Raw genomic sequence first — 226,203 nt, 5'->3', positions numbered from 1 at the left:
GTGAAACCCTGTGTGTGTGTGTGTGTGTGTGTGTGTAACTTCACGCAGAATAGCAAACAATACCAGTGAACGTGGGCATAAGGAGAGTTTCTTTATGGTGCCGTTAGTGTCATTGGGCCGTCACGTGTGTCAAAGGAGCTTCTCCTCGGTAAACCCTCGGGAGAAGATGCATTTTTCACAATGGAGAGAATTTCAGAGTCTCTTGAATGGGCTCTTTTGCCTTGTTTCTCCCCTGCCCCGTGATCCGGGGCCATCCTCACCAGACCAGCGCGCAGCCTGTAAACAGACAGAGGAGACAGTAGAAGGCGAGCGTGTCTCACTGTGGCTTTTCGGATGTAGAAGGGCCTTAGGGTAACCCCGACGTGTCAACATTCAAAGCAAGTGACCTCACAGTTACCTCGCTGTAGAAGAATCAGCTCCCTTGTGTGGACAGTGGCATTACAGCCCAGATTCCCACAGAGAGGAAGCTAGAGAATGAGGGTAAATCTCTTAGCACAGCACCACGCACGAATTATCTGCCTAATTAATTGTGATAACTATGGACGTGGTACACCAGATGGCTTTTCATGCACATAAGCGCCAACATTTATGTCGACTGCAAAAAATGCACAACGTGAGAGCTGTGAGCTAAGTTGTATTGGGGGCAAAATGAGGACTGTAGCCCGGGAGGCAGCATCTCCGAGAGCTCTGAGGAGCTGCTCCCAAGAGGTAGGGGGGGAGGTCAGCACACATGTGATTTTGGTGAAGGGGAGTCCGTGCAGTCAAGCACACATTTTTGCAGAAGTTTTCTGCTAGTCTCGTGAAGGCTACCGCTGGTCACCAGGAGCAGACGTCACCATGAAGGAGTTTAGTGCTTTTCTAGATACGAGGAGATGCAAGAACGGGGCTCATAAAAGCTTCTCCGGAAAATATCTAACTATCTGAAGACCTGTTCTGCCAGTTTTTCCCAGAGCACAGGGGGCCTCATTCCTGACCTCCACCCCAAACTCCTTTCAGGGTGTGTTGAAGGTCAGTGGTCGCCGCAGTTTGTGATTTAATCCTTATAGAGGCAGATGGTAAGTGCCCACCTGTACTGGCACCTGGATGCCTCCTTGGGACCAGGCTGCTTCTTTGGGCAGCACATTAGAAAGTCATTTTTAAATGGTACATAAGAGCATAAAACTCAGTAACACTGATATTCCATGGGTTGTATCCAAGGGTGTATAGCCATGAAGGGGTTAATCCAGTTTTGCCTGCAAGGACCCCCACTGAGTAGATCCCATATGCAGTGCCATTAGGAGACAGCTGGGTATTTTATTTCATGATGCAACCTTGATGGCCTCCCACTTGTATCACAGACTTCCTTGGGGTTACAACTAAAGCAGTACTTAGGGAAATTATTCACACTAAGTGCCTATAGTAGAAAAGAAGAAATAATTCAAATCAATGGGCTAAACTTCCTCATCAAGAAATTCTTTTAAAAAAGAGAAAACTGAACCCAAAGAAAAGAAAAGAAAAGAAATAATAAAGATAAGAACAGAAATCAATTAAATAGAAAAGAGAAAATTAATAGAGAAGACTGATGGGGAAAAAAAGCTGGTTCTTTGAGAAGATCAATAAAATTGATAAACTTCAAGTCAGATTGATCAGGAAAGAAGAGACAAGATACAAATCAGGAATGAAAGAGATGGAATCATCACAGGTTCTAAACATATTAAAAGGATTATATGGAAATATAACCAACATTATGCCAATAAACTTAGAAAATAGACAAGTTCTTTGAAAGGCACTAACTACCAACATTAACTCAAGAAGTAATAAATACTCTGACTATTTCTCTATTACAGAAATTGAATGAAATCTGAATTTATAAACCTTCCCATAAAGAAACTCCAGGTAAGATAGCTTCACTGGTGAATTCTACCAAACATTTAAGGAAGAAATAACATCAATTCCTCATAAATTCTTACAGAAAATTCAGAGAAGGAAATACTACCCAGTTTATTCTGTAAGACCAGCATTCCCATGAAACCAAAAGACGTTACAATAAAACTACAGAATATCTCTTATGAACATAGATGCAAACATTCTCAATAAGGTTTTACCAAACTGATTCCAGGAATATACAAAAGTATAATAAATTATGACCAAGTTGGGTTTATCCAAGGAATGCATGGTTGGTTTAATATTTGCAAATCAATCACTGTAATGCACACATTAATAATCTAAAAAATTAGTTAATAATATAGAAAAGAAAATCCATATGATCATATAAATACATTTTTTAAGTATTTTTAAAATAAATTTATTTATTTTGTTTATTTACTTTTGGCTGCATTGGGTCTTCATTTCTGTGCATGGGCTTTCTCTAGTTGAGGCGAGTAGGGGCTACACTTCATTGTGGTGCATGGGCTCCTCATTGTGGTGGCTTCTCTTGTTGCACAGCATGGGCTCTAGGCACATGGGCTTCAGTAGTTGTGGCACGCAGGCTCAGTAGTTGTAGCTCACGGGCTCTAGAGCACAGGCTTAGTAGTTGGGGCACATGGGCTTAGTTGCTCCGCAGCATGTGGGATCCTCCCGGACCAGAGCTCGAACATGTGTCCCCTGCATTGGCAGGCAGATTCTTAACTACTGCTCTACCAGGGAAGCCCTTTTAAAGTATTTTAAAAAAGAAAACCCAGTGTCCATTTCTGATGAAAACTCTCAGAAAACTAGGAATAGGAGGAAAGTCCCTTAACCTGATAAAAGCCATCTATGAAGACCGTAGAGCTAACATTATACTTAGTGTTGAAGGGTTGAATGCTTTGTTCCCTAAGATCAGGAGCAAGACAAGGTTGTCTGCCCTCACCTTGTCTTTCAATATTGTACTTATTGCCAGTGCAATGAGATAAGAAAAGAAATAAAAACCACCCAGATTGGGAAGGAAAAAAGTAAAATTGTCTTTATTTGCAGATGACATAAACATATATGCAGAAAATTCAATGGAATACACAAAAATCTATGAATATTATTGAGCTCAGTAAAGTCAAAGGATATAAGATCAATCTGAAAAAATCAACTTTATTTTTATAGTAGCCAATAAACAATCAGAAACTAAAACTTTAAAAATACATTTATCATAGCATCAAGGAACATGAAATACTTACTGATAAAATCTGACAGAAAGAGTAAGAGACCGGAATAGTGAAAACAATAAAACTCTGATGAGAGTAATTAAAGAAGGTCTAATTAGATATATGAATATACTGTGTTTATGTGTCAGAAGACTCAGTATTTTTAAGACATCATTCTCCTCACATTAATTTATAGGTTCAATGAAATCCCAGTCAAACTTCAAGCAGACTTTATCCACGCCTTGTAGCACATGCAAAATTAACCCAAAAAGTATTATGAATCTAAATGAAAACTTTAAAATAATAAAATTTCCAGAGGAAAACAGAAGAGAAAATTTTTGTGACTTTCGGTTAAACAAAGATATCTTAGATATGGCATCAAAAGCATGATCCATAAAAAAATAAGTTGATGAATTGAACTTCAAAATTAAAAACTTCCCATTTGAGGATTAAAGACCTAAATGTAAGGCCAGACACTATGAAACTCTTAGAGGAAAACATAGGCAGAACACTTTATGACATAAATCACAGCAAGATCCTTTTTGACCCACCTCCTAGAGAAATGGAAATAAAAACAAAAATAAACAAATGGGACCTAAGGAAACTTAAAAGATTTTGCACAGCAAAGGAAACCATAAACAAGACGAAAAGACTACCCTCAGAATGAGAGAAAGTATTTGCAAATGAAGCAACTGACAAAGGATTCATCTCCAAAATTTACAAGCAGCTCATGCAGCTCAATATCAGAAAAACAAACAACCCAATCTAAAAATGGGCAGAAGACCTAAACAGACATTTCTCCAAAGAAGACATATAGATTGCCAACAAACACGTGAAAGGATGCTCAACATCACTAATCGTTAGAGAAATGCAAATCAAAACTACAATGAGGTATCACCTCACACCAGTCAGAATGGCCATCATCAAAAAATCTACAAACGATAAATGCTGGAGCCGGTGTGGAGAAAAGGGAACCCTCTTGTACTGTTGGTGGGAATGTAAAAAGATACAGCCACTATGGAGAACAGTATGGAGGTGTCTTAAAAAACTAAAAATAGAACTACCATATGACACAGCAATCCCACTACTGGGCATATACCCTGAGAAAACCATAATTCAAAGAGTCATGTACCACAATGTTCATTGCAGCTCTATTTACAATAGTCAGGACATGGAAGCAACCTAAGTGTCCATCGACAGATGAATGGATAAAGAAGATGTGGCACATATATACAATGGAATATTACTCAGCCAGAAAAAGGAACGAAATTGAGTTATTTGTAGTGAGGTGGATGGACCTAGAGTCTGTCATACAGAGTGAAGTAAGTCAGAAAGAGAAAAACAAATACCATATGCTAACACATATATATGGAATCTAAAAAATAAAATGGTTCTGAAGAACCTAGGGGCAGGACAGGAATAAAGACGCAGACATAGAGAATAGACTTGAGGACACGGGGAGGGGGAAGGGTAAGCTGGGATGAAGTGAGAGAGTGGCATGGGCATATATACACTACCAAATGTAAAATAGATAGCTAGTGGGAAGCAGCCTCATAGCACAGGGAGATCACCTCTGTGCTCTGTGACCACCTAGAGGGGTGGGATAGGGAGGGTGGGAGGGAGGGAGATGCAAGAGGGAAGAGATATGGGAACATATGTATATGTATAACTGATTCACTTTGTTGTAAAGGAGAAACTAACACACTATTGTAAAACAGTTATACTCCAATAAAGATGTTAAAAAAATAAATAAATAAAAGCATTTATAAAAGCAGACCATACATTCATTGCCTTTTGGAACCTTAAGAAAACTTCATAATGTTCTGAAATATAAAGTTCAATTTTATAAACATGTGGGTAAGTTTGAAGTTACTGAGAATATTAAAATTAATTTGAAAACAATTAAAATTCAGAAAAACCTCAGGTGCGGGTTCATGTTCTGGACAACATTAATATGGTATGAAAATTGCTAAGGAAATTTACAATGAACAGGTGTGTGAAGTAATTGAGGGGAAAAGAAGTTCAGACATTAATTAGCAAGAATTATGAATATCCTAGTTAGGTTTTTTTCTCTCAAGCTGACATATTTTTAAGCATATGTAGAGAGGAAACACTTTTTAAATTATGAGTACACATGGAAAATAAAATCTTACTTATTCATAATATTCTGTACTTTTGCCATCAATCACTTAATGAGTTGTAGAAGGAAAACAAAAATGGGTCTAAACCAAAAGAAAAAATATGATTCTAAATACTTTTGGAAATTTATTCAATAAGTATGGCTAATAGTGTTGAAATGTTCTCATTCCAAATCCAGCAAAATAAGGATTCATGTACTCAAAAATTAGCTCTCTTGAAACTTGGAGAGAAAAGGATAGTTATGCCCCAAATAAGACCCCACATCCTACACTCAAGGAACTTACAGGAGGAGGGAAACCAGACCCAAAAGCAGAAGCTAGAAAGTAATGTGACAACTGCTATGAGAAATATAGAGAGGGTATGACAAGGACACAAGGGCTTTGACCTGGATCGGGAGACACAGTGGGATTTGGGTGCTTATCAGGTAGAGAGACTAGTGGAAAACATTTCAGAGAGACGAGGATGTGTAAAGCTTCAGAATCATAAGCAGGTGTGTACTGTACTGGTGCTGTCAGCATGTAGAGCGTCACCATAACGAAAACCCAAAAGATGGGGGAGGCTTTGGGAACAGGCAGAGTGGGAAGAACCTGGAAAGGCTCTGGGGAGAGTGACCTTGGAAGCGTGAAGAGCCTCGAAGAGTGTTTCATGAAGTCCTGATGCCCTTGGAAGAGGCTGAGAGCGAGGGCTTGAAGGAAAGCAAAGAAAATGTTATTTGCAACTGCAAAGAAAATGTTATTTGAAACTGGAAGAAAATGATCTTTGCTATAGAGAGGCAGAGAGTTTAGCAACACTGTTACCTGCAGTAATGGGGGAGGTGGAGGGGACTTCCCTGGCGGTCAAGTGGTTGAGACTTCGTCTTCCAATGCAGGGGGTGTGGGTCCCATCCCTGGTCAGGAAGCTAGGATCCCACGTGCCTCATGGCCTAAAAAACAAAAACAAAAACATAAAAAATAAAACAGAAGCTATACTGTAACAAATTCAATAAAGACTTTAAAAAAAAATTTTTTTTAATGGGGGCGGTGGAAAACTTACCAAATGAGCTGTGTGGTCTAGCTAAGGAGACTTCCAGGGACTGTTGAAAGTACTTCTTGGTTTCTTCTTGTAATTGCTGCCTGTAATAAAATGTGAGAAGAGACAGCTACACTAAAGGAAGTACTTTTAAATAAAAAGAAATTTTAAAACTCAGCCTCTCCAGACAACAAACGATATTATGGTTAAGAAATGGCTTCCAAGTAAAGATCAAATCCAGGGCACTCTGAAGAAAACATGGTCTCATCATGAAGCCAAGAATTTAAAATCTTTGTTAAGACCTCAGAAATATCCAAGATCCATCAGAGAATCATTCAGCCAAACAGTAGGATTTCGGGGAAGTCTGAGGGTGCTGCCTTGTACGAGGCAGAGGTCTGTGGGTGTGGCCTTTTTCTAATGGAGTCAATCCCAATAAAATACACAGGTGACCTGTAAAGCTTTTAAAAGATTTCTATAGCCAGGTGCACTGCCCGCCTGGACTGAAATGGACAGAGGGGCCCCAAAGAGGAAAGAGACCTTTGTGTCCTCCAACTTCTCCTGGCAGGAAGAAGGCCAAGAAACCTACACAGCTGCACACAGACCAGCTTTCATGGACGAGGAAGGAGGACTCAGAGGGTGAAGCTGAGACCCCAGGGGGCAGAGCCAAGGGTAAACGGTGAGTCATTCCTGGGAGGAGTGAGGCTGAGTCCTGAGCAAGGAGCTCCCAACATTCGCCGGCCGAATTTCACAACTGCTATGGACCAGTCACTCTCGTACGTTGTCCCTTTGCCCTTGTTTTGAACAGGACTTTCAGTGGCTGTCCCACGCCTGTCCACCACCGCGGGTTAGGTGTGTACGTGGTGAGGGAGGGGTGGCTTTTCTCTTTCGTTCACATGACTTTGGACCAAGGAGCTTCACTAAGGAGCTTCACTAAGGAAGACTCATCCACAGCCAGACTCGATGTAGACGGTGAGATTCCTGATTCTGAGCCGCTGTCGTAACAGGATGAGACCTTGAGGGGCCTTTGGGGTGGGTGAGGTGTTTTGCATATGTGGGAGGGATGTGAGTCACTGGGGGGCCGCAAGGCAGACAATGGTCACTAGCCTTCAAAACGGCCCCTCATGATTCTTGCCTTGTGTCATCCCTCCCCATGTGGAATAGGGCACTGTGGACATGAGGGACTAGGTCATAAAAGAGATCGAGATTTCCATCTTTTTCTCTCTTCGATTCCTTGCTCTGAGAAGCCAGCGTCCCAGGAGCCGTGCCTTGGAGAGGTTCACCTGGCAAGGAGCTGTGGTCTCCTGCCAAAAACCAGCATCAATTTGCCGGCTCTGCAATCCAGCCGTCTGGGAAACAGATCCTCCTCTAGTCGTGGTCTTTTCTACCACGAGTTGTCTGTGATAAAGAGAAATAGCACACAAATAGTGTGGACCCTTTATTGGTGCCTGAATGGTCTAAAAGCATTACTTTCAAAATCTGAGCAACCGTGGTGTCCCAAAAGACCCACATCTGAAGCCTTGACCTGGTCCGAGACACCATAGTATGACCCTGCTGGGAGCCTAGGAAACAATTCCTGTGTCTTTAGGGTGGGAGTGGGGAATGCAGCAAATGATGCTGAAAGGTAAGGTCTCAAAGCTGACATTAGGGAGTTTAATTTTTCTTTTTTGAGACTAAAGTTCTAAACTTTAAAGTGATATAAATAATTAGATTTGTGTTTTTGAAATAAAATTCACAGCGTGGCGGATTGGAGGAGAAAGAGACTTGAGTCCAGGAGACTGACTGTGAAATCCGGAGGGCTATGAAGTACGGGGTGTGTGTTGGCAGGTGCCCCCAGGTGAGGGATGGAGAGGAAGAAGCAGGAGGTGACCCGAGAGGGACGGGTGCTCGTCGCAAGTCCAAGGCTCCGCAGAAAAGTGCAGGATCTTAGTTTTAGGAGGAATGTGGGCTCAGAGGGGCCATCCCTCTGGCTGTGATGAGTGTGGCCCTCGAGTCTCCTTGGGTAGCGGGATTCTTCCTTGGGCTTCACATCTACGTTACGGACGTGCAACGTTAGACTGTTGGGAGGGACAGAAAGCGCTTCTGTTTGATGGTCCTGTAATCGTCCATAAGCGTTAGCTGATTCTGTATGGCGGAGATGTCACTACAGGTTACACCCAGGGATCCAGGGGGCTTTATGAGATGTGCATTTTGAGGCAGGACAGACCTTCATGAGAAAGAAGGGAGAGGAAGGGGGCTGTACGTTCCTCCACCAGCTCAGTGATGGGCCAAACGCAGAGGCTGGAGGGCTTTTTTAAGGAACAATTGTGTGAAATGCTATAGCCAACCTGTATGATTTTGCCTGTGACTTATCGGAAAAGTCTGTGACATAGAAGTTAGTAACATTTGAAGGATGTTGCCCTAATCAAGAATTTACACTCCAGGACTTAGTAGGTAGCATTGAAAGTCAACATAAGAAGGCTGATTTGTACAATCTCTTCTTCTATCCTCATATCCATTCAACAGCAGAGGAGTCTGAAATTGACATGATGGATACTAGAAAATGATTTTTTTCTGATTGGAGAAATAAGTAGCGTTTAGAGTATGGATCGGCTAGAAATGTTGTACAGACACTTCCACTCTTCAATGAAGAATAAGAATATAATATAATATTAGAATAATAATAACAGTGTCATAATCCTTTTATGATAAGAATCCAACAAGCTCAGGAGCCTATACGCTTGGGAGAGGTCCCCGGGCGTTAGAATTTTGTTGAGGCTGATGTCAGACCTTTATCAAGGATGCTGTCATCTGATGTCGCTAAACAGCAACTTGCGTCTTGTGATTCGAATTTTTGCACATCCGTCTTGAGTGACCCTTCCACACAAGACACTGTCACGAGACCTAAGAGGCCAGCGAGCTGAAGCTTCACTGGGCTCCCACAGCAGTTGACGTAACTTCGGCTGTTCCTGCCGCCATCGTCTGTAGGAAAGGCAGAATTCGGCCTGCACCTTGCTGTCCCTGGGCCCAGTGCCGCCCAGCAGCCAGGCTCTGGGGGAGGCTCACCCAGCCCTACCTACCGGCTGCTGGTCGCGGCCGCCGAGAGCCTAACGGGCGGGGCGGCCTGGCGCGCTCGGGTCGAGGCTCGGAGACTGAGGCGGACAGGCGGCGAGCACCCCCCGCGCTTTGCCCCGGCCGCCGGGCTGTGCGCACAGCCTCAGGGCGGTGGGGGCTCGGGGAGCGCACTTCGCGCGCCTGGAGGGCTGCCGGGCGGCCGGACGCCCCTCCCCGGTACGCGGGCCCCTGAGCCGGTGAGCGGGGCTGCCGGGATTCTCGAGTCACGCAGCCGCGCGAGCTGTGAGCGCGCTGAGCCCTGCAGGGGGCGCCACGACAGGCCCAGGTGAGTATCTTCCGCGAGAACCTGTCTGTTCCCGCGGCGACGGCCGGCGACACAGACCACAAGCTCTCGCGAAAGCCTGCGTTAGGGGCGGCGGAAGTAAGTTCCCGACTGGCGGGGGGGCTTCCGGAGCCCCTCACCCCGCTGAAGGGCCCGGATCCCACGGCGGGGGGCGACGGCCTTGCAGAGCAGGGAGGGGCGGCGAAGGGGGGACGTGGGTTCAGTGTCCCCCTTGGGGAGAAGGTGAGGGACACCCCACCCCATGCCCTAACCCCGGGAGAAGGCGACGAGAGGGGCCGGAAGGGCAGCGACCCGTTCTGGTCCCCGCGCCCCAGGCCCCAGCCGGGAGCCTATTCCCGGCGAAGGTGGAGCTGGACCCCGGGACCTGCCCTGGGCCGGTACCAGAGGCTGAAGGAAAAGTGCTTCTCTGCTCGGAGCATTTCTTTTTTTTCTTTCTTTTGTGCTAGGCGGGCCTCTCTCACTCCTGTGGCCTCTCCCGCCGCGGAGCACAGGCTCCGGACGCGCAGGCTCGGCGGCCACGGCTCACGGGCCCAGCCGCTCCGCGGCACGTGGGATCCTCCCGGACCGGGGCTCGAACCCGCGTCCCCTACATCGGCAGGCGGATTCTCAACCTCTGCGCCACCAGGGAAGCCCTGCTCGGAGCATTTCTGACAGCAAATGTGCGGGCTTTTCTCACAGGAACAGTCCAGACACTCACTGCTTGGAGTCAGCGCAGACCCCCAGCTTCCAGGCCCACAGACACCCCCCCCCCCAACCCAGACGCACTTCTGTCCCACTTGACTACACATCAAGGCTTCCCAAGACTCCCTCCTGAGCTTCAATAATCTGAATTGCCAACTGGTTAACAGAACCCAGGGGATAACTTCCTTACTACTCGCAGTCTGTTACGAAGGATATAGTAACGGACACAGATGAACAGCCTGGTGCAGAGGTGCACAGGGCGAGGACGAGGAGGGTCCAGAGTGCACGAGCTTCTGTCCCCAGGGAGCTGGGGTGCGTCACCCCCAGACCCCTTCATTTAGGGTTTTTAGTAGAGGTTTGATGGAGCGACTGGCGGGCCATCGGTGGCTATGGCTCAATCCCTGGCTTTTTTCCCCTCCCCGGAGGTGGGGGGCGGCAGGGGTGGGGGTGACGGTCCAACCCTCTGGTCCCGCCGTTGGGTCACTGACCACCGGCCTCATCCTCTGAGAGTCACCTGAGGGGCTATAGCTCAGGTGTGGCTGCTCAGGAAATTCTGAGGGTTTTAGGAGCTCTGTGCCAGGAACGGGGGGACCAAGAGCAAATGCACAGTTGTGCTTACAACACAACATCGTCAAAGAGGGCCTGTGAGGTTCTCTCCTCGGGGGAGGAAGTGAGAAGGCCTCGCCCGGACACTGGGTAGGAAAGACCGAGGCTCGAACAAGAGGGAAGGGAGGCTCTGTGTGAACACAGGGCCCACTTCTGCTTCCAACGGAGACACCAGAAAACGCAGCAGGTCCGTCTCAGCCGGGTGCGGGTGGAGGACACCGTCCCCGCTGGGATATGGTGGGGACACCGGCGAGGCCACGGGTCATCCTCGGACACGCGGCTCAGAGCTGACCGGTCACAGCAGCGCTGCAGCCGGGATGCCGGCCCACGAGGCGACCTGGTGTCCCCCGCTGGGGGGCCGTTTCGGCCCGTTTCGTCTTCCAGTGGCAGGTCTTCTGAGGCAGACACCTTTCTGGGTCTGAAGGATCTGCCCGAAGCCACTTTAAAGAGTGAGCTGCTGCTAAGTGCCTTCATCATTTGTCACACACTTCATGTGTATATATATATATCGGTCAATATTTCTGTGTTAAAATTAGGGGAAAGGGCTTCCCTGGTGGCGCAGTGGCTGAGAATCCCCCTGCCGATGCAGGGGACGCGGGTTCGTGCCCCGGTCCGGGAGGATCCCACATGCCGCGGAGCAACTAAGCTTGTGTGCCGTGGCCGCTAGGCCTGCGCGTCCGGAGCCTGTGCTCCGCAACGGGAGAGGCCACAGCAGTGAGAGGCCCGCGTACCGCAAAAAAAAAAAAAAAAAAAAAAAAAAAAAAAAATTAGGGGAAAAGCCCTGAGCCTTGTGTTGCTTCATCGTATACACTACGTTTCCAAAAGGGGGGCGGTTTTCCCCAGGGTGCCTGCGGAGGGTCCTGGGGCCCCTGCAAGCGTAGCTTGGGTTTTTGATGTCACGGGACGTAACACGTCAGCCTCGTCCGAAGGAGAGCAACGTCCACGTCATTGCATAAGTTAGCTCATTTACCGAAGGATAAACAGGTCCAAATTTATTCTTCAATATAATACATATATATGGCTGCTACACATGTTTACAAGGCAAAGGAGTACAGCTGAATGAAACTACGTTCAGAAATAGAAAATACACACAATATATGCAGCCACGATATTGTGGCTCCATTTTTATCTCTTATCTCCACTGAAAAACCTCATCCAAAGGGCTCGGTGGCATCTATCAGCCAGAACAACTACAGAACACACAGGACTCCAACACAGGCACAGGCGGGTGCGGACATCCTCTGCTCCTTTGAGTTGCCGGTAGGGGGTGAGATAGAAGCCTTCACGGAAGGTGAAACTGCCCGTACAAAGACCACTTAGGGAAAACACACCTGAGTGCGTCAGAAGCTGGGAGAAATACACGGACCTTCTACGGCGAGAAGCTGCAGATTTCATGCAGCGCACGGAAGTCACCCTAATCCAGGAAGTGCCGCGTCACGTTTCCTTTGGGACGGAGAGCAACTTGACTATTGAAAACATACTTTTCGTCTCAAAGAGGCTCTAGAGGAGCGTGGTGATGGATAAGAAGATGGATTCTGATGCTAACTTGAGAAAAGGAGAAAGAAGTAAAAAAATGAAAGGATGGAGCAAAAGCAAAGCAGGTGGCATCGTGGCTGCTGAGAAGGGTGCGGCCATGGAGGAGCTCCCTGAACCCACTACGGAATCGCCAGGGGACAGCGCTGAGCTGAGCCCCCACCCTCGGCCGCTGAGGTCCCCGCCCTGCCCTCGTTACCAGTTCACAAATCAGTTTCCAAATGAGGTCCCCTCGACTGGCCTGCACTTCAGACTGAAGAAGCTCATGTCAGATTTTGCCCCCCTACCCCAACCGGGGGGGCGGGGGTCAGGGTAGTGGGGGCTGAAGGACAAAAAAGGAACAAGATGAGAGCCTTGCACATTTCCCTAATACAAAATCCAGATTTTGATTCCAAAACGAGAGAAGAATTTTGCTGCACTAATTTCCATAAAGACGGTGAAAACGCTGGTGTTCACACACCTTCAGGCCACGTCACATCAGCACGTGCCTCCGCGTGACAGGGCGCCAGGCCAATTTACATTTTTGAGGAAAGAAAGCAAAATCACATCAAGTCAGACGGAAAGCAACTGCAAGCAAACCGACGGTACTCAACAGACGTGAGTTACCCAACTCCAACCCGGAAATCGTTGCCCCAAGTTAATTCAGGCGAGAATCCATGCCAGAGGGCTTTATGTCACAAATTGGGCATGAGCTCTTTCCTCCCTGATTTTTAAACAGCAACAGATTCTGGGTAACTGTTGGTATCTTACGAATTATGAATGTGACTTGCTTTTTCCTTAATAGCTCTTGTGAAGTTTATTTCTCTCCAGGCAGCAGGAAGTGCCCCACTGATGCTTAATTTCCTGCATTTACTGGAGAAACGGCAGCGGCCTAAAGGGAGTGAGCGAGATTGTCACGTCCATTAAGAGGGTGGAGAAGCAATACAGCCTCCAATCCTCGTGACTTCTTGGAAAAGTTGATCGCAATAACCCCAGTCCAGCCAGACTCCACTCCTCGGGTCCACGCTCGCATCTGGTTTGATTCTTCCGATGTGCAAAGCCCATTTCCCGTCAGAGCGGCCACGTACTGCAAGGCGTGGAGGGAGGGGACCGGCCGAGCAGGAGACCGAAACTCTCCCATTTCCCCGTAACTGCAGAGACTGTAATAATCAGCTCTGCAGGGCAGACTCTCCCGCTCCCATATAAAAGGACCCCGCTGGCATGGGGCCACCTCCCCATCCGAGGTGGAAATATAGCTACAAATTCTAAGGAGAGCCATTTTCAAAGTACAGTCTCCTTTCTAAACCCCTAAAAGAAAATCACACCCCCTGACCGTGGGGTCATCAGTGGATGAATCTGGCAAAGAAATCACTGCTTCATTTGGCCGAAGCCGTCCCCTTCGTGTGTGTGCAGCAGGGCCCGGGGAAAGTGAGCCGGGGTGGATGCGATCTGCACGCCCTGCAAAGGCCCCCTGCTCGGGCCGGAGGGGAACACACCAGACCCCCGTGTCCTGTTCAGCATTTGAGTGGATGCCAGCTCTCTGCGGGCTGAGCATTAAGCCTGCACCGGCTTGTATTTTTCCAGACTCAATGAATACCAGCAGCTAAAGATAGCGTGGTAACATAACACTTCAGTCACAGGGCTGTGTGTGTGTGTGTGTGTGTGTGTGTGTGTGTGTGTGTGTATTTTAAGGAAACTAAATTAAACATATGAAACATAGTCACAGAACAGGAACAGGAGAAGCCAACCTTGGATAAATGCATTGGCCCAAGGAAGAAAGAAAGAGATGCATCGTAATGCAAGAGCAGAGGCCGGAAAGGAGGACCTTCCACAACCAGCACAACCAGTAAATTGGCTCGTGGCCTGAACTAATGACACCTCGTCTTCTGCCTCTGCTTCCCCCGTACCTGAAACACAAGAAAAAGGGCGTTGCACACGCCGCTATCCGTAGGCAGGCCGTGAGGATTCACAGGTGGGATGCTGGGAAAAGCCAACGCACGTCAGGTCCGCCCTGGCCCAGGCAGCCCCCGAGCTGCTCTTGTTTTGTTTTGTCGCAGTTGAGACAACTGCAGGCTAGAACGATTTAGGCTAAAAATAAAGACATTATTATAGCTGATCTCAACACAACAGGTACTTGGAAGTGGAAAATGTGAGGGAGGCTTAAGATGCTAGTGGTGGGTGCGGTGCTGGGCGTGTAATCCCTCTTTGCATTGCTTCTGCTTTGTAAAGAAACAACGCCCATTCCTGCAGCAGGGCTCACGTCCCCTGTTAAATGTCTGTGAGAAAATGGCACACGAGCTCGGGAACAAGAAGACGCTTCCAACTGGAGATCAGTGTCACATCCCCAAAGTGAGCGGAGGTGGCCCTGGCCTTCAGTGTCCAAGGCTCCCTGCACGGGGCTGAGCCACAGAGACGCCACGTGGGTGAGGTCGCTGGTCCTCACACGGGCTGGCATTTACCTGGGTCACTTTGACAGGAGACACAGCACCGTCCCCCTCAGGACCCACCAGACCCATCTCTTCCTGTTTCAGCCACACTGAGGGGCTCTCTCGGGACTCTTAGCACCGTTCCAAAGGTCCTGGCTGTAAAGACTAACCATACACCATCTCTCAAAGCCAGTGTCTCCATGCGGATGAAGCTTCCCTCGGAAGAGGGCGGGGTGCGTGCGAGAACACACGTGCCTCGTTTGGAAGTAGATCTGCAGCTTAGAAGACGCTGCTGCTCTTGGAGGGGATTTCAGAATAAATGAAGGTAGAATGTCTGAGGTTTTTTGCCTCAGAATTCAAAGAAAGCAAATTACTTATCAGTTGGATTCTCCTGATTTCAGACCAAATCCAAGTAATAGAGTCTGAGAAACTAAGCGGTCAAGGGTGCACCAGACTTAGAATTTTTTCTGGCGTCGTACTCACTACTTTGAAAGGCAATTCTCCCTCTAAATGTATCCAACATGGTTTTTTTTACATATATATATATATATATATATACATTCTTTTTCTTATTCTTTTCTGTTATGGTTTATCACAGGTTATTGAATATAGTTCCCTGTGCTCTACAGTAGGACCTTGTTGTTTATTCATTCTATATATGATAGTTAACCTCTGCATCCAACATGTTTTAAAATCTCAACTAAATCTCCAGTATGATTGCTCTAGGGATCTGAGAAATGGCAGAAATGATGCACCCCGTGCCCCAGTGACTGAGATCGAAAGTTCTAAAGCTCAGGATGGCAGGGAAATGTCTTCTGGGGTGTGCACTGCTGCAGGGAGTGGGCTGTGAGGCGGGGTGCAGGCTTGCCTGCCCCCTGGGCCTCAGCTCTGGGTGCCCCCGGCCCCGCAAGCCTGGCGGAGGTCCTCAGAGTTCTGTGTGGCGACGTCCCCTCCCTCAGAGCCACCAGTCTCCTTAGGGGTCAAGGCATCAGAACTGCTGATTTTTCCAAAAATCTTCTCAAAGCAGCAGCAACCGCAGCAGTTTTCCTGCAAAGCAAACAAAATATGACTCTTGTTAATTCAGCAGGGCTTTAAAAATTGTAATTAGTTGGTTGTACCCCTTAGGAAAACCACAGATGACTTTTTATAATGTGTGTGTGTCTGTGAGGAGAAAAAGGAACCCCTTGAAGGGTCCCACTGCTTTACCAGAGCTGGGTGGTTTTTTTCTGTTGTTGTTTTAGTTTATGCAAAAGCTATTTTAATACTATTTGCCATGTCGAAGGACAAGACCTCTTTGTTTCACCTGAAGCACAGCCAGCTCCAAAGCTGCTGCCAGCTTGATCCGCTTCAAATCGAGGCTGGGATATGCGCGTGGGAATCTTCCCATGTGCTTTACGGCCGCGCGTGACCCAGGGCCGCGTCTGTCGATACATCATTCCTGTAGATCTGAGGGCGTGTCCCCAGTGCACGTCTCAGGGCCTGGCAAAGAGCCACGGGAACGAGAAACTAAAACGCCACCTGGTTGATTTTTAGAGCGTTTCCTCAACCTATCCAAAAACCTCTAACCAATTGCAAGAGATTCCTAGGCCTCAATTTACATTGCGGATTAGGCCTTATCATAAGGCCTGGGAGCCGTTCTTTTTCCGCAGGAATCATCTCCGACCACCAGATTTTAAAAATCAATATTATCTCAAAATTGGTTTTACTCATATCGTGTCTTGCCAAAAGCCCTATCTTAGCCTGGCAGGAAAGGCTGTGAAGAATGATCTACTTTTCTAACGCAACACTCTTCTCCAAGGAGTCTGCTCCCAGAGTAAATATCTGAAGCTTACATTTTCATTTGAAAAAGAAAACACAGCGGGGAAGTAAACCAGGAAGCACCCACATGGCACGGACATGCAGCGTAACGGGTGGGTTTGTGTGGCCCCTGCAGGGATCGGGGGACCCGGGCAAGGAAGGCGGCCAGCCCGGGCGGCCGGCGCAAGGCGGGCCCGGCCAAGCTTGGCGAGGTCTCCCTGAGCGTCTCCAACAAAGACGCCGTCTCTCTGTGCCAGGGTGACCAGATCAACGCTTCTGTCTTTTCCTCCGCGTGCCTGGCACTGCCCGGCAGCTGCTATCCTCCATCGCCTTGGGCTGAAGAGCCGACCTCCTTGGAAGGACTCGGCCATCTCCCGCCACCTTTTCCCCTCCTCCTTCCCCCCCAGACCTGGCAACAGGCCTGCCTCGCTGTCCCCCACTGAATTCCTTCCCTCCGGGCCCCCAGAGTCACCCCAGTGCTTATGGTGGGAAGCTGGTTTGTGGTCAACCCTTGGGGTTTGTGGTCGCTGGGGACGAAGCTGCCTCTGGGAGGGATGTGGGGGGAGAGCAGGACCGGCCAGGCCCAGCTGTCTGCGGACGCCAGGGCTCCTGGCTCACAGCGCGGCCGGGCTGTACCGCATCCCAGGCCCCGGGGCACAGAGAGCCCTTCTCCGCACTGTCACCAGACACAGAACTACTTCCTCCTGTTCCCAAGCTCTGAGTCCTGGCTATTTTGGACAGACAAGAGTGGTCTTTGTACGCAGAAAGCAAAAGCCTCCCTGCTGACTGCTCCTCAATCTCTAAAGAAGTGACAGCATCCTCAGTAAGTGACCCTCGTACCAAAGGCTGAGCGCTTTGCCTGATGCTGGTTCGTGACTTTTATGTTGACCTACTGAATTATTTCTGTTCTACCCGATCTTATTCTACAACAGATTCAAGGCAGCTTACAAGAATATACACAGTCAAACAGACAAAAAAACCCTCAGGACCAGAGTAAATATGAATCAGGATAAGAGATTCAGGGGAGTGGGCAGCAAGAATGCAGCCTCGCAAGGCACGAGTCCAGCAGAGTTGCTGAAGCCGAGCTGCACAGCCGGCCGTGGACCTGCTGCCCGAGACGACGGGGCTGGCTGGCTGGGGGGGTGAACGTCCCCCGCACCGGATGCAAACGCTGGGATTTCTAAAAGTCCTCTGTAATAAGTACACTTCCCTAGGCCTCTCCTTTAGGCCATAAGTCAGGCCATTTATTGATGTAACAGAAGATATTCACATGTAAAACTCTCTCTCTGAATAATTCTGACAAAATTCTAAGCAGGGCAGAGGCTTTGTATGAAGAGGTGGGTCCGTGGGGTCCCAGAGTGGGTCCAGACCCGTAGGCAGCTCAGGGGGGGAAAGAAGCGTGAGCTTTAGGGTAGGATCTCGCTCTACCATTGGCTAGGGGCATGGTCTTGGGGGGTTAGTCCTAGGTTTTCCCGTCTCTACAAAGAAGGTGTCATTTCCCCTGATCTCACACGGTTGTTGCAAAGACTCCCAAGGAACGTTTCTGTGCAGGTGTTACTTCCTGAGCACCTACTGTGTGCCAGGCCCTGGTCTCCGGGCTTTGCTTGGATGATCTCATTGGAGCCACTCAACAAGCATAGGAAGTGAGACTATTTCTGGACCACAAATCTGGAAGCGGAGGTTTCTGCACTAGAAGATGGCAGACGGGGTGCAAACAGAGCAGCCCGGTTTCAGGGCCCCCCCAGAGGAAACACTGCCCCGCTTCCCACACAGTCAGATGGCCCTTCTCTCCCCTCCCCTCTCTAGGCTCAAACACCTCTTCAGGAAGAGGCCCGAGACCAACCTTTCAAGAGGGTGCCCTCCGAGGACTATTTGGCCACCAGGTCCTGGGCGTCAGAGCAGCAATTCTTCCTCGTCTAGGAAAACCAAGAAGAGAGTTTCGAGAAGGATTAGAACCTTTCATCAGCTCCTGACTTGAGATCTGACAACACTTGAAGAGGCAGTGACTTGTCACTGGGTATGTCCTGCCCTTGCAGAGACGTCCCTGGAGGCCGAACGGCTGGCGGCCTCTTGCAGACGCACCCACCGGCCCCGAGTCCAGCTCGAGGGCGCCCCCACTCTCCGCTAAAGCTCCATCACCGCCACCCTTCCCCTCGGAGTCACGGACAAAGAGCTTTGTACCCCGTGACACTGGACTTTTACACGTGTGTGTTTTGTCAAAACTCATGTCAACAAATGCTCGCTTTGACAAAGCACAAGACAGACTGACGGACGGATGAATCAGCCACAGGCACTGCTTCTTCCAGGTGTTCTCAAATCTAGCTGACGAGATTTAAGTGCCAGGGCAGAGTCTCAAGAGGACAGAGAGAGCGTCCCCAGTTTGGGGCTTGAGAAGGCCGTCCTGGAGGCGGTGGCAGTGAAAGTGGGCCTCAGACACTGGCTGGGGTTTGGGCTGATCTGGAAGGAGCCGTGGGGACAGGGCTGGGATCCCAGCATCGGGATTCATCGGGGCCCCAGCTGCTGGGTGTGGGTGTTCATGGTGCACAAGGGGAAAGACTGGACGATTTTTTTGATCAGGGAATCATATAATCAGAGCTGTAATTGATGAAATGATGATTTGGTGAACTGGAGAAGAGAGTGGGCGGAGGTCGAGTATCAGCTCCAATGTTATCTCATTAGCTCACTAAATGGGAAGAAGGGCGTGAGCTGAGGCAGGTGCTCGGGGGGCGGAAAGGAAGGGTGGAGGGTCATTAGCTCGGGGAGGAAAGAATCATGTCGCCTTTGTTCAGTTTTCCTTCCTCTGGCCGCAAAGCGTGGAGTACAGGAGGTGCTTGCTAAGTTCTCACGGATTTGCAGTGAGGCTCTGCTCCCTCCCAGGTGACAGGTGATTCTGATGGAAGATGGGTCACGTGTGGATGGTGACACAGAGGAAAGGTGGGAACCTCAGCCTCGTAAGCATAACAGAGAAGGCAGAGAACTCCAGGGCCTCGGCGTCTAAGAAGGAAAATCCTTCCGAAATTCATGGACCACAGTCACGCTCAGCAGTTCAGAAACAGGAAGTGCTTTTAAGCACGAAATAATTAAAAGGGATAAAAGTTTATTAAGAAAACTTTTAAAAATAGAATTTAGATTTACATAGTTTGGGTAAGAGTTAAATTTTCAACATAGAGTTGAATTCCGATTCTACAGAACATACAACCAAGATTACTCCAGAAATGAATCTTCTGGGAAAAATTAGTCTCAATAGTTCGCTGAAAAATAAACTCCATCGGGCTTGAGTGTTGGCCCTCAGTAGCACCAACGATGTCATGCAGGACGCGGCTCCGGGACCGTCGCAGCGGGCGGGGGGCCCTCGTCCGACTCCCGAGCCTGCCGCCTGCCGTGGGAGGCTGGTGGGCCCATAAGCCTCTCCTCGGCGGCCTCATCCGCGTAGCAGGGGTGATAACAGCGCCCGTTTCGGAGGCTTGGCCCGAGGACCCAATGAGCTAATTTGCATAAAGCAGAACGGTGCCTGGCACGGCACTGTATAATTATAACTTTCATGGAAACTAACTGGATTTATACAATGGAAGTTTTTAAAAATCCTCGCTGTTCTTGAAATATCTATTCACCTTGGGCACCAGCAGTTGGATAGAATGACAAAAAGGTGATTTTTGTTGTTGTTGCCCTTATATGGTTTAAAAACTATTTTTAAACACTTTTACACTGTATCATGTCATTAATTACCTGCTGTGGTTTCCATATTGCCGACCACGTCAAAGTGTACTTGGACACCAATAAGCTTGGATAAAAATACATGGGTGGAAAATTGGCCCAGAACAGGTCGGTAGCCCTAATAAGCAGTTTATGCAGTCTGGGTGAGGTACCTACTAGGGAATAAGCCTATTTTTACTTGACATCAGTGCCAATTATCAAGGAAAGGTATATTCAGACACAAATAAAACTTACTGCTGATGCTGAATTTAGAAGTGAAGTTAATCTCAATAAAAACTGGATGTGGAACAAATGAGCAGTAGGAACAGAGTCGCGCCGGGGCTCTGGTCGGTGGAAAAGCTCCGCTCCAAAGCCCCAGGAGGCGCCGGAGCAAAGGTGGAGGAAAGGAGGGTGTATCGGACACATCCGGTACCGGGACACGACAGCAGCTGTCCCAGCTGCTACCCACGCCGGGCCTGCGTCCCCAGAGGGGCCTGACGGCAAAGGGTGCTCTCCGCCTCTCTGCGTCCTTTCCCCCTTGACCACCCTGAATATTCAGCAAAGTTACTTAAACGTTACGCATCTGCTTCTGTGTTACTGGTGTATTCCACAGTGCTTGGGTGGCGATGGTCTGACGGGGGCTGTGATAGTACTTCAGGTGACAGGCGTCCCGCGCCAGATGACCGCTCGGATGGAGAGGATTGTACAGATTCCAGAAAGAATGGGGGAAAATCATGTATAGAAACTTGGAGATAAACTACAGATGAGATGAGGGGATTGAGGGAGAGGAAGGAGGCAAAGAGATGCCCTGGGGTCCAACTGAGGCCATTCAGGGGAGGTGCTGCTCTGGGAGGATGGTTGAGGGTGAGGTGAGGGCGGGGCGGGGCGGGGCGGGGCCGAGTGAGTTCTGTTTAGGGCTGAGAACATCCACGTGGAAATGCCCAGCGCACAGGTGGCTGTTCGGATCTGAAGCTTAGGAAAGGAATCTGTGCTGGAGAGGCAGACGAGGAAGTTGGGGTGTAAACAGTAATTAAGGCAAAGAGAGCCAACGGGGACTCCATTCCAGAAGTGCCCACAGGGCACCGCTCAGTTACTCTGAACGTACACTCCAGACACCTTCATTTAGTCTTTGGTAAGAGTCTCCTTCACACATACTTGTATTAATCTCTTGACCAAGCTGAATATTACAGGTTTGGGGCACCCAAAGCAGACTAAACCAGGTAAGCACAGAAGTTAGAATTCTGAGTTGTGTTTTAAGCAGAATATTTACCTTGAACGTACATTAACATGTGTTCTCCAAAGCTTTACATGTTTATATACCCTAGGCTATATGTGTGCGTGGGCACAGTTACAGTGATACAATTCACTTTGTAATGGATACAGTAATTAAATAATAAATGGAATAAATAGTTCTGCTGAAAATAATGCTCTACTAAACAATGTAATTAGCATTCATTAAAAACATAAATTGCTCAATAAACACATCTTAAGCAATTTAACACTTTAGCACAAGATTTGAAGCCCAAGAGAAATTAATTAGAAAGAACTTCACTCAAGGCTAAGGTGCCTCTAGCATTTGATCACCAGAAGATTGAAGCCGACTAGAAAAGAGGGAAAAGCAGGAGCCACGGTTACCTGTGCGCTGAGCCTGGAGTGGAGCTTGTGATCCGACAGCCAAGGGTGCTTGAGAGCTTCACTTGCACTTATTCTCCAACTAAAGGGAAATGCAGGGGGTTATTGTATCCCCTGCACTTGGATCCTCCCCTTCCACCCAAGGCTCTAAATGAGATAGAAACTATCTCTCTCTCACATAATAGTCTAGGGCTGGCCTGGTTCCAGGCTCCAAACACGGCAAAAGAGACCTCGGCTCTGACCACTGCCTTTGGGAGACCAGATGGCCGAACGTCAAAGACAAGCAAGGCAAATAATTCAGAATTCTTGTTAATAACTGAACATTTATCTTCAGATAGAAGTAACCATTCTTGATGGAATGTCTGAGCTTCATAAATTGAACTTCTATCAGTCAGCTGAAGAATAAACATCTATTTATTAATATAAGACAAAATTCTACTATGATTCTTGACGATTGCAAAAGCAATTTATGTGTCAAAACTTCTGAATAATATGTATTGCTAGTGTTTGAATTAAGAAGTTTTGAGAGTCAAATAAATGGAGAAATAGATGGAACGTCAATGTAAGTATTGAGAGAGAGTATATTAGAAATTCTTGAGCCAACAAAGGTTTATACAATTTAAAAATATATGAGGAGGAATCACAAAGATTATATATCATCATTTTAAGCTTTGTAAACCTGTCTTGTGTACTAATGTTTATCACATTAAACAAAATAACCTTTCAAACTAAAAAATTATGAGTGAGTGCAATAATCTGAAGCCTGCTTCTGAAACAGTATAAAGAAAGTAGTTTCAAGCAGTCATGGAGTTCAGTCTATGGAATTGCTTCAATAAAATTGCTTCATTAGACACCAAATATTTAAGTATAAGAAGAGGATGTAATGGAAAATAATCTGAAAAAGAATATATATGTATAGCTGAATCACTTTGCTGTACACTTGAAACTAACACAGCATTATAAATTAACTACACTTCAATTAAAAAGAAGAAGAGGAGAGAAGCCTTCACTTTAGTCAATGAAGGATAACTTGGTGACAACATCACCAGTAGGACCCTAAAAGAATAGATATAATTAAAAAGAAACAACAACTCTGGACCTCCACCAAGTTCAGTTGGAAGAGTTATTCTATTGACTCCACCATGAATTTTCCGCGTCGGACCCCAGAAGCACCCCAACAGCTGACAGTGCTAAAAACTTATTCCTGCCCTCCAGTGTCAGACTTTTAAGAGCTGACTTTATTAAAAAGTTAACTATAACACTGTACTAATAATTAAATATTTAATACAATTCCAAGTTTACTTTTGTAGCCCAGAAATTTATCCTATTATAGTAGTGGTTGGCATTGGCCTTGGTTTCATTCATGCACTGACGTGGATGCTTAGCCAGCTGTTTTTCTGCCCAAACATGCAACTGTTGCTCTTTAGATAAAGAACGAAGCCCTCAGGCTGAGGGTGGGCAGAGCACGGGTGCTGGAGCCCCCGAGCCAGCTGGGCGGCTGCTGCCCTGCGCTGAGCCTCAGCCCCCTCATCTGTAAAGTCACTGTGACAGCGTCCACATGCCACAGGATCAGCTGGAGGGTTAAACCCGCTGACACATAAGAGCTCGTGTGTAACGCACGTTCTCAGTAAGTGTGGATTTCTCAGCCTCCAGAGATTCGACGGAGGTGACATTTTGCATCTGTTCTCTGCTGGCATTCAGCAATGTACAGACAGCGATGCTGGTTATGTCGTCGGCGACGCTGGTACAATATACAGACAGTGATGCTGTCTTTCCCTATCTTTCTTGGCTCTAAAGAGCTCTCCGACTGACACTCCAGCCGGGCTAAGCCCTCCTCACCTTTCAGGCTCAGTTCTGGCCCGTGTCAATATACTCCATCTTTAATAAATGTTAACCACATTTCACTGCCTCTTTTAAAATATACCCGTGTCTGGGCTTCCCTGGTGGCGCAGTGGTTGAGAGTCCGCCTGCCGATACGGGGGACGCAGGTTCGTGCCCTGGTCCGGGAGGATCCCACGTGCCACGGAGCGGCTGGGCCCGTGAGCCGTGGCCGCCGGGCCTGCGCGTCCGGAGCCTGTGCTCCGCAACGGGAGAGACCACAACAGTGAGAGGCCCGCGTACTGCAGCAAAAAAATATATACCCGTGTCTTCTATTAGCTCGTGACTTAATTAACGGCAGGGACTGGGCTTTATGCATCTGTTCTCGAAGCCCCAGTCATATTCCCTGGCAGCTCGGAGATAGTCAGTGGAGTGCTGCATGAAGGAGTATGTCAGGCCCTGCACCAGACGCGTTACCCCTGCCGTTCCCCGGCCCCCATCACCCCCATGGTTCTAAAATGCAAGCCCCTATATTTCAGCATCACTACTCTCCATCCGCTGACTTTTGAATTACGTGACTTCAGCAGGGCAGAGAAACAGCAGCGCGTGTAACACACAACAGTCGGGCGCACGGCCTCGTGCTGACGATCGGCTGTGCCACTCAACCAGCCGTGTGACCGTGGCGTCTCGTGCACAGACTGTGACTGATAACTGCCCCCCACGGAGCTGGGTGGGGTGAAAGAGAGAAGGTCTGTACAGCAGGTGGCACAGTCTGGCCCATAGCAGGCTCTCCAAGGAAACGACCGTCACGTGTTCACCTACATGGAGCCCCATCCGCCTCGTAGGTGTAGAAGGATCGTGGGAATAACTTGTCCCGAGCGCTTCATTGTGAGGGGGAGCGCACCGAGGCCCAGCAAGAGACCCTGACTGCCTTGTCGGAAAAGGCAGAGGGATGGGGTTTTGCAGCCCCCCGTTCAAGGCCCGTGACCATGGCAGTGCCAGGTCTCAGGAACCTGGCTCAAGAGCGTCAAACTCACTCTAACTACGGCTCTGCAGGTGCGTCACAGATGTGTCACTGAGGGGTGGTGGTTCTCTGACCTGAGTTCTCACAACCCTGGTGGAGCGTGCCTCTCTGTTACCCCTACTTCTTCCTGAGCACAGAGCGGATGTGATCACCTCTTCTCCTTGATCAGAAGCTTGGAGATGAACCCCCGGGCTTCCTCCGAGATGTCCTGAAATTCTTCATCCTCCAGATCCCACCTGCAGGCCAGGATGTTGTTCAGGGTCTCGGCGTCGTGGTCTCCCAGGAAGGGGGACAGACCGCTGAGTCTGTAAGACACGGAGTCTGGGTTGAGTAGTCTTTAAACACCTTCAAACCCTGTACAGATACGTTGCCTTCTGGGCTCTGTCCTTTAAAACTGAAAGAAGGCAAATCACCAAGAATGAAGCATGATTTTATAATATGTTTTTGCAATTGAGAAAATGCTATGTCTCCCACCCAACTCCTAACTTAAACAAGGTCACAATGAAGGCGGCAGCTACCCTCAGATATGAATCTCAGAGAAGAGTAAAACTACCTTTTGTGTGTGTGTGTGTGTGTGTGTGTGTGTGTGTGTGTGCTTTAGGCAGGCCTCTCACCGCTGTGGCCTCTCCCGTTGCGGAGCACAGGCTCCGGACGCGCAGGCCCGGCAGCCACGGCTCACGGGCCCAGTTGCTCCGCGGCAAGTGGGATCCTCCCGGACCGGGGCACGAACCCGCGTCCCCCGCATCGGCAGGCGGACTCTCAACCGCTGCGCCACCAGGAAAGCCCTAAAACTACCTTTTTAAAGCACTTTACAGCTAGCAAAGTGCCGTCACATCCGCAGATGGCAACTGCCAGGAATGTCACTTCTGAAGAGTCAGGTTACCCAGTCTTTTCAGGGATCAGGACACAAGTTTGGGGGCGGTTGTTTTTTTCTAACTTCTTTGGGGGCACGAGGTGTTGTCCTAGGGTTAGGGTGATTAATGAAGAAGACATCCTTTGACTTTTTCAGGGGATGTACAGGGAGAGAGTCTACTCCTTTGACCCACGGGAGTCAACAGAACCTAGGAAGTATCTGACTATGGAACAGAGTTATTTATTTTCGAAGGACCTAAATTAGGGTTTTAATTCAAAATAGCAAATAGCATATGTGGGGCGATTGCGAACAAGCGTCAGAGGGGCTGGGGGTCCACGTACAGCATGTAAGTGATGACTCCTACGCTCCACATGTCCGTGGGAAAGGAAACAAAATCATAGTTCACAACTTCCGGGGCGAGGAATTCTGGCGTTCCGAAGCTCACCTTCAGCTTCTCTCTGGGTTTGTATCTGAAATTTAGGAGACAATGCAGAGGAATGGAGAGGGTCATCAGAAGTCCAAAAGCACGGAAATGGAAAGGATGCAGTCTACAAGCAAAAGAACTGCAGCCACCCAGCAAAGTTAAAGTAAAGAGACGCTAAAGGAAATCACATATTGAAGAGATAGTGTCCAAAACGTGTAAGGAAGCTTCCCACTAGAAAGCCTTAATAACCTGAAATAATTGTGAGAAAAGCCACTTGGAATAATTTCGAGCACAAATTACGGAGCACGACAAAAGGAGCAGTGATACAGACTGTGGCGCGCTGATGCCTTGAAGGAGCCTGTTTTAATGAATAAAGAAGATGCGGTGATTTAGGACCATTTCATATTGTCACGAATGCGCTGAGGTCCACGCAGAGTCTTTGCTCCTTTAAGAAGCTTATCTGTGCCGGAACCCTTTGCAATCTTGCTCACACGATTAATTTTTTTAAGCAGATATTCTCTTTACACATGGGACGAATATAAAAGACTAAGACAAACTCTTACAAATCCTGAATTCATGTCTTCAAGTTTAATAACTGCACTGTCTTAGGTTTTAATATTCCATATTTTTCTTGCACGCGCTGTGGAAACTCCTAAACGTTCAAGTTCTGAAGCCAGCAAGGTAAAGCTGAAACATAGCTTTGGTTAATCCTAAATGGGGATATGAAACCAAGGGGTGTATCAGATTTTTCTTTGCAAAAAGAAAGAGCACCCACCATTCTCCCTAACTCAGTCCATACACCTCCGTCCAAACTGACATACCTTCTGGCCAATCCAAAGTCAATAATTTTTATTTGTTTAGTATCCCGATTCACACACAGGATGTTCTCAGGCTGCCAGGAGAAAGAGACACATTAGCAATGAAAACAACCATCCTTCACTCAAATTGTCCCTGAACCACAACTAAAAATACAACGATGCTCGGGAAAAACAGATCAGGCCTTTCCCTCCGGGGCTGGCTTGTCTGCGTGGGTATTTTCTCCTTTAATTATGCGGTGGACGAGGCTGTAGGTCCCCTGCTTAGCTCGCCCGGCCCGGCCCGCCCCTCCCCCAGCTCTGCGCCGCAGATCACGCCTGAGTTCAGGCCTCAGGACTTTCCAAAAGGACCGGTGGGGGCCGTCTCAGCCTTGACCTCTGCCCCCTGAAATTATTAAGTACGAATTTCCCCTTCTTGGAGGCACATTTTTCCTGAGGATTTATGAGTTCCAGGAGAGATGGACTGATTCACCCCACCAGCCACACTGAATATGCACTGTAATGAGAACGGCCCTGACCTCCAGACGTTCCCTTTGGGCTCAGGCTGTGGGAAAGTCATATGTAAAAGGAGGGCTCCCTCACCCCCACCCCCCCGCGCCCCGTTCACTCTCCATTCTCAGCAGTTCCAGAGTTTTGCTGAGTTTGGTCTCAGTGCCTAGAGCCCTTGACTAAGTGTTGCCTTGAAGTTTGAGTCTGGAAAGACTTCGCCCCGCCAGCCGGACAGTCTCAGGGTGAGGAGGAGAAAAGTAGGCAGCCCTACAGCTCAGTGTTTCCAGAGTGTCTTACAAGTGTACCCACCTTTGTTAAGATAGAAACACCGAGGTCTGGGAAAAATAAGGGATTTGTTTTAAAGTCAAGGTCATCCATAAAAGAGAAATACAATTTTCAAAGAACCGCCTGAAACTTTCAAGCTCTAATTAACCCCGACTCTCCCCTCAGTGCTGGGGGGAGGGGGGATCAGCCAAGTTGCCAAATCTCCGGGGTTCACGGCCCGTCCTTTAGGCGGGATCACGGCTGCCCCTCCCCTGCCCGTCTAGGTAGAGAAGAGGTTAGAATGAGCTCAGAAACTCAGAAACACTTTATGAAATGACCTAGTGTCCTCCTGCCAACAATCAATAGTCCATTCGCTTGGGCATAATGTCTTTGGAAGCCTTTTTTCTAAAATATCTCTAAACCAGATGTCTATAAGAAGAGGCGACTTATGGAAAAGCGGGTGCTATACAAGAAGATTTGGCCTCATGCTTAAATAACTGATCGATCATGCATAAAGCTCTCCAATTGCCAAGGAGCGCCGTGACATAAAATATTTGCTTGCAGAATGTAAAGAAACAGCTCTGAGGACACTTTAAACAGTTAAATTTTTTTTTCTAATTATGAAATTAAAGCATATTCGTGGAGTAAGTTTTGCAAAACACACAAAATATATAAAGGAGACCATTCTTAAGTCACCTATAATCTCCCCTACATAGTGACAAGCATTCAATATTTTGGGTCCCTTTCCTTCCAAGGAGCTTTTTCTGAAAGGGATGCCTGACCCTTAATGCTTCACCCAGCCGTTGCTTTTATTATGATCTTTACATACAAGCCACAGCTAAAATTGCCCGTTGCAAGTCCTCAATCAACATTATGAAGCCACATATGGAGTTGTTTGACTTGTGACAGGTCAGGTCCTCATTTCAATTGCTAATCAAACCCCTTCAGGGATATTTGTAGAATATCTACACTCAATAAAAATGCTCCGTGAAAATATGCATTATCAAACCAGTTCATAGCCACGGGCTTTGCTAATGATGCTTAACCTCTGACTTTGTCATTTTATATATCACTTCCTCCTGCCCTGTGAATGGGAGAGACAAAGGACATCAATCAAGAGAGTAAAAGGGAGGCCAAGTTGGAGGAGCAGCGGCCCATGGAAACCTATTTAAGGAAGTTAAATTTAGTTAGCTCTGCAATCCCTGATGACTTGCAGCAGATGGTATGTTCTACAGAATATATATTCTATCTCACCGTCATGCTGTGCAAACAGGGAAATGAGAAAATGTCTGAGCCGCACATGAAGATGCACTCTACGAATTTAGAGCTGGTCGGAGTTATCGGTCTTGCCCTGGTTGTAACTATGCACAGTCCAATTCTAGGGACTTCATAATGGGAGAGAGAGCAAAAGGAAAGGCTCATTCAATAAGAAGAGAACGAAGGCGTGGCTCCTTGCTGTTGGCCCAGGCTTTCCACTGCTCCCAGGGTGCTGCCCAGCCCCACCCCCCACCCTTCGGCCCCTCACCCTTGTAGCACCTCTCTCTGGCTGCCCTGTATCCCGTTCTGCCATAGGTTTCTCCTCTGTGCTCTAGTATGCCTGTAGAAAAGCAATCTCTAAAATCCTCAGTTTCCTAAAAGGTTTTAGGAGAGAGCTGGGGATTCTTGGAGAGCTGGAAAGTTTGGCTACAACCAGGAAATTCTGAGTTAGCTAAAATTCTCCCACCTACTCATCCTAATAATGAGAGGATGTAACATGGATGCTGTGATGGTGGTGGTGATGGTGGTGATGGTGATGACGATGGTGGTGTTGATGATGGTGATGGTGGTGGTGATGATGGTGATGATGGTGTTGGTGATGGTGGTGATGGTGATGGTGGTGATGGTGATGGTGGTGGTGATGATGGTGATGGTGGTGGTGATGGTGATGATGGTGGTGGTGATGGTGGTGGTGGTAATGGTCATGGTGGTGGTGATGATGGTGATGATGGTGGTGGTGATGGTGGTGGTGGTGATGGTGATGGTGGTGGTGATGATGGTGATGATGGTGGTGGTGATGGTGGTGGTGATGGTGGTGGTGGTGATGGTGGTGGTGATGGTGGTGGTGGTGATGGTTGTGGTGATGGTGGTGGTGATGGTGGTGATGGTGGTGGTGGTGGTGATGGTGGTGGTGATGGTGGTGGTGGTGATGGTTGTGGTGGTGATGGTGGTGGTGATGGTGGTGATGGTGATGGTGATGGTGGTGGTGATGGTGGTGATGATGGCGATGGTGATGGTGATGGTGGTGGTGATGGCGATGGTGATGGTGATGGTGGTGATGATGGTGGTGATGATGGTGATGGTTGTGGTGGTGATGGTGGTGGTGATGGTGGTGGTGATGGCGATGGTGATGGTGATGGTGGTGATGATGGTGGTGATGATGGTGATGGTGATGGTTGTGGTGGTGATGGTGGTGGTGGTGGTGGTGATGGTTGTAGTGATGGTGGTGGCGATGATAGGGGTGGTGGTGGTGGAAACCATCTCCCATGTGAATTCCTTTAACAAAGGCAAGTTACAAGAATCTGAATAGCTTTTCCCTACAGATGGAGACATGCACATATTAGGAGGTGAGAGAAGTTGAGAATGGGGAGACGAGGCTAAGAATCCAGATTTTCAAATCCTTGAATATGTACCTAGTGACAGGATCTACCTCCCGAGCTGGTGTACAATACCCAACAGGGCCCCCTGATCCAAGTCCGCTCACTGAGGACAGGGTTTGGGAAGGGCTTACATTTCAGATGATGCAAAACACGCCCCACCTTCAGGTCTAAGTGGAGGATGTACATCTGATGCATGTGTCTTATCCCCTCACATATCTGCCTGATGAACAGGATGGCATCAAGCTCGGTCAGATTGCAGTTGTCATCAATGATGCGGTCGAAGAGCTCCCCTCCGTCCACACTGCAGGGAGAGAGGGGGGCGTCCTGAGTCACGACCTCTTGATGAGCACCTGTTTCTCGTGTCTGAGCCTCTCTGACTCTTCCGACAGGTGTGTGGGCAGCTATGTCTCCACCTTCTCAGTTAGGTGCCTCTTACGTTGAAGGCCCTTGTTTGAGCCACCATCACTTTTACAGATGGAAAGTCCCAAAGCCCACTCCTCCAGTGGCTACAGCTCTGGGGTGGGTCCATCTCTGCCGTTTCCTAACGCATATGGAGGATGAAGAGGGTGCTAAGAAGGCAGGGAGAGGGACTCCAAATACCATGGGAACGTTAGACTAATTTCAGTGATAAAATGCTTCTATGTGGCTGATGCTGGATATTTTATGATCCAAAATCCCCACTGTACAGTGACAAACAAAGCCCAAAATGGGGGCTAGGGGTGGGGAAATGATGTGAATCACAAACACCGATTCAGTGTCAGAATGACTCACTTTCTAACTAAACACTTACTACGTTTCTATAAAAGTAATTTGAAACAGAAGCTTCTTAGCCCTACTTATAAGAGTTTGACATGAACTTTGTACTAGCAATTAGGTCAAAGGTGAGATGCAGTTCAAGAATCACTTTCCTCCAGGTTACCCAGAACAAGAGTTAAGCCGGGGTTTTGACAGTACAGCTTGGAAATAAAGCTAAACCTCTGTTGTCGTCCTGCTACTTATCAACAAAATCTCACATGGAGACGTCAATGCCTGAGTAATTTCCTTCCCGAAGTGGACGCGATTCTGACACATGCAAGTCAGAATCAGGGCACCCCAGCACTGTCCAGCAGCTCCGAGGCAGGACAGAGCCACAGCCGCGTATAACGGGGCCCCGGCTGTGTGTGTAGGTTTGGGGCAGCGGCGGGGGACATACTACTCCATGACCAGGACGATGTCGTTCTTAGACTCGAAGGCGTCGTAGAGCTGAACGAGGTTCGCGTGGTCCAGCTGGTTCATGACGTTGATCTCGTTCTTCGCGTCATCCTGGGGAGGGGGAAGGGCTGGTTTAGCACCGTGAGGACCGCGGCCAGGTCGGGTCCACACGGCACAGCCCTTACCTTGTCCTTCATGCCTCTCGTCTTGATGATCTTGGCTGCCAGTTTCAGACCTGTGGCTTTCTCCTCACACTTGTGAACCTGGCCAAAGCGCCCCCTGCCAGAGAAGAGGACGAGGCCCAGCATGAGGGTCTGTCCCCACCAGGGCCCTGCTCCAGTCACTGTCCAGTGGACAACACAGCTGCCCGGCGCCGCTCTTTTTGACTTTGAATGAGCAAGCCTGCTATGCACGTGCTGTAGCCAATATCTCCTAGAACAGGGACTTCCCTGGTCGCACAGTGGTTAAGAATCCACTTTCCAATGCAGCTCTGGTCCGGGAGGATCCCACATGCCGTGGAGCAATAAGCCCGTGCGCCATGACTACTGAGCCTGCGCTCTAGAGCCCGTGCGCCATGACTACTGAGCCTGCGCTCTAGAGCCCATGTGCCATGACTACTGAGCCTGCGCTCTACAACCCGCGAGCCACAACTACTGAAGCCTGCGCTCTAGAGCCCATGCGCCATGACTACTGAGCCTGTGCTCTAGAGCCCACGAGCCACAACTACTGAGGCCCCAGAAGCTGCACTCTCACGACGCCCCTTGGGTGGTTCATATGTACCCTAAAATTTGAGAACTTCCGTCATAGAAAAAATAGAATCCTTCCGAATACATATGAATGTAACAAGCTAGGCTTCGTAAGCATATGAATGATACAGGCTGTAGGTCAGGCATATCAGATTATTTTTGGAAACGGCATATAAATAAGTAAGAAGTAATAACAAAATTGCATATAGACACATTTAATCAAAATACATATTACATAATCACCTGTAGATTTTTTGACAGTTTAGCTTGGATATAAATTTAAATATATACTTTTTTAAAATAAATTTTTTATTTTTATTTATTTTTGGATCTGTTGGGTCTTCGTTGCTGCGTGCGGGCTTTCTCTAGTTGTGGCGAGCAGGCTTCTCACTGCGGTGGCTTCTCTCGTTGCGGAGCACGGGTTCTAGGCACGCGGGCTTCGGTAGTTGTGGCTCGTGGGCTCTAGAGCGCAGGTTCAGTAGCTGTGGCGCACGGGCTTACTTGCTCCGCGGCGTGTGGGATCTTCCCGGACCAGGGCTCGAACCCGTGTCCCCTGCATCGGCAGGCGGATTCTCAACCACTGCGCCACCAGGGAAGTCCTAATATACTTCTTAAGACAGCTTCTTTCAAACATCCTCACATACCGAAAGGCACACTCAAGAACAACCTTCAAATCGGACTTGCTTGCTGTGATGCGTGATTTAGTGAAATAAGTGGAGCCCCCGAGCCCGCCGGTGTCGCGCTGGCCGCGCGCAGGAGCGGAAGGAGGGCTCCCCAACGCCGTGGCCAGAAGCCCGCGGCAGAGGGGAGGGGCCGCCGCAACAGCGACGGGGCGGGAGTGGAGGCGAGCGCACCGCATCCACCCACTCAGCCATGCTCCCTGAACAGAAGCAGGTAGGTCCCTAAGCACAGCCGAGCGTGACTGCTATCCCGCCGCCGGGCCCAGGCGCGGTCTCTTTCCTGGAGCTCGTGAACCTACAGCCCCGGGCGCTTCCGATGTGTCTGTTCATTACGAAAAGGCTTGCTTCTTAATGAGCAACGGCCCCCAGAACGGCCCGGCCCAGCAGTGGTGCCTCGTCGCGGTTTCGCTTTAGGGCCACCCCGTCTGTCTCTCTGGCCTGGTTTATTCTGCAAAGCCTTGAGTGATGAGGTGACCTCACAGGGTCCCTGCTGGTCCACCCGGCTAACCGAACGGGGTGAGCGGGGACTCTAATCCCCCCTACCGGCCACAGGGGAGATGAACCCCAGGAAAATTCAGGGGCCTGACACCGCATGCAGGGTCCAGGGATCCTTGCCATATGGTGCAGTAGCTCTGCCCAGAGCGCAGGACAGTTTGCTGCGCCTTGAGTCTCCTACCACTGAGAAGGAGGTCCACCTGCTGAACCTCTTTGCGTTTTGAGGCAAAACACACACATCTGACTGTGCTCCTCTAACTTACTTTCTGAGCCCAGGACAGTGGGTGATGGGCCTCTGGTCCTGCCTGCAGGATGACAGAGAAGAGCCAACGCTGCCCAAAGGGGCAGGAAGGAAATCCTGAGTCACTGACAAGCCTCGATCAGAAGCACGCGTAAACCCTGGTGGTTGTTTCAAAGCCGCTCCTGCAAATAACTTCTCTCCTTTAGAGAAACAGTCGCTGGCTTTGCCAGCCAAGTATCCCTTCCCCCTCAGCCCGTCCTCACAGGCTCGAGGGGCCTTCGCCACAATGGATCAGCCGGCCGGCCGAGGAGGCACCGCGTGACAAAGGGCAAAAGGTAAATGGGACGAGTGGGGAGGGGCTTTGCAAAATCAACCTCACCCCCAGGACCATAGGCAGGGACGCGCTCTGTAGTAGCCACGCGTGCAAATTTCTATATAGAATGTTCTGCTCTCCTCTTCCTGTTTTACACAGATATGCTGATGGGAGTCAACGGAATAATTTAAGCCTTAAGTTCCAAGATCTCACAGGGGGATTGTCGTGACGGAGGTAGAAGAAGAAGGAACTTCCCCCAGTGACCGACCCGCCCCCGATAGACTTGACTCTTCCTTCTTCAGGGAGATGTGGATGTCCTGCCAACAAGTCCTTCTCGGAGGCAAGTAACCGACTGAAATACAGTAATAATAATAATTCATACGGTAACAGCATAAACGGAAACCAACAATGACAAACACGTGCCCTGAGAAATACAGTGTTCGCTCATTTCTACACATTCTGTCGCTGGGTTTTCAAGCTTCTAAAGCTTCTGAGCACTCACTCCGGACGCGACAGCACAGGAGGTGCAGCAGATGTTAAATGTGGACGGTAGTCACCACAGCAACCTCTCCGGCATCAGCGACGATTTTCAGAAATGGTTAACATCTCTTAAAATGTTTGCTTACGGTGTTTCTGGTTCTCTGGTTGAGACTGGCAAACACTTATGAAATTCTCAAGATCCGTCTCTGTTCAGAGCAGCACTATTTACAATAGCCAAGACATGGAAGCAACACATGCCCATCAGCAGATGAACAGATAAAGAAGATGTGGTACATATACACAATGGAATACTACTCAGCCATAAAAAAGAATGAAATCATGTCATTTGCGGAAACACGGGTGGACCTAGAGATTGTCGTACTAAGTGCAGTAAGTCAGACAAGGACAAATTATCATATGATATCATTTACATGTGGAATCTAAAAAATGGATACAAACGAACTTATTTACAAAACAGAAACAGACCCACAAGACATAGAAAACAAACTTATGGTTACCAAAGGGGAAAGGTGTGGCGGGGGGCAGGATACATTAGGAGTTTTAGATTAACATGTACACACGACTATATATAAAATAGATAAACAACAAGGACCCACTGTAGAGCACAGGGAACTCTACTCAATACTCTGTAAAAACCTATAATGGAAAAGAATCTGAAAAAGAATAGATATATGTATATGTATAACAGAATCACTATGCTGTATGCCTGAAACTAACACAACATTATAAATTAACTATACTCCAATATAAAATAAAAATTTAAAAACATGAAAAAGCAGTACAAAAACTAAAATAATAAAAATAAAAACACTTATAAGAATTGAAACAACAGAAAAAGACCTGTCTCTCTGAAAGCGCTCTTCTTTCTTCTTTTTGTTTTTCCCCGGTACGCGGGCCTCTCACTGCTGCGGCCTCTGCCGCCGCGGAGCACAGGCTCCGGACGCGCAGGCGCAGCGGCCACGGCTCACGGGCCCAGCCGCTCCGCGGCACGTGGGATCCTCCCGGACCGGGGCTCGAACCCGCGTACCCTGCATCGGCAGGCGGACGCTCAACCACTGCGCCAGCAGGGAAAACCCTCTTCTTTTCTTTCTTCTTTTGTCGAGAGAGTATTGAAGCTGAGCGCACTACTCACCCTCCTAAGATTTCGGTTCTGCTCACGGTGTAGAAGCTGTTGACCGCGGCCTGCCTGGCTGTCACGATGCGGTGATCAAACGGCGCAGGCGGTGCCCAGGCCTCGTCTGGAGGTGAGAGAAGGGCCGTGTGAGAAGCGGCCCGAGGGCCAAGCGTCGGCCTGAGTGCAAATGTGCTCATTTAATAGTAAAGCACAGTGGACCACCTGTTTTATTTCTAAAGATCCAGGGAATGTAAGCCTTCGTTTCCTGTTAGGATTTATGGCTCATGGAGGTGACGCGCAACACCTTTGGGAAAGGGTGTCAGGGGCTCTGCACCATGGCACCTCTTCTCCCTCAGGGCAGCTTCCGGAAACGTCAAACAACTGAAAATCTGCAAGCCCGGTACAGTCCACACAGGTAACGCTTTCAAACTGGAAACATTTGAACACAAACCCCAGAAACTGTTTGACCCATTTTTTTTAAAAGCACCACTGATAAATAAAGTCCATTATTTTCTTTAAGGCAGAGAGAAAAAAGATGAAAAATTTCTTCATGTCATTGAAAGTTTTGATATTACTATATATGACGTTCCAAAATATTTTAGCCAGTATTCAAGACACATGTAAGGCACAAAGATGCATTTTTCCTGGCGGAAATAAAACACCCAGTAAAACTGGCGAAGTATATATTGTACAGCTCTCAAATTTCGCCCGCTTTCTACCTTCCAGCCTAAGCATCTAACCCCCAGTCCACCTCAGTCCTAAAATACAGTTACTCGGTAATATTCTTCCAGTGTCCTTTTTACTTTTCCATGGTTACTGCTGTTAAAATTTGCTCGCCGTGAACCTATTCATTTCCCCATTTATTCATTACTTAAACATCCACCGCATGCAGCTTCTTACATGCATACAAAGGGTACAAAGGGAAGTGAGTAGATAATAACTTTGCTTTCAAAGATTTGCATTTATTCAAAATGTAAGTCTTGAGCACTTATCTTGAGCTAGGTACTTTGCCAAGTGTTCATATTTTTTAAGATTCAGATAATAAAAATCTCTGGGCAATTGATTTGATGGGGACGTTCTCCCTTCACACCATAAATATGCTGAAAAGTGAAGAAGGTATGAAAGAATTCTCTTGGTGGCATTCATCTCTTCAGACAAAAAAACCCACAAAAAACCCCAAAGTGATTGAGTTATGAACACAAGTGTCGGCAATGTGGCATGATGTCTCCTCCAGGCTGTTAGGCTAAGTGAAATGTAGTCGGAAATGTTTGCTGGAAAGGTTAAGGAGCTTTAAGGGGCTGGAACAGAAGCCGTTTCCTACCCGGGCGGGTCACCAGATCTTGCTGCCTGGGGGTCTTTGCTCCAGGGGACCCCAGGACTTTGTCTTGCTGGTTCCCCCCGGCGCCTCCGGCTTCCTGTGTCCTCCATGTGCATCTGTCACCTGCACCTGCCGCATCTATTCTGCTCTTCTTGTTCTCCTCCTGGACCCGGCTCACCTCTGCCCCTCTCCTCTTACTGCCGCCCAAGGGCTCTGGTGGATGCGAGTTCTGCAAAACAGGTCCTGTCGCTGACTTTCCTGTGGTTCGTGATGTGAAAATGGCTTTTGCGGCTTTTATGCTGCCATTATTTTACCTGGAAAATGAAATCCAGCCACAGCTCTCAAAGTTTCCAGGAGAAAACTTTCAGATGGCCCAATTTCGGAGCACTAACGCTTCCTCAAGATGCCGCTTTGTGGAAGGGGTGTAAGCTTCGTGACGGGGAGCTGGCGAAGTCGGTGTTTGGGGAGAGAGGAAGCAGGATGGCTGGCGCCCCGGGGCCTCTCCCTAACAGCCTCAGAGTGACCCCAAGCCAGCCCACTGACCCGTTACAAAGGCAGTCGTTTTATGACTCCCTAACGAATTTGATCTTCATTTTTCACTTCCTGTCCTTAAAGAGGATAGAAGTGACCACGTTAGAGCCAAATAAAAGGAGCAATGGTCCCTGAATAGTAACAGCAGTGAGAGTCAGCCTTTACTGGTGAAAGAATTGACCTAATTTAAGTTTCCCAACAGCTCCAGACCTTACGAAAAACATCTCTGAAGTGACGGACTTTCTTAGTAAACATTAGTGTTTACACTTAATTCTTGGAAAATTAGACTTCTCTACAATTAGTTTCCAAAATACATTAGTTAAGAATGAAATAAGGGGAATTCCCTGGCGCTCTAGTGGTCAGGACTCCGCGCTCTCACTGCTGAGGGCCTGGGTTCAATCCCTGGTCGGGGAACGAAAATTCCACAAGCTGCCCGGGCCAAAAAAAAAAAGAACGAAGAATTATGTCTTAAATCCCTAAAAAATCCCACAGATGTTTGAATTGGGACGCTCTTTGTTCCAAACAGATTCTGTGGCTCATCATAACGTAGATGAATTCATTTTCGTTGGCTATATAATTGCCTGAATTTATATGTGAAACTTCACGGTTGAGGAAGACTCATTCAATAGCCTACCGTGTGCTCTGTCCTCACAATATTTGGGAAGCAGCCACTTTATACATCTGATCTGATCATTGCTCAGTTATCGAGCTTAGGAAGGATGTGCTCTATACTGCTAAAAACAGGAAACTTTTACTTGATATTTAAAAAATACTGGATGTGATTACTACTCATCATTACATCTGTCTATCATTTGGTAGAAGACTTAGAAAACAATAAAATGCCTGAAAACGTCACAGGCAAGAAGAAAAAATAACGGCAAGAGAACGTGGCCAAGAAAAATCCACACATCTGGGAAAGTGGCTTCTAAACCACTGCTTTAAAGAGTCATTTCAGTTATCCTTCGATATGGACTTAAATTGCAACGGCACATAGATCTGCAGAGAACGTCAGCTGTGGAAGCAAATGCTTTAAACCCTACCTTTCACAGGATTGGCCACTGTTAGTTCTATAAACACACTGCTCTTTATTGGAACTCTTGTCCGGCACTGTTTCGTCTGGAATTTCGGATTCTCTTTTTTCCTTAGCTTCTCGGTCACCAGGCTTCTCCTTAGAACGAAGCCCGTTTTTCTCTGCTTTGAACACTGGCCGTTCATTTTGATCGGCAGAGTCCTGCTTATCAGCCCCAGAGCTACTATTTTCTTGTCAGCTCAGTCGCTCTGGGCACGAAATGCCTCTGCCGTCTTCCCTTTCTCTTGGCTCTGTGGAAGTTCTTAGAGCAAAATCTTCTCTTTCATCCTGTGGTCTTTCTGTATGAAATGCGGCGAAACGTCTCTGAACTAGAGGCAGGGGTCTTCTAAGCCTGTTTCGTGTTGAGCTTTATTAAACGTATCTTTCTCAGATTGTTCTTCCGGGAAGATCTCTCTAAAAACCATCATGGGACACAGTGTTTTAATGGAGGATGCATGTGATCGGTGTAATTTTGGCTTCACAGACCGGCATCTCTATACAGGCTTCTCTTTATTGGCAGGTAAAAGCTTTGGGGAAGCAAAGTAGGAGAAAACGTGACCAGTGGACTGACAGCCGGGCCCCCAGGGAATGTCTAGCTTGTAACTAGTAGGACCCAAAGCCAATCAAACAGCACTTCACCCGACACAGGGCATCACGAACATGTAACTTCCTCTGAACAAGAACGACCTCGCGACTTGTGTAACAGAGCTTGACCCACAAATACCTAGTCTTATAAAAAGGTTACCTGTGGGAGGCGCTGTCCTTTTGCCTTTGGCTGGTGCTGTTTCCTTCAGGCCAGGGTGTGAGCACACCTGCTCCTTAGCCTGTGGGCACACGATTGAGTAATGAGTAATGTGAGTTACACATCACAGCAGGCTCTCTCGACCTCAGCACTTCTGACACTTGGGGCTGGAGACTTCTTTGTTATGAGGAATGTCACGAGGATTATAGGACGTTTAGCAACATCTCTGGCCTCTGCCCACCCGAAGCCCACAGTACTCTCCCCCACCCAGGTGTAACAGCCCCAAAAAAGCCTCCAGAAATTGCTAAATGTCTCCGGTGGGCACACTCACCCCATATTGAGAACCATTATATTTACACAATTCAGACACAGAAAAATATACCAAAATAAATCGTAATTTAGAGGGCAGAACAGTCTGAATTAATGAAGCCCTGTACAGACTAGAGTATTTGAAAGCAAATGACCTCACTATTTTAAAAGAAATTTTGTAAAACTCTGGCATTGTTTGTAGAAGGCCCATCTTCATGGATAGATAAAGGATATTGTAATGTGTTTGTCACCCTTGACCTCTGTTTATATTGTCTTGATATAGTTCACATATAAATCAAATAAAAATGAGAGGCTATATGTGAGTGGGTTTTGTAAACCAGAAAGTAGGAGAGTAAAGTAAGCTTTTATAAAAGGGGCTTCTACATTGCTTAGAACATTCTTCTCACAGTCCTGGTTTCTCTGAATTAGCTAAGCAAACCCTTTTTAAATACCACATAAAAGGTAAACATTAGCCCAACCCACCCAAATTATCACAAGTTCTGAAGTTATACATTATAAGTTAATGAAATTGTATGGATGTCCAAAGAATCAGTCTTCTTTTCTTTGGAAAGAGAGTCAAATTTGCCTGAGGGTGACTTGCAAGCATGAAACACCATGTAAGTGCAGGTCACAGATATCAAGACAAATTATAAATGTGCTTTTAAACAATCCAAAGGGCAGTCCCATAGGTTCAGAGCATTTCCATTTTTCAGATAAGGACCTTCAAACACAGAGGCATGTTTAGTAAATCTGCAGAAAACCAAAATTAGAGATTAGAGCCCAGGAGTTTGGAACTTTCTCTTTTAAGTGAAAGGGCAGGAAAATGTCCTTTAGTTTCCCTCCTCTATACTTGCACAGCAATCAGCACATACTCCCACCCCAGTCTAGCTTGCAACATTTTCTTAAACATTTTTTCTCATCTATTTCCCACTAGATTATAGGCCTTAAGTGGGCAAAAGGACTGATTCATCTTTGAATCCCTGGCACTTAGCCCAGGGATATAATGATGGTGGAGGTGATGATGGTGTTGGTGATGATGGTGATGATGGTGATGGGGGTGATGATGGTGATGGTGGTGATGGTGACGGTGGTGGTGATGGTGATGATGGTGATGATGGTGGTGGTGATGATGATGTCACGTGATGGTGATGATGATGGTGATGGTGATGATGGTGATGATGATGATGGTGATGATGGTGGTGGTGATGATGATGGTGATGGTGATGGTGGTGGTGATGGTGGTGATGATGGTGATGATGATGGTGATGGTGATGGTGGTGATGATGGTGATGGTGATGATGGTGATGGTGGTGATGATGGTGATGGTGATGGTGATGGTGATGGTGGTGATGATGGTGATGGTGGTGATGATGGTGATGGTGATGGTGATGGTGGTGATGATGGTGATGGTGGTGATGATGGTGATGATGGTGATGATGGTGATGGTGATGATGGTGATGGTGATGGTGATGATGGTGATGGTGATGATGGTGGTGATGGTGATGGTGGTGATGGTGGTGATGATGGTGATGGTGATGATGATGATGGGGGTGATGGTGGTGATGGTGATGGTGGTGGTGATGGTGATGGTGATGGTGGTGATGATGGTGATGGTGATGGGGGGTGATAATGGTGCCGGTGATGATGGTGATGACAATGATGATGGCTAATATCTACTAAGTACGGATTACATACCAGGCATATTTCTAAGCCCATTACATTATTAATTGCTTGTTCCTCATAGCAACTCTTTGGGATAGATACTGTTAGCCCCATTTTATTATAAAGTTGGGTAATTTCACAGGGTTATATAATTCAGAAATGGTACAACCAGGACCCTAACCCTGAACTACAGCTGTACTGTCACTCTGAAAAAAGAAATAGAAGCTTATAGGCAAGGTATATCTTTAATATTGATTGGATATCTACCATACAGCCAGCGCCACAGGAGACAAGAAAAAAGATTAAAAGAGAATGGCATAAAATAGAAACAAATTAGTTAAGAAATAAATATTTATTGGTCAAAAGATTAGAATAAACATGGAAGAGAGGAGAGGAAGAGAATTTCACTCCAATTTTGAAAATGAGTCAGATAAGATAATTTAATAAATTTTTAAAGATATTTTATAGCTTTGTCTTTCAATGCTTCTCTTTTTCAATGAAAACCCCTGGTGGACAGGCGTTTTTCTCCTGGGTTTATTCTGGGTGGCGTGAATGTAATGGTAAAAGCACAGGTGGGCTTAGTAACTAAAACTGGTGTGTCAGTTAATTTCAGGCTATCAAAATATGTAAAATTGAGGGCTAATGCAGGGGACACGGGTTCGAGCCCTGGTCTGGGAGGATCCCACATGCCGCGGAGCAACTAGGCCCGTGAGCCACAACTACTGAGCCTGCACGTCTGGAGCCTGGGCTCTGCAACAAGAGACGCCGCGACAGCAAGTGGCCCCCGCTTGCCACAACTGGAGAAAGCCCTCGCACAGAAACGAAGACCCAACACAGCAAAAATAAATCAATAAACTCCTACCTCCAACATCTTAAAAAAAAAAAAAAAATGTAAAATTGAGAATTTGGCCATAAGCCTCCAGGCGTTTGCCTCCAGGGACGTCTCAGTGTCATGGTGGGTGCCCAGAGGATGTGCCGGCGCTCTCTGGGTGCGGTGTTCTGATTGGACCAACAGGAGAACTATCAATTCTGAGGAAGGTGAGAAGCAAGCTTCCAAACCAGACCATTTTTTCCGTTAATTATATGTCAGATATGACTCACCGTTTAGATAACTTAAGAAGGTCTTTATTCAGTGCCACAGGCGATTATATTTTCATTTCCCTAGGTCATACTGACATCTAGAGGAACTCTGAACTGAAGAGTTCCCGAAAAACAGAAGACGTATTTCTCCTCTTCTGTCTCTGGGCACCGACTTCAGCATGAAGTGCGTTCTTAGTGTTTCCAAGTTATATGTAGAAGTTGCTAAAATAGGAAGTACAGGTGTGTAAGCACATCTTGTTTGTTTTCCAAAAACAAACATATCCTGTACTGATTACAGAGGACTGGTCAGTGCTGGAAGCATGAAGCTCCTGGAAGGATTATGATCACGGTCTGCTGAGGGGTAAAAAATCAGGTCCGACGCCGTGTCCTTTGCTGAATTCAGGCCGACGGACCAGACGAGCGCGAGGGCCCCATTTCACTCACAGTCACTCATTACTTTGTTCACTTCATCATTACTCATATAGTTGCACATGGATTCCTTTTGTGACCATTTCCCCATTCCTTTTATAATATCAGTGGATTTAGAATGACTCTGGTAAGGAAGGGGATTTGGCCCAAATACCCAAGTATTCAAAACACAGTCGGCTCTCTCTGCTCGGACCCGTTTCCTGGGCTGGTGTCCTGAGTGGACCTGTTGCCAAGCTTGTCTAGCTAGTCTTTGAGGGGCACAGAGGAAATGTTAGAACGAATTTCTATTCTTTCTCCATTCTTTTCAAAGGTGTATTTTACTTATGTTTTAAAACATGTATTAGTAATATTGAGGACATATAATTTATGTCTGTAATGTATGAAATGTCTATAACAATATGTATACATGTATTGCTCATCCATTTATATCATTTATAAATAGAGTAAAATATTGCCATATGCTTTAAAATATTTTGCCAATAGCAGTGAACAATCAAAGTACTTCGGAGACCGTTCCTCTAGATAACACTATTTCTCACATTCTGCTTTAGAGAAGAATCATTCTGATTAGCAGGTTCAAGGGCAAGTACCTAATTAGAGCTATCAGCTCAATTCTTGCAAACTCTTCTCCACCTTCTACAAAGTACTGCTTTTAAGAGGTCAGGATTCGTTCTTCAGATGACCTTTGTGACAGAGTAAACCGACTGCATGCACTTCATACTCCTGTCTCTGTTGTAGTTTCGCTTCTTGTCGTGGAATCGAGACCCTTAGAGGAAGCAACACGGGTGCACAGGTATGTGCCGCGTACCGCCAGCCTCACCAGCCCAACGCTAAAACCCTACTTTTCCTGAGCGGTGGGATAACCGAAAGCGAAATTAATTCGATGGAACAACTTTGTCCAATCCCTCTTTTATTCCCATTCAATAAAAATCTATTTTAAAAAGCACGCCTGAAAATGGCTTTAACTTTGAAATAACAGAAAGGCTGAGATGGTTGCTGCCTTCTCTGGATGAGCCCTTCCTGGGTTATGATGCTGTCCCCGCCCCGGGGGTGCGGACCTTTCCCTACACCTCTTCTTCCCCAGCGCCACACGAAGCATCAGGATTCTAGAAGTGCCTGGTGAGCCCGTGTGCACGAAGGAAGGAGTGCTTTCCGGACTGGTGGTCTCATGGCGAGAACATCCGTGTGTCAGGCTGCATCACTGAAAAGCCGGACCACCCAGGCACGACCTGACGTGGACTCTCTCACATTCTTTGCATCACTTAGCTGATGTTAAGTGACATCCACAGCCCTGCATTAGGGGACTACAGTTGCTTCAGAAAACTGTTTTCTTAACATCACAATGGGACACGACTAAACTAACCGCATAAATCCTGAGTTGAGGGTCTATTACGGCTCATGGAGGTGCCAAGATGAACATGTTTGGTAATTTTAACATGATGCCTTAGAAACACAAAAGCAAAATTATAACAACTGTAATGACCTCCTTAAACTCTGATTAGAATCCTCGTGGGGGGGGAGAGAAAAACAGAGGCTAAAAGAAGACAAAGAGAGGAATTTTCAGAAGCAATATTAAAGCCGTGTTTCCTCACCTGAGCGTAGAAGATGGCTGTGGAGACACATCGCTCGTGAGAGAAGTCTAATTCTCTTCCTCCTCAGGGCACACTCAGATTCCCTGGGCACTGAGGAGAAAGCTCGCTAAAGTCCCTGGCTGATACAACCCCCTTTGTGACGTGCGGGGCCTGGTAGGACGGGATCTGACGGAGGCAGGAAGGCAAGTGCTGACCCTGACCTCAGGGCCCAGCGAGTGGACCCTCCCCAGGCTGCGGAAAACGTCAGGGATAATCGGACGGAAGACTAAAGCCTCTTGGTGTGTCCACAGCTCCAGGGACAGGCTTCACCCAGAAACCAAGGAAACAGGACTCCTCACGGGTGTATGTCAAGAAAGAGCCGGGAATCAAAGGCATTGGTTCAGGAAAGTCCAATCGGAGGCTCTGTCAAGGGAAGAGACGTGGGCAATTTTGCTTTCATTTGGTTGTAAGATGCACGGGCAGTTCCATAAAAAGGCGGCACGCTGCACAGGGAGCAGCCGCTCCAGCCGGGGCAGGTGGATGGGGACGAGCACGGCTCAGAGGTCCTGTCAGGCCACTCCTCGCGGACCACAGGTTTCACTTAATTTGAACACACTTTTGAGTTGTCTTATCTCCGCAAGCCCTGCTGCGGCCAAGGCCCCGTGGCCGTCGGTGGGCGCTGCGCAGCGCTGTGCCTTGAACGGGGTTACGGGAGAGGCCGGCCCTTGGTCCGCCCTGCCCGCTGCGGGCCCGGCTGCAGACCAGAGCCGCAGACTACTGACAATACAGGCCGCCTCCACTCTCCTCTCCAGCCTGGCTTTGTCGATTCCCAAGAACTGGATAGAATTAACCCGGAACAAATTAAAGGTCTTCTCCTGCAGATCCAGTCACGTTTGCTACGAGGATCATAAGGATTTTACTTTCCCTCGTCTCACTGCTGCTGGAGGAGCCCACCCGAGACATCTCCTAGCAGACCCGTAGTTTCTGATTTCCTACCGCCGCCGCCGTCTCTCCTGTCTGCCCCGCCCGGGGAACGCTCAGCCCCCCGACTCGTAGCTGCTCTTCTCCCACAAGCTGCCGACGACACTGCCTGGCGGCCCCGGGCCACCCGCGTCCCCACCCGCCCGGACTCGCCCGCGCTCTGACCTGGTGCTTCTCAGCCGCCCGGGCTGGCGGAACGTCGGGCGCCATCAGCGCCCGGGGCCACCGGGGCGTCTCGCGACCCTGCCCGGGGGGGGAGCCCGGACACGGGGCTCTGAGGCCTGCACGGACCGCCTGGCTCTGCCGGGTTTGGGGGCCGCGGCTCGCCGGCGCCGCCCCTCTGGCTTTGGAGGCGCTTTGGTCCCTCCCCGCCCGGGCGGCCCCTCCAGAGCGTGGAGGCCAGGAAGACGCCGGGGAGGCCGTGTTTCTCGCGTTTCCCTCCAGCCCTGCCGCCTCCACCCACCTTCAAGGGCCTGGGCCTTCCCAGGGCGCACGATTACCAGCAGACCACTGCCTCCCAGGGGCACGCGTGGAAGTGGGTGTGCGGCACAGCCCCGAAGACCACAGCCCCCCCAGGCTGACCTCGGGGGGGATCGGGGGGGGGAGGCAAGAAAAAGCCCGCGCGGCCAAGCGCCCCTCGGGACCCTCCGCCCGGGACCCTCCGTCCAGACCCTCCGCCCAGCCTGCTGGTCAAAATGTAGTCATGGCAAGTGATTTAATTCCTCCACCAGAATGGAGGTGAGCAGAGGAGGGGAGACTCAGGCTGAAGTGGAAAGACACTACCTTCCAGGGCGCAGAATTATTTCCACACTCCACACGGACGTGTGTCTGGACACCCCGAATCATTGCAGGCCTCCGCCGCCTTGGGATTCCGTCCCCAGAATAGAACCTGGCACTTCAGACGGGCGGCAAAGCCACTGAGGAACGGCTGGGGTGTGTGTGTGTGTGTGTGTGCGCGTGCGTGTGTGTGTGTGTGCGCGTGCGTGTGTGTGTGTGTGCGTGCGTGTGTGTGCGCGTGTGTGCGTGCGTGCGTGCGTGTGTGCGTGTGTGTGTGTGCGTGTGCGTGTGTGTGTGTCTGTGTGTAACCGGTTTCAAACGCAGGTATAAATGGCATTAGAGCTCCTTGATGTTCATTTGATTAAAATGAGTCTGACTTAGTAAAATTCCTCTCTTACGCCACACAAGACCCGACCTTGGAATGTTTTCACATGAAGTTTACTGCGTTTTATCATCACCTAATAAAACTCTTTGATTTCTCCCCGCTGCAGACAGTTGTGTAAGGATGCGTTTTCACACGGTGTTCTCAGTCTGCTTTTTCATTTTTACTTTAGGTTCGCTTTTATCACTCCATCCCCGTCTCCTGCTCCGAGTAAGCGGTGGGCCGTTCAGCCCATGCCCCCCACGGGCCTCCTTGGAGGGGGGCACCTCCCGGGGGGCCCAGTGTTCCCCAAGGGAGGGGCTGTTGGTCTCTTGGTGGAAAGGGAAGTTCAGAGGTCTGAACTTCGATTCACGGAACGAAATATTTAACCTCACGTTTCGCCTTTCCACAGCTCCCCCAGGGCAGCAAATTTTGAAAGCACATTACAAAGCAAAGTGGCTTTCAAAGGCTATCTCTGAAAAACAGTGAGAAGCTGCAAAGCTCTTAAAAAGCCTCTGAATGTGGAATGTAATGCAAACTCTGTAGATGTAAACCCATCTGTTATGACTATCCGCAAACATTTAGTTGCCTGGTCCCTTCTACTCAGAGTGGGTCCGTGGCCACAGCACCGCCTGGGAGCTTGTTAGAAATGCAGACTGTCAGCCCCGCCCCACCCGCCAGATCAGAACCTGCGCTTTCACCAGCCCCGCCTGGTTCCCGTGAACGCTAACATTTGAGAAGCGCTGGCAGAGGTAACACACAGAATGACCTCGTGTAAAGAAACTTTACACAGCCTCTTTTACACGCGGCCTCTTGTATTGATTTGAATCTTGCCCCCATCCACCAGCACCGTGCTGAATACTAGTGACTTCCGCAGAATGTCCAGAATCTTGACACCGACCCAGGGGTCCTCACAGGGACTCAGAAGAGAATGCCAGCCTTGATACCACGTGGCGAGAACTGTCCACCCACCTCTGGGGTCTCCACTGATGGCGGGAGCTCTGGCCACAGAGAAAAGCAGCATTGAGGTGTAAAGGTCCTGCTACAGACAGAACGGTTGCGTCCCTACAAAATTCATATACTGAAGCCCTAACTGCCAGGATGAATGTATTAGGAGGCGGGGCCTTTGGGAAGTGATCGGGTTTAGATGAGGTCCTGAGGCCGGGGTCAGACAACGAGATTAGTGTTTTTATAAGAAGAGGAAGGTATCAGGGTCTTCCTCTGTCCCTCTGCCACGTGGGGACACGGGGAGAAGGCGGCCGTCTGCAGCCCGAGAGAGGGGGCCCTCATCGGAGCCCGAGCGTGCTGGCCCCCAACCTCAGGCCTTCAGCTTCCCGAACTGTGAGGGACAAACGTCTGCTGTTCAGGCACCCAGGCTACGGCACTTTGTTACAGCCACCCCAGCGAAGACAGGGACGATGAAAACTGTCACCGTGGAAACTCTAGAGAATTAGGGATATGTTCTGATCTGCTCCAACCTGCAAAGAACGCAGTTAGGATTATTAACACAAGTGCTATAACTTGGTTATAGCAGGCTATCAACTTTAAAAGGAACAAAGGTAATTTTATTTAGCCCAGTTCTTATGAAACAAAAATTTAGAAGCACACAGACAGTACATGGCCTCTGATACAGTCTAGTTGTCTGTGCTTTTACTCCTAAGGTAGCCTTAAACCTTCAGTTTACGGAGAACATAAATACCTGACTGAACTCTTGGTGTTTTTATCTCACTGTCTTTCGTCTTATTGTGGAAGTATGGGAAATTATTCAGTGGGCACTTATTTTATTTTTTATTTTTTTGGCGGTACGCGGGCCTCTCACTGTCGTGGCCTCTCCCGTTGCGGAGCACAGGCTCCGGACGCGCAGGCCCAGCGGCCATGGCTCACGGGCCCAGCCGCTCCGCGGCACGTGGGATCCTCCCGGACCGGGGCACGAACCCGCGTCCCCTGCGTCGGCAGGCGGACTCTCAACCACTGCGCCACCAGGGAAGTCCTCAGCAGGCACTTATACCAGTTATTAAAATAGGGAAATGCTTCAATACTGGTTGGTAAATAGTGGATGTCTTGCGACCTCCAGGGGTCCCCCCCAGCTCCTGACCCGGCCGCCCTGCCAGCCTCTGGACCTTCCTAAGACCCAACAACTCGGGAGTCCGTACCTGGCGGGGCAGGGACCTCTGGGTCCCTGATCTGATGGGCGGGTGACTGAACTCCCAGTTATTCAACTCAGTCCTGCACAGGGAACAGGGATAAAATATGAGTGCTCCTGGCCACAAGAGCAGACTCCTGGCTACACAATTTTCAATGTTTGAATAAAGGCTTGTAATTTTATTTTTGCTACCCCTACGAGTGGGAAATTGGAAAGTATGCCTTGACAGTCAAGGCTAGAGCCGTGGGTGATGAGTGCAGAGGACATGGGTGTTTCTACCAGCACCTCCTTTGCTGCCTTAGGCCTTGGGGCAGTGGTTCTGCAGTTTACTGAGCTCCTGCCCCACAGAGCCTTAACTAGTAGCTCTGGGTTGGAGCCCGAGAACTCTTCACGAACTCTGTAAGTGATTCTGATGTAAGTGGTCCGGGGGCCACACTTTGAGGAACCATACGGAATTCCTACTCATTATTCAACACTGTACCCAAGAAGGGTTCCCGTTGTGAATTCTCCCTTGAAACACTCCTTCCCTTAGCCTCATACTGAAAGAGGAGTCAGTCTTTCTTCCATGTGTGTTGGCTGTGCATCTATCATGCATTTATCATAGCGACCCTGCCTAGACACCTCGGTATCCTTAGCGTCTAACTCTGTGCTTGATCAATTGATTAACTGATCGATCGATTGATTAGTAAGTGGGGGGGGTGCTGATGCCAGACGGTATTTGCGAGCACCTCCGTCACCTGTATACAATGTTATCTTGAGGGATGACGTATTTATTATATCCTCCTCAGCATGAGGCTAGACGTCCAGCTCCCAGGCTCCTGGGCCACCTAGATGTCCCCACGCTCGCGAAGTGGGCGTTGTGGGCCTGTACCTCTGAGAGAAAGCCCATGCTCTGCTCAGACCGTTGGGTCACCAGTTATGTATCATCTTACCACTTTCTCAAGACATGTCTCATACCTAATAAAAATCATTTGCTTAATGTATATATTTCAGATCTATTATTCATACCTCTGTATTGACCAGAACTTCCTTAACATGCTTCAGAGACACTCGGTGAACACTTCCGATGATGGGAACGAGAAGAGGTTAGCGTATCAGGCCTGCTACATTTTACGTCATTGGGATTATGAAACAATTCTGCCCGAAGGCAAGCTTGAGCAGCAGCTATTTCCTTTGAAATGTCTGATCCAGTTTCTTGTACATCACCAAGCTCAGCACGAAGATAGTTGCTAAATCAATGCCTTTGCCTCTGACACTGAAGTCCTTCGTGCTTGTCGTGGGATTAAGGAGCCAGCCTACACGCTATTCTAACGCCCCTTCGGCTCTCAAAGTCTGCGACGCCACAGGATCTAGAGTACAACTTGGCAGGGTCAGAGAGCAGCTCACACTCCGAATCTTCGTCTGCCGGCACGAAACCGCTTCTTGGGGGCTTTTTCAAGCACCGTCACCCTTGGTTGGAATCCATCTCCCGTTGCGATGATGCTTCAGTAGCAACCAGATGCCGGCGTGGAAATGTCTTTAGGGCAGATCGTAGCAAGTAGTGTGCTTGTTTGTTTGGCTGCGTGACATTAATTTTCCATCTCTCAGCTGGCGGGGCGTCGCTTCGACGGTGTTGGCTTCTCCCCACTGCACGGGGAGGGGGCAGTCTCTTGGGAACTTTATCAACAGAGGCCCGTTTCCCCCTCTCCAAGGGGAAGGGGGTGTGGTGGGTTAGGCCTGTTTCTTCCCCAGCATCGCTCAGAGGCGGTGATGTGGGGATGGGCTTGTAAGACGCGCACATCAGCTCCTTTGCAAATTTGTAGTCTCGGGCAGCCTTGGCAATGAGCCTGTCCTCCTTGTTTAAACAGGGAGCTTCATTCACTGATTCAAATGAGAATAACATTCTCTTGTTTGCCAAGGTGAGATACTGCTGCGTCAATGAACAAAACCAATACAAGTGAAAAGGTAGCATTTTTCATTATGGAAATCAGCTCTTTATTTTCCACAATGGCTGAAGGCAGAACCAGGAGAAATAGGAAAAATCAGCTTAGACGAAACATCACAGGTTTAAATTAGATTTTAAAAAGAAATTGAGATAACGGAAGTAGTTTGCTGCACAGTCAGGTGGGTTAGATACGTAACTGTTCTGTATTCCCAACCACACAAGTTACCACAAAAGAACCCAGTATTTTAACAGTTCAAAATAAGACAAAGAAATAGAAAACTTACTAAATCATAAAATCTATTTAGAATTTGAAGAGACTCTGAAGGGCATGTAGCCCAATCGGCTCAATTGAAAATGAGAAAAATGAGATTCTTCCCAATTCCACCCAATTATAGGAGATTTTAATAATATTTGAAACGTTTCTGCTAAAAGGGGTGGCTCTGGATAATACTGGTGGTTCTTCCTAGAACACCTTCATCCTTAAAAGTGTTAACAGGGCTCCATGGAGTACAGACTCTGTCCTCGTTTTCTCTCACTAAATGTCCACCCACCACAGTACATATTCCAAATGTATACACAGTTCTCAATATCCCATTTGTTATTACACAGCAGTTTTCTGTGACTTTTAGAAGAAGAGGCAACTATAGATGAATTTATGTTAGGAATCGGTATAAGCGTTAAGTATTAACCTGTGTTATGGTATCGGTTTGCCAGAGTGAGAAGCACATAGTGCCTATTTTTGTTTGGAGGAAAAACTTCTTCTCAAATAAGACACGATAATGGACAGGATTAAGGAAACTCGACTAGCACGTGCAGGAGGTATCTAAAGAGAGTCTCTAGGCTTGCACTGGACAGGGCCTGAGGACTAAGAAGGGGCTGGTCTGCTTCCCTTGGCTCATTGGGGCCCTTCATGGAACTCTCTGTGGGTTTCAGGAGAGCAAAATCCTGTGTCCTGTACTGCCATAGGAAGCAAAACCAGCACACTCTTGCCCGTCTACCTTCCCGGAGATCGTTTGCTAGACTACGCCCAGCATAGCAGTAAATAACTGAATGCCTCCGATGAGGTGGCAGCCGGCCTCGGCGCAGCGCTGCACAACCACAGCTGCAAAGTGCAGTCATGGGTAGTCCAAGAATAGGATTGCAGTCTGTTTTCAGTTAGGAACCTCGTATAAAACCGCACTCCATCCACATTCCCTCCATTCAGCTGCGCACCCCTCAACGGGCTTGATGAACTCTTTCTTCTTTGTGAACCTGACTGACACACAAAGGTAACCCTCTTAGGTAAAAGTCATGAGCAAAATGCTCATTATAAAGCCACAGGGGCCGGGGCTTCCCTGGCGGCGCAGTGGTTGAGAGTCCGCCTGCCGATGCAGGGGACGCGGGTTCGTGCCCCGGTCCGGGAAGATCCCACATGCCGCGGAGCGGCTGGGCCCGTGAGCCATGGCCGCTGAGCCTGCGCGTCCGTAGCCTGTGCTCCGCAATGGGAGAGGCCACGGCAGTGAGAGGCCCGCGTACCGCAAAAAAACCCAAAAAACCAAAACACCACAGGGGCGGATACCTGTTTGCTCTTTTCCTCTGTTAACTGAGAGGCACAGCATGCTTCATGCTCACAGGCTAGGCTATCTCATCAGATTCCAGAAAATACATCTAAACTGAAATGAGAAGCTGCTAAAAGAAAAAAGAAAAGTAACTTTTTCCAACTATTCTGGTCACATCTCATTAGTTTCATGTATTAAAGTTTAGGCAATAGTCTAAATATACTTGAATTTCACATTTAATGAGACCAGTTCAATGTGGCATTTAACAATCACTGTAAAATTTTTCATTTTGATTTAATTCAGTTATAAGCAATATATTTTTCAAACTGACCTCATTATTGGTGCAGTACATTTATACAAATATATAACTTACTATAGCGACACTGGTCAAATCCGAACATGAAAATTTCTCTACATGCTATTACTTTGCTGCTGTTCATTTTCTATTCACTCCCACAAAACTACTCGCATTGGCACCAACTTTTCCTATTCAATAGAGAAATAGCATTATTTAAAAATAAATAAGTTCAGTTTCCAGGTAGATGTTATAAAAAATATTAAGTACTTTTTATGACTTCTAGTCTTAGTTAGCATTATTTAAAAATAAATAAGTTCAGTTTCCAGGTAGATGTTATAAAAAATATTAAGTACTTTTTATGACTTCTAGTCTTAGTTAGTATCACCTCAAAATTTTTTCTCTACTAAAAGTTAAGACAATTAATGTCAAAGTCAAATGCAGGGTTTTTTTCTTTTTAATTTTAAAGAAAATTAACCAGATGAGGATTACAACTCCTATAAAAATCCACATTCTATAAAACGAGGACTCCGGCTGCAAAAAATTCCTCAACTCAAAATCCTAAAATCTAGGGGTTTTTTCAAGTAATTAAATAACTAAGACTAGTTTATTTTATAATACAGATATATAATTTTTGATGAAATAGCATACCATTTATATGCATTTCATAATCATCCATATTTTTATTAAATCTTGGTCCCATCAACACTGATTTAACCGAATTCACGTCTGCAAAGTGTACATAACCTTTTCCCCCTAGATGATCTGATATCTTTATTAAAATTTAAAAATAAGAATTTTGATAGAATTATCCTAACCCTATATGTAAATATACTTCCTCTAAACACTGTTTTATTTTAATAATTAATAATGTTAAAATAAGTTTCCTTACTAAATTCAAGTACTAATCAAAGAACACCAGCTCCAAACTGAAAAAAAAAAAAACTTGGGAAAGTTGACTGAATCTAAAACATACTTGTGCTTAGAAATAACAGAAATGTGTTCTTACGAGTGATATTCTTTTATGAAAGCTCTGTTTTTAAAATTTGCCTTCAAGCATTACATTTTGTTACCTTCTCTTTCAATAGTTTTTCAAATCATTTTTTCAGAGGTTACCAAAGAGTTGACCTTTTCTTAATCAAAGTTTAACGTCACAGATTTGCCATACAATGTAGCCTTTGTCACCATGACTTTTGGCTGTGAAAAAAGGAAAAAAAGTCACGTCTCACCTTCCCATTCCCTCCAGTGACAGCACAGAAGGAGTTGTCCACTCTCAGATGCGCTGTGACCTAAGCCATCAGTCTCATTAGCCTCAGGCAGCGCAGGAGTTAATTAGGTACTAAGATGCTCAGGGACTCTGCCAGCTCTCAGCTTCTCACAGGGCTGTGTCTTGTTTATATTCAGGACTATATGTTCCTTCCACTTAATATTTTGGCTTCTTACTCTGTCCTCCAACTCCAATGAAAAGTTCTGCTCTCCTCCCCACCCGGCTCCCTCAGTGCGGAAGAGTCTTTATTAAGACTGGGTTTGTCTTCTGGCTGCGACACCTCAGTATTTTCCCTACGCAGCTCACATCCTTGAAAACACTATCTGGTTTCATTCTAAATGAGCACCTCTGGTAGGGTACTTGTAAAAATATCTAAAAGTTAACATCTAAAACCTCCCTTTGTCAGCCATGTGCCTCTCAGGTTTCAGATGATGCCCATTCTCCTAGACGACGCTTTCACCGCATCCCATAAGTGGTCCTCATGATTTACGCATGATCAGGAACTGAGAGCCGTTTGGCCTTTCTTCCTGCTTTGGCCTTCATCTACCAGGCTTCTCCGTCCACTAGTGTATTTGACATCTATGAGCACTGAGCCCTGGTTTATTCTCCTTGGAGAACTCACCGACACTTTCAGCTAAACTCTATACAAATGATCTCAGAATTCTGTCTTTAATCCCATAATCCCAATGATTGCTAGATCTCAACATTTTGCCATGCTATAAGGCTTTCAAACGGTACAAATCTAACATAAAACCCAACATCTTACACCTGCATTGGCTTGCCTTCAGTGATTCCAGGCTCTGTCAACAGTGCTGTGACGGTCTTAAGTGTAGATCTGCCAGGGAGCCACAGGATCCGGCTGAAAACAAGCCAGGGCCAGGCCTGAGCCTTGCGCTAAAGTCCCCCATCCTCCCACCGGGCACAGCCCTCAGAGGAGGCTCACCAACCTTAGACCCAAGGCCATGGCACGCTCCACCATTTAGGCATATGCTACTAGTACCAGGACTCCAACAACTGAGCACAGAAAAACAAATGGGAATCCAGAGAAGCACTGCTGTGAATTCCAAATGGGAAAACAATCCTGAAAGTTCTGTTCATGGTGAATAGGGCCCCGATGCTAAGCTTGCGTCCCAGGGTGCAGCAGTGGTCTCTCGGGGGGAGCCCAACAAGGTCAAGATCTAGACTCGGTCCTGACACACACAACGAAACTTGAAATGGGGACCAGCAAAGCCTGGTCCTAATATCTGGGGTCTCCTTGCAAGATGGGGTGCTCTAGTCTGGGGACTCAGGTGTAGGAGGCTCACATGAGAACTCGGGGTGCCCACAGGGGGAGCTACACATCTGAGAACCATGTAGAGGTCAGGATCAGCTTCACGCAATGGCCTGATGTACAGAAAGGAGCCCAGTGGCTGGGCAGAGACGCTTCATTTCCCAAGAATTCTGATCGGGAGAATTTCCTAGAATAGAGCTCCTCTGTCTAAGGGAGGGCAGAGAGGTCAAGACTGCCTAGCGTTTCCTGCGTCACCCCAAGCCTGTGGGTCCACTGATCCCTGAGGTCAGCCTGTGGGAAGCTAAGGGCCAGGATACCTTGGAACGGAGGCAGACGCTTACAACTGAAGGTCCTGAGAACAGGTTCAAGGTCGAAATGCACATTACAGGGCAGTGACCTGCAACCCCAGCTGCACCATAGAATCACCTGGAGAGCCTCTGAAAAATACCAGCCCTGGTGTCCCATTCCAGGCCAACTGTATCCAAGTCTCTGGAGTGGGACCCTCACTTCAACATTTTCTAAAGGCTTAGACTTGCCAGACCTAGCAAATGAAAACATAGGATGCCCAGTTAAATTCAAATTCAGATGAACAACAAATAATTTTTTAATATAAGTATGTCCCTTACGAAAAAAATCATTCATCGTTTATCTGAAATTCCATTTTAAGTGCCGCCCTGTATATTTTCTGGGGCAACTCATGTTGAGTAATGTACAGTCAAGGCTTGGGGACAGTTGCCCTGGGGTTAGTTGCCCTCTAATTTGCAAAGTTTGTCTTAAGTGGAAAGTGAGTTCTGTCACAGCTGAGAGTCCCCTGTGAGGTTTATGAACTAGGGTTTAATTCACCAAACTTCAAAGGTGCGTGCAGGAGACAGCCAGGGTCGACAGCAGGGAAGGAAGCAAGACAGTGTCGCTGTCCTCCAGGGACTAGCCGTCCAGAGGTGAAATAAAGTAATACATTATTTCTTATTAAAATAAGAAATAATTTCTTTAAAATATTTACCCAATTAGTAACTGATCATGTTGACATTTCTGTTAATGAGAGAAGTCTATTTGGAGCAAGACTTACAGAAATAAAACCTTTTTGGAACTTTTCAGATGGAGCATCAAAACTTCATTCTTAAAAATTAACCACTTTGAAATACTGATTTAAAGCTTCTGCTGTCTATAGGTTTTCTGGCACCGAAAGCCACCTCCAGGTTCGAAGGATGCCTCACTCCTGCAGGCTGTTCTCAGCTGTGGAGGTGGAAGCTCCCAAGCCATGGAGTTCCTTAGGAGATTCGAAGCACACCTTTTAGTGTTCTTTAAAGATGGAGTTTAAAATGTTGAACAGGATGACGCAAGGGACAAGGGGCCAAGTCATGGCACAGACTGTCTTACAATATCTCATAGTAGCACAAATACTTTGTTACTAATAACGTCCCAGGTACTGAAATCTGCCAGCCTTTCATTTTCCACATCAGAGTGGTAAGTTTATTCTCAGAATAATGTCTCTTGCACTAACCAGTTTCCAGATGTGTTTTCTTGAGTGGGAGGGACGGGGTGGACCTGTGGCCAGTCTGCTGGACTGTACGTACCCCGCACACAACCATGGACACAAGTCCAGGAGCGGAACAGCCATCCTCCACGTGTGCCACAACAGAAAGCAACTGAGGACCATGGCTCCAGGTTCATATCAATCCACGGTTAACATGTATTGAGGATGGTTCTCTAATTAACCACAACTTCACCCGGCTCTTCTGTTATCCAGTTTACGTGCCTCTGAATTTCCCACAAGACATGGTAAGAAACTTAATTGCAGAAATTAATCTAAATCATGGCACTCTCACATCAGCCAGTTTAGTAACACAGGAGAAAAAGGAAGGAGATGAATTTAGCACGACATTTCCTTGGTGAGTGCAAGTTACAAAATTTTTGGTGATAGCAGCCCCTATCTTTACCCCCAGATGGTCCATATCCTAAATACTCTTAGCCACCGGTTACTTCCAAATTTTCTCATTAAATTCTCTTACCTATGGCTCAGTAGAGATGGAATGAAATGAGGGAAAGACTTTTTATTTTCAAACTTTGTTTGAGTATGACACGGGAAGGAAATTTCTGGCTATCCTGCATGAGCTTTTCTGTGGGGTGTCAGCCCCATGGTTCACGAACAAGCTTTAACAGGGTGGTATCATCTGAGAAGCTGTAAAGTGCAAGGATGCTTTGGAAGGGCTTCTCATACGTAACATTATCCACTAGTCAAAAACTATTTTTAAGTAATGCTATCGTTGGGTATCTTTGGTTTAAAAGAAATAGGCAACTTTCAAGGTCTATAATTTTAAAGTAGGCTCTGAGGATTTCATTCCAAAGAGCAACATAAGACTGATAATTGTTTTTCATGATAACAAAAGCTCTTTCCTCCAGTCATGGTATCCTTGACAAAAGGTGCTTCTGTAAAGATATAAATAATAAATCAAAGTTATACATTTTGCAGGTTAATACACAAGAGAACACATATCAGAGTTGGCACGCGAGATAGGTTTTCCTCATCTTTTGTTTTAAAGCAGAAAAGGGCCTGCTGTTCACTGGTTTATTTAAGGAAACCGTCACCGTGTTCCCGCTAACACTCACCGTAACCTAAAACCCTCGGGCACTGATTCTGCTGTCCCCGTAACAACAGCTTCATCATGCTCTGCGGCTCATATTCGGCAGAGGCCACCTGAGCTGAGGAATGACCTCCGTGGAGAGAAGCCGTGAAAGTCAGCTGGTTGCCTTTGTCCATCAGTGGCGTCCACGTGCCGTGTCCGTGAGCCTCTGTGCTCTTGGCCACTCAGGCCTCCAGCTAGTAAATTCCAGAAGATGGACCATTTATGCGTGGGCTTGCATATTTGCAAATAGCCTGGTGAGGGCTGCCCAGACCTGTGTGTCTACTTCAGGCCACTTAAAATCCAGCAGGAAAACACCAGTCACTCAAAGACCATTGCCAGTGACATAGGACTTCACGTGATCTCTCACTTGAGCTAAGCAGGGCGACAACAGGAGACGCAGGAAATCCTTTAGTCTGTGACGTCCGTGCCTTGAGAAGTTGATTTGAATGATCACGAGAGCCATCAGCAGTGGTTTCTAACCTTAAGTCCAGCACAGTTAGCCAGACTGAGTCTCGAAGTCTTGTGAGGGGCACTGGGTGGTACCCACTGCGGTTAGGGAGGCCCGGCGGCGGGGCGGGGTGCCCATCTTCCTGGAGCTGGGCTTTACCACCAGGGTCTATGGAGAAAGGGCCAGGCGCAAGCCACCCGCTGCCGCTGCTCCACAGAGCGCTTTGCTGCAAGCCGGGAAAAGTCCTGAAGAAAGCAGGCCATTCAGATGCATGAAATCTTAACTCCCAGTGGGGATCATCTCTGTCAAATGGATCACTGGTCCACAGCCAGGGCGCTGGGTTCTAGCGACGTTTCTGTTAACCAGCTGCGTCCCCTGCAGAAGGCACTTCGTACCTCAAAGACTGCGGTTCTCTCTGTCAAATGGGCTTATCTCCGCTACTGCCAAAGATTACTGAGAGGCTAAGATACAGTGACAAACGTGGAAGTGATTTTGCAAAAAGAAAAGCAACAAAGACGCTAAGTTGGTGTGGTCTCCCCGGAACAAGCCCGTTCAGCCGTCTCTGCACAGACGGTGTCTCTGCTCCGGCTCCCCCGCTGCCTCGGTCAAGTCCACCTCCAACGCCGAAATAGGAGGCGTCTCCGCGCCCGACCCTGACACTTGGGAGAGCGCGCTCCCATTTACGTAAGGGCACAAAGCTGCCACCAGTACTACGTTAGAGAGGGCCGCTCCCACCCCAGAGTCGGGGCGCGATTTAATGGTCGGGAACGCCGGGGGAGGTCTCTGGGGACCACCGCGGCCGGGCGAGGCAGGGTTTCCCAGCCAGCTCCTCCTAAAGGTCGGGTCCCGTATTGGGGCCCAGGCGGGGGCTGATGAATGTACCCTGAGCCACCATTCGGTGGAGAACTTTGCTGTTATGGTTCCTCCTCAAAACACTCCCACCAAACCCAGAATGAAGAATGCTTTTTGTGAGTGAAAAGTAACATAAGCCAAAACCACAGCGAGATACCACCCCGCACCCATCACACCATGGAGCCCATCAAAGAAACACAAAGTAAGTGCTGGTGAGGATGTGGAGAAATTGGAACCCTGTGCTCCGCCGGCGGACACGTAAAACGGCGCAGCCACGGGGAAGATAGTGTGGCAGTTTCTCCAAAAATTTAACGTGGAGTTGCCATTTGACCCAGCAATCCCTCTTCTGGGTATACACCCAAAAGAATTGAAAGCAAGGATTCAAAGAGGTATTTGCACACCCACGTTCACAGCGGCATTATGCACAATGGCCAAGATGTGGAAGCAGCCCAAGTGTCTGTTGATGTGGTCCATGCATACAGTGAAGTATTGTTCAGCCTTAGAAAGGAAGGACATTCCGATACAGGCTGCAACCTGGAGCCTTTTTTTTTAATGTTATGTATATTTTTATGTTTTATGTTATGTATATTTTACTGCGATTTTTAAAAAAGTAATATAAGCTAATTTCATATGTTTCACTGTTTGAGAACTTTCTTAGGAGAAAGTAGGCTGATCCAGACAATTGTGGGCTGAGAAAAGTACCGGGTTACGGTTTTCCTGCAGCATCAAAGGTCTGAGCACGGAAGCTTGTACTGGCCAAGGGAAAAGAGCATATCCTCAAGGGCGTCTCAATCAAGGCTTTCTGCTGCCTTCCAAGAGTGACCTAGGCCCGCTCCCAGCGTCCAGCCTGTAGGAGCGAAATCACAAACAAACACGTTCTGCTCAGGTTCAACTCTGCTTCGGAGAGAGGGGCACATCTTTGTACCATATGGAAAATAAAGGCATTTTCCCTGCCAGAGGAGGAGATGAAGTGTCCGCACGGTAGAAGAACTCAGCGCACTAAATCCCCTTGGAAAGTCCAAGATTTATGGACCCTCTTCTGTGCTGGCCCGGGGCCCATGGTTTGTTATACCCCCACCTCCCAGGCTCCCAAGACCCAGGCCGCCATGGGCTTTAGAGCCTTTGTGGTTGGCTCGAAGCCCCCCCACGCCCCCCATCACCACCCCTCCTCTGCTCCTTTAGAAAAACACTCCCGTGAATGCTTCTTTGTAAATGTAGAAGAATAACAGAAATGAAAGGATTCTGAGTGAGCACTGCTGACAGCACATATTGGCTAAGAGACATAATTATCTCATTTCTTCCTCTGTTCCCCAAAGTAGCTGAGGTTACTACGATGTGGTTAGAACACTTTAAAAACTGGATTTGGGGCTATGATCAATACTTTTAAGTGATCCACAGTTTTTACGGACACAAAATGGACGGAATTTTCAAGGTATCACAGTTAATCAAAAAATCATCATCACTTTTCATTTCTGATAAGTTGAAAATAGTCCTGTATGTACTAAGCAATGAGCAGAACGTTTAAGAGTGATCCTGTTCAGATAAATTCTTTAAATCACATACATATATACTGGTATTTCTAAAAGAAATCACAGGAAATGATTAACAGTGTTCACTGTGCAAAGAAACTTGAATCGAGGCCATAGAGTAATTTCTCATCATTTTAGAGTTTCCTGTACAGTTCAAATTTGTTACCCCATGGGGTGTATGTATACATATTCATTCATTCATCCATCCATCCATTCATTCATTCAGGATAGAATCCTGGGTATGTTCAGAGGAATAAGACAGAGGCCCTGACAGAAAGTTCTTATAATCTAGTGAGAAAAACTGATAAGTACATTATTAAAATAATTATCATGTATGTGTTATAGTTGCTTAAGAAACCGGATTCACATCCTGACTTGGCCGTTTCCTAGCTGTATGATCTTGGGCAAAAACCGCTTAACCTTTCCATGCCTCAATTTTCTTCTGTAAAATGAGGATAATAACAGTTCTTACCTTACAGAGTTTTCACGAGCATTAAGTGAACATATATAAAGCACTCAGACCAGTGCCTGGCACACAGTAAGCTCTCAACAAACGCCCAATGCTATTACAGTGAAGATACAGACAGGAATTACACCAGTACAGGGGAAAGAGGGATTCCTCCTGCCTGGGTCCTGGGTCATCAAGGCTTTGAAGGAGAGTTGCTGCTTGAGCCGGGCCTAAAAAGATAAATAGGTTTTTGCCAGGTGAATAGGAGGGAAAGGCCATCTCAGGGAAAGAGAACAGCCTGAGGAAACGCAGGGCGATGTGGGCGTCTGGACAGCAGCCCCAAACAGGCAAAGTGAACTCCTGAACTTTCCTTCCAGGAGCTTCTCAAGGAAATAAAAAAGAAAGAGCAACTTTGTTCATTTTTCAAGTCCAGTACGTAATTTGTATACAGTCCCACCCTTGGCATGGCATTTCAGACTCACTTGTTAAATTGCTTTTTTATAGTCTTCTTGGTAGAAGTTCACACCTGATCAAACATCTGTAAATGAGCCAGTATAAAAAATGAAAATCCTGAAATACAAAGCAGACACGCACGCAGACCTCCAGAGCGGACGTGCCGCGGGGAGTGAACTTGCACTTTCCGAAATCCAATTGGCACCTGCTTCCGGGGTCGAGCGGTTTACAAGAAGCCGTTTGGCGCTGGAAATCACCTTGCGGCCGTTCACCCCAGCGTCCACCACGTGGGACTCCAGGTGAAGGTCCAGCACCTCACATCTGCCTGCTTGTCCCCAGGTCTGAGGTTGGCCTGTGACCCTGGGCTCCTCAGTTTAAAGCCACGTTGAGTAAGCACCTCTGTGTGGGAGACTCCACGCCGAGAAGCTTCCACAGACCTCATCTCCATCCCCCTCCCAGGAGCAGATGTTACTATTTCCTCCTTGTGGAGGGAAAGCTGCACTTCTGAGAAGTAAAGCCATTTGTCCAAGTCCCTGACCCATAGCTCAGGACTGTGTCCACCTCTTCTGCCTCCACATTCAGTGCTCTTTTGACCGCTACGAGCTGCCTCCTCTGAGAAATGCTTAAACCCAGCACACCCAGATGCCAGTCCCGTAGAAGAGAGTGTTATGGACGTCTGACCTGTGGTCTCCAGCCCACACACTGAGAAGCCCCTTGCTGTCCACGGTTCCAGACGCACCCTCAGCCTCGTGGCTGGACTGACCGTGTCATAGGTTGCTAGCGGCCTATCCAATGTCTTTCTCCCATCTTCCCTTCTAAGAGACCCCTGGAGAATGTGCTCGGCTGAAAAACTACATTCTTCAGCCTCCATTGCAGAGGGGGTGACCACTGAGATATAAGCAGGAAAGAGCAAAAGGCATTCAAAGGAAAACTTTTTGCCCTTCATTGCTCAGGCTGCAGCAGAAGCAGATGTTGTATGTGGCAGGAGCTCCAGCAACCTCCTTGGGACCATGAAGAAAAGGCCAGAGGATTTCAGAGACCTTGGCTGTAAACCAACACCCCTGGACCTCTTGACTGTCAGGGTCTAAACCTTCAGGTATTTAATTCACCAGAGTTAGAATTCTGTTTCTAGAAGTCACATACAATTCCTAAGTGATACAATGACTAAACATGGGCACGTACTAACTCTTACCATTGTTCAAATGTTTGTTTACACTGGTGTGGTTAGTAAAAGTCAAACCTATCTGAAAGAATCAGTGAATAAAAATAGCTTTTAGTCATGTATTTTCTCAACAGAAAATAACAGTGGTATAGTTGCTATTATTAGGGAGTCTGTGAGTTTTCAAATTTTACATTCATAAGGCTGAATGTCACTAGTCTCACTGGAGCCTTAAAGTGACTGTTGAAGGCCAGTTCTCTGCATTCTCTTTTACTCCACCGACATCACTTAGGACTGTTGCTGTAAACACGCCAGCAAGGCGCGAGCAGAGTCCCAGGGTTTCTAAGGGAAAGCCAGTGCTCTGCTCACACACACGTTCTTCAAAGGGCAGGATGTGCAGCTAAATCTGGGCTTACATCCTTGAGTCACATCCACCCACGCGTGGGAGAAAGCACTCCAGTCAGCTTCAGGCATAAAGCCCGGCACATCGGATGTTTATCAGTGAGGAAGGAAGGAAGGAAGGATGGAAGGAAAGAAGGAAAGAGGGAGGGAGGGTGGGAGGGAGGACAGAGCAATGGGTCCTAGTAAAAAGAGACAAACCAACGGCACTTCCGGGGGCGGGAAGGCTGAGGCACCCTTTCCCCCGAGCGCGTGAAAAGAGGGCCACCGTCTCACAGGTAAACTGGTGAGTACGAAAGCAGTTAAATACAGTAACTTCCCATCTAGCTACAGAATTGAATGTGCCAAACAATTTTGTATGACTTGACTGTGCAAATGCGTGGCATTTTATAGCCCTTGAATTCCTTGCCTGTGTTTAGTGGTTTATTAATTGTAAATGACATGTTACAGTTCACAGTTTGTCTTTCTGTTATTTTCATTAGAGTAAACCCTCCACCATTCCAAGTTCAGGTAGATGAACAGTCTGTCAAAAGAAAAATTTATGAAATTTGCTTAAAGAGAAGCAAGAATTTTATTTCAGTTCTGTTAATTCAGTAATACAGATTAATAGCTAATAAAGTGCAGTTCAGGGCATAGCAAATCAGATTCACATCAGTAGCAACATTTGTAATCAGAGGAACTTTTGGTCTTTCTGCAAATAAGTTCTAATAATATCCTTGAATATTTTTTCTCTTAACCAGTTTACCAATCTGCAGTGTCGTTTATACTAATTGTTTTAATTTTTTAAAAACGGAGAAAGGCAAACTTAAGTCCATTATCACTAATTATAAATTAGTAAAGTTTGACTACGTGAGGTTTTAACTATATAGCTGACTGTGGTGTCAGTGCTCTCATATTTAAAGAAAATTTGGGTTGATTTTAAGCTAATAGCTCCTTCTGAATAAGTGAAGTGAAATTAAAATTTCTGCTGATACATTTGTACATACGTCAATATACACTAGAACTGAACTAGAAGGCCCCTTCCGGTTTAAAACTGACCTCCTCAAATGTCCTTTCCTCCCTATCTTACTCTATGCTCTGCTCCTTCTTCAGACCCTATTAAAATAGCAGTAAAGGGATCTGTGAAACGGCAAACACACACACACACACACACACACACACACACACACACGCACAAGGTCAAAAAATAACAAGAGCAGACATGGCAGTAATAGAATTTTGAAAACTGGAGGCAGATGGATAAGTGGTCATCAACTGGGCACAGCCAGGAAAGCTGAAATCTTAAGACAACAGAGGAGGAACACTGAAAAGCAACTTGAATTGTCCCGCAAAACACTGGAAACCTCAAAAAATACTAATCCCTTCATCTAAGTCCCCAAGAGATTATGATTTAATTGGTCTGCCATGTGGTCTGGATGTTGGCATTTTTAAAGATTTCCTACATGATCATAATATGCAGACAAATTTTGGGACTTCTGCTCTAATATGAAAACCAGAGGCTAAAACTAATGAAGCAAAGCAAGTTGGAGGAAGCAGAGGTGATGCAGAAAAAAGAAAAAAATTTTAAAAACTCATCAATATCCTCATAAAACATATTAAATCTCGGTTACAAGAACAGGATTCACATAAAAGAAACACTCGGAGAATAGGAAAGGGTTCCTGGAATTGACTCTGCTAGTTGACAAGAGAACTTAAAGGAGCTTCCACAATAAAGAAATCTCCCTTAAAGCAGAGCAGAGGAGGAAAATAGAAGTGAAAGGGTAAGAAATTTCGAGACCAGGTGAGGAGGTCTAAAACTCAAATACTAGGAGTTCCAGAACAAAAACAAGAGAACATGAAATTGACCAAGACAGTTTCCCAGATGGAAGGATGTGAGAGCCCAGTAAACATCCTGCACAGTGAACAAAACACCCATACAAGGTCTGTCATTGTGAAATTTCACAATATCAGGGACAAATAGAGGGTGTCACTAGCTGCCAGAGAGAAGAATATCTGTCACTTACAAAGGGTCAGGATTCTGAACTCATTTGGACTTCTCAACAGCAACATGGAATCTAGAAAACAACGGTACAATGCCTACCAAATTCTGAAAAGAAACTATTTTGAACCCAGCCAGATAAACTATTATCCAAGTGCATGTGTAAACTAAAGACATTTTCAGACATGTAAGATCTCAAAAATATCACATTAGGAAACTACTGGAAGGTGTATTCCATCTAAACAAAGGAGTAAAACAAGAAAGAGAAGCAAAGAATACACAACAGAGGATGTCCTATCCAACAGAAGATAGGAGACAGGGTTTTTCCAGTAGAAACGCTAGGACATCAGCTCTGCTTCAGGCTTAGAGGGCAACCACTGTAGAGTAGAATAAAATTCAGATTGGTCAGAAATCTCTGGGAGGAATTTCTTCAAGAAGATAAATTTGCTAGGATACCTAATTTATCTAAAGGTATGTAGAAAAGATTTGGACAATTAATAGATGGTTTGTTTTTGAATTCATGATACGTACTTTTAAAAGCTAAGCAAATTTAAAAAATCAAGGCGACCAATAACTCCAGGGAAAAGAAAGGGCTGAGCAAAAAAATGAAAATTCAGGGCTTCCCTGGTGGTGCAGTGGTTGAGAATCCGCCCGCCAATGAAGGGGACACGGGTTCGTGCCCCGGTCCGGGAGGATCCCACGTGCCGCGTAGCAGCTGGGCCCGTGAGCCATGGCCACGGAGTCTGAGCGTCCGGAGCCTGTGCTCTGCAACGGGAGAGGCCACGACAGTGAGAGGCCCGCGTACCACAAAAAGAGAAAAAAAAAAAAGAAAATTCATAATAATACTCTACATTGCTCTCAGTTATGAATAGAATTTTCAAAATCACAATAATTGAAACACTGAATTTTTATTTAACCAAAAATTATAATATAACTATGTTGGGAGAATGGCGAAAAGGAGCAAAACATAAAAGGTGTGTGTGAGGCGGGTGAAGGTAGAGATGAAAGAGACCCAATCCTTACCTTTCTCTCAATACCATTTGATTTGAAAAGCTTAAATATGAAAAAGGAAAAAGAACATACACATATTATTTAGATATATGGAGATAATTGAAAGAATTAGCTAAAACAAACAAAAATTTTTACCTCTGGTGAGGGGGGTACATAGGGACAGAAGTAGTAGAAATACTATGTCTCAAGAAAAGCTTTGAGGAATTTTATGGATCTTTAGAGCATGTGAATGTATAATGAATACAAAAAATTCATATGAAAAATCTAAAGATTTTTATGTAAAAATATTTTTATGTATTTTATATAAAAAATGTTTACTTAGGAGTGGGGCTGTCCCAGATTTTTGCATGACAATTGAAATCCTATTATATCACCTTAATAATTTGTTTTTGCACTGAATAATTCACCTTTTTGTTCAGTGATACATCAACCTCTCATATTTTCACTTCTTTAATTAAAAAAAGGAAAGTTACGTGAGCTCTGATAACCATCAAGCTGGTCAGGTAGGGCCCATCCCTGCAGAGCATCGGAAAGAGTCTATTTTAAAGTTTGAAGATGGAACAGATTTTCTCAAGCAACCCAACGCCCAGACGCTGGGAGGCACAGAAGATGCTCAGAAACGCTGGGGACCGCCCTTGGCCTGCCCGCTCCTAAGGCTCCCCCGCCCTCATTGGCACCCCAGGGGCTGTGTCTGCTCTTTCATTTAGAATCAACTTTCCATATTTCCTCTTCGTCGTGCCCCAGCCAAAGCACCTCATAAAGTTAGGGTTTTGGCTTTTCGCATCTTCAACAAGAGCTCAGGTGGAAGTGGCCGGGCTGTGGGTGCCTCTGGCTCCAGCCACATCCCTGGCTAGACAGATGTCCTTCATGAGGCTGTTAGCACTCGTAGGAGCTTCGCTATTTCTGGGCTCTTCTCCACAAAGTGATGTTGTCTGTTTCCACACCCGTCACCCTGGCTCTCTGGTGGATCACTTTGAAGATGGCCTTGCCCTCCTTCAGTGCCCTGCAGCCAAGAACGGCATTTCTACTCCTCACCCAGCACCTGTGCCAGTGGGCTAGACTCACCAGGGGCATTGCGGCGACTTCCTAGTCATCCCCACCAAAGCCATGGATCCTGGTGGCCCTCCTCCTCAGGGTCCAGCAGGGGCTTGCTCTGGGCAGGGGTATATTAAGGAAAAACAACAGGAATCCCAGAGGGTTCACGTCCAAAGGGGCTCTGAAAAAAGTGCTTCAACTTTGATCCAGCAGAGGAGAAACAAATCCCTACCTCAGGCAGAACGGCATTTAGAGACCCTGGCTGAGGAACAAAAATGCAAAGGGTCAGTGAGAGCCTTCTGAGAAATCATGGAGGAGAGAAGATAGCTTTTGGGGGGGGGGGCGGTGGGGGCGGGTGGCAAGTAAAAAAAAAAAAAAAAAATCACACTACAGGAACTCATCCTTTAGACCTCTATGGTCAGTTGCTAACCTCATGTGTACCGAGGGAATATACATCAGAACTGAACATACATCGGGATTCAGTAATAAAACAAAATAAAAGACTCCTACAGTTGAGAGTGGCATTAAGTGTATCCCATCCAAGCTCCTTTTATAACATCCTGACACATGGTTCCAGCTTCGAGCCCACGACTTCACCAGCCTGTTCTGGGAGGGCGTGACCTCAGTATTTGGAAGGTCCTTCTTGTCCACCAAGGTTAGAACTCCTAGTGTCTTATCTTCAAGACACCGGCCTCAAGGGTCCACCCAGGAGCAGGTAGGGCTTCTCTCACTGTCAGCTGCGTACATTAACCCGGAGTTAAGGGCACTGGGACATTTCTGAAAAGCCCAGGAAGCAATCAGCATCTCCAATGTACTTAGGAAATGTACACTGCTTGTGAAAGTCCAGAAATGGTACTGAGACACTGTAGCTGCAGAATTGCAAAAAAAAAAAAAGTAAAATGTTTCAGGTTACAGACAGATGTAATAAAAAGCGGAGCAGATGTAGTAGGTGAGAAAGAGGAAGGGGGTCCGGGCACACAAAGCCTTAGCCATTTGCCAGGAAATGGTTTAAGTGGGTCTCAGTGTTCCGCATCTGCTTAAGTAAATTCCATCCCTGATGTGCTCTCCCTGTGGCCGTTCACACCAACTCAGAGGAGACAAAAAGCCGCACCCCGGGGTTGTTAGGTGACTACGGGAGACACAGTGAAATGCCGGAGAGGCTCAGAGGAGACTCAGACCTTACCATGTAATTACTATGTAATTAACCAAATGGTAATTCAGGCTAAAACAGACTTCTGTGTCCACATCTTAAAACTGGATTTTTACCTTGTGGCAGGAGAGACCACTTTCATGATACTTTGAATTGTAAACATGTCACAGGCTGTTGTCCTCTGAAATGGGGTCCTTGTAGAGCCCCCGTGGGGCTTCAGAGAGCATAGATGTGGGCGGATGGGCGGCAGCCTGAGAGCTTTGGAGAATTTGCTCTTTCTGGTCAACGTTCACGAATCTTGAAGAACGGGCTCCGTTAACTAAATCAAAGTCAAAGGCTGCTCCCCTTTAAAATGAAATGGATCCAACACAACCTCCAACACAGGCGTTTGGATTCTGCTTCCCTACGATTCTGGCCCCAAGGAAGAAGCAAGACACTGGAAAGCCCTGCAAGGCTTTTGGGGGTGAAAATGGAAACCAAGAAGGGGGACATGCCAGGAGAGGGGCTGCCCAAGGTCTGGGGGTGGGGCCACTGGAGGGCTCCTCCTTCTCCCCCAGAGCCTCAGAGCACAGCCCCCCGCACCGGTGGGCGGGAAAGCCCCAGAGGTCAGGCAGTTTTTCAACGAAAACAAAGTCTGTGTTTCCAAAATTTTAGAATCCTAAGAATCACTGAAGCAGGACTATTAGATATTTGATTTCATAGGTCTGGAGTGATTGGGTCACATCTCATCGTTATTATCATTAATAGCAACCACTTTCTGAGGACTCCTCACGGCCTGGCCGCCCTTGTTTAGTCCGCTGAGTGTGCATGTCCCCTCCCTTCGACACAGGTAAACTGAGGCTCAGAAAGGTTCTGCGCTGACTCCAACGTCACTTGGGTAGTAAGTAGCAGAGCCCAGATCTGTTTCTAAAGGTAACCAGGCACTGCAGTTTGAACAACAAGGTCCCCACCGGGGGCATCGGACACCAGGCAGCAGTCCTAGGCCGTGGGAAAGCGGTCCTTGTACGTAGGGCGTGGGGAGTCAGGGAAACCTTACTGTTCTCTGCAGAAGGGAGGTTTGCACCCCACCATTCTGGAGGGGCCACTTGTATCTCTTTAATTTAACTCATCCTGTATTGTTTGAAGAAAGAGCTCAAAAATAAGGAAGTTTGGCAATCGCAGACTTGAGGAGATTTAAGCCCTTTATCAGGCCCTTGGGGCCTTGAGCCCGCCTGCCTTTCCATCCTCACCTTCTGCCACCTCCCGTCTTACCCAGCCTGCTGGGCCCCTTCTTCTACCTGTGACTTTCCCACCAGGTTAGGCTGGGACTCCAGAACCAAGCGGGGGGCACACTCCAATGCATCTCTCTTCCATCATGGTTATCACGGTGACCAAAAGTCCTCCGTACCCGTCCGGCTTCTCTTCACCAGCGTGGAAACCCAGGACAGTCACCTCTCCTTCTTCTTGACCTTCACATCGATCTGTCAAGCACCCGCCTCCCAGTCAGCCACTCTCTGCCCCCGCCAGCCCAGGCGAGAGACCACCCGTGGTGCCCGCAGGCCCCCGGTGTCTGAGCTCCGCCTCTGCCCCTGCCTTCTGCTGGGCTGTGACAGCCCCCAGAACTGTAAGGACACCGGTGCCCCGGCAGTGGGCACGGGCGCCTCCACTCCCTCCGTTTCCAGCCCACCAGCTGTGCCCACACCTGGCTCCCGGATTCCAGGATCAGCTCACAGCCACCGTGGCAAAGCACCTCGCGGGCAGCCTGCTTACAGGCTGTATGTACCCTGTTACAATGTAACGGAAAAGACAGGAGGCCCGTGAAATGTGAATTTCAGAGAAACAACGAGTAACTTCTGAGTAAAAGTATGTCCCAAATATTACATGAACATACTTAACGCTAAAAATGATGCATTATTTCTCTGAAATTCAAATTTCACTGAGGTCCTGAACTTTATTTGGCAGCCCTGCCTGAGCCCCCGCCTGCAGCCCTGGGCCAGACGCCCTCGTTAGGCCTCTTGGGACACTTTCTGGACTGTGGGCTCAGTTCATCGGATGTGTTTCTGAACCTCCTGGGGAGACTGAAGGCCTCATTTTATTCCCTCCTCCCGGGCATTTTTCAGCGTTTATGCACCAAAACCCCTGGGAAAGCAGTTTTTGACAAACTACAAAGGAGCCTATTAAAACCTACCCCGGGGGCAGTGGTCTCTGTGATTTTTCATTGCCATGACCCAGGAGGGTCACTGGAGCAACCGCTCCCGGCAGGAACTCCGGGCCAAGCAGCTTTACCTCGTCCAGGTGGGCAACCTCAGATGCTTCCTCTCCTCCCCTCTCGAGCACCGCCTTCCCAGGAAACCCACCAGAGTCTTTCACAAATGCGTTATTTTATCTGGAGTCTTAGGGGTAAACTCTCAGCAGTTCAGCAGGGATGAGTGGACGGCTGGCTACGAGCAAAGCTCGTCGTGCCGGCGAGACATCCACGCTGTGTGCTTCACACGCTGAGCAAAGCTGCCAGGGTTGTGGGCGAGGAAGGTGGGCTGAGCGCCAGCTGTGGTTGAGCTCTCCACCTCGGGGCTGAGCCCACGGAAGGGACTTCTTCTCCTGCAAGCGTCGTCGGCTGGCCAGGACGTCAGCCCACCGGGCACGTAGAAGGACGTCCCCACAAATCTACCCCCGGGGGGAGCAGTTTTGAAAACTTGGTACCAAAGAACTTTGCCAGCCTGGCGTGAGCCTCTAGTCCAGGAGGGTCTGGACTAGAGATCCTCTGGGGGTGATGGGCAGAGAAAGGGCGAGAAAACAGAGGAGGGGGTCAAGTCTCGCACACCCAGCTTTCCTTAACTGCACATCGACTACAGAACTCTAAATAGCCACAGAAGCAGGTCCCGCCGTGGTTCAAGGCTCTGGCATTTACTTAAGAGGCTAATTCTCAGGCCACATTCTCTTACTCAGCACTTTCAATCAAAATAATCAGTCCAGTGTCTGAGGAGGAGCAGGGAATGAATGGGGCGGTGTAAGAGTCCCCAGCTGCTAATGAAATATTTAAAAATCCAGGACAGGGATGGCCTGTACTATTTCATACAAAGGAGACTCTTACCGTGCCCCCCCACATACCCTGTTTTGTTTTGGGTTTTTTTTTTTTTGCAAGGGGAAAAACATAGAATTTATGCACCTTAAAAAAATATGAAGTGAAAAATTATCCATTGGCACGGCAAAGACCTATTTCCAGGAAACAGGTTTTAAAAGAAAATTCTTGACATCCTGAGGTTAAGCCAGGAGGTGTCATGACTTTGAACGTGGATGATGAAAGAGCCACTGTGTCCAGGTGCCGCTCAGGCCTGACTCGTTTCATCGTTAAGGGAGGCTGGTTAAACCCCTGGTCGTGGTCCAAAAATATCCTGGCAGTTAGCCTCCTGCATTAAAATGTATAAACCACGAAAGACCTTTTCTCACAGAAAAGCTAATTCAGTCTGGATAGCCTGGAAAAAGAGTGTTTAAGGGGTAGTCATCAGAAGTGGTTATATGGAAAACTAGAGGTAAGTAAGTCTTTTTACTCCCCTAAAACATGCTAAAAATATAGCCATAGTAACTTCAGAAGGAAGGGAGATGGCACCAAGTATAGGCTCATTTCCAAGAAGTCCTAGCAACGAGGCCTAGAACGACCAGAATTCGCTTTCGGGGGTGATACAATAATGGCGGGGGTATTAGCAGGAAGTGGGCCTGACCAAGGGGTGGCCACGGGCCCCCCTTGGTGTCATTTCTGCAGCCAGCCCAGAGGTTCCCCTGTCTCGGCTCTGGCTGGTCAGTCTGCAAGGGCATCTTTTCCATACCCCACTGCCTCCTCCCTCCTCCACTCTGAGCCTTTATTGGGCTCCTCCTGTATGCTGCCCTGGCTCTGTTCCTGCCCACGCTTCAGGGGTGAGCTTAAGAGGCCTTCCCTACTCCCCACAGATTAGGGAAACTCCCCGCACCTGCTCTGCTCCCCTTGCAGTGCCTGCCTTCTCTGTAAGGCTGCGGGGGACAGGGGCGCCCCGAGCTTCTCACCACGGTGTCAGGCCTCAGCGCCCCCACCTCCCCGCACACCCACTGGGTGCTCAGGGAATATTAGTGAGATGGATACAGGCCAGACTCTGTGAGTTCGGTTCTATGTACCTATTTTATCTTTTATTCCAAAAGGACCTGGAGATGCGGCTTTGAAGTTAGCCTTTTAAGGGGATCGGCCAAGAAAAGTGTCAGCAAAGACAGGGTGACCATCGAGAGAGCTGGCCGTGCTATGACCCTCCTAGAGCAGTGAGGGGTCAGCGGGCACCCACCTGACAGCCTGGGGTGCCCCACCCTGCTTAGCTAAGTGACAGCAGAGAAAGCCCCAAACGGGCCCATCTGCAGGACTGTCCCAGGAGGTCAGCCACAATTCCCAGTCTTGGAGAATTACTGTCCCCAAGACCCACGCTTGAACTGCCCGTCTTGTTTTCGTCCTGGTTCACACAATCCGCCATTTCACCCTCAAGCAGATGACGAGCTTCTGGAGTGACGGGAATAGAGGTGCCGTCACCGCTTACTGAGCACTCGCCGTGTGCCGGGCACAGTGCTAAGCAGTTTTTACACAGTCGGGGGGGGTGTGCCCAGCAGCCCTCAGGAGAGCAACGTCACTAACCCCTGTGCCACCCGCTCAGCCAGCCGCGGGAATCGCTGTGGGTCCGACAGCTAAGCATGGTGGGCACTCGTTTGTCCTCCTCTGTAGATCCCAGGGGGTATCTGGGCACTTGGGGGGCATTTAATAAATTCCTCCACTTCGCCTGAGCAGAACGGTACAAGTCCTTGCATTTCTGGTCACAGAAGTTCCCACCTGGGTCCCACATTCTGAGCTGGGCCCTGGCCTTGACAGAGTTCACTGCCAGCTCCAAAGTGCCCTGGGAATGCTGTTCTGTGCCCGCTGTGCTGAGGGAACCCCGAGGCCACCAGCACCCAGGGCGGGGGTGGGCCAGCCTTCTGGGAAGGGAGCTGAGTCTGCTGCTAGCTAAGGCCCAGAAACTGGAAATCGAGCGGGTTTTGCAAGAATGGCCAAAGGGACAGCACTGGTGCTTCACTTCTGCTCCAAGTGGCCTTGGGCTGCAGAAAGCTTGGCCTCCTCTCCATCTACGCTTGGCTCTTCCTCCCAAACTTTCCTTCACTCACACCCTCCCTTGACCCTCTGTCCCCATGTGCTCTCTCTCTGTCTATTTGTGGACACGCCTAGTAAGAACTCTCAGGTTGGATTTCATTCAGGTTCTCAAGTCGATTCAAGGAAGGTCCACTTTATTGCAATTCTTCACAGAAACGGGCCCTTGCTGCTTGGACACACGGCGACAGGACTGTCGTTTCTTCTTCAAACCTCGTGTAACATCTTCCTTCTGTTAAGATGATTTTTAATCTGTTGGTTTTACCCTCGTGAAACCTCTTTTGCTACCCCAGCTAATCCCACAAAACATTTTTTTTTTTTCTTTTTTGCGGTACGCGGGCCTCTCACTGCTGTGGCCTCTCCCGTTGCAGAGCACAGGCTCCGGACGCGCAGGCCTAGCGGCCACGGCTCACGGGCCCAGCCGCTCCGCGGCACGTGGGATCCTCCCGGACCGGGGCGCGAACCCGCGTCCCCTGCATCGGCAGGCGGACTCCCAACCACTGCGCCACCAGGGAAGCCCCCACAAAACATTTATTGATACAACTGACTCAAAGATAAACGAGTTATGGTGGGAACGGAAATATATACCTAAACTAGCGTTGCCACAGTTTCCCGTGAATTCGTCATCCCCGGAGACCAAACGAGCACTGGAGGGGCAAGAAACCCGGTGATATCAGCCAACATTCATGTAATTCCCAGAACCAAGAACCATCTAACACGTGTGTTGTGGTCGGCCTTATTCCACAGATGCGGAAACGCGAGCGGTCACAAGACTAACTTAGTTAGAAGAGGTGGGTGAGGAGCACTCGTCGCACAAAGAGATCAAATATTTCAAGTGAAATATAGTTTCATGGCCTAACCAACCCCCAGCAAAGACACGTTATCATCTTTTTAGGTGCCAGTTATAACAAGTTCCGAGAGAGGAGAGTGGGCTGGACAGGAGGAGTCAGATGGGGTCCCTAGAAGGGGCCCAGCCAACCGCACTCCTCCCAAGGGTCCCCGGGACGGCCGTCAGAAGCACCGATTCCCTCATGGGGATTCTGCCGCAGTGGCTTTAGGGACCAGGGACCTGGCATCTGAGTCTGCCAAGCACCCAGCTGCTCACCCGCAGGACAGTTTGAGAGATGCTGTCCTGGATAAACGAATATCAGAGTCACACAGCTCGCTCAAAGTCAAGATCCCTTTTACCCAATGTGAGGAGCCCAGCCCAGACGGACCCGCGAGCTCCAGACACAGTGCTCTTCCCTCTTGAGCCCGGGAGCTTCGGAAGCAGCGCCGTCCTAAGTAGATGCAATGGCTCCAGCCGCTCCGCGCACACGTGCTCACGTCTACACACTAGAAAACCCGCAAAAGGGACTCAGTCACAAGACGGATCTCACGGATTACCCCTGTACTCAGCACACTTTCAACTGGACCACCTGCTGCTTCGCAGACAAGGGCAGACCAAGAACTTTCCATGACGCAGTGGCTCATCACGGGCCCCCACCTTTCCAATGGGCGAGGTGCTCGGGGTCCGGACCCATCTGAGGGGCCCAGTGACCTTCACAGGGAGACAGGCCACGCCCAGCACCTCACACGTCCCTCACCCCAGCTTATCTAACTGGCCACGGTACAAGTTTTGTATTTTGTCTGCTGGGAAATCTAATGGAAAGAACTATTATTAGACGTATTTATTTTATCAAGGAAAATATGCTCTTAAAATGTTCAAGAAAGGATTTTGCCTGGTTCCCAAGAAACAGCCTGACAGACTCCTGGAAGAATATATACACTATATACACGCACGCACGCACACACGTATATACACACCTATACACAGGCATTCTGGATATGTTTGTGTGTATATGTATGTATATGATATGTAAGCATTATTCACAACCGTGGTAGTAAATGTTTTTCTTTCAGCATTTTTTTACACCAAACTTTAACTAACCCTTCATTTTTCAGTCGCAGAAGATAACAAACATTCTACTGTTTCTTACGCTTTAATGCGCGCATGAGCAGGAACCTTGTTCAAATGCGGATGCCCACCCAGCAGGCCTGGGTGGAACCTGGTAGTCTGCGTCTCTAGCCAGCTCCCGGGTGATGCTGGCGAGCCATGGACCACTCTGAGTAAAAAAAAAGTCCAGTTTGTGGTGAATGACCATCTCCATCACACGTAAAACAGCAACTGTCAAAGATCAGAACACATAAAAGAAACAAACAAATAAAAACTATGTTCAGACTAACTTACTCTTTGTTGGATAATCTCAAAATGGACTTCAGAATCCACACAATGCCTCTTGGCCGTAACTGTAAACAAGTTTCACTCAATTTTATGAGAGCCGTTTCAGAGAACAAGCTGATAGACAAATTTTGACTTGAGAGAAACAGGCAGAAGGCAGCCAGAGCTACAGGTGTCCTGTCACTACGGACACTCTGATCCGTGGGTAAATGAAGAGAGCCCGGGTATATCAGATCACACCGACCTCCCGAAGTCGACTCTGCCAGGCTAGAAATGATTAAAGTTTCATTCAAGCACATCCTCTTGGAACTCGTGGGGAAAATTCCAACACCAATATTATCCCCAATATTCCGCTATTTGGAGCCTCGCCCCACTCGTTACTTTGTTTGAATATTTGAAATAAGTATACTAATAATTATCCTCACCTCAAAGGCTTAAAATACGCAACTGTCCCTAAACCGTGCTGGTAATAACTAGAACACAAATGAAAATGGACGTGCGTAATACAGGTGCTGCGAAGGATACAAAGAAATACAGGGAACGATCCCCACGGCGAAGGAGGCCCAGCTTTTTAGGAGCAGAGGCCAAACCTGAGTAACTACCAGAAAGGGCATCAAAAGTACCCACACAAACGGTGCAGGGTAGTTAAACGGTGTATGTGCTTAAAGGATGATGGAGTCAGTGCAAACTGGGGAGGTCGGATTAGAATCAACTGTGCTGGGATTTGAATCTGACCTTGAAGGACAGAAGGCTCCCAAAAGGCACAGGAGAGGAGAGAGAATGAGGAAGGGTGTGGTGAAAGGTAAAAAAGTGGGGACAGGAGTTACATTTGGGTCGCATCTCTGTGCCAGGCACCAAGCCACTTGCTAACCGGCGGATTAGCTCATTTCATCCTCCAACTTCTCCTGCGAGGTCGGCAGCATTACACCACTTTGGTGAACCACGCATGGAGACTCAGGTCACACAGCTGGTAAGGGCTCCCACGGGAATTTGAATCTGGGTCTCTGATACCCAAGTCAATAATCGGTTTTCTCTAAACCGGCCTTCCCGCAGGTGCACCTGGCGGCGCCCTGCGATACGGATATGAGTCAGGAAACAGAGACTTCAGTGGTCAAATAAGCTTTGAAAGCCCTTAGGGTAAATAGTACTAATAACATTTCAGATACGAATTCACGTTTATTGAACGCTTCCCATGTGCCTGGTTAAAAAAACGGCTTTGTTGTGGTTGTTTTAGCAGCGGGACCTCTCAGAGCCTTTAATGTTCTAACGTGCGTTGAGAATTTCCAGTGTTACGTGTTGGGGAATAATATTAATAACCCCACGTAAGATGATGTTGATCATATGCAAACACATAATATTAAAATAGAATAACTGGAAATGGGCCGACGGGCTTCAGCTTAAGTCATCACCTGCTGATGCACAAGTTGACGCTTCAGACATCATGACAGGTGAAGGTCCACTCTTCCCTTTAATCCGCAGATAATTTCATCAGAATACACAGCTCTGTAATAAACTCTGTGTGGCCCACTGAGCTTGGGACCAGGGGCAGAGGGCGGGGAGGTGGAGAACGCAGCTTCCCCCGGGGTATTCAGCAGCTGAGGCTCAGTGATGTCTGGTCCGTCACCATGTGAAATACCAAGAGACGAAGGTTCCTGACAGGACACCAGTGGGATCCCTCCTGCCCTTTTATCACACCGGTGATCACAACTGTTCTAATTTGAGGGTCTGTAAATCTTTGTAAACTCTAACTCTGTCAGGCTTGAACTACCTGTGCACTGCCCCGCTCCCATGTCATGTTGGAAAACATGTTCAATGAAATAAATAGTCCTACTTTCTCTCATGTTCTATTAAGCCCACGTTGCCAAATCTTTCTGTGTTTTTCAAATAACACAACCCCACCATTAAGCATTTGGTGATTCTCCAAGTCACGTTCCCATTATGGTCCTGTGAATAGTTGGGCCTCTTGAGAGGGGATTTGTGCGGCCTGGATGGAGTGCTGTTCTCTGCCTTGGGATCTCTGAAGATCGCGCATCTTATCTGTACACATCCCTGGATGACAGTGAGAGAAATACCAACCCATTTTGCCATCGTCCCAGATGTAAGAAACCTTTCAAGAAGTCACGTCCAGAATTCGGTGTTTGACAGGATGTGACGGTGGAAGGAAGGGCCAATAGTACAAGACAGTGAGGTCAAGATCACTGAGGTTTCCAGCCCAGTCACCGGGAAACCTGAAAGGAAATTCTGGGTGGAAAGACAGTAGAGAGGAAAAGTCTCTCGGGAACTGGAGTGCCGGGCTCTCGGTAGGAAAGAGGTCAGGCCACAGAAGAGACACCAGTGCTGCATAAAGGCTCAGCTGCTGCTAACAATAAACATTCACTGCTTTGTCCGTGGTGCCCTCTCTCTATGCCAAGCACTGTATTAACTTCTTTACACAACAACCCTGTGGTGTCGGTATTGCTAACCCCAGATGAGGAAGTAGGTGAGAGGGGCTGAATGATATGCTTGGTGTCATAAAGGCAGCAAAAGGCAGCAATGAAATCCAGGCCTGCGGTCTTACACCAAACTATGTGCACAGTAAAAATGGCTCACCTTGTGGCTCCTCACTATTAAGTACAAGCACCTGCAGAAATACCACTGTATCAATTCTACTGTAAAAGCTAAACAAGATAGCCCTGGATTATCCACCTTCCTGATCTATTTTCTACTATCTTTTTTTTTTTTTTTTTTTTTTTTTTGCGGTACACGGGTCTCTCACCGTTGTGGCCTCTCCCGTTGCGGAGCACAGGCTCTGGACGCGCGGGCTCAGCGGCCACGGCTCACGGGCCCAGCCGCTCCGCGGCATGTGGGATCTTCCCGGACCGGGGCACGAACCCGCGTCCCCTGCATCGGCAGACGGACTCCCAACCACTGCGCCAGCAGGGAAACCCATATCATCTACTATCTTTAGTGGAAACACAATTCCATTCAATAGTCAGGACTTAACTATGATTAATAAAGCACAGAGAATATAGAAACTGTCGCGCATTGTATAACAAACAAATTAAGTATCTTATGGCATGCTGACAGACAGCATTTAGTTTATAATTTTGCAGCCTTATTATATGTTTGAGAAAATCATTAGTTCCAATGTTTTGTTTCCTGGCTTCTCCTCTGTCCAGGAATCACAGGCTGAGAACAGGCCGATGGCAGCCTCAAGACACTGGTTTCAACAATCGGAAGGGTGAGAATGTAAACTAGTGCAGCCACTGTGGGAAACAGTATGGAGATTCCTCAAAAAGCTAAAAATATAGCTACCATATGATCCTGTAATCCCACTCCTGGGTATATAGCCAAAGAAAACAAAAACACTAATTCGAAAAGATACATGCACCCCAATGTTCATAATTGCATTATTTTTACAATAGCCAAGATATGGAAGCAACCCAAGTGTCCCTCAAGAGATGAATGGGTAAAGAGGATGTAGTATATATATGCAATGGAGTATCACTCAACCTTAAAAAAGAATGAAACAATGCTATTTGAAACAACATGGATGGACCTAGAGGGTATTATGCTTAGTGAAATAAGTCAGAGGATGACAAATGCTGTATGATATCACTTATATGTGGGATCTAAAAAAATAATACAAATGAATGGGTATGCGAAACAGAAACTGACTCTCAGACATAGAAAACAAACTAGTGGTTATGAAAGGGGAGGGAGAAGGGGGAGGGGCAAATAAGGGGTATGGAATTAACAAACTACTATGTATAAAGCAGATAAGCAACAAAGATATATTGTACAGCACAGAGAAATATAGCCACTATTTTGTAATAACTTTAAATGGAGTATAACCTGTAAAAACATTGAATCACTATGTTGTACATCTGAAATTAATAATGTAAATCAAACTATGCTTCAATTAAATAATTAATTACTTAAACAAGTTTTAAAAACCAACTGGGTTACCCGGAGCTGCTCTGGCCTCGGGGCTGCAGTGACTTTTGTAACTTCTTCCCACTGGAGGTCACTGTTACATTGGTTCCAGAGAAGAGCCTCAGTTTGCTGAGAAAAAGAAACTAGCCCCGTTTAATCTGTCTACCCAGTCTGGCTGCGTCTGCATTCAGGCAGTGGTCTCCAACCTCCCTGGCATCAGGGACCAGTTTCGTGGAAGACAATTTTTCCACAGACGTGGGTCGGGGAGGGGGGATGGTCTGGGGATGATTCAAGCACATTACATTTACTGTGCACTTTATCTCTGTCGCTATTGCATTGTAATATGTAATGAAATCATTATACAACTCACCGTCACGCTGGCAGGAGGCGGAGCTCAGGCGGTGACGCGAGCGATGGGGAGCAGCTGTCAATACAGATGAAGCTTCGCTCGCCCGCCCCTCCCCCCACCTCCTCCCGTGCCGCCCGGTTCCTAACAGGCCACTGACTGGCACCGGGCCAAGGCCCGGGGGGGTGGGGACCCCTGCATTAAGGAACAGAACAACCAAACAAAACAATCACCAAAGGTGAAATGTATTTCAGATAATGTGAAGATAATACAAACTGCCCTTAGAAAATTCATCAGAGGGCTTCCCTGGTGGCGCAGTGGTTGAGAGTCCGCCTGCCGATGCAGGAGACACGGGTTCGTGCCCTGGTCCGGGAAGATCCCACATGCCGCGGAGCGGCTGGGCCCGTGAGCCATGGCCGCTGAGCCTGCGCGTCCGGAGCCTGTGCTCCGCAACGGGAGAGGCCACAACAGTGAGAGGCCCGCATACCGCATTAAAAAAAAAAAAAAAAAAAAAAAAAAAAAAAAAAAAAAGAAAATTCATCAGAGGTGGTTTTCTAATGCTTAATGTTTAATTTCTGAAAAATAAATTCCAGTTGAATGGTCTACAAATACACCTAGCCCTCTGTTTCATGTGTTGGGCTAACTAATCCGTTCAAAGAGAGGTGTCGTCGTATACAGTTGCATAACTTTGGGCAAGTTCCTGACCTCAGTTTACTCATCTGCAAAACAGAGATGATAATTATACCAAACGCATGGGATCGTTGTGAGGCTTAACCGGGATGAAAAGCGCTCAGTGCGGCGCCGGGAACACGACAAACGCGACACCCACGACGTGAGTGCCAGCGGTCCCCCCATCACCCTTAGAGCTGATCGAAGTAGAGCCCACGGGTTGACATGAGTTCATATCCGTAAAGGGCCTAAGACAGGGCCTGGCACACAGTGAGGGCCATTTACATGTTTGTTAAATAAAATAGGTAGACCCTAGTTTAAAGCATAGATCCTAAGTAGGTAGAATGCAAACACAGCCTTAAGAATATAGAAACTTACCTATATTATCCTATCAATTAAACATGCTCATTCCAGAAGGTTAGGAACAAATGAGACCTTACGCTTGTCGCTATCCATTTTTAAATTTCAGAATAAGTAGAGATGGCCAAGTAGTCTAAAGGAAGACCCTAACATAAACATCTCTGTGTAGGCGTGTTGAGCTGCAGACCACGTGTATCCTTTAAGTAAAGGATCTCGTTTCATCAGATTCTGCCTCTTTCTGAGATCACCAGTGGCCACTAGTAGGGAAACTGCTCTGGTCCTTAGGTCTCAAGGGTCTGCCCTCCAAACGGAGTTGCATTCGGCAGCGATTACTGGAAATTCTTCATTCAGTGGGAGCGAGCTCAGTGATTCTTCACTGAGTAAATTAATGTAGAATCTAGGCACAAAGATTTACGTGACTTCTTAGACTCCGATACAGGCTGATTAAATGCGTTTATATTCCTGCTTCACCGAGTACATTCTTAAGGAAACCTGGCTCTTTCAAAAACGAAAACTAAGGCTTTGAGTGTCTGGCGGTGTAAAGTGCTGTGGTTACTAGTACACTCTGGTCCCATGGCCTGATTTCGTGTGGAGGTGCCAAAAGTTTTACCCACCACTGCCTTTTTGTCACTAGCGCAGATGTCAAGGCAGCGAAAAAAGCAAAAATATTAGAATAGAACAGAAAATAGTTTTGACCGTGCAGACCTCTAAAAGAGTCTTAGGGTCCCCTGGTGGGTTCAGGGACCTCAGTTTGAGAACTGCTGGTCCCAGGGAAAGACAGAGCTGGACAGCGTAGATTCATCACATGTTCCCCTTGGCTGATAGCCTCTCCTTCTCTGGACCATTTGTGAAAACCCCCGGGGCTGTTGGGACCCTCCTTAGGGTTCAGGCTGGACAGCGTGATAGGCGTCCTCTGAGGCCACACCCGTGGTGCTTTCTAAAGCTCTCTCCCGAGAACTGTAGAAGCCCGAGAGATTCAGGGGAGGGCCAGGGCCTTCAGCAGATTCTGGGAGACTTGGAAGCTCCACGTAAACTCTTCACTTCCTGCTACCTCCCCTCCTGTCCCCTGGCATCCGAGGGAGCTCAAACCCCTTTCAGGCTGGGGACCCGTCCTGCAAACCATATATACACTGGACTCAAAGACACCCAAGCTTGACGTGGGCCCCGGAACCGACAGGTGCCCTGGGACAGGCCCAGGGTAGAGCAGCACCTGCCAGGGGTTGACAATCTGCCTGTCAGATCTCCACAGACAACACCCCAGGGCTCCGCCTGTGCCCGGCCATACCCCAAAAAGAGCACAGCTCAACTTAGAATCGTACGGCTGGATGGGGACGCGCCATCATAGAGCATCTACGTTGTACAGAAGGTGGAGACCTTTCTTTGGGACACAGAAAAAAAATTTATAAGTTAAAATCTTGTCTTTATGATTCATTTCTACACTTACTCCTATCCTAATTTAGTTTGGATAAGCCCTAAACGGTGTAAAAAAACATAAGGAAAGGAAAGGTGACATCCGTGTTCCCCGCTCACAGCTGGAGTGCAAGCGCCACAAGCTAAAGGTCCACTAGACACACCAGGGGCTGGGCTCACACACCCCACACTTGCAGCCTGGTCTCTGCCTCTTTTCAGAATTTCCTGACTCCTGGCCACGGGCCGGGCACAGTCTGCCCCGTCGCGACCTGAGCCTTCTGAAGGGCTCCTTGTCACACAGAGCCCAGCTCCCAGCTTGAGGCCTGGGGTGCTGCTCCCAGTGCAGCAGCCGGGCAGCAGGCGAGTCAGGAAGAAGAGGCACCAAGGCCAGAGGCCAGGGCCCGGCTGATGGCCAGCCCCCCTCGAGCGCCTGCAGGACCTCTGCCCGCTGGCCCAGGGGCCGGCCCACGGCTGCCGTGCCGGGTCCGCGCGGGAACGGCCAGCGGGAACCTGACAGCGACCTCGCCTGGGGTGGCCCAGCCCCCTGTGAAGAGGGCGGCCTCTGACCCGGACGCGGCTGGATGTGGGGAAAGGCCAGTCCCTCGATGCAGCGACCCTGGGACAGGCCCCCTTTACCTCTCCTGGGCTTCGAGTTCCCTCAGAGGAGGACCTGGGTCAGCTGACCTCCAGGGTCTCCCGGGAGCTATGCTTCCCAGGCCGCTGACCTTCTTTAACATTCCGTCCATCGCGGAAACGCCGCAGTGGGTTCCCGGATCCCGGGTGCACGAAGCCAGCGGCCACGCTCACGCCGCAGGCCTGGGCTGGCAGCCTGTCATTTGCACACGGTCAGCGGACTCGCCAATCGGACAAAGATCTCTCCCTGATCAAAACTTGTAGATGACGGGTGCGGTTCACCCACGCGCAGCTGAAAATGCTGGGGGTCTGTCACCCTGCGGACGGCCCTTGGAGTGGGGGGGGCGAAGCGGCCTTCGGGGCTCCCTTGTCTCACACCCCCGGGTCCCGTTCTCGCTGCCGCTCCCCGAAGTCGGTTCCCAGGACAATCCCAGCATCTGCGCTCCAGCTCCTGTCTCGGCGCCGCTTTCTGCTGGGGCCTCAGGAGCGAGGGCGGGGGGGACCGGGGCCAGCACGCAAGGGGCACTGGCTGAATGTGACCTGTTAGGGGTTTTCTACGGGTCTCTGTCCAGAGCGGAGACTTTGGGCCTCTCTTCTCTCCACTGCTGTCTGCTTATCACCACCCCATCTTTGTAATCATCTCTGTTTGGGGCAGAAAGTGAGAAATGAAGCCCGAAGTGTCCAGTGGCCCAGGACAAAGACCTGGACACAGCGCGCCGAGGCCAGTGTCCAGTGGCTGACGTGGCGTCACCTCCTTACTAGGGGCTTGGGGTGATTTTCGGTTGTGAACTAACAAACCATTTTTAAAATTTATATACGTGTATGTTATTGTGTATTTGAAAATCGAGAATAAGCACATCAAAAACATGATTCCAAGGACTTCCCTGGTGACACAGTAGTTAAGAATCCTCCTGCCAATGCAGCGGACACAGGTTTGAGTCCTGGTCCGGGAAGATTCCCACATGCCACGGAGCAACTAAGCCCGTGCGCCACAACTACTGAGCCCACGTGCCGCAACTACTGAAGCCTGCATGCCTAGAGCCCGTGCTCCGCAACAAGAGAAGCCACCGCCGTGAAAAGCCCGCGCACCACAACGAAGAGTAGCCCCCGCTCGCCGCAACTAGAGAAAGCCTGCGCAGCAACGAAGACCCAAATGCAGCCAAAAAATAAATAAATAAATTTATTTTTTAAAAAAACATGATTCCACTCTATTCTTGCTTTTGCTAAAAATTTTTAATGACTTGATATGTGAAAATATTAACTAATAAGAGTAAAAGTAGTATGTAGATGTAGCAAAAATCATGATGGGGTGTGAGAAAAACTGAAGTCTGGGAAATACTGATAGATAAATGTGCTTCTTATGACCATAATGTCTTCGGTAAGTGGATCAGGACACAGTTTGGTCAACTGTATTTAGGAATTTCATTATGAATATGCTAATCATTTTCTCACTTAGGAACACAGACTTGATCTGCAATATTTATATATTTTGCCACACTGCTTTAACTTTTAGAGAGATAAAATATTTTTTTCATAGTACACCAAATGACATGAGACTATCACAACTTTAATTATTCTGAGAACCTGAAATGACACAAACATAAACTGGGACTCCCAGAATCTCACACGGGCAGGGAGCTGCCCCCAGGATATTGGGAAGCCTTTTAATTGTTTTATGTCCTGAATGGAGACCGACATCCAGACAGGATTCTCTGATGCCCTGAAAAGGCAGCTCCTAAAACTATGCACTTGTAGAAACTTCTAAGACAAGAGGTGGCGCACATTTCTAAATAATCATTAGCAACGGAAGAAAACAAGAGGATGTGTTGTACAAACTGATTTAAGAGACATTTTCTTTACAGTTAAAAAGTTACAAAAACTTTTTTTAGGGGACTTCTCTGGTGGTGCAGTGGTTGGGAATCCGCCTGCCAATGCAGGGGACATGGGTTTGAGCCCCGGTCCGGGAAGATCCCACATGCCCCAGAGCAACTAAGCCCGTGCGCCACAACTACTGAGCCTGTGCTCTAGAGCCCACGAGCCACGACTATTGAGCCCACACACCTAGAGCCCGCGCTCCGCAACAAGAGAAGCCACCCAATGAGAAGCGCGTGCACCACAACCAAGAGTAGCCCCCGCTCGCTGCAACTAGAGAAAGTCCACGCGCAGCAACAAAGACCTAATGCAGCCAAAAATAAATAACTATATTTAAAAAAAATAAAAACACACCCAAAGCACTCCTAATTAGCGCAGCTATGTGTCAGCCTCTCCTCTGGGAAACACTTGGAGGCCATGTCTCATAGCCGGGGGAGTAACCCATTCTTTTCCACGTGCAAGGTTAAAGTGCACAGTGTTTCCCACTGGAGGTGTGTTCAACAGCCAAAATGATTGACACTCGGGCAGCAGCGACAGATATTGTGTCAGGTGCATGGACAGGCACAGGGCCACCACGAAAAGCCTGACTCCTTGAGTTCTGGGTCCTCTGAGCACCACCAGGACAAAGAGCTGGTAGTTTCTTGTTTGTTTCTGTTTTGTTTTGTTTTTGGCCACGTGGCATGTGGGATCCTAGTTCCCTGACCAGGGATCGAACCCAGGGCCCTTGCGTTGGAAGCGCTGGAGGCTTAACCACTGGACTGCCAGGGAAGTCCCCTTGGTGGTTTCTTGTTGAATGAGATCTAAATCAGGCGTTGATATGCAGGTATAGGGATATATCACCCAACTCCCCTGCAGAAATTGTTTAACCATAAATTAATGCATTTTCAATACAGGGAATATCCAAGGAGGTAAAAATTAATTCTTTAGGAGAGGTGAAAATATCTTACTCTTTTTATGTGCAAAGCACAGATACACCTATGATACATGAACATGAATACAGAGCATCTGTGGTATTAAGGTTTCGTGGGAGGGGTCCCTGGGATGGGGGAGATGGAATTAAATATGTAGAAAGAATTAAATATGTAGAAAGAACTGATTTCCCAGATATGAATACCCTCTGTTGGGAAGAGCTAAAATCCTTAGAATCTGAATTCTTTCTCTTCTTACAGAATTCCACTGTTTTCCTGACAGAATTCCATTCCTAGAACAGCTACGGCATCACAGGAAAGGCATCATGGGGCAACGGTTCAAAGGAAAAAGCACGGAAGGCCGTGTTCAGAAGCTTTGTCGGAAGAGGTGATCACTCTTCAGACACTGCTTTTGCATAGACTTCTTCGTGAGGGGAAAGGATGCTTTGCTTTTGTGCCATTTTGTTTTCCTAAGTCACATAAGAGGTAAGAGAAGAAGAGATGCTGACATTATCCTTAGCTCTCACAGACAAAAATAGCGCACGTCAGCAACGGCTGTCTCCAGATTCCCCGAAAGTTGGTGGAGAGGTTGACATACGAAGTGTGCCACCTGCCACCTGACCCCAGCCCCCAAGGCGGCCGTCCTGGGCGAGGATTGAGACGGGCCATGCCTACCCCTGCAGGGCAAGCCCACTCCCTGGCTGGAAACACTCAAATAGGACAGTAACACAGATCCGCCACAGTTAAAAGTGACGATGTTACTACCTGCGTGTCCTCAAGGGCAGGCGCCTGTCTGCGACCTCCCCGTGTCATCACGGACCGGAGCACACGCCAGAGGATGGGAGACGAGAGAAGGCACGCGCTGCCTATGATCCAGACGTCTTTTCTTCTAAGTGGTAAGTCCATCCCCGCCTTCCCTCCCCTGACCCAGCGCGAGCAGCTTCCCAGGCAAAACTCCACTCTGAGCAGGAGGCGTTGCCCGGCCTTGGGCTCCGCAGGACCCCAAGGAAGACGCGTCCAGTTACACCATCAGCGGGTAAGCTGCCTCTTGAAAAGGAGAAAACAGGATGGCCTGTGTGACAGATCTGAAACAGGTGCAGCGGCAGAGGGAGACGGGCTGGCGACAAGTGACACCCCCGAGAATGCGCTCGTCTCCAGTTCAAGGACAATTAGCACCACGGGAACTGGGCTGCCGCCAGGGAGCTTTCTCCTGCCCCTGCGGTCCGGCGAGGAGCACAGAGGCGGGGTGGGGACACGCAGCCCTAAACACCACCCCTCCCCCCGCAGCTACGCTATTTTGGGATCGAAGTTAGAGTCACTGCGACTGCCGCTGACGGCCCAACTTCAGAGCGTTAGGCAGGAAAGGCCGCGTGCCGGCTGCCATCACGCTTTGCCCAGCCCGCTCTAGCCTGTGCACATCCTGCTGACGACGATCTCGTTCCGCTCGGTCTTTGGAGCGCTTGGAGCGCTTCAACTTTCCAGGGGCTGTGATCCTGCCCCCTTGGGGCCGTCCTCACTTCTGCCCCATGGCTTCCCTTCCTCCCCTCGGGACCGCGCCTGGGGGTGGAGGGTAGGGGGCTGGGGGTCTCAGGAAGGCGGGGGAAACCAGAGGACAGGAGATGAGCACAGATAACCCCGGGCCCAAACAGCAGCGATGCGTACATACGGCAAGTGGGGGCGGGCCAAGGAAGGCGGACGGACCACCGGGATTTGGCCTCCGGTTGTCTGAGAACGGAAGCTCCTTGGTCTTCCAATGAGCAAAGAGAATTTGTGTGTGTTTATTAAAACAGCAAATTAGATCTGAGGGAAATGCAGCACAGGGCTTATTTATATCGGTAATAGAGAAAGAACAAAAGAGGAAAACCCGGATTTGAGTGTGTAAAAGTAATACTAATTACAGTTATGAGAGCCGTTATCATTTACAAGTTAATGATACATACACAGTTGCTATTAAACTCATCACTCATATGTGCCACATTAGTTATTTAAGTTTTACTTTATTTCAACACCATATTATGTGGCTTTAGATCTAGTTTATTATAGTGTATCTGCTAAAAGCCTTTAAAATTCTACACTATTTAAGTGATTTTGAACAGCCTTTGGAATATAAAAGAATGAGAAAAGTCATCTGAAAACGGAATTAAAAGGAAAGTTGGAAAACAAAAGGAACAAAACACAGTAGAAAAGTAGAGTATGTGGAATTTAATCAATTCAGCAAAAAATAAAGCAGAGGAAAAGAAGGAAGAGAGTTCAAAGTAAATCCAGAGGAGGAAAAATGAGTGAAATAGAAAAATCTGGTTAAGAGCAGGAAAAGAAGAAGAATCTGAGCTTCACTAAACTATGTTAACAAACGTAAGTTGTTGAATGCTAGATAATATTTTCCTCTTAGGAGAGAAAAGACTCTTCTAGAAAGAAACTGAGCCTCAAGCCTTCAGAACAGTTTGTGTGTCACTCAAGTGTCTGAAATTCAGTGTGAATTCTTGTCGGTGCGCTGCAGGGAGGGTCTTGACTAGGGTTAGCTGAGCTAAGCTTCTCAAGGAGAGGAGGGGTAAAGAGAAGGGGGGCCAGGTGGGAAAATGATGCGAGCATTTTTATGGCTCCTGGAGAGGAGGGTGTGGTGTTGGGAAGACCTCCCGTGGCCCAGCAGGAGATTGGGCCGAGTCAGTCCAGCTCCGTCTGCATTCCGGAGGACATCCGAGCCGCCGGAAGGCCCTCCTTGCCCACCCCTGCCAGGCCCGCTGGCCACCCGTGCACCCACCCACTGGGCGAGCGAGGGCCTCCGGGGCCGGGGCCTGGGCCTTGGCAGACACAGAGAGAAGAGCTCCGCGTCTCCCAACCGTGTGCCCGTCCGTCCTCCACAAGGCGAGACAGAGAGCCGGGGAGATTGCCCACATCTCTGGGCCCTGAGCCATTTACCAAGAAGAAACTGAATGGGACACATGGCCATTCCTCCCCACCTTCCACACAGCAGTGACCGCAGGGCCCACGCCAGGGCCCAGGTGACACAGGGGACATCAGACCAATCGCAAGGGACGTTCCTCTAGGGTCTCTGAGGAACAACATTCTCAGTGCTTCCCTCAAAAATATCCTAAAATATTTAACTTCCCAGTCATTTGATTTCTAATATTCTGGAGCGGTTCATCACAAAAACAATACTTCCTAAAAATGTTCATGTGTCTGCTTAGCACCATTTCGCTCTCTAAAGATATGGCCTACTTACAAAAATTATATCACAGAACCTGGAGAAAAACGGTCCTGGAAACATAACCAAATTCATAGAAACGATTGCAAATAGTTGGTTATTTCACAGTTATCCGATAAGAATATTGTGTCTCCTCTGTTCTACAGAAATTAGTGAACCGAAGAGGAAACTCTTCTGTTCATTCGTTTGTATTGTAAGCAGCTCTCATGAGGAGGCCCTCCTATCTGACTTAAATTTTGCCCATGGAAGTTTCTTCTTGGTGTTTGCTGAACAAGACGTTATCTCATCAGGAAAGTGGAGGTCTCAAAACACCCACGTTTCAACCTGATTCGGTTCTTCTATCCAGCACATTTTACACACTCAATATGAAAAGACTTCTCCGCCCTTTACATCTAACAGCTTTAGCTCATTGTCTATCTCATTGTTAGAAATGCCTTTCCTACCTGGACAGGGGTTTTCAGAACAGTAGCCAGACAAAGAGGGATGTATCCCAAACCTACCTAAGAATCACTTGCTCTGATTATTAAAAAGAATGATCCCCAGCCCTCAACCAGAATGCAGGACTCACTCAAATAGACCTGTTTGTGCCGCAAACATTCTTGGTGCCTATTCGGTGCCGTGACCAGGAAAGCAGCCAAGAATGCAGGGCGGAGTGATGTGGAGTCCTGACGTTGAGAAGGGCACCCAGAGAAGGGGGACAAATGGGTGCCAAACCATCGCAGGCGCTAGAGCGAGGCCCACGCCGGGAGGGCGGGAAGGGTGCTCCGTGGGTGGTGAGGGAGACCCAGCGAGCTCAGACAGGGGACGGGGGGTGGCTGGCCGACACCCACTGAACGCCTACCCTGGCGACAGAGCCTGTGCCGAGTGCTTTACATACATTCAGTGTTCCAACAGCTGTGGCCCCACTATCCAGACAGGCAGCCCCCGGTTGGCTTAGTAACTGACAAGGCGCAAGTGGCCAGAATGGGGCCGTGCACGAGGCGTGCCATCGGCAAGGGCTTGTCCCTGACCCTGACCGCCACTGTCAGCAGCGAGGACCTCAGGGTCTCGAGAAACTTAGGAACTTCTGCAGGGCAACTGCGGCCCTCGCGGTGCTTCTCTGGATTTCATGCCCAGACCCATCCTTTTAGACCATCCTTCCTAAGAAATGTGTCTTTCCATACGTTCACCCTCGTAACCTGTAAACCAGCCACCAGGCTGAGGAGCTGCCTGCAAGGGAGAGGTGCACGTTCAAAGGCCTCCTAATGACTTACTGCACCCACCTATACGCAAACCTCCCTGAAACGAAATGGAAGTTTGCCTGTTCATGAAGTTTCCTCAACTCTACACAAGTGACCAAACAGGATCGGAAAACGGTCGTATAAATGGCGACGGGTATTGCTTTATGTGAGAAAGGATAAAGTAGAGCTGACACTTTTCAGGAGACTAAATTAGCACAGTTACCTCACTCTTCCCAGATCTCGAATCCTGTTCACTAGAACTTTCTTCCAGAATACACTTCACTTTCTCCACCTCTTCCATGCACTGAAAAAAGGCCATTTTCTCCAGCTCGTCACTGTGGTAACACGTGTTGATTTCTTCCAGCCTCTTCACTTTTAGCATCTTGGTGGCGAGTCCCACTAAGTTCCTGTCTGCTGTGTGCTTTTCAGCCCCCTCTGTCTCCGATTTGTAAGTCAGGGCGCAGTCGTGACTTCTGAGTCCGCCTCCCTCTTGACTGCAAAGAGGAGAAACAGAGCTCTCATCACCGACTCACACACTTGATTCTGTGGGAAAATGACCACTGGGAATTTAGAAGTCGCTTCTATTTAAACAGAAGGGACCCAAAATTAGGAAGAGAAATGCAAACATCAATACTGAGTTTCAAATGCTGGAACTCTGAAAGGAAAAGTTTCTCTCCCCACTTTTTTCTACAAAAGCAAACAGTAAGAAGCCACCTTAAGTTTCACTGGGCAACTAAAATTTTCCCTCATTACCTAAAGTAAGTGTTTATGTTAAGTTTATGTTAAGTGGCTGGTATAAGTGTGGGATACAAAGTTTCTTTGGGTTTAATGGGATTGCTGGCTTTGCTCCTGCTGGCCCTGAGGGGAAGGGCTCGCTGTGTAAGGAAGGGGCTCTCTAGCGCTCCCCGCTGGGAATTCTGTGCCCTTGGAGGAGTGCTCTCCACCAAATGAGCCATTTCCAGAGCCCCTCTCCGCCTACATCTTAAAATGCTCGGTGTTTATTTTAAAAAGAACTTTGTTTCCGAATAACCCTCTCACATAGATTAAGATTCCCAGATCCCTTTCTTTGCGTCCTCATTAGCGGCTAAGTACCAACGATCTCACATCCTTGTGCTTTCCTTGAACTACTTCCCTTACGAATGTAAGTAATCCATGTCCTACTGCTCTGTTACTAAAGATCCACGCGCGAGTAGGTGCCGGTGCACCTCCTGATCACTGGGGGAGACTGATGAGAACTTGTGGCCGGTCCCCTCCTGAGGCCCCGGCTGGGGACTTGCTGGAATTTGCTTCTTCCAGCTTTTTCTCAATTTGACATCATCTGTAATTAGCTCCACAAAACGTCGTCTTTCATTTTCTCAAGTCAACCAGTAAAAATAATACCTTGAGTTACAAATTATTTAAAATCCAATGCTCTACAAAATTCTACGGAACCACACCAAGACCTTACATTTAAACACACTAAAGTGTAAGCAGGATCAACCAGAGCTCTGTAAAATACACTGTAGACCGTCACCAGTGTTCTTACAAGTTGCCCTGAAAACAATTATGATTAAAATAAGGATTTCATGGCTACATCTAAGACAAACTACAACTAAAATCTAATATGTAATTGTAGATGGTATTCAAGTTGGCTCAGGAATTCACATAAAAATTAACATATTAAAACAAACGCTTGGGTCCAAGATATAAGAATTTTGCTGAGAAAATATTAAACGTTAAGCTCTACCTGGAGTTTGGTACAACTTGTTTAAGGTGACGTAGAAAGACAGAAAATAAGAGTAATTACCATTTATAGGAGGACATGCTGGGGTCCAGACCATTCCAAGGGCAGAGTATAAGTTCCAGCAGATAAAAGGGAGTTTGTAGAGTTCAAAACAACTACGCAATTCCCTGGTAAAAGTCTTGACTCACTGTCAGAGTAAGTCCTCTGAAAAGGCAAGTGTCCACTCCGAGAGGAAGTATCCTCTCTCTCTAATGCCACTTTGAGCCCCTGTTTAAACTCAGATGGTCCTTGATCTCATGTTGCTCAGCTGTTGCCTTCTTAGTCAGATGGGGAAGAATATTAATTTTAGATACCAGGCTTTTCAAAGCCGACGGCTCCATTTCAGAGGTCAGGTAAGGAGAGGACAGACCGTAACAGTGGCTGAAATATCACCTTCACCTTCTTGTCCCGTCAGGGGGGCAACGGTCTCAGGACTACAGTGCTGCGTTTGCCTTTCGTGCCGTCAGACGCCGCGCTCGCCTGCCCGTGTCAGACTCGGCATTCAGGGCACGCTTCCAGCCGGAGGGTGTAGGTGAGGGAGCCGCACGGCCACCCCTTTTGCCCACCTTACACTCGGAACACGTCCAACTACAGTAGGAGAGAGCTTCTGATGGCCAAAGCACTCCTCAAGTCCTTAAAATTACTTGCAACATCTCCAGATGTTTACAGCTGCGGGGAAAGTTCAAAGGCACAGGCACGAAGGGGAGTTACAAGAACAGTAACCAACTCGCCCTGCAAGCGACACCCTGCCTCCCCCTGCCTTCCATCACAGGCCAAGGAAAGAGAGTCCAGTGCCAGCAACTGCCTGCCTGATCCCAACAGCAGTGGAGGCCTAGATTTACTGAAGTTGCATCAAGCTGTGATTTCCCAGAAAATCAAACCAATAATACAAGCGATCCTGCAATTCTTTAACTTTCACCTCTTCGGGGCCTTTGCCAAGCCCTCCACTCCCCAACCCAACCCCAGTCTCTAATGCCCTCTTGCTTTTCCAAAAGAAAAGTTCTTATTTTTAATTCAGAACAGTGTATTACATATAAAATAAGAATACATTTTCATTTTGAGTAGCATGTAAAGAATTATAGCAAGATCTTTAAAAAGCGAAACGTTGGGTATTTTCCTAGGATTAGAGAACTTTGCCCTTCAGGAAGAATACCTAAACAATACTATGTATTTGTGAAAGATAAATTATGTGACACAATTGTTATGAAAAGACTGAACTTACTTGAGGTTATCAATTTTCCTTGGAGTAATTAAACTGTGAAAAAGTACTGATAAGGTGACCAGTCCCCACACCCAAAGAAAACCATGTGTATGGCCTTCGGCTAATTTGACAGTACCCTCTACCCAGACCATCCAATCAGTGGAAGCAGACTTTCTGTCCCCTCAGCTCCAGCAAACCAGCCGCAGGCTCTAATCAGCCAGAAGTCAGCAGAAACTGCTCCTTTGCATATTTCCTTAATAATTTTTTTTATGTTAGAGTAGTTTAAGATCTACAGAATAGGTAAAAAGTGAAAGGACAGCAGAGAGTCCCCCTATGCTCTGCACCCAATTTCCCGGATTTTTAACCTCTTACATGGGTACAGTACACTTGTCACAATGAATGAATCAATGCCGATACACTATTATGAACTAAACTCCATACTTTATTCAGACTTAATGAGTTCTCCCCTAATGTCCCTTTTCTACGTTGGAATCTCATCCAGGATTTCATATTCCTTTTAGGATTTATGATGGATTGGATACAGGGAGTGAAGGAAAGATGGTAGGCAAGGATGACTTTCCACATTTTTTCCTGAGCACGTGAAGGAGAGAGTTGACCTTGACTGGGATGGAGAAGGTCATGGGAGGAGTAACTCGGCGGGGGAGGGGGGGAAGTCAGGCCCTCAGTGTCTGACAGGTCTATTAGACATCCGAGTTGAACAGTTTGTGATATAGAAACCTAGGCTTCAGGGAGAGGTCCAGGTTGGAGATATAAATTTGGGAGTCATCACACGCAGATAAGTTTCACGCACAATATGTATTCAATAAGCATCTGTCAATTGATTACTAGAGAGAAAGTTTTAAATTATGTCTATTTGTCCTAAAGGAAAAGTCAATTGAAAGAACCCATGCTACTTGTCTTGTAAAATTAAACGACAGTAGTGCAGTTCTGCTGTGTCACACTATTTCTAGCTTCTGGCGGCACAGAGGACAAGCAGCCTGGTACAATACTGACCCCCAAGAAAAACAGGTAATGCATGCATACCCACTGGGGTCTACCCACCTAGCCTCAGCACCTTAAGTCCATACCCATAAAATCACTGGAACATCTTTAAAGATGCTCTAAGGCAGCGGTCCCCAACCATTTTGCCGCCAGGGATGGGTTTCGTGGAAGACAATTTTTCCAGGGACCGGAGGAGGGAGGATGGTTCAGGCAGAAGCATGAGCGGTGGGGAGCGACGGGGAGAGACGGGGAGCGACGGGGAGAGACGGGGAGCGGCAGGTGAAGCTTCGCTCCCTCGCCCGCCACTCACCTCCTGCTGTGCGGCCCCGGTCCTAACAGGGACCCCTGATCTGAGGCGTGGAAAAATTCCCAGTGAGGCTAGAAGCAGCCCCGGCGGTACTTCTCCTGGATTGCCCTCATATTTTGGAGTTGCAAACCTTTTTAAAAAATACTAACCTCAGGAAAACAGCCTTCCACAGAGCCATAGAAATTGTGATGCTTTTCAAGGGACACTGACCAGCAAGAGACCGTGCTGTCATAGGAGCGGGCGAGGCAGGCATTGCCAGTGACTCTGTGTGCTGGTCGGCGTCCAGAGCAGCCTGGACGATGCTAATGGTTTCTGCGTGTGCACAGCACTCGGAGTGTCTCAGAACAAGGGCTCTTAAACGTCTACACACACAAGTGGAGCAAGCGTCACAAGCACCAAAACGCAGGGGAAAGGCATCCCTGTTATCCACATAGCTACTGAATTTTCTTCCTTGCAAAAAGCACCACTGAGTATGATTGGGAAGAGCAAAAACTGATGCACTGAACTTCACCAAAATTCAAAATCTGCTCTTCGAAAGACACCATAGGAAAATAGAAAGACAAGCTACAGACTCGGAGGAAACACTGTGAAACCGTTTTGATAAACGATTTTGGTATTTGATACACGACTCGTATCCTGAAACAAACTCTTACAAATCAAAAATATGATGACAACCCAATTTTTAAAATGGACGAGAAATTTGAAGGCTACCTTACCAAAGAAGATAAATAAAAGAATAGTTAATGGGCTTCCCTGGTGGCGCAGTGGTTGAGAATCCGCCTGCCGATGCAGGGGACACGGGTTCGTGCCCCGGTCTGGGAAGATCCCACATGCCGCGGAGCGGCTGGGCCCGTGAGCCATGGCCGCTGAGCCTGCGCGTCCGGAGCCTGTGCTCCGCAAGGGAGAGGCCACAACAGTGAGGCCCGCATACCACAAAAAAAAAAAAAAAAAAAAAAAGAATAGTTAATATGGCCATAAAAAATGCTCCGAAATCTGTCATTAGAGAGATGAAAGTTAAAAATCACAATGAAATAACATTTCACACCAGCCAGAAGAGCTATAATAAAAAGACAGAAGGCGGCAAATGTTGGTAAGGATGTGGAGTCACGGGAACCCTCAGCACACACGTCGGAGGGAGTGTAAAATGCTGCAGGTGCCTTGGGAAATAGTTACTTCCTTAAAAAGTTATTCCCCATATGACCTAACAAGTCTTCTCCCAGGTATCTTCCCAAGAGAAATGAAAACATTTGAACACACAAAGCCTCGCATGCAAATGTTCACAGGCGCATTATTCACAACAGTCCAAAACTGGAAACAACCCAAGTGCCCAGCAATGGATTCAGCGAATGGAGAAAGGTGATTGATATATCCATTCAAATGCAATACTACCCAACAATAAAAAGGAATGAAGCAGTAATCCCTGCTACAAGCTGGATAAACAAAAACATTGTGCTAAGAGAAAAAAGCCAGAAACAAAGACCGCACACTGTGAAGTTCCATTTGCATGGAATGTCCAGAAAAGGCACATCTATAGACACAGGAAGTAGAATTCGGTTGCCTGAGGCCAAGAGCGGGAACAGGGATTAACTGTAAGCAGAATCTTACTGGGGTGACGGAAAGGTTGAAAAACACTTTGAACAACTCATTAAGTTTCCAATCACGTAGCTGAATTGTACACTTAGGATGGGTGAATTTTATGATATGTAAATTACACTTCAATAAAATAATTAAGAAAGCAGAAAACCCAATAATATGAATAATGAGAGGTAAACTTGTTAAAGGGAGAAAGAAAAGCACCAGTGAACAGTTTGTGGCCGGCTGTTCCAGGTGACCCAGGCTGGACCCAAGGAGTCATAAATCATACCCGACGCTTGCCGGGTCACCTGGGGCCAGAGAAAAGGAAGAGGAAACGGTGAGTGGGAAAGAGTTAAGACTCTCGCTCTTCTCTTCTCCGGGTAGGAATACCACATAGTGTATGATTTTGTAATTAGTAGAAAATGAACAGAAACTTAAAACTAATTTCTATCTCTTACTTTCTACTTGGAGGTAGGAAAGTCTAAGGCAGGTGGACAGTGATGTTGTGGAACGTTCAGACTTGTTTACAACCTAGTGGATACCAGACCCTTAAAATGTCCAAGTGACAGTGAGTAAGTAGCTAAATTTTGTGTACTAAAAAATAAAAATAAAATAGGAGGATTGAAAACAATTAGATAAAAATATAGCTGGGCCCACTTAAAAATTAGTCTCCTCGGAAGTACTAAACAGTGTTTTCTGTTCATTACTTCTATAATGGTTACACAATTTGTGCATCTAATTGTAGCCTTTTTTACTTCCTCGTGAAATGTAAATACATGTCACTGAGTTGATATACTACCTAGAAAACGTGTGATATTCAATAGGAACAAAGTACATGGTGCAGTCCTATTCGTAACTACATTTCCAAAGCTCATACGACTTTTATATAATTTTTGTTAGATATGTTTCCTTTACTCTGAATTATATTTTTAGAACTTAAAACCTGCAGAGAATTTGCATGAACAGTACAATGAATATCGATACACCCTGCACGTGGACTCACCAAATGTTTATGTCTTCGATATTTGCTGTCTCTCTCTTTTCTGAGAGTAAGTTACAGATCTTGTGAAACTTTATCCCTGAATACATTGGCATATGTCTCCTTGAGAACAAAGACAGGATCCAACCAAAAATCACACAGCACATTTAGTTGAGATGTCTTTTTAGTCTCTTTTTATCTATTCAAGGAACAATAACCCAGTCTTTTTTTTTTGGTTAACCTTTCATGACATTGATATTTTTGAAGACTTCAGACCAATTTCTTCATAAAATATCCCTCAATCTGAATTGCCTGATTGTTTCTTCATATTTGGAACCAGGTAAACCTCTGATCATGAAAACCACATCAGGGATGGTGCGTCTTTCTGGGAATGTCTCGTGATGTAGCTTGTGTCATGATTCGTATAATTTGGTATCCTGATTCAGGTGGTGTCTGCCCGATTTCTCCACAGTAAAGTTACCCTTATTTCTTTTGTAATTAATAAGTAACTTATGAGATTTTTATGGGTACCCTGTTCCACAACAGTCTATCACTCCATGACTTTAGTATGCATTCTTGCATGAATCAGTTACTACCACAGTGGTTGTTAAGTGGTGATTTTCTAATTCTATGATTTTCTACATTTATTAATTGGTACTCTTCTATTAAGAAGAGTTCTCCATCCCCATCCTGACCCCCGTCCCTATTTAGTATCATTTCTAAACAGGAACCATTCCGTGTCAGTCACGCTGACGCTCAAATTGTCCCAGATTTGGTCAATGGGAGCACCTCTGTGCTTCCGACATATCACTGTTGTTTGGGGGGCACTTCCTTGCTTTCTGGCATAATGAGATGTTCAAAGCTCACCATGTAATTTTCCTGCCCTGTTTCTAGAATCTGCCATATCTCAGAGAAGCCCTGGCTCCTTTTAGGGAAGAATGGTATTTAGAAACCAAGACCAAGGTAACGGGAGTGCTCTTTGCTACCGGGGCGTCATTGCTTCTAGTCCTTTCAGTGGACAGAGTTGGAAATATAATTTTTTTAAATCCTGAGCTCATTCTTACAGTTTTCTAATTCCAACCCAGCACCATAGGATTCTCTCTGATCCTTCCCCCATTACACAAATATACCTCCCTCCCATTAATTCATTAAGCCTGAAAATGAAAGAACAAAATAAAATGCCTGCTGTAAGGTAAACTTCATGCTTCTGTTGAGATTATTCTAAACAATTGGGAAAACTGAGAGTATTCATGCTCAAATTTTTAAAATTCCATTCTACAGCATGAATCATCATTTTTTTTTTCCAGTTGGAATCTGAGGAAGGGTATATTCATGTTTCCATTCTTGAGAATGCTTTTCTACCTTCTAAATTGAAAGTGCATTTTAGGAGCTAGAAGAAGCTTATGACAGGAACAAGGCATGAAATTACAGAAGTGCAAAGCCCAAGACATGCTCTTCTGACCAAATGTTGGCCTGCTTTTCCCAAGAGGGTAAGGTTCAGTAGAGAAATTTTCCATGGGGAAATGCTACAGCATAGAGGGTAATAGTGGCCGAAGGGGAGGTGGGTGAAAACTCCGCATACTCTCAGGTTTGGGTTATTTCTTATTAAAGGTAAAAGTTGTATCTTTAGGTAGAAGATAAATTTGGCTATTATGTAATGGTTCATAATAGGTTTTTAGGTTTTATCCTACATATTCAAAAGTATTGACGTTTCTTGGTGCAAAAGGACCGTGGCAGCTGGTAAAATGGTAAAAGGGCATTGTAAGTCCCAGCTCTTAAATGGGAAACACTTTCAGCATAAATGAAGCCTGGGCGGGCACAGGGTAGCACGCTCCTACACTTCTGGTTGGAATGTAAACTGCCCTCATCGTGAGGGAGGGCAATTTGGCCATTCTCTTTGACCCCATTTGCATTTCTAAGACTTTTGCCCCAAAGAAATAGAACTGTAAAATATTATCTTTGAAGTAATACACGATGACATTATTTACTACATTTAAAACATTGAAATAAAACGTAAGTACAGGGCTTTCCTGGTGGCGCAGCGGTTGAGAGTCCGCCTGCCGATGCGGGGGACGCGGGTTCGTGCCCCGGTCCGGGAGGATCCCACGTGCCGCGGAGCGGCTGGGCCCGTGAGCCATGGCCGCTGGGCCTGCGCGTCCGGAGCCTGTGCTCCGCAACGGGAGAGGCCACAGCGGTGAGAGGCCCGCGTACCGCAAAAAAAAACCACAAAAAACACAACAAAACAAAAAACAAAGTACAAGTTGATTGAACAGTTGTGGTTCTCCCATAAGAAAGAACATTATGCTCCCATTAAGTCGTGTGCAGAAGAATACTTAACAATGTCAGAAAAAGATGAGTGCGGTAGTTCGGGGAAGTCGTGGCTGGGGTAGATTTACTTCTGGGCGGCCTTGCCAGGAGGTGCCGCCGTCCGGGTGCCAGCTTCGCGAAGGGACGTCTGTTAGGCCCCCCGGCTTGAGGTTCGATCCCTGGCTCAGGTGGACCCTGGGCTCATGACCGTCACCCTCACATGCAGAGGCCACCCAAGGCCAGGCCCACAGTGGGCAGAATTAGCAAAAGCCCTCGGGGCAAAAGGAACTCTTGTGCTCAGGTCCCTCTGGTCTGTTTGGATTTGGATTCCCTTGGATTTTTTCCAGGTCGTTCCTATTTTATCAGGTCTTTGATACTTTTAAGAAGATTTCTAAACCATGTGATTCAGCATTTTTACTTGTTTCCGGCAGTTACGTGTGTTGATCTGAAGTTCCTAGCTGCCATTATTGGAAATGGAAACCCCTTGAATTAATTTTTTTTTAATTGAGGTGAAATTTGCTAACAGTGAAATGCACAGAGCTTGGATCTACAGTTCGATGGGTTTCGAGAAATGTGTGTTCCTAATTAACCAACATCCCAACCAGGATACAGAACATTTCCGTCATGCCCCCTTTCAGTCGATGCCCTTGTCTCAGCAACACCGATTTCTAACACTCCAGTTTCCTTAGACGTGCCTGTTCTTGAACTTCCTTCCAATGGACTCACCATCTGTGCTCTTTGCGTCTGGTTTCATTCACTCAACATAATATTTATGAGAAACACGTGTGGTTTTGCATGTATCACCAGTTCATCCTCTTCTAATTCAGTGTAGCATTTCACAGACCACAATCTGTTTATCCATCATCTGCAGATTTACATTGTTTGCAGGGGGTGGGGGGTGTTGGTTTGTTTGTTTTGCTATTACAAATAAAGCTTCTGTAAACATTCTTCTACAAGACTTTTTATACATACGTTCTCATCTCTTTGGGGTAAATACCTAAGAGTACAGTTGACGGGGCATAGGGCAGGTGTATATTTAATTGTATAAGAAATCAACAAGTTTTTCAAAGAGCCCATTTTAGGCTTTGCCCCAGCAACACCCCGGCAACGTGTGAGCGTTCCAGCTACTCTGCATCTTCCTTAACATTTGGTATTGACAGTCATGTGAATTTTGGTCATTCTTATGGGCAGGAAATAGGATATTGCTGTGGTTTTTAAAATCAATCTTATTGAGATATAACTTACATAAACTAACTGTACCTATTTTAAAGGTACAGTTTGATGAGTTTTGATAAATGCATATAATGGTGTAACCATCTCCTCAATTAATATATATCATATTTCTATCACTAGCCAAAAAACCCCTCATGCCCTGGCCACCAATAATCCCCATCCCATCACCCACCGATATAATTTCTACACTACAGATTAGCTTTGCCTGGTCTACAATTTCACATAATTGGAATCATACAATACATATACTGTTTTGTGTCTGACTTCTTTTATTCAGCACAATGTTTCTAAGATTTATCATTGCTCTGTGTGTTGGCAGTTTATTTTTTTACCAAGTAGAATTCCATTGTATGAGTAAACCAAACTTTGTTTTTCCATTCCGCTGCTGATGGGCATTTGCAGTGTTTCCAGTCTGGGGTTATTATGAATAAGGCTGCGCTAACCATTTGTATACAACCCGTTTTGTGGACACACCTTGAACATGTTTTCATCTCTCCTGGGTAAATTCTCTGGGAAAGGAATTACTGGATGACATGGCAAGGGGGTGTTTCCCTTTTTAAGAAAACTGCCAAATGATTTTCCAAAATGATTTTACCATTTTATGTTCTCATAAGCAATGCTTTGAGTTCCAACTGTGCCTTGTCTTTGCCAACATGTAATGTTGTCAGTCTTTTTATTTTCAGTCATTCCAGAGGGAGTGTAGTGGCATTTCACTGTGGTTTTAGTGTGCATTTCACTGTGCCTGTTTCATGTGTTTTTCTATCCATGTATCTTCTTTTGTGAAGTATTCTTTTATACCTTTTGCCCATTTAAAGATGGAGGTGTTGGGAGGGGGAAGGGTAAGCTGGGACGAAGTGAGTGGCAGGGACATATATACACTACCAAATGTAAAATAGATAGCTAGTGGGAAGCAGCCGTATAGCACAGGGAGATCAGCTCCGTGCTTTGTGACCACCTAGAGGGGTGGGATAGGGAGGGTGGGAGGGAGGAAGACACAAGAGGGAGGGGATATGGGAACACATGTATATGTACAACTGATTCACTTTGTTACAAAGCAGAAACCGACACACCATTGTAAAGCAATTATACTCCAATAGAGATGTTAAAAAAAAAAAAAGATTAAAAATGGAAGTGTTTTGTCTTCTTATTGAGCTGCAATAATTCTTTATATACACTGGAAATAAGTCCTGTGCAGATATCTGTATTACAAATATTTTCTCTTAGGCTATGGCTTGTGTTTTCATTTTCCCACATATGTCTTTTTTTTTTTTAACATCTTTATTGGAGTATAATTGCTTTACAATGGTGTTTTAGTTTCTGCTGTATAACAAAGTGAACCAGCTATATGTATACACATATCCCCATATCTCCTCCCTCTTGCGTCTCCCTCCCTCCCACCCTCCCTATCCAATATGCAAGCTTCCCTATCCCTATGCAAGCTGTTCTGTGGGCTGCAGTCCTCGCGTGTCTGCAGGGTCCTCCTGCCCTGCCAGTGGAGACCATGGTCAAGACCCTCCTGGAAGAAGCCTGCGCGCCGGCACTGCTGACGGGGCCGAGCGGGGGAGGGTAGAGCTAGGGGATGTCGCCTCCCGTCCAGCGCAGCGCTGCCGGGTCCTCCAGATCTAGATTCCTGCCCAGAACATCAGCTCTTCTTCTGGTCTCAGCCCTCTCCCCATAGGGATTCAAATTCAGTTTGATGGATAAGGAGGAAACGGATGTCACGGCTCACCCTTCACTTTCTCTTCCTCCTTCTGTGAAAAGCCCATCTCTCCCCAAAGCAACCCAGTCTTTCCTCCCAGTGGCAATTCTCCTCTGTACCTAGGAGACCAGCTTAGTCTCACCTCCCCAAAAGTGCCCTTTCTCTTTGTGGAGGTGTTCTCTAAACATCTCCATGTCGGCAGAAAGTCTTCAGCTAATCTTTCCGAGACTAAAAGCCCCATTCGGGCGGTCTTTCTGGAAGAAGCAGAATATGCTCCTGCTGTGAGCCTCAGGGGAAGGGCCAAGCCTGCACTTGACGCCTGCCTGACGGCTTTCACTCACCGGTCCCATTCAAGCACATCCCAGGGCTCCCTAGCTCCCTACGTGTCAGGCATGGGGCCTGCCCTGTCCTATAATGGAAGCTGGGCAGGAGTGGAAACAGACATGCAAATGGGCCGTTATAATCCTCTGAGGCATCTGTCGTAAGGGACAGACAAGGTGGCAAACAAGCAAAGGGACCAAACCAGCCTGGAGGGTCAGGGACAATTAACAGGACTTCTCTAGACTGAAGAGTAAGTAGTAACCTAGATGCAGCAAAGGACTGGAAAGCTCTCCAGGGTGAGAAGTAATGATGAATATCTTTAGTGTTTTCATCATTAAACATAATGGTGGCTGCCAGTTTGAGGAAAAACAAAACAAAACCCATCATGTTAAGGAGGTATCTTTCTCTATTTTCCTGGAACTTGTTTTAAAATCAGGGATTGGAGTAGAATTTTGGCTCTGTCACTTCACTGTTCACTTTATAAGGTACAGAGAACTGCTTTCTCCAACGATGTAATAATAACTAGTACTGGCCAATGAAATTCAGAAAGAAAACAAAATAATAGATGAATGTGTTGGAAAGAGGCAAAGTATTGTTCTGATACCAACTCTCCGACACCAACTGGGTGTCCCGCAACTCGATTCTGCTCTGACGCCCACCCACCAGAGTGAGTATCAGCACCCATGGATCAGGGTGGAGTCCTCACAGTAATGACCCCTTTCAGACTCCAGCCTCAAGGCTCAGGGACCAGCACTCCTACCAACCGGCTACAAACATGGGGCTCCCACAACCCCCTCCCTCAGGTCTGATAACCCTGGAACAAATCACAGAACTCACTGAAAAAATTTTCAGTTTTTTAACAAAGGATGCACATAACACGAGGTCTGGAGGGTACCGGACGCAGCTTCCACGCCCTCTGCATGGTGCAGGCGACAGGCCTCATCCCACAACCACTGCTCTATTCACCAAGCAGGAAGCTCCACCAGAGTTGGTGTCCGGAGGTTTCACTGGGGTTCTACTGTGTAGGCACGACCGATCAAATCACCGGCCATGTGCCTGAAGGCAATCTCCTACATCCCTCTCCTCCCCAGGGATGGCCGGCCTGAAGTTCCAACCTCTAATTGTGTGGCTGGTGTTTCTGGTGAGCCGTTCCCATCCTGAAGCCCCCCGGGGACCCACCAGGAGTCGCCTCATTGGCTCTCCTGTCACTCAGGAAATTCCAAGGATTTTTGAAGCTCAGTGCCCAGATTTGATGACAATGTTCAGACGTCTTCTTTTTGTACTACAAGTATCCGTTGAAAATTACTTAAAACTAATAAAAGAGTTTCCCCCAAAAAAGCCAAATATGAACTAAATTATAAAAGTCAGAGCGCTTCTTTTATACCACTAAGACCGGTAATAAAATAGAACAATCCGGCGGTCTTATGACAGTAGCCAGAAAATGTATACAACTCACTAAAGTTAATAAGAAACGTGGCATAGACTCCAGGGGACACAAGGGAAGGTCAGGAAAAGAAAGCCGTACGAGGTTGGGTTAGGCAAGGGGACTCCCGAAGCAGGAAGGGGAACAGACGGCCGGCCGTGGGGCCGACTTTCAGTTTGGTGACTAAAGATGGCAGGGAGTGCATCACGGCGGGATTAACTGAGCTCAAAATGTCCAACATACCTCGGGTATGATTACGAGGGGCAAGACGCCGCCTGCGGTTCGGTAATACTAGGAGGCTTATTACACGGCAGCGCTCGGGACCGGCACCAGGCTGCGACTTTGCTTGTGGCCACCGACTAGACGGCCGATCTGAGAGCTGAGCCACACACGGAATCCGTCATCCCCGTCGTGAGTCTGGGGCGGAGGACAGAGATGGGTACACCGCTCAGAGTGAACGCCAAGTCCGGCTGAAGACGAGAAAGCAGGGAGGGTTTAACGGAGGACATCTAAGCCGAGGCTTTACTGCTTTACATCGAGCTCATTTACTGCAACCTGATAACAGAGTTTACACTTATTTGTATTCATGATGACTTAAAAAGAAAGTTTAAATCTGCTTAGAGGCTGGTATGCTTTACTCATTTTATTTTTCTACCATCACCATCTAGCGGAGAAAACTTTGAACTTCAGGCAGAATGAGCTGGGGTTCAGGAAAACAGGGTAACGGAGGGCTTACTCTGTGCTTGGCACGGTACTAAACACCGTTACATTCACAAGATCACTTAATTCTCACAACAGATTGAGAGGGAGGTATTACTGTCCCCCTCTTAGGTTTGCAAGCTGAGTCTGGGAGGGGAAGGAGCTCGCCCAAGGTCACACCACGTCCAACTCAAGCCCAGATTCTAGGGCAAGTCCAGTGCTCTTTCGCTTCACAGTCCATCCAAATGGTGCGGTTTTATTCATGTATGAGGCCATGGGAGTAAGGTACGTATACGTATATGGAGAGTTTTGTCTTTTCTTCATATGTTTCCTTTCTCTTATTTTTTCTTTTACATATTATATATACGAGCAGAACACTTGTATAAAAATAAAATGGGATTATACTATATAGCTTTGTATCTTCTAACTTTCACTCCATATTATGCAATGAATATTTTCCCATTACAGTAAAAACTTTTGAAAATATATATTAGGTAACAATAAAGACAGATATAGAATTACATTTATGTGTAAATACACAGTGTAGTCTTGGGATATATTTTTCTTTTTGAAATGCATTTTAAAAGACTGAAATAGGGTGCTGAAATATTAACAATGAGAATCTCTGAGCAGATTTTCCATAATAAGCATATATTATTTCTAAAAAAAATAAGTTTTAAGCTTTACATTTATTAGAGGACTCAGGAAGCTTCAGAGTTGTTGCCCAGTTTGTTGTCATTATTTTAGAATATTTTGCTTGTGTTAGAGGAGACCACATGTCCATCTATTTCTAGACGTGTTTAAAACGAACGTGGTGTGTTATAGTTCCGTATTTAGTAAAACTCTCCTTCACAACTCATTGTGAGGTCAGCCCTGGAACCTGACGGGCGGGATGCGCTGCACCAAACCGTGCCACTTTGGCGTAAGGACTATATTGAGCTGCAGGCAATTAAGCTGATACAAGAAAAGCTCTCTGCTCTCTCCCTACTTCCTAAGAGCAGGACATAAATTTGCAAAGGTGTGCCCCCCCCCCCCCATCTACCAGGAAGGGCAAAAGTTAACCACAGGAGAAAACTCTAGACCCTCATCAGCCCAGAGGTGGCACTGGAGCAATGTTTATAACCAGCTTTACTAACTAGTTCTTGTCTCCCATCAGTTTCCCATGTATTTGCCTTCCCCCAATTTGCCGCCCTAGAAACTCAAGGTCCTTTTCCTTTGTCTTGTCGCTTCTCTACAAATGATTTGTTCTTTTGATAAACTGCGACGTAAGCCCGCCCATCACCAGGTACTCCGCGTGTAGGGGCGCTGCAAATGTTAACAGTCTGTTTTTCTTTTTAATCTGTCTCTCGTCGGTTAAATTCACAGGGCCCAAGCTAATAAACCTAAGACAAGGAGAGAAGATTTCTTTCCCCGCCCGCAAACCTCTTCTCAAAGTACTTGCTTTTGTGAAGTTCGGGGCTGGATGCTCTGGGCGAGAAGTAAAGGCTATATAAAAGCTCATGACCCTAACACTTCAAATTGTATGATGGCCAAACAATAAAAGACTCCTTAACTCTTTTTTTTTTTTTCTTGCAGCACGCGGGCCTCTCACTGCTGTGGCCTCTCCCGTTGCGGAGCACAGGCTCCGGACGCGCAGGCTCAGCGGCCACGGCTCACGGGCCCAGCCGTTCCGCGGCACGTGGGACCTTCCCCGACCGGGGCACGAACTCGTGTCCCCTGCATCGGCAGGCGGACTCCCAACCACTGCGCCACCAGGGAAACCCATAACTCATTCTTACTTACCTTTTCTACTAATGCTACTTTTGAGCCTAACATACGTAGTTGGAAAAACTATCAGAAAGTCAGATTTCAGTCCTCTCAACACTTGCCAGCAGGTTGGGACACATGCTTCACAACCAGTATCAACTGAAAAAAAAACTTCCTTTGCCCTTTCCTTTTACACCATCTTTTACCTAATTCTAGTTCTTTGTGAGGCATTCCTTTTTGTAAAATCATCTCATATGAAGAGGCTCATTTAACCCTTAGGGGTTTGCATTTGGGTAAGTTCCAAGGAGATGTTCTTGTGCAGATTAAATAAACATCCCAGTTTTGTCAACTTCTAGGAAAGTCTCTTCTTTTCTAAAATTGTCTCACTTCTGTTTTCATTCCCCTTCTATTTTCTTCTTCTAAATACCAAAAATGCAGGTTTGTGTCACATTTCTGAAGGAGAAGTTTAGAGAAAAGCAGGAACGCGTGCCAGAGACGGTCATCCCGTCGCCCCAGGCCAGCCCCTCGCGGGTCTCAACCCGATGTCGCTCGGCCCGGGGGCGGCGTGCGCGGCGGAGCCTGAAGCCGCCTCGAGATGCCCGCGCATTTCTGACGTTTAACTACAAAACGACCGTAAGACACGACGTGTGCGAGCGCGCGTTTGGGGTAAAAGGCCAACAATCTGGGGCGGCCGATTCTCTTTCCGTGTTTCTGCCCGCAGCCGCCGCCCAGGCGAACACTCCCACCCGGGAGGACCTACGTGCTCCTTTTGCTGCGTCCCACCCAGCTCCCTGTCGGCGCGTCCGGCGTCGCTCCCATTTCTCCGCCCCCTGCCCTTCGCCCCCTGCCCTCCGCCCCTTGCCCTCCGCCACGCGCGGAAAGCCACTCCCCTCGCGCTGCCGCGGCGCGTTTCCACGGCTCCGCCAGCGCCCCGTCCACGGAGGATAGGCCTGCGCACGCGCAACCCGCTGGCCTCTCGCGAGGCCGGCCGGAAGGGAACGCACTGCAGCCGGGAGAACGTCCACGGACTACACTTCCCGACAGGCCGCGCGAACCGTTGAGAGCGGCCGTGGCCTACGTTTCCCGTCAGGCCGCCCGGACCGTTGCCAGCGGCTGCCGGGCGAGGGGCGGCGGACTCCGCTTCCCGGCGCGCCCCGCGAGGCGCCGGGGCCGCCGGCCGAGGGCGGGCCGACGCGGGCAGCCCGGACGTGAGGCATGAGCGGCGCCCTCCGCCGGCCCGCTCGCGTCCTGCCACCTCCCCGAGCGAGGGTCGCGCGGCGCGGGGCCTAGCGCGGCGGCCGCCATGGAGGTGAGCGGGCCCGAGGACGACCCGTTCCTGGCGCAGCTGCACCGGGTGCAGTGCCCCGTGTGCCAGCAGACCATGCCCGCCGCGCATATCAACTCGCACCTAGACCGCTGCTTGCTGCTGCACCCGGCGGGCCACGCGGAGCCCGCGCCGCCCCGCGCCAAGCGGCGCCGGCCGTCCGAGAGCTCCGCGCTCAAGCAGCCGGCCACGCCGACGGCGGCCGAGAGCAGCGAGGGCGAGGCCGAGGAGCCGGACGACGGCGGCGAGACCGAGAGCCGAGAGAGCTACGACGCGCCGCCCACGCCCAGCGGCGCGCGGCTCATCCCCGACTTCCCGGTGGCGCGGCCCGGCAGCCCCGGCGGGAAGGGCGCGGGGCAGCGGCCGGCGGCGGCGGCGGGCAGCGCGTCCCCGCGGAGCTGGGACGAGGCGGAGGCGCCGGAGGAGGAGGAGGCGGCGGGCGACGCGGACGGCGAGGACGACGCGGGCCGCTGGGACGCGGACGCCGCCGCCGCCTTCGAGGCCCCGGGGGGCCGCCCGCACGCCCGGGCCCCCGCGGCCGAGGAGGTGCGGCAGCTACTGGAGGGGAAGCCGCTGGCCGACACGATGCGGCCCGACGCGCTGCAGGACTTCGTGGGGCAGGGCCGCGCCGTGGGGCCCGAGACGCTGCTGCGCTCGCTGCTCGAGGCCAACGAGGTGCCCTCGCTTATCCTGTGGGGGCCGCCGGGCTGCGGCAAGGTGAGCGCGTCCGCCCGCCCCGCAGCGCCCCACGGGCCGCAGGCGCGTCTTCCGGGCGTTAACAGAGTGAAAGTGTCTGAATGCGGGGGGTGCGCGGGAATCGGGGAACCCCCGCGGCGGGCCGCCCAGAGCCGTGGCCCATCCTGTTCCGGGGGCGGGTGGAGCCAGGTGTGCAGCCAGCAGTCGGGAATTGTAGAATTTCTGTTGTGCTGCTGCCGGCTCCTTGTAGCCGTTGGTGTTTTCAGCAGACGGGTCTTCGTTAAAACTTGAGACTGCTCGCTTAACAGGACTGACAGGAGAATTCCTTCTCTCTGCGAGCCGCCTTCATCCACCGTTTCCATAACCGTCCTTAGGATGGCTTGTCCTTTAAAGAAGCAATATCAGTGCATCTTGGTGGCCCGTGCTTTCTTAGGGGCTGGCACAAGCCCAGAGGAGGGCACTTAGGATGTTGGGATCTAGAGAACACGTCACTGGAAGAGAGCTGGGGAGGCTGGGAAGGAGCCCTGAGGAGACAGGAGCTAGGACGGAGAAAAGAGAAAGCGAGGAGGTGCTGAAATGCGTGTTTTCCTATCTTCCGGGAAAGGGAGGAGAAGGAGGAGTACCAGTGAGCGAAAAGCAAAGCCCAGGACGAGGTGCGAAGGGGCTCGGAGCTGTGAGCGGGCTCAGACTCCTCGGTGCACGAGGGCTTTTACGATTTCTCTCCGGTTTTTCTTTCTGGCTTCGTCTCCCGCAGCTTAATCGCATCTCCGTTTATCCCAGTTCCTAGAGTGCGTCCTGCTCATGGTGTGGCGCCTTGTTTGCACTGGAGCTTTTCTGAAGCCAGGAACAATCGGAGATGACCCAGGAAGTATGGCACCACGCGGTAGCGTTCTTAGTGATTCCCTAGAGCTCTTAAGACGGTCAGAACAGCTAATCAGGTGGAGGACGTAGAGGCAGATGGCAAGAAAAACGCCCCTGTGGAGGGGCGCTCACAGCAGATGCCTGGCAAGAGAGCCAGTGGGCCGAGCTGCGCAGAGTAGTGGTAGGTCACCGGTCACAAGCGAAGCCGGTGTGGCCTGTAGGCTGGGCTTGCTGAGGGGCAGCCGCAGTGCGTGACGGTGCTGTGTGACCCTCGGAACACAGAACGCCCCCTCCCACTCATTCAGGAGCAGGTTTGCCTCTCTCGTGACACAGTATTCCGTTTTTCTTTACCTCCATCCTGAACTGCTGACTTCACTGCTGACAGTAACAGTAAAGTGAATAAGAGCGCGTGTGTGTTCATCAGGCACGCATTCAACGCCACGCGCTGAACACCGCTTTCCCTGCATCTCTCCGTCGCTTCCCGGGAAGCGCTGACGGGGTCGCAGTGCCGCTGTTCCATCTCTGTCCCCAGTGGACAGTCCCGCGGGGCGGGGGTCGCCCTGAGCGCCGGGGGTCGTCGTTGATCTCTCAGTTCAAGGGCTGGCTCTCCTTTTCCGAGCTGCCCTGCAGAGCTTCTGGATGTGGCCCAGCCAGCCCCGTGGGTCTGCGCCTCACCCGCCGGTGGTGCTGTTTCCTTGGCTGGGAGAGGTCACGGCGGTCGCCAGGCTTTGCTCCCTCAAGGTGGCCGCTCTTTCCGGGGATTCCAGAGATCTCAGCGTCCCCAGGAAGGCATCAGATGGGGTTAGACACAAAGGAGAGATCGGGATCGGCCAAACTTTCAGCAGCTTTCCTGTTTTCTTTGTAACATTCTTTTCCACGTTTGGAAGCGTGCTGCGCCGTTTCCGATCGTATCTGCTGCCGAGCGCGCCTCCGCGTTCAGGCTGTGGGTAAACGCTGCCGTGGCTGCTCTGACAGCCTGGGTGCGCGTCCCTCCATCTCATCAGCTTCCACGCTCTGCCCTCTGTCACAGACCACGCTGGCCCACATCATAGCTAACAACAGCAAGAAACACAGCGTGAGGTTCGTGACGTTGTCGGCGACCAGCGCCAAGACAACCGACGTGCGCGACGTCATCAAACAAGCTCAGAACGAGAAGCGCTTTTTCAAGAGGAAGACCATCCTTTTTATTGACGAGATTCATCGGTTCAATAAGTGCCAGCAGGTATGTTCACTTCTTTCTGCTTTCTTTTGGTCCTTGTGAATGCTGACGTGAGTGCAAAGCCCGTGAGGTCCCTGCATAAATGCTCGGGGCTGGGGGTGGTGATAACTCTCCGTCTGCAGAAGCCTAGACCCTCAGCCCCTCTCCTTTATGCCTCCGTGTCCGTACTTTTTTTAGCGTTTTTTTTGGTGACCAGAAAATGCTTCCTCTATCTAATGAATGAAACTGTTGGTGTTGTATCTCTGAGCTATACATATCAGAAAAACCACTTTGGGTCAAGCTTCCAATTTTCATAAATGTTTAAACATCAGGACTCACAATGAGCAGTCTTAAGTCCCTCACCTAATCCTGAACCCAGAATTAGGACAAGGAAGGAACAGCCGATTTACCCAGGATCCTGCAGGTTGTCGACCGGGGTCCGTTTCTTTTGTTTTTCTCCACGATCAGGACACGTTCCTTCCTCACGTGGAGTGTGGAACCATCACGCTGATTGGGGCGACCACGGAGAACCCCTCCTTCCAGATCAACGCCGCCCTTCTGAGCCGCTGCCGAGTTATCGTTCTCGAGAAGCTTCCGGTGGAGGCCGTGGTGGCCGTCTTGATGCGGGCGATCAACTCCCTGGGGATCCACGTCCTGGACTCCAGCTGCCCTGCCGACCCTCTGGGCCACGGCAGCAGCAGCGGCTCTGAGTAAGTGGCTCCGGCTCCGGCTCCGGCCCCGGGGCAGCAGGCCGGCGTGGAGCAGCGTCCCCCGAGGACAGGCGGGAGTGGAGGAGGGAGGCGCTGGGCTGCAGACAGGCGGACAGGCGTGGCTCCGTCTCCGCGCACAGTTCCTGGCTTTGCACAGGCCAGTTAGAGCCCATCGTGGGCTCATCTGTAGTTATTCCAGCTTTAACTGCTTGGCCGCTTTCTCTAGTTCTTGGGTGTTTGCTTTCGTGCTGACAGATTGGGGGCTTCCTAGCACACTTTTTTTTAAGGCTTGGAAGACTGACCATGAGAAGCCTTACTGATTATTTTCCTCACAGGATAGACTTACCTCACGAATCTTTTGAAGTTTGTGCTCAGTTCCAATTTTCTGTTCCTGCAGTTTTTTTTCTTTTTAGCCACCAAGAGTTAATATGAACGTTACCGTAAAACTCCTTGAGTCTTTTTAGGAAGATTTTTGAGCACTCTAGAGGTCCAACTCGGTTCCGTGAAAGTAAAGAAACTTTAACTGAAGAGGATGCATTAAAGGCCATCCCTTTGCTCTTGGTGGTCTCCTGCTGTGTCATGAGAGCTGCGTGATGCATGGGGGATGTATCTTGGATGATTGGCTGGGTTACTTGGGTCAGAGGTTTTCCCTTTTTTGTATTAGGGCGTATTCCTCAGCTGCGCCGGGGTCCCGCGTCGGCAGCCATAATGCTGGGGGGTGAGGCCCATCTGCTGGGAGGCTCGTGCCTCCACCCTCACCCCCACTGCTCTGGAGCCACTCTTCTGTGAGGATTAAAGCACAAGCCCAGATTTTAGGCTCAGGGCTAAGGTTTCAGCCGCCCCTCCCCGTGTGTGCGGCTTCCACCACTCGCTCCTGTGTTGGATGCAGGAGGAGCTATGTGGTGCCTCGTGAGAGCCCTGGACGCGGCCGAGGACCCCATCGGCACCAGGTCGCGTGGCTTTAGGGCAGAGCTGAGGCGGGATCGCCACCCGCGGTGCAAGCTCCAGGAGGGGCCTCTGCGTGCGAGGCGTGCGCCGGGGTCTGCAGGGCTGCTGCCCGCCTCGTGTGTCCAGTCCAGCTTTCCTCCAAGCAGCACGTCCACTGCAGACTCACAGAACCGAGTGATAAAGGGAAATCGAGAGGGGGAAATAATTCTGTGTTTTTCGTGCATGTACTGGTTGTCGTTATATGTCTACAACTTTCTATCCCACGTTCTCATTTATCTAGGGTAAGTTATTTATTTTATTCGCGTCAGTATTTCATGGGATGACTGTCAGGTTCTCCCCGCCCCCATCCCTGCCGAACCGTAGTTTAAGTGAAACGTGGGCCAGAGCAGCAGGCAGCGTGGCGATGGTCAGGCCTCATTCGTGGGTCTGTGTGTTAGCAGCTCTGACAAGAGGTTAAGTTGGGAGACGTCATAGGTCATTTGCTCAGGAGGCTGAGGCTCAAAGAGGCTGGGTCACGTGCCCCAGATCACACAGCTTGAATGATGGAGCTGGATTTTGAAAGCGTGCTTCTAACCCAGTTGAGAAAAGGAGCCTGAAGTTCAGGGGGTTACTTAATGCCTCCCTGGTACTGAGTGAAAGTGCTACTGGTGAGTATTAACATTCTAACCTTTGTCTGTGCTGCGTCATGGCCAGGCAGACTGTATTAATCTGTAAAGGATTAGGAACCAAAGGCTCCCATCCGTAATTTAGTGGTTGTGTCTTTTGACCAGATCTGCGTGTCACGCTTACCAGGGATACAGTTTGAAAAGGCATGTGCCCAGGGTCGGGCCCTGGAGGCTGTGGAGTCAGTAAATCTGAGCTGAGATCCACACACCTGGATTTTAGGAAAGTTCTCTGTGTAACGTGACAGACGTACGTCGCTCTTGTTACCCTGACCGCGGAGTGTTCCTTTTCCTTAGAGAGAGTCACAGAGCGTTGTTTTGTCATTCAGGGAGCGGTTCACTGAGCCACATACGTGCTTCTGTTCTGCATGAAATAACAGGCGCATTTTCACTTAACTTCACTCCTCCTGCAGCTTAGACATCCAGCCGTAGAATCCTCCAGATCGCAGGAAAACAAGGTGCAGAAAGATGCAGGCCTTGGGAGGGAAGGGGGAAGGAGGGAGCTGGCCTTGCCGCACGCATCCAGGTTCTGGCTCAGACCACATGCTGCTCTCCAGCTAGAGAACGAGGCTGTCACTTCCTTCTTCTCTGGGCCTCATTACTTTGGAATGTGATCTTTCCCAGTGCACTTAAACCATTTTTTCCCTTATTATGGAACGTTTTTTTTTGTTTGTTCTTTTTGTTTTTGTGGTACGCGGGCCTCTCATTGCTGCGGCTTCTCCCGCTGCGGAGCACAGGCTCCGGACGCGCAGGCTCAGCGGCCACGGCACACGGGCTTAGTTGCTCCGCGGCATGTGGGATCCTCCCGGACCGGGGCACGAACCCGCGTCCCCTGCATCGGCAGGCGGACTCTCAACCACTGCGCCGCCAGGGAAGCCCTGGAACAGTTTTTTAAGTCACATTTTAACGATATAATTGACAGTCTACTGCTTATTTCTCTGTGGGATGCTGTGCAACTCCAGGCACTCAATCCCCAAGGTAGATTGCACCTCATTTTTATGACTTTGGAAAGTTACTTCCAAATGAAAAACATTGTGAAAGTGTCCGCTTCTGTCTTACGATAGCCTAAAACTCCCTGGAGCCCGAGCACTGCCCACGTGATCTGTGCAGTAGTGGTTGTTTTTTGAGGGTTTTGCCAAGGGCCATGCACACATCCCTGCCTCTGTTCTCGCGTGACCCTGCTCGGTTCCCTCTGCTGAGATCTCATGGTGTTCTGGCGCATTTATTCCTTTTCAGAAGCTGGCTGGAGTCAGCGGGGGTTGGGCTGGGCTGGCGGTGGCAGGGACCTCTGGCTGTCCTGTGCAGCATTCTTGGCAGCCAGTTCCCATGAGAGACTTAGCGCGTGACCGTCCCGAGTGGCACCTTGGTTAGTGGAGCCCACGTGCTGACAGAGTCGTTTGTGTTTAAAAAGACTCATTTTGGACGGGGCTGAAACCGGAGTGTGGCTCACATGGAAGAGGGGGTGTGGAGCCCTGGGGGCCGGGGTGGGTGCCCTCCCGTCCCCCGACTCCAGACCTGATGGACAGGATGACAGTGGAACGGTGTGGATTTTGATTGAGAGTCTAAACAGCGAAGGAAGGATTTCCTTTTCCACCCACGTAAAACTCATCCCCATTTTTAAAGGCTAGTCACAGTCCTCTCGTCGGCTTCTCTCGTAATTAGCGAGGCCCACGAGGAGGCGTGGACACGCGGGAGCCGCGGGAGGGCTGGGGTGTGAGAGCACCCATCTGTCTGTCCTCTGCCCCAAAGCACTTCGCGCCTCTCGGTGCATCCGGTGGACAGTCACACAGGAGGGAGGTGCGTGCGCCAGAGCCCTGACCTGAAGGTGGCAGAGCAACAGGTGACTTCACCCCTTTGTTGCTAGTGTTTACATTTTTTATAATCCCATTTGGTAAAAAAGTCATACTAGAGTTCTGAGTAGCTTGCTTGTGTTTCAGAATAGTATTTTTTGTTAGTAAGATTGCAAACGCTATATGGTATGACCCCAATTTTGTTTTAAAAACTAGATGGATATTTATAGGATAGAAATTCACAAGATGTTCAGAAGGTTCTGCCTGCCCCCCAGTATGTCCGGAACCCCAGGTTACGCCACCCAGGTTCGGTGAGGTTGATAGTGACGTGGGGGGATGGCCCATAGAGGACATTCAGCAAATGACCTGGTAGCTGTTGTTCTCTAGGTGGTGTGGATAAGGGGTTTTTATGTTTTTGGTTTTTTTGTACTTTTCATATGTCACTGTGTTTGAAAATACACGTTTCACTCTGAGATTGTGGGAAAATTGAAGTTGGTCCATTCGTTGTGCAGATGTGGAGTGCCTGCTGTCCCCCAGGCACTGGGCATAAAGAATGAAACGTAATTCCCATCCTTGCGGCCCCGGCAGTGGCGGGGAGACGGAGAGACGGCGTGTCACGACCAAATGGCCCAGCTCTGGGTGGCGCTTACTCAGGGCTCCGGCTTGATCCCTTTCCTCCTGCAGGTGGCCCTGCGGGCTCTTTGTTGCTAGGAAGTCTTCCAAGGAGATGGAAAGCGTTGCTGTTGTTAGTTCTGAGATGAGATGTTCAGGCCGTTGGGTCTCCCTGCCACCACCACCACCACCCCCGCCTGCCAAAAATGCACACGCGTATACGCACACACGTATACACACACACACACGTATACACACACACACACACACAGATGATGTGCCGTCACGGAGCCCCGACCGCCCTCCCTCTTAGGCATACCTGGGCTGCCACACCCCCTCTGATGTGGGCCCGTTTTCTCTTTAGTGTGGGTTGTCTAGGTTTTTTTCCAAATCATCAAAACTCTGCTTCAGAAACGGGCCGTCAGCTTTACAAAGAGCCAGTGAGGTGGCCTCGGTGTGTGCGGTGAGTGTGTGATCAGGAGGGGAGGAGGCCGGGCCTGCAGGCCGTTCCCACAGCCCTGGGCCCGTCCCGGGAGAGTCACTCAGAGCGCCGCCCATCTCTGGGGTGGTGGGCGGCCCCCGGAGGGCTTGGCTGTGGTGAGGGGGCAGGGAGACGAGTGAGAGCACTGGTTCGGGACCGTCAGGGCGTGGGTGCAGGTTGGGGCCGTCAGGCTGTTCACCAAAACGAGGGGGGGGGGTGCGGTCAGGAGCTCTGCATGGACCTCCGGAGACAAGCCGGGCCCCTTTCGTGGCCGCCTCCGCCCAGCCCAGTGGCTGCCTAGGAGCTGATTTCCAAGCTGCTGATGAAGGTTGCCGATGACACGGGCGAGCCGTAACTTTGAACAGTTATTTTTTGCTTTGCACTTGCGCAGCTGGCCCCTAGCCGGGAAGAGTAAGACCCCTCTGTGGAACTAGACGTGTCGCGTATCTTGTGTGACGAGACTGGGAATAGGAAAAGTAGCTCAGCTAGACTCGAAGGGGCCGTCGTCAGACCTCCTTTCCGCAGCTCCGCGTGTGCTTCGCGCTCCCGTGGCGGCACGGCCCAGGCCTGAATCCCAGAGCCCTGCTTCTGGGTCCTGCTGTGCCCAGAGGGGCTGGGGACCTGGCGGGTTGTTTGTAAAATAAGGAACGTGTGTATGCCTGTGTAGTTGTCGCTCAGTATCTGCGGGGCGGTGGTTCCAGGGCCCCTGCCCCAACAGATAACCGAAATCCGAGGGTGGCGGGCGCTCAGGTCCCTTCCACAAAATGGCGTAGTGTTCGCATAGGACCTGAGCACATCCGTATGCTTAGATCATCTCGAGAGCACTTAGAATACTTAACACAATGTAAATGACACGTAGACTGTTGTAAATATGTCGTGAGTGCTTTGTAAATAGTTGTGTGCAGCAGATTCAAGCTGTGTCTTTTGGAACTATCTGGAATCTTTCCCCCTGACGTTTTCCATCCGAGGCTGGTTGAATCCGTGTATGCGGAACCCGCAGATGCAGAGGGCAGAGCGTCCAGTGAAATCACCTCGCGACTCCAGGGCGAGGCAGTGCTCAGTCCTGATGATGCCGACCCGCGGGACACTGTGGACCCGCTTTAACACAGTGGTTTGGGATCCAGGGCAGAGGCTTGAACCTCGGGTGGCGCGTTAGTGGCCTTGAGGGGACAAAAGGTCACAGAGTGCTGCGGGGTGAGCGTGTCCCCTGAGTGTGACGCGCTCCCGGTGCTGTTGCAGGCCCTCCGTGTTCATAGAGGACAAGGCAGTGGACATGCTGGCCCGCCTGAGCGACGGGGACGCACGGACCGGACTGAACGGGCTGCAGCTGGCAGTGCTGGCCAGGCTGAGCGCCAGGAAGGCGTTCGGGAAGAAGAGCGGGCAGAGCTACCCTCCCAGCCGCGTGCTGGTCACCGAGAGCGACGTGAAGGAGGGCCTCCAGCGCTCTCACATCCTGTACGACCGAGCAGGTGAGTGACCGCCCGAGCCGCGCGGCCCCCGGGCAGCTCCGTGTCAGTCATAGAGGCGCCTCCCGCCCAGAGCCCCGTGTCACAGACCTGCCTCCCGGTTCCTCGCGTGCAGAGCACGACGGCCCTGATGAGAGCGGGTGTGCAATTGCGGGAAGTTGGGTGCGCCGCCTCTGATCTCAGTAGCTCAGTTTAGTTAGAGTTAGCTCAGTGAGAGTTAGAGTCTCGGCGAAAAATTAAGTTTACATAGAATTTGGTGCTTTTGTTTCATAATAGCTTTTTAAAAAGTGTGTATTTATCTGTTTTCATAGAACCGTATTTACAGGTACCAAATATGATACCAGCTCTTATTAAATTCCTGACCTGGCAATATTAAATGTAAGCACAGCACGTTTGTGTCTTTTTATGAAAGACGCGGGTGCTGAAGAGAGTCTACTGCAGGTGAGGCTGTAGGGTAGACTTGGGTCTGTGTGATTCTCGGCAGTCACACGGCAGGAGCTGGAGTAGATTTCTGCGCCTTTGAAAGGAAGCTGGTGGCCCGCGCTGTCACTCTGCGTGCCGTGTCTTCAGTGTTTCCAGATGCTTCTTGGTGATGGAAGCTCCTTCCGCTGGCCAGGGCGGGCATGACTGGTTCCGGGCATGGCCTCCTGAGGAGGGCACCGAGCCGGCCGTGGGACCTCTGGGAAGCGCCTCAGCCGACTGGGGCACTAAGGACATGCTGGAGGCCTGTCATGGCCGCCCCTGTCTGCGCCCCGATGCAGCCCAGGCATCTCAGCCCCCAGCACTCTGTGCCCCGAAGTTGTATGAATGCTCAGAAAATCTGAACAGTAAAACACTCTGGGTGTAGAGCATTGCTTTGCTTTGGCCAAGTGCAAGGATTGGAGATGAGAACGAGGTGTAAAGTTTCCAGAGGTAGAAATACGCCCACGTGCTGGACTCCCGTTGTTTCTGGGGGCTCTGGTCTTTCTCCCTTGTGGTTGTCCTAAGGTGATGCTTCATTCTCATGGGGCCCACTGGAACCGCTCTCACGTGTCGTCAGACTGTCAGTTAAAAACCAGAGAGCTGCCATCTAACATAACGGTAGCTAACGTGCAAGTTTGTCTTTTAATTTTCAAAACAACCTTAGGCGGTAGGTAACTATTAACGTTACCCCGCTTTACAGATGGCAAAGCCTAAGTTCACAAAGCAAGAGCTAAAACTCATCCTCAAATCCAAGCCTGACGGATTCCGAGGACAGGACCTTCCCCCATGTCGGCGCCGCCTGCAGGCCAGCCTGCCCCACGGTCACCGGCCTCACGCCTGCAGCACACACCTGCGCGCGCACTCACACACACGCCGTCAGACACGTCCCAGCCGGGGCTTCCTGCTTCTCGGGGTCACGTTCCATCGGGGAGCCACGCACGACGGGGACCCCTGTTCTCTGCAGCTTGTGCTGCCCGCCCGGGCCAGGCCTGGAGAACCCACACGTTCTAGAAGCCTTCCCCTTCGTGCCACCCCCGCTGTCGTGTCCCCGCCCACGGTGGGTCGGCAGACACAAATACACTTGAGATCCTAGAGGATCATCCTCTCACAGGTTTTGTTCCGTAACTACGGATGAGAGAGGCCTCGCCCTGGGAACCTGCTTGCTGGCTCTCTTGGCCTTTTGTGTAACTCTGCTGAGACAAAGACGGCCACCCCCAGGAGTTTAATGATTTCTCTTCATGTCATCTAGCATATAGTCACCCACCTGTGGGATTCGGTAGCTGGCTCGGTTATTTCTGTGTCAGAGTGAAGAGATTTCCAAATGAGAACAAGTTCTCTGCCCTGCATTGAGGTTGAGGTTCTACACAAATAGTGTGGATTCTAGGCTGTAAAGTGGTGTATGATAAACGCAAAAATAGAAGCTAGCATAGAACATCTAACTCGTGCACGTTCCTACAGTGCTTGCTCTGTGCCTGGCGCACGTCCTTAATCCAGCCCCGTGAGCTAGCTGGTCTTGCACCCATCTTACAGGGGAGGGACCAAGACACAGACGGGGTCAGACCTGCCCGCGGTCACGTGGCCGGCACGCTTGGCATTTAAACCCAGGCCGCCTGTGGCTCCAGAGCCCGTGGCCTCGACCATGTTACCTTCGTCGTGGACCTAGTAAAAGTGTGAGACCCGAGGGCCTCTGCAGCGGGGGCGGCTCAGGGCCCTCGCTCACAGTTGACGGGGCGAGCGGAGGAGAGCTCTCCTGCGCCCTCCGTGTCCGCGGGTTGGCCGAGCCTGCGCTGCTGGCCCTCCTGCCCGCGTCCAGGCTCAGCGTGCCACACCGGGCACCGGGCAGCTCGGGGGCGGCTGTCCAGCCTCGCTCTCCTCAGGCCTTCCCGGGCCCCTCGCTGATAGTTCAGGCTTCCCTGAAGCCAGCCGGGTGACGGCAGCGCGTGGCTCGGGTGGCGTGTGAGCGGCGGGTCCGGCGTCCCGCCTAGGCTGAGCGGTGCCCTTTGGTGTCCAGGAGAGGAGCATTACAACTGCATCTCCGCGCTGCACAAGTCCATGCGGGGCTCGGACCCGAGCGCCTCCCTCTACTGGCTGGGGCGCATGCTGGAGGGGGGCGAGGACCCGCTGTACGTGGCCCGGCGGCTCGTGAGGTTTGCCAGCGAGGACGTGGGTGAGTGACGGGGGCCCGGGGCCCAGGGCTGCTGCTGCCTGTCGGCCTGGGGGTCTCTTGGCTCCATGTGGGGCAGGTGAGGAGGAGGGGACTCGGTGTGAACACAGCCGCTTATTCCTGGGGGCGGGGGGGGGGAGGGGCGCTCGGGGTGTTTGTCTCCCAAAGTCTCCGCTTTCTGCTTCCTCTGCGGTGGGGACCGCGCAGGAGGACATTCCCCCTCATTCCATCTGCACTTTGCTGCGTGTCACAGATAGTGCGTTTTTTACGAAGTGAAGGTTCGTGGCAACCCAGCGTCAAGTGGGTCTGGCAGCACCCTTTTTCCCACAGCAGCTGCTCCCGTGCTGTCTCTCTCACACTTCGGTAATTCTCGTGACATTTCACACTTCTTCGTCTCCGTTATATTTTTGTCATGGAGATCTGTGATGAGTCATCTTTGATGCCACTGCTACAGAAAGATTGGCTCACTGAAGGCTCAGATGATGGTTAGCATGTTTTTAGCAATGAAGTATTTTTAGACATAATGCTGTTGGTGACGCTAGAGTGTAAACGTAACCTTTATATGCACTGGGAAACCAAAAATTTCATACGACTTGCTTTTATGGAGGTGTTCACTTTTTTGCAGTGGTCTGCAACCAAACCCACAATATCTCTGAGGTGCCTGTGTTGAAATAAAAGGAACATTTTAAATTTGCTTTGCAGTCAGGTGTTCTGGTTCCATCTGACAGCTCCTGAGAAAGAGATGGAAGATTCTGGACACTATTTAAAGAAAACGACTGGAAAGCTTTACCTTTCTTTGGTGTTAGTAAACGTTCTGCTTTTAATGTGTCCATCCTTGTGACTGTCTTCATGGCCTCTGCTCCTTTGTGGGTTGTACGTAGTCTCCTGTTTTTCCTACTAGATGTAGAGTCTTTATCCGTGAGGAGACAGTTCTTGACACTGCAGGGTAACCACTCAGTAAATACCCCCAGTAAGCTAATGAGATCAGATTTTGCTGAGTGGATTTTTTGGTCCAAGTCTGCAGGCGGTGATGGGTCAGGATGGGGTTGTGCGTTATGACTTACACGTGCCTCTGTCTGTGTGTGGCAGGTCTGGCCGACCCGTCTGCATTAACACAAGCAGTCGCTGCCTACCAAGGCTGTCACTTTATAGGCATGCCCGAGTGCGAGGTAAGGGAACCCGCTCTGTCCTTTGCAGGTCGGTCCCTTGCTCTCACGCTGTGTCCCTTGGTGGTCCCTCACTATGGGTACCTGGGCCACTGAAGAAGCTGCGTGGCTTTCTCACTCGCATCTTAGAAGCTTAAGACTCCAGAGAAGGGACCTCGGGTGTCGGCAGGGTCATGTGTTCAAACTGGGGGAGTCCTGAGTGCCAAGGAGGTGCCATGTCAAAGGAGCTGAACAGGATGTCTCTGCAAGTTTACCCACAAACAGAGCAGCTCCTGCTTAGCTTTATATATTCGGGTTTCAAGAAAAATTTTGTAGTAAAACGTTCTTTCAGTTTGAAAAAAAAAAAAGAAAAGAAAAGAAAACGGGTGGTCTGGTTCAGCCTCTCGCCTCAAGCAGGAATGTCTTCTTTCTGTCCTAGGTGATCCAGACTGTGGGCAAAGCGGGGCAGTAAAAGCCTGGGGGTGGGGATGGGGGCGGGGGGGGCTCTTCTCAGAACTAACCAGAGGCGGCGCCTCCGTGACAGTCGTGCCCTCTCGCCCAGGTGCTCCTGGCCCAGTGCGTCGTCTATTTGGCCCGAGCCCCGAAGTCTATCGAGGTGTACAGCGCCTACAGCAACGTCAAGGCCTGCCTGCGGAGCCACCAGGGGCCCCTGCCCCCCGTCCCCCTGCACCTGCGCAACGCGCCCACCAGGCTCATGAAGGATCTAGGCTATGGCCAGGGCTATAAGTACAACCCCGTGTACAGCGAGCCCGTGGGCCAGGACTACCTGCCCGAGGAACTGAGGGGCGTGGATTTCTTTAAGCAGCAGCGGCGGTGCTGACTCGGAGGCGGGGCCGGGGGCGGGGCCCGGCCCGGATCGCCGGGTGGGTGGCCTGGCGGGAGCTACAGCAGGCTGACCTTTCTGACCTTTCGTGCCAGAGGTGTGAGCGGTCCCGGCGGGGACACGATTCCTTCAGCCGAACGCGATTCCTTCAGCCGAACGCGCGGCCTCGAAACTGGGTTCGTTTGCACTCGGTGCGACGTCATGCTCGCGAAACGGTCTGGCGGCTTTGTGCAATGAGTTAACGTCATGAGGGGTTATCTATTTTGTCATAGTATTTAAGTCACAATGTCATTTCAGAAGTCAGTTCTGTAGGGTTTTTTTTCCTTTAAAAAATGTATATTCCGGGTAGTTTCAATTGGTAAAAAAATGTAATTGTGATTTAATACTGCATAGTGTTTTGGGTATTTTTTTTATATGCAAAGGTCTTATGAGCCAATAAAACTATTTCAAAGTACTTCAATTCTTGCCTGGTTTTCCACCTGGGATCCAAGGTACCAATGTCTGTCACCATCTCATTTTAGTAGGTAAACGCTGTGAAAGAAAAATTTTCATAGGTGATGTTGGAAAGTTTGGAAGTCCATGTATCTTTCGAAGATTAACTTTTAACCCATTTTGAAGGATTGTAAATGGCTTCTGAAAGAATCAGCAGCCTGCGGTCCCGGGCCTCCCCACTTCGCCAGACTCTTGAAGCCCCATGTTTCTAAATGACAGATCCGGTTTTGCCTCTGTTTGCTAAAGCTAAATATGCCCCTGCACGCACACACACACATCACACGCACAGATCACACATCACACACATCGCATCACACACATCACACCACACACCACACACACAGATCGCACATCACACGCACAGTCACACACATCACAGATCACACATCACACGCACATCACACACACATCACATCACACCACACGCACAGATCACACATCACATGCAGATCACACACATCACACGCACATCACACACACACCACAGATCGCACACAGATCACACACAGATGACACATCACACGCAGATCACACAACACGCAGATCACACACACACACATCACAGATCACACATCGCACACATCACATCACATCACACACATCACAACACAGCTTCGTTTCCTGTGTATCTACTGCTGATGTAACCAGAAGTGGGGCCCAGCTGCTCACTGTGCAGAAGCCAATAAAGAGGCCAGGTTGGTGGAAAGGAAAGTTTGCTTTATTTTGGATGCCGCCAGCCAGGGTCGGGGGAGGGTGAACTCGTGTCCAAAGGCCGACTCCCCTCTGACAGCCAGTGGGCAAGAGCCTTTATAGACAGCGGGAGGGGGCTCCACGCCGAAACGGCACAGGCAGCCTTGACGGTCATCTTGACATTGGCCACGCGGTGCTCTGACCAGCGTCATCTTGACTGTTTTAAGTACAGTTCGCCTTCGGTTCCAGGGTCAGTCGGTTCCCATTTCCTTGAGGCCAGTTCTCGGAATTGTGGCAGCTTGTGTCATGGCTGCAGCCTGGTCGTCGTGTAGTTCACTTCTTCCACCTGGTGGAGGTTTCAGTGTCTACAAGACGGCTCCCAGGATGTGACTCAGAATGTGATCTGAGGCCCTTGAGGAGGAACTAAAGGGCCTTGACTACGCGGAATGACTAAACTTGTCCTGTCTGACTGCTTTTCTCTGTTTCTGCGTTTTCCCACTTCTCTGATTAAACTTATTCTTTGCCTAAAATTCTTCCACAGACAAAAGGCAGGCAGAGGACACGGGGGGCAGGACCCTAGGGTCCAAGACTGGTTCGGTTTATAGCTAACCTCTTGGGCCAACCACCAGGGTTTTCAAAAGCTTTTACTATTTATCTGTCGGGTTACGGAAGTAATGTGACCCTTGCCAAAAAGGTACGAGAGGAGATGCAGCCAAAACCAGAGGAAAGCACACAGAAAAAAAAATAGTAAAAGTCAACTTTAATTTTTCTGCTCAACAGTAACCACTGCTAGCTTTTCAGTATACGCCTTTGGGGTATTTTTTCCAATGTGTGTGAGAGAATTGGAAGCAACATCACCCGTTTCCTAGCCTGCTTGCTTTTTCTCGCCTCGCCGTGTGATTTGTCAGGTCCTATAATTGGCCTCAGTGGGTGACTTTCAGTGGCTGCACACAGAGCCCCCAGGGGCCACGCGTCCTGCGTGACGCAGAGCACGGGCTGTGACATCGGGCTCCTAAGAACCAGGACCTCGGGCCACTTTCTCCATTGCCTGGACTGCACCGCCCTCGTCCCTTACCTGGACCCTCCCCGCTGCCCTCAAGCCCACCCAGGGAGGGGTCTGATCGCATACCACCAACCCTCCCCCCCCACCTAACCCCCTCACACTCTCGGTATAAAGACGGAGTCCATGCTTTAGTCCACGAGACCGCACCCGCCCACCCGGTGCCCCCCCCACCCCGCTGTGCCGCATCGTTCCCACCTCGCTCGGCCCCTCCCTGCCCTCAGCCCCTGCCCCCAGGTGGTGAAGAGCCGGGGCTCAGATCCGCCTGCCTGGGTGCGAGTCCTGTCTGTGCCACTTCTCCCCTGGGTGGCCTCGGCCACGGTCCTCATCTTTGTTTTCACTCTCCTCATCTGTAGGACGGGGATCAAAATATTACCTGATCGCAGCGGGAATGACCTGCTGAGAACCATGCACGCCGGCCGCGCGTCGTGACTGCTCAGCAAGGGTTGAGAGACGCGCGTTTCTCGTTCTGATCTCACCTCAAACATCACTTCCTCAGGGAGGCCTGTGACCCCTGGGGCCAGCTCAGGCCCCACCCCGTTTGCACACCCACCCCGCCGTGCTCGCACCGCCCGTGCCCTCGTGCTCAGAGCTCAGGGAGCGCTGGTCCCCTTGCTGGATGTCGACGGCTCCCCCTCTGGACCTTCGTCTCCTTCCCCGAGGGGCCGGGCGGAGCCCAGGAGGCCAGCCCGGGGATAGGGAGGGTTGCAGTCTTCCGGGGACGCTTGCCACGTGTGCTGCCTGCTGTTTGTCAGGCACTGTCGGACGTGTTTTACGTGTGTCATCTCAGTTTCCCAGATGACCACCTGAGCCTCGTCTGTGTTGTGTCTAGAAGGGGACTGGCGACTCAGAGAGGCTGAGTGACTGTCCCGGGGCCACAGAGTGGGCTTGAAACCCAGGCAGCCCGAGAGCTCAGCCACCTTGCCTCTGCCGCTCGGACCCCTGTGTGCGTCAGAGCCCAGAATGCTGGTTCCGTCTGTCTGCGGTGGGGCCGAGAATGTGTTTCCGGTAGGTTCCCCGTGAGGCTGCTGCCGCCGATGCGTGCAGACCACACTTGCAGAGCCCCCGCGCCACCCTCCATCAGTGCCCAGGAAGACGTTTCCAGTAGCCAGCGGGCTCCTCTAGATGTGGCTCGAACTGCACTGTTGCCGTTGCACCCCTCCTGCCTCCTACCTGGACACTCATGTATCTTTCCTCTCTGGTTCCAGCCACGTTCGGTGACTCGGGAGGACAAGTCCCCGTGTCACCTGGGCCTGCCCACCTCCTTCTGTCGGGCCCTTCGAACCGCGGCCGCTGCTTGTCCCCAGCGGGGCTGGTTTAAATCATCCACTGCAAGTGGACTCACGTGTGGGGTGCCGGCCAGGCCTCCCCGGGCCGGGGAGGGTCGGCTGACGCCGGAGGGAAAGGCGTCGTTTGGCTGCCCACCGAGGCCCCGCGGTGGCCAGCTGGGCCCTAGGGAACACGGAGGTCTTCCAGCCCCTCGATTTCTGAGCTTCTTGTCCATTGTGATTAACATTTCACTCCCGTTGTAGAGCGCGGGTTTTGTCCACTTGGCTTCTCGCGGAGGAAGGAGAGCCTGCAGCCCGCAGCTTCCCTGCCTGCCCTGCCGCCACCTCCTGACTGTCACACCCCGCGGAAACCAGTATTGTGAAAGCAAGAAGTCTCTCCTTGGGCCGAGGGCTTGGAAGACGGCACGCTCGCCCGTGGGCGTCGGAAGCCCGAGCACGAGCGCGCGGAGGGAGGTACCTGGTTGCCCCCCGGGGCTCGCGCCCGGGCCGCCCGGATCCGGGACGCCTCTGCTTGAGCAAACGGCCGAGTCCCGGCTGGTAATTCGTTACTGAGGGAAGTTACATAACCGGCAGCCTTCTCACTGTCCAACCGTTTCCCGGAGCGGAAAGTATCTCTTCCGTTATCCATCTTTTGAAATCTTGCCTCAAGATCCAGCAAACATGTGCAGGCTTCACTGAACCAGCCGGTTAGCACGGACTGCTTCCCCCCGTGCTGACCTCACGCCTGGCAGCTGCTGCTGCACGGCTTCTGGCCTCGCAGCCTCGGATGATAAGCCTTCCGAGGGCAACCGCGGGAGTGATCGCGGTAACCTCACGGCGCCTGGCTCCTCGGAGGTTTTCGGCAAAAGCGCTTGTTTACTGATTTTCTTGCTGGAGAAGACGGTGACATTTAGGAGACGTGGTTCTGTCTCAGCGGGGCAGGTGCGGACTTTCCCTGGTTCAGGGAGTGGATGTACCGTGTCGGGGGCGTTCTCCCGGCCGCCTCGCTGAGCTGGGAAGCGGCTGGGCGTGGCCGTGTAGGAGATGGTAGGAATTTTCTACTGATGCACTAAAAGCGGGACCACACCCAGGTCCCTTTTGCGGTATCTTTATTGAAGCAATAAACTGATTGCAAAGTCAATGTTTTCTTACCTGTCCATGTTCTAATGAAGTGAAATAAAAAGGATATAATGAACATGCTCAAGGTCATAGTCGTGAGACGGAGTTGGGCGACTTCTGGAATCTCAGAGTATTATTTAGTCTCTCCAAGCCTCAGTCTCCTCATCCCTTGAAGGAGGGTGGGTTACAATAACCTCTAAAAACCCGAGCAGTTGGAGGGTGCGTGGTTTGCGTTCACACCACAAATCCGCCTAAAGGAAACTCCGCGTTTTGCTGGTGAGCCATTCAATTCCAGCCTCCATCCATGATGGGAAAACTAGACTTTGAGACAAAGCCATAGTCCAGCCGGTGGCAGGTCACTTCACTGCCTTGGGCCTCAATTTTCTCAGCTTCAAAGTGAGGATAAGAGAGGCCGCTGGGCCCTCTTTTACTTTGGCAGCCTCATGAAAATCAGGAAAGGTGATGAAGGTGCTGTCTGAAAGGGAGGGGCTGTGACCCTTCTTGCCGTGTATACAGGAGAGGGTCAGGGATCATCGGTGAGTTTTCCGAGGCCTGACGACTGGAAGACAGATGTTTTTCGTTCGCTTGCTGGGCATTCACGCAGGAATGGACGGAACCCCAGCTGGTAAACCGTCCTCCGGTTCTTAGCCTGTTTCTCCCTGCAGACCGGGCTGCGTCCTTCTCGAGGGAGGACAGCCCTGAGGGCACAGGCTGGATGCAGTTCTGCTGCTGCCTGTCACGTGCCCTCTCAGCAGCCACAGCCAAATCTCTCCTCGCCGGTCTGCCCGCACCTCCCCGCTCCTGGGCTAGGACGCCGCGAGCGCGTTGAAACCGCGGAAGACCAGAGGCCGGTTCCCACCCGGAACCTCCTGCGGCCCCTCTGCCAGGTGACCGTCGCAGCCGTACGAAGGCAGAACCGAGAGGGACCGTCCCGGCACAGAGGCTCAGAACTCTCTGCAGCCCTCCTCCCGAGCCAGGCCTGCCCGGAGGCGGCGTCTCCCCCGGGGTGGACGGCCCATCGTCTGGGATTCTGCAGACCCAGCTCTGCCTTCTACGCCAAGGCCACTCAGGTGAGCCTGCCGGCCAGCATAGCCTCCCCGGGGCCCGTGAGAAGTGCAGGAAGCAAAGAATGCAGCATCTCTAAGGGCTGCGCCCAGGAATCGGGGTTGTAACAAGGTCTCCCGGGATTTCTGCACCCACTGCATATGGAGAAACGACGTTCTAAGTTATTCGGGGACACTGGTGTCGTGACACTGGGTGGACACCTAGAATTCTGTGTGCTCGACCCGATCACCCCTCCCCGTGGGAACGTCCTGCTGCCTCAACTCTAAGCGTGTGACGGCAGGGTTGCTGGGAGCGAGACTCCGTCCAGTGGCCTGGTGGGCGCCCCTCCTCCAGGCCCGGCTCCTCCTGGGGCCAGAGAGAAAGGCCTGGGCGCCCCTCTGGTCGTGACGCCCAGGTGTGCCAGTGTGGAAAGCAGGGTGAGGAGATGGCTGAGTCCGAGGACAGCAGCCTGGGCGCGTTCCGGGCCACAGTGCAGGCGTTTCCTGGTCCAGCTGCGCCCCCGGACACACCCCGGCCATCTCGTCAAGCTGCCAGGAGACACCCCGCTTCTTTCCTCTTAACCAGGTGAAGCTGAGTTTCAACGACCTGCAGCAAGAGTTCTGACGACGGCCAGTAGGGCTAAGGAGGGCCGGCAGCCGGGCGGGTGGGGTGTGGGCAGGATGGAGGCTCGGGCCTGACTCAGGCCTTCAGGGTGCAGGGGGCAAAGGGCAGGGGGCACGGCGGCTCTCGAGACCTCACACCCATCCTTCACTGGTAACTTGGGATTTCCAGTTTCCTCTTGAAAAAGCTCCAAATTTATTTTGAAATGGGGGCCAAAAAGAGGGTCTTTGTCTCCGAGAACTGTAACATCTGCTGGGAACATCTTTCTCTGTCATGTTTTGAGATCTCAGTCAAAAGCAGCCAGGGTTGGCTGATGCACCCATCCGGCATCGGTCCCTGTTTCCCCAGGGCCTGTCCACCCAACCCTGCCCTGAGCCCTGACACCCCAATCACTCACCCAGAGGCTCAGAGGGACAGTGAGGGAGGCTTGGGGTGTGGACTCAGGCGCCCTAAGTGTACACTCTGCACCTTGGTCTCCTCACCAGTAAAGCTGAGCCGAGGGTTCTCACTTAGAGGGCAGAGAGGAGTGAGAATAGTAACACTCCAAAGCGCCTGGCACATAGAAGGTGTTCTGTTATAGCTCTCGAAAGACCCCTGGGTGACACCCCTTCCTACTGAAAGTAAAGACTTTTCTTTCTGGTCCTGGCGATTTTCAGAAGCGGCCAGTGTCGTTTGTTTGCTGGGACCAGTCCAGGTGCGATTTTTCCTTCCACCTGGGAAGCCAGGTGTGCCAGACATTCCTCCTTAGGACTTAGTGCTGGGGATCGTTTTCCTTGTGTGGTTACAACATAAATAAATACGTAGAGCCGGGTGGCAGTCTGCTTCAGTCCTGAGATCAGATCACTTGTAGGTAATCAGTGCTGTCTCACAGGCATCGTAGGACAGGAAAGGAATTTCTGAGTTGTTGTTTTTTTAAAAAAAATAAGTTTATTTATTTATTTATTTTTGGCTGCGTTGGGTCTTCGTTGCTGTGTGCGGGCTTCTCACCGCGATGGCCTCTCTTGTTGCGGAGCACGGGCTCTAGGCACGTGGGCTCAGTAGTTGTGGCACACAGGCTTCAGTGGTTGTGGCCTGCGGGCTCTAAAGCGCAGGCTCAGTAGTTGTGGCCTGCGGGCTCTAGGCACATGGGCTCAGTAGTTGTGGCACACGGGCTTCAGTGGTTGTGGCCTGCGGGCTCTACATCACAGGCTCAGTAGTTGCGGTGCACGGGCTTAGTTGCTCCGCGGCATGTGGGATCTTCCCGGAGCAGGGCTCGAACCCGTGTCCCCTGCATTGGCAGGAGGATTCTTAACCACTGCGCCACCAGGGAAGCCCTTCTGAGTTATTTAATCCACTTCCTACGGTAATCGTGCGTCACCAGCTGTCACTCTGCCTGCGTGACAGAGGCTCAGCTCTGGTGCGGAGAGAACCGAGCAAAGTCAGTTATTCTGAGAGACCATTTGTTCTGTCATAACTGTCTCCATCGATACACCTAACAAACACCACTTCCTAATTCAGTCATCCTGATAATACTGCTGCCTGAAACAAACAAACAAAAAAACCGCATTAAAATAAATAACAGAAGGTTATGGTCATGGAGAGTTTAGCCTGAAACCGGCCTCTGCTCAGTAAGTGTGAGATTAACAGAGTTACCCCCTCTTCTGACTGTGCACTGAGTCAAATTCCTACGACACCAGCTAGTTCCGTCCGAGTTTCTACAGGTGTTCTGGGTTCGCTGGAGAAAGGTCCAGAAAGGCCTCCTTTGAACAGGGTGGAGAAGGAAGAAGTGAGGACCAGCCCTTCAGAGACCTCGCGGCATCACGTCTCGACCTAAACCCCTGTGATCACTGGACCTGGTTGCCTCGTTGTATGTTCACTCGTTTATTCATTGAAAGATTGAATGTGTAAGTTCTGGGAATATCAAAATCAGTGAGAGAACTTGCAAGCTAAGTTTATGGCAGGCCAGATGTACTCAAAATGAAAATACTTCTCCATGTAATTGGGGAAGAGTTGGCATTTATATCAGAGAGTAAATCTGCTAGTAATAGGCAGGCTTGGTTCGGCGTCATTTCCTACAAGCAGAATCCATCTTTCTCTCCTTCACGCTCCGGCAGGGCTCATACAGCATCTTCGGTATTAGAGTACTGTTCATGGTCTTGTTTTGTATTTTAGTTGTATTATCAGGATCTGAAGAAGGAACAAAAGTAAGAAAGAAATGGGTCTTTGCCTTCAAGGAGCTTACAATCTACTAGCAGCTTTAAGCCAGGGTCACCAGTGATAATTCAGAGAAGTATCTGGTAAATGTTAAGGGAAGCAACAGGGGTCAAGCGTGCGGGTGAGAACATCGGTGTATCAGGAGAAGATTCGGGAGGAGGAGGCGTATTGACAGGGGACTTGAAGGTTGAGTAGTATTTCCACAGGTACGGGTGTAGAAACCAGCGTTCTGGAACAAGGAAAGGGCAGACAGTTCTGCTTCCATGTAGAGAAGGGTTTCTCAACCGCGGGGGTGGGGGTCACTGCTGACATTTGGGGTCAGATCGTTCTCTGCGAGGGGCTGTCCTGTGCACTGTGGGCCGTGCCCACCTCCCCGCTAGATGCCCCGGCACCTCCCCCGGGAAGATGTCTGCAGATGTTGCCACACGCCCCCGGGGCTGGGGGCAAGACCGCCTCGGTCAAGACCCCTGATGGAGAACGTATACAGACACAGGCAGGTATATGAGGCGGTGTGTTTACATCACTGAGGACAGATGCAGGAGAGAAGCAGCTGACGACCCTGGCTGCCTTTGATTGAGAATCTCAAGAAACGACGGAGGAGGAGGAGGTGCCCCCAGACTTCCGTAGTCTTGCGGACAGAGACCGACTAGGGCCCATTATTTTGTCATTGTCCCCAGAGCCCCGTGTTCTCGTGGCCGCTCTCCCATCAAGCTTGTTCTCAGATCCTCAGCCCTGCAAAGATGTGATCTTCACTCGGACCTCAGTGGTGCCTGAAGACAGTTACTGCTGTAGCAAAAGCATTTTTCTTGTAAAGCACGCCTGATGCTTTAAGGCAACAGGATGTAGCTTAGCCGTAGAATCTCGGGCACTAGTCAGAAGGTCTGTGTGGGCAGAGGACACGGAACCCTCCAGGAACAGCTGCGGATGGTCAGCATGTCTCCTTGGCTCAGACCGGCCCTCTTTCAGGTACAGTAAGTGCTCAGCGCCCTCCAAGTTTGCATGACAACTGCTTGAGAATCTGCCCACGTTTTTACCACTAGAAAATGGAAACACGCCTTGTTGCTTTGTGTTGAAAACTCAAAGCACCACATTCCTCCTGCTCCCCAAGAAAATCCAGTTCTGACCAAATTCCTTACAGCGCGCGACCCTGAGCCCCCAGAACGGCTGCGTGCTCCGCCACCCGCCTCACGGGTCACATTTTTAAAGCCAGCAGCTCGGTGCTCCGTGACCGCCTAGAGGCGTGGGATAGGAGGGTGGGAGGGAGGGAGACGCAAGAGGGAGGAGACATGGGGACATATGTATATGTATAGCTGATTGACTTTGTTGTAAAGCAGAAACTAACACGCCAATGTAAAGCAATTATGCTCCAATAAAGATGTTTAATAAATAAATAAAACAAAGTGAAGAAAACCCAATTATTTAAAATTTAAAAAAAAAAAAAGTAAGCAGGGATTTTTCCCACAACGCTTCAAACTCAAAGTTGAGACGCAGTCGTAGCAGTGAAACTCACTCAGCCTCTTAGGATTAAGCCTGGCGAATCTGTCACTCTGTTTCTGTGCCTGGTAATTCAGGAATGTAAAGAGACTTTATTCGGAGTAGGAGGGAGCAGGATAGGGATAGATTTGCTGAAGACATAGAAACCACGATAAGAGGAGATATGAAATCAACAAGAAAGTAGTTGCCAGGCAACACGCTTGGTTGTCAGAGCGACAGAGCCATCTTCAATAATAACCCACAAGCAATCTTGGGTAGCAGCCCGTAGAGCTCTGAGCTAGAAAGCATCGATGTCAGGAGGGGGTGACAGCAGATACTCTTCCAGAGAACGAAAGCATCCGGCCCCCTCGTTCCGCCCCATAAATATGGACCGTGAGGTAAACACAGGCCCCAGGGGTCTGCGCCTCTGAGGAGGGTGGTGTCCCTGCTACCTGGAACGCTGCGGCTTTTGTTTTCCTTACGGTCGTAACCCCGGCTGTACAGTGTGTTTGCACTCAGCACGGTGAACCGCAGCCACAGACGCACCCTCTCGTCCCCAGTATCTCGCTTTGCAGGCCTGGCGCATTCTTGCGGACTTGATCACCAACGCGTGGCCAGTGGGGCCCAGTCCTGAGAGGGACGGTGCCCAGGCATGAAGATGGCAGGATGTTGGGGTTTGGGGGGAATTTACGGAACGTGGGCCTCATTCATCACTTTTCCAGGTGAGGGATGTGGCCCCCGTGACAGATGTGCCGTTGCCCACAGCCTTTTGCTCTCCGGGTCTGCCCTTCCAAGTAGAGCCTGGCCTCTGTGCTCTGGGTCCTCTGCAGCTGACCTCGTCCTCCCATTTTCCTCCGTAAAAGGACTCCTTGACAGCAAGGACTCTGCCGTGCTCCTTCCTGGTCCCCGGCCGCCGGCACGGTACATTCAAACGTCGCTGCACAGGAGCGCTAAGCCTCCTCCCGACCAGTGACCTTCAAGACAAGCAGTGAGCCGCGGTCAGCACGTCCCATCCCTGCGTGGTCCTGAGTGCGGTACAGGGGCCAAGGGCTCTGCAGGCCAGACTCCAGGCTGAACCCTGGCTCTTTGTGACCCTTGACTTGCCTGATGTCTCTGTCTCTCGGTTCTGTCGTCTGTAAAATGAGGATACCGGTTATACCCAACTCATGAGATTGTCTAGGGGATTAAACAAGCTCATAGCAAGTTTGGAGAAGTTCCCGTCCCGTGCACACTCTGACCCTGTGAAGTGAGACACTACCTCCCTTTCACAGTTTGACCTACGCGGGAATCACATCAAAGCAGAATCTCCCAGGTTACAGGTTGGAACTCGGCAGGACTGTGCCAGCGGGCAGGGTGGGGTGCGTGGGGACGTGGTGGAGGAAGACAGGCCCCGTCCCTCTTCTTTGGGGTTTTCCCACGTGAAACGCTTGATTGCTGGGTTGGTGGTTCTCGGCGATATAAATTAAGCCATCATTCGGCTTTCCCTCACTGGGATTTTCTATGTCAATGCTGATTTTGATTTACTTTTATTTCTTCTAAAAAGCAGCATGCAGAGAAGCCCTAGCAAGAGTTTTATTCGTTGTTGTAACAAAACTGCGGTGGAACGGCTCAGAAAGACAGCGGTTTCCTGTGTAACAGGTCACAGCCTTGCTCAAAATTAGAGGCTTTCTTAACACCCAACAGAGAAGAGCCAGCTAGGGATAGAAAAGCCAAATACTTTATTTGTTGAATATATTTTAAAAATTTTATTGACGTATAGTTGGTTTACAATGTGTTAGTTTCTGCTGCACAGCAGAGTGACTCAGTTATACTGTTCTTTTTCATATTCTTCTCCAGTAGGGTTTATCGCAGGATACTGAAGATAGTTCCCTGTGCTAGGGCCTTGTTGTTTATTTGGGGAATATTTTATCATCACATGTGCACACAAAGCCAATACAGAGCTTCTTTCCTCAAGGGTGGTGCTTTCTCCACAAGGCAAGTTGTCATTCAAAACAGATTTATCACAGGCTCCACACACAATATCAGTATATCCACAAAATGTAAAATTAAGGAAACTCAGAGAGTATACAGACAGAACTCCTCTAGGTCTTTAGAAAGTAGAGGAGAGGGTACCTTGGCAGGGCTGGGACACCCAGAGGGCTGGGAGAATTCTACTTCTTGTTCTGGGTGCTGAATACATGGGTGAGTTCATTTTGTGAAACATTTTTGAGCCGTCCGACTTCAAGATATTGAAGGTACCACGTAAAACACCGGTTAATTCCTAGCAAATGGCATTTATCAAAATACAGACATTTTTCAAAAGCTTAATAAGCTTTCTAAAGTCAAATAAAGGTGATCCCTAGTCAGGAAAGTAGATGGTTACAATGATTACACAAAACAAACATTATCCAAGAGCAGTGAGGAGAATGGATGGTACCGTGTGGATTACCCGTTCCAGGACGACCTGACCCCCACCCCGGGGGCATCGCTGGTCACCTCTCCCTCTGACGATGCTGTTCCTCTGCCTCTGTCCTCAGCTCTCACGCGTTGCGGTGCTGATTTCCTTGTGGTAATTGTCTCCCCAAGTGGATGGCCACCTCCAAGAGAATCACTCCGCCTCGTTTACCCTCTCTCTTCAGCGCCCAGGACGAGGACAGGCACGCACTGGGTTCTCGTTTTCCACCTGACGAATGGCTGGGCGTGCTTTCCCTGTGGGTCCTGTGGAATCGTAGGCCCACATGGATGAACCTCAAAAACATGCTAAGCGGGGCTTCCCCGGCGGCGCAGCGGTCGAGAGTCCGCCTGCCGATGCCGGGGACGTGGGTTCGCGCCCCGGTCCGGGAAGATCCCACGTGCCGCGGAGCGGCTGAGCCCGTGAGCCGTGGCCGCCGAGCCTGCGCGTCCGGAGCCTGTGCTCCGCGACGGGAGAGGCCGCGACAGTGAGAGGCCCGCGTGCCGCAAAAAAAAAAAAAATTTAAAAAATGCTAAGTGAAAAGAGTCAAACGCAAAAAAGCACATATTTTATGATTCCATTTATATAAAATTCTAGAACAAACAAAAGTAATCTATAGTGACATTAAAAGATTGGTACCGCAGCTACCACTGGGTCAGTCTACCAGAGTTATGAACTGGACATAAGCTACCCTAGAGCGGGGATCTTGTTTGGTTCATGGTTGCATCCTTAGGGCCTGGTTCGGAGCTTAGTGCATAATATACGCTAAGAGAACGCAAATTCAATCAATGAATGACTTTGAAATCAGAACAAAGCGAATTCATCTGAACAATCTTAAGAGGTGCTTCATGCTATTGTTGTGGTTCAGTGGAAGATTGTGAATCTTGTTCTAGATTAACAGTAATTCTGGAGTTAATGTATGTTAATTAAAAAACCCACAATGGGGCTTCCCTGGTGGCGCAGTGGTTGAGAGTCCGCCTGCCGATGCAGGGGACGCGGGTTCGTGCCCCGGTCCGGGAGGGTCCCACGTGCCGCGGAGCGGCTGGGCCCGTGAGCCGTGGCCGCCGAGCCTGCGCGTCCGGAGCCTGCGCTCCGCAACGGGAGAGGCCACAACAGTGAGAGGCCCGCGTACCGCAAAAAAAAAAAAAAAAAAAAAAAAAAAAAACCCACAATGGTGAAAAGTCATCAATTTTTGAAAATTAGTTCAGCAGGCAACAACAGCCAGTAGAGTAGGACATAAAATATACTAAGAAATTAATAAGTTTAAAAGGCACGTAAGTCCTTACCTTTTGATATATTTAGGTCATATGAAAGCAATCGAAAATTTTAAGTATCTGCTGTTTTGCATTTATAGAAAACATCTGGGTTTACTTAAAAATGGGAAAATTTTTATCCAGTTTCCTAAATATTTCAGCTAATGTATCAGATTTTCACAGAAGACTAAAAATTTGCGATGCATTTATTCTTTGAAAACTGACTTTTAAAAATATTGTGCAATAATAAAACACTTACATTTCTAATTGACAGGAAACTCTTAGGCCTCTGCTGAAGCAAAAGATCTTACTACCAGAATTTATTATAACAGATTTTACAAAATAAAGGAAGGGCTGTCGCCAGAACTTCCTGAAAAACCTCTTTCAGTAACTTCCTCTTGCTATGCAGGCTGGCTTTTTTTACTTCTCTCTCCTGTGTGCTAGAAAATCACCTGTGTTCCATGACACTTGTGGGAGTTCACGCTACAAATTATCCTTTTTGGCAGAGTAATTTGACAGATTCATTCACTCCACACGCTCTGTCCACACCCTGTAGGCTGGGCTCCTGTCACACCAGCTACTGACTATTTATTCAGGTAGAAAGGGTCTGGTGTCGCAATTCTGTACATGTGATTAGAAAGAACCCTGCAAGAAATGCTTTTACACTTTGTAACCTGTACATGTCTACGAGCCATCGACCTCTCCAAGGTCGAAGTACAACAGATCCTTCCTTAGTCCTGAGTGGTTTTTTAAGTGACAGATTCATCCTCCAGTATATTTCTTATCCCCGACCGATGTACAGCTTTGTGCCGAGATCTCGCCTCTTGGCAGTGACCCTGGAGGGGGACAGGGTGCTGGATTTGTGCCACGATTTTGAGAGTAAAAAGGGCATTGCTAATAGTTCCAATAGAGTCAGTCACACGCTGTTTTGAGCTGGGACGAGGGTCACACATCATAAAGCAGGGCTCGTGTTGAGTGAAGCTGTTTCTGGGCTCTCTGTTCTGTTCTATTTCTGACCATCTTTGCACCAAAACCTGCCCTATGTTATTTCTGCAGCTTTAGGTAAGTCTTGATTCGATTAAGTATGTCTGCCTTTCTGGTTCTTCAAGATTGTCTTTGTTATTCTTGGCCCTTTACATTTCTGTGTAAATATTAGAACCAACTGTCATGTTCCACCAAAAGCGGAACAAAACAAAAGCTGGGGTTTTTTATTGGGCTTGCATTGATTTTGTAGATCAGTCAACACTTCTGAAATAACGAATCATGACCATGGTATAGCTCTCCATTTATTTAGATCTTCTTTATTTTCTCTCAATAATGTTGATAGCTTTCTGTACTATAGAGGTCCTGAACATCTTTTGTTGGTTTTATTACCAGGCACTTGAACATTTTTTGACATTTTTGTAAATGCTGTTAAAACATTTTTTTTAAACTGTTGATGTTACATAGAAAATACAAATCAACTTTAAATCGCACTTGTAACCGGCAACATCTTGCTTAACTCCCTTTTAAAGTCTAATAATCTAAAATAGGGAATTCCCTAGCGGTCCAGTGGCTAGGACCCCACACTTTCACTGCCAAGGGCACAGCTTCGATCCCTGTTTGGGGAACTAAAATCCTATAAACCACGAGGCATGGGCCAAAAAATAAATACATAAATAATAAGTTTTTTAAAAATCTAAAATACTATTTTCTTCCTTTCAAATCATTATATATTTTATTTATTTCTCAAATTGCAGTCCAATTTCTCCTTTCTTTCTTTCTATGTTTGCTAGTTTCATTTTCAGGGCGTGGTGTTGGGTGCATACAAATTTAGAATTGTTATGTTCCCCTAGTGAGCTGAATCTTTTTACCATTATGAAATGTCTGTCTTTATCTCTGGAATAAGAGAAACTACTTTGCCTAATATTTTTAGCTACCTCTACTTTTATGGTTAGCATTTGCATGATATCTTTTCCATTCTTTTCCTTTCACATCCTCTCTATTTTTATGTCATACATATATATTTCCTGCAGACACCATCTAGTGTTTTTTCAACCCTGCCTAACCATCTTTGTCTTTTTGTTTGTTTGTTTGTGGTACGCGGGCCTCTCACTGCTGTGGCCTCTCCCATTGCGGAGCACAGGCTCCGGACGCGCAGGCTCAGCGGCCACGGCCCACGGGCCCAGCCGCTCCGCGGCACGTGGGATCTTCCCGGACCGGGGCACGAACCCGCGTCCCCTGCATCGGCAGGCGGACACCCAACCACTGCGCCACCAGGGAAGCCCCCATCTTTGTCTTTTAACTAGAACATTTAGTCGATTTACATTTTTAAGTAATTACTTGGAGTTTAATACACCATCTCGCTATTTGTCACGCCTGTTCTGTGTGTCTCTTTCTCTTTTTTCTTTCCTCCTTCTGGATTGATTGTGTATTTGTTGTTATTCCTTTTTTCCTCTCTGGTTTATTTGGGAAATTATAAACCTGTTTGCTATTCTTCTAGTGGTTACCTTAGACAGCAAAACATGCATCCTTGACTTATCAGAATCTAAGGTAATTGTACTTATACTTTTATTCTCTTCCCAGACTATGCAAGGACATTTGAACTTTTACATCCATTTTCTTCCCCAACTGCTATGCTATATTTTAATTCTGTATATATTTGAAGGTCTATAGACATTATTACTGTTGTTTAATATTGTCAATATTTGTTTAAATTTACCATATTTACAGTTTTTTTTCTTCCTCTTTATTCTCTCCTATAACTCTGACATTCCTTCTCCATAAAGAATATACTCTAGAATTTGTTTTGCGTTTGCTTAGTGATGAACTCTCAGTTGTTGTTTGTCTGAAGAAATCTTGAGGGATATTTTTACTGGGTGTGGAATAATTCTAGGTTGGCAGGGTTTTCTGGTGCTATTTTCCCCAACATATTGAAAGAATCATTCTGTGATCTTCTGGCTTTCGTCATTTCTGTTGATACATGTGTTATCTTTCTAACCACTGCTCCTGTGACAGTACTTTGTCCTTTTCCTTTGGTTGTTGTATCTGTTTCTGATCATCTCTTAGTCTTTGGATTTCTGCTGTTTCACTGGATGCATCTAGAGACGTGTTTCTCTGTAGTATCCTGCTTGGGGCTTGAGCGGGACTTGGGAAGTCTGTGAATTGCTGTCGTGTCGGTTTGGAACCCTCATGTGGATCGTTAGCTCTTTAACCATTATTCTACCCCATGCTGTCTCTTTTTTTCCTCTTTTCCTGTGGAGTGTCTTCTTACTGACTCATTTGAGTCTTTTATCTTCCCTTTTGTATTTTCCCATCCTTTTCTCTTTCTGGATTTTATTTATTACATTTTTCTTTCTGGAAGAAATTATGATTTCTCCTGACCATGATAATTCAGTTTCTCTCTTTTGCTATATCTAATTTGCTAATAAATCTTATCTATTTAGTTCTTCATTCATTACTGTATATTTGAGCTCTGGAATTTCTATTTCATTTTTATTCAAAGACGCAGTGTCTCTTTTAGGTTTCCAGTTTTCTGCTGAAATGTTTAACCTTGTCCTTTTTCATCTTGATCATAGAAAACCGTGTTGTTTTATAATTTGTGTGTGATGATTCTAATATTTGGAGCCCCCAGTACTTCTGTTTCTATTATCTGGGGGGTTTTTTTGGGGGGTGGGACTGTTTTTTTGCTTTTTATCTTTTTTTGCTGGTTTTAATATATGTTGTTATGGCTCGTCACCCATTCAGTTATCTTTGATTGTGTGCTGGGTGTTGTATAAGAAAAGCTGATTATAAAAAATAATTTGAGGTTTATGGGTAATCTTTCCCCAGAGGTGATTTTTGTTTGCTTCTGCCATATGCCTCTGGGTTTTAGCAAACCAGGATGAATGTAATCCACTTCTAGGGGCTGGAATTTTCCAGGCTGTCCGACCACTTATAGCAGGGCTGCATTCCGAGACGGTTCACTCATACCTGTAGGGTGTCAAACAAAAGCACGGGAGGTATAATAGGGGCCCCGCTCTTGACAGGTCCAAACTCAGCCTACCTAGCCTAGAACATTGCCCAAATCCCCGCTTCACACCGCCTTTATCTCTTTTGGATGGAGAAATGCACACGCGGCGAAAGTGATTTCCAGCTGCACCCGTTTCTCCTGGATCTTGGCCCAGTAATTCGTCACGGTCATGTCAACCTTCCTCCTATGCACTGATGCTTCTTTTGTTTGGTTGGTTTTTCAGTTGCTCTTAAGAGGTTTGAGTTACCTAGTTCACCATGATGAGAAGTAGGCGTGTTCCACATACAATGTGAACTGGGGGACGTCCCTGGCGGTCCCGGGGTTCGGCCTCCGCGCTCTCACTGCTGAGGGCCCAGGTTCAATCCCTGGTCGGGGAGCCAAGATCCCACGTGCCGCGTGCAGGGAGGCCAAAAACAAAAAAAGAGAAAGAATTGGATCTAGTCTCTGCTCTTGAGTTTCCTAGGTTTTCTGATTTCAACAGCGGACTGGGTGGTCCACGGGCCTCTGATCCCTCAAATACAAAAAGGAGGATTCGAGCACATTGGCTTGGGGCCCACGTAACTTGATCAACACGATTTAGTCTAAATCACTGAGTAGATTTTAGGATGGGGAGGCCAAGGGAAGAGGCGGCAGGTGCTAGGAAGTATCTTAAGAAAACAGGAAGGAAGAAAAGCTTGCCAACATGAGATTTGCTGAAATGTTGTTTTGTGTGGTGGACTCGCTCCCTATCAGCACAGACGTGATCGTCGTTCAGGCCAAGAACCCCCTGTTGCAGTCTTGGCTTGTCTGAGATCAGCGAGAAACAAGAAGAGGACTGAGGTCAGTCTGGTTTGCAGAATCTTTAGGGAACTTTATTAAACAGCCCACCAGCTTTATGGGAGCACACAAAGACGCAGCATTTCACGCCCCCTTCCAAGGGGTGCATTGACAAAGGGTTATGTTAATCAGAGCGCATCTCACCCCATCTCCCACCACAGCGTTGCATAAAGCCGTCCCATTACCGTAAAAACCTGTACCATATTACGGACACCAAGAGCCTTTATCAGAAAACACGGCAGAAGCCGGTTAACAGTGAGGTCTCTGCGCCCCCTCTTTGCTTAATAGTATCTCCTACAACATTTTTCTTTTTGTCATTTCTTGGCATCTTTCACGGTAAGACACCTACTGCTTGATTCCTTGTGACCCCACACCAACTCGTATCAGGAGGGAGAAAGGAGAACAGAACAAGGAGGGGTTAGGTTATCACCAGGTGGCTCTTTGATAGTTTGAAACCTGGAGGGCTGTAATGGGATACAAATCCTGCAGAACACAGGGTCAGAGACATTGCCAAGGCAAGTCTGTCTTCATAACGCAGACCCTTAACTGGGGCGCTCTGCGGTATTTCAATTGAATACCTGTTTTTAAGCCTCCCTTCAACAATCAGGGTGTCCCTATATTACGGCTTCCAAAACTCTATCTGTAAAACAGAGGACAGAGGGACCGTGTTCCCCCTGGCTCTCAGGAGAGCATAGCAACGTCATAGATTTCTACGTAGTCAAGAATCCACACATCTGATCTTTTCTTTCTTTTTTAACTTGATGCATTCAAAAGAAATCGCTGGATTTTTTTAGCATAAAAAAAAGGAGGACAGATACCCATGCCAAGTTAATGGGTGTAACCAGCCAACAGAACGGAGCTTGCAAAGGAGGTTAAAGATACATTTTTGGATATAGTAGTTTTACTGGGGAAGATCTATGAAAATGGTCACCATTGAAAGGGCAGGTAGAACGCTCCAAGCGTGACCTTGTACTTCTGGTCTCTATGGGGAAGAAAGTCTGCCGAGGAACAGGATGTTAGCGGAGGGATTGTGCCGAATGAAGAAAATGAACGGATGGTCGGCGGTGAAAGCCTCCTCTGGCATCAGCGCGGTGAAGACGGCAATGCCCGCGGTGGCAGCCGCCGCCTCTGTGCCCTCCTCGTTGACGTCCACGAAGGACTTGTGGACCACCTTCGATATGGAGAGGTCTCTGGCTCCCGACATGCCGGACAGGTCAGCCTTGCTATTGAAGAGCTCCTCCATACCCAGGCGGGCCAGCGGAGCGCGGAGCTCGTAGCTCTCCTCCAGCGTAAACCTGGGCAACTGGACGCTGACCTCAAGGAGTTCCAGGTTCTCGGGCCTGGTCCACTCACGCAGCTTTTCCAAAGTCAGCTGTTGCTCAATCTGGATTCAGAATGGGCAAAAAGAAGAGCTGAAATCATTTCATATACGTAAGTTAACGAAGCATTGTCTGAATGAACGGGCCCACTACATCAGCTGCTCACTAGTTTCCTTCATGTTTTGTACCAAAACAGATTCCACGTGGAGGAGTTCATTTCTTTCTGGCTATTGGTGAGATAATGAACAGAGCTGCGTTCCAAGCCACCCAGGGCTTACCGAGCCCCTGCCATCCTGGATCACCGGCCATCCTGGCTAAAATTGCCGTAATTGGTCGAGTGATGCAAGAGGATATTTTAAAGCTTTCTTCCATTTAGTTAATTCCGTTTACTCTGAACCCCAGTGATCACTGTGGCTATGTGTGAACCTCACACAGCTGAAGTTACCGCTAATAGATGCAGCTCGTTGGTAGAAACAGAAATGGACCTAGTTCCTCATCTAAAATGGGATCACGGTCGTACGTACTTGGAGCACCGTAAGTGCGGAACGCATCACCCTATATACAAGTGCTGTGTAAGGTCAGCTACTGTCATTACTATTATTACTGCTACTGCACTCCAAGAGAAGCACATGCCACTTCTCTAGTGATGCCGGTAATCCCAGACTTCCTTTTTTATAATCAGGAACGGACAAATATGGAAATACAATTGAAAGGAGGAGCACGCTGGTTTTAACTTATGCTCTAGAGCTGCAAATGGCTAATATCAAACGCTTTCCAGCAGCAAGTTTGGTCAGGGATGGGGAGGGGAGAAGCACACAACAGGCCAGAGACGCTGAAGAAAAACCTCACTCTTCACAGTTTTGCCTCTTTCTGGTCCTGGCAAGAGATACCATTGCCTTTAAATTACAAATAACAGAAACCGCAGACAAACTTCAGGTTAGGAAGTGGACTTATCTCTCCGACTAACGGGTCACATGGATCTTTTTCTGTCATGTAGCAATCGGACATTGAATGCACAATCTACGTGAATTGGGGTGGGAATGAGCAGATTTTATAGCACATGGTGAAACTATATACTATAATGTTCGAGGGTTTTTCATTTTAAAAAATTGTTTGAATGAAACAGTCCTCATTTATGGCACGTTCCTCTAAAGTTCATCTAAGGGAGTCTGCACGAGCTGCCACCCGCCGGTGTTACACTCGATCTGTACCTTAGATGTTCCCGCCACGTTGTGCACTGATAGTAGCTGAACATTTAAATGTGGAGCTTCCATAAAAAGGAACGAAACTGAGTTATTTGTAATGAGGTGGATGGACCCAGAGTCTGTCATACAGAGTGAAGTCAGAAAGAGAAAAACAAATACCGTATGATGAGGCATATGTATGGAATCTAAAAAAGCGGTACTGAAGAACCTAGGGGCAGGACAGGAACAAAGACGCAGACGTAGAGAATGGACTTGAGGACACGGGGAGGAGGAAGGGTGAGCTGGGACGAAGTGAGAGAGTATCATGGACATATATACACGACCAAACGTAGGGTGGAGAGCTAGTGGGAAGCAGCCGCAGAGCACAGGGAGATCAGCTCGGTGCTCTGTGACCACCTAGAGGGGTGGGATAGGGAGGGTGGGAGGGAGGGAGACGCAAGAGGGAGGGGATATGGGGACATATGTGTACGTATAGCTGATTCACTCTGTTATCCAGCAGAAACTAACACAACAATGTGAAGCAATTATACTCCAATAAAGATATTATTTAAATTACAATAAAAAAATAAAATATTATATGCACGGGAAAAAAAGTTACCATCACAAGAAAAAAAACTATAACTGTGTGGTGATGGATGTTAACTAGACTTCTTATGGTAATCATTTTACAATACATGCAGTTATAGAATCATTATGTTGTACTCCTGAAACTAACATAATGTCACATGTCATTATACCTCAATAATAAAAGTCTCTATAAACATAAATAAATAAATAGATAAATGTGGAGCTTCGCAGTGGTATTTGCGGATGGGCTACTGTACAAAGGAGTGACAGGAAACAGGGAAGGAACACCGGGTCACCTCACTAAACAAAGAACAAGCACCTACACCCGACACACACACAAACACACCCCGGGTCCACGCATCACTCGGGGGGGGGAGGGGCGCACCTTCCTCAGACCCGTGGACTCGTCCTGGATGTCATCCGGCAGCAGAATCACCATGCTGAGGTCCTCGCCCTGGTAGGGCAGCTCCAGCACCCGGCACTGAAGGTCCTTGATGTAGCCAAAGGGAAATTTCTTCTTCTGGTACATCATTTTCACTGTTTTTGTGTCTTTCTGCACAATTACAACACAGATCACTAACGCTGTTGTCAGCGTGGCTTTAGAGCACACGGGCCGCTACACGGTCACCTCCCCTCACCTTATTCAGTCTGAACGGCGCATCTTTTGTGGCCTCCATCCTGAATTTCTCCTGCCACTTCCCTTTGAAGTAGATGGCATTCACCAGCACCAGCTTAGTCGTGCTATCAACCGCATCTGAGGCCAACAGCTCTGGAATTTTCCCTAAAAAGGCAAAGCTAGCTTTTTAAAAATCCACCTATCAGGGCTTCCCTGGTGGCGCAGTGGTTGGAAGTCCGCCTGCCGATGCAGGAGACGTGGGTTCGCGCCCCGGTCCGGGAGGATCCCACGTGCCGCGGAGCAACTAAGCCCGTGCGCCACAACTACTGAAGCAGTGCGCCTAGAGCCCGTGCTCTGCAACAAGAGAAGCCACCGCAATGAGAAGCCTGCACACCGCAGCGAAGAGTAGCCCCTGCTCACCGCAACTAGAGAAAGTCCACGCGCAGCAACAAAGACCCAACACAGCCAAAAATAGATAAATAAAATAAATAAATTTATTTAGAAAGGAAGGAAAGAAGAAAGAAAGAAAGAGAGAAAGAGAGAAAGAAGTCAAGCTGTCCGGCCCTGGGCAGTGCAAGGTGGACCCAGGGTCAGGCTGAGGGCTAGGGAAGGGGAGAGGGGGTCACCTACAAGGGGGAGGAGGGCGGAGGAAAGGAAGCATCAGCATATGTATGACCAGGGCTGCCCTCGCTCACCTTCCGTCTGTCCTTTGACCCACTCGTTTATGGCCTTCCTTGCGTCTTCGGTGGCCTGCAGAAAATCCACACTGGCCAGTTCAGCACCGTACATTTTCTGAATTGAAGCTAAGAACTCCTGTTTAAGAAAAAAAAAAAAAAAAAAGGAAATGTGAGTAACTCCTACTCCATACAGAAATGGTTTTCTAAAATCCTTAAAAGCAACAGAAATTGCCCCAAAAGGCATATTTCATTGTAACAAAAAAAATTCTAACCCTTCTGCTTTTTAGCATTCAATTGACGATCTTAAGCACTTTGAAGTGTACAGTTCAGTAGTTTCAGTGTTGTATAAAATTTACCAATTCCTGGGGACTTCCCTGGCGGTCCAGTGGTTAAGACTCTGTGCTTCCACTGCAGGGGGCAGGGGTTCAATCCCTGGTCAGGGAACTAAGATCCCACATGCCACGCGGCACAGCCCAAATAAAATAAAACAAAATCTACCAATTCTTTTCTAACCCCTTGACTAACATTTTCATAAACAAGCAAATACTGATTGTCCTTGAAAGTAAATTATGGAATTCACTCTTACTTTAGCAAAACAGCCAGGGTCAGTCTTTTCACTGTGGAGACTAGAGAATGAAATCACATTCATTCTTGGGAATACTGTCTGTCGTGTTTGCATTCTGGATCATTTTTCTGAATGTTTATATAAAAATTAAAGCTGACTTCTGTGACTTGATTGTGCTGGAAAAAAGTCTGCATTGTCTAGTGAGTTTTGGAACATGAAGAGCAAAGTACTTACAGGGAGGAAATCATAGCTTTTCTCTCCAAATAACCTATTAGCCAGTTTCAGAGTATAGGGGGCTCCATGTTTGTTGATATCAGCATTCAAACTCTGAAATGTTGAATGAATCTCCTCAAGCCCTTTGAAATAGAGAGCCTAAAAGAAAGAAAACATGATTTCTGTAACCATTTATTTTGAAATTATAAGCTGGTTCCGTGGCATTTGCTTCCATCAAATTAAATGAATATTAGTAATTATTGATGACCCCCAGCCATCATCATTTTTCATTTTTCATTGGAGAACAAGTAATAGAAAACCCAAAACGTATAGCTTGGTGAAACATAATAAAGCTATCGGAAACTGTTTTCCCATCACTTTTTTGTTATAATTATAGTTCCACAAATAGGAGTGGTTAACAAGCTAAATATTTATACAAGGCTGCTTTTTTCCCAAAAACTCATAAGTGGTATGTTCATATGTATATTCTATACAAATATAATTTTACTGAAAGTTCTCAGAAATAAACTGTAAAAATAAGAATCATCAGCTAGGTAAGAAGACAAAGATAGTACAGATTGAGAGGTTTTTAGTTTTTTTAATTGCACTACTGGCATCAGGAACTCACTCACTTAAAAATAATTTCTTAAACTTAACACGGGTCAGAGTTGAATTCCCAGACGCCAGTTACATCGAGAGTCCCTTTATGCTTGTATGAGGCCTGGGCTGGTTCCTTGCTTTTAAGGCACAAGGAACAAACCACCACCATGTACAAAGCCCAGTTACTCACTGAGGTATGGAAGGTGGGGGGCGGGGTGCTGTGACGGATCTCTTTACTGGAAATGGAGGTAAAAACTTAAGACTGTTCTTCACTGAGCTTATAAAGTTCCTGGAAAGCCTCAAAACAGAAGCTCAGATTACCTTGCAGGGGACGACTCACAATGATTAGTACCGGGATTTTTTTTTTAAGTGGATTTTTGAAAACTTTCAGATGCTTTTGTATCTGCAGTGATGAAAAAGGTTGGTTTTTCCTAAAGTACAGAAATAGAAGCTTCGCAGCTGGAACAGGCCCATAAACGTGAATCCGGGCTGGACCTTCCCTGGCTCTAAGTGCAGCGTAATCTGTGACCCGTGTGTTAGAAAGACCTTCCCTTTCACCCCCCTTTTCAAGGGAAGCCAGAGTTCCCCACTCGGCATACAACACGCCCTGCACACAGGTGCCCTCCACGCCCACCAAGGACAGGCAGGACCCTCAGCGTCTGCACCCCCTCTCCCTGCAGGGCCCTCCTGCTCACACAGCAACGGGGGTCACAGCCTACCAGGGCACACCTGGTGCCAAGCCCAGGGGTAGGAGCACGGAGTCACAGGCTCTCGTGTCCCCTTGACTTCTCGACTAGGTGTCATTATGCTCAAAAGTATCAAGACACAGCCGACAGTATTATGAGTAGCTGGGCATCACACAGGCAAAGCAGAACCTGGATACTCCTGGGCGGGGGAGGACGTGGCTTACAGGAAGTTGCTGCAACAGAAGCAGCGCAGGGCAGGGCGTTGTCAGCTTTCTTCCTGCTCCGTCCTCGGTCCCACAAAACACAGAGCCTGGCACATCGCAGGTGCTCAGTAAAGACTGGCTCATGAAGGACAGCCTGCATCCCAGTGGACTTTTCCTGGGCCTTTTTCTGAAAGTCTGACTTCATGAAGTATAATGTATAATATAACACACAATGCTGAACACCGAAATACAGTTTTCTACAAACGCGCTGCAAGAGCTCAAGGGCACGGCTGTCTGGTACGGTCTGCGTGGTTAGGCACCGGCTGGGAAAGCTAGTTTCTGCTGACCTTGGACATCTGCGCTGTGGTACTGCCTCTGGCCCCCAGAAAGATCATGGCCAGCGCTGATGAAATGCTGAAGGGGGAGACGAAGATGTTGCCGGCAGGATCGCTCTCATTCAGGGTGCGGAACAGGTCCAAGGCGAAGCGGGTGTTTGCCGCGCTCAACTGCTCCATGGTGAGGCTGCAACGCAGAACAGAGCCCCGAGCTGCCCCCCTGCCACACCAGCCCATCGGCAATGCCACCTCCCCACCTCCTCCTCAGCTCAGGCCGGCCACCCTGAAATACCCTGCAACGAACCTGTACTTTCTCTCTCCCTCTCTGTCTCTCTCTGTCTCTCTCCCGCGGAGGGCAAGAACACTCCATGCGCACAGACCCGGGGGCTTGGGGCGACGGGCCAAGGATTCAGCAGTGACATGGGTTCGGGACTCTGTGTCCTAAAGGGCCCTGGCCGTGCAGACACGTGCATCTGGGGCCCTTCCCTACCACACGTGGGAGCGCACACTTCCCACCCTCCGTTCAAGTGTCTGATTCACCTAAGCCATGAATCCACTGCCCACTTTTACCTGAGAAAGAATGCTTCTATTAGAAAATCATAGCGACCCGCCGCTCATTAAAGCAAATTCCAGCAAAAGAGACAGAGGTTCACTCATTTTTGAGACTCACTCGCTGGTGTTTAGAGAGGTGCCCCAGTCTCGCAGCTGGTGAAGGATATGAGCGCGGGAACCCAACACAGGCCCCGGGGCCAGGCCGGGCGGCCGGACAAGGGGCAGGTGGCGAGTATCCGCTGTCACTCCCGCGGGCAGGGAGGCTCTGCAGGTGAAGCACCTGGCCTGGCGCTCAGCTCAGCCAAGCACGCTCCCCACCTGACCTCGACTCTCAGCCCACATACAGCCCAGGGAGAGGAACGCTTGTGCCGGCTGCCCAGCGTGTAAGTCCTGGGTTGAATTATTACTGTTGTTGCTGATAAAGAATCTCTAGGATCGCCTCCCTTCCCCGCCTGCAGCCACGGAAAGGAGAAGCCGCTCCACCCGGGCTGCCTGGAAACCATCACAGAAAGAGAAACACTCTGGACTCCGCCTTCGGCTCCGGCTTCCGCCTTCAGGCCACAGGGGGCGACCTCTGTCCGCCGCAGGCCACCCGGCCTAGCTCCCGGGACACGCGCTGGGGACCCCAGGTGGGGCGCAGGGCAGGTGGCGGTAACCACCGGACGCGGGGACGCCGCGGGGCGCACGGCGGGGCGGGGTGACCACCGGACGCGGGGACCCCGCGGGGTGCTTGCGCATCGGAGCCTCTCCCGCCCGGCCCAGATCCCTGCCCGGCCTTACCCGCTGCTGGGCTGTCTGGTCGGGGCGCGAGGTCTGCGGAGAGCGCCGAGCGCGGCCCTTATAGCGGCGGAAGGGAGGGTCGCCGGCGGGCGGGGGCGGGGCGGCTGGCAGGGCGGGCCTGCCCCGGGGTGATTTACTTCCTAGGAGTCGGGGCTGCGGCTGCGCGGGGCACAGGGCGGGCGAGCGGGTTCCTCGCAGCGCGCTCCTGGGGGCCCAGCACCCCTCTGAGTTCCGGGCAAACTCAGCTCTCCGTAAAGGACCTGAGGGGCTATTTCCTACTAAGGTGCGAATGACTGAGATGACAAGGTGCGACCTCCTAGAGGGCAAACCAGCCTCTTTGGAATCTTATCCAAACACTCCAAACTCCGGGCTCCTGGGGGCTGGGGGTGTGTGAGGAGGGGCCTCTAGGGTGAGATAAAAGGGAATCAGTTCCAAGACTCCCCTGGCAAGTGGTGACCCCACCAGGCTGGGTCAACTCATTTACCGGAAGCACAGCAGGAGAAAGCCCTTCCGTGTGAATAAAGTATTTCTCACCCATTATACTAAAATGTAAACTGACCAGTTTTTCCCCTATGCCTAATGCTAAAGTAGAATGACTGTCATTGAAGAGTAAAAGCAGTAACTGTTTCTGTGAGGTCTTCCCTCCTTTAAATGCCTGGGTATGTAATTTCACCAAAATTGATAGTACTTGAGAGTATGTAATAATTCTGCATTCTTGAAACTTCTCCCGTGCTTTTTTTGCAAATCTCAACATGAAAAGGGGACAAAGGAAAAATCTTATTTTAAAATTAGTATGGATAATACAGTGTAAATGGGTTTGTAGATCTTTTTGACTCTGAGAATTTGTTTATAAGGGGCAGAGAAGACCCAGTAATGAGAGATAAAAATACTCTGTATAGTTTTTTTAAAGTAGTAAAACTTTCATAACTAAGATTGTAGAGTGTTTTACAGCTGACTGGAATAAAGAACCCAACATTTATTGAAAGCCAGTCATAGTTAAGTTGAGTGGTTTGATAAAACCGGTAGCGTCTCCACCGTGTCTCAGAGAGATAGAGACCCCTCATCAGCTTCTAGCAAGAGGTCGGTGCGAGGAAGCCAAGAGAAAGAGGCTGCGCTGTAAAGCTGTTAAATTAAAATCCCGGACACGTAAACCAAGGAAAAACGGGTTCTGAATTTTCTTTTTTTCTCCTGACATTGTGCATTGGTACTGACCTGGAGTTAGTAATCTGAGTCAAATATGAAATGAAACCCCTTCCTAAATCAACACATTTACTGTATAAGGTTCGGACAGAAGGGACTTTATACACCAATCATCCATCAATCCGCGTGCTGTGCAAGGTCGAGGCAGAGTAACCACTCTGTGCGCTCTTGCGGCTTCAGAGTGTAAAGGGCCCCTGACCAAGGTCACACAGAGATTCTCGGACACGCAGGAGGGCACGGCCGTGTGGTGCAATGTTGGGCGTATCTGCTGAGCTCGAAGGTGTGGTGCCCTGGCTAGATGAGCGCTTTGGTCTCCTGGGACAGACCCAACAGCGTGCGTGTGAGGGCGGGCGCCCAGAGACAGGCGCGAGCATGTTCACCACAGCGGGATTTGAGTCAGGTCCAAGCAGAAGAACGGAGAAATCATACAGCAGAATAGCGTGCAACAGCAGCAATGCAAAAACCGCGGCGACGCACAGCGACTTGGCTGCGTGTCCAAGCGCACTGCGAAAGGAAAACGCGCGCGCAGCCGTGTGAGCTGTGTGCTTCTGGACACACAGAGTTCAGAAGCGCAGAACCAGCTCGTGGGGTTAGAGGTCAGGAGAGAAGGGGACCCTTGGGGAGGAAGGCGGATTGCACTGACGACATTTTCCTATGTTCTGTTTCCTTGATGCTCTGGCATTTGGGACCTTGATCCTGGAGAGGCTGCGGGCCCAGGGCAGGCGGGTTCCCAGAGATGCGGACCGACTCCGCTGCAAGCGCACCTTGACACACAAACCAAGCAGCTCAGTGCCCTCGCTCTCAACTCTCCCCTTCATCAAAGCCCTGCCGGCCCTAACCCACCCCAGCGCCGGGCAGCTAGAGCCCACCCGCGCAGCCCGAGCCCGCCAAAATGACCCAAATTATCCAGTCCAGTCCCAAGCTTACCTAGTGCACCTATCGTGTCTTGCCTGTTCCTTCCTGCAAGAGCCCCAATAAAGGCCCCACCACCTCTGCCCTCTCGTCCTCTGCTTCCTGGCCCATCTGGGGGCTTCCCAGGTCCCACGCGATGTGGCCTGTCCTCGTGTGCCTCCTGTCCCTGGGGATCCGTGCCTATGAACCTCCTTCATGACACTCAGTCCATGTCAGCTGCCTTGGGAGGCCGGATTAGAGCAAATCCCCAGTTCATTTTTCACACAAGGGCTGTGAGTGGGAGCGCCTCTGGGATGCTGCTTACCTGCCACGTCTGGACGGGTGGTGACACAGGGGTATTGGTTTTGTGATAATGCACTGAGTTGTACACATAAATCGTGTGCTTTGCTGCATGTATGTTATATTTTAACAGAAATCAGTCCAACGTAGCAACAAAACACACTGAACGTCAGTCATTATTTCCTGTCTTTCCCCCTCCCAACCCTACCCTCCGACCGGGATTAGTCAGCTTGAAGCTGGTCGGGGCCCTCTGCCACCCAGCATCTCCGCTCCCCTGACTGTGCTGGGTGTGCCCGAGGGACTCAGGGGAGCGAGAGACGCCCTGCCCTTCCGGCTCTCCTGCACCCAGCCGCACGCAAATCCCCCAGTCCGGGTAAGAAGCGGCCTATCTGCTCTCTCGTGCAGGGACACGTCAGTCCTTGGTTCAAGGTGCCAAATGAAAAAGGCAGTGCCGTATAAATTTTTCAAAGATCCACAGCTAGGTTCGTAAAAATCCATGGGAAGGGGAAAATCCCAAACAGGCACCAGTAGATGTTTGAGAGCTAATCGTCCTTACGTTACTGACCTCAAGGTTAACTGTACTGTGGTGAGGGAACATGATCTCTAGGTTACTTAAATAGTGAGAAGTGTTTTGGCACTTGCTTAATGACCCAGTATATGGTCAATTTTTGTAAATAACCCTTGTGTTCAGATACATCCTAACTCCAGTAGGGGCGGTGCTCTCTATATGACCATTAGGATGAGTGCACTAATCATTTTGTCCAACTCTGTACTTAGATTCACTGCGCATGTTTAGCAAGATAATGACGAAATACCAGTATTTCTATCAGCAAACAGAAAATGAAATTAAAATACCACTTAAAATAGCTTCAAAAAAATCAAGTACCTGGAAATATAGCTAATAAAATATATGCAAAGCCTCTATACAAAAATGAATTTTTAACATTATTAACAGAATTTTTTAAAAATCTAACTGAATGAATATATCACATTCTTTGAGTGGAACTCAATATTGTAATGATAGTTGTTTTTCTCTGACTGATTTTTAAAATCAATCCCAATCCCAATAAATATGCCAAAGAAAGGGTGTGCGTTTGTGTGTGTCTATGCACTTGCGTGTGTGTGAAGCTAGGCGGGCTGAAACAGATCTTTGCAGGTACTGACATTTGATATATGACAGGTGACAAGGCATCAGTGGGGAGATGATAGAACACTTAAAAAAAAAGGTAGCGGCAACTGAATATATGTAAAACATTAAAGAAAGAAAGATGAGGAGAGAGAGAGAGAAGGAAGGGAGGGAGGGAGGAGAGAGAGAGAGAAGGAAGGGAGGGAGGGAGGAGAGAGAGAGAGAAGGAAGGGAGGGAGGGAAGAAAGAGAGAGAGAGAAAGAAAGAAAGAAAGAAAGAAGAAAAAAGGTAGGAAGGAAGGAAGAAACAAAGAGGGAAAGACAGAAAGAAAGAAAAGAAAGAAAGAAAGGGAAAGAAAAAGAGGAAGGAAAATATTCCTTACCTCACACTATACCAAAAAATCAATGCCGAGGGTATTTAAGATCTATGAAAGCAATATGAAAAATAAAATGAAATAAACTTTTAGAAGAAAATGTAGGAGAATTTTCAATGAGTTTGGGGTAGGGAAGAAGTCTTTAAAGAAGAAAAAGAAAGCATTTACTATAAAGGGAGTAATTAATAAATCTACTACTTTAAAAATAATAATTTCTCTTTATTACCAAGACAACATTAAGACAGTTAAAAAGACAAGCCACACAACTGAAAGAGAATTGAAAGGCATACAATGGACAGACTGTTATCGTGTTTGTGTATAACTTTTACAAAGTACATTAAAAACACATTTAAAAAACCCAAGCAAACAATTTGAATAAACACTTTAAAAGAGGAAATCGAAGGCTTCCCTGGTGGCGCAGTGGTTAAGAATCCACCTGCCAATGCAGGGGACACAGCTTCGAGCCCTGGTTTGGGAAGATCCCACATGCTGCCACGGAGCAACTAAGCCCATGGGCCACAACTACTGAGCCAGTGCACCTAGAGCCTGTGCTCTGCAACAAGAGAAGCCACCGCAATGAGAAGCCAGCACTCCACAATGAAGAGTAGCCCCTGCTCACCTCAACTAGAGAAAGCCCACGTGCAGCAACAATGACCCAATGCAGCCAAAAATAAATAAATTAAATAAATAAATTTATTTTTAAAAATTTTAATACAAAGAAAAAATATTAAAAGCAGCAAGGGAAAAGCAACGATAAACATACAGGGAATCCCCATAAGGTTAACAGCTGATCTTTCAGCAGAAACTCTGCAAGCCAGAAGGGAGTGGCAGGACATATTTAAAATGATGAAATGGAAAAAGCTACAACCAAGATTACTCTACCCAGCAAGGATCTCATTCAGATTTGACGGAGAAATTAAAACCTTGACAGACAAGCAAAAGCTAATAGACTTTAGCACCACCAAACCAGCTTTACAACAAATGCTACAGGAACTTCTCTAGGCAGGAAACACAAGCAAAGGAAAAGACTTACAATAAGAAGCCCCAAACAATTAAGAAAATGGTAATAGGAACATACATATCGGTAACTACCTTAAATCTAAACGGATTAAATACTCCAACCAAAAGACACAGGCTTGCTGAATGGATACAAAAACAAGACCCGCATATATGCTGTCTACAAGAGACCCACTTCAGACCTAGGGACACCTACAGACTGAAAGTGAGGGGATGGAAAAAGATACTCCATGCAAATAGAAATCAAAAGAAAGTTGGAGTAGCAATTCTCATATCAGACAAAATAGACTTTAAAATAAAGACTGTTTCAAGAGACAGAGAAGGACACTACATAATGATCAAGGGATCAATCCAAGAAGATATAACAATTGTAAATATTTATGCACCCAACATAGGAGCACCTCAGTACATAAGGCAAATGCTAACAGCCATAAAAGGGGAAATCGACAGTAACACAAAAATAGTAGGGGACTTTAACACCCCACTTTCACCAATGGACAGAGCATCTGAAATGTAAATAAATAAGGAAACACAAGCTTTAAATGACACATTAAACAAGATGGACTTAATTGATATTTATAGGACATTCCATCCCAAAACAGCAGATTACACTTGCTTCTCAAGTGCTCATGGAACATTCTCCAGGATAGGCCATATTTTGGGTCACAAATCAAGCCTTGGTAAATTTAAGAAAATTGAAATTGTATCAAGTATCTTTTCCAACCACAACGCTATGAGACTAGATATCAATTACAGGAAAAAGTCTGTAAAAAATACAAACACATGGAGGCTAAACAACATGCTACTAACTAACCAAGAGATCACTGAGTAAATCAGAGGAAATCACAAAATACCCAGAAACAAATGAGAATGAAAACACGACAAACCAAAACCTGGGATGCAGCAAAAGCAGTTCTAAGAGGGAAGTTTATAGCAATACAGTCCTACCTCAAAAAACAAGAAACATGTCAAATAAACAACCTAACCTTCCACCTAAGGTAATTAGAGAAAGAAGAACAAAAAAACCCCAAAGTTAGCAGAAGGAAAGAAATCATAAAGATCAGATCAGAAATAAATGAAAAAGCAATGAAGGAAACAATAGCAAAGATCAATAAAACTAAAACCTGGTTCTTTGAGAAGATAAACAAAATTGACAAACCATTAGCCAGACTCAGCAAGAAAAAAAGGGAAAAGACTCAAATCAACAGAATTAGAAATGAAAAAGGAGAAGTAACAACTGACACTGCAGAAATACAAAGCATCATGAGAGACCACTACAAACAACTCTATGCCAATAAAATGGACAACCTGGAGGAAATGGACAAATTCTTAGAAATGCACAACCTTCCGAGACTGAACCAGGAAGAAATAGAAAATATGAACAGACCAATCACAAGCACTGAAATTGAGACTGTATTTTAAAATCTCCCAACAAACAAAAGTCCAGGACCAGATGGCTAAACAAGACAAAAAGACAACCCTCAGAATGGGAGAAAATATTTGCAAACAAAGCAACTGACAAAGGATTAATCTCCAAAATATACAAGCAGCTCATGCAGCTCAATATCAAAAAAACAAACAACCCAATCTAAAAATGGGCAGAAGACCTAAATAGGCATTTCTCCAAAGAAGACATACAGATGGCCAACAAACACATGACAGGATGCTCAACATCACCAATCATTAGAGAAATGCAAATCAAAACCACAATGAGGTATCACCTCACACCAGTCGGAATGTCCATCATCAAAAAATTTACAAACAATAAATGCTGGAGAGGGTGTGGAGAAGAGGGAACCCTCTTACAGTGTTGGTGGGAATGTAAATTGATACAGCCACTGTGGAGAACAGTATGGAGGTTCCTTAAAAAACTAAAAATAGAACTATCATTCGACCCAGCAATGCCACTACTGGGCATATACCTTGAGAAAACCGTAATTCAAAAAGAGTCATGTACCACAATGTTCATTGCAGCTCTATTTACAATAGCCAGCACGGGACATGGAAGCAAGCTAAGTGTCCATCGACAGAGATATGGATAAAGATGTGGCACATATATACAATGGAATATTACTCAGCCATAAAAAGAAACGAAATTGAGTTATTTGTAGTGAGGTGGATGGACCTAGAGACTGTCATACAGAGTGAAGTAAGTCAGAAAGAGAAAAACAAATACCGTATGCTAACACATGTATATGGAATCTAAAAAAAAAAAAAAAGGTTCTGAAGAACCTAGGGGCAGGACAGGAATAAAGACGCAGACATACAGAATGGACTTGAGGACACAGGGAGGGGGAAGGGTAAGCTGGGATGAAGTGAGAGAGTGGCATGGACATATATACACTATCAAAGGTAAAATAGATAGCTAGTGGGAAGCAGCCACATAGCACAGGGAGATCAGCTCGGTGCTTTGTGACCACCTAGAGGGGTGGGATAGGGAGGGCGGGAGGGAGGGAGGTGCAAGAGGGAAAAGATATGGGAACATGTGTATGCATATGGCTGATTCGCTTTGTTATACAGCAGAAACTAACACACCATTGTAAAGCAATTATACTTCAATAAAGATGTTAAAAAAAGAGAAATGTGAAAATAACTTGACATGTACTTAAATAATTGTTTAACGTTTATAATAATTTAATTTTAATTTGTTAATACAGTAAGAAAAATGAGTCAAAAATCACTTTACAAATACTAATGTTTTCCTATAAAATAGTCTGAGAATTTTAGGTGAGACATAGTAATTTCATGACAATGAATAATTTTGGACCCTGATCTGTGGTTGCAGGTGACCGGACCCTCCTAGGAATTTCTAAATCGGTCACATTCTCGTGTCTTTATCCGCTTAAGTGACTGAGGCCACAGAAAGAGATAAAATAACCTCTCAGAATTCCTTGTAGTCTTTTCATTTTCTATTAAATAATGGAACAAAACAAACCTAGCAGTAAACTTTCAGCTGTGTGACATAGCTTTATCCTCTAGAGGGTGTAATTTCATCATGACACACTCACCGCTGACTTTGCTGAGATGTCTAAACACCAGGATCACACAAATACTTGTTCTCCTTCAAGCAAGCTCAGTTCCTGCTACTAGGGTAGCTGAAATTTCCATACCTGTGAAATAACTCAGTGGGGGTTTTCCTGTGACCTCACCTCCTCATTTCGTAGACCTCCCTTCGTGGTCTCAGGTTAGAAGGCCTCTTTCTCCACTTCTTCGTCCTGCTATGGCCCCTTCCTGGGGTGACCAATGCATCCTAATTCTGGTCTCTTCTTGCCACCTCTTCCGGAGGTGCTCCCTGGCCTCTCCTCTCATCCCAAGTTACATTCTTTTGCCTTCAGCATCTGTCGCCATCGGCAATTATCCTATTGAGGAGTAGAATGTGACATCCCGGGAACAGGGCTTCGACCCGGTTGCTGGCTGCTGGACCCCAGGGTCCAGGACAGCACCTGGCAGAGAGTAGATGTTCCGTAAATATCGTTGGGTAGATGCACGAATAAGTGAATGATGGTTGTAGCCCAGAGCAAATCAAGCTGTGTGGACAGATGATGGGATGTTGACTGGTAAAATTTCTCAATGAATGGTAAGTGGGAGAGAAGGCTTTCCAAATGGAAAGGATAGACCGACGCTAGCTTACGTGGAAGGGGAGGCTTTGCAGCAACATGGATGGAGCTAGAGATGGTCATACTAAGTGACCCACGTCAGACAGAGAAAGACAAATATCATATGATATCACTTATATGTGGAATCTAAAAAAATGATACAAATGAACTTATTTACAAAACAGAGACAGACTCACAGATAACAGAAAAAAAACTTTTGGTGACCAAAGGGGAAGGGAGGGAAGGGATAAATTAGGAATTTGGGTGACATATACACACGACTGTATGTAAAATGGATAAACAACAAGGACCTACTGCATAGCACAGGGAGCTATACTCAATATTTTGTAATAATCTATAAGGGAAAAGAATCTGAAAATTTATATATATGTATGTATAACTGAATCACTTTGCTGTACACCTGAAACTAACACAACATCGTAAGTCAACTATACTTCACTAAAAAGTAAATAAATTTTAAAAAGAAGTAAGTACAAAATAAATAGAGAGAAGTGGAGCCCAAAGAAGACAAGTTCAAGTCCCAGTACACACGTAACATAAGTGAGAAAATGATACACAAGAGAACAGCATGGAAAGTCTGCCCTGGGCGCTCAGAACCGAGAAAGGCATTTACCAGAGCCTCTCATTATCACCCGGAGGGCAGGACGATAGGAAAGAATTGTTAGCTGGTGGTAGAAATGACCCAGCGTGTGGCTCACTTGAGGTGGGCCACGGGGCTGTGGCCTTGGCATGGTCCTGTTTCTCCCTGCCACAAGCCACTTCAATGGAGGCACAGAAGGACACGGACAGTAAATTTGCAAAAAGCACAGCTCTGTTGCGGGCGGTGACAGAACTGAGGTTTAAAGGGGCTCCACTGGCTGAAACGTCATCTCCAACCATCATGAAGAATGTCTTAAAGAGAATGTAGACGTTTTCAGTTTAGATGTTAAGAAATCAGGTTTGCAGATACCAGAGGCGAAGGGCCTGTTTGAGTAGCAGTTCACGTGAAACAAGTTGTGAAATTTTAACTGACCACGAACTCAATATTCACCAAGACGCTTACAAAGGTCTTAGTATTAATAGAAGCAGGCGGTCCACGTTCGGCGAGGGGGGGGTTTCACCGCCCCGTGCTCCGACCTGACCCACCTGAGATGTGCGCGCCACAGATACGCAGAGGGGCCGAGGGTGAGGCTCTGTGGGGGATGCTGGAAGGAATTGGACCGGCTTAATCCAAAGGGAGTAAGACTCTGAAATGGGCAGGGAGGACACCATCAGGACGACGAAGGCGACTCAGCATAACTGCCTGTAAGGAAGCCCCGTGCGCCGGGGCCTGAGTTGGAGCGCAGCGCGGCCTGTTTGTCCTTGAGGCAAGCGTCTCACACCCTCAGGGTCCCAGCTGCGTCGTCTATAGACTGAGGATGATAAGGGCAGCCTCCTAAGGTCGGGGGTGGATTCAGTGAGACGTCCCTGGACGCTGGGATCAATACAGGTAAGGCCCGGAAGGACTGCAGCGGTGCCCAAAAGATAGTGCGACGCAGCCGCAAGAACGGGATGTTGTCGTGCAGACTTAGCGCAAATAGGAGTGTTTAGGGCGCGGCGACAGAAGATGTGACCCTAAGGAGGGCGCGCTTCCCAGGAATCGCAACCGCCCCAAATCCCGGCCATTCAGCACAAGTGGCGAGACAGGCACTCACCCCCCGGGACCGCGAGCCTCTGGCTCCTGGGTGGGGGCCCCGGGCGGGGCTCCGCGAGGCCGCCTGACGGGGTGGCCTGGGCCTGAGCCCAACCCCGTGCTCCCTGCCCCCTTCCGACGCCTCCTTCACGGGAACCCCTTCTTTCATTGCCTTACTTCCCGTGGCGCTCGGGAAGATGCCATTTCAAAGCTTTTCGCACCCACAGCTCGTCTGTGCGAGGGGAGCGTCTCCGGCCGGAAGGCACCTGGTCACCTGTTTGCTTTTGCAGCGCCCAAGGGTGTCCTGCGGCTCAGCTCGCCGTGGCACCAGCTCCCGGGGTGAGCGCGGGGCCCGCGGGCCGGGGCTCAGCCCCGCGAGATGCCCTCTCGCTGCGACACCGGCCGCGAGTCCCCGGGACCGGCTGTGCTCCTGGCCGACCGGCTACAGGTTCGCCCCCTCCGCAGCCTCCGCGATTCCCCGGGGCGGCTCACAGAGCCCAGGAAGGCGCTCTGCTCACTGCCGCCGGCTTGGGAGGGGGGTGCAGCGTGGAGCCGCCGCGCCCGCCCCGGGCACACAGCCTCCCGGAGCCCCGCCGCGCTCCCCAGCCCGGAAACGCTCCAGATCTTATTGTTCCGGGCTGCGGGGGGGGGGGGGGTTCTTTGTCTTTTTCAATCAAGGTATGATTGCCTAAGGCATCGGCCACACGGTGAACTCGATCTCCAGCCCCTCCCCTCCGCAGAGAGCGGCGGCGGCCTGTCAGAGTCCCAGCCTGTAAGGGCGCCGGCTCCCCGCTGCGGCCCCAGCCCTTCCTCTGGAACCGTCCGGAGGCCGCCGGGAGTCACGTTGTTAGCGTCAGTCAGTCTGGCTGAGAGAGGCTCCTTACGAGTAACCGAAGACACTCTCACCACTCGGGAAATTGCACAGGCTCCTGAAGCTCTGTGTCCCGAACAGGCAACAAAGGCCGAAAGTATGTTTATGACATCGCAGCTCAGCCTCCGATCACTCAGCTCGTCCTGTGGCTGCAACCGCCCCGGTCCGACGGGCGCTGCCGACGGGAGGGGCTGAGAGCGCACGACAGCATCACTGGGAAGCCCACCCAGGCCTGCAGAGGTCCTCGGCCGCCACCGCATCAGCCCGCGCCTTTGACCGAGGACCTCGGAGGCTGTGGCCCGAGGCTGCCCACCCCTCTGGGGGCAAAGCAAGAGGCGCGAGTTCTCGCTGCGGGCCGGAGGCTACTTCCCCAGCCCGTCCACGTGCCATCAGAGCGCACATCTCCTCCACACAGCGAGGCCTCCGTCCCTCCCTCACGATGACGTGTTGGCCCCCCGGGCACAGGCTCCCTGAGGGCCCTGCCCAGGAGCCCACCCCGGCAGAGCGGGCCCTCCACCCGCGTCCAGGAGCCCCCGCAAGGCCCCCACGGAACCTCTCCAAGACAAGAGCCTGGGAGGCGCCCGCCGAGACCCTCCGTGGAGTTGCTTGGGACGCGGGAGGCAGCGCTGGGGAGGAACCCCAAAGGGCAGGGTCGAGAAAGGGGTGCTTTCAGAGGAGGCGGCCTGGGGGTGGGCCCCGCTGGTGCTGAGGGGAGTGGGTGGGGCGTGAAGGGGGTGAACTGTCCTGCCCGACGGACAGCCGGGCACTGGGGGACGGAAGGGCGGCCCCTGGCCAGAGAAGAGGGGGGGGGAACGTAACCGCTTCTGCTGGAAAGGTGGGGGGCTGAGACGGGAGGTGTGGGCTGAGGCTGTGCCCTCTGACCCTCCCTGCGGCTCTCTCCCCACTCCCCTGACCGGTTTCTGCAGGAGCCCCACGTCAGAGGTTGCAAAGCTACTTCCTGTCATAAAGTTGATTTTCCCTTTGGAGGAAGCCAATTAACCCAGAGGGTCACTCCAATCACCAGGTGATGAATTATGTGTCATAAATGGCGCTGTCACGTCCTCTTGCTTGAGGACTAGTTATGGTTTATCTTGAAAACATACGTGTAATGGCTTGCACCTGCCTGGTTATTATATTAAAAGGTGAGGTTTCTTTCTATCCTTGTGACCTCTTAGCAGATGGCCTGCCTCGCACGCCCCATTCTGGTTCAATCGTGAAACTCTTTCCTTTCTCTTCTACCCTTGTGGAGAGGTTTTCTGGCTTGGTAGGAGATTTTGTTTTTAGTTATATTTCCCCAACAGTGCGTGGTTCTAGGTGACTTGATCACACGTGCAGATTTGTGCAGTCAAGGTACAGAACGTTTCCTTCACCACCAAGATCTCTCGTCCCCATATATACCCACCCCAAACCCCCTCTCCCCACCTCTCAACCCCTGGCAACCACCCATCTGTTCTCTATCTCCATAATTTTCTCATTTCAGGAATATTATGTAAACAGAATTGCACGGTACGTAGCATTTGCAGGTGGGCTTCTCTCACTCAGCACACGCTTCCCTTGAGATGCACCCAAGTTGTTGCCTGGCTCCCTTCTTATTGCTCAGTGATCTTCCGTGGTATGAAGGCACCACAACTTTCTAAACCGTTCATCCATTGAGGACATTTAGGTGCTTTGCAAACAAACACAAGTACAGCTGCTATAATCATTCATATACGGGTTTATTTGTGAACAAAGGTTTTCTTTTCTCTGGGGTAAATGTCAAGCTGCAGTTGTCGGTCATATAGTAAGTGCAGGTTTCGTTTTTAAGAAAATACCCAACTCTTTCTAGAGTGGCTGTTACCAGTTTACATCCTCACCGGGAATGTCTGAGCCATGCAGTTTCTCCAAATCCTTGCCAGCCTTTGGGGTCATCACTCTTTTCCATCTGGGTCATTTCAGCGGACGTGGAGTGACATCGCCTCGTAGTTCTAATTTGCCTGATGGCTAATGATGTTGAATGTCTTTTCTTGTGTTTAGTTGCCATCTGTAAGGCCTCTCCAACGATACTGTCTTTTGCTCATTTTTCTAGTTGGATTTTTTGTTTTGCTGTCGGCTTTTGAATGTTCTTCGTACATTCTAGATACGAGTCGTTTGTCAGATGATGCCGTTTGCAAGTATTTTCTCCCAGTCGGTAGCTTGTCTTTCCCTTCTCTTCGCTGAGTATTTTGCAGAGAAAAACATTTACTTTTCGTGAAATTGATGTCGGCGCTGCTCGCCTGGCCGAGGCAGTGTTGGTCAGGTTTCTCCGCCGTAACCCGCGCCCTCCAGCTGTGAGAAGCGCAGCCCCCACCATCCGCCAGGCTATTGTTCAACTAGTAACACCTGGGACTTAAAATCGGCATCTGAAGCGGGGGGAGGGGGGCAGTCTTACGGGACTGAACACTTAAATTCTGAGCTCTGAGCAAACTCCAGGCAGTTAGTGATGGAACTGAGTTAAATTGTAGGACGCCCAGTCAGTGTCCCTGTAAATTAGAGAACTACCAGGTGTGGGAAAGCCCACACAACTGGTGTCAGAAGTGTGTTTAGTAGTGGTAGAGAGGAACACTGTATCTCTTTAATTATATAAGTTCATTTTTTTACTTATATTCCATCCATAACCAGGTGAGGAAAATGTTTACAACTGTTATAATTACAATAAAAATTTAGAAGTAACCATAACAACAACAACATAAAACCCAAACTGTGTGGGACTTAATATAAAACAATAAAACCTAGACAGAGACCTACAATAAAGGATTTGAACAAATAGAGACCCCTCTTGTCATTTTCCTGAGAAGACTAAATATTGTATATAGATTAATTTACTCACATAATTTTTATATGCGAATGTCTTACTAATCCCTCCAAAAAAAATAATCCCAAAGTTAAAAAAAATTATTTTCGGTATTGAAAAATTATTCTAAAGTTCACCTGGAAGAATAAAGATGAAAAAAACAGGTGGCTGAGGGAAACGTATCATTTTACAAATAATGTTGAGAATTGACTGTTTGTAAATAAATCAAATTATATTTTCTCCTGAATGTCAACAACACAAAAACAAGTTACAGATAGATTAAACAGTTAAATCCATTTAAAAAGTAAAAACACAGGAGAAAAAATAGGTGACTAATTGGTTTCTCAATGGGAAAGTAATTCTAAGACTGAAAGCAGAAAGCAGAGTCAAAATCACTAAGGAAAAACCTAGGTTTTACTACAGGAAAAAAAATTGTTCATTAATAAAACATCATAAGAAAATTTATGAAAAAGTTCTCCCCAATAGTAGAAGAAACGCAATAGGTGTGTATCCTTGTATAATATATAATGTTGCAGATGTTTTTAATTTATGTAAAAGGAATTGGATTATATGCCTCCTTCTACCTCTTTTTTCACTCATCATCTATCCACCAGACTGAACGTACACCTAGCCCGCACTTTAGTTTCCGACTCCTACGTAGTTATTCCAAAGCGCGCCCCACATTTTCATGATCTGTTCCCCTCTGACATGGGCGCTTAGGTGGCTTCCAGCTCCTTGTTCTACACATGAGGCCACAGTGAAGATCCCAGTCCATGTGCCTTCAGGGACTTGGCCATGACATCACTGGGCCACAGACCCAGAAGGGAGCCACCCAGATCCTGAGACAGACGCCCACTGAGGACACTGACAGATTACTTCTTATGTGGGTGTCTCAGCTCGTGTTCCAGAAGTGCTAGTCCCCTACTTTCTGGCTTTCACCAGGTTGTGTCCAACTTTCTGGCACCAATCATCCAACAATGCACCTAGAGCAGTCTCTCAAGGTATTTCATTTGTATTTCTCTGCCTACAAATGTACTGCCTTACTCTCTTTGATTTGTAGGAGTTCTTTGTATAAGCTGGTATCAATTCCATGTTGATTTTTTTAAATTTCGTAATTGTATTTCATTTTTTTTCTTCCAATTTTATTGGGATCTAATTGACATACAGCACTGTGTAAGTTTAAGGGGTACAACATCATGATTTGACTTAACATACATCGTGAAATGATTATCACAATGAGTTTAGTGGACATCCACGATCTCATATATTTTTCCTTGTGATGAGAACTCTTAGGATTTACCCTCTTAACAACTTTCATAGGTAACATACAGGAGGGTTCATGATATTTATCAGGTTGTACATCACACCAGCAGCACTTACTCATCTTATAACTGGAAGCCTCCAGTGACTGTGGAAGCCTCCACAACACCATGTGGCATTAGGGGAAGATACAGAGAGAAAGGGGGGGGGAGAGAGAAAACAGAACACACGTGGGTGAAAGAGGTGGCTTACCTGCCTCAGTAGATCTCTCTTGTTTGAAGGTGAATCACAGGAAAGAATGAAAAGGACAAGAATGGTTCAGAAAAGGAACTATTTTAAAACCTTGCATCCCGAGGAAAGTTTAAGTGCACCCTAAATGGAGGCAAACTTACCTCTAAAATTTACCCCCCCCCCAAAAGGATGCAGTTAAAAGCATTAAAAATCACAGGAAGGTAAAGCTGACACCGCCTGTAACGCGGATGAACCTTGAGGACACGGTGCTCAGTGAGATAAGCTGGTCACAAAAGGACAAATACTGTGTGATTCCACTTATGTTAGTATGTAGAGTGGTCACATCCAGAGACAGAAAGTCCAGGCTGGTTTCCAGGGGCTGGGGAAAGGGAAATGGGGAGTAAGGTTTTTTTTTTTTTAAAGTAAATGTATTTATTTACTTTTGGCTGCATTGGGTCTTCATTGCCGCACGCGGGCTTTCTCTAGTTGCGGCGAGCGGGGGCTCCTCTTTATTGTGGTGCACGGGCTTCTCATTGCAGTGGCTTCTGTTGTTGTGGAGCACGGGCTCTAGGCGCATGGGCTCGGTAGTTGTGGCTCGTGGGCTCAGTAGTTGTGGCTTGCGGGCTCAGTAGCTGTGGCTCGCGGGCTCTAGAGCGCAGGCTCAGTAGTTGTGGCGCATGGACTTAGTTGCTCTGCGGCATGTGGGATCTTCCCGGACCGGGGCTCGAACCCGTGTCCCCTGCACTGGCAGGCGGACTCTCAACCACTGCACCACCAGGGAAGTCCCGGGAGTTAGTTTTTAATGGGGACAGATTTTAAGTTTCGCAGGCTGGAAAGAGTTCTGGAGAGGTTGGAGGTGATGGTTGCACAGCAGCGTGAATGTACTTAATGTTACAGTGTCTCAAACTGTATGCTTAAAATGGTTAAGATGATAAATTTTGTTCTGTGTGTTTTACCACAATCTAAAAAAATAAAAAATAAATGAATCTGTGTATGATGATCCTTATCTCTGGGTGGAGTTTCCAGTAACTTTGTTTGGCTTATCTTCTAAATTCCCAAATTGGAACATATATTTCTTACCTGTCTTTAAAACTATGAGCTAAAAATATGTATCTGCATATAAAAAAGGATAAAATAATAGAGAAAAATAGCTTGTAGGTTTATGGGATTATAGATGATTGGTCTCTTCATTTCCCAAAATGTCCTCAAAAGCAAGGTGACTCATGGAAACAGGAGTGCATTGGTGAACTTCAATATTTGATCAAGTTGTAGCCCAGTCAAAACACCACCTCACTCTTATTAAGGCATAATGGAAATAAACATTAGCGCTGGACTTACAGTAACTTGTTAAGCTTATAATAACCAAGAGTAAACTGTAATAACTTTTTTTTAACATCTTTATTGGAGTATAATCGCTTTACAGTGGTGTGTTAGTTTCTGCTGTATAACAAAGTGAATCAGTTATACATATACACACATATGTTCCCATATCCCCTCCCTCTTGCATCTCCCTCCCACCCTCCCTATCCCACCCCTCTAGGCGGTCACAAAACACAGAGCTGATCTCCCTGTGCTACGTGGCTGTTTCTCACTAGCTACCCACCCTACGTTTGGTAGTGTATATATGTCCAAGTGTCCATCAACAGATGAATGGATAAAGAAGATGTGGCACGTATATACAATGGAATATTACTCAGCCATAAAAAGAAACGAAACTGAGTTATTTGTAGTGAGGTGGATGGACCTGGAATCTGTCATACAGAGTGAAGTAAGTCAGAAGGAGAAAAACAAATACCGAATTCTAACACATATATATGGAATCTAAGAAAAAAAAATGTCATGAAGAGCCTAGGGATAGGACGGGAATAAAACGCAAACCTACTAGAGCACGGCCTTGAGGATATGGGGAGGGGGAAGGGTAAGCTGGGACGAAGTGAGAGAGTGTAATAACTTTTGATTTAGTAACAGAGCTTCTTTCGGGGCTCCTTTTCCCCTTGGCCTGTTCTCCAGGGTACATAGGATGGGGGTCCTGCTGCTTCTTTCACCTGGGCGCATGCATCAGAGCTGCCAGGAGAGTGCCGGCGGCTGGCCCCAGTCAGCACCTCTAGAGGAAGCGCCCTCCCCAGGGCTGCAGATTCGAGCTTGGCTTTTGTCCTCCCTGCCAGGTGCCCCCGGAGGCCACCCCGCCCAGTTTCAGCCACGTTTGTCTCTTCGGGGTCCCCCAGATTCAAAGTAAAGTTTATCTTTTCCTTGTAGCCCCATTTTAGGTCGGACTGGCTCAAACCTACCCTGCAGGTTTGATGAAATATGCCCAGCTGATGACATGGGGATTGAAATGTAGTTTTTATGTGCAGAGAGCTGTATGTTCTTTATTCGTAGAACACTCTTGATGATGCTAATCCAGACACCAAAGTGAAGGCAAGCCAGCCACGCGTGGGTTTTATGTCATGCTTTGGGCTCTGGAAGCACACGGCAGGTTCATTGGTGACATCTCCCCGTAGCTAAAGCAGGGTCGCCCCAGTACCGCCCCCAGTGTGTGCTTATAGGGGTCCAAGAGATGAGCATGTATGGCGCCGGCACAGAGGAGTGCTGTATGGGGCAGGGGGTCTCCAGTCCACAGGTGTCCTGTTGCCCGGGGTCACCAGCCATGAGCCCAGGCGGCTAGGATTGGCTGCTTGTGAATGAACAGCTATATTAGCTTCCTGTCACAAATTACTGCAAACTTCCTGGCTGAAAACCACCAAAGTGTATTATCTTACAATCCTGGAGCTCAGACATTCAGAACAGCCTCCTTCTGGAGGCTCCAGGGCAGGAGAACCCATTTCCTTGCCTTTTCCGCCTTTTAGAGGCTGCTTGACGTACTCACGTCCCTCTGACCTTTCCTTCTGTCCCCACATCCCCTTCTCTGCCTCTGACCCTCCTGCTTCTCTCTCCTAAGGACTCCGCGAGTACATCAAGCCCCCCCGACAATGCAGGACCACCTCCCCCTCTCCAGATCCTTGACCTGTGACCACATCCGCAAAGGCCCTCTTGCCATGTAAGGTGATCCAGTCACAGGTTTGGGGGATGAGGACGTGGACATCTCTGAGGGGCCCTTATTCTGCTGACCACACCCAGTGTCCACTGGCAGGGGTGCTGACGGCCAGGTGACCACAGCACGGCACGCTCCAGACCTTCCCTCATGGTCCTCGGGATCACTGGCCTGCCTGTGTGATGGGCGAGCGGTGCTTTTGCCATCAGTTTCTGAAGAACGCCGGGTAGAGGGCACCACTCAGGAAACTTGCTTTCCCCGCCGCTGAGTCTCTCCTCTGCCCTGGCCGTGGGCTTCCTGGGAACAAAAGGAGACACGGCTGCCCAGATGGCCCCGAGGTGTGTGGCCGTCACGCGGGAAGAACCAGGGACATTTCTTCCCGTGATGCCACAGGGCTGATCTCTTCACACCTTCACACCAGCTCCCGAGAGCCAGTGGGGCCTGCAGGTGGCAGGAGGGGCTCCGCGGTGACGAAGAAAGGGCAGCCTTGGGTGGAAAACTGAGCTGTGGAGGACAGTGCACTTCCCCGTGTCACGGGAGAAATCAAGTCACAGGTTACCTTCTCTGGACCAGAACCTCCATGTATTACGTAGCAAAATTGCATCTCTGATAAGGAAGGTAAGACTACAATTCTGTCTCACAAAAAGGCCAAGGATTTCAACCTTGTTTTATTTTAAACTTTGGCGAAAAGTGTACTTAAAACTGAAATGCAGCTGTCTAAGTGAACTGTTTGAAAAATGGGTCATTTTGTGTGTGTGATTATGCATAGCGAAAGAAGAACACAACACAAGCGGACCTTACATCTTCTGGAATTATTCAGGGGGAATATATTTCATTGCTCTGAAAGGTTATGTGACCTTATGTGCAAAGGAAGTAGTGGATCATACTTTAGGGAAGTGGTCCTTGGCGTCTTTCTGTTTCAGGTTTCTTTGACGATGTGGTGAAAGTGTCCTGGAACATTGCCGTCTGTACAACGTTAATATATTTAACATATGATCGATATGATATAGATAATTAATATCTAATATAATTAATAATAACAATAATATCAGGAGTGTGTGCACTCTCCCCGGAAGTGCATCCATGGATCCCAAGTGGGGTTCCTTCCGGCTCGCTGGAGGACATAGTCTCTGGGCTGGTGTCGGATCCGGGAGTGTGGGATACAGGGACAACCTGAATTCTCATTCTGACTTGACACATAATCACAGTTGGGTCTGGGGAACTTCTGTAAAATTGCTGGTGAAACATTTTTATTTTTATTCATGCTCTTTCCTGTATCCCCTGGGCCACGGTAGATTCAATCCCAAAGACTTCTTTTTCTCTCTCTCTGTCTCCTGCTATCAAGCTTTCCTGGCCTGAATAAGTCTGCTACACAGGGTCTCAGCTGGGGGCCACCGTCGTCCCCCCACCCCCAAAGGCTAGTGGCAATCTCTGGAGGCATTTTCGGTTGTCATAATTCAGGGAGGTGCAAGTGGCATCTAGTGGGCAGATGCTAAACGGCCTGGTCTCGCAGAGGCAGCAGTGAGTGGTGGTGTGAAGCGACATCTTGATTCCCTGCCCAGGAATTGAACCAGGGGAGCCTGGATGAAAACCGGAATCCGAGCCACCACCCCTGGCTCCTGCCCCCAGTGAAAAAGGCGTTTCTGACGGAGGCAAAAACTGCAAAAACGGGTACAGAGTTTATGATTAGAGACATAGCACAACAGGTGGGAGAGCACACAGAGAAACAGTTTGTTTCGTTCAGACAGAAGCAGGGCAGAGATGCACACCCGGAGAGAAAGGGTGTGGGCGTCCCGCCTAGTGAGGAGGAGCCCAGGAAAGAGGCGGTGAAGTCATTCACATAGGGCACTTCTTCCGGGTCTCTGTTCACCTCTGGCCAGTTACCTGGTTTCTTTTTCCACACCTGCCCTGCCCTGGGACCCTCCCCAGCATATGCGTGCCCAACTTCTTTCCAAGATGGGAGTTGAGCCCAGAGGCCTATGGGACGGCCTTAGCATCACCTGTTCTGGGGTGGTGCGCCCTCCTTTTTGAGCCCCAAGGAGCCTTTCTGTGCATGTGCGGCATCTCCCTTGCCCCAAGGATGGGAAATATGTGACCTGTGGATCTATGACTCAGGCAAGGCTTAGCCCCTCTCTGCTCCTGCAGGAGACAAAGCCTGGCTATCTACCCTGTTTCTGTTGTTACTTCCATTTCGGAGAGCAAACAGGGGGCTGATTGTAAATGTCTAAGCCGGAGCCCATCTATCTCCTGCCTCAGGAAATGCAAACAGATGGCTAGTTGTAAGTGTCCGTCCTGAACCCACTTTTTCCCGCCCCATGAAATGTAAACGGGAGGCCAGTGATAAATGCCTAGCTTGGGGCCCATCTATCTCCTGCCTCTGTCTACAGTGCACAGGGCGGCCCCTTCGAGGAACGGTCATCCGGCTCCAAATGTCAATAGTGCTGCTGTTGAGAAACGCTGAGCTGGACAATTAAATCAACCCCCTTTTCACGTAGGAACCCACCAAACCTTCAGTACGGGGGTCTGTTTGGAGGTTGCTCTTTGGGGATAAGTGGGCGATGCTCCGAGCCGGCGGTGGTATTTTCTGTTAACAGAGGTGGAGAAGGTCACCAAGGCCCCCATCGTTTCTCCATGAACTTAACAAACGCAACACGCAGTGTTTTCTTAGAACTGCCGACTGGCTCTGCGGAGCAAATACATGGAGTTATGTCAGGAAGCTGTGTTCACGCATTCCTGAGAAGGAAAACAAGAGAAGAGAAGAGAATGAAGTAATACTCTACTGCCTTAAACATGTACTTAGAGATACACATCTGCAACTACAATTTGGAATTTTAATATTGTTTCTGAACTATGTCTTCTCTCTCTCTTTTTATTGTTCCTGTCTCCCTGGTGTCAATCCCAATATGTCCACCCTCCTGCACCCAAACCTGCATCTCCCCCTTGACTCCCTGTCCCCCACCGTGCTGTAGGAGGGCCACCCTGGGTCCCCCCCAGTCTTACCTCAGTTGCTGGGCAGGTTCCCCGCCAAGATGTCTTAAATGTGCCCCCTTCTGAGCTGCACTGCTACTGCCTGGCTTCAGAGTCTCACTGTATCTTCTCCACGATCATCTGAACTGCTTCTTAGTTGGTCTCTCCAAGTCCAGCCTGGCCCTCTCCTGTGTCTCAGAAATCCACACTCTGACAGAACAGTCTTTGTAAATAAAAATCTCTTCATGAAACTGAAGCTTTAAATCTGCACAGCTTCTATGAAATTCCTTAGTCCAGAAAAGCCCCTCCATAAGGCAATACTTGAAGTCACAACAGTTTTGCCGTGGCGTACACGGGGTGGTGCTGTTGTGAGATTAGCGAGCCGATGGGGGGCTCCCGGCCCTCTGACTGGTCAGCACTGCCAAGCATTCTTCTGCGGGACTCAGACCCCTCCTTGCTCATGGCTCTTGGTGCCACCCCGTGGAGGTCACCTGCTCTGGGCCTGATCTCACTGGGGCTGATGCCGGACCCTTTGGTTGGCTGGGTCTTCCCGGCCAAGCACTGGTGATCCCAGGAATCTCCTGGCGAATTGATGTTTCATTGCTCAACACCAGCCCGATCTTTCTTTCAATGTTGAGGAACATCGGGACACGGGGAACCACCCGCCACCTTCTCGGTCACATGGCTCCTCCTCCCCTCCACCTCCTCTTTCTTCTACGGAAGCTAAACTATTTGGAAGCGGGAGCTGCGCCGAGGAGGGCGGCCGACCGCCACGCGCTTTACATCGGAAACCAAGGAATCGCGGGGCACTTATCTCTCGGTTTCGGTGTATTGGGTGCCCTTCCTGATGTGCCCTCCCCAAGCCCCTCCTTGAGAGGCATCCACCCGAAACCTCCGGGCCATTCGCAGAGGACCTTCCTTGCTGCCTGTTCTCTTAGGTTACCGGGAAGCGCTCCCTTTCCCACTGGAGAGCTATGGCGCTTTTTGATAATCACATCCTCCCCCCCCCCAGTCCCCTCTGTCATTTAACAAATACGTTTCAGACACTGTGGTTGATGCTGTGGACACCAAAGCGAGTCAAGGAGAGTTAGGCTGTCCTCAGGTGGGCCGTCTAGTGCGGAAGACAGAAGATCCTCCAGAAAAGTCCCTCTGGAGTTAAGTGTCTGGCGGGGATTTTCTTGGGGTGTCTGGGTGTGGCTGCCGCCATCTGATTTCTCGTAACATCTATAGACACAGCACCTCCGAGCGTGCCTCTCATCCGACTGAGAGCCACCTCGGGTCACAGGTCACGTCCCCAGCTGGGTGCCCAGCGCCGGGCACATGGGAGGGGCCGAGACTCCTCTGCTAATTGAGTTAATGAGTCTTCATTATGACCCGACGCAGCCCGACTTGGGGAAGCGCTCATGGAAGAAACGTGTTAAGAGGGGAAAAAAGGTCTTCAAGGTTACGGAAACCTTTGTGCGTGGCGCGTGCTTCATAGGCTGCTGAGAAATCCTGTCCGAGTGCCCGCAGAGCTGTGATTTGCTAACAGTACCTGTAAACGACACAGGAAAGGCTGCCGGTGTGACATGTCAGCCTCACTGGACGTTACAAGGGAAGGAGGGACTGACCTTGGCTGTGGTCTCCTGGGGGCTGGTGCTGTGACCCAGTTACCGAGGCCTGTTTGTGTGCGCTTGCCAGATTTCCAGGCCAGCAACACAATTCTGTTATTTCTCTTGGGCCTGTCAGATCATGAAACAGGTACTTTGAAAAACACTTAAACCTCCTCCCTTCTGGACAGTGCTGGAAAATTCCCGAAAAATGCTTCCTTTGAGGGGCCTTGTTTTTCCCTTATCTGGCAGGATCCTTACCATTCGACCGGATAGGGAAATACTTTTCAGGTACAATCATACTTTCTTAAAATAATAAGACGGGGAAGATTTTTTTTTTTTTTTTGACGGGGAAGATTTTGACAGGAAAAATAAATAGCATTTCAAAATCTCTCCACTGTTAATCTATCGCTGAAAGGACTTCACGTCCCCTATGTATCTTTTATTGGGAGGAGAAGGAGAAAAAACGAAAAGCATTTTCATATTGAGAGCTCTGTTTTTCTGTCCTTGGTTAAATCCATCTTCTGTCCCTGGGGACATTATCTGGATGGGAGGGAAGGTTCCTCGGGTCTTGGCGCACAGAGGCTGCCCGCATCCGTGTCGGAGGAGAGGAAAGGCCGAGAGCTGAGAGGAGGGAGGAAACTTGCAGGAGGGGCTGCAGGCTCCAGGGCAAACTGGCTCCGCAAAACCAGAGCAGGTGGGAGTGTGGGCCGGGGCGGATGCCCGATCCGTGCTTGCTGGCTCCGGGTGTAAATGAGCTCTCACCACGGCTGACCTGAGGTTTTACCACATGTTTAACAGCTGGCTTGCAGGAGCCAGGCCCAGCTCATCACTGCACAGGAGGCTGCAGCGGGCGGGCCTGCCGATTCCCCTGCCTCCCCTCCTGGGATCGGAGGCAGTCCCCTTATGGGAGCGCGGATGAGATCTGCCATGGCTGTTTAGGAGAGGCTGGGACTAGAGCTAGAGTTGTCACTGCGAGAAGCACTCACCTGCACTCCAGGTGGCAGGAGACGCCCACAAGGAAGGTCCCCTGGGATTGGCCTGGGAGGTCTGGGGGGCAGGGGAGGGGGTGTCTCAAGGAGGGGACTGGGGAGAGCGCAGTGCAGGGAAGGAGCCTCGAAATGCAAGTAGAAGCCCCCTCTCCTTTCTTCCTTCCTCGTGGACGCGTAGAACACGGCAGGGCTCCCCGACGCTGGACGCTAACTCGCGGGCAGGCGGTTAGTTGGTGTGTGCGGGCAGACAGGGACGCCAGAAGCTGCACCCCGTCCTTACTGTTCCGGGGCTCCCCGACGCCCTCCTCTTCCTCAGTCAGAGTCCTGAGCTGTGACCTTCGTCTGTCCTCTGTCAGACCATCCTCTGACTCACAGTAATGCGTATGACACGAATATAAATACAGCAATTGGCTATGAGAACTCTTGAAATTAAAAAAACATTTTAAATGAGTTTAGGGCAAATCGTTCTTTTTCAAATCTCTGCTTGTCTCGGGTGTTTTCTAGCTGTTTCACTCTTGCGTCCGTAGGACAGGGAAAAACCCAGAACTGGGGAAGAGTCTTGCTGTATTGACACAAAGAAAAAGAAGTCTGTGGGTTGTCTTGAACCAGAACTCAGTGCCTAAGCGCTCCGCGGCCCGGGGAGGAGGCGGGCGGCGAGCGTAATAGGTAGGTGTGTGCGTAGGCTTACCTAACGTTCGCGTTTCCTTCCCAGATTAAAGCTGGAGGAGAGTTATGCCTTGGAGTCTTTGTGGGGTTTTTGTGTTTTGTTTTGTTTTTGCGGTCCGCGGGCCTCTCACCGCTGCGGCCTCTCCCGGTGCGGAGCACAGGCTCCGGACGCGCAGGCTCAGCGGCCACGGCTCACGGGCCCAGCCGCTCCGCGGCACGTGGGATCCTCCCGGACCGGGGCTCGAACCCGCGTCCCCTGCATCGGCAGGCGGACTCTCAACCGCTGCGCCGCCAGGGAAGCCCTACCTTCCTTTTCTTAAGGCTGAGTGAGTTTCCACTGTATGTGTAGACTACATTTTGTTTACCCATTCATCGTTTGAAGGACACATGGGTGGCTTCCACCTCTTGGCTGTTGCGACTAACGCTGCTATGAACACGGGTGCACAGATATCTCTTTAAGACCCTGCTTTTACTTCTTCTGGGTACATACCCAGAAGTGGAATTGTGACTCACAGGGTACTTCTGTGTTTAATTTTTTGAGGAACTTCCAAACCGTTATAGATTCATTTTCATAAGCAGATGATTCATCGTCTGGTCTTTCTTCCAGTTTCCCAGTGGACAGCAAGGCGCTTGGCACTGCAGTTTTGGAGCTGCTCCTTTAAGCCTGGGGAGGGCCTTCTGCATCTCTGGGGGCAGCATGGGAGGAAAGCAGAGCTGGACGGGTACGACTTGGGGGGCTGGGGCACAACTGTTTCAACCAGAGCATCTCCGCTGTTCAATGTTTTATTTTATGCTTCCTCCTAAAATAGTTTGAGAGGGAGTGTCTCACATTAGAAAAATAAAGTGTAGAGGCCACTCTCTAAATACATAACCGCAGCGCAAACCAGTGCAAATTGTTTTAAGTTTTGCAACAGTGTGTGTAAATGTCAACCAAGAGAGCACAATGGCGGCACTGTCTGCGCGGCTGTGCCCGCCGGCACGCGGTCAGTTCCTGGGCGCCCTCGGGTCACTGAGCCTCTCTGGAGCCCCTGGCTGCTCAGGGTGAGCGGGGCCTGTACCGGGTTGGGGAGAGGGTGCTGCAGCACCTGGAAGGCTGGCCTGAGGGCCCGGGGGACTCCCACCCCACCTTACACTGGAAGACGCTTCCGGAAATAAAGGGCTGGGCCCGGAGAGGCAGAGTCAAATGGGAAGCACCGGGCCCACCAGCTGTGTGACAGCAGCTAAAGAGACCCAAGGAGGGAGAGGATTCAGTAAAATAGAGATGACAGAGACACAAGCAGAATGTGCATTGACCTACCTGAGCGTGAGCGCCTTGCCACCTGGATGAGGCGGGCACAGACCTGGGCCGGTGTGCGCGTGCGCGCCTGCGTGTGCGCATGCGTGAGACCGTCCTGTCCGACGGGTGAAGGGCTGAGCTGCAGGATCCCGTCCATCTCAGTTGCACGTTGTAACTGCTGTCCGTCCCTCGCGGTTGGCCACGTCTGGTCTCTCCTTGCCTTTCTCTTCCTTCATCTCACGTCCTCGCCTCCATCCTTTCCAGCATCCGGGTGCTGTGGTCAGTCAGTAGCGGGGACGACACACAGGCGTGCACACACGCGCGCGCACACACACGCACACACGCACACAAGTATGCCTCTGGGGTGCGTCCAGGTCACACGAATGTCAGCAGGGCTGGAGGAGGTGACACAATGACTCTCTTCCCCCCCTCACCCCGTCCCATTTGTACAGTAAAGCTTTCGAGAGGGTTGGAAGTGTAAACAACACGAGCTGCCCCAAGAAATCTGAAAAGGCGTTCATTTCAATAGAGCAGGAAGCGGGACCCGTGGGTGGCAGGCCAGAGCGCTGCCACGTCATAAACACGCTGTGCCACTAAAGAGAACTGGTATCGTTTGCAGCGACACAGATGGACGCAGAGATGATCACACTAAGTGACGTAAGTCTGACACAGAAAATCAATATCCTATGCTATCACTTGAGGAGTGGAATACTTCCTGCCATGTCAGTAAACGAGGAATGTCACAGTCATCAGCAAATGCAGCCACCCCAGGCGGTGAGCTGGCGGGTCCTGAGGTTGTGAAAACATGGGATCCTGGCCCCAGACAGCTGAGGTGCAGATCCAAGGAATGATTTCAGTGAGCCCAGACACTTGCATCTTTCCATACGTGGCAAAGCGCTACATTCCTTTCCTTGGGAGAGCTGGTTTTCTTTAATTTACAATAATATTCTGATGTTCAGAGTACCTGCCCTTCGTTGCAAAACGTCTGTATAACCTGACTCCCCCTCCCTCCCGCCACTGCCTCTTCGGAACAGTTCTCCCAGGGTTACTTGAGATGCTGCGTCCCGGGCTTAAGTCCTAAACATTTCCGCCCAATAAAACACAACTCTCAACTTTTAGGTTGTGCGTAGTTTTTCAGTGGAATCTTACATGTGGAATCTAAAAGAGGACACACACTTAGTTACAAAAGAAAAACAGACTCACAGACATAGAATACAAACTTATGGGGAAGTTTGAATAAAGAGCACACACAGAACTCTCCTTATATGTTTAAGGGGAAGAAAATGAAAACGAGATGCCGTAGATCCTGACCTGGAGCTCAGACCCCAGGTGAGGCCAGGTAGGTGAGTACAAGCTGCCAGGGAGCCAGGCCTCTGTGTCTTCTGGCCTGCGATGGCCAGAAGGGAGTCTGCATGGTTTCCTGCAACAGATGTGCTGACGCCAGTGCGGCCCCTTGATCCTGTCACCTGGAAGGCCAGGCCGAGTTTAAACCAAGATGGAGGTGAGCACCTTGGAGTTTTAGGAAGAGCAGCTGGGGCCTGTCTGCAGACCAGTGCTGGGGCCTAGGGACCGCGGGCGGCAGGGAGAAGGGTGCAGACAAAGAACAGAGAGCTTGCTCGCCACCAAGTCCACAAGGGTTAAATCGTCAGACACTGCACCCCGGCCGACCCACCACCGTGCACCTGAGAGGGGCTCAGGAGGAAAACGGACTGGGCACGCTGTGCATTGCAAAACTGGCCCCCTAGATAGACACATACCTCAGGAAGAACTGTAGTGACCCCGGATTCCTGCATCTTCCCACACAGAGAAAAGCACTAAAATCACTAGCTCGAGATATCTGTTCTTCATGACTTGCTCATCTTTCACCAAGATGTATGCTTGCTGCATGCATTCCCTGTAGTCAAAAATTGTTTAGAGAACATCTCCTCCCCTCCCTCTTCAGACAAATTCCCTCGAAGCTTCTGAGAGGCGGTCTCCCAAGCTACAGTCCTCAGCAAGGTCCCTGAATGGAACTAAACACTAATAACCGACTATCAGAAAGAGAAAGTAAGAAAACAGTCCCATTTACAATTGCATTAAAAAGAATAAAACACCTAGGAATAAATGTCACCAAAGAGGTGAAAAGACCTGTCCACTGAAAACTATAACTGATGAAAGAAACTGAAGAAGACACATAAATGAAAACCCATTCCACGCTCATGGACTGGAAGAATTAATATTGCTAAAATGTCCACACTACCCACAGCAATCTAGAGATTCGATGCAATCCCTATCAAAATCCCAATGGCACTTTTTCCCGGAAAAAGAACAAACAATCCTAAATTTGTAAGGAACCACAAAAGACACTGAATAGCCAAACAAACCCTGAGAAAGAGCAGAGCCAGTCATCACACTTTCTGATTTCAAGCTATATTACAAAGCTCTGGTAATCAAAACTGTATAACATTGGCATAAAAGCAGACACATAGATCAATGGACAGAATAGAGAGCCCAGGAATAAACCCACACATATATGGTTCCCTTACAACAAAGGAGCCAAGGATATACAATACGGAAAGGATAGTCTCTTTAATCAATGGTGTTGGGGAAACTGAACCACTACCTTACACCACACCCAGAAATTAACTTAAAATGGATTAAAGGCTTGAACCTAAGACCTGAAATTGTAAAACTCCTAGAAGAAAACATAGGTGGTAAGCTCCTTGACGTTGGTCTTGGCAATGATATTTTGGAACTGACACCAAAAGCAACAAAAGCCAAAAATAAACAAGTGGGACTACATCAAACTAAAATGTTCCCATACAGCAAAAGAAACCACCAGCAAAATGAAAAGACAACCTATGGAATGGAAGAAAAATATTTGAAAATCACATATTTCATAAGGGGTTAATATTCAAAATGTATGAAGAACTTACACAACTCAACTGCAAAAAAAAAATACAAACAGTCTGATTAAGAAGTGGGCAGAGGATCTCAATAGACATTTTTCCAAAGAAGACATACAGATGGTCAATAGGTACATGGAAAGGTGCTCAGCATCACGAATCATCAGGGAATGCAAATCAAAACCACAGTGAGATCGCACCTCACACCTTTAGAATGGCTATTATCAAAAAGACAAGAAATAACATGTATTGGCAAGGATATAGGGAAAAGGGAATCACTGTGCACTGTTGGTGGGAATGTAAGTTGGTGCAGCCACTATAGAAAACAGTATGGAGGTTCCTCAAAAAAATTAAAAATAGAACTACCATATCACCCGGCAATTCCACTTCTAGGTATTTATCTGAAGGAAAGGAAATTACTGCCTCAAAAAGATATCTGCACCCCTATCTTCACTGCAGCATTTTTTAAAATAGCCAAGACATGGAAACAAGATGGATGAATGGATAAAGACAGTGTGGTATATATTAGACAAGACTATCACTCAGCCACAAAAAGAAGGAAATCCTGCTATTTGTGACGACAGACTTTGAGAGCATGACGCTAAGTGAAGTAAATTAGACAGAGAAAGACAAATACTGTATGATCTCACTTACATGTGGAATCTAAAGTAACAAAAACAAAGAAAGAACACCAAGCTCCCGGATACACAGACAGATCGGTGGTTACCGGAAGTGGGGAAGGGGTGCAGCAAAGTGGGTGAATGGGGTTTAAAAGTACATCTCTCAATGGCCATCATCAAAAAGTCTATAAGGAATAAGTGCTGGAGAGGGTGTGGAGAAAAGGGAACCCTCCTGCCCTGTTGGGGGGAATGGGAATTGGGCTAGCCACTACGGAGAACAGCGTGAAGTTTCCTCAAAAAGCTGTTTAGATCTTTTCGCAGCTTTTCTGCTCACTCAGGACCCAAGAGGATTTGGGATCACTGCTCGCGATGGTCCCAACAGCCAGATCCTCGGTCCTGCCACCGTGGACAGGCCTTTAGAAACGCCAGCGAGGAGGGAAGTCCAGCTGGGCACAGACCCAGAGCCCTCTGCAGGTGCACCCAAACCCCCGCTCCTGTGCCCACCCTGCCCGGGACTCCCCATCCCCTCCCTGTTCCCCGTCCCCACCTGGCAGGGATGCCCTAGGCAAGTCCTGGGGCGCCGGCCCCGTGCTGCCCACTAGTCAGTGTGAGATTAGAGTCATCTTGTGCACAAGCCCCCCTCCTCCATCCCCTTCCACCCAGGCTCTGGTGTCCAGCCACTGCCTACAGGCCCTGGGCCTCCACGAGTCCCCTGCCTGGACCCCTCTGTGACTGTGGTCCTGTGGCCCCTCTGAAAGAAGGCCAGGTTTGGAGTTGTCAGTACTGGCCTGAGACCTTGGTTCTACCTCTCTGCCAGCTTCAAGAATTTGTTCAAGTTACTTGAGCCCACCCCCTGGACCTCAGAACCCCCCGGGCTTACTCCTTGCTGAGGATTAAGTAAAATCATCAATGCAGAGCAGGTGCTCAGTAAACATTTGTAAAGGGGTGAGACCAACTGTTTCCCAGACTTAAATCCTGGGAGGATTTCATTTTGTAAGTCCTTACAAGAAACATTGCACAACGTAATGGAACTGTCTTCTGGTGGAATTTCATAAAAGCTGTGCGAGCATTATTCAGGTGGCTGTGCCTTTTACTAAAATCATACGTTGGGGGATAACTTTTCAAAGGCCACTTGACCGACAGGCGAAGTGGAACAACTCAGTGGGACCCACGAGTCCCTTCGAGCAGCATCTCATGGTTTATCCCACGTGTGTTAGGACTTCACCTGGCAGAGGTCTACCCGTATTATAGGTCTGCGACAGACGGGACCACTGCGTTCGTTTTCACAGCTTCCTGCCGACGGGCCCGCGGGTTCTCATCCAGGGAAAGGAAGGACAGATGCCGCGAAACCTGGACGGTCAGACCGCTGCGCTACACGCCGCAGGTACAAACACAGCTGTGCGGGGCAAGGAGATGGCACCGACGACACGGCCCTTCCCCTCCTCACCCACCCCGCTCACAATGGCAACGTCTCCCCAGTCTGTCTCTCCCCACGGCTAAGTCGCTGGCTTGGGCTCAACAGGGAAAGCAGACCGGAGGCGGAATGAAAACGTGCATCACATCGTTATGTTAGAGGGAGGCCAGCTCCTAATGACGGCAGTTAGGTCAGCAGAGGTCTGGTGGCTGGCCTGGAACACGGCACGGCTCCGCACCTGAACCTCAGCATCAGCTGAGAACCGGGATCGCGTCCCCAGCAGGTAACACGAGTGGCTGCAGAAACCTTAGCCCCCTCTTATCTCAGTACCTGCAGCAGGATAGAAAGTCACCTGGCGTGTCCCCGTAAAGTGGTCTTCAACTCTTCCGTTACTGTGAACACGACCTGCCTGCCCGTCTCTGGCCCCTGGTGGCAATTAGGCATTTTCAGGGAGAGCGGGTGGCTGTGCGTCTGACGAGGTCTGCGACCGCAGACCCCTCTAAGCGCAGACACAGCGGGAAATGGGCTGAGTGCTCACGGGTCTGGGTGCCCGGCTCTCCCCAGCTCTGTGCTGCTTCCTGGAGGGCTCGCAACACGTTCGGGGCAGAGCTCCCGCTGAGGGTCTCTGCGGCCCGCGCCCCGTGGCTGCTGAAGCCTCTGCTCCTCTCTGTTCTCTCTCACGAGCAGGGGCCACTGGGCAGAGCAGAGAGGAAGCGCCTGCCCCCCCCCCCCGAGGGCCTGGGCGCTGAGGGCGGAGGGGCGCCCCCAGAGCAGGGGCACTTGCCCAGCGCGACCACCCTCCCCCGAACGGCAACTGCAGGCCCTGGGGCCACGGGGCACGCGACACACAGACGTACAGGCGTTCTCCACCGGCCCCTTTATTTCTGGACTGGGTCGCGGGCACGGCACGGAGCACCGGGGAGGGCGGGCCGGCAGGGGCCAGCGGGGCCGCCGCCTCCTCACGGGGAGCTGAGCCGGCCGCAGAACAGAAGGGCGCGGGTCTTGCTGTGCTGGATGAAGAAGAGGAAAGGGTGGTCGGCACAGAACCTGGGGGGGATCCTGGCGCAGCGCAGCATCATGACTGCGGCGGTGGCGGCGGCCGCCTCCGTGCCCTCCTCGTCGACCTCCACAAAGGCCTTGTGCGCGACCCGGGACAGGCACAGGTTCCCCTGGGACGACATCGCGGAGAAGTCCGCGCTGGCGCTCTCGAAGGCGTCGGTCATGCCCAGGGTGCGGAGGACGCCCTCCATGTCGTAGCTCTCCTCGAGCTTAAACTTGGGCAGGGACACCTCCACCTCCTCCGCGTCCATCAGGTCCGGCCTCGTCCACTCGAGGAATTTCTCATAAGTAAGCTCCTTTTCCACCTGGGAGAGGTGGGCAGGAAGAGCTTCGGGTCCAGGGCAACGCTGGCCAGTGGGAGCGTCTGCCGCGGGCCGCACGCGCCGCGCCGTGGCTTTGAGGGGCGGCCGGGGGAAGTTGTGCCGGCTCCAGAAAGGGTTCCCGCTGGGAGGTGGGGAGCCTACCGGGCGGGGATTCAGACGTGACCCCCGTCCCCCCACGGCGCGATCACCGCTTAGTTACCGTTTTCAAATCGGCGTTTTCATCGGGAAGCATGATGATCATATCGAGCTCCCTGCCGACGTAGGGAAGCACCAGAATCTTCGTGAATATCTCTCCGATGTAGGTCATTTTAAAGGTGGATTTCTTAAACATCATTTGCACAGGCTTCTCCACATTCTGTAAAGGAAATGGATAAACGTGAAGTTGAAACGAGACACTGGACGAGTCAGCAGGGCCGGCCACTCTGGGTCCCAGAAACACTTTGGTGGCTTCCAGACACCACACCAGTCCCCTCTCTTTTGCAGGCTCACCTTCACTGCTTCCGCCTCCAAACCCTAGGGCACCCAGGGCTCAGGCCTCATGCTGCTTTTCTGCTGGTGATCTCAGTCCCGTGACTTTAAATAGAATTCCCACATTTATATTCCTGGCCGGGACCTCCCCCCCATACTCCAGATGCATATCTTTTACCGCCTACTCCACACGTGCATTTGGACATAACAGAAACGTCCAGCCTCACCTCTCACGCTGGTTCCTCGTGTTCCCCTCCACGGCTGCTCCATCTTTAATTTTCCCCATCTCGGTTGATGGCAACACCATTCATCCCAGGGTCAAAAACCCTGGAGTGTCCTTGACTCCTGTCCTTCACATCCCACATCTGACTCATTACAAACCACTCTGGCTCCACTTTTAAGACACAAAGCTTGTGCTTCCCACCCCCACTGCTGTCCGCCCAGCCCCGGGCATCGTGACAACTCCCAAGTGACCTCCCTGGTCCTGCATTTGCATAGGGGCTAGAGGGGTCCCGGGAGATCGGTGCCACAGCTCTCTGTGAGAGCTCAGAGGAGGGGTACAGAAACCGGGCTGGGGGCACTGCTAGGGAGGCTTCCAGACGCCGCTGGAGAGGAAAGGGGGAGATACAGGTACTGACAGAATGAAGATAGAGACATGGGTAGGATCCAGGGCCACAAAGAGCTTCATGTGCCATCATCTGGAGTTTGAACTTGATCTCAAAAGTTCTGGGAAGCCAGGAAGGACCCTAAGCCTGAGAGCTACACCGTGGGGTGTGTGATACAGACAGAACGCCCAGCGGCAGCACAGACCACGTTGGATGACACAGTAGAGGCGGCGAAGGGCGAGAAGAAGGCCCCAGGTCTGCTGGGAGACCGGATGCTGGGCTGCCTGAGGCCACACGAAGCACCAGTTACTTGAGGTCAGCCTTCTCGCACGTGCTGTAAGCCAATGTGAACACAGGGACTGTTTCCAAGAACCTCCTCTGTTATTGCAAAATACCCACATTCACCTGGCTGACTTTGAACGGCCTCTGCTTGGTGTGCTGCTTGTTAAACTGATTGTCCCAGTTCCCTTTGAAGTAGATGGCGTTCACGAGAACCAGACAAGTCACGGAGTCCACTGAACCTGGAGACAGCAGGTCTGTAATCTTTCCTGAAAAGAAGAATTAAGGAGCCAGTTAGCTAAAGGGCTTCCTGACGGAGGCATCGGGACGACATTCACTGGGCCGTCTTCTTGAGGGGTCAAGTGCACAGACAAAGGGGCTCGCCGTCCCCCAAACAACCATGTACAGGGAGACTGGCCCCTAAAACAAAGGCAGCGACAAAAACTTTTAAAGCTCTGGTCAGAAAAACACCATCGGGTGAATAAAACATAAAAATGAACCAAGTAATATGTTATGTGCAGGATAATTCACAGTGAGAGAGAAAGGAATGCTTCATGTCTGCGCTTCAGGGGATTGTCCTGAAGGTGAGAGGCTGTAGCTTGTGTGGAGAACATTTAACTTAAGAACCGCAGGTGGATGAGGACTTAACCCGGTGTCCTGCAATGATGCCCAGGAACCGCCCCGCACGAGCAGTGCTGGACAGGCAGGCAGCTTGAGACCTGCATCCAAATTCTTCTTTACACTATTTGTGCAAAGAAAGATTATATTAACATTAACAACGACAACAAAAAAAGTAAAGTGAAGATTGTTCTGGAAGAGGTGCACCAAACATTGATGAGGACAGGGAAAAAGCTAGAGAAAATAATTACACACTGATTGTATTTCAAAAGTAGATTTTTACAGTTTACAGTCATTCAGAGAAAAAAAAAAAATCATTCCTGTTTACATTTGATGGTCTTGTGAAGGAACTGACAATGAGATTAATTAAAATACTATGAAAACACCTCCTGTACAGCACAGGGAACTCTACTGAATACGCTGTAATGACCTATATGGGAAAAGAATCTAAAAAAGAGTGGGTATATGTATAGGTATAACTGATTCGCTTCGCTGTACACCTGAAACTACCACCACACTGTAAATCAACTGTACTCCAATAAAACTAATTAGAAAATACCATGAAAGCAGAAATAACAACATATTCACCTTCCGTCCTTTGGGCTACCCAGGTGTTTATGTGTGTCCTGGATTCCTCCGCAGCGCTGATAAAGTCGAGCTCTTCCATCTCTGCTTGGTAGAATTTGCGGCAGGAATCTTTGAAAGACTAGGAGGCACAGAGCGACATAACGGCATGGCTACAGGAACAATCAACGCCCGGAGCTTCCTTCCTCACCTCGCCAAATCAGAACGTTGACGATTTTATGGTTTACATATGTCATGTGCAAATGAATGCGAGGAATTAACCTTAAATCCTTTCTCAGTCTTCAGCTACATTTAATAATAAACACAAACTAAGAAAAATCATGGTCCGGAGGGCAAATAAAGGCCGTGGATGCCGCCGCACCAGCGAGGTCAGGACGCTGGCACTGAGATGAGCAGCTGCGGGGCCACGGCCGTGCCCAGCGGGCTCCTACCACGGGGAGGGCCACTGCCCCCTCGGCGTTTCAGAACCGCCCGCCGTGAACCAGGGCCCGTTGTCCCACGTTAACACGGGAAACCTGCACCCCACGCCACCTCCTCCTCAGCGCTCGCGGGGAGGCGCTAAATCCACACCGTTCAGAAGGGTGCCACCTGCGGCTACAGGCACTTGAACGGAAGCTGGTGCCACTGGGGGACTGAATACTTCACCTGCGTTGAATTAACGGCGCTGGGACATAGGTAGCTGCGTGTCCAGTGGCTGCCATCGCGGACGGCAGTGCGTGGGGTCCTGCGGCACCCCACCCGTGTGCCTCTCAGCCCAGGGGCCCTCTGCGGCACCGCAAGGTCCCCCCTGCCACCTCCCCGCCGCCTTGGTCTCTACCTTCTTAGTAAAAGCAGCGAGTATGACTTACTGGGAGGAAATCATAAGTCTTCTCTCCAAAGAGCCTGTTGGCGGTTCTGAGCAAGTACTGTGTGCCGGTCCTGTTAACTTCGCTGAGAAGGTTCTGGAAATCCCGGTGGACGTCTCCACCTCCGCCGCTGCTTCTGCTTAGAGAAAGTGCCTGAAATCAAAAACAGATAAAAATGCACAACTTCAGTGCGCCCTGACTACAGGAAATGGACACAACACTAAAGTCAGCCTAAGGACCACACATCCTCACCGCAGCTTAAAACGAGATTCACCCAGTTAAGGACGAAATGCCTCTTGGAAGCCACCCAGCCTCCCTCCCGCAGGGAGTCCGAGCAGAAGTGCCCCTTGGCAAGCCCAGCTCCGTGCGCCCACTGCCTGTGGTCTGTCTGCAGACAAGGCTGCCCGCCAGGCCTCCCGTCTCCGCACACACAGGCCGCGTCCTCGGGTCTGGGCTGGCCCTGGGACGTGCTCTGACCAGCAGAACACCGGAGAGGTGACTGTTCCAGGCCTGGGCTGAAAACGGCCCGGCAGCTCCACATTCGCCGTCTCGTCCCCCAGCCCTCACGGTCTAAGGAAGTTCCCGCTCTCCCTCTGGGGGCCTTGCAGACCCCTGGGGAGCTGACAGTGCTCCGGGAGAGCTCCTTGCGGGAGGGCGGAGGCCCCCGCCGACGGCCAGCAGCAAGGCCCTTCGTAGATCACGAGTGAGCTCAGCGGGCACCGTGGGGCCAGGCCAGGGGCCGAAAAGCTACCATCGTCATTTCCAGCCACTCAGCTGCGGGGCGGTTTCTTCTGCAGCCATAGAATGTCCAGGCAGCCGTCCAGGCGTGGTTCTGCCGTAACACAAAGCTAGAACGTGGGCGCTGGCTTTGGACCCAGCAGCTGGCCGAGGCTGGGCGGACAGTGCGGAAACCACTGCCACCTGCAGCGGCGGGAAGGCCGGCCCTCTCCCCAGGGAGTCGGGAGTCGTGTATCTGGCTAAGGAGATGCCTGGGAAAGCGTGAGCGAAGAGAAAGGTGAGCTGCAGAGGGGGCTATTTCCTTGTCAAGCAGAATTTAAAGGAAATATTTGCAACCCAGGACTTGCTGGGTGGAAAGTGAAAATGTTTCTCACTCCCAGCCTCTCCAGCAAATGATTCTGAAAGTAAGTGACGGCCTCAGGACAAAGGTCAAACTCAAAGCACAGGCCTCAAGGGCAGGATCAGGACACTGTGAAACCTTGGAGACTGAGGCAGGGCCCCGAGACCCTCTCAGCCAGACAGAGGGCTTCAGGACACTGTCCCCCAGCCCAGCGGAGCCCTGCCTCGCGAGCCTGTGCCGCGCCCCTGCTCAGGGAAGCAGGATTTAAGCTGCTATTAGAAACCCACGCGGTTCAGAAGCAGCCTCGCTCCCGGACACCCAGCCCCCAGAGCTGTGAGGAAGGAAACCGCTGCTGCTTAGGCCACTCAGCCTGGGACTCGTCGCCCTGAGTACACTGACGCCTCCCCGCCGCCAGGGTGACCCTTCCCTGTCTCTCCAGGGTGCGCCAGGAGTGGGGCGGCACGTAATCGGTCTCTTTAGTTCACGGAGCTCTGCACCCAGGAGCCTCAACAGCCCTGTTCCTGCTGGACTTGGAGCCCAAGCCCGGCCCCAGGAAGGGATGAGACCCTAGGCCTTGGGAGGGCTGTGAATGCTTGGCGGGACCAGGGGACAGGCTACAGCTGCCATCGGTGGCCCCGGGAGCTGGACCTTCATGCCCTGCGCGGCCTGCCTCGGGCTGGCCTGGGCTCCACTGCAGGACTGGCCTCGTGAGCCGGGCCTCGGCCGGCGCATCGGAGCAGAGGCTGGGTGAGCGCTTGCTCACTCGAGTGTGTCCTCCCGGAAGCCAGGCGCTGCGCTGTCAGGAAGGGCCGGCCACCGGCCAAAGAGACACGGTGGGGAGGCCCAGGGGACGGGCCAGCACAGAGGGAGTTATGTGTCAAGAGCAAGGCCTTTGGGATTTGAAACATGGAGGACCAACTCAACTGAGAAAGTAGCGGCGTTTGCCATCGCCCAGAACTGGTTTCAGGTACGTACCTGGGACATCTGGGCCGCGGTGTCTCCCTTTGCCCCCATGAAGACCATGGCCAGGGCAGAGGAGATGCTTATGGGTGAGAGAAACACATTTTTCGAGTTGTCTTCACCCAGATGTTTCAAAAGGGTCAAAGCAAAGGTGCCGTTTGCTTCCGACAGAGCATGCATGGTGGCGAGTCTGAAACGATGGATTTAAAATCAGCGTCACGTAAATGTAGGCTACACGTCGGCCGTGTATCTCGCTGCTGTTAAAAGTTACCACTGACACTTTGGTCCAGCGAGCAAATGGGTACAGGCACAAAACTCGATTTCTTTTGCGAGGCCCCTCAGAATTGTTTTGTGGGCTTCTAACATTTAGTGAACGCAGTTGAACAGTGATGCTGCTAACACAGAGAGAGAGAGAGTGGGAGGACCCACATCCTGGCTACTTGCTGGGGTGGAATCGGGGAAGGAGCTGTTGGCTTTTGCTTTCGTCTCGGTATCGTTTGGTGTGTTTAAGGGCCTATATGTATTATTTTATAATTTTAAAATCATTCAAAATGATAAATCCAACCACACAGTTACACAAGAAAAGATGGTTGAATGTTTTTGTAATGTGGGAGCAAGGCCCCCATTTAGGATAACCTGAAGCCTTAAGGTAAAAGACAAATCAAATCACATACAAAGAGGCACGAAAGCCCTAAAAACAAACACCTCTGACGTCCAGTTCTCCTCCTATGAGACTACAGCTTGTGCCAAAGCCCAGATCGAAGGTCCTGTCCCCAGGCCCCTGCTGGCCCCCCAGACCCAGGCCCTCCTTGCCCGGTTCTGGACGAGGGCACTTGGGCACTCACACAAGAAGCACAGCCTCCAGCATCCCTGATGCAGTCAGACGTCACGACTCAGACCCCCCCCACCAACGCACAGGTCATCCTCTGGCCTGGGGACAGAGCCACCAAGACGGCCAGTCCACCAGGAGACGCTGCAGCCCCACGCCTCCATGAACTGAGGAAGGACAGGGGTGTGGGGCCCTGTGTGTGTTAGGTCTGCTGCAAGGTCGCCTGGCCAAGGAGATGTCCCTCGAGCCCCCTCCCCACCCATCCAAGACTCCATTTTGCCATCTGCACGCATTTCCCCCTCAGATGTTGAAGGAGTGTTGATTCAAATGGAAATGCCAACCTAAGAGACACCATTAATAAAGCACCCTGTCTCTGGTAACGCCCAGCAAATTTGTTTCAGGCTCTGACCTTTCTGTCACTGATCTGGAAAAGCACAACTGCCCTCATCGCGCCCCGCCCCAGGAAAGCACTGGCCTGGCCAGCCCACGGTATCTCCTGGGGCCACGGAGAAATCAGTGTACTTCTGTGTATTGTGTGATGGGAATTAGAGCTGAAAGATCAATAGTTCTTCAACAGAAAGCAGCTTTGGTCTTAAATATTAAACTGGGAAAAACAAAGCAGCAGACTCAGAGAAAAAGGCGCAGAGACCTGGTTCACGGTCCCAGCTCTAGCACCCCGAGTCCGTTGCTCGATTTCTGTTCCCTGCATGAGGAAGGGGATATACCAGGTAATCTGCGCTCTGATGGAGTTCGGGGAAGCCCACCCCAAAATACTGAAACGGGACTGAAACTCTCTTGTGCCTTAAAAAAAAAAAATTTAATTAATTATTTTTGGCTGTGTCGGGTCTTCGTTTCTGTGCACGGGCTTTCTCTAGTTGCGGCGAGCGGGGGCCACTCTTCATCGCGGTGCGCGGGCCTCTATCGCGGCCTCTCTTGTTGCGGAGCACAGGCTCCGGACGCGCAGGCTCAGCGGCCACGGCTCATGGGCCCAGTTGCTCCGCGGCGTGTGGGATCCTCCCGGACCAGGGCTTGAACCCGTGTCCCCTGCATTAGCAGGCAGATTCTCAACCGCTGCGCCACCAGGGAAGCCCTCTTGTGCCTTTTTAAAGCTCATCTTGTTTGCCTCATCTGAGCTTATTAACAGACTCACGATGTTGTACAAACAAGGTATTTCAATTAGTGGATGTCTGTTTTCTTCTTGGTGCTCAAATCGTCCCAAGTGGGGGCTAGTGGGCTTCTCTTTAATCTACTTTACTTTGAGAGGTTCATCTCCAACACCCTCCCTTTACAACAACAACAAGGTCTTATATCCATTTTGCATTTTTCTCCCAGTCCAAAGATACCAAGTTTCAGCCCCTCTCTTGGCTTCACGAAAAAGTTGTAAAGCACAAAACCGAACCCTTAACTCCTCGAGGAGCGCCTGAGTCTTGGTGCGGCTGTGGTGAAGCCGGGCAGATGTTTCCTTTCAAGCCCCTCACACACCGCGCTGTGAAGGGGAGACACCACGTCAAGTTTTCATGCACCGCCCCACCCCCCACCTTCCTCAAACACAGCTGAACTCAGAGAGGCCCAGCCGGGCCGCAGGGGTCCCAGCCTCCTTCCTGTTCGCTTGTACCTATGCGGATGCACTGTCGGCCAGCCACGCCACCCCCAAGGCCCCCCTCTGGGCTCACTGCTCTTCAGCTTGAGCGCCGCCGACCCCCAGGCACTCCTTTGGGCCCAATGCCTTCCTGCTTCATGGTTTACTCCCTTCTTTGATGAAGCAAACTGTCCAACAGCTTTCTTGACTTCTTGCACGTCTGAGATGTCGTTATTCTACCATCCCGTATGATTGATGGTTTGGCAGCCTCCACGAAGGGCTGCATGTCACTTTACCTCTTGAGGTGCTGGTTGGTGGCTTCCCAGCCTTCAGCTCTGCTGCTGGGAAGTCTGAAGATATTCAGATCCCAGTTCCATCCCTCCTCCCGGCTCCCGGTCTTTGGAAGCTCCTGAAATCTGATCCTTACCCTTGATATTCTGAATGTCACTCAATGTGTCTGTCCTTCAGATGGGCCCGTTTACTCATTTCGCCTGCACTTGGTGGGCCCTTTCAATCTAACAAATCAAGAAAATTTCCCTTCCTCTCTGGGAACTGAACTTTTTTTTCCCATTTTTTTGCCACACCGTGAGGCATGTGGGATCTTAGCTCTCCAACCGGGGATCGGACCCGGGCCCCCTGCATTGGAAGCACAGAGTCTTAACCACTGGACCGCCAGGGAAGTCCCTCTCTGGGAACTTTTAAGGCACTTGTCAGTTCCCTGCAGACTGACTGTTCTCTTTTTCTGGCCTCCTGCCTGCACGGGCGGCAGGCACAGAAGCTGATATCTGTCGGGCACGCAGGACTGCACGCAGCTCTCCGCTCTGTGCGGTAGAAAGCTCTGCTCTCATCTGCCCCCCCTCTTGCATCTTCCATCACAATGACATTTTGTTCCATCTTCTGGAAGATACTCATGACTTTCTCTTGCAATCTTTCTACTGATTTTTTCCAGTCTCAGCCATTATATCTTTAATTCCTAAGGACACCTTGTTCTCTGCTGTTCCTTCTTTACTGCCTACCCCCCCACACCCCCCAGTTCCCTGGAGAACGTCAATCACAGTCTGTGGTGATGTCTTCTGCTACTGTGCTGGTGTTTATATTATTGGGGTCTCTTTCATACACAGGCTTTCCATAAATGCTTGACGATCCTGGGATGTCAGTCATATTTAAGAGGGAAATACAAAACGAGGTTGGAAACTGCTCACATGGCAGGATGTGTGCGATCAGGGGGTCAGTAGCTTTTTTTTTACTGAGCAACCAGCAAATGGAGGAGCCCCCTGGTCTGGCTGCAGGCAGGGTAGGGGCTGGGGGGCTTCTATGGGATCTGTAATCCCCTCCTCTCAGTCCAATGCCTGGGGGTCCCTGAGTTTGCGCATCAGATCCTGCAGGGGTGAGACTTGATCTCCTACTGGGTTCTGGGTAAGGTAGGGAGGGTGGCTGTCCGCTGCAGAGTAGATGGCCTGTGGGGGTCACATCGGTCTGCGCTACCCAGGCCCCGTTTGCAGCCCTGCACTTCACCCCTGCCTTTGCTGGAGCTTGGGCGCCAGTGTTGAGCCTGTCCGCCCCTTCTGGTCTGTCTCCTCTCCTCAGCACTCAGCCCCTCCCCTGGTCACTTCCCTCCTCCAAAACCTCTGACCTCTCTTGTCCACTCTTTGTCTCCTCCCTCCCTTCTCTGTCCTTGTGTTTTTGATGCTTCACAAGGCTCCTTCATTGTCATTTTAGCAGGGCTTTATGAAAGGAAGATGCTAAACACATGGTCACAAATCTACAAACAATTTTTGTGAGCAGAGTAAAACATTAAAAGCCATTTCTTCGCCCATTACCCGGTTCCTCTGTTAATTGTGAAATAAATGTCCAAACTCCGAGTACCATTTATTAAGATCCTTCTTGTTTGTCCTGAAATGTGAATTTGATAATAACCTGCCACATAATCATAAACTGATTTTCATTATCACTTTGCAATAATATATAAATCCTTAATAATTAATCATAAAATGATTAAAGAGGTCTTAATCCTAAAAAAGAAAGAAAAATAGGGCCAAATTCAAACAGTTTACCACGAAGACATTCCAGATATCAAAGAAAATTATAGACAATCTAGTGGGCTAGATTTTTTTATATTGAGGGATAGCTCTTCTCCATTCAAGGCACATACCAGTAACAACGATACACATTTCACAGGATCACACAGCAAACAAAACACCTATCAACAGCTTTCCAAGCCCCTACTTTTTAGCTTCTGTAGATAAGACAGCCCAAAGTGTCCTTCATATACACACATGCACACACACACTTGCTAAATTCATTATATATTTCAAAATTATTTACAGCTTCAGTAACAATATGCCTTTTAAAATATATTTAATCATGAACATAAAAACCAGCATTAAGGTTTCATTAATGAACAATGTCGTGTGTGTGTGTGTGTGTGTGTGTGTGTGTTGTCTAATACATAAACGGGATGATTCCTTCTACTTTATAGGTTTACTGTAAGGATCAGATAAACTAACGCCTGGCACACAGCGGGTATTCAATAAATGGTGGGTAGAACTACACGTTATTTTCTTTCTGCTGATGTCCAGGCCTGATCTCAGGTCCAGCAAAAGCTTGGCAGTGTAAGGTGTGTGGCCTTCCCTGGCGTCTAACGGCAAACACTTTGTGTGATGTAGACCACTCTCTGTATAAACAGAAAAGAATGGTGATTCCATTCACTCTAATTTCACTCTATGGTTGCTGGCTGGAGTTACCCGCAATAAGCTGAACTGTAACAAAATGCCGTGGATTGGAACTGGCCTCATATACTGCTTTTCAGTACTCAGCGTACGTGACCAAGTATGACTAAAACTGTGACCCTTCTGTGGGGTGGCCTAAAGCCGGGGATGCAGGCACTCAGGAGCGGTGGGGAAGGGCGGGACACACCCAGAACACTGAGAACCACAGCCCTTCCTGCTAATCCCGGGGCACATCTCTGAGCCCGGCAACGCCGGCGCAGAACCTCAGTCCAGAGGCCACTTTTCACACGCCCCCTCCCCACTTGGCCCTACGGTACACCAACTGGGCCGGGAGGGACCGTGCCAACGCTGACGCAGCTTCCCCCAGCACCCGCATATTCCCGGCGGCATGTGAGGACTAATTTTCCATACTCTCTCCCTCAAAACGGAGCTTTATGGGGGGGGGGGGGAGAAAGCAACTGAAGAGCCAACCTCATCCAGCACGCGCAACCCCAGGAAAGACTAAAACCTCTCCCCGGTCCTCTTAGCCCTGAAGATGCCGAAGCTTGTACCACTGTGCCTGCAGCGAGTTTAACAAACAACAGACGTGCCAGGATCTGGAATGGTCCTCACGAGTATCTTCGCAGGCCCGAGACCCCCGAAAGCGCCTGAGCGCCGGCCACCCGGTGGGCGGGAGACCGCTGGGCAGCGGGGCCGCCTGGGCATCCCCCCGGGCTTCTCTCGGGCCCCAGCCCCACCCCCGCCCGGGCTCCCAACGCCCGGCGCCCTGCGGCGCGCGCCCGCGGGGGGTCACCTGTGCGCGCGGGGCCCGGAGTGGCCCCCGGAGAAGCTCGGCGCCGCCCCCATGCGAGCTTGGCTGAGACGGAGGGTCCTCTGCGTCCCGGGCGGCGGCGGCAGCGGCCGCCACACTCACCGCGCCGTCACTTCCGCCGGATCCGAAAGGGAACCCCAGCTGGACGCGCGCCCCCACCAACCCCTCCGGTCCTCAGCGGTCACGACCCGGCCGGGCGCCCGCCTCCCCGCCTCGCGCGCAGGCCCAACGCCGCGGCCCGAGCGCCCCGGACACTCACCGAGCGCGCGGCCAGAACGGGCGGGGCGGCAGCGGAGGAGACGACGGCTCAGACCACGGCTCCGAGGGCCCCGAAAAGCGCGACCTAGAGGGGGGCGGGGCCGGGCCGGAGGGGAGGGGCGGGGCCGGGCGGGGCGCGCCAGGGGCGCCGCCGCGTGGTGGCGCCACCAGGGTGGTGACTGCGTGCCCGGGGCCGCCTGGGGCGTGGGTGGAACGAAGACCTGGCTCTCCAGAGGCGTTCAGTGGGGCGACCAGGGTGTCGCTGTGTCTTAGTCCAGAAAAGTACCCCCCCCCCCCGGCACGTGGGCTTGAGTCACACAGCGCAGAGCAGAGCGCGCTCCTCCTGGGTGTGCAGAGGGCCCAGTTATCCGACCCGTGCGAATCGTACTCCAGGGAACCGACAGATTACACAAATGCTATGGAATCCTGGTCTGCCACCTCGGAGCAGTCTTGGAGGAAGGAAAGCGCTCTGTGACTGTAGTGGGGAAAATGCTATCCTCGTCTTCAAAATGATAAGTTCAATTCTGTAAACCTCAGATCGTCGAGTGCCTCTTCTGCCCTTTGCCTAAGCCAGGGGCTCTCAACATCGACACTATATTTACCTCTGAGCCCGATAAGTCTTCGTTGCAGGAGGGCCGTCCTGGCCCCTCTGCCCACTAGATGCCAGCAGCAAACCCTGCCATCCCTCCCCTAGAGTGACTGTTTTAATTTTATTTTTGGAGTAGTAAACATTGACGAAAGTTCGAGATAGCTCGCTTCTACGCTTATCTTCTCCAGTCCTTTTCACCCCAAAGTTTATTAGCTCAGCTTTATCCTCCCAGCTTATCTTCTTGCAGAAATAAGCATCATAAATATATTGTGACATGAGAAATAAAATTGAGTCACTATGTCACCGGATTTTAAATGGAGCTGGAAGGCCATCACGGAGGTGGACTTATGCACGGCCTCACCAGGTAGAACGACAAACCTTTGAACGGGGCGGAACCACAAAAGCTCCAAGGACTCTGCAAGAACACCTGCAACTTGTCACAGTAAGACCTTCCCCTCCCTCTAGTGATGGCCTTAGCGATCAGTCAGGGTCAGCCAAGACTAGCTACTGTCACCATCGGCAGCTGAAATTCTTAGTACGGCAACCCTGCCTTCCTTGCTTTAAAAGCCCCTGACTCCTTTTACTACTCCGAGTGGGACTCGGTTTGGGTTCCTACCCGAATCTGTGTGCCCCAAATTGCAACAATTTGATCTCAGATTATCACTTTGGGTTTGGTTCTTGCCTCCAAGGTTTCTTCAGGTTAAAAAAAAAAAAAAGTATATGTATATATATTCCACCCCTTTCTTATCAAAAGGGTCGCATTCTGTTTCTCCATCTGTCCATCCGTTATCTGCCGATAGTTCTACTGCTTGCTTTTTTCACTTAACACTAAATTTTGGAGCTCTCTAATTTGGCACACGGAGATCATCCTTATTCTTATTCAAGGCTGCACTGTATTTCATTGTGTGCCACTGATGGCCATTTGGGTTGTTTCCAGCCTTATGTCATTACAAATAACTCTGCCATATAAAACCTAGTGCTGGGCTTCTCAAACTGTAATGCACATGCAAACGGTCTGAGCGTGTTGTTAAAATGCAGCTTCCACTATTTACAATAGCCAGGACATGGAAGCAGCCTAAGTGTCCATCGCCAGATGAATGGATAAAGAAGATGTGCATAGATGTAGATAATACTCCATTTATACAATGGAATATTAGCCATAAAAAGAAACAAAATTGAGTTATTTGTAGATAATGATTGTAAGAGACTGTCATACAGAGCGAAGTAAGTCAGAAAGAGAAAAACAAATACTGTATGCTAACACGTATATATGGAATCTTAAAATAAAAAAATCGTTCTGAAGAACCTAGGGGCAGGACAGGAACAAAGACGCAGACGTAGAGAATGGACTTGAGGACACGGGGAAGGAGGAAGGGTGAGCTGGGACGAAGTGAGAGAGTGGCGTGGACATACATACACTACCAAATGTAAAATAGATAGCTAGTGGGAAGCAGCCGCATAGCACAGGGAGATCAGCTCCGTGCTTTGTGACCACCTGGAGGGGTGGGAGGGAGGGAGACCCAAGAGGGAGGGGATATGGGGATATATGTATACGTATAGCTGATTCAGTTTGTTATACAGCAGCAACTAACACAACAATGTAAAGCAATTCTACTCCAATAAAGATGTTAAAAAAATGCATCTTCCAGCAGTTCACTAGATCCTGAGATGCTGCATTTCTAACACGCTCTCTGGTAGCTGATGCTGCTGGTCTACAGACCACACGTTCAGTAGCAAGAACTTGGTGTGAATATTGTTTTGTATGATTCCTAGATTCTTAGAAATGGGACTGCTAGATCAGAAGTTAAATACAGATATATTTTTATTAGTTATTGTCAAATTGGAATTGTTAGGAATTGTTTCCTCTCACCAGCTATATCCAAGCGCTTCTTCACAGACTTACTAACAGTGATGCCTGGATATCTTTGGATTTTTACCAATTTGATAGGTGAGAAATACTGTCTCAGGTAGTTTAATTAGCATTTCCCTTATTGTGAGTGAGGTTGAACATCCTATGCTTTTCATATGTTTAAAAGCCATTGCATCTTTCTGATTTATTTTTTACCCTGTGACCTGCTCCTGACTTCTGTTCGTTTTTAAAAATTGTTTGGTCTTTTTCTTCTTGGTTCTTAAGTGCTCTTTATATATTAGCATAATTAGTCTTTGTGATACGTCACACATATTTTCTCCCAGCTTCTCATCTGTTGCCTGACATAGCTTCTGGTGATTTTAGCATATACCTTTTTTGTGTACTCAAATTTAATTATTTTTCCTTTATGGCTTATAGATTTTTGCATCATAATTAGAAGTCTTTCTCCAGATGATAGAGTTCACCAGTGTTTTCTTGCAGTATTTGTATGGTTTTTTGTTGTTGTCTGTGTTTTTATTTGTTTTTCTGTTTTTTTGTGTTTTTGTTTTTGTTTTTTTACATTTAGATTGCTGATCCATTTAGAGTTGATCCTGGTGTTTGGGAAATGTAGATCCAATTTTTACTCTTTCAGATGGCTTTCCAGTTGTTCCAGCTCCATTTGTGACAAAGTCTGTATTTTTACTGATGATTTGACAGGCCACCTTTATTACTCACCAAATAGCTGTTTGCACTGTTTCTGGACCCATATCCTGTTTCTGTACACGCCTCGTTCTGAACGTCATCTCCAGTCACATCTGTCACTCTTTCAACTACAGAGCTTTCATGATATGAGTTACTACCTGGGCGGGGGCAGTCCTCCTCATCGCTCCTGTCTTTCAGGGTTTTCCTGGCTTTCTGTGCTTCTTTATTGTCCCATATAAACTTGAGAGTCAACTTGTCTAACTCTAAAAAAAAAAAAAGTGTTGGTATATTTGTTAGAATCTTATTGAATTTACCTGTGGTGAATTAGCATTGCTTCCTGATTTAGTTGTCCTCTCTGAAGGGGAGCAGAATATGTCACCCCAAAATGTGCCATGTGGATTATTTTCAGCAGAAGGGAACCAAGACCCAGCAGACTCAGGTAGACTTTTACCTCTCCCTTAACTGCCTAAAAGCATGTAGATAGGGGGCCTAGCCCAGAAAGAGAGCTGTGACCAGAGAGAACTTTCCACCTGAAAGACTTACCTGCACGGCGGGGCAGACATCTGCTCTCCTTAAGGTCCTCTGAATGCCCCGGTGCCCCGCCCGTGAAGCTCCGCCCTACCCCATTCCTTAGCTCAGGATGGCACATAAGCCTCAACTGCCTGATTGTCTTTGGGTCGTATATTTTCCTGGGACTCCCATATATGAAACTAAATTTGTCTTTCTTCTGTTAATCTATCTTATGTCAATTCAACTATTAGACCAGCCAAAGAACCTAGACAGGTAGAATGCTCTAGGTAGATGCTCCCCTACATAGCCAAGAACATGCTGGATCTTTCTATTTGCTCAAATATATATTTTTTTGTTTTTCAGGACTGTTGAAGTTTTCTTCATAGAAGATTGGCATATTTATTATTTAGTTTATTCCTAGTTATTTTATCTTTAGTTATTTTATCTTTCTGGTGATATTATAAGTAAGCATGTTTCTTCCACTATGTTTTACAACTGGCTTCTGTTTGAATAGGAGAACATTGTTTTTATGTGTTAACTTTATAACTTGCTGCCTTACTGAATTTTCTTACTATTTGGATTCGTTTTTTTTTTAATTGATTGTTTTGAGTCCTTGAGTCCTACAGCTATGTTATATCACCTGCAAATAGAAATAGTTGTATTTCTTCCTGCAATCTTCATGTCTCTGTTTTCTCTTGTTTAATTGCATTGGCTAATACCTCTGATAGAGTAAATTACTTAACCTACCTACATTTTAATAGGTCAATACCTAGAAAATAAAACAATAAGCACAGGAAGCCAGCATGACTCCACAAAAGAACGAGCCATTCCTAACCTCATTTGCTTTTTCTAAAGACAGGTTTACTTGGCAGGGAGACCTAGGCAGGGGTTCTGTAGACCAGCATTCTCTACCACCCTGTCTGGATTCAAATTAGGTTGGAGAACTGTTTCCAAATTATGTAGGCTAATAATTCTAGGCTCAGTATCCTTCTAGAAAGATTTCTCTTAGCATAAAGTTGTCGAATGCATATTTATCACATTTTCATAACGTAATATCTTAACAGGCGTTTAATGAAAAACAAAATCAACCCCCAAAGTAATCAGATATTTAAAAATAAATGATATGAGTACACAATTGAAGAACTACTCTGATCACAGGTCGTGTGTGACAAAGGCCTGGGTTTCAGTTGTCTCTAACCAAGCATGAAACACCAGCTTGATGTGGTACCACTGGAAATGCTTACGGGATTTCCAACCCCCCACTGCCCCCCGTTAGCCACTGATTTTCAGAGGGAAGAGGTTGCTGGCATGCTTTAAATAAGACCCCGGGCAAACAGTCTCCAGAGCCTCACGGCTGAAGATCTAAAGGTTATCACCACCATTCCTCAGAGCTCTTCCGTGCTTTTTCTCCTCTCTTCCTTATTCCTGTTGTTTGGTCATTAACTCGCGATGGAGAGCGTCACACTCTCTCTGGACCACAGGCCACGAGGAGGATGGAAAGGGCAAGGAAATCCTGCGTCTCACCCGCATCTTTGTTTCCCTCAAGGCTTTTCCATGTTTGGACCTTCACTCACAGAATGAGCCGTGGTGGCTGTCTTGGAAGCTGAGTTTGGGGGGGTCAGTGGTGAGGAAAGAGTATCCCAGCCTGTTTGCAGAAGGACGCCCACAGTTATTGCTCAGTAGGACTTGGTGATTCACTGGTGTCTAATGTTGACAGAATTCACTGCAGATATAGCAATGAGGTCAACAAAAATGACTCCAGAGAATGCTTTCTTTCTGATCCCAGCTAATTGGTCCCTGCTGACAACGCTGACTGAACATCTGGCCTTCGCTCGGCAATAAAATGGCATTTTCTTTCCCCAAATGTCCCTGGATGGGGAACTGGTTTGAAGTCCATTTCAAAGGACTTCAGTACTCACTGTAAGACAAAAGTAAACAGAGCCTTTCAGGTGTAGATCAAGCAGTCTGCATTTGCACTCAGTCATTTGGAAACAGATGAACAAAATCTTGATCATGGTTTCTAAACACAGCTCATTTTATTTGTGAATTTGGGATTGTTACAGGTCAATGTTTTCTTTCATTGTGTTTTATTTTTGAAAATAATCCTTCTTTCAAATATTGGAAATAATTTATTTGACAAAACACTCAAAAAGCATGTTGTGACCCATATCCAGGTCATTTAACACAAGTCAGTTTTGACATTAGAGCACACGCGGCAACTCACCCGCGACCCGACCACAGAGCAGCCAGTAAACATCTCCCTGAGTCAGTGCATTTGTCCTGCTGACGTTTCAGCTGCAACACAAAAGGAGGAGAGGGCGGTCCTCTCCTAACTGTGGGCCTCTCACTGTGACTTTTGTGTCATTAACACGATTGCATTCCATGTGCATTTTTCAGTATTGCGTGGATTGACTGACTCGCAAAACGTAAAGAGTGTTTTATGTGCGTGGTAGGGATGGATTTGGATTCAGTTCGCCAGGCCTTTTAGACATCAGACCACAGTGAATGAGCCAAGAAAGGCCATCTCTAAACAGTCAACTGGGGCCTTAGATAAGCAACAAAAACTTACCCTAATGGGTTAAACCATCCATGATTAGGTCAATTGCTTACTGACCCAAGCTAATTAAATGGATATTTACTGCACATCTATAATGCAAAACTCTGAGACTGGTCCAGGGCTAGCTAGAACCTCTGCTCTCCAAACGGGTACATAAAATAAGTTCCAGGCAACTATCTACATCTATCCGGTTTCCGTAGAGACAGTGAACACTGCTATGTTTCCTACAAACAACAGAAGTCATCCAAATGACATAGAGCGTATTCTGTTAGCAACCTACGATACTTAAGAGCTCTTCATTTTTATTTATTTATTTATTTTTTGTAGCTGCATTGGGTCTGTTGCTGTGTGCGGGCTTTCTCTAGTTGTGGAGAGCAGGGGCTACTCTTTGTTGAGGTGCGTGGGCTTCTCACTCCGGTGGCTTCTCTTGTTGCAGAGCGCAGGCTCTAGGCGCGTGGGCTTCAGTAGTTGTGGCACATGGGCTCAGTAGTTGTGGCATGTGGGCTTAGTTGCTCCACAGCATGTGGGATCTTCCCGGACCAGGGCTCGAACCCGTGTCCCCTGCATTGGCAGGTGGATTCTTAACCACTGTGCCACCAGGGAAGTCCCCAGTGACCCTTTTTTTTTCAAACCAGAAACTACCTTTCACATTCGGATGCTTGGACTCATAGCACCTTCATACCCTTGAAGCCCCACTAGGTAGCAGGGCTGGAAAACCCCAAACTCCATGCGTTAGACATTTATTGTACTGAGTACCGTATCAGGTCATAATGGAGTTGAGGGATAAATCACGGTCCTTTCCGTTCTCGCCGTTCAGACGGATGGGAAAGAGGGATCGTGTCTCAGTGTAGTGGGTGGCGGCTCTGATGGGCGCGTACACAGCGTGACGGGAACAGAAGGACGGAGCCAGCGACGATGCTGTGGGGCTGGGGACAGATTCACGGGGGGGTCAGGGGAGCTGGGTCTTGGGGGAGGGGAGATTGTCCAGGTGGAGAGAGGAGGAGGAACCGACCAGGCGGGGTCACTCCCGGGAGTGTGCGAAAGGGCTCCCGGGAGGTGCTTTCAGGGTAGGGTACAGGGTGTGGGCCGGGGAGTGGCCAAGGTGAGGCCAAGTAGGGTTGAAAGGGTCGGGCTGGGCTGGGCTGCACCGGAAAAAGCTCCGAGGCCATCCTGAGGAACTGGGGTCTTATCTGTCAAGCAATGAGGAACCGCTGTAGGATTCTAACCGAAGGAGTAACATGACTCCTTCTTTTATTCACTCATTGGTTTCCTTCCCTCCCTCCCTCTTCGCCTTTCTGACTCTAGCACTGCCCTTGGGATGGATTGGACACAGAGCAAGGAGTAGCAGGGCCAGTTAGGAGTGGCCCTCAGGGGCCAGAGCACCAGCAGATGGGCCTAAACCCACCGGCGGTAATGCTGGTGAGGCCGGGGCTGATGAGGGGCCAGAAATCGCAGCATCTGATGGCCACGTGGACTGCAGGGGGTGGCCAAGGGAAGAGTGGAGTTCCAGGTGCCTCTTACTATTCTAACTCGGATAAGTGGATACAAGGGGATGTAATTACCTGAGAGAATACGAGGGGAGGAGAGGGGAGGGTCAGATGGGGAATTGGCCTGAGTCTGAAGGGGCTCATGGTGCATGGGAAGCGTTCGATGAAGGTGTCCAGGAGGCGGGTAGCGACAGGCTCGGGCACCGCATGAAGGTGCTGGAAGGCGTGCGCGGGCGGCGCTGGCCCGCAGCCAGGAAGATGGAGCGGGAGGGCAGGAAGAAGCCGGACCTCGGGAAGCAGGGCCCGGCAGGAGCCTCAGCCACTGGTCCCGAGGAAGCCGAGAGCCAGGGCACTTCTCGCTGCGGCCAACAGTCCCCTCAGTGACGGTGGGACAGACACCGGAGTGCCCACTCCATTGGATCCCGGCGCCGAGAGGTGTGGGGGTGGCTCTCTGGGAGAGGGAGAGAGTGCTGGCCAGAGCTGCAGGAAAGCGGAAGGAAGGTGTGTGTTTTAAGGACGGAACAGAGCTGAGCACGCCATTTGCTTTCCGAGTAGAGAAGATCAGAAACAACCATAAAATCCTAGGAACTTAGGAAATTGATTGAAAGGACACTCTAGACTGAAAAATGATTGTTTTGTCAAGAGTACAATAGTGAAGCAAAGCAACGCTGCTTATTTCTAGCTTGATAAGTATTTGTGTTATTTTAGGTCTTTCATCTAATGGTTCAAATGAAATTTGCACTTTCTAGCCTGACTCGTTAACCCAGCACCTGAAGGACAGGTGCCCAGAGGTGAGGCTCTGTAAGGCTTAGAGGGGGCTCATCTGTGCTGTGAATGACCTGAAACCTGGAAGATGTTCTTCAGAATCTGGGTTTCAGTCATTTTACTTTATTCAATTATTTTGCAATTATACTGTCACTTAAAATCTGAGTTAAATTTAGAGAATCTTGTTACTTGAGGTTTTTTAAAATATTCCTGATCATAAAATTTTAAGAAATAGTTGAGTAACTGAATAGAGGTCTCGCTCGCTCGCTCGCTCTCTCACTTTTTCTCTCTCTCTTTTTTTCTCATCTAGAGAAGCTGACTTTCTCATCTGGTTGGGAATCACCTGGGCGATTCATTTCACAATGCAGTGCAGAGCGAGCTGAACCCGAACCTGCTGTGTGGGATAGGGTATGCGAGGGTGCAGCAGACTCTGGCAGCCTTGCCCTGAGGCCCCAGGTCACTGCTGAAGGGAGCTGGATGAATCTGCATGAGGAGCTCAAGAACTGCCTCCTCAGATGCCAAATTAGAAGACCTAGTGGCTTGACCAGAGCAGTCCTGATGGGGCCCTGTGGCGACGAAGCTGCTAAAACTAAACAAGCAAACGAACAAAAACTGTGGCGAGCAGGGCTCAGCTGTCACGAGGCCACTTTCAGCCAGTCTGTGCTGCCTGGGGAGCACCGAGACCCCCAGCTGCTGCCCTCCTGGCACGGGGGCTGGAATGGGACCTGCTTTACAGAGCAGTGGCCTTGGAGACCCAGGAGGGTGCCTTCTCGGCCAGGTTTAGTGCTCAGGGGGGTGGGATGCCCTTGAAGACTCACTGGGTTCCCCACAAAGGGCCCGGGGTTTGATTCCAGAATGCAGGCTTGGGTACGTTGACCAGAAGCAAATAGATGGCCAGGTATTCTCCAGCAAAGATGAGTTTATTCAGGATCAGCATTGAATTGCAATTCAGGGGCTCAACCACGGGCAGCCATGTGCAAGTGCCCCCACGGCAGAGGAAGGAGACACTTTTATAGGCGGGACAAGGGAGGGGGCGGGCTTAGTAAACAGAGCCCCAGCCTTTCATTGGCTGAGCCCTGGCAGGAAAGAATGGGAGTCTTCTGTTGAGGGGGGCTGTCAGTGCAGGGGTGAGAGCGCCCCCTGCTGGTCTCCCGACCCTGTTTAACAGGTTTCCGTTCATTAATGTTTTACAGCTGTCACAGGACACAAGCCAAAAGGGACATGAGATATGCATTTTCATTATTCCTGCGTGGGGAGGGTGGTCAGAACATTGTCCTTCTTTTTAAACAAAGCAAGTGGTTCCAGCATATTCTAGACTCCCATCCAGCCCGAGGTAGAGAACCTCAGCCCCTCCTCAGGAAGGAAGGGCAAGGGTCAAGGGAGGGGCTCCAGCATCCCGTCACTCTGCCGCCCTCCCCTCCCCGACCCCAACTCCCACCAGCACACATGCTTCCTCTCTCTTCCCAGGGCCATCCCACCTCCCAGGCCATGTGAGACCTGCACGAGGACCCTGGGGCGCTCTCCTGGGGGCCGTCTGAGCAACGCCACGGCAAAGTCCTGGGGTCACCCACGGTGTTATGTTATTCTTGGCGAACTTGGTGTTTGCGCATCACCTTTCATAACTTTATTACCCGAACCACCCAGCATTCGTGAAATGGCAGCCGTGACGCACAGCTGGTGCCGTGACTGTTTCATTCCACAAACTTTTATTGAGCACCTACTCTATGGACCAGGAGTTACACTCGGGTTGGTGACATCGTGGTAGGAGACACGGCCCCTGGCCTCAGGATACCAGATAGATACTGTGAGATAATAGAAAAAAGGTGTATTGGAGGCTGCCACCGGCTCCTGGCACAGGGCTCCGGAACCCTTGTAATTTCCTAAGTGATGAGAACAGCAGGAGCATCTTTTGTTCTAATATTTGGTCTTTCTCCCCAGTTCCTGACACAGAGGTCCTGAAACCCTGGTAATTTCCTGGGTGATAGGAGTGTCTTTTGTTCTAATGAGGGGACTCTGGGTGGGCTCCTGGATGAGGGCTGCTTGCTGGAAAGACCTACCCGTGATTAGAAGCTTGGAATCTGCAGCCTCACCAGCCCGCATTCTCTTGAGAAGGGAGAAGATCTGAAAAATGGAATTAATAATGGATCACGCCCACGTGAGGAAGCCTCCATACGTAAAATCCCACTAGTGTGGGGTTCAGAGAGCTTCCGGGTGGGTGAGCGCAGCCACACGGGGAGGGTGATGCACCCCAACTCCAGGGAGGACAGAGGCTCCTGCACTCAGGACCCTCCCAGACCTCGCCCTGTGCATCTCTTCATCTGGCTGTTCATCTGTGTCCTTTGTCATATCCTTTAATAGACTGGTAAACGTTCGTGTTTCCCTGAATTCTTTGAGGCACTCCAACAAACTAACCAAAGCTGAGGAGGGGGTCGTGGGAACCTCTGATGTGTAGCCAAATCCTACAGAAGTTGTGGGTAACTTGGGGACTTGTGACCGTCATCTGTGGGACAGGGAGCAGCCTTGTGGGACTGAGCCCTTAACCTGTGGGATCTGACACTGTCTCCAGGTACACAGTGTTAGAACTGACTTAAATTGCAGGACACCCAGCTGATGTCATGAGAACTGCTTGGTGGGGGAAAACCTCCCACACATTCGGTGACCAGAAGGGTCAGAAGTGAGGTGCTTTGTACGAGGAATCAAGAAGAGAAACGTGGGAGAGAAGAACTGGGTTATTCCTTATTCGGGAGAAGACTGAACTGAGGTTTGTCCTTATATGGATATGCAAATAAATGACGGTCGGTGTGGTGTGCGCTGTAATGACACTGAGCCTGAGGGGCAGGAAAAGGAGGAGCAGCTAGAAGTCTGGCTGGGGAGTTAAGAAGGGGTCCCAGAATCCATGACACTCAGCTGAGATCTGAAGAAAGGGGATGAGCCCAGGTGACACCCGGGAGGAGAGAACCCCAAACTCGGGCTGGGGAAACTCACAAAAGTGCTGCTCATGGTCGAGCAGGCAGATAACCTGCTACTGCTGGACCACTAACTGTGAGGCAGTTCAGGCCGGACACCTATGAAAGGGCCTCATCTCTCAGGCCAGCAAACTTGTGTTTTACCTTACAGGCTGAGGGGAGTCCCTGAAGAATTCTGAGCTGCGGGGTCACAGAAGCAGAGTTATGCATCGGGAAAACGGCTCTGCAGCAATGCAGACAAGTGGGATATGCAGAGGCCGGGAGTGTCTGGGCCGCCATGCTTCAGGTGAAAGGTGGCAGGTGGTGGGCAGGGCTGTGACCTGGGGTGGAGGGCATGGAAGGAAGGGCTGGTTAAGAAGAACTCGGGCAGGTCCTGGGGTTGGGGGGTGGGGGGTGGGGGGTGGGGGACCTAGCATGATTTCCAGATTGCTCACTTGGACCAGCAGATGATTGGCCGTGATATTGCTCTGAAATTGTCTTACTTTTCCCTGGAACAAATGAGGTTAGCAGGGCGTGACTATAATCTACTGTTCCTAAGGTCTGGGGAAAACACAGGTAATATACATTTGCACTGAGGAAGAGCAGGTAACAGCAGCAAAATCGTCTCCACTTAAAGCCTTTTTATTTAAAAAGCCTGATATGGGGCTTCCCTGGTGGCCAGTGGTTGAGAATCTGCCTGCTAATGCAGGGGGTGCGGGTTCGAGCCCTGGTCTGGGAGGATCCCATATGCTGCGGAGCAACTGGGCCCGTGAGCCACAACTACTGAGCCTGCGTGTCTGGAGCCTGTGCTCCGCAGCAGGAGAGGCCACGATAGTGAGAGGCCCGCGCACCGCGATGAAGAGCGGCCCCCACTCGCCACAACTGGAGAAAGCCCTCGCACAGAAACGAAGACCCAACACAGAAAAAATAAATTAATTAATTAATAAACTCCTACCCCCAACATCTAAAAAAAAAAAAAAAAAAAAAAGCCTGACATGAATTAAAAATGCACGCATGTGTCTTTGGGATGATTCAATATCACAGCTTATAATGGGTAGGGCTTTGCTCTGAACACTTTCCTACTTCAGTTTAACTAGAAGGAATTAGGTATGGAAGTGAGAATGAATAAACCAGTTTCCCTGGAACATAGTTCCCACAAGGGCAGGAGAAGCAGTTTCTTTAGAGCTTAGGTGAGAAAAAGTCAAAGGGAAGATTGAGTGGAAGCCTAAAATTTTTTAAATTAATTCTGCAAGCAATAGGAAGACATTCAAGCTTTTTGAGTATTGTGTGACAAAGAAAAGAAATGATTTAAAAAACATAATTACCCATGACATTTGGAATGGCCAGAATATGGGAAAGTTTATTGCAGGGAAATAAATTAAGAAACTGTTACAATGTATCATTACGAGGTGGTGTGGGCCTGAATTAAATTATACATAATTCTTAATTCCCCAAATTCCCCTTGCTGACTCCCCACAAACCAAATATCTGTTTATTGTTAACTTTTCAAAAAAAAAAAGAAAAAGAAAACCTCTCAACAAAGAAAAGTCCAGGACCAGGTAGCCCACTGGTGAATTCTAACACTGACGCTTCTCAAATTCTTCTAAAAAATTAAAGAGGAGGGAGGACTTCTGAACTCATACCCTGATATCAAAGCAAGACAAAGACATCCAAGAAAATAAAACTACAGGATAATATTCCTTATGAATACTGATGCAAAAATCCTCAACAAAATACTAGCAGATTGTATCCAACAAGATATTAAAAGGATTATACATCATGACCAAGTGGGATTTAGTCCAGGAATGCAAGGGTGGTTCAATGTAAGAAAATCTATCACTGTCATACATCACACGAATAGTATAAAGAGAAAAAAACCACATGATCATCTTGTGAAAATGAAAAAAAGAAACCTCGTTTAAAACATTTATAGTCAGTTGATTTTGATAAGGGTGCCAAGTCCATTCAATGCGGTAAAGAATATTCTCTTCCACGGAAGATGCCGGGACAACTGGATTTCCACACACAAGGATGAAGTTCTACCCTTACTTCACACCACATGCAGAAATAACTCAAAATTGATCAACAACCTAAATACAAGGCTAGAACTATACAATTGTTAGAAGAAAACATAGGAGTAAATGTTCATGACCTTGGGTTTGGCAATGGGCTCTTAGATATGACACCAAAAGCTCAAAGCAACAACGACAACAAAATAAATAAATTGGATTTCATCAAAATTAAACATTTTTATGTGTCAAAGGACATTATCAAGAAAGTAAAAGACATTGGAAACCAGGCTTGAATTAGGGGCCAACCAAGATGCATGCAGACACAGGTGTGCTGTATACTTAACTCTGAATCACGTTAATGTGCTTCAAAGGCGACTCCAGCACCCTTACAGGGGGGCAGCGTTCCTTCTATGCTCATTGCTGTTGTTTGCTGCTGCCCACAAAGCTGAATCAGAGGATACAGAGAGGTGCTCATCTCAGCACGCCTTCAATTCTCAGCTCCTTGGGAAAGAGGCTCCATTTTTATAGAGTTTGTGGCTTTGATTTATGTTTTTTTTTTTAATCTTATGAAAAATGAATAACCTCCTACTTCCCTACACCTGCTTTTAGCCCTGTCACTGGGGATACTTCTCTTTAATTCATTATCTTAGTTAAAGGTGGGCTCTGGAGCCAGACTGCTTTGCAGCTTTACTAGACTCTTTGGACCTCAGTTCTCTCATCTGTAAAATGGAAATAACAATAGGAACTGCATCATGGTGCTGCTGTTGGGATTAAGTCAGGTAATCCGTGTGAAGAACCTACCATACTGCTAGAACACAGTAAGTACTCTGTAAGTGCTAATGGGCATCACCCCATACTATTCTTATTTCTAATAATTACCCAGAAATATTAAGTGCCCTTTAGCTTGTCCTTGAGTAGCAGGGAGCACTCAGTTCACACTCCCTCATCCAAGGTCCATTACTGAATCATAAATAAAGTAGGAAGAAAAGTCATAGAACAGAATTTTGGCTCAATTATATTTGCAATTCCAGTGGCACAATCTTGAAAGTACCCTTTACTTCTAATTTTTAAGCAAACTTTCACCATCATACATCAGTGTGTACCATGAGAGCCTAATACCTCTAATCATACAGTTGCCAAAATGCTCTGATTGGTTTGGGGTGAAGAGAGGGAGTTCACTTGGGTCCAAGTATTTTTTTTTTTTTTTTTTTTTTGTGGTACACGGGCCTCTCACTGTTGTGGCCTCTCCCACTGCGGAGCACAGGCTCTGAACGTGCAGGCTCAGCGGCCATGGCTCACGGGCCTGGCTGCTCCGCGGCATGTGGGATCTTCCCGGACCGGGGCAAGAACCTGTGTCCCCTGCATCGGCAGGCGGACTCTCAACCACTGCACCACCAGGGAAGCCCCTTGGGTCCAAGTATTACATGCAAAAGTAATTTTGAAAAGCATGTTAAATTTGCCAGTATTTGGTTGTCAACTAAATCTTAGTTAAAATATGAGAAGCTTTTGTTCTCATTTTTAAAAAATTTATTATTTATTTATTTTTGGCTGCGTTGGGTCTTCATTGCTGCGCGCGGGCTTTCTCTAGTTGCAGTGAGCGGGGGCTACTCTTCATTGCGGTGCGCGGGCATCTTACTGCGGTGGCTTTTCTTGTTGCGGAGCACGGGCTCTAGGCACGCGGGCTTCAGTAGTTGTGGCGCACGGGCTCAGTAGTTGTGGCACACGGGCTTTGTTGCTCCGCGGCATGTGGGATCTTCCCGGATCAGGGCTCGAACCTGTGTCCCCCGCATTGGCAGGCAGATTCTTAACCACTGCGCCACCGGGGAAGCCCTGTTCTCATTTCTGATGAGTCAGTTATTCATGGCATGACTGGCCATTTAACATCAAACACCTGTTTAATCACAAAGAGCTTTTTACTTGAATCTAATCTCTAGATTACCATTTTGCTGGGACAATATCCACTTAAGACTTATTAATGCAAAAAGCCAATTCATAATATGTTGTCATTAGAATTCCAGCCACAGCTTTTGAGGAATCAAGACGGATCAATCACTCTTGACAAGCAGCAGACCGTCCCAAAGCACCACAGGAAGCGAAAGTTCTCAGAAACCAGGGGGGTTGTTAGGAAATCAACACAATAGCTCATTTCCTAATGAAGCTAGCAGGGGTCAGTGTCTTTTAGTTATGTTTGAGAAAAGCCATAAAATTGCCTCATGAGATTTCAGAGCTTGGACGATCTTCAGTTGGAGACAAAAGACACCTTGAAAATATAAAACATCTGCTCACCCCAAAATGTCCAAAGAAACCTGAAAATACTCAGACAACCAGCATGTTCCCTGAACAAAGACTGTGCCTCCAAACCGCCTCCAAGTTCTTTTCCTTGGGAACTCAGCAGCAAGGCAGAAGTTAACAATAGAAAGGAACTAAGAGAAAACTCTGGTCAATTGCTTTTAGAGGAATAGGGCCAAAAAATAGTGAAAGGCAACCTACAGAATGGGAGAAAATATTTGCAAATTATATATCTGATAATATCCAGAATGTACAAAGAACTCTTATCATTCAACAACAAACAGACAAACAACCCAATTAAACAATGGGCAAAGGACTTAGGTAGACATTTCACCCAAGAAGGTATACAAATGGCCAATGAGCCCAAGAAAAGATGCTCAACATCATTAGTCATCAGGGAAATGCAAAACAAAACCGCAATGAGATACCACTTCAGACGTTAGGACCAGTATAATAATCACCAAAAAAGCAACATAACAAATGTTGGTGAGAAATGTGGAGGAATCAGTGGGGATGTAAAACGGTGGAGCCACTGTGAAAACCAGTTTGGCAGTCCCTTAAAAAGTTAAACAGTTACCGTATGACCCAGCAATTTCACTCCTAGGTATACACCCAAAAGATTTTTTAAAAGGGACTCAGATACTTGCGCACCAATATTTATTGCAGCATTATTCGCAATAGCCAAATGACCCAAGTGTCCATCAACATATGAAAGGATAAACAAAATGTGGTATATTCATAAAATGGAATTGTATTCAGCCATAGAAAGGAATGAAGCTCTGATACATGTTACGATGTGGATGAACCTTGAAAACGTTTTGCTAAGAGAAGTAAGCCAGACACAAAAGGCCACCTATTGTATGATTCCACTTGTATGAAATATCTAGAATAGGCGAATTCATGGAGACAGAAAGAAGATTATATGTTACCAGGACCTGGGGGGGAGGGGGGAGTTACTGCTTAATGATTACTGAGTTTCTGTTTGGGGTGATGAAGAATTTTTGGAAATACAAAGAGTGATGTTGCATAACATTGTGAATGTAATTAATGCCACGGAATTGTGTACTTAAAATGGTTGAAATGGCAAATCTTATGTTCTACAGATTTTACTACAATAAAAAAAAATAACTATGTTATTGGGAAGAGTTTGTTTCCAAAAATAAAGGGGATGCTATTAGCAGAGGGAAGGAAAAGTCATTAAATAAAACCCAAAGTAACTACTTCTCTAGGAGAAAGTTCAGGCTACTTTGATTAGTCTTAAGGTAGCCCTCGATGTTAACTTCCATCTGAAACACAAACAGAGAGAGTTGGGGAGAAGAGGAAGTATATAGCTGGGCAGTATACAGTATACTGCCCCCTTGCCTGGGATACCTAAGCCTGTGCCTGCATTTCTTCACAGCAAGGGGAGCCCCTAGAGGCGATGCTTATTGCTGATGCTAAACCTATTTATCTCGTTTTAAGAGCACCACCTCCTCCTTGGACTCAGGATACAAATGCGGTTCCATCTTATTTGTTGGCAGTAAATGCCAGATTAGCAGGGAGTTCTGTTATTTCCCTTTGCCGGACGGGGTCCTACTGAATCCATCACTGGCGCTTCCACCATCCTGAAGGCCAAGGGAAGGAGGGCCGGCCAGGTGCCCTTCCCCGCCGGCAACGCTCCATCCACACCTGTGATTCCTCGTGCGGCCACAAGATGGTGCTGTCGCGTGGTGGACTTGAACCAAAGCGCGGCCGCAGGTGCTCCCTGCACCTGCTGGTTTTCAGAGGTGATGTCGCATCTTGGTCTCTTTTAGAGCTCAGCGCTTTCATTCCCACACCAAGGACTGGACGGCTCCCGGGCTGGTTCCAGCACCTGCTGCTCCACAGTTACCGGGTCCTCCCACGGGATCCACACCACCCGGAGGTCTGGCTGTTTTCCTTATAGGTCCTCGTAGCACAAAAGACGTGAACACACCTCTCCCACGGGACAACAGCGTCACTCTCCCTCCTTGTAAGGAAGCCTACCTTCAGTTATTTCAGAGCGCCTACACCTACCTTTCTTAGTTGCACTCATTTACCTTCTGCGACACAAAGATGATATGAGGACATCATCTCAGTGAGTCTCACAAGAAAGGGGCGAGAACAGCCACATTTCATCTTTGAGGACATTCTAATACATTCGGAAATGCCTCTACAACTTTTCCCTCGGATAAAGGTCATTCTAAAATGAAAACGTCCCCCAGGACCTCCTGGGCTCACAAGACAAGGTGGCCTGTCTTCTGCTGGCACGAGAGCATGTCACAGCAAGAGCATGTCCTCACTTCTGAACCCAAGGAAAACATCAGCTGCAGACAGACCACCCGCTAACGCTGGTGTGCAGACAGCAGCTGCAGTTATTTTCATTAGGAACATTACACAAGCGGGGGAAATCTGCTTTCTGCTCTATAGGGCCATCCCAGGACACCGGAAATCAAGGCAGAGCGTTTGGGGAGGGTCCTTGGGTGGGTCGCAATGGCAAGTGGGCTACCAAATGAGGTGTTACAAGCCAGAAAGTGCTGGAAAAAGGGAAAAGGAGAAAATTAGCCCAAACTGCTCACCAGCACCCCTCGCCCACACATCCACAGGCTACGGTTCAGTACCTCTCTGCCTTCTAGGGGAATCTCCTTGGCCTTGAACCTTCATCCTATGTGCTCTTTACCCAGCCTCCCCAATAAAAACATCTGGCCAAACCACAGTACAACGTCACCACTAGGATGCGGTCACACACCAAACATTCCCATCACCACGAGGTCCCTCTTATAATCACACCCGCCCCCAAACCCTGGCAACCACTTATCTGTTCTCCGTTTCTAGAATTTCTCATCTCAAAAGTGTTACATAAATGGAATCGTACAGGATGGACCATTTGGGGATTGGCATTTTTCGTTCAGCATAATTCTCTGCAAACTCGCACAGGCTGCTGGGTGCATCGATAGTTCATCCTTTTTATCGTTGAGTGTTATGCCGCGACCTTCAATCGTTACCCTGGACACCCGCCTGGGGGTGGAGGAGACGTGAGGCGCGGGCAGGGGCGCCCCCATCTTCCCAGCACTACAATCCCTGCAGCCGCCACCGCGCGGAGCCACCGTGTCCCTCTCGGACACGAGGGCCCGGGCTGACGCTGGGCAGTGCCCGGGGGCGGAGACAGGACAGGGGCGGGGCGCCGAGTGCGGGGAGAGATCCGGACTGGTCGGGCTTGGGGGAGGGGCGGGGCGCGGGGCCGGGCTGCGCTCGGGGGCGGGGCCCCGCTGGCGGACTCCCAGCGTCAGCCCTGCAAAGCGCGTCCTCCCGCCGACGTCTGCGAGTGCGTGGCCCGCGCGGCCAGAACGTGGCGTGGACGTCAGACGTTCCTCTGGAGAAAGTCCGCGACGTGTCCTCGTTCTTGGCACGCTCGCTGGCTGCGGTGAGTGTCGGCGCCCTCCGTGGGGCGGGCTTGGGGACCCTTCCCAGGGCGAGGGTCTCTGCGGGTTCCCACTCCCCGCGTGCCCGAGGTTCCTCTTCTGCAGGTACGAGGCTGGGGCACAGAGTGAGCAGGTCCTTCGCTGCCCTCAGCCGCTGCCCTCCGCCCTGGACTCGGGCTGCGCCGACCCCAGCTGCAGACGGGGAAGCGGGAAGCCCGGGGTCAGCGAGTGGGCGTCGCGGTGACCCGGCCTAGGCCCGCGGGCCGCCGAGTTCGGGCTCGGCCTCTGCCCTGCGTACCGTCCAGTCTGTACCAGGCCCTGGAACTCAGCTTCTTTAACTTTAGTCCCTGAGATTATCAACCAGAGAAATTCGAGAAGATAAACGTGTACTCAGTGTATGCTTCCTGCACGGCTGTTTATAGTTCTAGGGGGGATGGAAAGAACCCAGGTGTAGGAAGAGAGAAACGGTCGCGGAGATTAGGACGAAGTAATGTACATCAGATTATCAGCCCATTTGATGTGATACGTAGAGTTTAACAACCCCATGGCTCTTTTTTACTGTTGACCTGGTAAGTGTATAATTTCCGAGGAAGGGGAAAGTACCCCTGCTCTGCAGGGGCAGTAGGTATGGAAGGTCAGTGAGGGAAGTGTTGGGCCAGTAGCCGACTCCTTGGGCCTCAGTTCCTTATTCTGTACAACTAGGAGAATTGACCAGAGCGGGAGTCAGAAACTCAGTGGCCTCCAGTGGCCTGGCGGGTGAAGTCAATGGGTAAACTGGGCCCAGCAAAGCAAGAGGGGAATGCATGCCCTGCTGTAGGCATTAAAATTAAATGGTTTTTAACCAAACCAGAATGTCTTTGCGCCCTGACCCTAGGGATCTCAGGATGAGGTGTTCCCTGAGTTTGGAGTGACACTGATGACCTGTCCGAGGTGATCAGGTCCCGTCACTCTCCTGCATGACATGCTCCAGTGGCTTTCTGTTAGGCTCAGGGTAAAGTCTTTGCCCCTGTCCTGCAGACCCACTCATCTTTTGGACCTAATCTCCCACCACCCACCGCTCAGTTTTAACCCCAGGTACATCACGCAGGCTTCCTTGAACACCTGGCCGCTCCCACGGCCTGCCTTTCCCTCGCTGCCCCCGTCTGTGGCCGGACCTCGACCTCCCCACCGCTCTCCCCCTGTCCCTCAGTGTTTGTTTTCTCTTCTAGATTGTTGGGGTCACTGAGGAGAGTGAGTGCGCCTGGGAGCCCAGGGCCCACCACACCCAGTCCTCTGTGCCCAGAGTTAACCGCAGACCCTCCTCTTGGCAGCATCCAGAGAGAAAAATACCCACCTTCCCGGAATATGGCAGGTGACTATTAGCCATGGGCGAGTTATGTGTTTTTAAATTAAAATTTTAGTTAGAAATTGAATACCTTGTTATAAAAACTCCAGACAGCACTGAAGTGTATAAAACTTGTTTATAATGTGCACTGCTATCTGGAATTCTCTCGTTTTGTGTTTTCTTACTGGTCTTATTGTCCATTTCAGCCCCATCAAAATCTAATGCTTATCCTGTCTTTGCTTTGCCTCCAGCCTCTGGGATGACCACCAGGACATAGTAGGTGCTCAATAAATAGATATTGAGTGAATGAGCCCCAACAGTTACGATGGTTAAAGATTTAGCATGACTTACACACGTCCCATTCTGTGACATCTTTTTTTTTCAACAGAAGATGAAAATCCTTTCATTTCAGAACATAAATGTTCACGTGATTTTACACATTGTGTCGTCCGTTAGGGTTTGTCAGCCTTGGCACTGCTGACCTTTGGGGCTAGATAGCCCTGTGTTGTGGGACCTGCCTGTACTTGTAGGATGTTTAGCAGCAGCCTTGGGCTCTGTCTCCTGTATGCCAGCCCTGCCTCCCTCTCGAAGTGACAGCCAGAAACGTCACCAGACCTCTTGAAATATCCCCTGGGAGGCAGCACTCTCCCCAGTTCATGGTATCATTTTTCCTATTAAGCCCCCAAGTAGAGTTCCTGTATAACAAATGAGTCTGAGAGGTTAAAAAAAAAAAGTGTTAATCATTAATTTCACTTGTGGAATTCAACCTTTACACTCAGCTGACTATGCCCCAAAGCTGTTTGCTTCCAACTGACGTTTATATTTTCTCCTTAAGGGCCTAAACAGAATAATATAAATCAAGAGTTTAAACATTTTGGTCTCAGACGTTCCCAGGGAAGATTTAAACAAATCCCCACAGCTGCCTTCTGGAAGAATTCGGTACCTAACCTCACAGAATCTTCCGAACGAGGAAAGTACTGCTTCAGAGGCTGTGGTATTAATGACACAGCCAGACCCTGTAACGCTGGTCTTCTTAGAGCCTCTTGCCCTCAGCCTCGCCCCCCAAAGCGGGACTTGATGCAGGCCCTGCCTCTCCCGTGGGACTAGGGATCTGATTTTTGATGTCTTTAAGTGTCCATTTTTGATGGAGGGGAGGGAAGCAGAGCTGTGTGTCAGTGGCTGATGCCTTCCAAGAAAGGGTTAGCACAGAAGATTGATTAGTCTTGGTTAGTCATGGCAGTTTCTTATTATGATATTAGGCAACACGGCTAAAACTTATGGAGGACAACAAAAACAGATCGGGCCCTTAAGGAGCTCGGTCATGTTACTCTTGTGGAATTGTAACTTGACTGGTATATTTGTGTGTGAGCAAACTCAAGTAATGATGAACTATGACATAATTAGATTTTTAAAAAACGCTCATTGTTTTAAAAGTGTCACCCGTAAAAAGGGTTGGTCTTTCTTACTTAGCTTCAGCCACGGTGATGCACTTACACGTTTCCTTGTCATCTTAGTCCTTGTTGAATTTGGACAAAGAGGAATTATTCTTCAAGAGAAATGGTTTCTTGTCTGGATTTAGGTAAGAAAGTGCTCATCGTCTATGCGCACCAAGAGCCCAGGTCTTTCAACGGGTCCTTGAAGGACGTGGCGGTGGCTGAACTGAGCCGGCAGGGCTGCACCGTCACCGTTTCTGATCTCTATGCCATGGACTTTGAGCCGAGGGCCACGAGGAAAGATATCGCCGGTGAGTCATGGAATAAACGCTCTGGTTTTTTAAACTTTCTTCTTTGTGTGTGTCTTTTTACTGAGGTTTAATTGACACAACGTGGTATTCGTTTCAGGTGTGGAACATAAGGACGCGATGTTCGTATACATTTTGCAAAATGGTGACAAGTCCAGTTAACATTCGTCACCACACATAGTTTCACTCTTTTCCCCTGTTGATGAGAACTTTCAGGATCCACTCTTTCATACGTGCGGCAGTGCTAACTGTGGTCACCATGCTGTGCGTGACATCCCCGTGACTTAGTCACTTATAACTGAAAGTTTGCTCTTCCGGCCCTCTTTACCTGTATTGCCCACACCCTCCAGCCCCTGCCCCAGGCAGCCACCAGTCTGTTTTCTGTACTCATGAGCTCAGTTATTTTTCTGTTTTTTAAGATTCTGCATATAAGTGAGATCATACAGTATGTTTCTGCCTGACTTACTTCACTTAGCATGATACCCTCCAAGTCCATCCATGTGGCTGCAGATGGCAAGGTTTCTTTCTTTGTGGCTGAATGATATTCCATGGTGTTTATGTATCGCCTTTTCTTCATCCATTAATGGGCATTTCGGTTGTTTTCGTATCTTGGCTGTTGTGAACAACGCTTCAGTGAACGTAGGGGTGCAGATATCTTTTTGAGTTCCTGGGTTCCTTTTCTTTGGGTAAATACCCAGAAGTGGGATTGCTGGACAGTAGACCTATTTTTAATTTTGGGGAGGAAACCTCCACGCTGTTCTCCGTAGTGGCTGCACTTTACATTCCCACCAACGGGCATGAGGGTCCCCTTTTCTCCACGTCCCCACCCGCACTTGTCTCTTGTCTTTTTGATGATGGCCATTCTGACCGGTGTGAAGTGATACCTCGCTATGGTTTTGACTTGCATCCCTGGTGATTAGTGATGTCGGGTGTCTTTTCACATATGCCTGTTGGCCATCTGTTTGTTTTCTTTGGAAAGACGTCTGTTCAGATCCTCTGCCCATTTTTAAATCAGATTGTTTGGGGGATTTTGCCTTCTTTGTAATTTTTTTAATTAAAAAGAAGTTTGAAAACAAAGGTTATTGTCGCACATGATGGAGAGTTCTCAAGTCAGAAAGGTCTCAGTGCAAGTCCGTTCCCTGCCCCCAGCCACCCGCTTCCTCTGCCCCCGAGAAAAAGCCAGCGTCACTCGTTAGCTGTGCGTCGTTGCGGAGTGTGGGTCTGCGCCCTCTCGGGATGTACCTAAAGCAGTTAAGGGCATAGCCTCCATTTTCCCTCCGCTTTTTAAAAAATGGAAACACGTTACATATGTTGTTTTGCACGTAGCTTTCTTTTTTTCTGCTGTGAAATCCCTCATTGTATGCGGGGGCGATGGTTTAAGTAGCTGCCGCTAATGGGCATTGTTGGTAGCTTCTCACCTTTGCTAACAGAGCTGCAGCGCACAGGCGTGGCCACGTGTGTTTTCCTGTCTGTGCAGGTGTATCTAGAATGGAGTCGCCGGTCACAGGGAACGTGCGTTTTGCATTTTCGTAGATACTATCAAATTGTCCTCTGTAGGTGCTGTACCAGTCTGCCCCCGGCAGTGTTTGCAAGTGCTCGTTTCCTCATTTTACCAATTTTTTGATAATTGCCAATCTGACAGGTGGCAAAATGGTCCCTGAGTACACAGTTTTGTATATGAATTGTAAATAAATTTTTACCTATTTTTTTTTTTAGTTTTGACTTTACTGTGGTGGCTTTTTTCATGCAGAATTTCATTTACTTTTGCTTAGTTGGCTTTTGACCTGTGTATTTTGTGTCATGTAAACTCTAAGCTTATTTTTTAAAGGTGTTATAGTTTCTTCTGGTGTTTGACAGGTTCCACTTTATAAATGTAAGTATGTTCTCTATTCAGAATTTACTTTGGTGTGTGATGTGAGGTGTGGGTCGTTTTTCCCAAGTACTTACCCAGCTCCCTCATCACCATTTATTACATGATCCAGCTATTTGCCCCAATTTAAAATGCCACCTTCATTGTGATCTGAATTCCCACATACCTTTTATTCTCTTCTAAACTTTTATTCTGCTTTTGTTTTCCTATCCATGACTCAGTACCACATGGCTTTAATTATTTTGGCAAATAATTTATTTACTATCACAGTTAGGTCACCCTCATTTGTCTTATTTTCTATCTTTTTCTGACTAGTTTTACTTTTCCATAAAATCTTTTGAATTAGCTTTCCAGATTGTTGACTGAAAAAAAAATGCACAACGTGAGAGTTGTGAGTTAAGTTTCATTTGGGGCAAAATGAGGACCACAGTCCAGGAGACAGCCTCTCCGAGAGCTCCGAGGAGCTGCTCCGAAGAGGGCAGGGGGGAGTCGGGATGTGTGTGATTTTGGAGAAGGGGGGGCGTGCGGCTGAGCACACACAGGCTGGCAGAAGGTGGCTGCTGGTCACGAGGAGCGCACGTCTCCGTTAGTGACGTCAGCGCTGTTCTAGGCACGAAGAGATGCAAGACTGGGGCTCAGAAGCTCTGCTCCCGGGAAGGTCCGACTCTCTGAAGGCCTGTCCTGCCAGCCTCCCCAGAGCACAGGGCGCCTCATTCCTGGTCTCCCCCATGAACTCCTTTCAGGGCATGTTGAAGGTCAGTGGTTACAGCCGTTTGTGACTTAACTTTTTGTAGAGGCAGATGGCAAGTGCCAGCCTTAGGCTGGCAAGATTCAAAAGGTAACAGATTATCTTTTTATTGAGGTCCCATTAACTTTACAGATGACTCAGCCTCGTGAAGTTCTTTCTGTGCCAGTGACAGGCGTGGCTCCTCATTTGCTCATGTGCTCTTACGACCTTCCAGGTCTGTTCACGAGTTTCCTTCATGCAGACCTCACATAATTCTTACTAACTGGGCTTTGTTCCTCTGTGTCAGCAGTCCCCGGCCTTTATGGCACCGGGGATGGGTCTCGTGGAAGACAGTGTTTCCGTGGACCGGGCCGAGCGACGCGCAGCGGCTCTAGATGCAGATGAAGCTTCTCTCCCTTGCCCGCCGCTCACCCCCTGCTGTGCAGCCCAGTTACTAACGGGCCGGGGAACGGTACCAGCCCGCGGCCAGCGGGTTGGGGGCCCCTGCTCTGTATGAAGAGGACTCGTCTGTGTGTGCGTGTATGTGGCTGCTACTAACTTTCTTACTGTTTGTAGTTTTCAGCTGATTCTCTGGGGCTTTGCTGATATACAGTCAGATCATCTGCAAATGATAATTTCACCTGTGGTTTGCCAGGAATTTTCATTTTAAATTAATTACCTTTATTTTATTTATTTATTTATTTATTTTTTTGTAGTACGCGGGCCTCTCACTGCTGTGGCCCCTCCCGCTGTGGAGCACAGGCTCCGGACGCACCGGCCCAGCGGCCATGGCTCACGGGCCCAGCCGCTCCGCGGCACGTGGGATCCTCCCGGACCGGGGCACGAACCCGTGTCCCCTGCATCGGCAGGCGGACTCTCAACCACTGCGCCACCAGGGAAGCCCAAATTAATTACCTTTAATTTCCTTCTGTTTGCAGTTGGGTTAATGAGATCCCCAGGTCTAGTATTTAGTGCTGATGGTAACAGCTGACGTCCTTGTCTTTTCTTGTCTTCCCTTCTTTTTTAAAAAATTTATTTTATTGATTTATTTTTTTGGCTGCGTTGGGTCTTTGTTGCTGTGCACGGGCTTTCTCTAGTTGCGGCGAGCGGGGGCTGCTCTTGGTTGCAGTGCAAGGGCTTCTCATTGCGGTGGCTTCTCTTGTTGCGGAGCACGGGCTCTAGGCACATGGGCTCAGTAGTTGTGGCTCTTGGGCTCTAGAGCGCAGGCTCAGTAGTTGTGTCGCGCGGGCTTAGTTGCTCCACGGCATGTGGGATCTTCCCGGGCCAGGGCGCGAACCTCTGTCCCCTGCATTGGCAGGCGGATTCTTAACCGCTGCGCCACCAGGGGAGCCCTTCCCTTTAAAAAAAAAAACCCACAATATTTATTTATTTAGGCTGCGTGGGGTCTTAGTTGCGGCACGTGGGATCTAATTCCCCGACCAGGGATCGAACCCGGGCCCCCTGCATTGGGAGCGCGGAGTCTTACCCACTGGAGCACCGGGGAGGTCCCTGTCTATTCCCTTGTAATAAACCAAACAATTCTTCCCACTGAGCGAACAGCAAAGCAGGGACTGGGGAGACAGAGAGTATTATGTGGAGGAGCCGCTGGTTTTCAGTGAAGCAAGTGACACGAGCTCTGTGTATAAAGTGTCTTAAACGTGGTGAACAGGTGGGCAGAGGGTGCAAACAGCGAGCCCCTTCGCATGCCCTCCTGGTCCTGCGTGGCCCCCAGGGACAAGCAGCCGGACTTCATGGTGGGACCATTGTAGATCGTACTCCAGATACCGGCACAGTGCGTATCTGTGTAGAGCTTAGACGCGCTATAGGTGCAGATGTAAGTGGGGATTTGCTTCATTCACTAGAGCTTTGGGGGGTCTTTTTAATGACTGCACGGCACTTCACGGCACCTGCCGTAGCTTACCAGTCCCCCCGTCGACTTAGGCTTACTTTGTCTCCAGCTTTTGTTTCAAGCTGTGAGTCAGCATGTTTTTCCGTGGCTCTGGATTCCCTGTCTTACTAAGAAAGTCCCCTCCATATCCTCACTTATAAAAATATTCTCATTTTCCCGTGACATTTGGGTACCTTTGCTTTGATATTTACTCTTTAATTTTAATCTAGGATACACGTGGCCCATGCACATTTTATTGTCCATTTACCATCATCAGAAGCAGCCAGTGTCCTCTGGGGGCTCCACACCCGGTGGGCGGCAGCCTGCCTGAGACACAGGCTCTCCTGCTCAGGGTCTCTGGTCGGTACAGAGCCTCATGCACCAAAGGGTCCCAACAGGTGCTTTGAATGAAAATGAACCCTGGGGAGGCTGGGGGAGGAAGCAGAGCCCTGGCGTGTTCTCAGCTGTGGCTGCTGAAGGGCCGGCCTCTCCTTGGGCTCCTCTGCTGGCCGTGTGCCGCAGGGGCCGCACCTGCGCCTCCCGTCGTCCCCTCTGCTGCCACGTGGGACCCGTGGCCTCGAGCTCGGCCCTCAGCCTCCACCTCCTCTCTGGTCGGTTGGGGATCGCCCAGCCCGCCGGGTGGTTACGAGCATAGGAAGGTGGTGCCGCAGGGCAGAGCGCGGTGCGCGGGGATGCTCAACCGCTGGTGGCTCTCGTTAACGCCGATCAGTGCGGCTGGGTGAGTCTTGCTGCTTGAGGAGAGCCCGCTGAAGGCCTGGAGCAAAGTGTTAACTTGGCTTTCCGCCTAGCTGCCGAGGGTTAGAGGGTTAGGGTTACAGGGTTACGGTGAGAGGGTTAGGTTAGGGTCAGGGTCAGGGTTAGGGTTAGAGGATTAGGGTGGGGGTTAGGGGTTAGGGTTGGGGGTCGGGGTCAGGGGTTAGGTGCTGCAGGTTCCAACCCGACCCCTCCCCACCCCCGCTGCTGCCGCCTGAGCCCCTCCCCTACCAGGCCTTCTCCTGAATCGCTGAGGCCGCAGTGAGCTTTTCCAGAGCTGAAGTGGAGCGTTCACTGTATACATGGGGAGCAGCCCCCTGTGTGCAGGAGGAGCCTAAGCCCCTCGGCCGGGCTCACAAGGCCTGGTCCGTCCCTACGGTCGCATCACCTGCGGGCCTCCTGGCCCCTCACCGCAGGTTCTCGGCTGTGCTCCCAGTGGCCCGCTCCTGGGCTGGCCAGGTTGTCCCGTCTGCGTCTTCCGCCCACAAGGTCCCCAGCTTCTGCAGGCTGCCCGGAACTCCTACTCCGCCGTCAGAACCCCGTTCGCCGACTCACCCCCAGGGTGCGCTCCTGACCCGCTCCCGCAGAGCTGGCTGCAGCGCTCGTTAACCCGCGGAGTGAGGCCCGCTGCTCCTGGCCGTGGGGTGTGAGGCCCGTCTGCCGTAACGTTGCACCTGTCGCTGGCCGAGCGGCCGTGTTCTGTGTGTCCCCGTGCGGCTGCGCGTCCACGTCTCCTGCTGGACTTGGAGTCCCTTAGGAGAAGGGAAGGACGTAGCTTGCTCTCTTTGCATCCACAGTCTGACCCCGGGGCCTGGCGTGTGCTCAGGTCTCTGTGACCGCCCGGTGACCTGCTGCAGCCGGGGAGTGACGTCCAGGCAGCAGCGGCGCTGGTGGGATTGGCGGGACGGGCCGCAGCCGCCCCCTGGGTGAGAACCCCCGTCCTGTTCTTCCAGGCGCCCTCTCCAGCCCCGAGTTATTCAGCTACAGCGTGGAAGCGTACGAGGCCTGCAAGAAGAGGTCTCTGACCAGCGACATAATGGCGGAACAGAAGAAGGTTCAGGAGGCCGACCTAGTGATGTTTCAGGTTTGGTTCCCCTTGGATTACGGTCCTGTGTGCAGAGTCTTTCCCGATCCTGAGTTCACGCTCCTGGCGGTGGCGCTCCGATCTGCGCGCTTACTTCTGTGTCATTGGGTCCGGAGACCCAGGGAGCCCCTAGCCCCCGTTCAGGTCCTGCCCCCCACGTAAACCGCAGGGATTTCCCTTTAGCCTGTGGTCCCGAAACGTCTGACCCCGACCCTGCAGAACGTGCTGCCTTCGTTCTCTGACCCCCAGCCCGGGAGGGGCGGGGCTTCACGGAAACCAGCTCTGTCTGCGTGGGTGTTTGTCAGAGTAATTTAGGCCAGATGCAGCCGCTGCCTTAAGTCGTCAAGAGGAGAATCATCTCCCCCAAGCCCCGCGGGTGGCCTCACCCCCTCACCCACACCTGGTGCTCACTCACCTCTGTCCCAGGCAGGCCTCACTGCACGAGGGCTGCCCAGGACGCTGCGTCCACGGCCGGCGGGCGGGCGCCACGGCAGCAGAGTAAATGGGCTTTTGCGGAGTCGTTGGGTGGGTGGAAGTCCAAGTCAGGCCAAGGGAGACGGGGATTTGTCATAAGGGCCCTGATCGCTTGGGTGCCAGGAACCCGAGGACAGGCCGTGGCGGGCTTCGGGGCAGTGGCACGGGGTGTGGGGCGTCTCCTCCCTCCCTCATGGCAGCTGCTCTTCTCCGAGCTGCCTGCTCTGCCTCTGCCCCACGTCACTAGATCCAGCCTCCCAGGAAGGGGTCTCCTGGGTCCGTATCGTCTCTGTTTTCCAACCTGCTGAGGGGCAGGGCGGGGGCGGGAGAACAGGACCATATCCTTGCGGTGGGCGCAGAGCCAGTTTCCAGACCGTGCAGGAACGCCCTGTAGACTACAGCTGTGCATGCGGGAGGGGCAGCCCCGCGTCTGCCCACCTCGCTTCCCGGCGACCTTGACTCCGGGTGTGGTCCCAGCGCGGCCGTTCTTCCATCCTCCTTACACCCAAGAGCCCGCGGTTTACCACCAGCTCGCTGGTAGTCACGCGGGACCGCGCAGCCATGCGACGATGGCCCAGCAGTCCGGCCCCTGGTCCGAGCAGAACCCCACGCAGCTCTGTCTCCCCTCCGCGGCGGGCTCCCTCCTCCCCCTCCTCCCCCTCCTCCCCCTCCTCCCCCTCCTTCCCCTCCTCCCCCTCCTCCCCCTCCTCCCCCTCCTCCCCCTCCTCCCCCTCCTCCTCTCCTGTAACTGGAAGGTGAACACCAGCCAAGGCCCGTTCCTTCTGTGAGAGTCTTTCTCTATTCCTGCCCCTTTTCACCTGTCTTCTCCCCACCCCCACCCCTTTTCCCCGTACTCTGCCCAGAGCCCCTGCATGTATGTTTATTTTTTTTTGCTCAACACTAATAAAAATGTCATTCACCACGACCACTGCTACTATGACCGTAGCTCACCAGTCACTGAGCGTTTACCCTGTTCTGGGCGCTGTGATGTGTCATTGAACCCTCACCACAGTGCTGTGAGTGATTTGCAAATCAGGCTAAGGAGGCCCAGAGAGGTTAAGTAACTTGCCAACGTCACACAGCAGTACGTTGTGGAGCTGGGGTTTCGGTGCCAAGTCCTGAGTTAGATTTATAGTGAAAGCACGTGAAACACGGGCTTCCTTCTAGCTTTGGTAACAGGTTATTGCACGTGTCCATCTCTTTTCGTTGATGATATTGTTGGGTATGGCTTCTGTGGGGGCCGGAATGGACTCCAGGGAGGCCGTGCTGCTGGTGTGTGGAATCTGAGGATCAGACTTCTCAGAACGTACCCCAGCCCGACTCCCAGATGCCGTGTCTCACCCCCAGGCGGGGAAGCGGGCAAACTCCTTCCCACAGCCTCCCTCCGGCCCCGCGGCTGGGGTCGGCAGCTCCCGGCCCACTCAGTCAGGGGCCGGCGGTCGGGGACCGTCACGGGACGCTGTTGGCCCTGCCCGCCCCGCCGGCCGCCACCGCCACACCGTGCGCCTCAGAGAACGGGGAGAAGCCTCCCCATCACGTTGGTGACGTCTGCATGCCCAGGCCCGCGGAGGAGGCTCCCCCAAACCCCCAGGCAGAGGAACGCGGGAGTGACCCCAGCGCTCGCTGCCTGTGCCACCCGCAGTTCCCGCTGTACTGGTTCAGCGTGCCAGCCATCCTGAAGGGCTGGATGGACAGGGTGCTGTGCCAGGGCTTTGCCTTCGACATCCCGGGATTCTACGACGACGGCCTCCTCAAGGTATGGCCGGATGAGGGGCGGCGTCCGTCGGGGGTGGGGGGGGCGTCTCAGCAGGTCACTCCTAGTTTGCATTTTTTAACCAAACACTGAGCGCCAACCGTGTGTAAGGCCCCGTGTGGTTACGTGGGCGAGAAAGCGTCACTCCCGAGGTCGTGGGCTTTTCTTCCAGTAAGGGACACGGAGCGCCCACGTCTGTCTGCACGCTCAGCCAGGGAGGCCTGGGCTGCCCTGGGGACGGCTCCTGCGGGGCGCCGGCTCCACGATGCGGGCTCATCGCCGGCCACGCACCAGTTCACCTCTGAGCGTCACGTAACCCCCTTGAAAACAGGATAACGTCTCGCCCCCAGGGAAGAGGTTGAGGGGAACGTGGCAGATGCACAGGACATGGTAGCTATGGATTTCCTACTAAAACAAATGACATTTTAAATTCTGAGATCTCAGAAAATAAGTGCATATAAAGAAAACACCGAGTCATGAGATCCGTTCTGGACCATGAAAAGATGTCACCCTTTGCCGAGTGGCCCCAGGAGCCGGGCACTGCGGGCGGCAGCATTTGCCCTCCCAGCCGCTCCGAGGTCTGGCTTCAGCCTCACCCACTCCTCCCCTGCGTCCCGGAAGCCTGCTCGCCAGCAGCACCGCGGCCTGGCAGCCCTGGGTGCGCCCCGTCCGCTCCTCTGGTTGTCCGCTGCTCTCTCCATTCAGTGTAGCTGTCACCTGCAGCTGGGCTGCACGGAGATGGGAACGTGTGTCTCTCCATCAGGGAAGGGTGCAGGGGAGCTGGCTTCAGGTTTTCCCTCCCGGTCATTATAAACCTCTGGGCTGGAGTCACAGTGGCCTTTACTACCCTGTCCTCTGGGGTCCCACCAATGCGTGTGCTGTGTCCTCTGCAGGGTAAACTGGCCATCCTGTCCTTAACCACGGGCGGCACGGCCGACATGTACCAGAAAACTGGAGCCAGCGGAGACTTCCGATACTTCCTGTGGCCCCTCCAGGTACGCCACACCCTTCCCTGACCCGCAGCTCCCCCGGTACAAACGAGGTGTGACATAGGCCTGAAGGCCAGACCATTCTGACTTCCCTGGGTGCAGGAAGTGACAGCCTCTGCCCTCTTTAGTGATTTACTTGGCAGCACCGGAAAGGCTGGCCAATGGGGGAAACACGAGTTATCAGGGTAGCTTCTGCCATCCTTTGGGCAGAGGCAGGCCAGGCCACACCTACTTGGCTGGTGGGCTCTGGAGTACGCAGGAGCCCCACGGTGGCCCGTGTGTGTCACGACTCGGGAGGGCAGAGCCATCCGCACTCTGGCTCTGCTTTCTGAGGCAGCATCGCCTGGAACCCTGGCAAAAGGCTCCCCAGCCCGCATCCGGCAGCCTCGCGAGTGGGCACGTTTCCGTGGAGCCAGGGGCTGGGCGCCGCCCCAGAGCCCACCCCCCCCTCCAGGAGCCCGGGACTCAGCTCTGGGCTGCCCTCCCGGGTGGACGCCGGGCTGCCTCTGCACCCTGGGCCTGGGGTCGGCGAGGACGGCGGTCAGTGGAAGTGCCCTGGTGAGGGGCAGGGCCGAGGAAGGGAACTGGGGGCCCTGGGTTAGCCCCCGTGTCCCCTGGGGAACTCCTGGGAGACCCAGCGGCCTGCATGGAGGCTGCCCATCTAGGTGGTTAGGGGTGTGTGTTGAGCTCGGAGGAGACCCCATAGTCAAGGGTTTGTGAGCTTTAAAAACGCAGGTGGTGGTGTGGGTCCCGGCCTCCCACCCACCCGATGGGGCAGGCCTGGACAGGGTGTGGGTTTGGGGAAGGAGTGCAGATGGAGGACAGTGATATTTCTAGAAGAAGGATCTCTGAAAGGAGACGGGGTGGTCATTCCATGTGGTGGTGCTCAGCTGGAGAAGCCGGAAATTCCTGTGCAGAGGCCGAGCGGCCTCTTAGGTGCCCTTAGCCAGGCCTAAATTCTTGCTTTTAAAAAATTTTCACCTTTTTTTCAGTTTGCAGAAGTACATAGAAAAGAATGAGATTATAAAATATAAAAAGTCCCCTTAATTCCTCCCTTAAAAATAATCACTTTCAATGATTTGATGTATTTCTTTACAGCCCATATATATTTTTAAATATATACTTTTAATGATTAGGCTTATTATGTTTATCTTTTTACATAAACGGTGTGCCACAAATACTGCTTCACGTTTCTTCTTGCTGTTTACATTTAATGCATATCTTGAACAGCCGTCCATGGTGGCACATTGTAGCTAAAATAACCTCATTCTAGAATATTCCATCGCATGACTTGCCATAATTTGCCTAACCAGTCAAAACTGTAAACTTTAGTGTCTGACTCAACAGCAGATTAAAGATGAATGTCAGTTATCAGAGTAGAATTTGGAACTTGCCGCTGCCCAGCCCTCAGTGGGCTGCCCAGCGGCTGTGTCCTGAGGTTCTGGGGCAGTTCCGTTGTTTTCGGTTAACCCGTAGCATGAAAGGTGTTCTGTCCCCTGTGGTGACTGAAGGATGGCGTGTGCGGGGCGGCTTCTCATCGCTCTCCTTTCCTTGCGGCTGTAGCACGGCACGCTGCACTTCTGTGGATTTAAAGTCCTTGCCCCTCACATCAGTTTTGCTCCTGAATTTGCATCAGAAGAAGAAAGAAGGGGGATGGTGGCCTCCTGGGCGCAGAGGCTGAAGACCATCTGGAAGGAGGAGCCCATCCCCTGCTCGCCCCCCTGGTACTTCGGGCAGTGAGCTCGGGGCCACGCTGGGAGGCGCCGGCGCGTGTCAGAAAGGACGGCCCGACGGAGCAGCAGGTGCGCGGTGACGTGACTGTGTCTCCAGGGCCCTGTAGGCCGACTCGCGGCTCCCGTCACCCGCTGGTTCTCCCGGATTCTCTCCTGACAGATGGCCGTATTCTCCCCGGCTCTCTTTTCATTTCTAATATGTTTCCATCTCCCTGTCTTGTTCTCCTGGCTTGGAACTGGATTTGTTAGGTTTCGTTTTGTTTTATTCCGTAACTCAACTTGAATTTCTGTTTTCCTGGAAAAGTGAAGTCTGTTCACAGCTCGTGTGTGAGTGCTCTGTTTGGACTGACTTCTTCCATCTTTTTTTTTTTTTTACCTGCATCGTAACTGTGACGTTTTAATTGAGCAGCCGCTTAACGCACTTTTACAGTCCCCGCGTGCCCGTCACAACGCGGTTTCCGGGCAGTGGTGAGAAGGCTTCCCGTCAGTGTGTGCGAGCTCGGGGAACACGACTGACAGTCACCTCGAGGTGTGGGCACGTGTAGGTGGGGTGTCTCCCCCAGAGCGGGTTCGAGGAGTTAGACACCCCCCCGCCACCCCCTCCCCCCACCGTCACAGCCGCCGTCACTGCCCGGGACAGAGCAGCTGCCTGGCGTCAGGGCCCTTCGGCTCAGTGTCCCAGCCTCCCGCCGGATCCCCC

At 49.4% G+C, this 226,203-nt stretch overlaps 5 protein-coding genes and 1 long non-coding RNA gene across 24 annotated transcripts; 2 read left to right on the top strand and 4 right to left on the bottom strand.

The window, feature by feature from the left end:
* Positions 1-15,396: 15,396 nt before the first annotated feature.
* Positions 15,397-106,903, bottom strand: MYLK4 (myosin light chain kinase family member 4). Of its 7 annotated transcripts, none has more exons than XM_067006856.1 (14): positions 106,839-106,903; positions 103,877-104,103; positions 90,048-90,318; positions 39,248-39,326; positions 35,603-35,708; positions 31,680-31,773; positions 31,496-31,605; positions 30,463-30,604; positions 26,921-26,991; positions 26,017-26,145; positions 24,975-25,127; positions 21,984-22,062; positions 18,499-18,571; positions 15,397-15,905 (listed from the first exon to the last, which is right to left on the bottom strand). In XM_067006856.1, exons 3-13 carry the CDS (start codon positions 90,204-90,206, stop codon positions 18,524-18,526), a joined length of 1,170 nt encoding a protein of 389 aa, XP_066862957.1. In that variant the 5' UTR covers positions 90,207-90,318; positions 103,877-104,103; positions 106,839-106,903; the 3' UTR covers positions 15,397-15,905; positions 18,499-18,523. The 7 variants fall into 7 exon arrangements, with proteins under 7 accessions (XP_066862957.1, XP_066862956.1, XP_058932606.1 ...); XM_067006855.1 differs by having other exon boundaries at positions 106,115-106,897; XM_059076623.2 differs by lacking the exon at positions 106,839-106,903 and having other exon boundaries at positions 103,877-104,732.
* A 350-nt stretch (positions 106,904-107,253) lies between these two features.
* Positions 107,254-208,835, top strand: WRNIP1 (WRN helicase interacting protein 1). Of its 10 annotated transcripts, XR_009337678.2 has the most exons (8): positions 107,260-108,119; positions 109,990-110,181; positions 110,626-110,867; positions 116,600-116,829; positions 119,300-119,455; positions 119,706-119,815; positions 120,542-120,621; positions 121,160-121,895. XR_009337678.2 is itself a non-coding variant. In XM_059076612.2 (7 exons), exons 1-7 carry the CDS (start codon positions 107,382-107,384, stop codon positions 121,436-121,438), a joined length of 1,917 nt encoding a protein of 638 aa, XP_058932595.1. In that variant the 5' UTR covers positions 107,262-107,381; the 3' UTR covers positions 121,439-121,895. The 10 variants fall into 10 exon arrangements, 8 of the variants coding, with proteins under 8 accessions (XP_066862946.1, XP_066862949.1, XP_066862952.1 ...); XR_010835204.1 differs by lacking the exons at positions 119,300-119,455; positions 119,706-119,815; positions 120,542-120,621; positions 121,160-121,895 and adding exons at positions 200,792-203,242; positions 203,599-203,733; positions 207,449-208,835 and having other exon boundaries at positions 107,254-108,119; XM_059076612.2 differs by lacking the exon at positions 119,706-119,815 and having other exon boundaries at positions 107,262-108,119.
* Positions 139,906-148,678, bottom strand: SERPINB1 (serpin family B member 1). 2 transcript variants are annotated; one of them, XM_059076629.2, is made up of 7 exons: positions 148,211-148,678; positions 146,891-147,065; positions 145,076-145,213; positions 144,295-144,412; positions 143,622-143,764; positions 143,369-143,536; positions 139,906-141,276 (listed from the first exon to the last, which is right to left on the bottom strand). In XM_059076629.2, the coding sequence occupies exons 2-7, from the start codon at positions 147,056-147,058 to the stop codon at positions 140,875-140,877; spliced, it is 1,137 nt and encodes a 378-aa protein (XP_058932612.1). In that variant the 5' UTR covers positions 147,059-147,065; positions 148,211-148,678; the 3' UTR covers positions 139,906-140,874. The 2 variants fall into 2 exon arrangements, with proteins under 2 accessions (XP_058932612.1, XP_066862933.1); XM_067006832.1 differs by having other exon boundaries at positions 146,891-147,715; positions 147,749-148,263.
* Positions 165,188-170,535, bottom strand: LOC136794936 (uncharacterized). Its single transcript, XR_010842402.1, has 3 exons — positions 169,588-170,535; positions 169,096-169,320; positions 165,188-166,884 (listed from the first exon to the last, which is right to left on the bottom strand). It is a non-coding gene; the product is annotated as an uncharacterized lncRNA (long non-coding RNA).
* Positions 179,859-192,291, bottom strand: LOC131763886 (serpin B6-like). Of its 2 annotated transcripts, none has more exons than XM_059076626.2 (7): positions 192,024-192,291; positions 185,832-186,006; positions 183,782-183,931; positions 182,937-183,054; positions 181,857-181,999; positions 180,578-180,733; positions 179,859-180,360 (listed from the first exon to the last, which is right to left on the bottom strand). In XM_059076626.2, exons 2-7 carry the CDS (start codon positions 185,994-185,996, stop codon positions 179,956-179,958), a joined length of 1,137 nt encoding a protein of 378 aa, XP_058932609.1. In that variant the 5' UTR covers positions 185,997-186,006; positions 192,024-192,291; the 3' UTR covers positions 179,859-179,955. The 2 variants fall into 2 exon arrangements, with proteins under 2 accessions (XP_058932609.1, XP_058932608.1); XM_059076625.2 differs by having other exon boundaries at positions 191,747-192,032.
* A 2,152-nt stretch (positions 208,836-210,987) lies between the features above and the next one.
* NQO2 (N-ribosyldihydronicotinamide:quinone dehydrogenase 2) lies at positions 210,988-225,822 on the top strand. Of its 2 annotated transcripts, XM_067006830.1 has the most exons (7): positions 210,988-211,148; positions 212,355-212,497; positions 214,050-214,214; positions 220,424-220,554; positions 222,671-222,784; positions 223,675-223,776; positions 225,334-225,822. In XM_067006830.1, the coding sequence occupies exons 2-7, from the start codon at positions 212,491-212,493 to the stop codon at positions 225,508-225,510; spliced, it is 696 nt and encodes a 231-aa protein (XP_066862931.1). In that variant the 5' UTR covers positions 210,988-211,148; positions 212,355-212,490; the 3' UTR covers positions 225,511-225,822. The 2 variants fall into 2 exon arrangements, with proteins under 2 accessions (XP_066862931.1, XP_058932620.2); XM_059076637.2 differs by lacking the exons at positions 210,988-211,148; positions 212,355-212,497; positions 214,050-214,214; positions 220,424-220,554 and having other exon boundaries at positions 222,249-222,784; positions 225,334-225,602.
* Positions 225,823-226,203: the final 381 nt, after the last annotated feature.

This window comes from Kogia breviceps, chromosome 10 (assembly GCF_026419965.1).
Source record: "Kogia breviceps isolate mKogBre1 chromosome 10, mKogBre1 haplotype 1, whole genome shotgun sequence".
NCBI lineage: Eukaryota > Metazoa > Chordata > Mammalia > Artiodactyla > Physeteridae > Kogia > Kogia breviceps.
Note: the sequence above shows the minus strand (reverse complement) of the source record. Positions and strands in the feature narration are given on the sequence as shown.

Bases quoted from the DNA above. Each gene is read 5' to 3' on its own strand.
- WRNIP1 (XM_059076612.2), top strand. From the start codon at position 107,382: ATGGAGGTGAGCGGGCCCGAGGACGACCCGTTCCTGGCGCAGCTGCAC. The intron at 108,120-109,989 runs GTGAGCGCGTCC...CCTCTGTCACAG, and splicing joins GGCCGCCGGGCTGCGGCAAG to ACCACGCTGGCCCACATCAT. The intron at 116,830-119,299 runs GTGAGTGACCGC...TTTGGTGTCCAG, and splicing joins CATCCTGTACGACCGAGCAG to GAGAGGAGCATTACAACTGC.
- NQO2 (XM_059076637.2), top strand. From the start codon at position 222,356: ATGCCGTGTCTCACCCCCAGGCGGGGAAGCGGGCAAACTCCTTCCCAC. The intron at 222,785-223,674 runs GTATGGCCGGAT...TGTCCTCTGCAG, and splicing joins ACGACGACGGCCTCCTCAAG to GGTAAACTGGCCATCCTGTC. The intron at 223,777-225,333 runs GTACGCCACACC...TTGCGGCTGTAG, and splicing joins ACTTCCTGTGGCCCCTCCAG to CACGGCACGCTGCACTTCTG.
- SERPINB1 (XM_067006832.1), bottom strand. From the start codon at position 147,115: ATGGGCTGGTGTGGCAGGGGGGCAGCTCGGGGCTCTGTTCTGCGTTGC. The intron at 143,765-144,294 runs GTGAGCGAGGGC...TTGCCTTTTTAG, and splicing joins GGTCAAAGGACAGACGGAAG to GGAAAATTCCAGAGCTGTTG. The intron at 143,537-143,621 runs GTGAGGGGAGGT...GTAATTGTGCAG, and splicing joins CGCCGTTCAGACTGAATAAG to AAAGACACAAAAACAGTGAA.
- LOC131763886 (XM_059076625.2), bottom strand. From the start codon at position 191,799: ATGGGGGCGGCGCCGAGCTTCTCCGGGGGCCACTCCGGGCCCCGCGCG. The intron at 183,932-185,831 runs GTACGTACCTGA...TTTTGATTTCAG, and splicing joins CCGCGGCCCAGATGTCCCAG to GCACTTTCTCTAAGCAGAAG. The intron at 180,361-180,577 runs GTAACTAAGCGG...CACCTCTCCCAG, and splicing joins AAAACGCCGATTTGAAAACG to GTGGAAAAGGAGCTTACTTA.
- MYLK4 (XM_059076622.2), bottom strand. The intron at 30,605-31,495 runs GTATGTCCCCCG...CTCTCCCTGCAG, and splicing joins ATCGTCCTGGTCATGGAGTA to TGTGGACGGAGGGGAGCTCT. The intron at 26,146-26,920 runs GTATGTCAGTTT...CCTAAATTTCAG, and splicing joins GACTTTGGATTGGCCAGAAG to ATACAAACCCAGAGAGAAGC.